The sequence below is a fragment of the Schistocerca gregaria genome, chromosome 1 (genome assembly GCF_023897955.1).
Source record: "Schistocerca gregaria isolate iqSchGreg1 chromosome 1, iqSchGreg1.2, whole genome shotgun sequence".
Classification (NCBI taxonomy): Eukaryota; Metazoa; Arthropoda; class Insecta; order Orthoptera; family Acrididae; genus Schistocerca; species Schistocerca gregaria.
In genome coordinates, this window is record NC_064920.1 from 9,534,367 (window position 1) to 9,749,063 (window position 214,697).

The 214,697-nt window shown below is 41.9% G+C and overlaps 1 protein-coding gene across 1 annotated transcript; it reads right to left on the bottom strand.

Annotated features, from left to right (window-relative positions):
• Positions 1 to 64,120: 64,120 nt before the first annotated feature.
• LOC126322280 (differentially expressed in FDCP 6 homolog) lies at positions 64,121 to 172,078 on the bottom strand. The gene is made up of 10 exons (XM_049994281.1): positions 171,421 to 172,078; positions 171,216 to 171,335; positions 156,720 to 156,923; positions 142,835 to 143,074; positions 110,940 to 111,184; positions 110,411 to 110,612; positions 98,494 to 98,660; positions 81,192 to 81,328; positions 80,978 to 81,102; positions 64,121 to 71,124 (listed from the first exon to the last, which is right to left on the bottom strand). Exons 1-10 carry the CDS (start codon positions 171,526 to 171,528, stop codon positions 70,981 to 70,983), a joined length of 1,692 nt encoding a protein of 563 aa, XP_049850238.1. The 5' UTR covers positions 171,529 to 172,078; the 3' UTR covers positions 64,121 to 70,980.
• Between the last annotated feature and the right edge of the window lie 42,619 nt (positions 172,079 to 214,697).

The following is a 214,697-nucleotide window of genomic DNA, read 5'->3' on the forward strand; positions in this document are numbered from 1 at the left end:
AAATGTTGCATATTTGAGCATGTTACAGTCATGTGACGCAGTAATGGAATAACTTTCATTTTCATTTAGATAAATGACAAAATAAAGGAAATAATGTATTACTATGAGACCTGACAGGTAATTTCAGCTATACATACATATTCAATATGACATTTTACTTGTTCACTTACGTAACGGTGATTTGAGTATAGAAGCGGTAAACAGTATGAAGTTTGTAAGAGGGAGGGGAGCGGGGGTGGGGGATGCGGAATGTCGCCAACTACAGAACCACTGGTCTTTGAGCTGTTGTTCTTCAAGGGCCAACTCGGTCACGTCTCTCCAGGTAAATCGTCGGGAACCGATTTCAACTTTTGAGGTGCTGGCCTACCGATTGCATCTTTCACCGTGTATCTTGTAAGCTTGGTGCTTTCAGGTCAGGCAGGTGATAGTCCAGTGGCACTAAAGACTGCAATTCAGCCAACATCTTTATCTTCTTCGCCAAGTGAAAGACTGCAGGTGAAGTTCTGGCTGGACCTCTTATATTCCTGCTGGCTGATCTGCAAAACGATCTTCTTCAGTGACACATGATCACAACTCTTCCAGTTATAGTCACCAAAATAAAAACGACGAGAATCACGGCAGGCGTCCATGAGGTTTGACACAGAACTCTGAACATGGTACCATCTGAGAGGCTGTATACTGCAGATATTCTTCTTTGGAAAGAAGTACACTCGTATCTGATACTTTCAGCAATGTTCCACCACAGCGTTCTATCGTCGTTTTGACTTCTTTTCGCACCTGGCAACCACAAAATTACTTTGCGTATGAGCAATCTACAGCCTGGCACTATATCACTGGAATTTTGAAACATCAGCATGCTCTGTCTCACTCTCCATCAAGGTAACCGTGCGTCTGCCCAGGATTGTCCCTGCAGCAACTTGTGATTACTTGATTGCAATTTACTCCGATATTTCTACTGGTGGCGATACCTCCAAGAGCAGTATCAGTTAACATTTGACATGGTTTTACCCTTTTGTATAGGATCCTTCGTGATGTGTAAAGCTGCTTTTTCCATCCCATTTACTTCACTACTGACGCAGACGAACATCTGTTATTCACCTTTTGTTCCAAAACCAGGGATATTTTGAGTATATGATCGTACAGACACTGCTGTCTACACATCCGATACAGCTTGTTCCGACCTCACCATCTCTTGCTTGCCTTTACATCCGAGGATTTTTTCACGCCTGTCATTATGAAGGCTTTTACATGGATCGTTTACGAACACCCAGCTTGCAGGAGCAGGCTTTCTGTGATGGAACGCTGGCTTCTTCACCACCCCCGAGACAACCCCTCCCCATGGTGGGTTAGATTGAAGAATGAGAATGAAAGAGACCCTCTGGCCTCGCAACCTAATACCATTGGGGTCGAAAAAAACAAGAACTGACCAAGAGAGGCCGACAGGAAAGGAAACAGAAGATCGACAAGTGGAAGCAAAGTCAGACTTCGTTGACAGTTATAATAATTCTAGTCTAACAGCGCTTTTGTATTACTGCTTACAAAGCAATGATAAATAGATCAGCAGCATTATTAAATAATTTTACAACATACAGCGGGCAGATACTTTTTAAGTTACCTTCTATTGGACATTGAAAGTTTTTTATCGTTACACAACCAAAGTTACATGCCGGTTACACCTTACCTAAAAATAAAAAATTCTCTAGTTACAATTTTTCTTAATTTCAGTTATAGTTTAAATTACTATGCAAGTTGTTTGGTCTTGTCATAAGAAGTAATGTATTCGTAACAATTCGACTGTGAACCACTTTCCTTGTCTACCACTTACCAATTCTATTAAGCACAGACAATTTTTGTAATAGGCCTTGTAAGAACTAACACTAAAAATCCCAGCAATATTTCACATTATATTACCGTTTTCTTTCAGAGATAGGAATTTCTATTGACTTTACTAATATCACAAATTTCAGTTACGTTTAACTTTTTTATTGCAAATATTTCAAAGAGTTCTCTGTACTGATGAACAATTTTTTCCCCATGTCAAGAGGAATACTTCAAGCACACCTCAAGGTATTTAGATTTTGCAAAGTAGTTCTTAAAAATAAACACTTCTGCAAGCTATTAAAAAGTGAACATGATACATTATCGAGTGTTACATACACGACGATAATATGAACACACAAAAATTCATATAAAGATATTGGTAACGAAGGGGAAATGCAATTTAGAATCTAACCATGGATTTGTTAACTAGTAGTTCTTTCCTGAAGTAGAAGAGGTCGGCTGGGAGAGGTTAGAAAGGAAGAAGTCAGAGTCTTTGATGAGCAGGACCGACATGTGGTGGTGGTGGTGGTGGTGGTGGTGGTGGTGGCGGCGGGGTTACAATAAAGATCGAAGGGTAGACAAAATTACTTTTATGTCCAGCTATCAGCAGTTACCCATTTTAGTCAGACAGACATTTAGATACAGTGGCAACTGCACGAAATTAAATAATTATTGGCTTGGAAAAATCCATGACAATTCTGTCTTGTAATCCTTATTTATTACGACTAATTTCACTCACTGACTACACTCACAGTACTGTGTAAATGAGATAATAGAAAGCCCAATGTAACAACAAAAATTCAAGATCCAATCAGATTAAATAGTCACCTTCACATACTTACGAAAAATATTGATTACATCATCAGGTATCTTACATTTCCCCATGTAGGAAGAACAACACAAAAATTTATAAAATGGGGAACGAAAATCTGCAGTACTCAAGTTATACATTGACTGTCAGAACCAACGAGAAACATAAATGTGCATAGCAATGTTTTACAATATCTGCCAAATATTATGTCTTAAGATCGTATTAAGCTATGAAACTACAATGATTACATTAAATAAAAGAATTTTGCAATAAAACTGCGCGCCACCCCCATAGTGAACTGTACGTACAGAGTGCACGTTCTTTACAAACGTAGCAACCATGCACAAACTCAAGAGATACCGCTAAGTAAAAGGCGGCAACAACAAATGTCCTAAGGGGGCTTGAACATTAAATTGAACATACTACAGGACAATGCAATGAAGTCATGTTAAGGAATATAGTGATAAAATATGTATCCACTATGTCTTAACTATCTAATATTGCGAAGAGATTGCAATAAGTGAGCATCAAGGGACTAAAGATCCTTAAGTATATGGACGATGAAATTAAATTGGAAGACAGCTCAAAGTAACATGAGAGCTTCCAGATGCAATCTTAGCGCTGTGAGAGTACTTTTCTACTTGAGACGAGGTGGGTGGGGTTAGTATCAGCAGGCAACCAGCACTCAAGGTAATGCTTCGAATGCATGGCGTTATTCCATACGCACAAAGACTAAACGAAACTATCCGCAACTGAATCAAAACAGAACAAAATACACTAAAGGCCAAAGAAACCGGTACAACTGCCTTATATCGAATAGGGTCCCTGCGAGCACACAGAAGTGCCGCAGTAGGACGTGGCGTGGACTCCACTAATGCCCAAAGTCGTGGTGGAGGGAATGGACACCATGAATCCTGCAGGGCTGTCCATTAATCAATAGGAGTACGAGAGAGTGAAGATCTCTTCTGGTAAGCACGTTGCAAGGCAACCAAGAAATGCTCAATAATGTTCATGTCTGGGAAGATTGGTAGCCAGCGGAAGTGTTTAAACTCCGAGTTGTCCTGGAGCCACTGCTGCAATTCTGGGTCTGTGGGGTGTTGCATTGCCCTGCTGGAATTGCCGACGTCCTTTGGAACGCGCAAGGGACATGCATGGATGCAGGTGATCAGACAGTATGCTTCAATACTTGTCACTTTTCAGTCTTATCTAGACATATCACTATAACTGAACACGTCCAACACCATTAGAGCCTCCACCAGCCTGAACAGTCTCCTGCTGACGTACACGGTTTATTGATTCGTGAGGTTGTCCCCACACCCGTACTCGCCCATCCGCTACCAGATTCGTCTGACCAGGCGACATGTTTGTCCAGTGTGGGTGTCGACAGGTCCAGGCGAGGCGTAGAGTTGTGCGTCGTGCAGTCATCGTGGCTACACGGGTGGACCTTCGTTATGGATGTTTCGTTGAATGGTTCGCACACTGACACTTTATGGCCCTGCATTGAAATCTGCAGCAGTTTGAGGAAGGGTTGCATTTCGTCACGTTGAACGATTCTCTTATGTTGTCATCGGTGCTGTTCTTGCAGGATCTTTTTCCGGTCGCAGCAACGTTGGAGATTCTATTTATCCGATTCCTGATATTCACGCTGCACTCGTGAAATGTTCGTACGGGAAAATCCCCACTTCATCGTTACCGGGGACATGCTGTGCCCCATCGCCGACCAGCTTCCAGCTCAAATCTTGATAACCTGCCATTGTAGCAGCAGTGACCGCTCTAACCGCTGCATTAGACACCTGCGTTATATATGCCTGTTTACACATACCTCTATTTGAATTCGCTTGCCTATACCAGTTTCTTTGGCTCTTCAGTGTATATAAAGCCCATAAATTGGCCAGTTAAATTCTCGAACAGAGTGAAAAATGGGGAGTTTTCAAATGCACAAGACTAGGAACACATGCTTTTTTATACACATATAAAGTTCAGATTACACTAAAAACGTATTTGCAGTTATTAACAAAAAAAACTGCTTACACTACCTTATGTGCGGAACTAAAAGCAACTATCTACTATGACAGTTAAGATCACAGGATTGCTTAACAACAAAATTTATTCAGTATGTGATAAAATGCATGGATAATGGAAGGGCATAAAAACTGGAAAGCATTTGTTGTGTTGGCCCTTGTAAATTTCATTTCCGTATGATATAACAAAGACAAGCAATGTGATATCAATGAGTTATTTGCTATTATCTAAAATTGTATATAGTCTGCAAATTGCTGAATTGGAGACTGTGGGAAATCATTGAGTGAAAGCAATTAGGCGTTTTGTCGTTTCTTAACAGATACCTGTTGAAACAAATCACTTATGAAATAAAAATGAGTTACGAAACCAATATTGGCATACAATGAAAGCTTTGCATAGCTTAAGAGGACATGTACCCTGGAAATTGTATGCAACCATTGCACATAGCAGTTACAAGCACCACTGGACATAATAGTTAGATGTTGTAAAGGCAACAAACGTATGCAAACTGGTAAGATTGCTTATCATTACATGGGGACACAAATCTGTAATACCAGGTGGCGTTGCAGGAGTCGGTGTGGCGCCCTGTAGCACCATAGTATCAAATTACGGATGACTTACAAAGAGCATTAAACCAAGGGAAATATAAAGCAATGTCAATAACAGTAATAAATGTTTACAAACCAAAGTGTTAAGTAAAAATTAACTAGTAATACACACCACTTATTAGTATAGGGGATTGTACAAGTGTGACAGTTTTAATTGGTGGTAAGTACAAATACAGTAAGTTGACTGGTCACAAAATGAGCTTGGTTCTAAACTTAAATCGCGGAACATATAACCTGAACAATACATTTTCCTGCCTATTCCAAATGGAAAGTAGCATACGTAAGAGCTGGAACAGCTACATGCACTCTTTAGCGTAAATAATGGCAAGGAATTACTTTGTGCCGACATGTAAGTACAATGAAACAGTTGTGAATTATGAATTGCATATATAAGCGTTATAATACCTACATGCATTGTATGGCCGAAGTGGTTAGAAGCTAGCAAACGTTTAGTGCCGACTTATAAGCACAAAAGAAAGCCATACAGCACTCAGCCTGTTTAAATTTCAAAGTGATGTAAGTATGTTTACTATTTATGCCATGCCGTGCGTGAAGCTAATGCAACAAGTAATGAAAAACAACTGCTGACTTATTGGTGCAACGAACAGACCAGTTCTCTGCCTGTTGAAAGAGAGAAGTAGGGGGTACATAAGCGATAAAGCAGTTAGATACACTGAATGGCGTTAATAATTACAAAGAATTACACATTTAGTGCCGTCACATTAGCACAACAAAACTACATATAAAAATGTTTATGACAGCGAGTACAACCGTAATGAGCAAGTATCGTGGCTCTATCCGGGGCAACAATCTGAACAATTACTGTATACAATTTTGTTTCACTTAAAATTTATTTAGTTCTCGTCGGAGAAGTATTACATCAAGCATAAGTTGAACATATTAAACAAGACCCATTGTGGAACATGAAAAACCTCCGTTATCAGAAGCATTAATAGCAATTAGAAACCAAATAGTAAACCTCTGATTCTTTATGCAATGAAACTACCATGTTTTGAACTTACTTGTAAACCAATCTGAAGTTTAAGCTGTTTCAGTGTGTTAAATATCTCATGTTAAGCGTGTAAGCAAGAAAATAGTTAGAAAGGGTTTTTGAAATCACTTTTAACGTTTGTTCGGCGTCGCTAAATACCCTCACTAGGTAACACTGCATGGGTAAGTCTGCTTAATTTGCGCGTCGGGCTCTATGCTTTCTAAAGACACACACAGTTAGGTCACAGGTCTCTTACAGTAAACCAAATGATGTAGACAGAATGTAAGATTTTATCTCTTAGTGAGCAGAGTATGACAGTCATTTGATTTCCGAAATTAATGTCTTTCTGAAATTGGGTCCCGGAAGCCATCATATAGGCAACATGCGACTGGCGCTGGGTGTCATGAACCGGGTGATAGTGTAGTAATATCTATGTACATTTTCCTGGGTCCTTCAACGTCTCCGACTTTCGCTGATCTACTAGGAGTTGTGGATGGTGCAGAGTGCAAATTTGCCATGTTTGACAGATGTGTTCTATTAAAATACTGGTGTTACTCGTTAACAGTCAGCAAGAACATTTTATCAGAAGTCCAATAGGTTTGCTGTACCTCCGTTTCACGGGGCTAATTAGGATAAATTTTACGCAATTTATGTCACTTCACAGAGCTCAATGACAATAATGAGCATTAAATTCCTAGACAACCACTTAGGTTGAAAACTACACTCGAAACAGATTTAGCTCATCAGCTTTTGGATCCAGACTGCTCTCTCGTATTGGATATGAAACAGTCAGAAAGGCTGCCTGTTTCTACTTCTGGGTACTTCATATCACGCGCAATAACCTTCTGGGGAGTTCTCTTGCTCAAAATGTTTTCATTTCTTAGTAGAATGGTCAGAGTTATGAGTAGGTTAAGTCCAAGAACGCCCTGTTGCAAATTATTGAGCAAGCTGAGAATACTTAGCACCGGTTCTCCGATTTGTTTTGTTATGACGGTCTCCATACTCTTTGGACGCGACACTGGTTCCATGCGTGACAAAAATGGAATGACATCAATTACGCTATCTGTTCGTGCTGTAGAGAAACGCTTAGTATGTAGTATCTCTATTCAAATCAAATGTACATCAATTTCTTTTAAATGACTCATTGCAGTGGCGAGCAGTATTGGAGTAGACAACGTACCTAACGTAGCAGTCAACTGTGGAACTGTTGAGCTGTATTTCTAAGTATTTCAGGGATCTATGTACCTTCACATCCGTAGGTGTTAACCTCTACGTGCCCTACAGATGACACTAGGGTGGTGCTAAGAAAGCAACGTAACTGACTGCCAGAGAATCTTTTCAGATCTCCTGACTAAATGAGAAGTAACCAGCTTTGATTTCATAAGGAATAAATGTGCACAGCGACTGTAGATCAATTAAGGAAGGATGAGAACGCTGCAGTCAGAGAAGGAATGACTCAGTACTACATCAAAAGCTCTTTTCCAGAGCCGAACATCTAGGAAAGCGGGAACAGGTAGTAAAATATGTTAACTGAACATTGAGGGCATTACCAGAACCAAATGACCAAGTTTTCAAGAGATAAAGTTTAACCGCGTCATCAACGTGGTTATTCTAGATACTGGCATATATCGTCGGTGCAACTATCACCGTGCCTATGGATCAGTCACACGGGTCAAGAGTAAAATCGTGAATGTTCACTTGCTATCCAGTTCCACAAACTATATTCGTTAACTCTGAATCGGAACTGCAGAAGTGACCATACGTAATATCTACAAACCAACCTGGCCAACCCATGTTTTTCAAACATATTTACGTCCTGCACCAGATGCAATGGCCATATTCACTGACGCAGAAGAAAGCCAACTACTAAAAAGTATTACAGTAATGACATTTCGGGACGCATGTAAGTGACTAACATTGCAAAATCACAGTTTAACGTAAGCGAAAAAAAGCGCGCAACCGTGTATGCATTCTATTGTACAGGTGTATGATGGAATTCCATGGCTGTTGCATTTGGTCGGTCAATACCGGGAAGGTTAATGCTAGTTGTGGCTGACTAGCTGACGTCGGATGATGTCCCGTATTTGATCAGTAGACGACAGAGCTGGTGATCGCCCAGGCCGAGGCAACGTGTGTATACTCTGTAGAGCATGTCAGGTTGCAACAGCGGTATGTGGGCGAGCGTTGTCCTGTTGGAAATCCCCCCCATATAATGAAAAATTTGGTATTTTGCCGGCGAATCAACTGTTCAAAAAGATTTCGGGCTTGCAGCCGGTCGTAGTAAAGTCCATTGCACGATATTTCGGCTGGACAACTGCTAGCTATCTTGAGGTGAGCAGTTTGAATCTGACATTACTGCCTTTTTTTTTTGACATCATCTTTCCTCAGCTTATGTTTAACTAGGCATATTTTGAAGAGTCTCACGGTGTCGCCATGGGCAGGTCTGTCTCCTCTGGTGGCTAACCTCTTCATGGAGGATTTTGAGGAGAGAGCATTTTAATCAGCTGTCTGTAAACCAACTGTTTTTTTGGAGATACGTCGATGAGATTTTCATAGTGTGGGCCCACGGAGAAGAAAAGTTAATGGAGTTTTTTCATCATCTTAACTCCATCCACGAGAATATTCGATTTACTATGGAACTAGAGAAAGATGGCTGCCTTCCATTCCTGGAGGTTATGGTTAAACGGAAGAGTGAGGGCACTGTGGGACATCCTGCCTATCGCAAGCCAACTCACACTGATTTGTATTTGCATTCTTGAAGTTGCCATCACCCATCCCAGACCATGAGTGCACTTAAAACCCTCGTACACAGGGCACACACAGTGTCGGATCCAGAATTTGCCTAAGGAACTGGCACATTTGAGGACGGTGTTCAGAGAATGGGTACTCGACCCGGCAAATTAACAGGGCCTTCTCAACTAGAGCCAGGAACGGGGTAGTGGATAAAGAGGACGCGCCAGCTAAGTCCCTAGTTTTTCTTCCCTTTGTCGGAAATATCTCCTTCAAGATAGCAAGGATTCTTAATCATTTTAATGTGAAAGTGGTTTTGCGTCCACCTTATAAGACCTCGGATTAGCCGGGATCGGTGAAGGATGACTTGTTGCTGCGCAAGGCGGGAATTTACAAAATACCCTGTCAATGTGGTATGACCTATATAGGACAGACGACGCGTACAGTGGAAGAGCGCTCTACAGAACATCAACGTTGCACTCGCGTACTGCAACGCACTAAGTCTGCAGTTGCAGAACATTGTATTTGTAACGGACATTAAGTGGAGTACGACAGAAGTTCTATTTTGGCCACTGCAACAACTTTTTGGGACTCCATTATCAAAGAATTAGCTGAAATAATCATTGCGGAAAGCTAATGACCCGTGACAGTGGTTACCAACTGAATAACGCACGGAATCCCGTCGCCTCCGAAATTTGCTCGAGACGAAGACGCCAGAAGACGTGGATAGCTGCGGCCAGCCGAGTGCTGCAGTTCCAGCAGCGAGGGCGCTGCCGCTGGCCGGCGCGGCCCTTCTGTCTCCGCGACTGCAACGCATGCGCGGCAGTACTCTAAGCCGCTCATCTCCCTCCCTCACGTCTCCCTCATCTCCTAGGGCCTGGAAGATCCTCTGTACTGATCATCATCAGTGTGCCACGTCAGCGTTGTGTTTAGTGCTGTTTCTCCTGTGCGTCAAGAGGCGTGATTTTGATTGTGTACTGCCTCGAGGTTCGGCGTCAGTGTTACGTTGTGTGCCACGCCATCCGTCGGTACTTTTATGCTCCAGTCATACTGTGCCTTGTGTTCTTTTAATCGTCGCAGTGTGTGGCTTTTTGTGTGTGCTACTTTTAACCAATTTTTTATCTCCTTTTTACAGTCACCCCGTTTTTTGTCTATTGCCTTCCATGATGTTCCCCTTTTTATATCTATGTTCACCATATTCTCTTTGTTATTTTTAAATGTCTTCTATTGTTTGTTCTATGTCTTTCGGCTGAAGAGCAGCGCACATGCTGCTGCCAGCCCGCCCCGATGGGGAGTTGAAATACAATAAAGAAAAAAAAAAAACTCGTTCGGCTCACCTGAAGAAGGTGGCTGGCAGTTGTCCAGCCGAAATATCGTGCAATGAAGTTAACGACGACCGGCTGCACGCCAGAAATCTTTTTGAACACCTCCTCCCCCCCCCCCCCCCCCCCCAATGCTGTCCATGAATGGCAGTGCAACAGGTAGAACCACCGGAATAATGTACAAAACTGAGGTCAGGGTGTGTGGGACAATGACGGGAGTGCTGCTGCCGTCATACGAAGCTTCACCCTAGACGGACACTACAAGTTTCGGCCCAGTGTGTCGAGCACGCAGACACACCAACACACCGCCATCGCTGGCACCAGTGTAGAAACATTTTACGAGGAAGCGTAGTAGGCCTCCACCCTGCCCTTGTCACCACTCAGTGGAACATAGGCTACAGGAAGTCTGGCATACGGTACGGTGAGCCAGAGCAACACGACTAACGCGGTGGTTTTCCCTCTCGGTAGCGCTACACGGTCGTTCAGAGCCTTGCCTTCTTGTGACCGTACGTCCCGATGACGACCGCTGCCAGCTATCACCGACAGTGGCCGCGTTCCTGCCAAGTTTTTCTGCAATATCGCAAAAGAAACAGCCGACTTCTCGTAACCCTACTACGCGTCCTCCTAAAAACTCAGGTGTTCATAATAGCGTCTTTATCGCCCGAGAGGCATTCTTCATTCAGTGTACTTTGTTTTCATCTGCGGGTCCCCCTGTCCTTCCTTGTCATTTTTTCCTTCCGGGTATAATATTTTTATCATATCGATTATTCGATTATTGACATTATGTAATCCATTTATTGCATAGTAGGATTCCTAAATAGGCCCTTGCGGCTCAGGGGTCTGTCAGACCCAGCAGCTAATCGTGTTACTTTTCTCACAGCACTTGTTTGTGCATGGAGAACTCAACATTTTTCTTGTGCCTTTTTAGGTATGGAAGGAGAGCGATTTATATTACCGCCTGAGAACGACGAATTCACGATTCTCTTCGATATTCCTGAGCTGGGCTCACGCAAAACTCCCAACTTCGAGGGTGAGAATGAATCTGAAGATGAGGATTCGGCAGGTGTGCCGAGCGACTACTATTTAGAATCGCTGGAGGAAACATCTGACACGGAACAAAATTCCAACGAGGATGACACAGGCGACATACTTCTTTGTCGTTATGATGCAAGTATATGAACCGGGAAATTTCCGCCTGGAAATAGGAGAACCCTGGAAAGGAACATTATGACATTTACCTGGTGTGAAAAGACAAGAGAAACATGCTAGGACCCCTTTAGCCGGTTGCTAACTTTTCCTTCAGGCCGACATAATAAATACTATAGTTCAGCGCGCAAACTTCCAAATTAGCACAAAAAATAATTTTTCTCGAGAAAGAGATGCGAAGGATACAGACGTGGTAGAATTTAAAGCACTCGTGGGCGGTAATATACGTGCTTGGTTTGAAAAACGTAATCGTACAAACCTCGGGGAAATGCGGGCTAGAGCAGTGATGAGCATGCACAGGTTTAGATTTTTATTACAAATATTTACGATTCGATGATAAACGAACTAGTAAAGAGAGAAAAAGGTTAGCTGGTAATTTCCAAAGGTGCTGTACTATTGCGGAATATGCTACAATTGACAAAAAGCTTGATGCTTTCAAAGGAAGATGTTCAAGCAATATATACCTTCGAAACTCGCCAGGTACGGTGTAAGGATGTTTGCTCTTACAGATGCAAGGGCCTTTTATACCCTCAGATTGGAAATTTATCCTGGAAAACAGCAGCATGGACCCTTCTCGACTGGCATCTCTCCATACGAGGTGGTGATCCACCTGAAGAAGCCTATACACAATACCGGCAGAAATATTACTATGGACAACTGGTTCAGTAGCTTTTCACTCGCCGAAGAAATGTCGAATAAAAGGTCGTCAATGGTTGGGACGGTATGCGAAAATAGAAAGGAATTACCACCTGGAATTGCAGATAAAATTTGTATTGCACCCAATTCTTGTCTGATGACCCAAAAAATCTTATTGCGTTTCAGGCAAAAAAAAGTTATCCCCTTATCTAGTACGCATCATGACGCTGTGACAAAGTGAAACAGTCGCCAAAAAGCCGGAAATTATTTTTACAATGCCTCCAAATCTGGGGTTGAGACAATGGATTGGATATGCAGTTCTGTGAATGTGTCCAGAAATACTCGACGTTGGGCAATGACCGTGTTCTATTCATTGCTGGATGTTAGTGGAATTAATGCAATGGTAGTTTACAGTTCGCAAAAAGATACTCTTCCGGAAAAAGGGCATACCTTCTTGAAAGAACTTTTTTTTGGTCTTGGTGATGAGCAGGTGACGCAAGGAAGTACATGCAAAATCTTCCCTCGCAACTGAGATCATCGATTCACAATTTATTTGCAATATTGTATCCACAACGATCGAGTCGAACAAGTTCTCAGACATGGAACCGAGAAAGGAAAAGATGTTACGATTGTTCAAGTAATATTGATAGGAAAACTAACTACCTATGTATGGAATGCCAAAACTACATTTATATAAAGGACCACTCCATCTTCGTTTGTAAATATTGTTATAATTACTATTTAGAAGTAAATAAATATTGTTCAAACGTAAAGAATACTATTAAAATTTGTTTCTCATTTATAAACATTGTTAGTATACATTTCCTGTAACATTTCTTTATGAATATAATTTATAAATACATGTATTATACATACTCTATGTAGTTTCGTTTTATTGTATCCTATAACTATGGTAAACATGACATGACTTAAGAGAACTGAAAACACAACATTAAACAGCTAAAATGACTCGGATCTGAGGCCCAGTGCGAGCGCCCCAGCTACCACGAGGAGCGCGACCTCGGCTATCACGTGCAAGATCGAAAGTAACTGAAGCTCACGACCGGTACTGCGCCCACTTTAAGCAAACCTGATTTGTATCCACACAGTCGATCTACTAGTGGCTCTCCTACGCGAGTGGAGCGAAATCTGGACAGACATCTTCCAGATGTAGGAACACGACTACCAGCTTTTGTTGACCTAACAACTCTTCCTTGTGACTGCGAATTTTCTCTCAATATGAGGTAGTCTTAGTAACCTAGACAGTTGGAAACAACATCCATTTTACTTTCAGTGTTGGAGATACCGATTCCTTCAATTGGGCATCTTGAAAAAGTAAGTTCCAGCCACACTCGCGTTTAATCATTGCTGATGGAAACCATAGCTCGGTCGCTACAACTGAAAATATTGCCAGATTTCCCTCTTACTTAATACTGCCTCACTTTAGAACAAATCAGCGCAAGTATTTCATTTATTAGGTTGCTGTCTAACCTGGTAGCATTTTCCTGTAACTTTAATAAACACAACACACACACATAATTTAGACATTAGTAATATATTATCCTTCGCTATTTACATCGGTCTGCCAACGCTGGGGTAACTTTTCGATTCCGTAGCTGTACGAATAACGTGGTTTTGAGGCGAACAAGTCGCCGAGCCGTGTTCGGAGCGCATTTTCATCATGAAAGGAAATTTCTTGGAGGTGGTTCGATAGAGGGGAAAAGGTGAAAATCAGAGTGCAAGATCAAGCGAATAAAGCGAGTGTTCAGTGACTTCGCAGTCCATCTCCAGTGTAGCCTTTGTCAGTCTAAATGTGGGCGGGCATTGTCGTGGGGTCATCACTTCAGACAGTCTCCGTGATCATCGTCTGATTGCGTCTGCAAGAAGTCTCCGTTGTTGACGAATATCAGTGGGAGACCTCAGGGAAGCCATTCTTAGTACTCCACATCGTCCATGCTTCACCACATGCATAAATTATGTTCTGTGGAAGCGTGTGTCTTTGTATGGGAAGTTGCTTCGTTGTTTGGGCTCAGCCATTCCTTTCTTTCTCTTATGTTAGCTTGATACCATTTCCCGTGATCATAAACGATACACGATACGAATGTTCGGTGTTCACGAGAAAATTGATGAGCAAACGGATGCGCATATGGCGAATCCCTTATTTTGGCTTAGAGTACGCACTACCTATACAACCCATTTTTTAATCTTTCTCCTTGAATGATTATGTCGCACGATGGTGGGAAGATCATAGTTCATCACATTTGCCACTCCTCCAGTACACTGACAATGATTTGTGAATAAATGCGTTTGAACGATCTACAGCTCATGTTTCTAGCTACCTCCGCTTCTGTCACTCCACTACTGAACTTAAACAGAATAATGTGTACGAAATGCCTATATGTCCATATGGCACTCCATTATCTAACTCCACAGCTCCACTACGTCCGAAGACTAAACGACAGAATGAAAACTCAAGCAGTGGACTCAGATAAAAATGGATCTATCAACCCTCAGCAAGTTTAATACCAACATGCATAACAAAAACGCTGTTAGCTTGTGCACCAAGCTGATTGGAACGCTTTCCTTAATAAATACCTGGACTGGATTCATCCGTCTGCTGGTATCTGCAACACTTGTGTACGAACAATTATAACACCGACGAACGAGCCTGAGAATATCGGAGAAGATATATTCCAGGCTGGGTCGAGAAATGTGAACAACACCACAATGATTTCTGAAGCGGTGGTTGCACGTACCTGATGAACTGACGCACAGCGTAGATACTGCACGGAGGCAGAAATTTATCGTCTGTGTAGTTTCCATCTATTTCCTAGCACCGTGGAGAACAACATGATCCCTGCTCCAAAAATTTGCAAAACTGCTTCGCACGCTCTCAGAACATGTGCAGAAGCAAATCACTGAGACACAGTAACACTTATTAAACAGGAGCTCTAAGACATAAAAGCAGCGGCCTCCTACGACACTAGATATTTTTATGACGTCACCGTGGATATTGTAGCGCCAATAAGGGACTCAGACCTAGTTAACCTCCTGGCTGTTCATATAATCCCAGAGTTTCTCATGAAGTCTGATAAGGGTATTTCAAAATTACTAGCAAAATTCGTCGCCTCGTTATTGCAGACGAGAAGCGTACCCTAACAACATAAAACGAGCCAAGGTAACTGCTCTCCCAAACCCAAGTAAAGCTTTTTTGTTTTGGTTTTAGGGCGCAAAAGGTAGAAAACGAAAATGGAAACCAGCAGCAATGGGAACGAAACTCAAAAAATTGGAGAAACTAAAAGCAGAAGGAAAGCTTAAGAAAACCACTACAGAAAAGGATTGGTTGTCCCCAAAAAGAGCTTCAAATGACTGACGTAATCTCACTGCTACTAATAAACTCGAGAACGCGATCGGCTAAGCGCGTGTCATCTGCTAAAATGGAAGATACATCAGACGACAGCTGTAGACGGGCGAGTAACGGAATAAAATAGGGGCACTCGAGTAAAAGGTGTCTTACCGTCCACAGCTGAGAGGAGTGGGGACAGAGTGGGGGAGAATCGCCGCTTAAAAGATGTCGATGGCTAAAAAGACAGTGCCCTATCCAGAGTCTGGTTAAAATTACCTCCTCCCGACGACGCGTTAGGGAGGAAGAAGTCCAAGCACAGGGAAGAGCTTTCACGTCCCGCAATTTATTATGGGGAAGTATCAACCAATGTACATGCCATAAAAGAACAACACGACGACATAAAACACTCCGTAGATCGGCGAAGGGAATCGTGAGAACAGCTGGCTGGAGAAGAGAGACTGCAGCCTTGGCCGCTATATCGACCGCCTCATTTCCACAGATACCAACGTGTCCTGGGATCCAGAGGAACGCCACAGAGACGCCCCCCAAGTGGAGCAAGTGGAGGCAGTCCTGAATCCGGTGCACCAGAGGGTGGACAGGGTAGAGATCTTCGAGACTGAAGAGAGAGCGGAGAGAATCTGAACAGATTACATACTGTATTCGCTGATGGCGACGGATGTACTGGACAGCCTGGTGAACAGCGTAAAGCTCCGAAGTATAAATCGAACACTAGTCCGGAAGACGAAATCGATTTGGGGTGTCGCCAACAATATAGGCACTCCCTACACCAAACGATGTTTTTGAGCCATCAGTGTAAATAAATGTGGCTTCCTTCATTTATGCACATAGAGCAGAAAATGCCCGACGATAAACAAGTGAAGGAGTACCATCCTTGGGAAACTGACAAAGGTCACGGAGCAGGCAGGTCCGGGGACGGAGCCAAGGCGGTGCTGCACCCCAAGTTGTCAAGAAAGTTTTAGGAAAGCGGAAGGAAAGAGAATGGAGCAGTTGACGGAAGCGGACTCCCGGTGGTAGTAGGGAGGAAGGGCGCCCTGCATACCCTAAATCCAAGGAGGCGTCGAAAAAAATGTCATTGGCTGGATTAGCAGGCATGGAAGACAAATGGCTAGCATAACGACTCAGGACAGCTCGATTGGACAGCGGAGGTTCAGCAGTCTCAGCGTGAAGGCTGGTGTAAGAAGCTCCAGACACTAAACGTAATCCACGATGGTGTGGAGAGTCGAGGCGTCTAAGAATAGACGGCCGAGCAGAGGAGTAAACTGTGCTTCCATAGTCCAATTTCGAGCGCACTAAGGCGCGATAGAGGCGGAGAAGTACCACTCGGTCCGCTGCCCAGGAGGTACCATTCAGGACACGGAGGGTGTTGAGGGATCGCAGACTGCGAGCCGAAAGATAGGAAACGTGGGAGGACCAGCACAGTTTTATGTCAAACAGAAGACCCAAGAATTTAGCGACGTCCGAAAACGGAAGGTTGACAGGTCCTAGATGTAAGGAAGGTGGAAGAAACTCCTTACAACGCCAAAAATTAACACAAACGGTCTTACTGGGAGAAAAGCGGAGGCCTGTTTCGACGCTCCAAGAGTGGAGGCGATCGAGACAGCCTTGAAGACGACGTTCGAGAAGGCTGGTCCTTTGAGAGCTTTACTACATCGTAAAATCGTCCACAAAGAGGGAGCCCGAGACATCAGGAAGGAGACAATCCGTAATTGGATTTATGGCAATGGCAAACAGTACAACATTCAGCACGGAGCCCTGGGGTACCTCGTCTTCTTGGGAGAAAGTACGGGAGAGAGTAGTGTTCACCCGCACTCTAACTGTGCGCTCTGCCATAAATTCGCGAAGAAAAAGGGGCAGCCGACCGCGAAAGCCCAAAGAGAACAGTGTGCGGAGGATGCGTGCCCTCCAACAGGTATCGTATGCTCTCTCCAGATCAAAAAATATTGTTACTGTTTGGCATTTCCGGAGAAAATTGTTCAAGATATAAGTGGAGAGAGCAAGAAGGTCAACTGCAGAACGATGCTTTCGGAAACCGCATTGGGCAGGTGTTAAAAGACTGCGGGACTCCAGACACCAAGCCAAACGACAATTCACCATACGCTCCAAAACCTTACATACACTACTCGTGAGAGAAATGGGGCGATAGCTAGAGGGGAGATGTTTGTCCTTTCCTGGTTTCGGAACAGGAATGACGATAGCTTCCCGCCATCGTCTGGGAAAAGTACTGTCGGTCCAAATTCCATAATAAAGGCGAAGGAGGTAACACAGACTATGCTATGATAAATGCAGCAACATTTGGATGTGGGTACCATCCGGTCCTGGAGCGGAGGAGCGAGAAGAACAGAGTGCATGTTGGAGTTCCCACATGGAGAAAACAGTATTTTAGCTTTCGCGATTTTGAGAGGAGAAAGTAAGAGGTCGCACTTCCGCTGCACGTTTCTTCGGAAGAAACGCTGGCGGGTAATTTGAAGAGCTCGAAATCTCTTAAGTGTTGACCCAACGAGTTAGAAATTGCGACGGGGTCCACTAATGTAACATGCACGACAGTGAGCCCAGAGACCGGGGAGAAACTAGGCGCGCCAGATAACAATCGAATCCGACTCCAAACTTCCGAGGAGGCAGTGAAGGTGTTAAATCAGCTAGTAAAGAAGTCCCAGCTTGCCTTCTTGCTATCGCGGATGACTCGGCGGCATCGCGCACGGAACGAAAATGTAGGGCCCCAGTGGTGAGCAAACAAGATCCGCTTGGTGGAAGACGTCTAACAATAGTGAGCCACACGGACAAGGATGTGGAGATCCCCAAAGCAGGTGGTGGGCATTGAATTCCCCAACCAGCAAACAGGGGGGTGGAAGCTGACCAAGAAGATGAAGGAGATCAGCTCGTGCCATTGGTGTGGACGATGGAATGTATACAGTACAAAGAGAGACGGTGTATCCAGAAAGGGAAAGGCGGACAGCGACTGCTTGGAAGGAAGTGTTTAAGGGGATTGGGTGATAATGGAGAGTATTATGGAGAAGAATCAGGAGTCCTCCATGTGCTGGTGTGCCTTAAACAGAGGTGAGATCAAATCAGACTGACTGAAAATGGGGGAAAACAAAGCGGTCGTGGGTACACAGCTTTGTTTCCTGAAGAGAGAAGATGACCGGCGAGTAGGATCTTAAGCAGATCGTCAATTCATCCCGAATGGCTCGAATGCCGCGGATATTCCAATGGATAATGGACATGGGGTGGACAGAAAATGGAAGAATGTGACCAAGGTTGCCGTCAACTCAACGACTGCTCGGAGCTTGCGACCGACAGCGTGGAACGGCACCAGTGATCGGCGACACAGGAGACTGCCGAGGGCGGTTACCGCCAGGTGGTGCTGTAGATGAGACACGCCGTGGCGGAGGAGGAGAGGAACTGGGTTTCTTATTAGCCTTCTTGGAAACATGTTTAGATGAAGGAGGAACCGATGGTTGTGAAGTTGGGGTACGTAAAAAATCTTCACGAATATGCTCTTTTTTGGAAGTCCGGGTGTCTGACTTGTGGGATCGAGATTTAGCAGATCCCGATGAAGGGTGAGCCATAGAGTGAGCAGGCGAAAGTGGGGAGGTTGAACGGGCGATCTTTGCGCTGGCCGATCTGATGACCGTGTCACTAAAGGTGAGATCACAAGTCTGCGTGGCCGCCTCCTTTGTTGGCGGAGGAGACGAAAGGACAATGCTGTATTTTCCTGTCTGAGGCACAGTGGGCTTTCGACTGGCGAAGAATTTTCGAGCAGCAAAGGTCAACACCTATTCCTTCACTCTGATTTCCTGAATGAGCTTTTCGTCTTTAAAAATGGGGCAATCTCGAGAGGAAGCAGCGCGGTCACTAATACAGTTGATGCAACGAGGGGATGGAGGTGGACAAGCACCCTCATGTGCATCTTTGCCACACGTAACACATTTGGCCGGATTGGAACAGGACTGGCTGGTGTGATTGAACCACTGACACCGATAGCAACGCGTAGGGTTTGGGAGGTAGGGGCGAACGGAAATAATCTCATAGCCTGCTTTTATCTTCGATGAGAGTTGAACTCTGTCAAATGTCAAGAAGACAGTATGGGTTGGAGCGATGTTCGTGTCAACCCTTTTCATGACTCGAACAGCCGTTACGCCGTGATCAGACAGGTAGTGTTGAGTTTCCTCGTCGGACAATCCGCCGAGGGAGCGTCTGTATGCGACTCCATGTGAGGAATTTTACAGTGCGCTTCCACCCGGGCAGGGAAGGTGTGGATCAGTTAAGTACGCAGCAATTTTTGTGCCTGGAGGGCACTGACTGTTTCTAATAAAAAGGTGCCATTCCGTAATCTGGAACAAGGCTTTACAGGACCTGAAATTGCGTCGACACCTTTGTGAATAATGAAAGGGTTAACCGTGGAGAAGTCGTGACCTTCGTCAGACTGAGAAACAACAAGGAACTGTGGTAACGATGGAAGAACTGTCTGTGGCTGAGACTCAGTGAACTTACGCTTGTGAGCAGACATAGTGGAAGATGAGGAAACCATTTCGGAAGAATCCCCATTATTACCGGCGTCTCCGATGGCGCGCTCCTCCCTTGTGGGGGCCATCCCTGAGGGCACTCCCGCCTTAGGTGATTGTTCACACCTCAGGTCACACATCCCGAGAAATAGACGGAGGGACCAATCGGCACTTTCGGAAGGTATCAGCTCGGGTAATCACCCTTCCCTGGGACTGGCCGTTACCAGGGGGTACGTACATGTCCTACCTGTCTACCCGGGGTGGGGAATTACGCGTTACCCCGTCACCGGCTACGCATGAAGATGCGTGGGTCGGCCTTCAGACACGCACAGGGCGGAAAAAAGAGAAAGGGTTAAACAAAGAAAGGGAAATGAAAGAAGAGAGGTCTCAAATGCCGCAGAGGAGAAAAGGATAAAGAGAAGAGGTAAGGAAAAGAGAAGGACAAAGGAAGGATGAAGACATGCAAGCAGAAAAAGCAAAGAATGTGTTACATTTTCGAGCGTCCGTCTCTGGACGTAGGCACGAAACACACTCCCAGAGAGGGAGAAAGGGACGGAAAGAGCCGGAGGTGAGGGGAGGGGGGGGGGCGAAGATGGGGGATGGGGGATAGGGAAGGATGTGGGAAGGGAAGGTATGCAGCCCGTAAAGGAAGGAGGGCCACATTGCTCGAGGTCCCGTGCTCGCTACGCACATATCCACGGAGGAGTTGTCGACCCCCTGGAGGGCCAAGTAAAGCTTGAGATCCTGCGCGAAGCTTTCGTCTCATTGTACTGCTTAGTGTGACAAACTTCTGGAACGCATACTGCTGAGGACTGACGAAACAATACCTTAGAACAAGCCGGCATTCGCCACAAACGAAGCTGTGTGATATCCTGGCCTCTCAGTACGGATTTAGGTGGGCTTTCATAAGATGGAAACGTCTTTGGCTGTCACAGATTTGTTTCCAGCCTATGATGTTATCTGGGGACAAGGCCTTCTCGATAGACGTGGATGTAATCTACGTCAAGAATCTACAAGCTTCAAAACATGACTAAATATAGGATGCTTTGTCATCATGAGACAGGATAAGTAGCCATACATTTCTCCAGAACTGCTTACCTCCAAGATCGAAGTTAGTCCCACTGCTTTTTATACTGTACACTGGAAGGTGCACAAACAGTTTGTAAGAAATTTGATCAACCTTGAGCCAAACGAACAAGGTACACTTTTCGAAACTTTGTAGGAGGTTAGGATATCTTACGCGTCTTGTTTTGTTTTGTTTTTTAGGGCTCAAAAATTACTAAGGTCATACGTGCCCATGTCATCGTGGAACACTAAGACGGTAAAGAGTTAAAAGTGGCTACACGTTCAGGTGGTTTGTGAGTATATTTTATTGTGTAAATCACTTTTCATGATATGCGAGGTGTGACATTAAAGTAATGAGACTGATGTGAAAAAAATGTTGCTCAGCCTTTTAGTCAAGTTTAGTGCTGTCTCCTTCAAAGTAGTTCCTTTCTGGAATGAGATTTTCACTTTGCAGCGGAATGTGCGCTGATATGAAACTTCCTGGCAGGTTGGAACTGTGTGCCCAACCAAGACTCAAACTCGGGACCTTTGCCTTTCGCGGGCAAGTGCTCTACCATCTGAGCTACCGAAGCACGACTCACGTTCGGTCCTCACAGCTTTACTTCTGCCAGTATCTCGTCTCCTACCTTCCAGACTTTACAGAAGCTCTCCTGCGAACCTTGCAGAACTAGCACTCCTAAAAGAAAGGGTACTGCGGAGACATGGCTTAGCCACAGCCTGGGAGATGTTTCCAGAATGAGATTTTCACTCTGCAGCTTCTGTAAAGTTTGGAACGTAGCAGACAAGATACTGGCAGAAGTAAAGCTATGAGGACCGGGCGTCAGTCGTGCTTCAGTAGCTCAGATGGTAGTGCACTTGCTCGCGAAAGGCAAAGGTCCCGAGTTCGAGACTCGGTCGGCCACACAGTTTTACTCTGCCAGGAATTTTTAGTTCCTTTCTGTTTGCACACATTTTTTCCAGCGCTTCTGCCATTGATGGTAGCATTTATGGAACTCGTCCTCTGTGATATCCTCAAAGACCCTCCTCACACATTTTTGCACATCTTGTGTTTGAAAATGGTGCCCCTTACCGCCATTTCGACTCTTAGAAATAGAAGTCTCACGGAGCGGTATCAGGTGAATAAGGTGGCTTTGGTAGTACTGAAGTTTGTTTTTAGGTTAAAAATTGCTGTACTGACAGCAATATGGGATGGGGCATTATTGTGGTGCAGAATCTATCAGCAATGTTGGCACGAAGAACTCTTTTACAAAGTCTTTCTAAAATTTCTTTGTAGTAATATTGGTTAACTGTTTGTCCAGGAGGTAACCACTCTTTATGAAGAACTCCCTTGGAATCAAAGAAGCACACAAGCATGCATTTCACTTCTGACTGACTTTTTTTGGTCTGGGTGATTCCTTTGAGCACCATTGCTAACTTTGACGTTTTGTCTTTGGATCGTACTGAAAAAGCGAACTCATCACCAGTGATAACACAGCTCAACAATTCTGCATTGATTTCTGTTTGCTCTAACGGATCGGCTGCCACACTCTTCCGTGTTTCTCGCTGTTGTGACGTGAGATTTTTGGGAAACATTTTAGCACAAATCTTTCTCATACCAAGATCTTCAGTTATTAGACAAACCATTTCTCAACTGTTGTTCAGTTCTTCTTCAATCATTTTCACGGATAATCCTCTGATTGTACGAGTTCACGCACCCTCGCCAAATTGACATTTGTCCGTGAGGTTGATGGTCGTCCACTGTGGTCTTCATCTTCAATATTCGTTCTGTCTTCACTGAACATTTTATGCCAAAGAAAAACTTGAGCTTTTGACGTAACCTCTCCAAAAGCTTTCTGAAGCTTACCGTAAGTTGTCTTCGCGTTTTCACCCAATTTAACGCAAAAAGAAATGGCATACCGTTGCGCAATATTATGCAGTTCCATTTCCGTGACAAGATACATAAACACGTGTTAACTTATTACAGCACAACTCACGACTGAGCAGTTACATTGATGTGCCACTTGGACTAGAAGCAGCTTATAAAACAAGGTCAAAGATAGTGTGTCTACGCAAGCCTGCAGGGTTGCTACATCTTGCAAAGAAAATCAGTCATTACTTTATTGTCGCATGTCGTATGTTCAAGGAAAGTGTAGACACTTATTTTGTGAAAATAAACATGTACCTCGAGCTCCAGGAAGGGTAGGTGAGCAGACAATAGTGGTAAGAAGGATCCATGTAGAACGACTGCATGTTGGTGAAGTAACCTGTGGTGTTTACTAATAGTGCACTGCTCTAGTTCAGATTTTATAAGCAGAACTGTTAACACGTGTAGATTAATGTACATTCATTTGCAGAATGAACTCTTCGCTATAAGGTAGCGTGCACACCATTTCCGAGCGTAGTTTTAGTTTGCCACTGTTTGCCGTAATTTAACTCTCAACTAGAACTGCACCTTTCTTAAGAACCGATCGTACCAACTTTGTTCTCCGGTCACGACCCACGGCCTTACTTTTGCCAGTACTTCGATCTGCCTTCCCGACCGAACACACATTTCTGGACTAACACCCCTAAGAAGAAGAGGGGTATCATAGGGAAACCATTTCCAAAATTAATCTCCAGCGCAGAGCGGAAGTTTAATCTTGTTAAGTCTTCATCTGGTCGAGATCAGAAGTTAGTGATAAAATATGCGCATGTGAACAACATTAACACTAAGCCTGAGCTACTGTTAGCCCTCCTCATAAGAGGAATTATCGTTCTTATATTAACGATTACCATCAATCTCATGTGAACATATTTCAAATTACTTGAGGACGATTGGTTTCATTTTGAGCCACACCACACTGATTAAGTGAGTAATTTTTCATTGTTTGAGGTATAGATTTCTTTTACTTGAAAATTATTTTAACTTTGAAGTCCACATTGAAGAAACGATGATCGATCCTTTCTTGTATATCCTATGTTAAGATTAGCCGTGTTCTTTTGTCCGTGTATTGTGAATTTTAACTGTATGGTTAAGCAGACAAATTGAAGTACGGCTGATGCGCGGATCGGAGATAAGCGCCAGGTATGCGGTATCTGCCTGCTGGAATACCAGCTGCGAGCAGTCCCGTGAGCAGGAAAGTGCCGTGGGTTCCCTCACTCCAGCGACGAGCGTTGGCCACACGGACACACCGCCACCACCACCACCACCACCACCACCACCACCACCACCACCACCACCACTCTAGGCGGTGGAGGGGCCACGAGAAATGCGGGTCCCGTAATGAGCTTGATATGTCACTAGTCGCCTACGAGACACGTCGCGGCGCGAACGTCACGAAGGTAGGCTTGCGCTCGCTCGCTCGACTCATTTACGAATTAACAGGTGTAAAAACGCAGTTCGTCTGCTGGGTGTTTACGTACTAACGAGAATTGCATCTTCTGAAATCCGCTATTATTGAGGCTTACTGTTATTCCTACAATGACTGGAAGTCCACAGGCCTACTTATGATTTGTTACGGCTGTGCTGGGGGGTACAAAAAATTAAAATCATGCCAAAGTGACTATCAGTTGCATATGGCACCACTTCTTTGAAACGAGGACATAACCAGACAAGACTAAATGCTATAAACAAGCCGTTATACCATTTATATCGAGTATTTATACTAAATTTTGTTGTACTTTCAATCAGTAAGACTTCATAATAGCAGATTACAGTAGAAGGCGCAATTTCCGTCAGAACGTACACGTCGAGCTGCAAGCCTGCCGAGCAGAGCGAGCGAGTTACGGCCTGCCTTCGTGACGTACGCGCCGCGGCCTATCTTTCTCGTGGACCTCGTCGCCTAGCCCGCGCAACACGCCAACGTTCGGCTCCGAGCAGAAACCACAGGAAATCAGTGTCGGTGGAAAGGTGCTTGCCAAAGGTCTTAACTCTGTCGTGTTATGAAGAGCTTGTGTGTATCTAAGTTAATAGATACTGACTTTATCTGAAATTTATCACGTTGGCGCCGGTTTGGATTCATTGCGCACAGTTGGGAGTGGCGTGTTGTATTTGGTGGCACCGTTGTTAGATGTGTGTTTGGAAATTGTTCGTTAGCTATCTTTTTGAGTCATTTCACGCCATTTGCTGAGTATGCGAGGTTCGCTGGGAGTTACTTTTATTTTGCATATAGATGAAGTTGTGCTGTGTCTGGTATGTGGTGTTGTGGTTTGAAAGTTTGTGTGTTTTTTTTTTCAGTAATGGACGTTAAGTTTGTGAGCAGATCATTGGCTGTGGCAATGGGCTATGGTACGGTGCTTACGATCATGATCTTTCCTTCAAGGACAGGTCAGACATTTTGCCATTTCAGATTCACTTGAGAATGGCTACAAAGCCTAAATCATGATTGTGTGCAATAAACGAACAATTAATGCCCAAACGGCGGAAATTTATTTGAACAAGAGTGCGCCAGCTTAGATTTATTTGTCGGTGACTCGTTGGTATTTTGTCCTTGTTTATTTTGTTTTTAAGCCATTAAGTGTGGTTTGACTTTACAATTATACTTCTTGTGTTTAACTGCTTACAAGAAAATTGAGGTTTTGGGTTTTCGAGTGGTGCATGGATTCATTGTTATCGAATGCTTCGTTTGAGCCATAGATCAAGTGAAAATTTCGAATCCTGTCGCAGTCACTTTTGTAGCGTTATTGAATGTTTACTATTTTTTGTGTGACTGTGCGTGTTTTTGTATGGTGCTGTTATTGGTATCGAGTTTTAGCTTCTCCCCACTCTAGAGCCAGCACTTTCTACACTTTCTACACTTTCCCCATCCGCTATCGTTTTATAGCTCTAGTGAAGTATTTTGCGTTCCTTTATTCGTGGGTCTGCTTCGTAGAGTTACGATATCCGTACTGTAGAAGCTGGAAATAGAGGTGTCCGCCATCTTTATGGCATGGGGTCGGAGCAGATCGTATTGCTCAGGGTTCAGATCTGGAGTGCTTCCCATCTGAAGGACATTGCAGGTATTACTTCAGATTAGGTAACGGTTGCTAACACCAAATATACGACGTTTATTATCACTGCCATAATGAAGAGCAACGTAGAAAAATGAAGCTGCCTGCTACACTTCCGTACGCTGCACGCGTCTTACATTTTGTATATTCTTAAATTCTTTGCGCAATATGAAACACGAATGAGGTGAAAAGTGAAGTCACGTTTTGAGAAACAGTCGACACAAATACAAGGCAGTTTAAAAAAAAGGACTAATTGAGAAATTACCATCATAATGGGCGAGAATTCCGTCAGTTTGGGAGGGGATGGATGACGCCATCAGCCATGATCCGCGCAGATCCTGCAGCGATTGCCTAACAAGACACTTTCACGTTGATTGTAAGGGTAACGGCTGGAAATTTCTCGAAGCAGATAATTTGTTTCAGTTTTTAACAGAATTATAAAAATATTCATTTTGTAGCGTCTTTCAGGCCTGACGGAAGAGGAAATGTACTCCAAAGTCTTAAAATTGCAAACGACATTACGAGAAATTCCCAATTTTGCTTTTCCAGTAGATGTTAAAACACGTGAACGAATAGGTACAGTGACACTGGATTAGAAGCACAAGGCGACTTTCTTTCATTTACTTTTATCACTAAATGGTGAATCATGGAAACCATATTGTTTATTTCACTCAGGGAGACGTGGTGATCGGATCCCCTGAGAAGAACGGATTTGCCCGCCTGGCTTCCACTGCCAAACCGCTCCAGCTGCATCACAGCTGCCTCACCGGTTTAAACGGCTTAACAAGACATGAAATACCGAAAGCCAATGTCTAACGAAATGGTCACCTGCTCGTTCAGCTGTGAGCTTTTGAACTTAATGCTTCCATACCAAATGCTTTCAAGCGCATGCTGAAGCTTCCCTGCTATGCGAATCCAACTAGGAATATGCTGCCAACGGAAGGTGAGCACATGATGTCTTTTGTACTTTTGATAAGGATTTCACTCAGTTGGCAAATTATTTGACTACAGGCGTTAAACGATACCCGCGTAATATGTGCACCACACACGTCTGAACACCAGTCAGTCGTGCTGCAAGTCTCGTGCTACAGCAGTACAAGTAAACATTGCCCACCAACGGATCTGGGCTTTCTGTTCCACAATTGGTTAGTCAAATTACGATTGAGGTACAAGTTATCTATAACTAATATTACGTATTATTCTCCAGTTTCGATATTTTTATGTTTTTTAATAACAAATGTGTAAATTTGACGTATCAGCATAATTTACACTTCTACTGAAAATGTGGTTACAACCAGTAGCAGAATGAAACAGCAGTGGGAAGATGAATAAATTGAGAATTTCCTGTGGCAACCGGGGGGGGGGGGGGGGGCAACCACAGAAGCTCAACTAGCAGACCCGTTTTAGCACCAGGATAAGCTTTCTATAAAAGTCTGAGGAAACTTAACATTGATTTAGAAAACTTTGCTGTCATGTAACATGTACTTTAGGTTACACTGAACTGCTGAGCCAAAGTCAAAAATCTTGCTTCGTGTGGCATAAGGTGCAATGCACACACTATAAAATTCAGTACTTTACTTTGAACCATGGAGGTAAGTTTTACTTCAAAGACAATCGTTACTGAGAAATTAAACTGATTGAGAAAAAGATAACATGAGACTGACGATCACAAAATTTTCTCCGTTTTTTAACTCCAGAAGAAATTTTAGACAGCCTCTTCTAAATACACATAAAATGGATCTCATCTTTAAGAAAAGCACTGAGCACTACTATGCCTCAATGTATCAGCACTGCACGACTAATTAACACAGAGTCAAGAGTCTTTCACTACACATACAGTGCGCTCATTTTGTCCCAATATAACAAAGGTGAATTATTTACAGTAGCAGTAAACGTGAGAACCTTACACAGGTATTTCTTGTAATTCAAGGCATCACACTCATAATTAGTTTCCAAGTTCCATCTGTGGTCTTCAAAGCGCTGCCCACATTAGTGGCTTAAGTATCAATTCACGTAGAACTTTCTATACTAATACGTTTTGGTTACATACAAACCTAGGTGGATCCAACCGAAACCTGTCAGTGTTGAGCTATGACCTAGACAAATCTTTCACCGAATGCATGCAACCGAATCTGATGATTTAACGAACTGCAGCAGTTTGTAGCCGTAGTCCGCCATGTATCTCATTACTCAACCGAACCATTTCTGAAAACACTTCCCCTTTTTGTCTCAGCTTCAGATGCAACCACCCTTTACTCCGCAAGCGTTCCTTGTCAAAAAGTAAATGTTAGCGGGATTCCAGCCGCAGTGACGTGTGCACAGCTCACCACCTGTGCTACCATACGGCAGATACGACGAAAGGTCGGGCGGGACACACATCGGGGCCGAGCGTCGGGCGAGTGACGGCCGTGCTCCGGTCCGTTCCTGCAGGGGCCACACGTGACCGTGTCTGTTGTTCCTTGTAGTGACTCCAACGCTGTCATCTGTGTTTCTGTTTGTGAAAGCTGTAAAACATGTTCACTAATTTTCGTAATGGTCAATTAGGACTTATAGCACTTGCTTTAGACGAAGAGGAAAAAGAACTAAGGCAAACAAGAAGAAAATTATGGATCAATAGTACAGGGAGAGTTTCGAACATTATTTTCTCATCTCATAGATGATGAGACTAAGTTTTATGAATATTTTAGGATGACGCAGTACACCTGTAAACTTTTAAAGAAACTAGAACCAAGACTGAGAAAAAACGACACTTTCTGGAGAGTATCAGTTTCACCCAAAGAACGGCTGCCTGTTTTTTAAGGTAGGTTAAAGAAAAGTACACAGAACACAAATAAGAAGTTTTAAGGACAGCATTTTTATTTTATTACTTTAGTAATTGAAAGATAAATACATAAGTTAGTAAATAATACAGTTAAATTCCTACTACCCTAAGAAAAACAAATGAGGACTATTCAGTGAATTAGTTTTTGATGCTGATGAGGATGCAGGGGAACTTTGAGGATGATGGCTTTGGTTATTTATATACGAATTGTGGAATCCCTTTGCAGATCCAAAAGCTGCTGCGTAGGTTCTGTTGACTCGTTTTCCACAGGTCAAGGATATGTTGTTGAAACAGATTTTGCTGAGGAATTGGAGGATGATGGAGTAAGTTGACAGTTCAAAGTCTTGTACAATTGAAAAAATCCTACTTTTAGCTTGATGAAAAAGTGGATGTGACGATTTTAGGGCTGGTGCTATACCAGCCAAAAAAGCATCTGGGTTTTGTATTTCAGTTTTTCAGCCTTTTTCTGCCAAAATCTAAGCCATGAGCTGGCTTGATGCAAATTCTTGTGGTTTAACCTCACGCTGAAGTTTTCGTTTCACTGGTGTTTTCATAAACGTGTTCTTATTCGAAGTGACGGACGAATGGGCTGAGGACGTTTGGGAATGCCGAGTGCGCTCTACCAAATTCACTGATTCACTTCCCTGGGTTTTAATGACCCATTCTTCATCTGCAATGTCGTCTTGTGTAGACTCTCGTTTTCAACAGGAGACTGCTGCTCTTGGGAATCTGTATTTGATACTTGTTTATGCTCATTATTGTCTTGTGTGTAAGGAACATTGGAAACTGTTTCTCGTTCTACCATGTAAAGTAACAGGAACTTTAAAAGATCTTCATACTTATATTTATGTTGATGAACAGCAGCTTGTCCTGAAACAGTTTTCCTTTTCTGCAGGGTCTTCCTTTGTTGGCCACTAACAGATGCCCATTTTTTTTACATTCCTCTATTCCACCTGTAACAAAAAAAATTAAAATCGCTTAATTATATTACAAGGTTTAAAATGCTGCAAATATTTTATATATTATACAGTATTTCTCATCGTATACAGTTCAATTTTTTTAGGTTCCTTGCTACAGGAGATTCCTTTAAAACTATTTCCTTTAGCTACAGGTTGGGAAAATCCACAGTTGGAGCTATCGTCCATGGCACCTCTAGAGCAGTTATCGATTTATTGTTAGAAGACGTGATGACTGTGCCACATGAAGAAAAATGGAATCCTATAGCTGAGGAGTTTTGGACAAAATGGCAGTTTCCAAACTGCATTCGATCTTTAGATGGAAAGCACGTAACTATACAGGCTTCAAACAACTCAGGAAGTCTATTGGAATTACAAAAAAACATTCCATTGTGCTCCTTGCTCTGGTTGACTCAATTTTATTGCAATAGACGTGGGAGCATACGGAAAAAAAACTGATGGAGGCATTCTAGTAAATTCAAACCTTGGAAAGTCACTGGAAAACAATATGCTTACCCAAAGAGTAAAACTTAACCCAGAACTGATGTTGAACTTCCAATGGTAATTGTAGGCGATGAAGCTTTTCCTCTCAAAACATACTTGATGCGACCATATCCTGGCAGGAACTTAACAAATGACAAGGCTATATTTAATTATCGTTTGAGTCGGGCAAGAATAATATTCGAAATGCATTTGGTATATTGCAACAGAAATTTCGAATATTTAGAAGAATCCTTCAGGGAGATCCTAATAACCTTACAATGACTGGGACGGCTGCGTGTGTACTGTACAACTTTATTCGAAAAATCGAAGGTTATAGGGTGCCCAAAAAGAGGATGTATCAAAAGGAAACTGCTGAGGGATCCGGAAGATCATCAAATCTTCGAAAACTACCTCGAATTTGTGGGAGATCAACTGGATGCTGCATTTACTGTACGAGAACTCAAAAAATTCCTGAATTCTCCACAAGGGACTGGAATGGAAGGAACATGTCGCCTCGGCGATATAACTATGACAAACCAAACATCTGTTTTCAAAATAAAAAGTAAATAAATATCTTTCGGGTATTAAAACTTGTATAGTTTTTATCTTACCTTTGGCTTGTAGATCTGTTGCAATTGCCTTCCAAATTCGGTCTTTGCACTCGATATTCCTGTAGTTTCCACTTGCCGGATCGTAAAGAACAGGAAACTTACGAAGTTGTTCTATTAGTCGTTCCACATCCATGTTTTGTACACAGAACAGTTTTGCGCAGTTGCACAGCTCACAAGACAACTCTACCGTCAGGCCGTGTCCGTCACGTGAAAAACTGAACACTGCGAATCGCGCCCGGCCCGCTGACGTTCCCGTGCACGGCCCGGTCAAGTGGGCCCCCTAGGCTACATTTGCTTTAATGATGTATTTCGTTGTCTGGGTGACGGCCGATACGTCGGACGTGTCTCGCATGGACATGCATGTCCCGACCTAAGGCCGGTCGCTCACAGCAACGAGCTCTAAATTTTCGTACGACGTTCTATAGAATCGAAAAGTGTTTTCTGAAGACTTCCGTTAACTAATCACTCACAAATCTTTGTACAGCGTCTGAAAAATTATTAGAGTTACGTTTCAACCTACTGCATCATGAGGAGATAGCAAATTAACCCATTTCCTTCGGGAAATTACATGTCTACTTACACAAAAGTAAGTTAATATTTTAATAGCTTGGCTGAGCAAAATCTATTTGCATACCTCAAAATATAGTACCAGTACAGACAGCAGAAAGAAATTTGGCAACTTTTTGACTAAAAACAAACGGTAATTGTAGCAGCACTTCCGTATTTATATCAAAGTTGATAGTTTGGACAAAGGTAATGAAACTATAATCGTCCAGGGCTCCACGGCCCATGCGTTATGAAAGCTTTATGGGGTAGTACTGTGTCGTTCTGAGAGACTCGCTCACAGTTTTAGTGACCTCCTCCTGAGGGTACTTGCTATTGTTGCCAACAACAGACACGCACGCGTTCTTACTATCCGCGCGCTGCGCCACAGTCTTGGTCGCAACTTATCTGAGTTTTGAAGGGTGCAAAGGAGGTTCTTAGGCGATGGTTACAACCGCACGGCCACGGCAACGAATGAGAGAATGCGAGGTGGGAGGTAGGCAGGACACCTCGTGTGGAGAGCGCCGACGGCCGGAACGGTGAACACCTTCGCCGCGCTGGTGGGGAGTCTCCTTACGGCGCCCGTAAGGTAGAGCAAATGTCATGTACGTGTTCTGCACACTGGCAGCGTATACCGTGCGCCACAGTGCGGAGACTTCCGTGGAGACGAAAGCGGTAGGCCAGTGGCAAATGGGCATACAGAAGCACGGGCCTTACATCCACCTCGGGCAGTAGAACAAATCTACGGTACCAGAAGGCCGCAAAGACTGGGGTAGTGCAGTTAGATGCAATGAAACCTAAGACGGCGAAACGCAAGCCACCAAATTGCACTGCATTCTATTCGGTGGTCCAATCATTACCGATCATGGAACATTATGAGAGGCAGTCGACTGCAGCAGATCTCCACTATCTCCACTACAATTTTCCCACTCTTCCACTGGCAACCAGAACCTTTGTTGTAATTAGAGTTTGACGTCATGCCCTGTCGCTTTAAGTGATTCAGTACAGAAAAAAAGAACAGTAGACCCATAAGAAGGCCACTGCAACTGTGCCCAAGAGATGGTTTCGTCAATGATAGTTACTTTGACTCGCTTCCATACCAACAGAACTCTTGTGACGGAACTTTAAAGCATTCCACAAGTCAGTTTCTGACAAATATTCTTAGTTTGCATACAATTTCACGCGGTTCACGGTTGGTTTCAGTGTATTTCACGTCTTAAGGGTTCGACACACGCACCAATGGAGCTATCTATGGAAGGACCGACAAACTACATGTGCAGGCGTTTCGATCTACCGACGAACATTCTTTGTTGGGGTGTTGGGCGAGTAGGATGACCCGACAGCCGCCGCCGGCTTCAGACCTCATACCTTGTGAATGATCTGCGGGGTTACGTGAAAGACTGCAGTTTCATCCGCCTCCAGCCTCGCCTCCCCTTTTCCAGACAGTCTGCGCCACCGCAATTTTTTGAAGTTGTGAGTTCGGTAACGAGGGACCAGCTGCTTCGCGTGTGGTAGGATATGAGCCAACGTTTTGGTATTTGTAGCGTAACATGATAGTCACTCTGAATGTGTCAAAATTTAAACATTTCTCTTTCCAGAAATGTTTGAATTTTGTTTCTGGTTTTTACTCTGGAAGCAATAAATGTTTGAAATCTTTCTTTTTGAATAGCCCTGTAATTGCTTCATTGATGTAAGACAACGTCCAGCATATATCAAAGTCTCTGCTACGAACAAAGCGTGCAAGTTTTTTTTTCCCCCACACGTCTAACAATTCAATTCATTTCTCAATTAATTAGCATTGAAGTTAGCCTACCAGGCCGTTCCGCGCTTAAATTCAAGCGTCCTAAAGAGACTTTCGCCAAACGTGCCCGGTTTCCTAAGACCAGAAAAGATAAACGATAGTGGGGATCGAACCCCAGCCACAGACAGCAGTCTCGTGCGCTGTCATCTACGCTATGATAACTGACTGTGGCCGGCACTAATGCGTGTCCCCAACAGCCTGATTGGCTAACTTCAATGTTAACTCTCCAACAGCACAACGTATCTAACTTTCTATTTATTTCTCAGCAACCTACCGTGGCACATCCCTTGCAAGATATTACGATCCTCTCAACCCGTGATGAAGTGTGAGCCTACCCTAGATACCTATGACGACATTTAAGTGCATAATATCTGAAATTTGATATGTTTCACACAAAATTAATGTTTTGATTTGACGGCTGCACTTCCACCGCTAGACGTGACGAACTGTCCGTTCACGGTGTACGGCACCTAAGTAAACATGGGAGGTTAAGTAACGTTAAGTCATTTAAGAAGTTTATCAACGTATTTTCCTCTTCGGCAAAATGCATTCTTTCCGTAACTGGAAAATATTACACAGCAATCACACCACTCTTTCGATTTACATGTAGCTCTATTATCCAGCACGGAAAAAGTTTTCTGGATTTTATCTGCTTTGTAACATTTCGGATGACAATTTTTCATAGGATACCAGTTTAGTAAAATATTTTCAAATCTCATTAGCTAACCTATCATCAAATTGCTATTTTATTTTCTGTATTTTAACAGTTACAGATTTTTGATTGGCACTTCCGTTAATACACGAAATGCGAGTATAAGACTTAAATCCTCTCACCTGGTCTAAAGTAATACTTTTCTCGAAGTTGCGACAAAGGCGAAGTGTACTGTACCTGGTAAATAAGCAGCAGTGAAGCTGAATTTCGCCACTGGAACAGAAAACACGATACCAATAGCTGTGTTCATTGAGGAAATTGTGATGGTAACATCCTGAAAACGCTGATTCCGGAAATATTGCGATCACAAAACTTAGGCAACAGCACTATCAGCCCGTATGATGGCGGCGCCCAACTCAGAGCGTTGTTCAGTACGAGGTAAACATTCGCACAGCAATTACATACCTAAGTACATTATATTTAAATTTACTTTCGGCTATTTGCACAGACATTCTATTTTGATTTTGAACAAGCTAATATCCAAGCAGTATATCGAAGACAAATGATATAAATATTAACTTCCTGTTTAAGCTACAATGAGCGAAATGTTTAAATTTCTTACGAGTCAAAGTCATCTAAAGAAACAACGAAATTGCACGCAAGGACGACTATTTTACGCAAATTTGTTAGTTTCACGACAATTCCAAGCACTCACTGTCAGCAGTAAGTGTAACAAACTCGTAAAAAAAAAAAAAAAAAAAAAAAAATTGTGCTAGAATCATATTCGACTCGGGTACCTTCCTTGCCATACTATCTTCCCAGATTTGAAAGTAACGACGAGCAACGTGTAAGGTTTTTTCCAGTTCTACCAGTCGCTAAATGGTTTATTTCTCGTGTACCTGGTGCATTTATTACGTAATGTGCGACACCATGTGTAGACTTACTTCGAATTTTAAATTAATTATTTAAACTTGCATTTCATGTTATGCTATAGAAATTAATAAATTGTGCATTACCATGACTTATTTCTAAGGTCAACTATAAATCATGTTGGAGGTTCCAAAAGTCACAGTAACTGCTAATTGTGGGAATACAACACCAATGAATTGGAGATCCTCTAACATCTGGCAGTGGGTAAAAATTTATGTAACAGCCTCACATGACCATCCTTTTTCGTCAAAAATCGCTTTATCTCGGCAACTCGGAAATGCGCAATTCATCCGTTCTTACATAATTACGGAAATATTTTGCTCCCTGTTCCTTAAGTAGAGGAACGTGGGCGAATTTCTTTCCTTGCATTAGCCGCATCTTTGGCCACAGGTTTCTGTGCCCTCCAGAATAGCCAAGACAAACTCCAGTTTCTGTTTGTGTAAAACGAAGCAGTACTTCGTCGAACAAACTAACTTTACGTTAACAAATGACAGCAACACACCGGCGCTGCATTCGCCGAATGCAGTCGGTCGGGACGTGTGTAGGCTGCCATGAAATAAGGCGGTTGGCATGCGTAGGGGCCTCTGAAGTGATAAAAGTTCTACTTACCACCTAATACCTATGCGTCCAGTGTTAAGTTTAAACACATGTATTGCACATCGTTAATTACTTGGAATGGAGGTACACCCTATGCGCCTGGCTTACAACACCGTTGCCAACTGTGGTTCATTTTTTCATGAAGCCTTTGACGCACCAAAGAGTCCATATTTTACTATAGAACGCAGCTACTGCAGAAACTGTCAGAAATCTGTAATTAATGTCTGCACTGATGAGAAACTTGACCTAAGAGTATAGTAACGCTATTTTCCGAATACGCAAGGAATAATCCTTTCAGTAAGTAATCTCAAGTTCCGTATGCACAGCTTGTATCGACATCATGAAGGAGGTTAGCCATAGCCTGTGCAGAAACTATCAATATTTCGTAATAACTACGCTGTGCAGGACATCAGAACACGCTCCCTACTCACCAGGGACTGCAGGGACGAACACACCAGGGCACGCTGCCCGCGTAATGCAGGCAGCCGCCTCTCGTCCTAGTGTCGCTGCTGGAGTTTCCACGACAAACTGCAGCCACACATCCCACTCCACAACCTACAGCAGACCGGGCTAACGGGGTCCCACAGCGTGCACAGACACCCACATACAATGTCTACCGACTGCAGCGCCCTCCGTACCAGGAATCGACACGGATCACCTCTCGATATCAGACAATGCTCGCAATCTACACAACGAAAGCGCACTCTCATGGCAGACTTGCTAAAAACGATTGCCGATGTATATGTTAATAGGAACAAGCTTGGTTTCTGGTTCCGTAGATTTTGGATTACATTCAGTTTTCGTTCCACAGACCCAAAAAATTAGAAGATTTTCGTGGGTGTGGAACGTGTCAAAAAGTATAAAAAAAAAAACGTAAAACATTTGAATATAACAGTCACTATCCTGATCACTTGTCAGGACACTGTCAAAATATGTGAATATATTACAGTAAACTGGAACTGCTAATAATTCTGTTCCTCTTCCTTTTAGGCCCCACCTGCTTCTGTCATCTCTATATCCCATACAGTTTTTATTTTGTTGCCCCATGTAATTATCTTTTTCTCATAACAAAGCTCCTTCAATTTCTGAATTACTTTCTTCAATAATTTGCAGTATTCTTTGGAATGCGTTACAATCCTAGGAACCGAACTGTTCCTAAGTATAGATAGTGTCTCCTTTCTGTCCCACATGATATTTTTATTCCTTGTGTAATCCATAGTTTATGTCTTGACTTCTGCGTGATTTGAGTAACCTTTCAGAGAAAACAATTTTCAGTACTGGAGGTAATTTTATTAATGAATGTTTCGTATTTTCCATTTAAGTCAGAAGTATTGTAAATATCTATCCAGTTCATGTCTTTGAGCAATTTCCTAACTTTCTTCATTTTCGACCAATTTATTACCCTCCTGTACTCCGATTTAATAGATTTTTATTTTATCCTGACAAATATCAACATTTAACACCAGATGCTGCTTGTTGTGATCAGATAGCCCATTTATTATTGGTTTTGTGATATGACTTTCTCCCCAGATTTGCTTACAAAGATATTATCAATAGCAGCCTCAGAGCATTTACATATCCTAGTTGCAGAGTTCATAGTAGGAATTAAATTGAATGGTAGTCTTACTGACTGCAATAATTGTTCACTAACAGAGCTTTCCAACAAATCTTCATTAAAATCCTTGTTTATACTGAGAGATGGGGCCAACAGAGCTTTCAGATTTTTTATGAAGAGGTTAAAATATCTGCATATACCTACTATTATAAAGGACTTATAATGAAATACTAATTCTGTCGCACAAGCTTCTAACTGCTGCTCAGAGCAAGCTTTATTAACATCAGTAGTCTTGAAATCAAAACAGTTTGTGACAAATGTGGCAACTTCTTCTTTCTCCATATTTTCTCTACAGAAGTAAGAAGCTAACTTAAAGTCTGCCACACTTAACATATCCATACCAGTGGTTACACGATGTTCGAGAGGCAGATTATGTCAACTGGTTTTATCAACTCTAATTCTTCGACACAAATAAGCAACTCATTAAGCTTACCCCTTAGTCCTCAGATAGTCTGATGTAATAATGGTAACTGATTTTGTGCACTGGCTGAATTACGGCTGGATGTACCTAATTCTCCTGTTAATTTTAGAGTATCTCTAGTTTCAATCATAGGCCGTTTGCTTTCTAGCTGCCTCTTTTATCGATGTGAGTGTCATTTTCAGCCTGTCTCTGATCAGCTTTTGTTCCTGCCCTCCCTACCATAAAAATCTGCTCTTCTGTCACTTGTAACCACTGGTACTTCACCACTTGTGCCAAAAAGGTGAAACCGATCAAAAACGACAGCTCTTTTTTAAAAAAAATTCGCCAATTACTGTTGTGATATTGGATAATGATATATTAATGTATTACGTTAGTTTTAGTTTATAATTGCAGTTATTATTTTCAGTTAATTGTTGATCGGTTTCACCTCCTCAGTTGGGGTGAACCTGATCACCAGTGTATTTTGTACTCAGGAACATAATCAGACTTCCAGTAGAGTGAATCCGATCACTATTTTGATTTTTAAAAATATATTGCTGTATTTATAACAACATTTTTCAATTTTATTATTTTCAGTTAATTGTTGATCGGTTTCACCTCCTCAGTTCGGGTGAACCTGATCACCAGTGTATTTTGTACTCAGGAACATAATCAGACTTTCAGTGGAGTGAATCCGATCACTATTTTGATTTTTAAAAATATATTGCTGTATTTATAACAACATATTTCAATTTCTAGATTGAATAAATTTTTACAAGCACATTAAACTTGAGATTTTTATTATAAAAACACTTGCATTCACAAAATTTGACAAACAAATATTAATTTTTAGTTATTGTATGTCATAATCAATGTGAAAAGTATTTACTAAATCTCAATCATCTATCCCTTCAAAAATAAATTTATTTGTACTGGAATAACTTTTTTAATAGTTTGGCTCTTTCTGCCTCAGTTTCTGGAAAGACAAAATAAACATTACCATCAAGAACTTTCTTTCTCAGAAATGTCATTGAATAGGTGTCATTAGAGATGCTTTCAATTTTATCAATAAAAAACCTGAATCTTTCTTTCGTAGGAAATTTTACTATGGTGAAATCATTTTCTTTAAATTCGTGTCAATCTTTATCTTCCTCCTTGTCCATATCTTCATTTTCATTTGATTTCGGCTGTTCTAGATCACTGTTAGATGATCCGGATAGGGAATCCTTGCTTGCAGCCTCGTCACTATCATATTTATTGAAGTCAATAACAATTACTTTTCCTGGAGTTAATGCTAAATGCTTTGCTTGGAGTGGCTTTCCTTTTGTTTCATTAGGGCAAACCTGTTTCGAACGCTGCTGCCCAAGAAACTTCCGACGAACTGTTGGCATGTGCATTGTTGCTTCTGGAAGTTGTTGAGCTCATTATTGTAGTTGCAAATGACCAGAACAAGACTGATAGAAACTGTTATGTGCTTCTCATGGATCTGTCACTTCCTTTTGCCTGCGTTTTTAGCGATATATTTCTATCTTTTAAGAGACGATTCTTTTCTGTTCTCATTTATACTAGTCAAGACTGAGAAGAAAATTAAACAATGAAAAATCCAAGATGGAATGTAACAATACCAGAGAAGGAAAGTTGTGACTCACAATATAGCGGAGACGCCGAGTCGCGATAGGCACGACAAAAAGATTCACACAATTATAGCTTTCGGCCATTAAGGCCTTTGTCAGCAGTACACACACACACACACACACACACACACACACACACACACACACACACACACACACACACACACACACACACACACCTGCAGTCTCAGAGAACTGAAACCACACTGTGAGCTGCAGCACCAGTGCATGACGGGAGTGGCGACTGGGTGGGGGTGAGGAGGAGGCTGGGGTGGGGAGGGGGAGGGGTAGTATGGTAGGGGTGGCAGGCAGTGAAGTGCTGCAGTCTAGGCGAAGGGCAGGAGAGAAGGTGGGGAAGAGGGAGGGAGTAAGTAGCGGGAAGGAGATAAATAAAAAAAATTAAAAGACTGGGTGTAGCGGTGAAATGACGTCTGTGTAGTGCTGGAATGGGAACACGGAGGAGGCTGAGGCCAGGAGGGTTACGGGAACGTAGGATGTATTGCAGGGAAAGTTCCCAACTGCGCAATTCAGAAAAGCTGGTGTTGGTGGGAAGGATCCATATGGCACAGGCTGTGAAGCAGTCATTGAGATGAGGGATATCAAGTTTGGCAGCATGTTCAGCAACAGGGTGGTCCACTTGTTTTTTGGCCACAGTTTGTCGGTGGCCGTTCATGCGGACAGACAGCTTGTTGGTTGTCATGCCTGCATAGAATGCAGCAACTTAGCTTGTAAATCACATGACTAGTTTCACAGGTAGCTCTGCCTTTGATGGGATAGGTGATGTTAGTGACCGGACTGGAGTAGCCGGTGGTAGGAGGATGTATGGGACAGGTCTTGCATCTATGTCTATTACAGGGGTATGAGCCATGAGGTAAGGGATTGGGAGCAGGTAAGGATGGACAAGTATATTGTGTAGGTTCGGTGGACAGTGGAATATCATGGTAGGAGGGGTGGGAAGGATAGTAGGCAGAACATTTCTCATTTCAGGGAACAATGAGAAATAATCGAAACCCTGGCGGAGAATGTAATTCAGTTGCTCCAGTCCCCTGGTGGTACTGAGTTATGAGGGGAATGCTCCTTTGTGACCAGACTGTGGGACTTTGGGAGTTGATGGGAGACTGGGAAGAAAGAGACAGGAGATTTGTTTTTGTACAAGGATGGGAGGATAATTGCGGTCAGTGAAGGCTTCAGTGAGACCATCTGTATTTTGAGATGGACTACTCTTCGCTGCATATGCGATGACCACGGTTGGCTAGGCTGTACGGAAGGGACTTCTTGGTATGGAATGGGTGGCAATTGTTGAAGTGGAGGTAATGCTGGTGGTTAGTAGGTTTGATATGGATGGAGTAACTCCATGTAGTTTCCTTCTCAGCTTTTGGCAAGATGAATGTGTAGTTTTTTTAATAGACAAGGATTAAGGGTAAGGAGGGGAACTTTATTTAATTTCTATAATAATGAGTCAGATCATTAACGAGTGCGATCTTTTTACAGTTGTCAACACCTTTCATCCACACTGAGACAGATTCCGATTCATTTATTTTATGACCGAAAGCATAGTCGACATGAAATAGGATGAACCCTTATCTCCGTTGTAAACTTCACAAATCTGAATTGTCCGATAAGCAATGTCATCACGTGAATTGAAATTATCTAGCCCTTTTACTTTGTCGACTTTTGGTCCACACACAAGAGCAACGGTGACCCAGCTGTTACCGTGTTCATTCTTGTCCTTTTTAGGGAGAATGAAGTTCAAAACTCCACCACAAAACACTGATGGCCCATGCAAGATGACTTGGGCGCCTACAAAATCCTTGGTAGTAATAGAAATGTTGTCTATTGCTCTAAAAACTGTAAGATGCCAATGCCTACTCCTCCTAAAATAACGTGGCATAACTAATCTATCTCGATGCTGCTGTCATGCAGCTGCTTGATGACTGACGCTGTCTTTCCAGATTCATTACTTATATAGCTGCCAGTTATCAAACCACAACTTCCAGGCTGTGGCACACAGCAGAAGTGGAAGGGTATTGACCAGAAGACTTGAATTTAGTGTTACGGCCGTCTTGTTAAAACTAGAGATAGGCAACCAGCTACAACACTTTCAAGACGAGATTTTCGCCCATATGAACAAATATTAATGACGATTTAGCATCACAGGGTGCCCCAGAGAGCATCCCAGGGTGTCCCAGAGAGTTACAACACCAAGAAGAATTGCTTCTTGGCTTTTGGCAAGATCAATGTGTAATTTTTTTTTAATAGATAAGGAAGGGAACTTTATTTAATATCTATAGTAATGAGTCAGATCACCAATGAGTACAATCTTTTTACAGCCAGCTGGACAAAACAGAAGCTATACGAACTGGAGCACCTATCAGCTGATTGCTATGATGTAAATCAGCTACACAAACAAAATGAATAGAGACATTTACTTCCAAGTTGGAGACTATACTTTAAAGAGCACCAATTTTAATAGTATATCATTAGGTTAAACATATGTAGTTTTAAGAAAATGAGCGCACTGATGCAAGTAAACTGTAAGGAGCATGGAATACACAAAATTTTTGAACTTAACACAGGCTATTGCATGTACATAGTTCGAAATAAGTATTAGAGTAGAAGAAAATATACACAGGTAATGACCTATCCAATACAACAGGATTAAAAGAAGTCTGAAAGAGAAGTAACAACAGCTACACTTAAAAGAAAGCGATTAGCACAGAAGTTAAGAACTAAGCAACTTACATACAGCATGTAAGTGACAATGTGAAAGGTAGAATGAGATATAGATGTAGAAAACTGTGTGTGACTGAGACGTAAACTATAAAATAACATATTGTACAAGATTTGGTGAAGAGGTGCAGTGGTGCACTTATAGAACTACACTTCTTTACAGACAACATTAGACATAGTGAGCTTGATGTAGAGGGAGAATAAATACCTGACCCAAGACAGGTGAAGAGCATGACCTTCATTTTCTTTCATACCCAAGGAATTGTGCACAAAGAATTCATCCCACCCTACCAAATAGTGAATTCCGGGTACTACTGTGTTGTTTTGCAACAGCTCCAAGAAAATGCATGGCGATACCAGCCCAAACTTTGGTGTCAAGGGAACAGGCTGCTGCAACACGACAACATGCCCTGTCACATGTCCTTGCTCACCAGAACCTTTCTGGCAAAAAACAACACCGCTGTTGTACCCCACCCACCATACTCGCCAGCTTTGGCACCTTGTGACATCGTCCTATTCCCAAAACTGAAACTCAAGTTGAAAGGCCGTCGGTTCAATATTCTAGAGAGGATTCAAGAAGCATCGTTGGTGATGATAAACACCCTCAAAGAACAGGACTTCCAGAAAACATTTGACCAGTGGCAGAAGTGCTGGGACCGGTGTGTATGTGCAGATGGGAACTACTTTGAGGGTGATGGTGACCATTAGTAGAGAAGTAAGGTTTTCAACAGATGGCAGCACCAGTACTGAAAATTTTGCATAGCACCTCGTATAACAAAGCTGCTTTCACCACTGGCCCGGTCTCTAATGCGGTAGGATAAGCTTGTGATGCCGGATGGGTGGATTGGGCAGGTCTTGCATCTGGGTCTTCCACAGGGACATGATCCTTGCAGCAGGGGATTGGCTGGGTCTTCCACAGGTATATGATCATTGCGGCAGGGGATTGGGGGTGGGAGTGACATAGGGCTAGAGTAGGATGTTGTGGAGGTTGCCTGAGCAGTGGAACACCACTTTGGGAGGGGATGGAAGTATCTCGGGTAGGATGTCCGTCATTTCTGGGCATGATGATAGATAATCAAAGCCCTGATGAAGGACGCAGTTCAATCATTCCAGTCCCTGGTGGTATTGGGTGACAAAGGGACACTTCTTTGTGGTTGGTTCCTGGGATGGATGTGAGGATCGGGTGCACGTGGAGATGTGGCACGGGAGATCTGTTAGTGAATTAGGTCTACAGGACATTGCCTGCCTGTGAAGGCCTTTGTGAAGCCTTCAGCATATTGGGCTAGGGAGTTCTCACCACTGCAGATGCGTCTACCACAGGTGGCCGGGCTGTATGGGAAGGATTTTTTGTTGTGGAAGGGGTGGCAGCTGTCAAAGTGCAGATACTGTCGGTCATTGGTGGGTTTGATGTGGACTGAGGTGTGGCCGGAGCCATCTGATAGGAGGAGATTGACATATAGGAAGGTGGCACGAAGGATTCCTCCACCGGGTGAAGTCAATGAGAGAGGAAGTGTTGAGGTTGTGGAGAAATTAGGATAAGGTGCCCTGACCTCCGTTCCAGATTATAAAGATGACATCAACAGACCACACCAGGGGTTCAGAATTTTGGGAAGCTAGGAATGTTTCCTGTAGTGGCCCACGAAGAGGATGGCATGTGGATGCCCGTGGCTGTGCCAGGAATTTGTATACCTTCCCTTCAAAGATGAAGTAGTTGTGGGTTAGGATGTAGTTGATTAGGCATACAAGGAATGAAGTGGTGGGTCTGGAATCTGCAGGGTGTTGCGAGAGGTAGTGTTCAATCACAGCAAGGGCACGGGCATGAGGGATGTCTTTATGTAAGGAGGCTGCATCGACAGTGACGAGTAGGGACCCAGGAGCTAAGGATGTTGGGATGATGGAGAGCCAGCACAGGAAGTGGTTGGTAACTTTAATGTGGGAGGCTAGGTTTTAGACAAGTTTGAGAAATATTTATATTGCAGAAACATTAAATCAGAAGATTAGAGGGGAGGTTATTATGACTACAATAGGTTAATAATCATCATATGGACCTCAGTGCATTTTTTATGAAAAGTTTGTTACTACTTTTTAAGTGGCAATATGTTTAGTCTGTGCAAATAACATTAGCATATCTCTTTCCTTCATTAACATGTATTGTGTATTCCTGTTTCCTGAAATGTTATGCATTCTTGAGGATCTCCTCACTACGAATCTGTTGTAAAAAAAGTACATATAACCTAATTTTATCCCTCAAACAAAAAAGGTTGCACAGTAGTTGGAAGAAAGCACACCCACCTTCAAGAAGTGTAGCAGAAATTATCCACAAAACTACTGCCCAACATTCTTGACATCCATTTGTTGTAGAATAACAGTATTATAAAAAGTATAGATTGCTTTTCAGTATATAGAGGAGATGTTGACTCACAGACAGGCACAACTGAAAGACTATTTAAGATGTGAGCTTTTGGTCAGAAGGCCATTTTCTAAAGTAGACAAAACACACACACACACACACACACACACACACACACACACACACACACACACACATTCATGCAAGCACAAAACACACACAAACAAACACAAACTCATACAGACATACACATGACGGCTGTCTCTGGCCACCAAATTCAGCTCTCAGTGGCCAGAGATAGTGGTCATTTGCATGAACTCAGATGCGTCACATCTTAGGTTCTATTGATCACACACATAAGGGATCAAGTGTTTTGCACTGCACTTGGCCTAGAGACTATTTGCATATCTGTTGGAAGAAGAGGCATTCTGTAGATATCCTACAGTACAGGACCAAAATTTAAACATCACACGCTTCCTCCAGCCCACGCAAATCAGTTGGTTTAGGTGTTGTCCATGGTGGACTTAATGTGGCTTATGAAAGCACTGTTTGTTCATTGTGGTTCCTGAGAAAATGCAAAGAAACCATGATTTTAGGTATGAGAAGTCCCAGTTGTGGGTATGACCACTTCTATAATTTATACTCATGCCAGATCATCAGACTTTTTTACCACTTATTCTTAAGCTGATATTCTCAAGGAACTACAAAACTTTTTCCAATATTGTTAGCCACAACCAAGATTCAGGGGATCAAGACTACCACATCTTTGCAAAACACCTCAAAACTATTTTTTTCCAATTTTGCACAGTGGGCAACAATTATCTAAATAACTAATCATAGCAAATGGCTCAAATTTCAACTGGACATTCTTTAGATGTTCATCTAGGATCACAACTTTTCTGTTTTTGAAAATCTCTGCCTGTTATCCAGATACACACGAAAAACCATAATTTTGGGTATCAAAGGTAACAATTGTGGAGCTGGTCACATCTAGAATATCTGTTCATGGCAAATCATCAAATATTTTACCATTTATTCTTCAGATGTTCTTGGGGAACTGTAAAATATTTTTGATATCATTATGCATCACCAAGAGCCAGTGGTTAAAAGTTACCGTGTTTGTGCACATAAAATATTCATGTAATATACAGTCTACAGTATAAATTTAGTTATAACTAATGTACTGAACTGATGGGAAGGTCATCATATGGACTCTGAGGTCATCAAACTATGTTTTTAGTCAACAAGAATAGTCAATTATTTATAATATGATTTAAATGGATAGATAAAAAATATATTCACCAAGTGGTGTCAGGAGAACACATACACAAAAAAGTTTCACATGTACAAGCTTCTGGAACCAGTGGCTCCTTCTTTTGGTAGATGAGTTGAAGGGGAAGGAAGATAGGTTTATGAAAAGGTGTGCAGTTCAAAAAGATCACCCAGATCCCCAGGTCAGGGGAGACTTAACGGATGGGACTGCACTAGACGAGATTTGAAAATGTGGGAGCTTAACAGTATAAGACAGGATAGTATGTAAGATACAAATTAATACTGAAACATAGTAGATGAGTTATTAAGAGTGAAAAGCTAAGTGCATTGTATGTTACACTGATGGGAGGCGGCAGCAAAAAATAGACAGGTCATGAAATGACAGATGTAGGAAACTAAGGAGAAGTTACTGTGAAGAAATGCTGAGATGGAAGGAATTAATGTAAATTAAGGTTAGGTGAGTGGCAAGGACCTAGGACATGTTGTAGTGCTTGTTATCACCTGCAGAGTTCTGAGAAACTGGTGCCTGGAGGAAGAACCCAGATGACACGTATGGTGAAACAGGCACTGATTGCATGACTGTCATATTGTAGAGCGTGCTCTGCAACAGGATATTGTGTGTTGCCTGAGTACACTCTCAGCCTATGGCCATTCATCCTGACTGATAACCGGGTGGTAGTCATGTTGATGTAACAGGCCGATCAGTGTTTACATAACAGCTTGTATATGACATGTCATTTCACAGGTGCCTCTCCCTTTTATAGTATTTGTTTTGCCAGTTACAGAGCTGTAGTAGGTGGTGGTTGGAGGGCACATAGGGCAAGTATTGCAGTGGAGATAGTCATAGGGGAGTGTAGGGATGGAGATGGGCACAGAAGGAGCGTAGGGTCTGACAAGGATATTGGGGAGACAGGGAGGACGATGAAAAGCTATTTTAGGTGTGGGAAAACTCTCAGTCAGAGTGGATCTTATTTCAGGGCATAATTGTAGAAAATCACGGTCTTGTCAAAATAGCTGATTAATACATTCAAGATCACAATAATACTGAGTGACAAGTGGTGTGTTCTGAAGTCCATCATTATCCTCTTAGCAGACAAAAGTTTACACTGATGTCCAAAATTAAAGCAACAAACTGCTATTTCCCCACTTAGTCCCTTAGTTTTGACAGATGTCTGTATTATTGTGTTCTGCACATAAAATGACATTCTGGTGTACGTACAACCATTCCATTGATGACATCAGGGCACGTAGTCACACAACCACAATCGCTGTGTAGAAAGTCACAGACAGTGTAGTATGACACAGAAAAGACGCCTGCCAGACTCTATGCAATGGAGAGTCGTACAAAGAATGGAAGCAGGACAGCTGTAAACTTATGCGGCGCAATCACTTAAAGTGAATCATTCTGTTGTTTCTCAGATGTGGTGACAGTTTATACAGACCAAAACTGTATCCCAAAGACTAGGGCAGAGAAAACCACACATGACATCAGAAAGAGAAGACCGTTATTTGGCTGTAAGGACACAGTGGAATCACCTTACAACTGCACGGCAACTGCCATCTGACATCCCAACATCTTCTGAACATGTTGTATTGAAGCAAACAGTGCACAGAAGGCTTCAGCAGAGTGGCCTTTATTGTCAGAGACTTTCTGTACGTGTACCTCTGATGTTTCTTCACAGAAGGGAACATATAGAGTGGAGTCGTGAACATGCCACCTACACACTTGAACAGTGTTCCAATGTTCTTCTCACAGATGAGTCCCAAATTGGTCTGGAAAGTGAGTCTCAATGGATTCGTATCTGGAGGCAATGTGGTGCAGAATTTTGGAACACAAACATTGTGGAAAGAGACTGATATTGAGGAGGATCCCTAATAGTGTGGCCAAAAATTATGTTGACCATTTGTAACAGCTCTTCATGAAATTGTATGGGTGAATTGGCAAGGTTTTACTGTTGTCAGGTATTGCGACAATATCTTAGGACCCAATGTGTGGCTGTTGTGCAGTGCTGTGGGCCTGGACTTTGTACTGAAGGACAGTGATGCTCAACCTCATAGAGTGTGGTTGATGTTTTTTTGGAAACAGAAGATGTTGCATGCACGACATAGCGTGCTCACTCTTCTGGTCTCAATCCCACAGAGGACATCCCAGATCACTACAAAGATGGGTTGCATCACAACTGCGTCCACCAACCACTCCTCAAGACTGTGAGCAGCTCTGCAGGAAGAACGTTCTCTCCTGTACAGATATAGCATTTGAGGTCTTGCTCTGGTTTAGTCTCTTTACAGTAATACACCACCATTCTCACCTCAGGCTTCACTGGACATAATTACCGCAACAGCCTAGTTGAAAAGCGGATTTCCTGGGCCATCGCATCCAATTATGGCGCTGCTGATCAAAAAACAAGTTCAAAGAACAGCACTTGACGCTCGGTATTATCCTGGTCTTCAATGTACAAGGTGGCAATTATTGAACTAACAGTTTGTGTTAGGTCAATCAAATTGCACAGTTGGCCACAGGGCTTGATGTGAACTAGTATGCACATTACGGTTCGGTGTAGTGACAAGCCACTTTCGTCTGGGTGAGTTCATCAATAAACAAAACTGGTGCATTTGGGGACTGAGGATTGAGAAGTCTCTTCACCTCCAATGGTTGACTGTGTAATGTCCAATGTCCAGTCATGGAATAGTTGGTGAAATACTCCTTGATGGCACAGTGACTCCTGAATGATACATGGAGGTTTTGGAAGATGATTTCATTCCCATTATCCAAAGCGACCCTGATTTTAACAAAATGTGGTACATGCAAGGTGGAGCTTGACACTGTCTAAGCAGGAGAACCTTGGAGACCGCTTACTGTCCCTGGGGTACCCAGAGGCCACTGATATTTACCTCGATTGGCTGCCATGTTCTTTGGATCTGAACACCTGTGACTCCTCTTCGTGGGGCTATATTAAATACAAGCAATAACCCCAAAACCATTCCTAAATCGAAAACACCCATTCAGAAGGTCATCAACAGCATCGATGTTTCGACACTTCACTGGGTCACGCAGAACTTGCTATTCATCTACACCAGATCATTGCCAATGATAGCAGGCATAATGAACATGTCATAACCTTAATCCAAATATCTGTAGTGACATTTAAATGTTGAATAAAGTGTGTTCACACTGTAGTTTGTAACTAATTTGTGTGGTTCTCCCCCCCCCCCCCTTTCTTCATATAGTTCAATGTGGAAACGGCCTTGCCGCAGTGGTTACACTAGTTCCCGTGAGATCACAGAAGTTCAGCACTGTCGGGTGTGGTCGGCACTTGGATGGGTGGCTATCCAGGCCACCATGTCCTGTTGCCCTTTTTCGAGGTGCACTCAGCCTCGTGGTGCCAATTGAAGAGCTACTTGATGAAACAGTAGCGGCTTCGGTCAAGAATACCATCATAACGACCAGGAGAGCGGTGTGCTGACCCCACACCCCTCCTATCTGCATCCTCCACTGAGGATGACACAGCAGTCGGATGGTCCCAGTAGGCCACTTGTGGCCTGAAGACTGAGTGCTTTTCATATAGTTCAATAGTTCTCACCCTGTATTAATAACATACCTCAATAAGGCCATGACTTCCTACAGCCGTGCCCTGAAATAAGATGCATTCTGTCTGAGGTTTTGGCCACCACACCTTGAATAGCTTTCCATCGCCCTCCCAATCTTCACAGTATCATTATCATCTCCCTCTCCCTACCCTATGGTTGTATTGTATTGTATAATATTATATGGAACTGGGGATTTATAAATGATGGAGAGGCTTCATTCCCACCATAGCTCTCAGTGGTTCATAACCCCGCAACAGGCTACAGCAGTCCACTCTCCCCACTGCTGCCCCACACCGAACCCAGGGTTACTGACTCTACGGTTCGGCCCCCAGTGGACACGCCCCCCCCCCCCCCCCCCCCCAAGGAACATCTCACACCAGACGAGTGTAATCCCAATGTTTGCGGGGTAGAGTAATTATGGTGTACGCATATGTGGAGAAAGTGTTTGCACAGCAATCGCTGATATTCTGTAACTGAGGCAGAATAAGGGGAACCAGCCTGCATTCTTTCACTGAGGCAGATGGAAAACCGCCTTAAAAACCATCCACAGACTGGCCAGCGCACCGGACCTCGACGCTAATCTGTAAGGTGGATTTGCGCAGGGTCTGGCAAGTCTTCCCGCATGCAAAGCAATGTGTTAGATTGCATGGCTAACCAGGAGGGCACCCTATGGTTACTACACTTGTGACCATCCCTACTGCAATGCTTGCCCTGTGCACGCTCCTACCATCACCTATTCCAACCCTTGTAACTGGCAAAACAAATACTATCAAATGGAGAGTCACCTTTGAAATGACACATGTTATATACCAGCTATTATGCAAACATTGTTCAGCCTTTTACATCCGCATGTTTACCATCCAGTTGTCTGTCAGGATGAATGGTCATAGGCAGAGGTGTATACCAGCAACACACAATATCCTGTTGCAGTGCTTGCTCTACAACATGACAGTCATGACCTCAGTGCCTGTTTCACCACACGCATCATCTGGATTCTTCCCCCACATACCAGTTTCTCGGAACTCTGCAGGTGAGAACTAGCACTACAACATTTCCTCGGTTCTTGCCACCGACCTAGCATTAATTTACATTAATTCCTTCCATCTCAGTATTTCTTCACAGTAACTCTCCTTTCTTTACTCCATTTTAGTTTTCTACATCTGTTATTTCATGATCTGTCTATTTTTCGCCATCCACCCTCCCACCTCTGTAACATAAAATGCACCTAGTTTTTCACTCTTATTAACTCATCTACAATGTTTAAGTAGTAATCTCTGTCTTGCATACTACCCTTTCTTCCAGCGTTAAGCTCTTAGGTTTTCCAACCTCATCTGGTGCAGTCCCAAAGAACCAGTGTTTCGTTCTCATCTTGTCTAGTAAGTCTCCCCTGACCAGGGGTTCTGGACGACTTTTTTAAAACTGTATCCCTTTTCTTAAACATCTCCAGTCCTTTCCCTTCACCCCTCTTCCTTCCCCTTCAACTCTTCTGCCAGAAGAAGGAGCCACTGGCTCTGAAAGCTTATAAAAGTTGAACTTGTGTGTGTGTGTGTTCTCCAGCCATCACTTTGTGAATAGATTTCTTATCTATCCATCCACATTATGTTTTTAGTCAGCATTTTTTTCACGAATAAAAGTTTATGATGCTCTGTCTCTGTATAATGGGCACTTCATGCCTATACAAATATGCCCTAGGTGGTCTCGCAATGACAAAAATTGGCTCATAAAGATCTTAACACAACTGAGAAGGGCTTACAGTTATGTAACAATACGAGAGAAGGAAAGTTGCTACTCACCCTATAGTGGAGATGCTGAGCTACGATGGGCACAATAAAAAGATTCACACAATCATAGCATTCAGCCATTAAGGCCTTTGTCAGCAGTACACACACACACACACACACACACACACACACACACACACAGAGAGAGAGAGAGAGAGAGAGAGAGAGAGAGAGAGAGAGAGAGAGAGAGAGAGAGAGAGAGAGAGCTGAAAGTTTCAGCTCTCTGAGACTGACCATTCTTAAAAGAAAAATTACAAATATGGCTAAGTACAGGGCTAGCATACACAGCACAGTGCTTTAGAATCCTTCTAGATACCCCCGTCATATCCTGGAGAGTCCTTAGTCTTCAGTGACTAATTATTTTCCCCTCCGAGGATCACTTGTAAAAACAAAGTTTTTATTTAATTTACATGTTATATTCAGAATATTATTGTTAAGTAATGTACATATAGAGGGTGTTCAAAAAAATGTGTATAATGCTTTGAGAGGTGGTAGCACTCATCCAAACAAGTAAAACAAATCCAGTAAACACGGGTCTCGAAACACATACTTTCCAACATAAACGTGTGTTTAAAGGAAGAGCTTCTTGACACAAGGTTGCAGATATTGGCACAGTCGTTGCATTGGCACTTCATTAAATGTGTCTGCAGTGTATTATGATACCTTACTATTCTACCAACCATTAGCTGGTCTGCTGTTAGTTGTGTGGTTCGAGTCATGTTGTAGGCTATGTTAGCTTTTGTTGTGTTTGCATGTCTTACTGTACAGTACTCTAACCTTCGGTATGTATTGTGGTGTTTTACGTTCTTCCAAATGTGGATTCACATTCGTGTTTACTGTTATTGAGCTGGCTGTACATACAGTAGTGTAGTACATCTAAATTTTCTCTCTTTCACCACTTTTTGGCAATGGAAGCCTCCTACTTGACAAGGGAAATGACACATACGATATTCCACTGTGGTTTAGCAAATGGACATAGCCTGCAAGCCCATGCCCTCTACACTGAGAAATATTCACAACACAAGTGTGCTGTTCGGATAACTTAACTAGCACCTGAGGGACACAGGTATCCTTGCACCTCAAAAGACTGCCAGTGGAAGCCCCCCCACACAGTCTGCATGCCTGACATTGAGGAGTGTGTGCTACGTTCAGTGGAAAAAAACCCTGGGGCCTATGTGCAATAATTAGCAGCACCAGTGTCTCACACTCTTATCTGTGGGATACTTCTTGGACAATTGCTGTAACATGTCATTTACAGCACATTCAGGCCCTAAGGCCTCAGGATCATCATGGCAAGATGGCAATTCTGTCAATGGCTGTTGCATAAGTGTGCAGCAGAGCCACTGTTCACATCCAACATTTTATTTTCTGATAAGGCAGGGTTCGTGAGAGATGGTGGTGTGAATATCAATAACCAGAATGTATGGGCAGATGTAAATCCCCAACTAATTCAGGAAAGAGGGCATCAACACCGATTCTCAATCAATGTATGGGCAGACATACTAGGCGACAGATTAATAGTGCCATACATGTTACCACAAAGGTTAACTGGGGTACATTATTTGAACTTCCTCATTAATGTATTTGCCTACCTTGCTGGAGGCTGTGTCATTGCAGCAATGAATACAAATGTGGCTCATGCAAGCTGGCACACCAGCATACTTTCGTTACAATATGCACGAACATCTGATGCAGACGTTTCAGGACTGCCTGCTCATTCCCCAACCTCATTTACCTAGACGTTTGGTTACAGGGACACTCTAACTGATTTTTGCCACACCAATTGAACACCTCCTGTAAACATGTGTATCAGAGAAAGTATGCGTTTCGGGACCCGTGTTTAGAAGACTTATTTTTTCATCTCAATGAATGCTACTATCTGTCAAAGTATTCAATAGTTTTTTGAACACTTCATGTATGACTTCTCAGGAACAAGAAATAATTTTCTACACACAGACTTTATATCCTCAATCTTGTGCTGTTGGGCATGCACTTACTTCAGGACTGACCATAACATTGTTTTCATTTTATCCTGCGAATTAGTCAGCCTGTTTGCATTCCATATTGTTCTTGTCTTCCTAATTATATTTTTAATCACCTTGCAGTACTGTTTATAATGGTCTACTGCAGCTAAGTTGAGACTACATCTAGTGTTTTGAGATGATTCTTACTTCGTTCTACATGATATCCTTATCACATTAGTTAGCCACACAGGTTGCCTGTTAGTTCTAGTACCCTATTTTAAATAATTTTATGGAATGCAACATTCAAAGAACATGAGAAATGTGATGAGAAAAAATGACATTTGTGTACGCTATGAAGTGAGGGAACTTCGTTCAAGTTACCACCAGGTTTTTATCACAACATTTCATGAGGACGTGCCCAACCACATGATAGTATATACACAGATGAACCTGTTTACTGCATCGTTATCATGTGTTTCCGACAACGGGCACGGGAGTCCAAGTGCAATAACACTGTGGTCAGTGAGTACTTGCTGCTCTTGTTCTTATAATGATTTTAAAAAAAATCTGTTGCCACTGGAATAACATTCCTAAATAATTTGTAATTATATTTAATATGTGTGTGTGTGTGTGTGTGTGTGTGTGTGTGTGTGTGTGTGTGTGTGTGTGGTGGGAGCGACATGTACGTGGTGGTTTGAAAGGCCATTTACCCTTTCACTAAATGAGTAACCCTCTAGTAGTAAAGAATGAGCAATAATTGTCTACAGTCGTGCTTATTTTCTTCTGCACACTGGATGGACAGAATACAGTCTGCATCAGATGATATGAGTTTGTTGCTGCTGCTGCTGCTGGTGTTGTCGTTGTTGTTGTTGTTGTGGTCTTCAGTCCTGAGACTGGTTTGATGCAGCTCTCCATGCTACTCTATCCTGTGCAAGCTTCTTCACCTCCCAGTACCTACTGCAACCTACATCCTTCTGAATCTTAGTGTATTCATCTCTTGGTTTCCTTCTATGATTTTTACCCTCCACACTGCCCTCCAATACTAAATTGGTGATTCCTCGATGTCTCAGAACATGTTCTACCAACCGATCCCTTCTCCTAGTCAAGTTGTGCCACAAGCTCCTCTTCTCCCTAATTCTACGCAATACCTCTTCATTAGTTATGTGATCAACCCATCTAATCTTCAGCATTCTTCTGTAGCGCCACATTTCGAAAGCTTCTATTCTCTTTTTGTCCAAACTATTTATCATCGACGTTTCACTTCCATACATGGCTACACTCCATACAAATACTTTCAGAAACGACTTCCTGACACTTAAATTAATACTCGATGTTAACAAATTTCTCTTCTTCAGAAATGCTTTCCTTGCCATTGCCAGTCTACATTTTATATCCTCTCTACTTCGACCATAATCAGTTATTTTGCTCCCCAAATAGCAAAACTCTTTTACTACTTTTAAGTGTCTCATTTCCTAATCTAATTCCAGGAGCATCACCCGACGTAATTTGATGGTTCAGATGTCTCTGAGCACTATGGGGCTCAACTGCTGTGGTCACCAGTCCCCTAGAACTTAGAACTACTTAAACCTAACTAACCTAAGGACATCACACACATCCATGCCCAAGGCAGGATTCGAACATGCTACAGTAGCAGTCGCACAGTTCCCAACTGCGCGCCTAGAACCGCGAGACCACCGCGACGGCCGTAATTTGACTACATTCCATTATCTTCGTTTTGCTTTTGTTGATGTTCATCTTATAGCCTCCTTTCAAGACACTTTCCATTCCGTTCAACTGCTCTTTCAAGTCCTTTGCTGTCTCTGACAGAATTACAATGTCATCGGCAAACCTCCAAGTTTTTATTTCTTCACCATGGATTTTACTACCTACTCCGAATTTTTCTTTTGTTTCGTTTATTGCTTGCTCAATATACAGATTGAATAACATCGGGGAGAGGCTACAACCTTGTCTCACTCCCTTCCCAACCACTGCTTCCCTTTGATGCCTCTTGACTCTTATACCTGCCATTTGGTTTCTGTACAAATTGTAAATAGCCTTTCGCTCCCTGTATTTTACCCCTGCCACCTTCAGAACTTCAAAGAGAGTATTCCAATCAACATTGTCAAAAGCTTTCTCTAAGTCTACAAATGCTAGAAACATAGGTTTGCCTTTCCATTATCTTTCTTCTAAGATAAGTCGTAGGGTCCGTATTGCCTCACGTGTTCCAACATTTCTACGGAATCCAAACTGATCTTCCCCGAGGTCGGCTTCTATCAGTTTTTCCATTCGTCTGTAAAGAATTCGCGTTAGTATTTTGCAGCTGTGGCTTATTAAACTGATAGTTCGGTAATTTTTACATCTGTCAACACCTGCTTTCTTTGGGATTGGGCTTATTATATTCTTCTTGAAGTTTGAGGGTATTTCGCCTGTCTCATACATCTTGCTCACCAGATGGTAGAGTTTTGTCAGGACTGGCTCTCCCAAGGTTGTCAGTAGTTCTAATGGAATGTTGTCTACTCTGGGGCCCTTGTTTCGACTCAGGTCTTTCAGTGCTCTGTCAAACTCTTCACGCTATACCATATCTCCCATTTCATCTTCATCTACATCCTCTTCCATTTCCATAATATTGTCCTCAAGTACATCGCCCTTGTATAGGCCCTCTACGTATATGAGTTTAAGAGATCTTTTTCTTTTACAGTCACTTATAAAATTAATATTACAGTCATTCCTGGTTAGTGCCAAAGTCCCCAATTCTGAATCCCAGTTTTGCTTATGTGCTTAGTAAAAGGTTGAAACATAATGTTACTTTCATTCTTTAAATTAACACACAGTACACCTCTGCTTTATATAAACAGATTTTTAGAAAATATTAAGTGTTTTTTACAGGACTACTACAGTAACTACTTTAGCTACTCACGTTTTATATTAATAGTAACCTTAGCCATTGAGCAGATGATGCAGTTATCTACTCATATAATGCAATACTATCTGAAAAAAAGGTGGACCTATATTGAGTCAGGTCTTGAAAGGGTTACAAAGACAGTCAAATGACTCGAGATCTTCATTAATGTAAAATTCTGCACTTCACAAAATCAAAAATGTCCAGTATTTTACAACTACTATTTCAATGAGTCACAAATTGAATCTGTCAACTCGTGCAAATATCTGGATTTAGCAATTTGTAGGAATATTCAATGGAATGATCACATAGGCTTGGTCATAGTAAAGCTGGTGGTAGACCTTGGTTTATTGACAGAATACTATGGAAATACAATTAGTCTCACTCATGCGACACGTTCCAGGGTATTGCTCAAGTGTATAAACAGTATCAAAAAGAACCAACAAGGAATCCCTTTAGTACGAGGTTGCAAAAGGCCAATGATTTTACAGCAATCTACACCGCACATATTGTCTACCATACAACCAAAATATTGGCTGCTAATGGGAACAGGAGGCAGGACTGGAGGTATACAATGGTGAGCAAAATGTGAGGCTATGAAGTGCAGTCATACTGCTTTGTCGAAGAGGAACTCACAACAGTGCCACAGTGCAAGTGGTGTTGATACAAAGCAGAGCAATGGCAATGACAAAGCAAATGTTGCATTATATCTACAACAACAGTTCCCAAAGTTGACATTTTGTCCAAAAGGAACCCAAGGATTTTCCCAGAGTGAAAAAGTGGCAGATGAAATATTAGTGTTTCTGCATGACAAGACAGTGAAATGTGTAGTTTCGTATATACTCGATTGTGTGGACAATGTACATGAAGAGTACAATTATGACGATACACGTTTAACAATGGAAACATACTAAAACAGGTGTCAAGGCATGTAATTCATCATCCTTGTTGGACAGGAAGCCACAAATCACGTCTCCAGTGAACCAAAGGAAAGGAAAATGATCCAAGTGGTGGGTACCAAACAAATTATGTACATGGAAGAACATCCACAGCATAGTAAAAAAAAAACCAACTATGAATTTATTTTGAAGAAGTCTGCAGCAGTATGACTGAGCATATGAAAAACTATGGATATTCAAAGGAGAACAAGGTGATCTTGTTACAGAAACTGATGTTTGTGTGTTTCAATTATGCTTGATACAATTTACAGGATGCGCATGATAGTGACCTACTATATCATGGACATCAAATTGCACACAACATAGATTACAGTGCTTTGAAGGGAAGCAGTGGATGTTGTATAACTTCAAACAGTGCTACAGAATTGGAAGACTTAAGATAAAGAAGTTTCAAACAATGTGTCAACTTGACGATGCACACCAAACTGCAGAATTGGCCCGAAAATTTGTATACAATTTCTTATCCAGTCGTTTGGTACGGAATTATTTTCAACTCTGAACAATCAGGATTTGAAGAGGAAATGCATATGCAAGGAATCCTGGAAATTAGAGGTACCAAGAGAGCTGTATTAAGATCAACTAACATCAACAGCTTCATGCATTCATGTTACTATTATGTTGACCATTAATCTGATTTTACCTGTCATCTGGGAGGTGTGGGGAAACGACAAATTTTACCTACATCAAGATGGTACTCCGCCTCACTATGACAGAGATGTCAGAGCCTACTCGGATGGAAATCTACCACGGCAATGGATAGGTCGAAGAAGTGCTTCGAGGACTCACTGTGGCCTACAGACCTTACACCTCTTGACTTCTGCGTATGGGAAATATTGAAAAATGAAGTTTATCAACAGAACATTGAACAACCTACACGAAACCATCCAGGTGTCTGGTGCGACTATCACATCGGCAACACTGACAGCTGTAGTTTGGTCAACTGTTCAGCAGCAATGATGATGTTTGGCTACTAATGAGGGTCACTTTGAACACACAAAATAACTTTCCCCCCCATGAAAGAATTGTATATCATGCTCTGCTATATCATTTTGTTCCATTAATATTGTCTATCAAAGTCTACATTTTTTTTTGACCCTCTGATATATATGATAACCTTTGGCTTCAGTGGTTTCGCCCATTACACATTGTCATTACCTTGTCTATACATAAAGGAAATTGATTTTTGAGGTTTTGAAATCCATTATAGGTGGTTACCTTCACTCTACGTTATTTTCTGGAACAGCTACAGGACTCTAGTGCACCTCAATCTTACCATGTGAGCTGTGACTTACCTAATTTTAATCTGACTGTCACTTCCCGTCTCAATGGGAGTCAAGAAACGAACTTGATATTAGGAGGAGAAATTTTTGATTGAAGTTTTGTGAAAAGATTTCGCCACCAATGAAAAATGTCTGTTTTCACAATTGTCGCACAAACTGAATTTTAGTATCTGTGACACTATTTCGCAACAGTATAAAACGAGCTGCCGCTTCTTAAATTTTTTCGATAAACAATGTCAGTCCTATCTGGTAAGGATCCCATACTGTGCTGTAATACTGCAGAAAAGTCTCCTTAGTAGATTTACTGCACCTTCTACGGGTTCTGCCAACAAAACACTGTCTTTGGTTCAACTTACACACACTAAATTTATTTAGCTACTACAGCCCAAATAAAATTATTCTGCGACTGACAGGTTGCAGCGGTGGGCAGTGGAGCGATCGGGGAGTGCAGATGGGAGGCTGTGCGCTGCTAGCAGGCAGCCTGGCGTGTCGAGGTTCTGCACCTGCCTGCCTGCCTGCCGCACCTGCGTGTCTGGCGGTTGTGGCTGCACTTTGTAATATGAATTTACAAAGTAGCTGTAATTGTAGCATACCTGATTGCTTGCTTCGCCACTCCACACTTAATAACGATACGTGTTTTCTGGAGTTAACTTTTCAGTTAGATTACATATATTCAGTGTTCCAACAACTGTTTTCTAGGAACTCCTTAGTATCCGGAGGTATACACCCGGATCATCATGGCAAAAGGGAACTTATCACAAATATAAACCAGGCTACAGAAGAAATATTTTGCGATAAAACGTCATTATTAAACCTATAATTGCACTGGGCACTCCTTCACAGAGAGAGTGCTAAAACAGACCAAATCTACATCTACATTCATACTCCGCAAGCCACCTATTGGTGTGTGGCAGAGGGTACCTTCAGTACCTCTATCAATTCTCCCTTCTATTCCAGTCTCGTATTGTTCGTGGAAAGAAGGATTGTCGGTATGCCTCTGTGTGGGCTCTAATCACTCTGATTTTATCCTCGTGGTCTCTTCACGAGATATACATAAGAGGGAGCAATATACTGCTTGACTCCTCGGTGAACGTATGTTCTCAAAACTTCAACAAAAACACACACCGAGCTACTGAGTGTCTCTCCTGCAGAGTCTTCCACTGGAGTTTATGTCAACTCCGAAATGCTTTCGCGATTACTAAATGATCCCGTAACGAAGCGCACAGCTCACCGTAGGATCTTTCTCTCTCTCTCTCTCTCTCTCTCTCTCTCTCTCTCTCTCTTCTATCAACCATATCTGGTACGGATCCCACACTGGTGAGCAATACTCAAGCAGTGAGCGAACATGTGTACTATAACCTACTTCCTTTGTTTTCGGATTGCATTTCCTTAGGAATCTCAGTGTGGCATCTGCTTTACCGACGATCGACTTTATATGATCATTCCATTTTAAATCACTCCCAATGCATGCTCCCAGATAATTTATGGAATTAACTGCTTCCAGTTTCTGACCTGCTATATTGTAGCTAAATGATAAGGAATCTTTCTTTCTATGTATTCGCAACACATTACACTTGTCTACATTGAGATTCAATTGCCATTCCGTGCACCATGCGTCAATTCGCTGCAGATCCTTCTGCATTTCAGTTCAATTTTCCATTGTTTCAACCTCTCAATACACCACAGCATCATCTGCAAAAAGTCTCAGTGAACTTCAGATGTCATCCACCATGTCATTTATGTATATTGTGAATAGCAACGGTCCTGTGACACTCCCTTGCGGCACACCTGAAATCACTCTTACTTCGGAAGACTTCTCTCCATTGAGAATGACATGCTGCGTTCGGTTATCCAGGAACTCTTCAATCCAATCACACAATTGGTCTGATAGTTTATGTGCTCTTACTTTGTTCATTAAACGACTGTGGGGAAATGTATCGAACACCTTGTGGAAGTCAAGAAGCACGGCATCTACCTGGGAACCCGTTTCTATGGCCCTCTGAGTCTCGTGGGCAAATAGTGCGAGCTCGGTTTCACACGATCATCTCTTTCGAAACCCATGCTGATTCCTACAGAGTAGATTTCTAGTCTCCAGAAAAGTCATTATACTGTAACATAATATGTGTTCCAAAATTCTACAACTGAAAGACATTAGATATATAGGTCTATAGTTCTGCACATCTGTTCGATGTCCCTTCTTGAAAATGAGGATGACCTGTGCCCTTTTTCAATCCTTTGGAATGCTACACTCTTCTAGAGACCTATGGTACACCGCTGCAAGGAGGGGGGCAAGTTCCTTTGTGTACTCTTGTGTAAAATCGAGTTGGTATTCCATCAGGTCCTGCGGCCTTTAATTGTTTCTCTATCCCTCTGTTGTGTATTTCGATATATACCATTTTGTCATCTGTGCGACAATCTAGAGAAGGAACTTCAATGCAGTCTTCCTCTGTGAAACAGCTTTGGAAAAAGACATTTAGTCTGTCATCCTCTGTTTCAGTACCATTTTGGTCACAGAGTGTCTGGACATTTTGTTTTGCTTTGACAAAAGACCAAAATTTCTTAGGATTTTCTGCCAAGTCAGTACACCGATTTTACAGGATCTGGTCCGAAAATAATGACAAGTTTCCTGAAGAGGAAATTAAAACACACAAAAGTAACGAACAAGATCTTAATGGCCCAGAGAGGGAGCAAAATAGATGTAAAGTAGGCCCACTTACCATCCTGGAAATCAACATTTGCAGCATTATGAACTAGCTTTTAGAGTTGGAACATCTTTATAAAATAAGAAAATAAAAAAAAATGTGATGTACTGTGTGTCTCAGAACATTGGCTTACAGAATATCAAGTAGATTTTTTCATTCCTAATGAGTACATTGTGGCAGATATAATGTGTAGAAACGAGAGAAAAAATGGAGGGGCCACAATATTTATGAGACAGTGTATACAATTCTCTAAAATAGATATAAGTCTATACTCCTCAGAATGAAATAGTGAATTTACTTGTATAAGACTAATAGACCAAAATATTGTAATTGTTAGCTTGTATAGATCTCCAAACGGTGATGTTAACTTATTTTTTGAGAATATTGAACAGATGATGAGAAAAATCTTAAAACTCAACAAATGTAGCAATATGTGGTGATTTCAACATTGACTTGCTAGACACAGAACAACTCAGCACAAAACATTCTTAAAACTACTCAGATCACTAAATCTATATTATACTAACAATAGCCCGGCACGTGGAAATGCCTGTTTGGACATTATAATACTAAATTTTTCAAGAGACCTACATAGTGTAAGCACTGCAGATGAATGTTTAGCAGATCACGATCCTCTTCTCCTAACATACCAGTATACAGTCACATAAGAATTATAAGGTTGCAAATAAGAAGCCAAGCATGACATGGGTTAGTGGTCAGAAAGAGGAATATCTTAAGATATTCACAGACTACCTCAAAAAGGTAAACTGGACTTTGTTTATGAATATGACACAGATCAATCAACTGTTGAAACTCTATTTTACAATTTCCTTACGACATATACTGACTTATGCTACTCTTGTTCAACAATGAAAAAAGAAAGGACTAAACCAAATAGAAATGGTAAAAAGCTTAAAAGGTACACTGATGACCTTGCTAGTATCCGGGTAAAGATGCTTTCACTTTACAAAACACACAAAAACAGTGGCAGATGTGGGACAGAACAAATTGTACTTATTATAAAGACTACCTCAAATGTAAAAAACATTACAAAGACAACCTTAAACTTGCCAAACAAGCTGCCCGTGAAAATTACATAGGAGGAGTCCCAAACAAATGCAAGGCTGCTTGGGATATTATAAAACAAGAACATACCTCTACCCAAACACAAGATGTTCTACTTGAGGCAGAAGAGCTCAATAATTATTTTACAACTACAGTAAATGAATTAAAATCAAAAATTAAACAGTCAGACATACTAGCCATTGATATACATGCTGATCAGCTACCTAACGGGCATCAATTTCACTGGCACCCTGTCACACCCACAGATATAATAAATATAGTTAGAAAATTTTCAAACTCGTAAAGGATAGACTACTCCTGGCTATCTAACTAAACAATAAAAAGGACAATACACTTCATTTGCAATCCACTTGCTTTTATTGTGAATAAATGCCTAGAAGTTTGAGTTTTCCCTCATCAGCTCAAAATTTCCAAAGTTATAACTATATACAAAAAGGGGGAAAAAGACCTTCCTGAAAACTACAGACAAGTGTCTATTGTACCAATCTTTTCAAAAATATTTGAAGCACTTTTCCACAAACAGCTAAGCAACTATTATGGAAAGTATGACCTTCTCTGTAATAGACAGCACGGTTTTTGACAAGGGAAAAATACCACCTTGCAGTCATTGAAATAGTTAATCTGACATTAACAGCATTTGAAAATAAACAAACCGTCTCACTTGAACTTTGTGATCTGAGTAAGGCATTTGATTGTATCCCCTTTGACATTTTACTATCCAAACTAAAGTATTATGGTATAAATAATACAGAGTTGGAAATAATCAATTCTTATCTACATAACAGGAGACAATTTGTGTCAATTCATAACAGACACACTTCTATGAATAATGTCACATCTGGTGTACCTCAGGGCTCTGTCCTTGGTCCTTTCTTCTTCATTGTTGCAATTAATGATTTGCCATCTTTTGTTGGGCCTGAGACAGTTATCTGATATGCAGACGATACAACCTTAATCAGCACAGATCGAGATTTATCAAAGCTACACCACAAATCACAGGACATTCTCACCTTAACACTAAACTGGTTCTCGGCTAACAAACTTCTATGTAATCCAGAGAAAACTCAGCATCTGCAGTTGGGACTGGCTAATGAGATAGAACCAAAATCTGTTAAACTGCTTGGAATACACATTGATTCCAAACTTAAGTGGCAACCCCATATCAACCAGGTCTGCAAAAAGTTATCGACGGTGTTCTATCTCATCTGGAAACTGTCTGATCTAGTGAGTAACAAATATCTCAGAACAGCTTACTTTGGACTTTTTCAGTCTCATATCTTATGGGCTGTTACTATGGGGCCAGTCATGTCCTGTCAGTGATGTACTACTGATGCAGAAAAAGGTGCTACAAATAATGTGCAAGGTTGGTCCAAAGGAACATTGCTGTCCCTTCTTCATCAAAATGGAAGTAATGACAGTGATAAATATTTAGATTTATGCATCACTGGTATATGCTAAAAAGAACAGAACGAAATTTAACACCAGAAAGAATGTACACTTACATGACACCGGAAACAAGGAGAGTATTGACATTCCTGGACATAGGCTGACAAAAACAGGCAACTCTCACAAAGCGAACTGTTTGAAATTATTTAACAAATTACCACATACTGCACTCAATAAACCTTCCAATAATTTTAAAAGTAAACTGCACAAATGGTTAATAGACAATCCATACTACAGTCTCACAGAATTCATGGATACTTGTAACATAGAAATTGATATGTAAGTCTTTGATTCTAATACTGTATACTGATTAATGTAGCATAAATAATTTATACTTGCAATGTAAACACTCACTAATGTAGTAACTTCTTATGTATCTTGACATAACTGTAATGCCTATTTCTCTGCATGTGGTCAACGGCAAATAAAGAATCTGAAAGAAGTAATGAAAAAAGCTCAATATTGACAGTGAACTCGACCACAAGATGAACCATTTCTTTACAAAAAGTTGTTGTTGTTGTGGTCTTCAGTCATGAGACTGGTTTGATGCAGCTCTCCATGCTAATCTATCCTGTGCACGATCTCCCAGTACCTACTGCAACCTACATCCTTCTGAATCTGCTTAGTGTACTCATCTCTTGGTCTCCCTCTACGATTTTTACCCTCCACGCTGCTCTCCAATGCTAAATTTGTGATCCCTTGATGCCTCAGGACATTTCCTACCAACCGATCCCTTCTTCTAGTCAAGTTGTGCCACAAACTTCTGTTCTCCCCAATCCTATTCAATACCTCCTCATTAGTTACGTGATCTACCCACCCAGTTTTCAACATTCTTCTGTAGCACCACATTTCAAAAGCTTCTATTCTCTTCTAGTCCAAACTATTTATTGTCCACGTTTCACTTCCAGACATATCTACAAAAAGATATGCACGCAGAATTTTGCATGCCTGGAGGGAATACAAACAAAGGACACATTCAAAGTGTAATGAAATTAAAACAAGAAAAAATAAAATGTTTATTTTTCACACCTTGTGTAAAATAGAACAATATAAAAATAGTTACAAAACAATATATCATATACAACGGTTTATTATATAAAAATATTTTTTACCATTATGTTAAAGTAAATTTTTTAACTTAGGAAGGCATAACAAGTAGCAATGCAACTATTTGCATTTTGATGATAGGAATTGCAAGATTTCAGTTAGATGGTAGTATACAGGAGAACATCTCTGTAAAATATAAACCACAAACCATGTAAGTAAGTAAAATGAGCAATTACATATATGCCATATATGACAGGATAGCTGAACACAAAAGAAAGAAGTGTATCAACACAGCTTTGTACAAAGAGATCCAGATTATGAATAGTGTTAATTCATTTTACTTCACAATAGAAAAATGTCCCAAAATGTTGATGACGGGAATTATAGTTGTGCTTTGCGTCAGCTACACTGCCTGTATATATAATACATGATGTCTGTTCCTCACAATATGTCCTGTTAATGGTAAAACAACACTGCTGCAGCAGGTAATATACCCAATACACATGAGTAGAGAGACCAATTAGAATCAGTACAATGGAGAGATTCCGACAGTTAAACCAGACTAACTAAAAGACATCCTGAGTATTGCTTCCTCCTGATTTGAGATCCTGGGAACTCTGAATGTTCATTTATATTATTTCTACATGACAAACTTATCTTGAAAGTTACATAATGTCATTATCATACTGTGAAACAATACTACTAATACACCCTGAAAACAAAAGGTACCTGAAAGAACCAAACTGATAATACTTATTACAGGAAAATTCAATCAAGAAAACAAACAAATTATGAGACAGAACTGCTAGTCAGTAATTTACCTTCACAAATGGTAAATGTATGGTACTGCTGACAGACACACATGGAAGTGTAACAGATACACTCTCTAATTTTTGGAATTATTTCATTCTCCACTCTTAAATCCTGTGAATAGTTATACTAAACAATAATCTCAGTTATCAGTAAATATAAATGCACAAACTCCATAAGAAGACTATTGAGTTTTCCAGCACGAGGTTACGAATACACAATTTTCATTTAAATTACAGGCTGTAATACACAACAATGTATGTGCCATTTTGTTACATAAAGATGTGTAGAAACAAAGTCCCTGGAGAACAAATAGACTATACCAAGGATGAGAGAAAGGTATGGCAAGAGAGCGAGCTGTGTGCAAGTGGGAGGAGTGTGGCCAGATTAGTCGGAACAGGACACCGGCTTGAGGCAGGGAACTGCACTCTCACCACTGCTCTTCATTGTGGTGATAGGTGAGTGCTCAGAGTGCCACACGTAGCTGGTGAAGGGAAGATGAAAGCAGTAGTGGTTGCCGACACTATGACCTTAGGTAATGACTGACTGAAACGGCGGTAAGGACAAGAAGGCAAATGGGTAGCACAGAGAGAAAATATTGAAGGCAGTAGAGGATCAAATATGCAGAAAGACGAAATCTCATGAAAAATTGATGGGTAACACAAAAAATACTTAACCTGAATGATGAAATGACAAAATATAAAAATGCAGGAAAATAAGCAGGCGGAAGAGAAAAATGTTTAAAAAATTAGAATGACAGAAAGTGCAAACTGCCTAATCAGGAACATCTAGATGAAACATGAAAGGCTGTATGCACAACCATGCTTAGGGGAAAGACAGATGCCACTAACAGGAAAATTGAAGAGACCTTTGGTGAAATTAGAAGCAAGTGTATGAATATCTAGAGCTGAGACGGCAATCTCGTACTAAGAAAAGAAAGGAAAGCTGAAAGGTGAAATGACTACGCAGAAGTGCTATAAAAGGGAAATTAGCGCAAAGGCAATATTATAGGAACGGAAGATACAATACTGCAAGAGGAATTTGAAAGAGCACTGAAATATGTAAGTTGAAATGAAACCCACAGAGCAGACGACATTCCCTTAAAATTACTGAGGTCCTTAGGACAGCCAGACATGACAACACTATTCCACCTGGTGAGCAAGATATATGAGACAGGTGAAATACCCTCAGCATTCAAGAGGAATATAATAATTCCAATTTCAAAGAAATTGCACAGGTGTGGATACTACCATACCATCAATTACATAAGCCTTGATTGCAAAACACAAGAGTGGAAAAATTGGTAGAAGCCAACCTGAGGGACGAATTGGGTTGGATTATGGAGAAACATACCAACACAGGAGGCAATACTCACCTCACAACTTCTCTTACAAAATATATTGAAGATAGACAAACCTCTGTTTGCAGTATTTTTAGATTTGCAGGAAGCCTTAGACAACATTGGCTGGAATACATTCTTTAACATTCTGAAGGTAGCAAGGGTAAAATACAGTAAGAGACAGGTTATTTATAACTTGTACAAAACCCACTACAGTTATAAGACTTAAGAGACATGAAAGAGACGCAGTGTTTGACAAGGGAATGAGACAGGGTTGTAGCCTACTGTGGTTAATATTCTATCTGTGCTCTGAGCAAGTACAGGAAGAAAACCAAGAATAAATTTGGACAGGGAATTTACATTTGGGGAGAAGAAATGAAAACTTTCAGTAACACTAATTCATCAGAGATGTCGAAGTATTCTGAAGAGCTGTGGAATGAAACAGATATAAGTCTCGATAAGAGATTGTAAGACGAATGCCAACAAAATGAAATTTAGTCAAATTAAATCAATTGATGTTGAGGGAGTTGGATTAGGAAATGAGAAACTAACGGTAGTAAACAAGTTTTGCTATTTATACAGCAAAATAACTGATTATGGCCAAAGTGAAAAATTATAAAATGCAGGTTAGCTACCGAACAAAAAAACATTTTTGTAAAAAAGGGGAATTTGTTAACATTTAATACAAATCTATGTGGCAGGAGTCCACACAAGAAGAAAAAAGAAGCTTTTGAAATGTGGCGCTACAGAAATATGCCAAAGATGAGATGGATAGTATAAGTAACTAATGAAGAGGAACTGAATTGAATTGGGGAAAAAAAGAAATGACTAAGAGAAGGAATCAGTTACTAGGACACATCTTGAAGCGGCAAGGAATCGTCAATTTGGTAATGGAAGGAAGTGTGGGTGGGTAAAACTGAGGAGGGAGACCAAGAGATCAATACAGTAAGAAGATTCAAATAGATGTAGGTTGCAGTGATTATACAGAGATAAAAAGGCACACGATAAAGCAGGATGGAGAGCAGCACCAAAACAGTCTTCAGACTTAGGCCAAAAAACAACAACAAATCTGACAGAGTATATGTCGTAAGGAGAAAAATGATTAAACATCACCAGGCAATTAGAGTGTGTCCACTATTAAAATGCTACAGAAACAATTAGGAAGTTGCTGTAACTGGTAATTACAATAGTGATCTCAAAATAGTTCTAATAAAGAGCAATTAGAGTTACTGATGACCAACTTTGGGTTTTTCCCCACAGTAACATTCTCAACAAGGAAAGGACACAGCCCAACAGCAATTAATAATTAATTTCAAAATCCTATTGTATTTCAAAAATCAGATGTGAGACCCATAATAAACAATTGGTCTGACTGTGATGGCTAAATGTCAGAATTAATCCAGCCATCATCAATCAGTTTTTGCTAAGAAAATAAAAGCCTGCAATATTATGAAAACGAAAGTTGCTACTCACCATGTTCCCATGTAGTGATTTGTGAAGATGGAGAAAAATTGAGATTCAGGCAGTGATTACGTACTTCGTAAAGAAAGGTATGAAAGCAAAGGACATTCAAGCCGATTTCCAGAACACACTGGAGGTTCAAATGGCTCTGAGCACTATGGGACTTAACATCTGAGGTCATCAGTCCCCTAGAACTTAGAACTACTTAAACCTAACTAACCTAAGGACACCACACACATCCATGCCCGAGGCAGGATTCGAACCTGTGACCATAGCGGTCACGCGGTTCCAAACTGAAGCGCCTAGAACCGCTCAGCCACTTCCCCACACTGGAGGACTCTGCTGCTTTGTATTCAACTATTGCCAAGAGGACAAATGAATTTAAATTTGGTAGGGAGAGCTTAGATGATGATAAAAAACTTATCTGCAAGATAGGTGGCCTGACTCTTGAAGCTGGATCAAAAATGCATGAGAATGGACGTGCCAAAATTACATGAACTAGGGTATGAATTGTTGCCACACCTGCCTTATTCACCTGATATGGCTCCACGAGACTTCCATCTCTTCCCAAAACTGAAAATTTTGCTTGGTGGACGAAGATTCACTTCAAATGAAGAATTGATAGCCGGAGTTGACAAATATTTTGCAGGCCTGGAGGAAACTCATTTTCGACGTGGGATCAAGGCACTTTAACATCATTGGACCAAGTGCATTAATCTACAAGGAGACTACATAAAAGTTTCACAGAGTCATGAATACTGTCTCAGTCATCCTTACTCAGAGAGTATTAACTAGACAAACTATGGGAAGAAATTTATCAAGAACATACAGCACATAATTTAATGGCTTCCTAAAAATATTTTAACAACAATGTAATCCAGTTCTGGTCATGGACAAACACATTGAACCCTGAGAGAACATCTGGAATCAAATTATCAAGTAGTACGAAGAGAGAGCTTTATTTGGTACAGAACACAAATTCTAACCAAGACAAAGGTGCACTATAAACATTACACCAAAATTCTTCACTGTGACAATAAAATTACCATGAACTATGCACAAAAAATACAGAATTCCAAGAACATAGCAGAGGCAATTTGGAACATTATTAGAAATGAACAAATCTGGCAAGGCATATGATATTCAACTCCCTGGCGATTATTATCAGTGAGGTAGCTGATGTCAAATTGAAATCATGGGACATTAAATTCAATAAAAACTTCACATCAGCAACTGGAAACACGAGGAAAATATTCCATTGAAAGCACACTTATTACTTAGGGAAGCATTCCACCCATTACTAGGAATCTTCAGATTACAAAAACCAATTCTTATTGTGATGACAACCCCGTTTCCTGGTTCATCAAATAGAAATACAATAGAAATATCAGTATGACAAATAGCTTCTATCTTTAAATCAAAGACTGTACTGTTACACTACGTACATTTAACAGAGATTGAAATGAGTGGACTGTGGGAATTTTGGATATATTGATGGCAGAATCCTCCCAGACCTCAGAGAAGCTGTAAAATGACTTTTCAGTTGAGTCAATAGTGGACAAGGTCTCATGAGACAGAAAGTGTAACCAATGACTAGGGCGTGGATATCAATTGTATTAAAGTGCTTCCAACTGTGGATCTGTGTTCCACCTAGGAAGGCTTTGCTGTAACTATTGCTAATTTTGAACATCAGTGAGATGTTAAAAATCAAGTTTGTCATGGATTAATTATTTTGAAAATGGCTATTTATTGCTGCATGCAGCTCCCAAAGTTGCAGTAGCATCAGTGGTCATTGGATCATGCCAACTGAGGGCCTCCTGCATATTTAAGGAAGCACAAAGCATTGTCAAGAAACTTCTCATTCAGAGAATTGAATAACTGTAATTTCAGATTCTGGATGAATAAGGAAAAAGTAAACTTACTGTAATGAAGCATATGTTGCTAATTTATAACATGCACTACAAAGGGTTTAGGTTTCCAGGCATACAGTAAAAATTTCTCTAGATTTCCATAAACAAATTCTCACAACAAAATAAGAGTATCATTGTAATTATCAATAATGTTAATGTAAGTTATGAGGCAATAGATACTTTTAAAAAATCCATTTTCAAATTTATGCAGGCAAATTTCTCATTTTAGGGCTATCAACATTAACTACTGCCAACATACTACATAACAGTGGTGCCGATATATAAAATATCTAGTACTATGTGACCATTATCTTTTTCTATTTAATGATATTATATATAAAGTTACAGAGTTTTCACTAAATGTGAAAATTCTTCATGTCTGGAGTAGCACAGTGATGACGAAACCAGAATTCATTGCAATTAAGATATTCATTCATGACATACTATATATAATTAAAAATTTCAACAGACCATTGTTTGTTAAAATTTTGCCTGTAATAGCTCCCACAGTTATTAATCTTTTCCTAAGACTGAGATTCAACATTTATCATGTTCATTTTAATCACCTGTTTCACTCATCCCACATTGTCAGTAATTCTCATATTTGTTTCGTTTACAAACAATGTTATACGTTCACAATTACACAAATCATATTAGGTTTGCCCTAAATGGGCAGCATTATAAATGCATCGGAGATAACTGGTCCCTCAAACTATTTGTTTCTGACATCTCAATTTTCTTTTCATTCAACATTTGAATCCACTCCACGTGCCAGCACAAAGAACATGGCATATTCAATATGAAACACATTGCTCTTACTACTGGAGAGAAGTTAATAAGATAATGATCCCAATGCTGAAAGAAGCTTGTTCTTTCAAAAATCTCTGTAACATGATGTACCCCTCAATCCCATTCTTCGCCAACGAAAGTAACAGACAATGAGTTGATAAATTTGCTCATACTATATATAATCATTACAACAACTCCAAAATTTCACACCTAAAATCGTGCGTAACACAAATGAAACATAGCATGCACTGAAATACGACTCCAGCGAGCTGTCTTTCCAACTTTCTGTCTGGAGAAGGTGGGGGTTAGGGGGAGGAGGGGAGGTGAGAGGTAGGAGGGAAGAGGTAGTGTGGGGGGAGACTGGACTATGGCTGAAGAATGGGAGGTATGAGGCATAGATTATACTCATTCTTATCCTCTAATATATTCTACTCGTTAGGTTTAACTTTGTGACCCGCTGACAAAAGTAAACATATTATTGCTAATCCAAGCCGGGTCAGGATTCTGCATTCTGTTGGCCTTTAGAACGGAAGCTCTTAGCCCCTCTAACTTGTATGTGAGTAGGTCTTTCCTTAGTCGAGGGCATAAATGAAAGGGCACGTCTTATTCTATCTGGCTCTCGAATTTGTGGAGATATCACCTGAAAAACAGCACAAAAACTGACATTAAATTTGAGCAAAGTACAAAGCAAAGCAAACCACAAAGGGTAAACAGTTTTTCATTACTTCAAGAAATTATTTGTAAGCACCTGTAATGTCTGCCTGTTTTATGCAACAAAGCTTCGTTAATGTCCCCATTACCTTACAAACACATGCCTTTAATCTTTAAAAATATCAAGAATTGTATTACAGCCATCTCTTTTGTTCAGTCATTAAATTCTCTTTTAGGAGACTTCTTTTTTAGGAGCTACCAAGTTATCAGCCATTATGGGCTGTACAAGATTTCTTGTGTTAATTTGACAGTAAAATTGGCTGGAAGAATTTTGAATAAACATGACATACATCCAATATTTAAATTTATATACATATATTTGAAATTGGAGTAAACTTACATTTATTTTCACACTTCTTCACTCTATCTTACATAAATAATTGACCAAAACTGAACCTGACTGGAGCTTAATGATAAGTAAAGTAAAACAGTACTGCAAGATCAGATGGGACACCTAAATGGGTAGGTTTATCCACTCTAATTGGAAAGGCTTTTCTTTCTCTGCACAAAATGGCACCTTTCCTTCCCAAACTGTGTTAGCTGTCTTTCAGTATAATTTACGAGTACTGGTGACCTGACAGTCCCAAGATGAAAGGAGGGAGAAGGTGAAACCAATTCTCGCATGTAGCCTACTCATCTCAAATAGTACTGACCACCTGCAAAGTTTGCAAGATTAACAGTGTCACATTCCTTCACTTCACGGGAGTGTGGTAGTGTTTGAAGGATGGTGGCACAAAGTCTGAGGATCAGTAATATCTCCTGCATTTAATGACCATGTGCCAGTGACAAAAAGTCTTCCACCTCCAGGAATTGAACTAGCTATCCCAGGGTTTAGCACCAAAGCAAAAGTATAAAATGAGTGCAGATACAGAAGCTGGGGGCTCAATGACACACTGTTAAAAGTACAGACCACTTGCAGTTTAAATAATAATGTAACCGACAGGAATTGCAAGCAATAGTTATGTATATTCGGCAGTCGAGATATTTTAATTCCATTCCAAATGGCTTTACAACTGGGTTCTCATTTTATGAGTATGGATTTGAATGCTTTTATTTCTCCCACATTTTCTAAAAAAGCTCACCAAGATTGCTCTATAAGTGAAGACTTAACTAGCAGTAACAGTGCAGGGTGTATCAAAAAGAATGATCAGATTTGGCACGTCTATATTTCTGAAACTAATAAACATATACTTTGAAGACAGTTTTTAATCTTCAACTTTTAATTTTAAAGATCGCTGATAATGTTTTCAATGATTTTATAACAAACATATACGATGAATTTTTGACACTCAAATTTTTGTTCATACCTTTTCATAGGTGTACAACATGAGTTGCAGAAAGGCACAACAGAAAAACTGTCAGAAAGTTAGCTTTTGGAAAACAAGACATTTGCTAAAAGTATACAAACATACACACTTACGCAAGCACAACTCACACATATTACCACAGTCTCTGGAAGCTGGACCCAGACTGTGAGCAGCAAGGCATTATAGGTGAATAATAGTATAGAGAAAAGTTAGATAAACAAAACTGAAATGCCAGATTTTCAAAAGATTTAAATTCTATGATTTGAACAGCTTTTGTTTCTTACAACAAAATTTACTGAAGATGTGGAAGTGTTTATAAAGAAGAAAAATACGGCTTTATAATGAGGTATATCAATCCCATAACAAACAGTTATTAGCAGCAATAAATTCTTGAGTGAAAATTATTTTATTAACTCTTAAATACTGAATACATTACAATGTTTTCATACAGAATGTTTATATCATGGCCACCAATCAAATGTATTTTTTAAGCCTTATTGTTTAAAGAGTGATCCTGCAAAGTAAATCTGGCATTTGATGTAATTCCAATAAGAAAGAGGAAAAAATGCTATTTACATTAGGAGTGCTATTAGGGCAACTGAAACTATTCCATCTTGCCACACTTCACACTGGAGGCACGCTTCCTAAAAGATCGAAACACATTGTGGTAATTAATACCCATTATAAAACTGAAGACAAGTGAGAAACTTCAAATTATAAATAAAGCTCCCTTCTCCCTGTGTTACTTAACAGAGAAGACAATATACAATCTCAAAAGGTCAGTTCTGGTAGAAATAACTTAACAACAGGAAACACATCACATCACAAATGATATCACACTGATGGAGCCTAAAACACATTCTGGATGGCAAGACGGGGGAATAACTGAACAGGGTTACAAATGCTTCATAAGATGTTCACATGGGCGGCTCCGGATTTCAGGAGGCGTGTGGCCAGTGGCTGCTGCAGCGCGAGGAAGCGCTTGAGCGCAAGCTGTCCTGATAGCGACGCAGCCACGAGTTGTACTGCGGAATTGTTTATGGAAGTACTTGTTATTGATGGTGTGTAGAATGTTCAGTGAATTATCTTCGCCACACTGTCAGTTTATGTATCAACTGTCATTTTCGAATTTGAAGTTTCAGTTATCATCTTGCAGTTAAGCATTGGATGTTGCATACTTGAAGTATAAGGCTCCATCACACTTTCATCTCTACCCAAAACTGGAAATTTTTCTTGTTGGATGAAGATTCACTTAAAATGAAGAACTGATAGCAGGAGTTCACAAGTATTTTGCAGGCCTGGAGGAAACTAATTTTTGAGATGGGATCAAGGCACTGGAACATCACTGGAGCAACTGCATTAATCTACAAGTAGACTACATTGAAAAATAAAACAAGTTTTAGTGATGTAAGTACTTTTTTTCTATTCTGTTCCAAGAACTTTTCAACCTACCCTCATACACTAACATGACTGATGGATCCCAATTAACCTCCTTAGACATTGTGAATCTCTAAACAAACATCTCAATGAAATTCACTCTACACATAGTGACTGATAACTTGGTAAGTAGAAAAAGATAAGTCCATCCGAGAGATTGAAGCATACATGGATTGCTTGGAACTGATTCTAACTTACAATTATTTTAAATTCCATAGAAATATTTGCCAGCAAAATGGTAGGTATGGCCATTGAGGAACTATGTCTGGATTTTTAGGTGATTCCTATAAATCATCTAAGAACAATTATTCTCTCTATGGAATCCACTAATTAATGTAAGATAATGTATTGTTATACAGTGTGTTGAACTATTTTATATCTTGAGAGGTGCTAGTATGGATTGAAACAAGAATTTAAAAAATTGTGAAAAAATGGTCAAATGTTCTGCAAAACTAAGAAATAAAACAGATTATAGAAACATTTGACATGGCTTTGAATGATGTTTGAAATTATATACCACAAATGAGGAGCCAATTGACAATTTTAAGTTCAATATTTAAATTAGAATTTTGAAGTATACACAAATATCGATCAATGTTCTACTTTTTAAATTAAGAGTACAGAGACCAAGAGAAAGCAGAAAAATTTCAATTTTTGCTATGGTTTGATAAAATAAATATTTTTTCAACTTGAAAGAAAGAACGTTCAGTCAAATAAATAGGTTTTTTGTAATATTCCGATTACCTTTGAACAATGAAATCTCCCCCCCCCCCCCCCTCTCTCTCTCTCTCTCTCACTCACTCACTCACTCACTCACTCACTCACTCACTCACTCTCTCTCTCTCTCACACACACACACACACACACACACACACACACACACACACACACACACACACACAAAATAAATAACCCTGCAAACAAGGCCTCAAACACGTAGCTTGTTCATGTTGGAGGGCATTGGAATATAACTGTCTCAGTGACGTCAGAATGATGAATGTCCAGAAATGTAAAATTTTGCACAAAATCGGGTATCCTACGACTCCAATGAGTCACAGACACAACCAGTCAATTCAAAAATACCTCGGTGCAATAAATTGTGCAAAAATGAAATGGAATGATCACATCGGCCCATCTGTGGCTAAGGCAGGTGGCAGACTTCGGTTCATTGGTAGAATACAAGGGAAATGCAATCAATTTAAAAAGCAGACTGCTTTTAAAACACTCATGAACCCATCCAAGAATACTACTTAAGTGTGTTGGACCAAACTAACTACAACTAACAACAGAAATTGAATGTATACAAAGAAGGGCACAGCATAAATAGTCACAGGCTTGTGTGACCCACGGTTGTGAGTCGTGGAGTTGCTGACGAAATTGAACGAGCAAACCACACACCACATGCTGCGACTGCTCAAAACTCATTCAGAAAGACCGCTAAACAGACGAAGCCATGGGTACGTCTCACCTATGTCAGGCCAACGCAAACCACTTCTTTTGTCACCCAATCACCACAGACGAGAGCCAAGTGTCAAAGGGACAATGCACCCAATGGAAGCACGGAATACCCACCATTGAAACAGGCATCGTAGGGCACCCAGTCATCAAAGGACAAGGGGATCCCAAGAATTTTTTGGAACTTTATGGTGTGACGTTAGCACCTGATGCTGGTAAGGGAGCAAACTTTTACAGGAACTTGCTATCAAGATCACCTTCAAGATTATGGAGGGCTGTCAGATAAAAGTGTCAGAGGAAGCTGCCGAAAGGAGTGTCCACAGTCCACAGTCTCACTCGAGCTCAGTTTGCACAGGAGAGCCTCGCATGCCACGTCTTTGGATTATGCCTCTCCCACTGTGTTAACTCAAAATGGCATCTAGTGACTTCTCCCTCTTTCCTCAGAAGGGGAAACAACGGCATGGCAGGCATTTATAGAAGAACAACAAGAAGGTGATTTTTGAAGAGTAACCTTTCCCGAACAAACAAAATGTCTATTTCTACAAAACAGATCTCCATCGAACCATTCGCCATTGGGAAAAATGTGTCGTGTTGAAGCACAAATACGCACAGAAGGATTAATACCTACCCAACTTTCAAGGTTGCAGCTTCATAATTAAAACTATGACTTGGCCCCTGTAAAAGTCCACAACTGTTGTAAAAGTTTTTGCGTTTCATTTACAATCATGATATTAGCAAGAAATTAGATTTTGAATTTACTTAGTCTCTTGTGTGGATGTATGGCTAATAGTAGTGTTTGGACGTGTTTCTGTGTTCCAGTGATATGTAGTGCTAATGTGACAGACAAATCCCTATCAGGTTCTACACTGAATTTACAGTTGAGCTATCCCCTCTTCCAAGTACCGTAGAATCTCACTTAATGAGCACCTCGCATAATGCGCAATTCACATAATGAGCAAAACAAATTGTAAATATGACTCTTTTCACAAGCGATGTTTCACATAACGAGCGACGACGATTTAGTGTAATGTTACCAGCTGTTCGCGCACAATGGAGCAAACGTTCAACCATATGAACACCTTCCATTGTTGGCAGCAGCATGTGAACAATGTCTTTAGTAATACTGTAGTCTGGGTTTAGTGCTACTTCAGCTACCCTATTAGCGCAGCTTGTCATCACACACTTTCTCTAAACTTGTGTTCACACAGTGCTTCTTGTGTGCAAATTTTAACAACCTTCGTAGAAACTTCCCCAAAGATAAAGACGCAAGAAGAGAACCATAAGACAAAGAAAATTACCTTAGAAATAAAACGTAAAATCATTGAAAAATGCAAACACGGTATGAGCATTGCTGATTTATCAAGCACACACAACTGGTCTACATTAACTACTTGCAGATGCTTCATAGGGAGTGACAAGACTATCTAAAGAATGTTTTTGTATTCTGCACAATGTCGAAAGGCTGTTCCTTATGTTGATAAATGAAAAGCAATTAGCAGAGTGACACTATTAATGAGAACATCACTTGTGAGAAGACACAATGATTTTGTGCTTTGATGTCTTACTTCTCCCCACTGTATCATTCCAGTGACACTCTCTCCCCTATTTCGCAATAATACAAAACATGCTGTCCTTTGAATTTTTTTGATGTACTCTGTCAATCCTATCTGGTAAGCATCCCACACTGCACAGCAGTATTCTAAAAGAGGACGCACAAGCATAGTGTAAGCAGTCTCCTTAGAAGATCGGTTACATTTCCTAAGTGTCCTGCCAATAAAACACTGTCTTTGGTTAGCCTTCCCCATTTTCTATGTATTCTTTAAGTGGTTTGTAATTGTAATTCCTAGGTATTTAGTTGAATTTATAGCCTTTAGATTTGACTGATTTATCATGTAACAGAAGTTTAACAGATTCCTTTTAGCACTCATGAGGATGACCTCACACTTTTCACTATTTAGTGTCAACTGCCAATTTTAAAGCCATACAGATATCTTTTCTAAATCGTTTTGATCTTCTGATGACCGCCAGAAATCACTTCTGTCTTACTCTTAAGACTTTCCGTCAATTATTACGAACTGTGACCTCTCTGACAGGAAATCACAAATTCAGTTGCATAACTGAGATAATACTCCATAAGCATGCAATTTTACTACAAGCTGCTTGTGTGGTACAGTGTCAAAAGTCTTCCACAAATCCAGAAATATGGAATCAGTTTGAAACCCCTTGTGAATAGCACTGAACACTTCATGCGAGTAAAGAGCAAGTTGTGTTTCATAAAAACGATGTTTTCTAAATCTGTGTTGACAGAGTGTCAATACACTGTTTTCTTCGAGGTAATTCAAAATTTTCGAGCACAATGGATGCTGCAAAATCCTGCTGCATATCAATGTTAATGAGATTGGCCTGTAATTTAGCAGATTACTCCAACTACCAAGGGCGTACCCAGGATCTGAAATGGGAGGGGGAGGGGGGCAGGTCATACTAGTCTCAGGAAACAAGGACTCAAGACAACATACAGCACTTCTTATTAAATAAAACAGTAAATCAGTGAAAAACTGCTTTTAATAAACATTTTAAATACAAGAATGCACTTGTACAATCCGAGAAAACATGCAGCATTTCTTATTAAATAAAACAGTAAACTAGTAAAAAACTGCAAATATCTCTGGGGGGGGGGCAGCTGCCCCCCTCCCCCTCCTGCCACTCGCTGGGTACGCCCATGCCTACTATCTTTCTTGAATATTGGTGTGACCCGTGCAACTTTCCAGTCTTTGGGTATGGATATTTCATAGAGCAAGTGGTTGTATATTATATGACATCGTTAAGTATGGAGCTATTGCATCAGCATACTCTGAAAGGAACCTAAATGGTATACAGTCTGGACCAGAAGACTTGCTCCTCTTAAGTGATTTAAATTGCTTCACTATTCCAAGGATATCTACTTCTACGTTAATCATCTCGGCATCTATTCTGGATTCGAATTCTGGAATATTTACTAAAGTCTTCTTTTGTGAAGGCACTTCGAAAGGCTGTGTTTAGTAACTTTGCACTGGCAGCACTGTTTTCGATAGTATCTCAATTGCTGTCATGGAGAGAAGGAACTGATTGTGTCTTGTCGCTAACATACTTCACATATGACCAGAATCTCTTTGGATTTTCTGACAGGTTTTGAGACAAAGTTTCATTGTAGTAATTATTATAAGCATCTTGCATTGAAGTTTATAAAGGATACTGCTTATAAATCACTCATGTTACCCCTTCTGGAATATTGCTAAAATGTGTGAAGCCCATATCAAATAGGACTAATGGGGAAAATTGATTCTACATACAGAGACGAAGTGTGAATGGTCACAGGTCTGCCCTGTCCTGCAGGAGAGAGTTGCACAGATGCTGAAAAAACTGAACATGCATACTCTGGATGACAGATGTAAACAATGCTGAAAAAGCTTGCTTACAAAGTTTCTAGAACTGATTTTAACTGATAATTCTCACAATATACTATAAGCTCCTACATATTGCTCACATACTGAACACGAGGACAAGATTACATCAATTACAACTCACAGAGGCATTAAAACCATCATTCTTTCCCTGTTCAATACTTGAATTGAATGGGAAGAAAACCTGATAACTGGTGGAATGGGACATGCCCTCTGCCATGCATTTCACAGCAGTTTAGAGAGAGTATATGTAGATGCAGATGTAAATATAGCAGATATTTATAATGTTTAGAAACAAAACATACGAGAACAATATTCTAGATACAGTCACAGACTTACTGTTAGTGAACATTAATGCTAAAGTAATGTAATTTGATATCACATTGGAAGATGACTTTCCATGTTCCTGAAGTAGAAAGATAACGGTTGAGCTGGCAATCAGACAAACATCAATCATGAACTCTAGCACTAGCAACATTTAGAATTATGCTTAAAGATTACATATTCTGTATAACATACTACTGTGCATTAACTGAACATAGATACAGATAACTTTATTTCCATAAAGCAGTTTTGCAACATTCACAAGATATGTACTTATTGTTTAGCACAATGCCAGGTATGGGCCTGTGGTGGTGTGGGCAGTATTGTAGTTATGTCCACCTAGCAGCTTCCACTTTAACTGCCTATCGACCATGGACTTATTTTCTTCCCACTTTACAGCAGATGCTGACTTCTGGCAGATTTATGGGGTCACTGCATTTACAGTGAGAAGTGATTAATTTATTGACCCATAGACAAGTAAAAAGGAAGCCAACAGGTGGATATTAGCTGCAATACAACCAACACCATCACAAGCTGGCACATGGCATCACACTTAAAAGAAATACATAATTTTTGCACACCCCATCTGATGAGGTGCTCAAAAAGGCTCAGAAGCTGATTTATAGAAAAACCAATATTATGAAAGGAACAGGTCACAGTTATCTGTATTTATATTCAATTTATATCTGTTATCTGACTATCACCCACTTGAAATCAGGTCTACAGGATCCATCCCAATGACACGGGTTGGTGACAAAAACCACAGCAGTGAGGGAAAGGGTTCAGTTGTGCCCAGTCTTTAGGCAAACAGTGCTAAACTCTAGCGTCAACAAAACTCTGAAGTGGACTATTAAAAAAAGTCAGTACTGTGGCTGGAACAAAATTACTTATTGCCTATGCATCAAGATGACTTCAGAAAAGAAAGAGGAACTTGCAGGATCTGTGTAAGATTAGAGACTGAAATTTTGATCACATTTGTTTGGTGCAGCTTACTGCGTGCAGTCTTGTATACATTACTTGTATCTCACAATGCAAAAATTTCTATTCCGATAAATAAGCTCCATATTGGCAGAATATCAAAAACCTTCATCTCAGATATCTACTCGCTGCTTCCCACACAGTGTTGTGATATTCTGTGATGATCCACCGTCGTATATTTCAAGACATCCCGCAAGGAGCACTTTCAACTCCCAGTACGGTAAAAGATGCCGATACTGGAACTTCTACTGCCAGCTGTTAAACTACTGAATTCGCAGACAATATTTGCTTATTCGTAACAGCTACATCTCTCCAGGATACGAGCTACAGGCTAGATTCAGCTGTCGTCCTACTTGACAGTTGGTTGAAAAAAAATGGGAAAGCAGCATATGCTCACAAATCGCAAGTAGTGGTGTTTATATGCAAATGAGTGCATTGTCTTATTCTGCTGATGAAGTTGGAAGATTATAGAATGTCAGTAACCTCACCTGCACTGCACCTGGGAATATTCTACAGTTCACTATAGATTTATTAAGTACATGTCTGATATTTCTTCCAAAATTAGAGCAAATGATAAACATTCTACATGCACTGAGCCATACTTGATGGGAAGTCAGAATCAGAATTTAATACAGCAATGGCTGCCACGCATTACACCAAACACTAGATTTTAAAAATAAAACACAAAAGGACAATAGGTATTCGCCTTTGCCTGTCACGATTGCAGTGTGTATAATTTTCAATCTGCTATATATTTCACTTCACCTAGTCCCAGCTGGGCAATTCCCAATGCTCTTTGTGTCACAGTACCAACTAAGGAAACGTACAATCTCACACTTACCCTCAATTTCGCCTCAAGAACTTCTTTTGATTTTTCTGACAGAAGTATCTTATCTCTTGCAATATTAAGTTCCTGATCAAGCTGCAATCTTTCTTCTTCTAGCTGCCTCAGACGATCAATAGCATCTGAAAAACCAAGGATTCCATTTGTATAGACAGAATATTAATAAGCCTATCCAGTGAAGCTCTCAGTTATGTCAGGGTAGTAATCTAACCTTGCAGTTGCAATTCCTTGTCTCTCTGTTTTTTCTCAAATTCAATTCTCTTCTCTCTCTCTTGTTCTAGAAGTAATCTCTGTTCTTCTTGGAGTTGCTCCAATTCCTCTCTCTTCTCCCATTCTTCACGAAGAACTCTGTCAAAATTCAACTTTTATTACATTAAAAATACTGTACGAAATTTGGAAGTCATGAAAAACAAACAAACTATGATTAACATTTGAAAGCTTATTCTATGTTAATAAAAAAAATTAACTGGTTAATAAATTAAATAATGGAAAGTCCAGGTTGCAATGTCTAAATTATGAAAATCATAGATTACTACTCACCATAAAGATGACTTGCTGCATTGCCAACAGGCACAACAGAAAGACTGTTACATGTTTAGCTTTTGGCCAAAGCCACCTTCAGAAAATGTGTCTCCCCCACCTCCCACACACACACACACACACACACACACACACACACACACAAGTGCCTGCTGCTTCCACTTGACACAACACCTCTGGTCACAGTGGGCAGAGAGCGCGGTCATATATGTGTGAAGTGTGCTTGCTTATGTGAATGCGTGCCCGTTTTCTTTTTTTATGAAAAAGGCTTTAGCCAAAAGTTCAGTGTGCTACAGCGTCTTTGTTGTGTCTGTCTGCAACTCTGTCATCTTTACACTGAGTAGCAATCTATCCTTTTCATACTTGTTAATAAACTAAACAAAGATTTGAGAACAATAAAGCACTCAAACTACGTGAATGCCTCTAATTTAGGCCTGGTGGAACTTTTTTGGGAAGATCATTCATACAATGAAGTGTGATCACTACAAAGTACCCGACACATTTAAGTGGCCAGAACTGTGAGAAGCTATTGAGACAGGAAGCAGAAAGTTCACTGTGTACTTAAAATCAGCAGCAGCATTCAGATACAGAAGGGGTGGTGTGTCGGTACCCAACATTAGTACTCAAGGGTCAGCTAGGAGGCATTCTTTGAGTGACAGCAAACAGAGAAAGTGGAGAAATGATTCTTCCTCAATGCCCCCCCCCCCCCACTCTCAATCTCTGTCATATATTTTGGCTTTGTAACATAAGCACAGTGATTTAAGTAATTGAGTAACACCAATGAAGTATCAAATGAATAATTATTCTGTGCCCTAGTCAAGATACTTATGTGTACCACATAATTCCACTTGGAAAACTAAAAAGTCTAAAAGTAACTTTTCTTTGATAAAAGAAATCAGAGGACTCACTGATTAAATGTGCTACTTGAATGAAACTAACAGAAGGGTGTAAATTAAATGTGGCATTCCCCAGTGCACAGAGATTTGTTGTCTCCTACATTTCCCTTGAGGTCCAGAATAGCCATCATCTGTCATGCTTTTCCATTCAGTAGAAGCTGGTGAGCAGTCTGGTTCAGAGTAACATTTGGGCTCAATGGCAGACTTGCAGTGTCATTACCAAGACTTTTTTTATCAGCTTCAACATCCTTCAACTGGTTTGTTTCATGTCCAGATCTGATAGTAACTTCACCCGTCTTTCCCTTCTCTACTCAGTTTCGGAGTAGTTTTTCTCCTGCTTCAATTGCATTTGCTGAAAAAGTGTCTGCATCAAACTTGCTACCACCATTGCTCAAGAGATATTGTGAGCTTTGGTGAAAGACAGGTATAAATTGGATCCTACGTCCATGTGGAATTTGCCTTTTTGATATTTTCTCTACAAGTCTGACACATTCTCTGTAGTTTTTTTGGGTCTGCCTCTACTTTTTCAGTTAATGAGATCCACTTGCTCTCTTCGAGTTAAAATGGAGTCTGAAGGGTACAACTTCTACTCTGACAACTTCTGATACTACAAAAGACAAAGGGCAAGATTTCACTCTGCAGATTAGTTGTTCTACTGCTTTTGTAACACGATGAGCGATGTTCTCGGCAATAAAGATACTGTTAGGATTACACCCTCTCAGCCCTCAGCTACCATTAAATGATAGTCTTAGTTTTGGGTTACAAATAAGCTTCACTCTGTCTCTTTCCATCCTAGTTTCTAGTCTTCTCTATTATTATCAATCGAGTTATATCCCTAGCTGAAAGTTGACAGTTAAAAATCTCCCATTACAATCTTGATGGTTTGGTTATGAAAATTATTTGGTTTGTGTCACGTCAAATCTATGTAGCTATGTCTGTAGCACAGTTGTGTGTGTCCGTGATGCTTATTGTGTGACTCTCTATATACGGTCTTACAAAAAGAGCACTCTCACATTGTTCATAACAGCTTTCTACTACCATCTTCATCCCTTCACTTTCTGGTTTTCGGTCATTAGCACATCTGTGCATTTCTTTCAAAGTCTAAAGTTTCGTGACTGATGGTTGCACTTGTCAAATAGTAAAATATCTCTCCCTCAATAATCCTTCAATATTTTCATACACTGTAGATGCTGAGTCACAGATAGGCGCAACAAAAAGACTATTGCAAATAAATAAAGCTTTCAGCCATTAAGTCCTTCATCGACAATAGATGTAGACAGACAGACAGACAGACAGACACACACACACACACACACACACACACACACACGACTGCAGTGTCAGGCAATTAAAACCACACTGCGAGCAGCAGCACCAGTGCATGATGGGAGTGGCGACTGGGTGGGGGTAATGAGGAGGCTGGGGTGGGTAGGGGGAGGGATAGTATGGTAGGGGTGGCAGACAGTGAAGTGCTGCAGGTTAGGAGGAAGGTAAGGGAGAGGTGGGGTGGAGGGGGTGGGGGTGGGGAGGAAGTTACGGAAAAGGAGAGGAGTAAACGGACTGGGTGTGATGGTGGAATGAGGGCTGTGTACTGCTGGAATGGTAACAGGGAAGGGGCTTGGTGGGCGAGGACAGTGACAAACGGAGATTGACGCCAAGAGGGTTACGAGAATGTAGGATTTATTGCACGGAGACTTCCTACCTGCGCAGTTCAGAAAAGCTGGTGTTGGTGGGAAGCATCCATATCCCACACGCTGTGAAGCAGTCATTGAAATGAAGGATGTCATGTTTGGCAGTGTGTTCAGCAACAGGGTGGTCCACTTGATTTTTGGCTACAGTTAGTTGGTGGCCATTCATGCAGACACACAGCTAGTTGGTTGTCATGCCCACATAGAATGCAGCAAAGTGGTTGTAGCTTAGCTTGTAGACCACATGACTGGTTTCAAAGGTAGCCCTGCATTTGATGGCATATGTCATGTTCGTGACCGGACTGGAGTAGGTGATAGTGATAGGATGTATGGGACAGGTCTTCCATCTAGGTCTATTAAGGGTATGAGCCACGAGGTAACGGGTTGGGAGAAGGAGCTGTCTAAGGATGGACGAGTATATTGTGTAGGTTTGGTGGACAGTGGAATACCACTGTGGGAGGTTTGTTTGTTTCCTTTTTAGGACACAAAAAACATATGGGGTCATACGTGCCTAAGTCAAAACTATAGAACGCAAACACAGAGACAAGGGGAACGACTGTGTCAGTCCACATGGAAAGAATAGGAGTCATCTAAACAAGGTACATGGAAAAAGCGCTAAAAAACACCATACAAAAATGGAGATCGAAAACTAAAAATTAAATGGCCTTCACCATATTGCTTCAGTGGATAAAAAGTTAAATGCGGACGACAGCCCTTGTGTCATTTGCTAAAACAGCTGATAAATTAGAAGGCAAATCCAAGATGGAATGTAGATTGGTAAAAAAAGGGCATTCCAGCAGGTAGTGGCGGGCTGTTAAAATTCGGGCGCAATGCGTACAAAGTAGTGGGGCAGCGCCATTGAGAAAATGACGATGGCTAAAAAGGCAGTGCCCAAACGCAGCAGAGTTAAAATAATCTCCTCCTGGCTGGAGGGCCGAGAGGTGGTCACCCGAGGCGCTGAGAGAGGCTTAAGAAACCGAAGCTTATTGCCGTGATGGGAGGACCATTGGCGATGCCAAAGAAACACCACCACATGACAGACGGCAACGCAGAGATCATCTGAGGGAACAGCTGTACTCGCAGGCTCAGGTAAGAGGACTGTAGCCATGGCAGCAGCCTCATTTCCTGGCAGACCGACATGACCAGGGACCCCCAGAAACATGACATTGGCTCCACCAAGAGTGAGCAAATGGCAGTTTTCCTGGACCCGCTGCACTAAGGGATAAGCAGTGTAAAGCGCACAGAGACTTTGGAGGGCACTGAGTGAGTCTGAGCAGAGGACACGATTGGGAAGGCTTTGTCACCGGATGTACTCCATGGCCTGATACAAGGCGAAGAGCTCGGCTGTTAACACTAAGGAGTGGGCCAGAAGACAATATCAAAAGACACGGGTTCCAATGACGGATGCACATCCGACCCCACGGTCAGTCTGAGAGCCATCAGTGTATACAAAGGTACTATCGTTAAGTTCCATGCGAAGGTCGTGAAACTGGAGACAATAGACCGAGGCTGGAGGAGTGTCCTTAGGAAGCGAATGAACGCCAAGGTTAATGTGGGTCGCTTCACAAAGCCAAGGTGGTGAAGGGTTCACACCCACAGGGAAAGTTGCAGGTAGCATGAAATTAAGCCACCACAGCAAGTGGCGACAGCAGACGCCAGGAAGTAACAGGGAAGCGGGACGAGCCCCATACTGACGATCTAAAGAATCATCAAAGAAGGAGCCACAGGAGGGGTGGCCTGCTTACCTGCTGATGAGAAAGTAATGGCGGTAGGACAGTGGTGGTTCAGCAGCTTCAGCATACAGACTCTCAACTGGGCTGGTGTAAAAGGAACCCAATGCCAAATGGAGCCACGATGGTGGATAGTTTTGAGACGGAGTAAAAGGGACAGACCTAGATGAAAGACCTGTCACTACCATCTACTCTAGTCCTGTCACTAACATCACTTATCCCATCAAAGACAGGGCTTCCTGTGAAACCAGTCGTGTGATTTACAAGCTAAGCTGCTACCACTGTGCTGCGTTCTATGTAGGCATGACAACCAACAAAGTGTCTGTCCCCATGAATGGCCACTGACAAACTGTGGCCAAAAATCAAGTGGACCACCCTGTTGCTGAACACGCTGCCAAACATGACATCCTTCATTTCAACGACTGCTTCACAGCCTGTGGCATATGGACCCTTCCCACCAACACCAGCTTTTCTGAATTGCACAGGTAGGAATTCTCTCTGCAATAATCCTTCTTTCCTCTAACCCTTGTGGCCTCAACCTTTGTTCGTCACTGTCCTCACCCACCCAGCCCCTTGACTGTTCCCAGTCCAGCACCACACTGCCATCATTTCATCGCCACACCCAGTCTTTTAATTACTTTTTATTTCTCTCCTTTCCGCTACTTACCCCCTCCCCCCTCTTCACCTTCTCTCCTGCCCTCCATCTACACTGCAGCACTTCACTGTCCGCCACTCCTACCATACTACCCCTCCCCCTCCCCCTCCCCACCCCAGCCTCCTCCTTACACCCACCTAGTCGCCACTCCCATCATGCACTGGTGCTGCTGCTTGCAGTGTGGTTTTAATTTGCTGAGACTGCAGTTTGTGTGTGTGTGTGTGTGTGTGTGTGTGTGTGTGTGTGTGTGTGTGTGTGTACATCTATTGTTGAAGGCCTTATGGCAAAAAGCTTTACTTATCTGTGGCAGTCTTTTTGTTGTGCCTACCTGCGAGTCAACATCTCCACTATATGGTGGGCAGCAACTTTCCTTTTCATAATATTGTTACATTCCATCCTGTATTTTTGCTTCAATATTTTCACAATTTTTGGTCTTGAAAATTATCAACTGTGTGGGTTTACCATCTTTCTCTGATGTTTCTCACACGTTTCCCATTGGTGGACGGATTAGCTATTGACCTTAGTACAATGTTTCACAGGTGCGCCCAATTGTTTTCTCTATACCACAAATTGTTTTCTCTATACCACAATCATTTGAGGAGGCTCCTTCACATGTTTCCTCCTGGATGCTACCATGCAGGTATCCTTGCCTTTATTCTACAGAGCTGTAAGGCAGTGGAAAGGAATGAAGTTTATGCTGAAAAATGACATTTTGTCTCTTACGAATGTATCAACATACTGTAAAAATACTGAAGGAATGGAAAAAAAATGGATGTTTGGGAAAACCTTGTGCATTTTCTTTGGAGTGACCCTTCTATTTGCCTACAAATAGCTCACAGGAAACAGTTTAAGCAATCTCAAACAAATGAAAAGCTGTTAGCACTAGAAACTTCCACCAAATAAAATACTGAGCATAAAATTCAAAAAGGTTCAGATGGTTTATAAACAGAACTAGAGATAAACAAGTTAAGCACCTCACTTTGACATGAATTGCACTTAGACATATGACCCATTGACTGGAGTCTTCGATTATGTTGGCATACAGAATTATCTCCTGGAAAAATGGAGCTACGAGAGGCAAAGTAGGTATTCACTGTTAGCAACAGTAAAAAAGTGCGTAAATAAGATAACCAGACATCACAGAGATTTCTGAGAAACTACTTCTTTTCCATTCCATGTGTATTCTCCTGCTACTTTTTCTGTAGCACGGATTAGGGATTCTTGTCAAGCACATTTGTTGTAGACTTTTCACTAGTTTTTATGTAGTTCTCTATATTATGTATTTTACAACCATCAACATATCTCCATTCCTTTCATGATCTCCACTGGTGTAACTGGCTGTTCATCTCAAGGATTTGAGCTTATAGTGTTTTAGCAACTAGATTTTATTGTCCGGGCTTCACTAACATAAAACAGCAGAGGTCTTACAAAGGCATATTCTGGCGTGCTGCTGGACTAGAGACAGTCTCATTACATTAATGATTCCCCTAGTTTTGTATAGTTGGTGGCTTTTTCAGCTAAGTCTAATTCTTCCTTTCAAGATAATGAATGTATTCACTATTTCCACAATTTCGTTTTTGAAACAGCACTTCCTTTGTACTTTTTATTTTTCAACAGAGTTTGTTCACATAGAATTCTTTTTTTTTTTTTTTTTTTTTTTTGTGGCTATGCTTTATTTCTCTGCTACAAATTGTAAATCATGTGCAGAACACTGCAAGTCATTCTCTGAAGATGCCAGAAGAGATAAATCATTTGCAGAAGTAAACAAGAGTGGTGAAAGGCAACATCCCTATAATACTCTGGCATGGTGTCTACCCAACTCTGATAATTTGTCTTTCTTCTTTACACGGATTAAATTTGCTCTGTACGTGTTTTACGTATTTTCAGTGAAGATATTTGTAATCTTAATTCCCTTTTCCATTTACTAACTTTGTAGAGGTAGAGTTGCAAATAACAAAATTCAATTTCAGTTGAGCTATGTATTACAAATCCGAAATATTTGAAGCACAAATAATTTTCATACAGATTTTACTTTACAGATTATGTCTCCTAAATACGGGTTCTGTTATTTCTCGGCAAATATAAAGCAAGAGCTTTAGAATCCCCGGAAATTCAAATGAGATATAAAAATACTGGGTTATGCACCCCTTTACACATTATCTGATTATCTACATTTAAGGTTGGTCGGTCGGTCAGTTGGTTTGGCGTGAAAGTGACTAAACTGTAAGGTCATATTCCCTTTCACCCAGTAAGTGGCAAACCAGCAGTAGTCATCAAAGGAGGGAGGCGAAAGGCAAATCCTGGAAAGCCTAAATGGATCTAACACAATAAAAAATTTAAAAATAAAAAAAACCAGAGAAACACAGAAAAAAAGACACAGCACTGACAAATCCTCAAAATATCAGTAAACACAATGTGTTAACACCAAGAAATGAAAGAGAATAAAAAGGTGGAAAGGGTATAGGCCAGGCTGGGCCAATCAGCAACGACCACAAGGAGACGTGTGTGTGTGTGTGTGTGTGTGTGTGTGTGTGTGTGTGTGTGTGTGTGTGTGTGTGGGTGGGTGGGGGGGGGGATATATAGAAACCAAATTTGCAGGCAAAACTTAACACATTTGCGAGCAAGACTTAACACCAAGTTAGCCACTTTGGCGTCATCTGTGAGCACCAGACGTATTGTGTCAGGAAGATCAAGATGCTGCCTCAAAGCAGTCAAATTAGGGCAGTCTATGAGTAAGTGGGCCTCCATCAGGATGGCTCTGCATGAGCAGGGAGGTTGGTCAGCCAAGTGTGGTCAATGTGAAGTATACGGAGGACATGGATACCATGCAAGAAGCATGCAGGGAAGACTGTCACATAGTCATGGTCTCCTTAATTGTCCTCAGTTAGTTTGGGGAGATCAGGGCAGATCAATCTGTGTTCAAGATTCTGGTACTGGGACTCCAACTTGCAGAATTAGCATCATGGTGGTCATCTTGGCCAAATGGTCAGCTCATTCATTTCCCGAAATCCCACCAAGACCAGGAGTCCAAATGAAAGTAACTGGCCATCCACCATGATGGAGGTCAGAGACAAGATCATGCATAGCTGAAACCAGTGAGTGAGGAGAGCAGCACTGGTCTATAGCTGAAGGCTGCTATGGGAGATACTACAGATCAGAATACTATTGCCAGTGCATGAACAAATATGGATAACGGCTAATTTAATGGTCATCAACTTGGCAGTACAGACGCTCCACCAGTTTGGCAGAGGGTGGAGTTCACTACACCGAGCATGTGTGTAGCAAAACCTGTTTGGCCTTTGACTGTTGAGCCTTCAACGAATACCAATTCTGAACCCGGATACATATCAAGGACAATGAAGAAGAGGCAATGAAAAATCTTGTGGTCAACAGAATCTTTTGAACAAAGAGAGATTTTGAGACAAATCCAAGGTCAGGGCACAAGCCACGGGGGTAGATGTGATGTCTCCCTGACCAGAGGCAACAAAGGCGGAAGTTGTAGTTCCAAACAGAGACACTGGAGGCATGCAGCAATGGTATATTCAGCTCTGGGTCGCTGTTGTGGGCGATGCAGCTTCCTTCCAGGGATAATACCATGAGAGTTGGGATGTTCAGGAAGCTACAAATGTGTATAGTGGGATTTGGCAGATGCTGATGGTGCCTAATAGGTAGTATGTTGTTCATAAGGCCAGTCCAGAATGCTCTTTCTGCAAGTTGGACATCACAATGATGAATGGGGTCCAGTATCTGCAATGCTGAGGGTGATGCAGAACCATACACAACATTCCCATAATCAAGACGGAACAGAATCAGGGCTTTGGAGAGCTACAAAAGGGTAGAGTGATCTGCACCCCAGCCAGTGTTACTGAAGCAGTGAAGTGTACCAAGGTATCACCAGCACTTTTGGTTATGGTGGCAAAGATGGGGAAGCCATGTCAGCCGGGGAACGAAGACCAGTCGCAAAAAGCTGTGCGTCCCAACTGCAAGAAGTAACTGATCATCTAGGAACAGCTTTGGGTGTGGGTGAGCAGTACAAAAGTGACCATGACAAGTCCTGGCGGATTAAAAGCAAACGCCATGGGTGAGACACCATGACCCCGCCTTAGGCACTGCACTCTGTACGTGACCATCAGCAACAACCATACTAGAGGAGCAATAATAAAAGCAAAAATTGACAGCACACAAGCGATACCGAATACCCCACAGCTGCCACTGGGCCATTGATGGCCATCAGAAAGAAGGTGATGCTCAGTGCAGATACCTGCAAGACCCCGTTCCCTTGAATACGTGGGGTACTGAGTGAATCACCCACTTGAATCCTGAAAATACAGTGTGACAGGAAGTTCTTGACAAACATCCACAGTGGACCCCAGAAACGAAAATTGTACAATGTAGTAAGGATGTGATGACGTCACGTCATGTCATGCCATGTCATCTCATAAGCCTTCTGGAGAACGTGAAAAACAGCTAGGAGCTGCTGATGATGCACGAAGTCTGTGGCGTGGCCTTTGTGAAAACTGCCCTGAGATGGAGCCAAAAGGCCTTGTGACTCAAGGAGTCAACACAGCCCTTGCTCATCATGCATTCAAGCAACTTACAGAGAACATCAGTAAGGCTGACTGGGAGATTACTGTACATCTCGACGGGGATCTTACGTGATTTCAGTACTGGAACTATTGTGCTTTCTCACCACTTAGTTGGGAGCTCTCCATCATTCTAGATCTGACTAAAGAGTGCAGGATATGATGCCGACAAATCACTGAGGGATGTTTGGGATGTTTCAGCAATTATTTGTGGATGTGGTCTCGCCTTGGGACTCTATCAGAGCAATAGCCTAGGGCAATGGGAGTTCTAATCCACTGAATGGAGCATTATATGGTTCCAGATGGCGATTAGTAAAAGATAAGCACATTCAATCCACCAGCAGTTTTACGAGATGAAAGACAAGGCGGTAGTGCTTAGACAGAGGTGAGCAAGCATAATTGCTCACCAAAACGTTTGGCAACAATGTCTGGAGTAGTATAAATGGCACCACTGAGGAAACACTTGGTTCACCTTCAGGAGACTGGAAACTGTAGTAGTCTGATTTTTGCCCATAACTGTGATGTAGAGGTATGTGATACAACAGTGAAACATACTGTTTCCAGAATTCCTGCTTTTAGAAATTTGTGAGGTAGCAAATGTGGGCGCAGAGTTGTTTAAAGGCACTGAGGTGCTCCAATGAGGGGAACCACTTTTGCTTTGGAGAACCCGCCTGTAATCTCTAATGGCCACAGCGATCTCTGTAGTGCAACAGGGTACCATATTCCTACGGAGGAATCCTGAGGAAGAGGGGATGGCTCAGTTGGCTGCCAACACAATGGCTGCTGTTGTATGCTAAACAGCTACATCAGTACTGCCTTGTGGTGGGGAGCTAAGGACTGCAGCAGAGGTGAACCCATCCCTTGCAACATTACAAAGAACCCATTGGGGCAGGCGTCCAGGGCAGCAATGTTGAGGGAGGAACAGGAAGAGTGGGTAGTGGTCACGACCACAAACGATATCATGTACTCCCCAGTGCGTAGCTGGTAGAAGATCAATGGCCAAATAAGTTCCACGTGTCACATTTCACTGTATGGGGGTACCAGAGTTCAAGAGGCAAAGATCGAGTTGTCCCAGTAAAGTTTCAATTTCTTTGCCACAGTCAGTGATCATTGTTCCACCACACAAAGGTTTATGGGTGTTGAAGTCACCCAAGATTAAGAAAGGTGCATGGAGCTGAGAGAATACTCCAGACAGTATATCCTGGGACATGACATCATCAGGAGTGAGATAAACATAAGAGACGGTAAAATCCTGATGTGCCCATACCCCAACAGCTAGAGCTTCCAGTGGTGTATCAAGAGGCAGAAGGGAACTGTATATGGAGGTCAGCACGTATGTACAAATTCTACCCAATACCCTCCCACAGTCAGTAAGTTCTTAACATAACCTTGGTAGCCATGAATTGTAGGGGTGCAAGTAGTTGAAAATCATGTTTCCTGGATGGCAAAACAGAATGCAGGGTATGTGTTTAAAAGCTGCTATTGCTCAGCCAGGTAGTAAAAATTCTGTTACAATTCTGCTGGATGATCAGACTGTACGAATACTGTGGCGAAATGAAGAAACCAGAAGGGGGCAGGTTCTCACCTCGGGTTACTTATTGCCACTGGCTGAACATCAGGGGATCCACTGATGTAGGTCCCATGGCATGTTACCTGAGGAAGTCTGGTGCCTCAGGCACCACCGTGATCAGCACCTTGGGCACAGAAGGATACAAGCAGAGGCCAGTGGTGTAGAGGCCACCGGTGTTTCCATCATCTTAGAGGACTTCTTTTCGTCCTTCTGCTCATTAGAAAAAGGAGACTGAGAAGGTTTTCGTGAACTGGTTTCAGGACAGAGGAAGAATGAGATGTCCATCGGCTAGCAGCACGTGGTTCCTTCATCCACTGACTGCCGTCTGGCTGTGGGCCAGCAGGGACCATGGAAGGATGAGTACCAAGGACCATGGAAGGATGAGTACCAAGGGACCTCTTCCTAGCTAGAGAAGCTCAAGGAGGATGATGTTCCTCCAGCTGGTGGCTGAGGACCGGTGTGTCCAACAGGTGGGGAGCCAATGTTCCCAAAGTGGGTGCAGTGGAAGCACCAGAAGGGGGGAGGGGAGGCATACATCTATGGGGTAGGGGGATGGGGAGACAGTTATCAGCAGGTGGCTCTGAAGGCCCACTGTAAGAAGCGCAACAGATGAAGGCACCAGTGATAGAGAATAAAACAATGTTGCAGCTGTAGCATTGGATTGTGTCATTTGTCTGGGACTAAGACACCCATTTTTTCTGGCCTCTTAGTATATGAGCTTGTCCAGTGTCTTATACTCCTGGATTTTCTTCTCACACTTAAAAAATGGAGCAATCTGGTGAGCAGGAAGAGTGGGGCTCAGCGCAGTTTACACAGCTTAGTGGAGGGGCACAAGGAACATTCAGGTACAGCAGACGCCTGCAATTCCTGCAGTGGGTAAACATACGTCTGAATTCACACACCTGAAGCATCTCATATGAGGAGGAAAATAGCATTTAACATCGCAATGGCAGACAACCAACCTGACCTTCTGAGGCAATGTATCACCTCCAAAATTCAAGATGAAGATCCCAATAGCAACTCTGTTTTTTCCCTTGGTCCCCTGTGGACACAATGGATGAAGCGAGCACCTGTCGCTCTAAGTTGGCCCGCAGCTCAACATCAGATTGCAAAGGAGGGCATGGTGAAAAATGACACCCTAGATACACTGAGACTCCAGTGGGGAGTCAGAGTCATGGGGATGTCATCGAACCTTTCACAAGAGAGCAGTGACTGTGACTGGGAAGGAGACGATGTTTTAATGAAGAGGGAACCACTCTTCATCTTAGAGATGGCTCCAACTTCCCCAATTTGTCTTCAGTGTTTTCTACAAAAAAATTAAGCCTTTGAGGCAAAAAAGGTGTCCCTGTCAGTCCTGGTACAGACAGGGTGTTGGGGGAGGATTTGGCTCCTTGTCATCTAGTCCTCCATTCGAAGACACTGCTGCAGCCACGTGATCACCAGTGGGAGAAACTAAATCGCTTCATGTGCGAATTATCCACCACAGTGCTGCTGACTCCAAATGAGGGCTCTCCCCAAGGGCACCACACAGCCACAGCATGGCTACCTGGCCAGTAATCTATTGCTGGGAGCACCCGTGCCCCAGCCATGACGGGTACATACTCTGTGGCTTACACAACGAGTGTGTAGTGCTGGCCCGACAGTGTGATCACTGCGTGATCAGGGGGCTACCATCGTGCAGGTACTCGACAACCCCACCCCTCACAGCGAGATGGCTACTGTGGTGGGTTTTGAGCACGCTATGACAACAGGAAGGAAGTGTGCCATGGTGGAAGCGCACAAAGGTTGAGCATACATCACAATGGGCAACCTTCCCTGCATGACACACACACTTCTGTAAAATTTGGAAAAGATGGCAGGTCAAACCAAAATAATGGGGACCACATAAACGTTAATGGAAAAGGAATGTAGTGCTGCAAGCGAAACTAGAAATCGAGACCAAAAATGAAACAAGTCCAAGCAGGGTGCACTCAAAGACAAAGTCGTAGGAGGTAAGTCATAGTCAAAGTGTAGGTGTGCAGCACAGAAAGAGAAAGCAATGCTGCAAAAGCTGAGGCCCCGAGGCAGCCAAGCACATACTCACCAAAGAGTCAGGTGCCCACTGGGGGCTACATTTAAGGTCACAAAAAAATTTCCATCTCTATTCAGTATTAATTTTTCATGTCACTTTGAACATTGGGAAAATGGCCTTCTCAGTAGCAGTAGGAGCAACAGTCTGGCTGATGGACTGATGCGGAGTCGTAAAATTGGACAACATGGCCTTGGTATATTGGTACTGTGAACAGCTGAATGCGAGCAGAAACTACAGCTGTTATTTCTACTGAGGGCCTGCAGCTACACTGTAGGACTTAATGGAGATGGTATCCTCTTCAAGCAAGTACCCAATTTAAACATCTGGACAAGCGCTACTCGGAAGGATGACATCAGGAAAAACACAACTAGCTCTCTACAAGTCAGAGTGGGGACTGGTAGATCCCTTAACTGAGTAGAAAGGTTAGAAAATTTAGCAACTTCTGGTCAAATGAATATGGGGTTATAAAAACAATATCCAACACGGAAAATGCAGGAATAGGTCTAATAAAGAACAAGATAATAGAAATGCAGGCAAGCTATGGTACTAAGAACAGTATAGTGAATGCATTATTGCAACCAAGATGGACATGAGCCAACAAACACCACAGTTGTAGAAGTTTATATGCCTATGAGGTTTAAGAATGATGGAGAGACTGAAACAATATATAACGAGGTAGAAAAAATATTCAGATAATTAAGGAAGATAAAAATCTGATTGTTTTGGGGGACTGAAATTCAACAGTATGAAAAGGAAGAAAATAACGTTAGATGACAGTTTGTAGAAAAGAAAGGAAAGAAAGAAGTTGCCGGATAAATCTTTACACAGAGCATTATTTTTTCCTTGCTAACACTTCATTTAAATAATGAAAGAAAGTTATAACCACATAAGAGACTATGACACTGGCAGCTCAGACGTTTATCGCAGAACTGTATAAAATAGATTCTGAAACATGATTTGAAAGTGAAAACCATTTCAAACTGAAAATCATTTCCACGGGGACATGTTGAATTAGGCCATAATTTACTTCTTACATATTTTGAATTAAAACTAAAGAAACTTCAAGAAAAAAGTTAAGGAGATTGGTCCTAAATAAGTTGGAAGAATAATTTGCTGAACATTTCAGGATATTAGACATCTGTTGACAAACAGAGCAAAGGAATAGAACAAAAAACAAATACAGAACTTCAAAAGGTGAAATAGTTAAGACAGCAGAAGGACAAGTAAATACACAATACACAATACACAATAGAAATCCTTGGATAACACATAAGATGTTAAATTTAACTGATCAAAAAAGAAACATTAAAATGTAGCAAATGAAGCAGACAAAAGTGGATACATATGTCTCAATAATCAGACTGATAGGAAGTGCAAAATGGCTAACCTAGAAGACTAGAGGACAATTAGAAGACTGTAAAAGCATATGTGGTTAGCAGAAAGATAGACAGTAACTAATGAAAATTTTATTAGAAAAATAAGCAGCTGTGTGAACATCAAAATTTCAGATGACAGGACATGCTGAGCAAAGAAGGGAAGGGTGGATATATAGAAATGACTTTGACAGCACTGATATAGGAAAGAGAAGGGTAAGTCAATGAACATGAGATGGGATTTGTGGTACTGCAAGAAGAATTTGACAGAGCACTGAAAGACCAAAGTTGAAACAAAGACACTGGGTAAAACACAACAGTTATAAACAGACATCCTGGAAGAACCAACTATGTTAAAACTGTTTTACTGGAATGCAACAATACATGAGACAGGCAAAACATCCTTAGACTGCAAGATCCATGTGCTAAGTGGTATGATTATTACTGAACCATCAGAAGAATACATCAATTGGTAGACAGAAGAATACATCGACTGGTAGACACCACTTTGGGCAAGGTCAGTTTGGGTTCCAGAGAAATGTAAGAACACAAAAGACAATACTGACCCTTTGACTTATCTTAAAAGAAAGATTGAAAAAAGGCAACCTAAGTCTGCAGTATTTAAAGTTTTAGACAAAACATGTGACAATTTTGACTTAAATACAATCTTTGAAGAGCAGTTGAACAGAATGGACAGTGTCTTGAAATGAGGATGTAAGATGAACTTCAACAAAAGTAAAATGAGGATAATGGAATGTAGTCGAATTAAGTCGGGTGATGCTGAGGGAATTAGATTAGGAAATGAGACACTTAAAGTAGTAAAGGAGTTTTGCTATTTGGGAAGCAAAATAACTGATGATGGTCGAAGTAGAGAGGATATAAAATGTAGACTGGCAATGGCAAGATAAGCGTTTCTGAAGAAGAGAAATTTAACATCGAGTATAGATTTAAGTGTCAGGAAGTCGTTTCTGAACGTATTTGTATGGAGTGTAGGTATGTATGGAAGTGAAACGTGGACAATAAATAGTTTGGACAAGAAGAGAATAGAAGCTTGCGAAATGTGGTGCTACAGAAGAATGCTGAAGAGTAGATCGGTAGATCACATAACTAATGAGGAGGTACTGAATAGAATTGGAGAGAAGAGGTTCTTGTGGCACAACTTGACTAGAAGAAGGGATCGGTTGGTAGGACATGTTCTGAGGCATCAAGGGACCACAAATTTAGCATAGGAGGGCAGCGTGGAGGGTAAATATCGTAGAGGGAGACCAAGAGATGAATACACTAAGCAGATTCAGAAGGATGTAGGTTGCAGTAAGTACTGGGAGATGAAGAAGCTTGCACAAGATAGAGTGCATGGAGAGCTTCATCAAACCAGTCTCAGAACTGAAGACAACAACAACAACAATCTTTGATATTCTGATGGTAGCAGGGATGAAGTAAAGGGAGTGAAAGGTTATCTATAACGTATACTGAATGCATACTGCAATAAATGTAGTAGGGAAGGGAATAGGAATGTTATAAACAGTCCACTATTTCACTGAATCTCTACATTGGCCAAGCAGTAAGGAAAACCAAAGAGAAATTCATAGAGGAAATTAAATTTCTGGAAGGAGGAATTGAAGCTTGGAGGTTTGCTGTCAACACTGCAATTGTGTCAGAGATTGTAAATGTTAGGAAGATCAGGTGAATAGAAAGGATAACATCCTGACAGCAGTTACAAATACTTAAAAAAGTAAAACAAGGGCAATGGAATGTGGTCAAATTAAAGCATAAGATGTTGATGGAGTCATATTAGACACTGTAAATAGGAGAGGAGTTTTCCTGTTTCACAAATGAAGCAATAGACAATGGCTGAAGTACTGGGGATTAAAATGTAGCATGCCAGTAGCATCAAAAGCTTCCATGTAAACGAGATCAGGTTAACAGTGAATATAAAGTGTTAGGAAGGCTTTTCTGAGATTTCTCCTCAGGGTGTAATCTTGTAATGAAGTAAATTGGTGGATGATCAACAGTTCAGACAAGAATAGAACAGAAGTTTTTCAAATGTGGTGCTACAGGAGAATGCTTTAGATTGAGTGGATCAGGTACCTAGTCAGGAGGTAATGATCTGAAATGGGGGAAAAATCAATTTATATCACAACTTGGCTAAAAGAAAGGATTGATTTGTAGAACAGATACAGTGGCATCACGAATTAGTTAATTGACAATCAGTATAAGAAGATTGCAATAGTTATGCAGAGATGATGAGCCTTGCACAGGAGAAACTAGCACCAAGAGCTGCACCTTATCAGTATTTGGAATGAAGACCACAATGAAAAGTTACGGAGGGGCAGCCACTGCTGGACAGTTGTAAAGCAGGCTGAGTAGTGACAGGAGTCCACTGCCTTAGAAGAGTTTAAAATCACACCTCGCTTGAAGATTCCTCACTATTTCTTCATCTCGCTTCGCCTGAGTTTCTTCCTCTAGTAATTTTTCAAGCCTGCGCCGAACATCTTCCAATTCCTGAAGCCTTCTTTCCTCTTCTTTGTGGATTTCTTCAAGTTCTTTTGCTTGCGTTTCTGCAGCTAAGCGGGCCTAAAATGAAAGAATAAGGAAAATTAGAAAATAACATTGTACACACAGTAATTTCACTCACACACACACACACACACACACACACACACACACACACACAAAATCCTACCATGGGATGTGCCTCCCATCATGCCTTTCACTGTGGTTAGCAGAGAATGGACGTGAATGTGTAAAAATAAATTAAAATGGAACTACCACGCAGAACACAGTTACATCTCTACAATATTCAGAAAAGCAGTGACAACTGGCATATGATATTTTCAGTTGTGAATGGGAGTGTAGCATTACAGTGAGCAGATGAAACAGACGGCGGGAACTGGAAGGGGAGGAGAAGTGCAGAGCAGTGGGGGCTCTTACTGTTAGGACAACTGTCTGCCGTTTGCAGCTTATACAATCTGATTCAGCAAAGATGTCCACTGGAACTGTTTAAAACATCTTAATTCTGTTTTCACCCAAATGAGTTATGGAAAGTCGACACTAAATGTGGAAAATTCGACAGTAAACAACATGCAGTCTCTTTTCCTGACTACATTTAGCACAGAGTTCAACTTTGCTTTTTCAAATGGAACTATAGTAATTTCTGCTGCTACTATCATAGTTTTAAAAGGGACAAATTTGATAGCATTTCCCGCTTTAAACTCCAATTAGCAGTTTTGAAGAAATTACAACATTTAGGATTTATGTGGACAGACCAACGAGATTCCTTTGATATCACAGCATGTGCTGCAACAACGAGATATTTTAATTCTCTTGCTTGTCAGCCGTGTGGTGTATAATCTTCATCTCTGAGTTTACCCCAGTGAAAATCAGGTGAACGTGCAGGCTACATATGAAGAGTCACAAGTAGCAAATACATTTAACAAATATTTCTTAAATATAGTAGAAAGTATTGGGCAAACAGTTAAAGAGAAAAATCACAGCAGTATGTTGAAAAAGTAGCCTACATAAAATTCAACAATACCAGAGAAGGAAAGTTGCTACTCACCATAAAGCGGAGACGCTGAGTCGCGATAGGCACAACAAAAAAATTCACACAATTATAGCTTTCAGCCATTAAGGCCTTTGTCAGCAGTGTGTGCGCGCACACACCTGCGCGCACGCGCACGCTAGTGCAACTTGCACACATGTCTGCATTCTCGGAGAACTGAAACCACACTGCAAGCAGCAGCACCAATGCATGATGGGAGTGGCGACTGGGTGGGGGTAAGGAGGAGGCTGGGGCGGGGAGGGGGAGGGATAGTATGGTGGGAGGGGCGGACAGTGAAATGCTGCAGTTTAGGTGGAGGGCAGGAGAGAAGGTGTGGAGGGGGGATGGAGTAAGTAGCGGAATAGTGTCAGAAATAAAAAGAAATTAAAAGACTGGGTGTGGCTGTGAAATGACGGCTGTGTAGTGCTGGAATGGGAACAGGGAGGGAGCTGGAGGGCGAGGACAGTGACTAACCAAGGTCGAGGCCAGGAGGGTTACAGGGACGTAGGATGTATTGCAGGGAAAGTTCCCTGCTGGTGTTGGTGGGAAGGATCCATATGCCATAGGCTGTGAAGTAGTCATTGAGATGACATATCATGTTTGGCAGTGTGTTCAGCAACAGGGTGGGCCACTTATTTTTTGGCCACAGTTTGTTGGTGGTGACAGACAGCTTACTGGTTGTCATGCCTACATAGAATGCAGCACAGTGGTTGCAGCTTAGCTTGTAGACCACATGACTGGTTTCGCAGATAGCCCTACCTTTGATAGGATAGGTGATATTAGTGACAGGACTGGAGTAGGTGGTGGTAGGAGGATGTATGGGACAGGTCTTTCATCTAGGTCTATTACAGGGGTACGAGTCACGAGTTAAGTATATTGTCTAGGTTCAGTGGACGGCGGAATACCACGGTAGGAGGGGTGGGAAGGATACTGGGCAGGACATTTCTCATTTCAGGGCACAACGAGACGTAATCTAAACCCTGGCGGAGAATGTAATTCAGCTGCTCCAGTCGCGGATGGTACTGAGTTACAAGGAGAACGCTGCTCTGTGGCCGAACTGTGGGACTTAGGGAGGTGGTGGGAGACTGCAAAGATAAGGCACGGGGGATTTGTTTTTGTACAAGGTTTGGGGTGTAGTTACAGTCAGCGAAGGCTTCAGTGAGACCCTCGTTATATTTTGAGGAGGACTGCTCACTACTGCAGATGCGATGACTACTGGTGGCTAGGGTGCACGGAAGGGACTTCTTAGTATAGAATGGGTGGAAACTTCGAAATTATAAGGTGTCCATACTGATGAGAAATTTAAATTGGAAAAGTACCTGTTGGAGCTCCTAAAACAACTTAATTCAGCCAAATTTGCACGTAGAAACACTGCAAAATCTTGGGGAGAGAGAAGTCAATAAGTTAAAATTTTGTGTATTTTCATTCAATAAAGTCATATGGAATAATATTCTGGGATAACTCATCTTTAAGAAAGAAAGTTTCATCGCTCAAAAATGAGCTGTAAGAATAATATGTGGCACTCACCCACAATCATCTCATAGACATCTGTTTAAAGAATTGGTTATTCTGACTACTGCTTCACATTATATTTGTTATGTCAAGATGTTTGGTGTAAACAATCCACAACAGCTCAAAAAGAACAATGATGTACATAATTACAATACCACAAGGAAAATGACATTCATTACTCCATATTAAGATTGTCTTTAGCACAAAAAGGGGTGTACAATGCTGCAACAAAAATCTTTAATCACGAGCCTAGTAATGTAAAATGTCTGACAGACAGCAAAGCAAAATTTGAAAACAAAATGAAAAAGTTCCTCCTCGACAACCACTTCTATTCCATAGAAGAATTTCTATTGTAATGTGTAAAATGTGGTGGGTAGGAATTACTAACTCACATCTGTACAATTTAAAAAACTTATAAATGTCCAGCATGTAGTCATATTTACATATTAAAATGTGAAGGTAAAATGACTTGTTCCACAACATTATGATTTTTGTAAAAATGACCCACAGAAGGTGTAAGTAAGTAAGTAAGGAAGTAATGAACTAACTAATGCCTTCACATCTTACCCAGCATGCACAGATGAGCTGGGTGAACACTTTCCTATCCACATGTAATCAGGGACGTCCATTATCCTGATACCACATACATATATGTGTCAGGTAGCTTCCTCTGGAAAGTCAGCAGGACATCATTAAGAAACTGTATGTCCTCCCCATTAAAGATTCTTTGATGAACTAAGAAACAGTCACAGTCTCCAATTACCCCATACCAAACTTTCAAGCATCACTAACACTCAATGTTCAAAATGTCTCAGGGCAACTTCTCAGTAGCTCAATAAGGTGTAATTCTTATTTTTAGCTTTCCATCACTTTTAGTGGTAGCTTCAATGGTAAGACAATTCTGTGAAAAAAAGAGAACCATTGTTCCTTCAGAAATGAGTGACGAAATTCCAAGTGTCTTCTGTAACCTTGCTGCAGAAATAACACCCAATATGGATGGAAGCTCCCTGTTGCTAATACACAGACGGTGATAAACAGTTTCCACAGCATCTAATTTGTTTGCTGCACTTTTAACAGGTTTGCTCTTTATCCTCTGCGTAGTATTACAATGCCCTTCCGACAACAAATTTTCGCACGTTAATGAAATTGTCATTCTTGCTGGACACTGTGGGGATAACTTTGTGCATACAATTCAGTTGGTCTCTTTATTGTTCTTTATGAATTGTCCGTAAAGCAGCAGCATGTTTACTTTCTCTTGGTTTGTGAAAGACAATGACTTTCTTTCCCCGAACTAACCAGCAACTGACACACCTGAATGACACAAACAGAATGAAAGCTACCTTTCCTCTGTAGGTCTTTTACAGTGGTACTACAGTATATCTAATCTACATCACTACTGTGCAATTCGCACTTAAGTGCTTGGCAGGGGTTTCATTGAACAACTTTCACACTATTTCTCTATGGTTCCATCCTCGAATGGCACGTGGGAAAATGAACTCTTGTGTGTCATTCCAGGCAAGCAACAATTTCTCTTATTTTATTATGATGATCATTTTTCCACGAGTAGATAGAAGTCAACAAAATAATATTTTCACTCTCTGAGAAGAAAGCTGTTGACTAAAATTTCATGAAACATCTTTGTTGTAATGACTGTCATCCCAACTTGCGTATCATATTGATGATTCTCTCCCCACTTTCTGTGGGGTGGAGAGGAGGAGGAGGAGGAGGAGGAGGAGGAGGAGGAGGAAGAAGAAGAAGAAGAAGAAGAAGAAGAGCTGCCCTTCTTCAAACTTTTTCATTGTCCTCCATAGACCCTATCTGGTAAGGATTCCACATTCCCAAATAATTTAAGAGGGCTGCGAAGATTGTCTCCTAAATTATTTATATCGATGAAGAACAGTGGTCTAAAACACTTTCTTTGGGACTGACACGTATCACTTTCTATTTAACTCTGACTTTCCATTATTTACTATGAAGCATGACCTTTCTGACTGGGAAATCGTGACTTTAGTCGGACACTTGTGATGATACTACATCGGCACAGATTCTGATTAGAAGCTGCTTGAGTGAAAAGCTATTAAAAGCCTTCTAGAAATATAGAAATATGGAGTCCATTTGAGATCTCCTATCAATAGCACTCATTCCTTCATGAGAATAAAGGGACAGTTGTGTTTTACAGAAGCTATGTTTACTGAACCTGTGCTGTTGTTGTTGTGGTCTTCAATCCTGAGACTGGTTTGATGCAGCTCTCCATGCTAATTTATCCTGTGAAAGCTCCTTCATCTCCCAGCACCTACTGCAACCTATATCCTTCTGAATCAGCTTAGTGTATTCATCTCTTGATCTCCCTCTACGATTTTTACCCTCCACGCTGTCCTCCAATGCTAAATTTGTGATCCTTGATGCCTCAGGACATGTCCTACCAACCGATCCCTTCTTCTAGTCAAGTTGTGCCACAAACTTCTGTTCTCCCCAATCCTATTCAATACCTCCTAATTAGTTATGTGATCTACCCATCTAATCTTCAGCATTCTTCTGTAGCACCACATTTCGAAAGCTTCAATTCTCTTCTTGTCCAAACTATTTATTGTCCACGTTTCACTTCCATACATATCTATACTCGATGTTAAATTTGTCTTCTTCAGAAACGCTTTCCTTGCCATTGCCAGTCTACATTTTATATCCTCTCTACTTCAACCATCATCAGTTATTTTGCTCCCCAAAATAGCAAAACTCCTTTACTACTTTAAGCGTCTCATTTCCTAATCTAATTCCCTCAGCATCAGCCGACTTAATTCGACTACATTCCATTATCCTCATTTTACTTTTGGTGATGTTCATCTTATATCCTCCTTTCAAGACACTGTCCATTCCGTTCAACTGTTCTTCCAAGTCATTTGCTGTCGCTGACAGAATTACAATGTCATCGGCGAACCTCAAAGTTTTTATTTCTTCTCCTTGGATTTTAATACCTACTTCAAATTTTCCTTTTGTTTCCTTTGCTGCTTGCTCAATATACAGATTGCATAACATCGGGGAGAGGCTACAACCCTGTCTCACTCCCTTCCCAAACACTGCCTCCCTTTCATGCCCTGACTCTCTCAACTGCCATCTGGTTTCTGTACAAATTGTAAATAGCCTTTCGCTCCCTGTATTTTACCCCTGCTACCTAAAGAATTTGAAAGAGATTATTCCAGTCAACATTGTCAAAAGCTTTCTCTAAGTTTACAAATGCTAGAAATGTAGGTTTTCCTTTCCTTAATCTTTCTTCTGAGGTAAGTCGTAGGGTCAGTATTGCCTCACGTGTTCCAACATTTCTACGGAATCCAAACTGATCTTCCCCGAGGTTGTCTTCTACCAATTTTTCCATTTATCTGTAAATAATTTGAGTTAGTATTTTGCAGCTGTGGCAGGGGCAGGGGCTGTGGCCGGGCGGGTGGGGGTGATGAGCAAGAGAGGAGCCCAACGACTCCGCAGATCAATCAGCCCAAAATGTCCTACCTTACAGTGATGAATAGAAACCACCTTCATGGGCAAAATGTAACAATAGGTCAGTCGCTTTGACATTACCTCCTAGTACCAGAGGCAGCATGTCAGGAAGATTAAAATGCTGCCTAAAAGCAGCTAAATTACAGCAGTGTATGAGAAAATGGGCCACCGTAAAGTGGGCTCCACATAGGCAATTAGGTGGATCTGAGAATGTGGCCACAGGTGAGTCAAGTGAGGCCAATGCGGAGTCTACATCGGACAGTGGATTCCCAGCGAGAAGCAAATACGGAAACTGCCAAGAGGACGTGATCTTAATTGTCCTCAGTTTGTTTTGAGAGATCAGGAAAGACCACTCTGAGTTCCAGACTTTCAGCTATTGATGGCTTATAAATGAGTGAAGGTCTGGTGCTAGGATCCCAACTTCCAGAATTGGCAACCTTGTGGTCAGCTTGTTCATTTTCCAAAAGCTCAAAACGACCAGTGGTCTAAATTAAAACAACTGGCCGTCCAGCTTGATAGAGGTCAGAGACACCATCTTGGATATCCATAATAAGTGGGTGAGGAAAGTGACAGTGGTCTATAGCCTGAAGGCTGCTAAAGGAGTCACTACAGATCAGGATACTCTTGCCAGTGCAAGAACAAAAATGGCTACGGACTGATTTAATAGCCATGAACTCAGCAGTAATGACACTCCAGCTGTTTGGCGGAGGGTGGAGTTCACTGTACCGTGCACATGTTTGTATACAAAGCCTGTACGTCCGTTGACTGTCGAGTCATCTGTGAATACCACTTCCAAATCCGAATAGGTCTCAAGGACAGCTAATAACTAGTGGCAAAAAATCGTGGGGCCAATGGAATCTTTCGGACCATAGGAGACGTCAAGACAAATGCGAGGTCAGGGTTCAAATCACGAGAGCGGGAGGGGGGGTCTGTCTCCCCGAAAAGAGGTGACTGTGGAGAAAGCTGCAGTTCCTAACAGAGACACTGGAGCTGTGCAGCAACTGTAAACCCAGTTCTGGGTCAATGTTGTGGAAGATGGAACTCCCCCTCAGGGAAAAAGGACACAGGAGTTGTGATGTTCAGGCAAGCTACGAACGTTAAACCATAATTCAGGAACTGTCGCTGGTGCCCGATACGTAACAGAGGGACTCCAACGGCAACGAGTATTCTGCTCACTGGGCCAGTCCAGAAGGCTCTTGTCGCAAGTCAGACACCACAATGATGAATGGAGTCCAGTATCTACAAAGCTGAGGGTGATGCAGAACCATACACAACATTCCCATAATCAAGACAGGACAGAATCAGGGCTTTCTAGAGCTGCAAAAGGAAAGAGTGATCTCCACCCCAGCAGTGCTACTGAAGCAGAGAAGTGTACCGAGGTGTCACCAGCACTTTTGCTTACAGTGGCAAAAATGAGGCAGCCATGTCAGACGGGGATCACAGACCAGTCCCAAAAAGCTGTGAATCTCAACTGCAGCTAGACAAATCATATGACTGATCATCTAGACAAAGCTCTGTGGGTGGGCAGTATAAAAGTAGACAAAGCTCTGTGGGTGGGCAGTATAAAAGCAGACAAAGCTCTGTGGGTGGGCAGTATAAAAGTAACCAAAGTGCAGGGCACGTGTACTGGTGGTTGAAAAACAAAAACCTTATGTGTGAGCCCATGACCCTGCCTTTCATACAGCACCCCTGTAGGTGACGCTCAGCAACAACCATACTAAACGAGCAATAATAAAAGCAAAAATTGTCAGCGTACAAGGAGGGCCCCACAGCTGTCACTGGGCCATTGATGGCCATCAGAAAGAAGGTGATGCTCAGTGCAGATACCTGCAAGAAAGACCCCATTCCCTTGAATACGTGGGGTACTAAGTGAATCACCCACTTGAATCCTGAACATACAGTATGACAGGAAGTTCTTGACAAACATCCAGAGTGGACCCCAGAGATGCCATTTGTGCAATGTATTAAGGATGTGGTGACACCATGTCATGTCATGTCATGTCATGTCATGTCATGTCATGTCATAAGCCTTCTGGGGGTCAAAAAAAGACAGCGATGAGGTGCTGACAATGTGCAAAGACCGTGGAGTAGCCTTTGTGAAAATTGCTCCAAGATGGAGCCAAAAGGCCTCGCAACTCAAAGAGCCAACACAGCCCCTTCCTTACTGTGCATTCGAGCAACTTAAAAGAAAACATTGGTTAGGCTCACTGGGTGATAACTGTACATCTCAAGGGGGAACTTACGTGATTTCAGTACCGAAACTACCGTGCTTTCTTGCCACTTAGTTGGGAACTCCTCATTGTTCCAGATCGGAGCAATACTCTAGGGCAGTGGAGAGTTCCAATCCACTGAATGGACCATTATATGGCTTCAGGTCACAATTAGTAAAAGATAATCACATTCGATCCACCTGCAGTTTTACGAGACGAAAGACAAAGTGGTAGTGCTCAGACACAGATGAGCGAGCATAATGCTCAGCAAAATGTTCGGCAACACTGTCTGGATTAGTATAAATGGCACCACTGAGGAAACACTTGGTTCACGTGCAGGGCAGTGGAAACTGTAGAGTCGTCTGATCTTTGCCCATAACTTTGATGTAGAGGTATGTAATCCAACAGTGAAACATACTGTTTCCAGGATTCTTGCTTTCATCATTTTATGAGGTAGCAAATGTTGGCACAGAGTCGTTTAAAGGAAATGAGGTGCTCCAGTGAGGGGCATTGGAGGACCCACCTGTGATCTCTAATGGCCACAGTGATCTCTGTAGTCCAACAGGGTACTGTCTTCCTACAGAGGGATCCTGAGGAAGGGGGGGGGGGGGGGGGGGTGCTGGCTCAGTTGGCTGCAAAAAGAATGGCTGCCGTTGTACACTGAACAGCCACAACGATACTGCCTTGCGATGGGGAGCTAAGGACTACAGCAGAGGTGAACCCATCATATCATGTATTCTCCAGTGCATAGCTGGTAGAAGATCCATGGTCAAGTACGTACCATATGTCACATTTCACTGTATGTGGGTACCAGAGCTCAAGAGGCAAAGATCAAGTTGTCCCAGTACAGTTTGGATATCTTTACCACAGTCAGTGATCAGTGTTCTGCCAGACAAACGGTTATGGGTGTTGAACTTGCCCAAGACTAGAAAAGGCGCACGCAAAACATTCTGAGACAGAACATCACTGGGAGGGAGACAAACATAAAAGATGGTAAAATCCTGATGTGCCCGTACCAATTCAGCCACAGCCTCCGAAGCTGTATCGAGAGGCATAAGGTCACTGTATACAGAGTCCAGCACATATATACAATCTCCTCCAGATACCCTCTCACAGTCAGTATGATTCTCAAAATAACCTCAGTAGCCACAAATGGCAATACAGAATTCAGCGTTAGTGCTTAAAAGCTGTTGTAGCTCAGCCAGGTGGTAGAAAAATCCATTACAATTCCATTGGTGTGTGGCCGCTGTAGTTTCCTTCATCTTAAAGGACTTCCTTTTTTCCTTTTGTCATTGTTGTCCTCCTCCTCCTTAGAAGTCAATGATGGAAAAGAGTCCCTGAATTAGTTTCAGGGACAGAGAAAGAATGAGAAGTCTGATGGCTTGCATCAGCCTGTGATGCCTTCAGCTGCCGGCTGGCATCTAGCGGTGGACCAACTGAAACCATGGAAGGGAGAGATCCAAGGGACCTTCTCCTTGCTAGAGAACCCAGAGGAGGAGGATGGGGACCAGTGGCCTCAGAAGGTGGGGAGCCAATGCTCCTGAAATGTGTGTGGTGGAAGCACAAGAAGGGCTCAATGGCATGGGGGTGGTGGTGGTGGTGGTGGTGGTGGTGGTGAGCAGTAAGAAACACACGTGAGGAAAGCACATCTGACAGAGAAGAGGCTGACATTGCAGCTGTAGTGCAAGACTATCATTTCTATGGGATTAAGACACCCACACTTTTTTCTGGCCTCTTGATATGCAAGCTCATCCAGGGTATTACACTCCTGGCTTTTCTTCTCATGAAAAATGGAGTACTCTGCTGAGCAGGGAGAACAGAGCTTACCCCAGATTACACAGATGGGATAAGTGGCACAAGGAACATTCACATGCAACAGATGTCCACAATTCCTGCAGAGAGGGGTAGCGGTGCAATGGGAAGACATATGTCCAAACTTCATACACTTGAAGCATCTAATAGGAGGAGGAACATATGGTTTCACATAACACCGGTAGACCATCAACTTGACCTTCTCAGGCATTGTATTACCTTTGTGAGGCAAGACGAAAGCTCCAGTAGCAACAATGTTTTCCCTCGGTCCCCTACGGCCATCACGGATGATGAGTACAGCCCGTCACTCTAAGTTGGCTCATAGCTCATTGTCACAATAGAAGATTAGCATGAAAGAAGATGCCCTGGACCATTCTGAAACTCTTTCGGAGAGTGGCAGTCACGAGAATGTCACCCAACTTTCCACAAGACAGCAGTGCCTGTGACTGGGCAGGAGATAATGTTTTAAACAGCAGGGAATCACTCTTTATCTTAAAGATAGCTGGACCACCCCTGTATTTGTTTATGATATGTTAGACATTAAATAAATGCTTTGTGGCCAAAAAGAAGTCCCCGTCAGTCCTGGCACAGACCAGGTACTGGGGAGAGTATTTTTCTTTTTGTCGTCTCTTCCTACGTTCTCCCATGGGTGGCCGGGGAAGGGAACACGTTGGGATTTATTTTTTTGCATTGTACATGGCCTTTCCACTCCAAATGGGGGCTCTCCCTACGGGTGCCACCCAGCCTCAGCAACAGCTACCCGACAAGTAATTCATTGCTGGGAGTCTTTGTGCTCCGGTCACGATGGGCACATGCTCCGTGGCATACGGAGAGTGTGCAGTGCAGGCACCAACACTGGGATCCCTGCGTGATCAGGGGGCTACCACCCTACAGGTACTTAACCCCCCTCCTCCCCCCACACATACACATAATAGGATGGCTATCGTGTTACATTTTGGACATACTACAACAACAGGGAGGAAGGATGTCATGGTGGAAGTGCACAGAGGTTTGAGCACACACATAAGTGGGTGACCTTCCCTGCTCAACACACACTTCTGTAAAATTAGGATAAAATGGCAGGTAAAAGCCAATAATGGGGGCCACGTAAGTGTTAATGGAAGGTAAAGATAGCACTGGCAGTGAAATTGGAAATCTACACCAAAATTTCAAAGTCCATGCAGTGCCTGCACCAAATGGACCATCCAATGGGAAGAGATAGTCAAAGTGTAGGTTTGCAGTACAGAAAGAGTAAGCAGTGCTGGAAAGACTGGGGACAACACAGAGTGGTGAGCCTCCTCAGGGTTTAGTGATGCTGGTGTGTAATTACTTCTAAGTCTTCTATTGAATATTGGTGAGATCTGGGCAGCGAACAGTTGTATATGATTACTAAGTACGGAGCTATTATATCAGCAGTCTCTGGAAAGAATCTAACTGGTAAACAGACTGGGTTGAAAGACTTGCCTTTATGAAGTAAATATTTTGTTACGCCGGGATATCTACTTCTAGATACTCATGTGGGCAGCTGTTCTTGATTAGAATTCTGGAGTCTTTACTGCACTTCTTTGCTGAAGGAATTCTGGAAAACCATGTTTAGTAATTCATGTTACTTCATAGCAAAAGTTAGTTGCTTCTGCAAAATTGCTGTGTACAATTATTATTGGGTGTTACCATAATCAATAAACTAATGGACAGAGTAAACATCTGTTTTCCAACAACTAAAATGAAGAATTTGATAGTATTTAAAAAGTTACACCTACCATTTTCTCTGCTTGTAACTCTGCTCTCGTCTGTTCCATATCAATTATCTGGCTCGTTCGACGTCTGTTCTCCTCACTTATTTTTAGGATCTCTGCATCTCTTAACCGCCTTCTACGATTTGCTTGTGACCTCTGGTAACCTTCACGCAATCCAGAATATGATATTGCTGTCTGCAAGGAAGATATCCATTGCAAACGGGTTCTGAAATAATTTAGTAGTTATACACTTTACTTTATTTTTCAGTAAGAACATTTGAATTTAACAGTGATTTCTACCTCCATTTTAAGGAACTGTTTGTTACAACAGTGTTCATGGATTTTGTTGGGTTTACTGTCCACCTTAATGCCTACCACGTATTTTTACAAAATTGTTGTCTTGCAAGAGGTTTACAATTGTGGTGTTGGTGGTAGTGGTGATTCTAGTTAATTAGCACCAGTAAATTTACACACTCTACTTTTTCTACTTTTCTTCTTAAATAAATAATTTAAGTAGAGAATGCAAAATGTATGCCCAAATATAACTATGCACCTGTGATCCATAGTGGCGAACTCAAATGTTCTGTCATTGGTATTGAGCACAAATCGAGTCCTGTCCCGGGTTGAATTGCTATTTGTTGGTGGACTCACATCTACTCTGCACTGGGGATCCAGTGGAATTGACCCACATTGTTCTCTCTCATTCTGACTTTTGAAGTAGCTCAACTCTGTTGGATGCAATACAAACCAATATTCCTTCAATGTCGGAAGAAGATACCCACGTTTATACAACATGCCCTGCAGAAGAACAGATAACAAATTGATTTTTTTTATCATAACATAAATATAACTTAAGGTATCATTTACACAAGATAACAATGGAAAACTGACAGTTACATTGGAATCACATCTATCACTTACTATGATTTGCTGAATGCCACAATTTTTTACAAGTAAAAATCACTTTTGCCTTTATGTAGTTTTAATAAAGTGATGGTGAAACTGTCCATACTGATTTTACCTGAGCTCTTTGTCTAATAAACAAAATTACGAAAGTAAATGTAGCTGTGTAACAACAGAAAACAAAGGGTTCTTGATCTTTTGGCAGGCTACACACTTAGTGCCTGTTTTATTATCAATATAAATGCTAGCAAGGAAGCATTCAAGTACTGAAAAATTCTGATGATGTTTACGGCTTTCAATGCCCCACACACTGTCAACCACGCAATCACAATACTGGCTGTTAATGGCAATTGGGGGCGGGACTAGATTTATCCAATGGTGAACATAGCATGAGACTACAGAACAAATCAAAATGCTTAGTCAATGAGTAGCTGACAACAGTGCTAGTCATGTTGGTACAAAGCGGAGCAACGGTAACGATAAACAAAGCAAGCATTGTATTACACGAGATCTACCCAAAAAATTCCAGAACTATGTCCACATAATTTTTCTACACTTAACTTTTACTTATTGTGCATGGTCTCCTATGAAATACTCTCCTCCACAATTGACACACCACTCCCACTGCTTTTTCCACTTCTGGAAGCAGTCATGGTATGTCTTTTGCTGGATCGCGCAAAATGTCATCTGGGAATTTTCTTTTAGCTCATATATAATTGCAAATATTTTGTCTTTCAATGGGGTTTTCAACTTTGGAAAGAAAAAAAAGTCTGCAGGGGCCAGGTCTGGAGAGTACAGAGGATGAGGCAGCATCGAGATTACGTTTTTTGTGCAACAATCACACACTAACGGGGATGAATGTGAGGATGTGTTATCATGATGCAAGATCCATGAATCTCACCAAATTGCAGGCAGTTTCCTTCACACATTTTCTCACAGGCTGCGCAACATGTTCCTACAGTACCATCTCTTAACAGTTTGTCCCTATGGCATGAGTTCGTGATGAACTAATCCTTCAAAGTCAGAGCTAACTATCAGAATGGCTTTGACAGTTGGCCTGACGCAATGAGCTTCATTTGTCTGAGAGAACCTTTGCCAACCTATTGTGAGAATTAAACCTTGGTCTCAACATCACAACCAAACACCCATGTCTCATCACCAGTTGTTTTGACCAGCTATTGGCCAGAAGTAATGCGCATATCATAATAGTTGTTCCCTTATGCCCATTTTCCCATTCTTTCTTGCTGTGATGTAAATATTCCATACTGCCTTGCAAGATCATGTACATTAGAAAGAATCGTAGGTGGCAGAGCATCTCCAACTTCTCAAAACACAATAAATAGCTTTCCAGCCAGTTTACCACCTAGATGAACAGTGGGCATAATTGTATAAATTTCCAGGTTTCCTTTCATATGCATCTCCTCTTCAAATCCTGATTAGTTGGAGTTGAAAACAAATTCCTTACTGAGTGATGAGATAAAGTTTGTTTATATCACCCACAAATTCTCATGCAAATTCTGCAGTTTGCTGTGCACCGTCAAGTTGATGCTTTGTTTGAAATTCTGTTATCTCAAGTTTTCCAATTCTGTAGCACTGTTTGAAGTTATGGAACCTCCGTCTGATTCCATTGAAATCGCTGAAATATATGCCACAAGCAGTTTGATGTGGTCACTATCATGCAAATTCTGTAAATTGTACTGTGAAATGCACAAACACCAGTTTTTGTAACAAGTACACCTTGTTCGCCCTTGAATATTTATAGTTTTTCTTATTCACTACACGGTCATATTGCTGTGGACTTATTCAAAATCTGTGGTTTTTTCTTTCTTTTTTTTCCTTCTCTCTACCCTGCAGATGGTCTTCCTTTTACATACTTATGTTTAGTACATGGTCCTTGGATGATTGTCCTTTACTTTGTTTCACTGAAGACAGGATTTGTGGCTTCCTATCCAACAAGGATGAACTACACAGCTTGATGGCTCAACACCTATTTCAGTATCAGTTTCACTTGTTAAATATGTATCATCACATTTGTTAATTGTACTCCTCATGTACATTGTCTCCACAGTCGAGCGTATACAACACAACATGTCACCAACTCATCTTGTAGAAACACAAATACTTAATCTGCAACTTCTTTCTCACTCTGCAAAATTCCTTGGGTGTCTTTTGGATGAAATGTCAGCTTCGACAACTGTTGTAGATATGTAGTCTTTTCAAAAACTTAGGAATATTCATAGTTCCACGCCAATGGTGTGTTGGAGCGAAATGTTGTTGGCATCTGTGCAACCATTTGTGTTTACTGTGTGAATGCCAGAAGTTTCGTTGCTATATGACTATAAGTGCCATATTGAGTAGAATGTTGTGTCTCACAGTTTGCAAATTTTGAGATGTGAGAGTTAGAAGAGCTACATGTCTGCATTAAATTTTGCATGAAACTCAAGAAAACGTTCACACAGGGACACTAAATGATGAAGGAAGCCTGTGATGATGACTGCTTAAGCCATACGTGGTGATACGAATGATTTATATGGTTTATAAATGGTTGGATGGAAGTCAAAGATGACCTTCATTCAGGACACCCTATGACGTCTACTGACAACGCTCATGTCAGGAGCGTTGACGAAACTGCACATGCCAATCGAAGACTGGCTGTCAAGAGATTGCCGAAGAATGTAAAGTTTCAGTTGGAACATGTCACGAAATCCTCACACAGCACATGGGAATGAAACCTTTGATGTTGACGGTGGAAACTTCGTAATCACTGTGGCATGCCATTTCTGATTTCATCGTTTGTTTTGAACATTTATTGAATGGCATCAGGTCCATTTTGTGAAGAGTAATACAGACATCTCACATGCAGTTGATCTCTGTATCTCCTGGACACTAAATTTCTGTAGCCCTCCTGATGCTCATGATGAGTCATTAGCAGCTAATATTTTTCCTGTCATAGTTCTTAACACAACACTTTCAAATGAACCGTACTAAAGATTAAACTTACAGGTCACACTCAAGGGATTTCTTGTTAGTATACTCACTACATGGCAACAAATCAGAGAGACTGATCATGCATATTCTTTATTACCAAGAACTGTTTAAAAAACTATGACTTAAGTGAGACAACTTACAAGGAGCAATGAGACAATATTAAAATTAGTACACTGATTACAAAACAAGGGAAGGAGGAGAGTCAGCAAGAAAATGAAATTATACATAAACTTAATTGGAAGTCGGCAAGTGTTCTCATTCTGAAATACTGGATGAGTGAAATCCACATACAATTTGCGTACTATTAGTTAACATGCTTCAAAACAAACACACAGTTTCTAACTGTAATACTTGTTTTGCTGTGCTAAAGTATCAATATATCTCACAATGAGTAGTTTGTGAAAGTATTTTAATTTTTTTTAATTTGGCTAATAATTGAGTGAAATATTGAAACTAAAATTTGTGTTGTCTTTAAGCTACAGCTCAAACAATGTTCTGGGTTCTCAGATAGGTGGTGGTTGTTGGGATGTTTAAGGGGGACTAAACAGCTAAGGTCATCAGTCCCCCATTCCAAAAACAGGCGAGACAAAAATTTACGGAGCAGGTAAAACCCCAAGGGGGGAGGAGACACTCCTCCCCCCAGTCACTGAAAGAACACCAATGTGGCAGCGAACGCTAGAGACAAGAAGAGTACAGACGAACACCGGACAGAAAGAAACGGAAGAAAAGAAGAGGGCCGGAGACTGGTTGACTGACCATGAGAACAAAAAAAGGGAAAGAGTCAACCATCCAAATACACACTAAAATCTGCAACCAATGAGAGACTCGAGAACAAGAGACACAGAAAGGGAAAGGGGCAGGACCCCCCTAAATGGAACCATAAAAAGGACTACCATGGATAAAATTTAAAACGTCATCAGCCATGGAGGCATCGTCACTTAAAACCAAAGGCAACGTGCCCGGGAGATTAAAAGTCTGCCGGAGGGTGCGCAGGCGGGGACACTCCAACAAAATGTGGGCGACCGTCAACCGAGACCCGCACTGACACAGGGGGGGATCCTCCTGACACAAAAGATGTCCGTGTGTCAGGTAGGTATGGCCGATGCGGAGCCGACACAGGATGACAGAGTCCCTGCGAGAAGCCCGCAGGGAGGACCGCCACACATCGGTCGTCTCCTTAACAGCCCGCAGTTTATTCGGCGAAGTCAGGCTACGCCACTCGTCATGCCACATCCCAAGCACCTTACGGCGCAACGCCAGCTGCAGATCACGAGCCGGGAGGCCGATCTCCAAAGTGGAGGCGTCAATCGCCCCTTTGGCCAGCCTGTCGACACGTTCGTTCCCGGGATGCCAATGTGACCTGGCGTCCAAACAAAGACCACCGAACGACCAGAGCAGGTAATGGCAAAAAAAGACTCCTGAATAAAGGATACCAGAGGAGAAGAGGTATAGCAGCGGTCGATAGCCTGGAGGCTGCTCAGGGAGTCACTGCAGATGACGATGGACGTACCTGAGCAGGAACGCATATGCTCAAGAGCGCGCAATATGGCCACCAGCTCTGCAGTAAAAATACTGCAGCCAGCCGGCAAGGAGCGCTGTTCAACATGGGCAGCGTGAGCAAAAGCGTATGCAGGATGATCATCCACCAGGGAACCATCAGTGTAGACAGGCTCACAGCCTGAAAATGAGGCGAGGAGCACAAAAAAACGGCGACGGAGGGCCACATGCGGAACCGAGTCCTTGGGTTCCCGTGCCAAGTCCAGGCGGACGGACGGACGGGTCATACACCAGGGAGGCGTGGGTGCACAGGCCCGGAAGGGAGGCAGAAGAGGGAATGACCCCAGTTCTGACAGCAGGGACTGGACGCGGACAGCAATGGAAAGCCCAGACCTACGTCGCCGGTCGGGTAGAGGGAGGACCCTGGTAGGGAAAAGCAGGCGATGATTGGGATGGCCCAGTGAGCAATGCACGTGGACAGCATAGTCGGCGAGCAGTCGGTGGCGGCGAATCCGCAGCGGAGGAACCCCGGGCCTCCAACAGCAGACTATCCACGGGGCTTGTACGAAAAGCGCCAGTTGCAAGCCGAACCCCACAGTGGTGTATGGGGTCCAACAACGTCAACACTGAGGGTGATGCAGACCCTTAGGCCAGGCTCCCATAATCAAGCCTGGACTGCACAAGGGCTCTGTACAATCGCAACAGCGTGCAGCGATCTGCACCCCAAGACGCGTGGCTCAGGCAGCGGAGGGCATTGAGGTGCCGCCAGCACTTTTGCTTCAGCTGAGTAATATGAGGAACCCATGTGAGCCGGGCATCAAAGACGAGTCCTAAGAAGTGGCTAGTGTCCACCACTTCAAGTAGGTGACCATCGAGGTAAAGTTCCGGATGAGGGTGGACCGTCCGATGCCTGCAGAAGTGCATAACTCGAGTCTTGGCTGCAGAGAACTGAAATCCATGAGTCAGAGCCCATGATGCCGCCTTGCGAACTCCCGTAGTTGTTGAGCTAAATGAGATGCAGAAGTCGTCGGCATACAAAGAAGGAGACACCGACGACCCCACGGCTGCAGCCAGACCATTAATGGCCACTAGAAATAAGGAAACGCTCAACACCGAGCCCAGCGGGACCCCATTTCCCTGCATATAAGATGAACTAGAGGTGGCACCGACTTGCACCCGGAAAGAGCGGCGCAATAAAAAGTTTTTAAGAAAAGCTGGGAGCTGGCCACATAGAGCCCACTCACGCAACATAGCAAGGATGTGATGCCTCCATGTTGTGTCATATGCCTTCCGCAGATCAAAAAATACAGCAACGAGATGCTGACGGCAGGCAAAGGCCATACGCATAGCAGATTCCAGCCGCACCAAATTGTCCGCAGCAGACCGGCCCTGACAGAAGCCACCCTGGGATGGAGCGAGGAGACTGCGTGACTCAAGGACCCAACACAAACGCCGCCCCACCATACGTTCGAGCAATTTGCACAAAACGTTGGTGAGAGTAATGGGACGATAGCTGTCCACCGCCAGAGGGTCCGCACTGGGCTTCAAGATGGAGACAATAACACCCTCTCACCATTGCGACGGGAACACGCCCTCGCTCCAAATGCGGTTAAAGATGGTGAGGATGTGTCTCTCTCAGATAGTATTTTACTAATATAGCTAACTAAGACAGAAAAAAAAACTAGTTAATATCCTGCAAAGAGTCACAAGAATATCCGTTATGGATGCTAACTGCTGCATGACACAGAACAGATCTATTTATTAATTTCCTCTTGAAATAGTAACAATGAGTACACACATTCTTTAGCTGCTCTCTTTGATCAAGGTAAGTCGAAAAAGAAACAACCTGTAAACATCTCTGTTACTGTTAACTGAAGGTGCTCAATGGCTTCCCCATGCTGATACTCAACAGTCAACACCATTAACAAATGTTGGTCTTATCCATATGCAAAGGCGTGTGCTGATTTTTATATTTTAGATCTATCAGATAGGAGGATATTTGGGAAATAAAGTTTCTTTTCTGAAGGGTGAAGGCTTGTTTCCCAAGATAATGTTCCAAACAATGATTGACTGTTTCACCAATTGATGGGTATTTCTGTTATATTACTGCTTTTGAAATAGTGCGATTTTCTTCCACCATTAGTGGAGATTATTTTAAAATTGATTTCAGTGTTTGTTGGGTGACTACGTCTTACTGTAAGGTGGCTAGTAATGATAAAATCTGGTCAATTCATTTAAACTGTTGCCAGACTGAGGTGAAAAGAATTATTCCAGACAAATATTTGTAGGTCAAAAATGCACTTATTTTTCAATGCAGTTTCTTTTCAGGTAGATTTACTTTGTTCAATTTTTTTCCAATGTGAAAACTCTATACCTAAAGAGCAATTCTCGAAGATCTGCAAAAATACCAAGAATGTCTACAGTTTATGTTTTCCAGTCAAAACATTCAGACAGTACTGTGCACGGTACCTAGGGTAAGTGTCAGGGTCATCTGCACGTCATCTAAGGCAAAAGTAAAGATTCATGATGTTTCTGTACACAGATGATTTTTGGGTTGGGCGAGAGAGAGGGGACCAAACAGCACGGTCACCAGTTCCATGATCCAAGATCGCAGGAAGGCACTTTGGGGTAGTAGGAAGAGTAATGAACTGGGGTGGTGGTGGGGGTGGAGAGGGGAGGAGAGGGGTGGTGGCAGAGGTGACGGGGGGGAGGGGGGGAGAGGTGGTTGGGTGTGGTGGGCATGACAGGTGGGAGTGGCGACGGGGAGGGGGGGGAGGGGGTGGGGGGTGAGTGGCTGTAGGAGGGAGGAGGGGGCAGCACTGGTGTCAATCCTAGTGGTTCTATGCACAATGAGGCACACTAGCACCCTCACCAACCCAGCCTTATCCCCAAATGGGGACAACACCAGGGGAGAATACACAAGAAAAGGGAAAACGAAACAACACACAAGACCGGACAAAACATAAGTAAAATGGGCGGTGGGGGAATACCTGATAAGTGTGGTGGCAAGGACACCACAGCTACCTCAGGGACTCCAATTCCAGAAGGAAATTCAGGTACTTTGAGGACATACCACTTTCGCAAAGAAAACCCTGGACAGACGTAACTGTGCAAGCGTTGTCCACTAACACCCAGGACAAGGACCAGGAAAACATGTGAAAGCTCAAAGCAGTCAGAGGACATGCTTATGTTTCCTGGAGGCTGAGTACAAGTGGACACTGCAATTGTAAGAGCAGTCTTAAGTCCTCTTTGTTGGATCGAAAGCCACGAACATTCCACAGGAAGAGAGGTATGACGAGGAAAACGTGAAGAGTGTCATCTCAGCAGCCGCCGAGTGGCAGCCTTTGAACCTCCGAAGACACACTGCTACATGGCACAGAGGCCGGAGGGTCCTGCTCCGTGAGGTCTACAGAGGCATTGGCATTCTCCTTCTGTCGGGCTGCAGAGTCCAGGTAGAAAAATGGTCGGTGGTGCATACCGGCGACAGGCCAGTCAGGTGAGGGTATCACGTGGTGACAATGACGAAGAGGATCTCCGAATTGGCAAAGGAGAAGACCATTTGCCTTTGTTTGTCTTGGAGCCTTTCTGCTTGGGAGTGGAAGATTCAGATGTTTGTCGGCTGGAGGGACATACGAAGCCTTCAGGAGAGTATTCCTTCTGTCTTTTCCAGCTTGCTGGTTGTGCAGCAGGTGACTTTGACCTGTGAAGCAAAAGTCCGGTGGCCCGTCTCACAGCTAGAGTAGGTGACGGGGACACTACCATGATGCTGGACAATTTCACAACTGTGGTGCTAAAGTTGAGGTCAAATGACTGTATGTGCATGTCCTTTGTGGTGCAAGATATAGCAAGAGTAGTACTGTAGGTGCCAATGGTAGAACTCAGGGTTTCCGACTAGCTCACAACTTGCGAGCAACCAGGTAAGGCATTTTTTCCTTAACCAGGATCTCCTGGACAGTCTACTCTCTAAGATACATAGGAAGTGGTACGGTCACCATTACAGTTGATACAGCAGGGAGGAGGCAGACAATCACCCTCGTGAGCATCACTACCACGAGCTACACATTGGGCCAGGTGTCGACAGGACTCTCGAGTGTGGTCGTAACGATGTCACTGGCAGCAGCGAACCGAGTTCAGAATGTGTGGTTGTACATTGATAACTTCATACCCTGATCTTTGACAGGAGTACCACTCTATCAAAAGTGAGAAAAAGAGTGTGTGTGGGTGCTAAGGATGCATGTACTTTTTTCATCACCTATGGACTGTAATGACACCTTGATTAGAGAAGTAAGTTCGGATTTCTGCCTCAGTTGGACCATCAAGTAGCCTGGCGTAAGTAGCTCCACGGGAACGCATTGTTCAATGGGCCTTGACACAAGCAGGATACCCGTGGCGGAGTGACCCTGCAAGCAGTTATTGTGCTTGAGAATCAGAAGTGGCCTCCAAAAGCAAAGTGCCATTGCATAAATGAGAGCATGATTTCACAGTGCCAGCAAATGCATCAACACCTTTCTCAATAATAAACAGATTGGTCATAGCGAAGGACTGACTGTCTTCAGTACGTGAAACAACGAGGAACCACGGTACAGCTGGGAGGGTCTTTGAATCGTTAGCCTCATTCTGTTTACGTTTGGTCAATATTGATGGTGAAAAAGGTGACTGGCTCACTGCAAGAAAATCCCGCACGATTGCCAGTGTCTCCGACAGTGCACTCCTTCCAACTGGGGGCACTCCTCAGAAGGGGGCACACCCGCCTCAGGTGATTTGTCACACCTCCCAAACACCTCATAGCAATCTAGGAAGGCAGCAACTAAGGCTGTTACTCCTCCCTGGGCCTGGTCTTTTCCAGTGAGCAACGTGCGAACCCTACCGGTCAACCCGGGGCTGGGAATTACACGTTACCCAATCACCTGTTATGCATCACATGCGTAGGCTCGCCTCCTGGAGCACACAGAGAGGAAGAAGAAAAAGATGAACGTCAAAGTTGAGGTAGGATAGGAGAATGGGAATGAAAAAAAGAAAGAAGGAACAGAAGACAGTGGAGAGACTGTTCTGATATCGGAGACTGAATAAGCAGAACACATTTCCAACAACATCCCAGACATGTTTATCAAGGAAGGGGAAAAAGAACTGCAAGAAGGTAGACATGCAGCACAGAAGGGAAAAGATGCTGAAAACGCTAGGGCCCCACGGTAGTCAAGTACAAATCTGACAGAGTGGTGAGCCCCATGGGGCCAAGTCAGACTTACTGAATTTAAGGAGTTTAAGACATCCAAATAGAGACACAGATCACTTCGTAGTTAGTGCACGGGTGAAGCCGAGAATATCTAATGTAGTGAAATGAACCTGACCCAAGACACAGAAATAAAATGTCACAGCTTTAGAATTACAGGAAGCAAAGGAACCATAACAGGAGAGAATAATTTAGACCTTTGAAAACACTTAAGAATGTAACAATGTTGAAGATCAATAGGAAAAGACAAAGAAATACAGGTTTGGTTCCTGCTGAGGGTACTGGTGGGTGGGACTTCACAAGACATGGCGTGCATCTCAGTAGGAAAGGCAAGGGTCAACTGGCTGGGATGATAGCAAAATCTTTAAGGGGGAGGAGGAGGGGGGGGCACTGAATCTCATGGGAGTACTTTTTTAGGCTAAGATCAGTGTCCAATCATCCTACATTGATTGAAATTAAGCTTAATGAGAAGTTCAGACAAGTTGGTACTAACAATGTGAAAATATCACTAGATTCTCATGACAGTACAGTGAAAAATAATGTTAGTGTGTCACAACATTCACACAAAAGCACAGTGAAAAATAATGTTAATATTTTGCATCAGAATATCAGGGAATTAAAAAACAAAGTAGATGAGCTTCTTGGTTGTTTAGAAGATTTAGAAACAGAGTGGAATAGATGTACTATGCCTGTCTGAACATCATATCGACACAGGTATGGAAATGGTAAATATAGGTGGATGTAAGCTTTCAGCACAGATTCTTTGTTGTGCTACCTGGCAGACAAAGGAAAGCAAATTATTATTTGTGGGGATTTCAATATAGACTTGCTGAAAGAGTCTGATAGAAAGCTTGACCTTGGAATATTACTTGGTTCTTTCAATTTGACATCAGCTATCTATTTTCCTACTCAGGTGGTACAGGAAAACAGCACATTTTCACAGACCAAGATAAATTTCTTGTTGTTGTGGTCTTCAGTCCCAAGACTGATTTGATGCAGCTCTCCATGCTACTCTATCCTGTGCAAGCTTCTTCATCTCCCAGTACCTACCGCAACCTACATCCTTCTGAATCTGTTTAGTGTATTCATCTCTTGGTCTCCCTCTACGATTTTTACCCTCCATGCTGCCTTCCAGTTTTAAAATGGTGATCCCTTGATGCCTCAGAATATGTCCAACCAACCAACCCCTTCTTCTAGTCAAGTTGTCCTACAATTTCTCTTCTCCCCAATTCTATTCAATACCCCCTCATTAGGCATCTGATCTATCCATCTAATATTCAGCATTCTTCTGTAGCACCACATTTCGAAAGCTTCTACTCTCTTCTTCTCGAAACTATTTATTGTCCATGTTTCAATTCCATACATGGCTCCACTCCATACAATACTTTCATAAACGACTTCCTGCCGTTTAAATCTATACTCAGTGTTAACAAATTTCTTTTCTTCAGAAACGCTTTTCTTGACATTGCCAGTCTACATTTTATATCCTCTCTACTTCGACCATCATCAGTTATTTTGCTCCCAAAATATCAAAACTCATTTACTACTTCAAGCGTCTGATTTCCTAATCTAATTCCCGCAGCATTACCCGATTTAATTCGACTACTTTCCATTATCCTTGTTTTGCTTTTGTTGATGTTCATCTTATATCCTCCTTTCAAGACACTGTTCATTCCGTTCAACTGCTCTTCCAAGCCCTTTGCTGTCTCTGACAGAATAACAATGTCACTGGCGAGCCTCAAAATTTTTATTTCTTCTCCATGGATTTTAATTCCTACTCTGAATTTTTCTTTTGTTTCCTGTATTGCTTGCTCTATATACAGATTGAATAACATCGGGGACAGGCTACAACCCTGTCTCACTCCCTTCCCAACCACTGCTTCCCTTTCATGTCCCTCGAACCTTATAACTGCCATCTGGTTTCTGTACAAATTGTAAATAGCCTCTAGATCCCTGTATTTTACCTCTGCCACCGTCAGTATTTGAAAGAGAGTATTCCATTCAACATTGTCAAAAGCTTTCACTAAGTCTACAAATGCTCCCCGAGGTCGGATTCTAGTAATTTTTCCATTCATCTGCAAAGAATTCGTGTTACTATTTTGCATCTGTGGCTTATTAAACTGATGGTTCGGTAATTTTCACATCTGTCAGCACCTGCTTTCTTTGGGATTGGAATTATTGTATTCTCCTTGAAGTCTGAGGGCATTTCGCCTGTTTCATACATCTTGCTCACCAGATGGTAGAGTTTTGTCAGGGCTCGCTCTCCCAAGGCTGTCAGCAGTTCTAATGTAATATTGTCTACTCCCGGGGCCTTGTTTCTACTTGGGTCTTTCAGTGCTCTATCAAATTCTTCACGCAGTATCGTATCTCCCATTTCATCTTCTTCTACCACCTCTTCTATTTCCATGATCCTGTCCTCAAGAACATCGCCCTTGTATGGACCCTCTATATACTCCTTCCATCTTTCTGCTTTCCCTTCTTTGCTTAGAACTGGGTTACCATCTGAGCTCTTGATATTCATGCAAATGATTCTTTTTTCTCCAAAGATCTCTTTAATTTTCCTGTAGGCAGTATCTATCTTACCCCTAGTGATACATGCTTCTACATCCTTACGTTTGTCGTCTAGCCTAACCTACTTAGCCATTTTGCACTTCCTGTCGATCTAATTTTTTAGATGTTTGTATTCCTTTTTGCCTGCTTCATTTACTGCATTTTTGTATTTTCTCCTTTCATCAATTAAATTCAATATCTCTTCTGTTACCCAAGGATTTCTATTAGCCCTCATCTTTTTACCTACTTGATCCTCTGATGCTTTCACTATTTCATCTCTCAAAGCTACCCATCCTCCTACTATTCTTCTTTCCCCCATTCTTGTCAATCGTTCCCTAATGCTCTCCCTGAAACTCTATACAACCTCTAGTTTTGCAATTTATCCAGGTCCCATCTCCTTAAATTCCCACCTTTTTGCAGTTTCTTCAGTTTTAATCTACAGTTAATAACCAATAGATTGTGGTCAGAGTCCACATATGCCCCTGGAAATATCTTACAATTTATAACCTGGTTCCTAAATCTCTGTCTTACCATTATATAATCTATATGACACCTTCCTGTATTTCCAGGCTTCTTCCATGTATACAACCTTCTTTTATGATTCTTGAACCAAGTGTTAGCTATAATGAAGTTATGCTCTGTGCAAAATTCTACCAGATGGCTTCCTCTTACATTCCTTAACCCCATTTCATATTCACCTACTACGTTTACTTCTCTTCCTTTTCCTACTATTGAATTCCAGTCACCCATGACTATTTAATTTTTGTTTCCCTTCACTATCTGAATAATTTCTTTTATTTCATCATATTTTTCATCAATCTCTTCATCATCTGCGGAGCTAGTTGGCACATAAACTTGTACTACTGTGGTAAGCAGGGGCTTCTTATCTACACTCCTGGAAATTGAAATAAGAACACTGTGAATTCATTGTCCCAGGAAGGGGAAACTTTATTGACACATTCCTGGGGTCAGATACATCACATGATCACACTGACAGAACCACAGGCACATAGACACAGGCAACAGAGCATGCACTATGTCGGCACTAGTACAGTGTATATCCACCTTTCGCAGCAATGCAGGCTGCTATTCTCCCATGGAGACGATCGTAGAGATGCTGGATGTAGTCCTGTGGAACGGCTTGCCATGCCATTTCCACCTGGCACCTCAGTTGGACCAGCGTTCGTGCTGGACGTGCAGACCGCGTGAGACGACACTTCATCCAGTCCCAAACATGCTCAATGGGGGACAGATCCGGAGATCTTGCTGGCCAGGGTAGTTGACTTAAACCTTCTAGAGCACGTTGGGTGGCACGGGATACATGCGGACATGCATTGTCCTGTTGGAACAGCAAGTTCCCTTGCCGGTCTAGGAATGGTAGAACGATGGGTTCGATGACGGTTCGGATGTACCGTGCACTATTCAGTGTCCCCTCGACGATCACCAGAGGTGTACGGCCAGTGTAGGAGATTGCTCCCCACACCATGATGCCGGGTGTTGGCCCTGTGTGCCTCGGTCGTATGCAGTCCTGATTGTGGTGCTCACCTGCACGGTGCGAAACACGCATACGACCATCATTGGCACCAAGGCAGAAGCGACTCTCATCGCTGAAGACGACACGTCTCCATTCGTCCCTCCATTCACGCCTGTCGCGACACCACTGGAGGCGAGCTGCACGATGTTGGGGCGTGAGCGGAAGACGGCCTAACGGTGTGTGGGCCCGTAGCCCAGCTTCATGGAGACGGTTGCGAATGGTCCTCGCCGATACCCCAGGAGCAACAGTGTCCCTAATTTGCTGGGAAGTGGCGGTGCGGTCCCCTACGGCACTGCGTAGGATACTACGGTCTTGGCGTGCATCCGTGCGTCGCTGCGGTCCGGTCCCAGGTCGACGGGCACGTGCTCCTTCCGCCGACCACTGGCAACAACATCGATGTACTGTGGAGACCTCACGCCCCACGTGTTGAGCAAATCGGCAGTACGTCCACCCGGCCTCCCGCATGCCCACTATACGCTCTCGCTCAAAGTCCGTCAACTGCACACACGGTTCACGTCCACGCTGTTGCGGCATGCTACCAGTGTTAAAGACTGCGATGGAGCTCCCTATGCCACGGCAAACTGGCTGACACTGACGGCGGCGGTGCACAAATGCTGCGCAGCTAGCGCCATTCGACGGCCAACACTGCGGTTCTGGTGTGTCCGCTGTGCCGTGCGTGTGATCATTGCTTGTACAGCCCTCTCGGAGTGTCCGGATCAAGTATGGTGGGTCTGACACACCGGTGTCAATGTGTTCTTTTTTCCATTTCCAGGAGTGTATATTGACCACAATAATGCGTTCACTATGCTGTTTGTAGTAGCTTACCCACATTCCTACTTTTTTATTCATTATTAAACCTACTTCTGCATTACCCCTATTTGATTTTGTATTTATAACCCTGTATTCACCTGACCATAAATTTAATCTAATAAAAACTTTTCCTGTTAAGAATAATCTGTCTGATCATGATGCACAGCTAGTTACAGTATATGATATAGCTCCATACAATAATGCAAAACAGTCCTCCAAAATAGTATGTTCCATTAACGATTTAACAATTCAAAATTTTAGGGAAAGCTTGCAACAGTGAGATTGGCATGAGGGATACAGGGAACATTATGCTAATTTAAAATTTAACCTTTTTCACAATACCTTTGTGAGTATATTTGAAAACAGTTTCCCTAAGGAAACAGTGAAATATAATTGTAAGAAACAATGTAAAAGGCCATAGCCTACTAAAGGGATAAAAATATCTTATAAACATATAAAGGAAATGTTTCTTATAGCTAGGAGAAGTAATGATCCCGAAATAGTGAAACATTATAAAAACTATTGCACTGTATTAAGAAAAGTTATTAAAAAGTCAGAAGTATGTGCGTTAAGTCTGAGATTAGCACATCTGATAAAAAATATTAAAACAATTTCTAATATTGTGAAAAGGGAAACAGGGCAACCGAGAGCACAGGAAGACTGTATTCCTATCAAACACAACGAAAAGTTTGTTAACAAGAAATCAGAAGTAGAAAACATTTTTAATAATCATTTTTAAGTGTTGTAGATAAAATAGGATCCAGCTATTTATTAGAAAATGCAAGGCAGTATCTACGCAATTTGATAAAATTGAATTCCAACCCACCTCTCCTACTGAAATTAGGAAAATAATAAATTCACCCAAAAGTAAAAGCTCACATGGAACTGATGGCATTTGCAACAGAGTACTAAAAGCTTTTTTTCCAACAAATAAGTAGGAGTCTCAGCCACATATGTAACAGGGCATTTTTCCAGGTAACCATTGCATAAAAAAGGGGATAGATCTGATGCTAACTACTGCCCAATCTCACTTACGACAGCTTTATCAAAAATTCTTGAGAAAATAATGTATTCAAAAGTAGCATCACATATTTGTAAAAATGAAGTACTAACAAAATGTCAGTTTGGTTTTCAGAAAGGCTTTTCAACAGAAAATGCTATAGATGCTTTCACTGATCAAATATTACATTCATTGAATAACCGAAAATCACCCATTGGGATATTTTGTGATCGCTCAAAGGCTTTGTGTGAATCACGAAATTCTTCTAGATGAGCTTAAGTATTGTGGTATTAGTGGGGCAGTGCACAAATGGTTTAATTCATACTTAACTGGAAGAATAAAGAAGGTTGAAATTAACAGTACAGATAGTCTGCAACAACTGGCTCAGTCCTCTAACTGGGGAGATACCAAGAAAGGTGTCCCACAGGGTTCAGTCTTGGGTCCCTTATTGTTCTTAATATATATTAAAGACTTGCCACTCTATATTCATGAAGATGCCAAGCTAGTTCTTTTTGCTGATGATACAAGTACAAGGTGTTATCCAAAATTTTTGGGGCTGGTGCTGCCATCTGTTGAAAAACATCACCCTTTAAGTAGTTCCCATCCACACGTACACACTGGTCCCAGCACTTCTGCCACTGGTCAAACATTTTCTGGAAGCCCTGTTCTTTGAGGGTGTTTATCACTGCCAGCGTGTTTCGCAAATCCTCTCTAGAGTGTTGAGCCAAGAGCCTTTCAACTTGAGTTTCAGTTTTGGGAATTGTGCGAAGTTGCAAGGTGCCAAACCTGGTGAGTCTAGTGGGTGGTACAACCGTCATGTTGTTTTTTGCCAAAAAGGTCCTGGTGAGCAAGGACGTGTGCCAGGGCATGTAGTTGTGATGCAGCAGCCAGTTCCCTTGACACCACGAAGTTCGGGCTATCACCACCACGCATTTTCACGGAGCCATCGCAAAACGTCACAGTAGTACATGGAATTCACTGTTTGGTTGTGCACAATTCCCTTGGTATCAAAGAAAATGATGATCATGCTCTTCACTTTGCTCTTCACCTGTCTCGCTTTTTTGGGCCTTGGAGAGCCTGTGCTCTTCCACTGGGATGGTTGTTACTTTGTCTCTGGCTCATAACCGTAAATCTAGCTCTCGTCGCCAGTGATAACCCGTGACAAGAAGGTTGGAGCATCAGATGCAGTCTGACAAAAGTTCGTGCACACTTCAACACACTGTGTCTTCTGATCGGCAGTCAAGATCCTTGGGCACAAATTTTGTGGCAACACGATGCACGCCCAATTCATCAGTCAACATTTGTTGACATGTGCCATAACCAATACCTCTTTCATTCGCAAGGTCTTGAATTGTTCAATGTCAATCCGTACAAACCGATTGCTGAAGTCTGGCAAAAATGTCTGGCGTTGGGCGGCTAATGGGCCTTCCAGTGTGTCTGTACGGCCAGTGTGTCTGTACGGCCAGTGTGTCTGTATGGCCAGTGTGTCTGTATGGCCAGCTGTGAACTGGGCATGCCACTCAAAACACACACACAGCTCATGCTCTGTGCCCCAAACACTTGTTGAATCATTGCAAGGGTCTCCATAGCACTTTCCCCGATATTCACACAAAATTTGATACACACACACTGTTCTGTTCGCGGATCCATCGTAAAATCGCTACACACCAAACACAAAGTATTACGGAAATCACTGTGGACACGCAACACGTCCTCCCAGCTGAATGCCACTCCGCACACTGACTCATCAGATATGCAGCTCTCACCACCTAGCAGTGCAAAGATCTACTATTCATACTTTCTAGATGGCAGCACCAGTCCCAAAAATTTTGGATTCCACCTCATACAGTAAACACACCCAAGAAGCAAGAATCAGCTGAGGAAATTGCAAATAATGTCTTTCAGAAAATTATTAAGTGGTTCTTTGCAAATGGACTCACTAAATTTTGAGAAAACACAGTTTATACAATTCTGCACTGTAAATGGCGTAACACCACTGATAATTATAGACTGTGAATGGAAGTCTGTTGCTAAGGCAGAATACTCAAAATTTCTGGGCGTGTACACGGATGAGAAATTGAATTGGAAGAAACACATACAGGATCTGCTGATACAGTTAGGTTCAGCTTCTTATGCTATTAGGGTTATTGCAAATTTTGGTGATAAACATATCAGTAAATTAGCCAACTACACCTATTTTCATTCATTGTCTTCATATGGCATCATATTTTGGGAAAATTTGTCATCAAAAGAGAAAGTATTAATTGCACAAGAGCGTGTAATCAGAATAATAGCTGGGGGCCACCCAAGATCACCTTGCAGGCATTTACTCAGGATATTCACAGTACTTTCGCAATACATAAATTCGCTTATGAAATTTGTCATTAATAACCCATCCCAATTCAAAAATAACAGCGAAGTGCATAGCTACAATACTTGAAGAAAGGATGGCATTCACAATTATGGATTAAAACTCACTTTGGCACAGAAAGGGGTGAATTATGCTGCCACAAAAATCTTTGGTCATTTCACAAATAGTATTGAAAGTCTGACAGATAGCCAACCAACATTTAAAATCAAATTAAAAGAATTTCTGAATGACAACTCCTTTTACTCAATAGATGAATTCTTAGCTATGCGGTAACTACAGATGGATCACACTGCTTACTCTGAGATTCAAAACCCTCTAACATACTGTACTCTTTCCAATAACACTGAGGGAAATGGAACCATTTGAATGTGGATTTATCAAAAGTAAGTCAACTATCAACCAGATATTTATCCTAAGACAAATTCTGGAAAAAGCAAAGGTATATAGGATTGAAATGTATCATCTTTTTATTGATTTTAAAGCAATGTGTGATAGTAAACACATATAGCAACTGTATCAAGTTCTAGGTGATTTGGGTATTCCAAGAAAAACTGATAAGAGTAGCAAGGTTGATGATGAGAGAAACACAAGGTTGCATAAAAACTGGAGGAATGTTGTCCAGCACTTTGGAAATTTAAAAACTGGGTATGAGAAGGTGATGTGCTGACATACCTCCTACTCAACTCCACATTGGAGAACGTGATATCTTTAACAGGGGAACGATTGTTCATAAATCTGTGCAGATTCTGGCCTATGTGGATGACATCCACACGCTAGCAAGAACTCTGATGGCAATGGAAGAGACATTCACTGCACTTCAACAGGCCAGCAGGAACACACGATTAAATATCTTGCTGCTGGGAAAGCACACAGGGAGAACACGTCAGTTGAAATAACAATGGGTAGTTACACCTCTGAAAGAGTATCTTTTCAGGTACCTGCATTTGAATGTAACCAGCTGTAATGGATCTGGGAGATGTTTTACTTTCTACCGGATTTGTCAATACCAAATTTTAAATCTTTTCTTATATTTTTTGTCAGAAATTTTTTTAAATTGTAATTTGACTTATTGTTTGTTAATTTACTTATATTTCTTAGAGTGAAAGCATATTGATTACTATTAGTAAATGTGACGAAGAATATCAAAGAGACTGATTACAAGTGGAAGCTTGTGTGTTGTGTAAAATGTCTTTGACACTGGAGACGTCTTTGACTGTAGTCAGTTGGCTGTCGGCAATTTGGAAGTGAATAAAAAAAAAAGAATTATGTTACTATTTTTTCTATATAAGCTTTAAGAAGAAACCAAAAAAATGAGGCAAACACATCGAACCAGGATATTTCTGCAGCCAACAAAACTGCATAGTGGAATCATACTTCCACTAGACAACTGAAGCCAAGACAATTATCGCCTCGTAAACATTTTACGGAAAAGGTACTGTCACAAAATATGCCAAATTTAAGTAAAAAAAAATAGTGACCATATTTCAACTGTGGTCTTCAGCGGGATAGCATATTTCAACTGGGGGCTCAGCCGGGATAGCATATTTCAAGTGGGGACTGTAGCCGGGATATTGTGTTCACGTGATCTTCAACAGTGCTAAGAAGAAGGATATTTTTGTGTGTTAATACCAGTTTTTTCAGAATGTGTGTTACAGTATGTGTGTTCATCGGAAAGTAAAAGTTATGGAGAAGAACTGTTTCGGCAAAAAATATAATTTTCGACAGAAGAAAAAATTTCAAGAATTTTGGTCAACAATCACATGGATGGAAAATGTGGACTTGCAACAGTAGAAGAGTGTTCCAGATAAGTCACGAAACCCATGTATTTTGTTAAAACAATATTTTTATCTTGTTTTGTATTGTTGTGTATAATTTTTTTTTCTTCACAATGACTTACGAGATTTTTGAGAGTATTGTGCTTAAAGTAAAAAGTAGTAATTTAATAGGCTTTGAAAATCAGGACAGGTCAAATGAAACAGAAAGAACCGATCAATTTGATTTAAAAGTTTTCTTGTTTAATTTCTTTCGTGAAATTTACAATCAGTTGATGACAATGAGACTTACTGGGATGAAAAAATTGACAATATTTTGTTACACGTCCAAGCAGTCAATACCCAAGTGGGTGATCTTTTGAACAGATTTGGCACTGTTGAGGAAAAAAATGGAATCTGTGGAAGCGAAAGTAAATGAAATTGATGCTAAATTGAGCGATGAAATTAATACTATAAAAAATTAGTTACTGGCAGATAGGGAAAGAAATTTAATTGATTTTTATGAGATAAAATTTGGGTGAAAACACTAAAGTTTTAGTAAAAAATGTAGAACAAAAAACTGATAATCGTTTGGTTACTCTAGAAAAAAAGTAGAATGAAGTGATTTAGAAAACAAAAAATCCATCAAAGAACTTAGCGAAAAACTTTAAAGTTTTGAAATTGAATTTCAAAGCAAAAATCACAATGTCAACACATGGAATTGTTTTTTACTTCACTCACCAGATGATATGAAAATTAAATTTGTGAAAAAATTCTTGGAAGGGGAAGCTTTGACTTGGACAAACCAGATTGTAACTGTGCGGATGAACTTTTCAGAATTTGAATCACAATTTCTGGAAATTTTTTGGGATGATCTTAAACAAACTAGAATCAAAAGTGAATTTTTGAGTGGGAGAAACTATAGAGGATCAGATGGGAGCATGAAACAATTTTGCAAAAGTGAACTTCAAAAACTTATTCATTTAACAAAACCTTTGGATGACTTGATCAAAATTGATACCTTAAAGAGATGATTGCCACCAGCAATGCTATTGAGTTTAGTTCATTGTCCTGATAGTAATGTTGAGCAGTTTCTCAATTATATTGAAAAGTTGGATAGGGTAACAACAAGAACACACAGTGGGTTTACTCAGAAAGGTAGTGGTCAAAATTAGGGAAATGATAACTTTCAAAAAAGGGAACAAAACAATTATCATGGTATCAGTCAAAATTCAGGGGGATATAACAATTTTCAAAAGAAGGACCGTAGTTTTCATCCAAAACAAGAACATTTTCGCGGAAATAATCAACAGAATAGAGAGCACTTTAGGGATCAAAATCACAGAAATTTTGCTAGAGATCAGTACAACAGAAACTACCAACAATCAGGAATGGGAACAGAAATGGTGATCAGAGACATTGGCAGAATCACCATCAGCAGTTTAAACAGGAACCAGTTGTAATTCAGGAAATAAAAAACGAGTAGACGCACACTTGAAGGTGAGCATGATGAAAGGACCAATGGATGTGACAATCATAAACCCAAACATGACAGTTCCAAACCTAAGCTATCACATGAGGTTATTAGTTGTTACTTATGAAAAAATTTCAAAGGGAAAATAATGATGATATTGATAAAGATAAAATTTTCAGTACACAGGAACATACAGTAGATGAAAGTCATTGTGATTAATTTAATTTAACAGAGTTTTACACTTGGGCAGAAACGAACAACACTTTGTCGGATGATGTAATTTGTGGTAGTTCAGAGGCGTGTGTGAATGAAAGAGAGAATGAATGCTGTGAGAATGAAAATATTGGTGAAAGGGATCTGGTAACTTTAGAAAGGGGAAATAATATTTTGGGGGATAATTTGAATGTGTATGACCTGAATATGTATAATGATAATGATGTTGACGATAAAGTTGGTAATGATGGTAAAGGTATTGATGATGATTATGATGTTGAGAAAAGGTGTTTCATTAGTTGGGTATACACATGGTTGAAAATGGATTAAATAGTGAGAATATTATAGAAATTCCTAGGGATGTTACCAGGATGGATAAGGCTCACAAACAGGGTGTATGTGAAAGTGTGAATTTTGATGTTGTTGCTAAAAGAATCTAACTACACAAATAATGATGACACATGTATAGCTCCTAGCCTAAGAAAAATTTTTTACAGATACTAATGACACACACACACACACACATTTCTTATGAATCTATGGCTGAACAGTGAAAATATTTTTGACAAGAACTTCAGAAAGATGCTGATTCATGTATGTGAAACTGTATGTCCTGAGTGGTGGAAAAAGATGAGATATGTTATTTTTGAAAAGCTGAAGGATAAGTACTTCAATAGTATACATAGTGATTTGGATGAAAATTCTTGGCTATTTGAGATAATAGAGAGTACTGCCAGTTTTGTTTCTTGTGCAAATATTATAACTGTGGCAAATAATACATGTAATGATATACATGATATGATTCTGATAAGTATAGGTTTGGGGAAATTGAAAGTGAGGATACAAGTTCTGAGAAAAGTGATCAATTTTTCAATCCTTATATGTAAGTTCAAATTGGGTCATGGATTGGTAAATGTTTAATTGATACAGGAAGTGAGATCTCGGGAATATCTGAAAGGTTAAGCAAGAAATTGTAAGTGGAGAAAGATTATGTTGAAATGCCAGTTGTTGGGGTAAAGATAAAAGGTGCTACTGGGAAGAGCAGTAAATTAGTAGAAAGCCAGGCTTTAGTGACATTTTTAATTGAAGGCAAGTTGTTCACACATGGATGTTTTGTAATTCAGGAATTTGATGAAGATTTTCTTTTGGGTATGAATTGGATAGTAAAAGTAAATACAGCATTTGATTGGGTTGGAAGAAAACTTTTGATAGAAACTAGTGAAAGGGAATACATTCACACAAATTTTGTGAACACACTAGGTGATCAGAGAATAGAAAATTTTGACAGTGATTTACTAAAAGAAAATAGATTGGAGAATATTGAAATTCATAGATTTGATACTGATGAAGTTGAATTTGGGAATTTAGTAAATTTGAAAATTTCAGTAACACAAAATTTATCTGGTGAGCAAAAACAACAGTTAGAAAATCTGCTGTGGGAATACAGTGATGTTTTCAGTGACATACTTGGTAGGGTAAAGGGTTATCAGTGTGAGCTTCAGGTGAAACCTAATGAACCATTTTTCATAAAACCATACAGTATTGCAAAATCAAAAAGACCTGCTGTTGAGAAAGAGCTGAAAAAGATGGAAGGATGTAATATAATAGAAAGGAGTATCAGTGCATATAATAATCCTCTAGTAGTAGTTTCGAAAAAAGATGGTGGAGTAAGATTGGTTTTGGACTCTAGACACTTAACCAAATTTTGTCCAGACAGACAATCCCGAAAATATTGATGAGTTACTCTATAAATTTACAGATATAAAATATATGTCAAGTTTGTATCTAACTTCTGGTTTTCATCAGGTACCAGTTTCGGTTAATTCTAGAAAATATACTGCTTCCTTGTACAATGGTACGAGTTACCTATATGTTGTTGTGCCATTTGGGTTAAATTCTTCTGTTTCCGAATTTATAAGATCTTTGGATCATTTACTGGGGCAAGAACTTGCATCTAAACTGATAATTTATGTAGATGACATTTTGGTTACAGGGCAAAATTGGGAGGAACATTTTTCGATTTTGAAGTCAGTTTGTGAAAAACTGAGAAAAAGGGAGGATGACATTGAAATTAGAGAAATGTCAGTTTGCAGTTTCTGAATTAAAATTTTTGGTTCAAGTTGTCACAGACAAGGGAATTTTGGTAGATCCAGAAAAAATTAAAGCAATTTCAGAAATTCCTATTCCTAAGACTAGAAAACAAAGTCGTTCTTTGGGTTATGCGGTTATTACCGAAAACATATAAGTGATCAGAGTCTGAATGCACCATGTTTAAGTCAGTTACTTAAGAAAAATACTGTTTGGGTTTGGGATAAAAGTTGTTAGGAAGAGTTTGATAAAACTAAGTAAGAGTTGACGAAGCAACACTTATTACACAGACCTGATTTTAATTTACCATTTTGTTTGAATACTGATAGCAGTAATTATGGGCTTGGAGTAGAGTTATTTCAAGAAAGAGTAGAGAATGGAGTTAAGATACATTGTACCATAGCATTTGCAAGCAGAATGTTGCTTAAGCATGAGAAAAATTATACAGTCACAGAGAAGGAACTTTTGGCAATTCACTGGGCTTTTACAAAATTTAGAATTTACCTTATTGGACATGAAACCATAGTATTTTCGGATCACAAAGCTTCGAGTTACTTACAAGAGTGCAAATTATACCACAGTAGATTGACCAGATGGGCAATATTTCTGCAACACTTTGACTTTGAAATCAAGCACATAAAAGGTTCTGAGAATGTAGTAGCTGATTCACTTTCAAGGTTATCAATTGGGAGAGAAAAGGAGATTTTTGAAAAAGAGGAGGAAAAGCAATTTAGATAACTGAAGGGGTGGAAAATGAGAAAACAATTAGAGCTATATGTAACAAAATTAGGAAAAATCAAAATTTAGATCAAAGTTGGAAATTAATCAAAGAATGTTTAGGCAAGAAGGGGTATGAGAAACTTGATAAATATTACAAATTACATAAGGGGATTTTATTTCGGAGAACAGGTGTAGATTCTGATAGTTGGAAACTGTGTTGGCCAGAGGCAGATGCTGAAAAGCTGATCATTTACATACATGAAAGTTTTGGTCATTGTGGCATACAGAAGTGCATTCAAAAGATACAAGAAAATGTTTATTTTTACAATATCGGAAAGAAGGTAAGAAAAGAATTGGCAACCTGTGACAAATGTCAGAGTGTTACAGTGAGCAATCAAAGATGGGGTGGAGAGATGCAAAACATTATTCCGAAAAACCTTTAGATCTTATTGCTGTGGACTTATATGGAATGTTACCAAAGAGTAAAGGTGGTCACTGTTACATATTTGTTATGGTAGATGAATTTTCAAAATTAATTAAACTATATCCAGTAAAGAAAAGCTACTAGCCATGAAATTATAATAAAAATTGAAAGAGATTATTTCGCACAGGTGGGTAAACCAAAAGCTATATTATCAGATAATGGTTCACAGTTCACCTCTAAAATTTGGAAAAAGTTTATTGAAAGACCAAAATTGAAGTATATACTTATGTCTGTTTATTCTCCGTCCACCAATCCTACAGAAAGATATATGAGGGAAGTTGGGAGACTTTGTAGAACCTATTGTAGACATAAACATCCAACCTGGTTTGAGCACATTCAAAATTTTGAAGATATTATGAATAGCCTACAACATAGTTCCACAGGATTTTCACCGTATGAGATAATGTTTAATATCAGACCTCCAAATCTTATATCAGAACTTATTGAATTTCCTAAATGTACACTTTTAACCATGCAAGAGAGAGAAGATATTGTCAGGGAAACTATGAGGAAACATGGGGAAAAGAGGAATAAAAGACATAACAGTAGGGTAAAATTAACCACTTTCAAAATTGGGGGTCTTGTTCTGGTCAAGTCTCATAAAAAATCAAAAATGTTAACTTCAGAAATTAAAAATTCTTTGATATCTATATTGGGCCTTTTGAAGTCATAGAAAATCCACATCCTAATGCTTATCGTTTGGTGTACCCTAAGTCAAAGAAATTATTTGGTCTCTGGAATGTTATCTATATAAACAGAAATCATAATTTAAAAATTTAAATAACCTATTATCATCTAAAACAAAAGTCCTCCACTCGAACATGCTTGTCAGAACAAAACTACCTGTACAGCCAAGTATGTATATTTGCATGTATAAATTAATAATTTGAAGTCACATGTTAATTGAAACTGTTGAGAAAACATTGTTGTAACAAAGAATGAGAGAAAGATTTATTTTTACTTTTTTTCAAAAAAAAGTCTATTGTGAGCATTTCTGAATTTTTCTAATTTTTGGAAGCTAAGTTTTCCCTGTGGGTGAAGGCATGCATGTGAGGACTTGCATGCAAAGGTATAAGTTTCAAAACCAATTATAGATAAAGCTTCATGATATATGAGCAATGAGCAATTTATTGTTCTTTATACTGATGTTGTGGGGAGGAAAGTACTCTTCACAAGAATGTGACTTGCAGTAATATTGGAGTAGAGAGGCAAGTGTACATAATCAATTGTATATATATCATGGGAAAAATATATTAAAAACAAAGATTCCAAGACTTACCAAGTGGGAAAGCGGCGGTAGACAGGCACAATAAAATAACACACAAACACACACACAAAATTTCTAGCTTTCGCAACCAACGGTTGCTTCTTCAGGAAAGAGGGAAGGAGAGGGAAAGACAAAAGGATGTGGGTTTTAAGGGAGAGGGTAAGGAGTCATTCCAATCCCGGGAGTGGAAAGACTTACCTTAGGGGGGAAAAAGGACAGGTGCGCACACACACACACACACACACACACACAGACAGACACAAGCAGACATATTTAAAGGCAAATAGTTTGGGCAGAGATGTCAGTCGAGGTGGGAGTGCAAAGGCAAAGAGGATGTTGAATGACAGGTGAGGTATGAGTGGCGGCAACTTGAAATTAGCGGAGATTGACGCCTGGTGGATAACAAGAAGAGAGGATATATTGAAGGGCAAGTTCCCATCTCCGGAGTTCGGATAGGTTGGTGTTGGTGGGAAGTATCCAGATAACCCGGACGGTGTAACATTGTGCCAAGATGTGCTGGCCATACACCAAGGCATGTTTAGCCCACAGGGTGATCCTCATTACCAACAAACACTGTCTGCCTGTGTCCATTCATGCGAATGGACAGTTTGTTGCTGGTCATTCCCACATAGAAAGCGTCACAGTGTAGGAAGGTCAGTTGGTAAATCACGTGGGTGCTTTCACACGTGGCTCTTCCTTTGATCGTGTACACCTTCCGGGTTACAGGACTGGAGTAGGAGGTGGTGGGAGGGTGCATAGGACAGGTTTTACACCGGGGGCAGTTACAAGTGTAGGAGCCAGAGGGTAGGGAAGGTGGTTTGGGGATTTCATAGGGATGAACCAAGACGTTACGAAGGTTAGGTGGACAGCGGAAAGACACTCTTGGTGGAGTGGGGAGGATTTCATGAAGGATGGATCTCATTTCGGGGCAGGATTTTATGAAGTCGTATCCCTGCTGGAGAGCCACATTCAGAGTCTGATCCAGTCCCGGGAAGTATCCTGTCACAAGTGGGGCACTTTTGGGGTTCTCCTGTGAGAGGTTCTGGGTTTTAGGGGATGAGGAAGAGGCTCTGGTTATTTGCTTCTGTACAAGGTCGCGAGGATAGTTGCGGGATGCGAAAGCTGTTTTCAGGTTGTTGGTGTAATGGTTCAGGGATTCAGAACTGGAGCAGATTCGTTTGCCACGAAGGCCTAGGCTGTAGGGAAGGGACCGTTTGATATGGAATGGGTGGCAGCTGTCATAATGGAGGTACTGTTGCTTGTTGGTGGGTTTGATGTGGACGGATGTGTGAAGCTGGCCATTGGACAGATGGAGGTCAACGTCAAGGAAAGTGGCATGGGATTTGGAGTAGGACCAGGTGAATCTGATGGAACCAAAGGAGTTGAGGTTGGAGAGGAAATTCTGGAGTTGTTCTTCACTGTGAGTCCAGATCATGAAGATGTCATCAATAAATCTGTACCAAACTTTGGGTTGGCAGGCTTGGGTAACCAAGGCGGCTTCCTCTAAGCGACCCATAAATAGGTTGGCATACGAGGAGGCCATCCTGGAACCTATGGCTGTTCCCTTTAATTGTTGGTATATCTGGCCTTCAAAAGTGAAGAAGTTGTGGGTCAGGATGAAGCTGGCTAAGGTGATGAGGAAAGAGGTTTTAGGTAGGGTGGCAGGTGATCGACGTGAAAGGAAGTGCTCCACTGCAGTGAGGCCCTGGACGTGCGGGATATTTGTGTATAGGGAAGTGGCATCAATGGTTACAAGGATGGTTTCCGGGGGTAACCGACTGGGTACGGATTCCAGGCGTTCGAGAAAGTGGTTGGTGTCTTTGATGAAGGATGGGAGACTGCATGTAATGGGTTGAAGGTGTTGATCTACGTAGGCAGAGATACGTTCTGTGGGGGCTTGGTAACCAGCTACAATGGGGCGGCCGGGATGTTTGGGTTTGTGAATTTTAGGAAGTAGGTAGAAGGTAGGAGTGCTAGGTGTCGGTGGGGTCAGGAGTTTGATGGAGTCAGGTGAAAGGTTTTGTAGGGGGTCTAAGGTTCTGAGGATTCCTTGAAGCTCCACCTGGACATCAGGAATGGGATTACCTTGGCAAACTTTGTATGTGGTGTTGTCTGAAAGCTGACGTAGTCCCTCAGACACATACTCCGGATGATCAAGTACCACGGTCGTGGAACCCTTCCCTTGTAAGCCGGAAGAATGATGATGGATCGGTCAGCTTTCAGATCACGGATAGCCTGGGCTTCGGCTGTGGTGATGTTGGGAGTAGGATTAAGGTTTTTCAAGAAAGATTGAGAGGCAAGGCTGGAAGTGAGAAATTCCTGGAAGGTTTGGAGAGGGTGATTTTGAGGAAAAGGAGGTGGGTCCCGCTGGAGGACGGAACTGTTCCAGGCAGGGTTCAATTTGGATAGTGTCTTGGGGAGTTGGATCATTAGGAGTGGGATCAGGATTATTTTTCTTCGTGGCAAAGTGATATTTCCAGCAGAGACTACGAGTGTAGGACAGTAAATCTTTGACAAGGGCAGTTTGGTTGAACCTGGGAGTGGGGCTGAAGGTGAGGCCTTTGGATAGGACAGAGGTTTCGGATTGGGAGAGAGGTTTGGAGGAAAGGTTAACTACTGAATTAGGGTGTTGTGGTTCCAGATTGTGTTGACTAGAATTTTGAGGTGTTGGGGGGATTGGAGCTGGAAGTGGGAGATTGAGTAGATGGGAGAGACTGGGTGTGTGTGCAATGAGGAGGAGGTTGAGGTTTGTTGGAAAGGTTGTGGAGGGTGAGTGAGTTGCCTATCCCTATGAAATCCCCAAACCACCTTCCCTACCCTCTGGCTCCAACCCTTGTAACCACCCCTGGTGTAAAACCTGTCCTATGCACCCTCCCACCTCCACCTACTCCAGTCCTGTAACCCGGAAGGTGTACACGATCAAAGGAAGAACCACGTGTGAAAGAACCCACATGATTTACCAGCTGACCTGCCTACACTGTGACACTTTCTATGTGGGAATGACCAGCAACAAACTGTCCATTCACATGAATGGACACAGGCAGACAGTGTTTGTTGGTAATGAGGATCACCCTGTGGCTAAACATACCTTGGTGCACGGCCCGCACATCTTGGCACAGTGTCACACCGTCCGGGTTATCTGGATACTTCCCACCAACACCAATCTATCCGAACTCCGGAGATGGGAACTCGCCCTTCAGTATATCCTCTCTTCTCGACATCCGCCAGGCCTCAACCTCCGCTAATTTCAAGTAGCCGCCGCTCGTACCTCACCTGTCTTTCAACAACTTCTTTGCCTCTGTACTTCCGCCTCGACTGACATCTCTGCCCGAACTCTTTGCCTTTACAAATGTGTGTGTGTGTGTGTGTGTGTGTGTGTGTGTGTGTGTGTGTGTGTGCCTTTTTTCCCCCTAAGGGAAGTCTTTCCACTCCCAGGATTGGAAAGACTCCTTACCCTCTCCCTTAAAACCCACATCCTTTCGTCTTTCCTTCACCTTCCCTCTTTCCTGAAGAAGCAACTGTCGGTTGCGAAAGGTAGACAGGCACAATAAAAAAGACCAGTATTATTACACAAAATTGATCCATGGACTAATACTGTCTGTACAGGCCTTTGTGAAAAATACTCTACCCAAAGCCCTCTAAGGACTGAACCAGTTCTGACAAAGCACGGAACCCAGAAAGGGTCAGCAAGTGAGCATCAGTAAAATGAGATTCCTGGGGAATGGCACAAGCTGCGGAGTAAAAGGAAATAAGAGACCACAACTGCGGAAGGTGACAGTAGCTGTATTATTATTATTATTATTATTATTATTATTAGTAGTAGTAGTAGTAGTAGTAGTAGTAGTAGTAAGCCTGGAACAGGAATTCAAATGAGCAGTGAACAGGCCGAAGCTGGTCATGCCATGGGATCACCATCCTTTATGAACATGGACAGGACGACATCCATAAACAAGAGGTCAGACTCAGATTGCGAGAGGGGAAAGTTTCGTGTTGTTCTCTTTTGTAGGCTTCAGAGAGAGAGAGAGAGAGAGAGAGCAGGATATAGAGAGATCTGGAACAGAGAGAGAGTGTGACCTTAGAGCACACGAATTGAGAGTTCTTCAGTCATCTTGTGGCAGCATGCCTCTTGTCTGGGATTAACTGTGGGAGAGGGGTCCCGGCAAAGACTGGGATAAGGAGGAGGGAGGAGGGGGAAAGGATGTAACAGAAGTAGAGTTGGATGTCACAGACACAGGGTGAATACTGTCATTTTTTGACGAGCCTCAGAGTAAGATAAACGATCAAGGGACTTTTGCTCCTCTTATCTTTTCTTCCTTTTTATACACAGGGTAATCCAGCAGGCGAGGAGAGTGACGGTCATGAAAATTGACGCACATGGTTGGTGGGACAAAGGGGATCCCCCTCATGGATTGGGTGGTAACATTCACCACAGAGGGTCTCCTGTACAGAAGGAAGATGTGCCAGAAAAGCAAACACCAAAAACACTTCGAGCATAGGACAACATACAGCTTCATGTCACCCCAATAAACCATAGCCATGACCATTTCTGGCAGGAAAATGCCAAAACAAATATACTGGTATCAATGCGATTGTTCTTATGGCTGACACCCACCGTTCCACATTGATTCAGAGTTCCTCGTCAGTTAGAAGGGTGAGAGGTCCCTATAAAAAATGACCCCCTAGACCACAAAGAGCGGTGATGAGTAACTGAGACTGGGATGTCACCAAAGTGGTCACAGGCACAAAGGGCCACATACTGGGCAGCAGAAGCAATTTTGATCAACAGCACCCTTGACGGCTTCTTATTCAGAGAGTCCACTTTGCCACTCCTGCCTTTGATAGTTTCCACGAAAAATAAAAGCTTGGTGATGGGAAAGTGTCCCTATCATTCCTGGTACAGATAAAGTACACTGGAGAGCGAGGGCAAGTGGCGATAATGGTTTCACCCCGAGTCAGCAAGTCTGATTCTCCTTCCAGGGGAGGGGGGTAGACGAGGGGGGCGGGACATGAGGAGGGGGCAGTAGTCAGGGAAGGGAAGGCCGCAGGGACATAAGAAGCACCATTTAAAGAACCCTTTAAAGAACCATTCCCTACAAAAGAGATGGCTGCAAAGAACAGCCAATTGTTTTGGAGCCTAATGTGTTTCACACACAAAATGTACACCCTGACACCACCCACTCTGATCAGGTGTTCTTCACGAGTGCATCACCCAGCTACAGCAAGGAATGTCTGGCACAGTGGCCACTGCCAGGAGTCTGAATGCTCCTGAATGACAAGCAGCCACTCCAGAGCATACATGGGAGGTGGCAGCTAAGGCATCAGAAGTGTGATCTCTATTTTGTACTGCGCATCAGATTTGTTAAGATACAAGAGCAAACAAATTTCATTTTAATTTCTTTTCTTGCTGAAACCTGTACATAGGCCATGAAGTCTCATTTTATTTTCATTATTCTAAACATACAGCTTACATTGGTTTCATTACTTGCCTAATAGAAAATTCATTAAAGATGTAAGCTTCATTATATGTTATATTTCACTACACTAATTATTAATAAAACAGAATACAACCTTTTTCAGAACATCATAGAGGAATGTTTGGTACATTTCATGCACTGCTTCTTCCACTCCTGCTTGATCTGTTTTTCCAGCACCACTGTACTTTGTTTCCATAACAGCAAGGAATGTTGGGAACCTAAACGAACCAATCACAGCAGCCAGGGACTCAAAATCAGAAGCATCCCACTGTAAGCCCAAAGAAGTAACAAACTGTGATGCAACACTGGCACATTCTGACGTATGTAGGAGAACCTGAGGAAAAAATCATTTTTTTCTGTATTACATATGTCATGTGAAATCTTTGTTTATTTACAACAATGTACAATGGTTAAATATACCACGTAGCAATGAATTTCAAGGAATATGACATTATATGCAAAGTCTTGAGACAACATTAATAATAAAAGAATCTACACTGCACATAGAAAATAATGGACAGTTTACTGTCCACATTATTAACCCTTACAATCATACAATCATGCAACCATGTCAATAATGTTTGCTGTTTAAGCACGTGCAACATCCAGAATGAGTGATAACTTGGCAGCTTAAGTTTACTCAGAAGCGGATGCTGTGGGAGCTGAAGGCTGTGTACGTACACTGCCCTCATGCAATCGCACATAGGTAGTGTTTCTGTGGTCTCTGAACTGGTGCAAGTCTCAGTTGGGTAAGTGCTGGCTTAAGTCTGTCAATACATATGGTGACAGAAGAAACACTGATGTCAACATCGAAATTTCCTGTCATAGCATGCCAGTACTGTGTATGGACCACTGTATGATGCTCCGAGGTGTTTTCAAATGACACAGTGTTGGACAAAACTCCGTTTTCAGTAATCACCTCCACAGAAAACAAGTTGTTGCTGGAAACTGTTCTTTTGAAATAGCCACTCTGAGATTGTTGATCTGCTAGCTTAAAGACTGCGCACTGTCTGATGCTTCAATGATTTTATTCAACATGCTTTGATGATTTTACTCAACACATCTGTCCATACATTATTTCAGTCACTATTGCATACAGATCTTTTCTGGACACAGTGTAGCCATCTAGTTGCAGAACAGAGAGAATGTCAGTCTTATTGTCTGTGCTATGGCATCACAGATCTGAACAATGTGTTTAACTGGTGACAGAGGCACTCTGCAAGACGGTTAGTAGAAAGGTGGTATTATGCGCACATTCCAAATTCGGTTCATACGGATCAGCGTTTGACGTGCATTAAAGAAGTATGTACAGCTACATCTATGTGACTACTCTACAGTTCACACTTTTCTGTTTCACAGAGAGCTCACAGAACCACTATCAGACCACTTTTCAACTGTTCTGCTCTTGAACACCATGGTGGAGAAATTAGCAAATTTCACTTATTTTATCACAGTGGTCATTTCTCTCTATGCAGTTGGGAATCAACTAAATATTTTTCAGTTAGTAGGAGAATTTTGGTTATTGAAATGTCATAAAAACATACCACTGCAATGAAATACACCTTTGTTCTAATGACTGCCATCTCGCCATCCCAACTCACTTATCATATCCATGACACACTCTTCTCCATTTAGTATTTATTTAGTTTCCTTCATTCCCTCCCCCCCCCCCCCCCCCCCCCCTTACCCACTTCATGTTATCCTACTATTTTCCTTTTCTTTCTTTTCCTACTCTTCAATTATAGTCCGTCATGTCAAATATTTGCCTTCATTTACCATCTGAATAATTTCTTTCATCCCATCACACATTCTCTTCATCTGCAGAACTAATTGGTATCATGTACATGCAAAGAATAAAAATAATCATAAACTTGCAGGAAATCTTTTGTCTGAAAACTGTATAGGAATTAATTAACACCTAAGAGGACAGCAATATTTTAATGTAATAGCCTGACATACTTTGAATGTTTGAATGTCAGTAACATAATTTTAGAAGTCTTTAAAGTCATACAGAAGCATTCAGGAAACAATCATAAGAATCCTAAATTATTAAATTCCAGTTTTAAAATGGACTTTCACACATTAAAGAAAAATATGAGGTGGAGAAATCAAAACAACCTAATAGACAGATAAGAGCAAACAAAAATGAATTACATGCCAGCATAACGTCTGTCAATGGCCTGCCAAGACATCACAACTGTTGTATTGTTTAAAAAAAATTAAAAAAAACACCACCATCAGTAAATTTGGATACTAAATGTATTTCATTCGCTACAAGTGTTCTATATATTTGTGCAAAATAAAATTGGCAAAAAAAGTGAAGCACACAGAAGGACAAAGAAATCAAAAATTAAACTTCACAGACTGAGAGGGTAGGTGATGTCATTTCAGTGATTCCAAATTCGAGTCAAGTTTACAAAGGATTTAGGAGTATCAGCCCACTTTTCAATACAACACTGTTCGACCTCCGCCCTGGAAGCATGTACTGATTCTGGTGGATAGGGTATCGTAAAGCTGTTGTGTCCTATTATGTGGCACACTGGCCCACAACTGCTGTAAGTGTTCCTCAATATCCTGGATACTGGCACTGGGACGGAATCAATGTTCGAGCCAGTGCTTCAACAAGCGTCCTCTTAAGGGCACACCAGGGGATCTCATTTGCTGTGGATGTACCTAGACATCACACAGGTAGATGAAATCTTCTCAGGCTTTCATCCGGGTAGCTGCGTTGAAAATCTGCAATGTTTTGATGAGTGTCATTCTCACAATCTTCTGGCGAAGTGCAGATGATGGGAATGACACTCATCGGAACGTCGCGGAATTTCGATGCATCTACCCGGACGGAAGCACGAGAAGATTTCATCAGCAGTATACACCGGGAAAGCCTACATTCACATATCACACAGGTAGTTCAAAGAGATATGTAGCTCGATGTGACTTCAGCAGTCCAGACCTCCCTGTCACGGCACCACTCCAAACCCAGCTGTTTGTGTTGCAGTGATACCGGCAGCCCAAGCGTGTGACAGTAATTCGCTAGTCTGGCTGCCACTGGTCACTGACGTATGGAGTGGGATAACACAGATTGTTGCAGGGCATCCACTACTCGTTCTCTGGTGCCAGGAGCAGATGTGAAGGAGTTACGATGTGCTCAGTGCATACAGCAATGCTCCCTCGTGGCGGTCGGAATCTCTGTGACGATCATGCTGGCAATCTCATTCCCATTGCCGTCCAAAGTTGGGCCACCAACGCATCCAAATGTCCTACAAATATGGATATTGTTGCACGATTCACCGATCCGTCCAAATGGAGATCCCATAATTAGGACCACCCCAAACTCTGATGAATTGATAACACTTCTCAGGTGCATATGACGCATTTCTGGATCCTTCACAGTGATCACTCAACATCTAAAGCTGTTCACATCCTTTGCGCACACCCTACCAGACCTGGTAACAAAACTGAACTCAGTGGCCATTGCACCTATCACAGAGAATTCCAACTTTAACCATTTAGATACCTGCCGATGGTGCATATGCGTACAAAGTTACATTGACATCCATCCATGTCTTCTTGGTGCTTAACTTTCTTTGTCAGGCAGTGTAAATAAAGGATGTGAAGCCAATAAGCTATTCATGCAACAAATAGTGATAATAAATTTAAGTATAGAGAGAGAGAGAGAGAGAGAGAGAGAGAGAGAGAGAGAGAGAGAGAGAGAGGGGGGGGGGGGGGGGGGGAATTGTGACACAGTCCTTATCGGTTTGCACCGGGGCAGTGTTAACTGAGGTTTTTCCTTCTATTGCTCATCTTCAACATGGTGAGAAACAGAGGTAGCTGATAGCATGTAAATTCTTCCATTGGATGGCTGGCCCTTGAGCTCTATTTCACAACAGTGCCATCCGCATAACAAAGTGGCATGACGTGAGTGTTGTTTATACAGTGTCAATCAACTCCAGCATAATATTTTCTCTTCCCAATTGGATATTGAAGCCAGTCCCACTAGTAATTAATCACTCAATACCACTTTTTGTTGATATTCATGTAATTCTCAGCTTTGGCCGGGATTCTGCTTTTTATTTATTTATTCATGCTTTTTACTGTATTTATTCACACTTATGTTCTTTTATCCTACTGGATATATTCGTGAATATACTATAACCTTTTTTATACTAAATTATGTGTGTTCTAAAACACTAGTACATAGGTATTTTTAATATCAACTTACAATCAAGCAGATAAAAATAATTATTAATATCAATACACACTTTATTTTACAATAGTACACGAATTTCTGTTTTTAAAATGTACAAAATTAATTCCACAGAACTGATAAATGTAACTTCTTTGAAAAATCATCTTGAACACATGAGACTGTTTTGTTGTTAGATTATTCCATGTGTGGCAGTTTGGTCTCTCTCTCTGAAGTAGTCACTCATTAAAGTTTAGTACTAAGTGTTTGTAAACAGTTTATGCTGTTAATGTAACTATCAAGATATATGCATAGTTTTTGTCTCTCAAGTAATCAGTCATTAAAGTTCAGTGTTAAGAGTAGTGTTGTAATGCACTAATAAACAGTTTACGTTATTATTGTAACTATCAAGATATGTGCATATATTCTTGAGCATTATGGAAATAATTGCAAAAATCATAATAAAAAAGGAAGAACTTCAAGAAAAGTATTTCAGTTATTTTGTAATCAACCTGGACCAACTTTTATGTACTTGAATGGAGTTGAGTTGCCCCCTAGACACTAACACCACAAAAAAGGTAAGTTGAAATCTTCTTTTCATGTTTTATATCTCTGATACTATTAGAATTTAATAAACATCACAATAAATGTCATTTACATATAGTGTGCAAAACTAATAACATTGACGCAACTGACTATTCACAATAGCTCAACAGAAATGGTGCCTTTGTAACAGGATCACCATCTTTGTCATTCATGCATAACAACTCTTAAGGAAATCCTCAGCAGTTACAGAGTTCAGAAGGTTTTGTTTCGTGCATGTGGTATCAATGTTCGATACCACATTTGTTAGAGGTTGCAGTTATTGATCGCAGTCCACATTAGCATCGTTGGACCTGCGAGTCGTGACCAGCGCTGCTCCACTGCTTGTATCAAGTTTCTAGTGAGCTCTCGTCCACTCTTGCTCGCCATTTCAAGCAGTAAAGTAGCATAACCTTCAGCTGATAGGAAGCAACCTCTAACAAGGCGCTTAGTAATGTATAGCCTAGCCCGCCTGGTTAGCCGAGCGGTCTAACGCACGGCTTTCCGTAGTGGGAAGGAGCGCCTGGTCCCCAGAACGGATCCGCCCGGCGGACTTGTGTCGAGGCCCAGTGAGCTGGCCAGTCTGTGGATGGCTTTTATGTGGTTTTCCACCTGCCTCGGCAAATACGGGCTGGTTCCCCTTATTCTGCCTCAACTACACTTTGTCGGCGATTGCTGCGCAAACAAGTTCTCCATGTATGCGTACACCACCATTACTCTACAATTCACACACAGGGGTTACACTTGTCTGGTGTGAGACGTTCCCTGGGGGGGGAGGGGGGTGGGGGGCCTCCACCAGGGGCCGAACAGCACAATAACCCTGGGTTCAGTGTGGGGCGGTGGAGGGGTGAAGTGGGTTGCGGTAGTCGTCGTGGGGTTGTGGACCATTGTGGCTGCGGCAGGGGCGGATCCTCTTCGTAGTTTCTAGGCCCCCGGTTAACATACAGTACAATACAATGTATGGCCTAAATGAGGCCTCGATAGCTATCTGTTTATAATTATACTTCTAATTATTTTAGTTGTTGCATATCCAGATCATGCAGCCAGCGCCTTATCAACGTGACTGACAAACCTGCTGTTATTTATGTATTCCTATTTAGCATTTGCCACCAGTCAACATTGGCAATGACTCGTTCATCGTCGTCATAACAGTGCATTCACAATGTTTCAATGATGTTTTACACATCCCTCCAGAAAAAAATCTAAGTTTCTCACAAATGAGGAAATTACATCAGAGCTGCAATGACTCGTGACAAATAGACAATGGAGAAGGTGCCTTCAGATGTGACTGCCTCATCAAGTGATAAAGCTCCAAATTCATTTGTTACTGAAGTTATATGAGTAAAGATGGCAGACTAAATGACCAACGATAGCAGTTAATCATTGGGAGAACACCCAAAAGTTGTAACATCATTTTTCACAAGCCATGCACTTTAGCTCTGGCTAGAGTGGCACAGATTTCAACAGGAATGTTCTCTCTCTTTGGTGATATATTGATGGATGACATAGCACAGATGGCAGAAGTGTTGTGTTTTCAAGTGAAGAGTGTTCCAGTGAAAAACTAAAGTAATGATACTAAAAGTAAAGTGTGTGCTAGTTGTACGAACTAAATAGTTAAGCTAAATGAGCTTATCTCTAGTCTGCAGTTAATCAGCAGCTCACTGAGTAGTGAAATGTCGCAACTTATAAAGGAAATGTGTGTGCCGTTGGCCAAACAAAAGTATAGTTCTTTTCCGCCTAAAAAAATTCAAATGAGAGTTGAAAATATCGTATAAAAACAAAAATCCGATTATTAAAAAATCACAGCGAGTGAAGACACTGATCAATTGGCAGTTGAAAACAAATTTCATGTTACTTCCATTAGTGAAGGAACTGAATTAATATCGGAAAGTAAAAATGGACTTTTTAACCACGAGTGCCGACAGAATGTTGAAACAAAGTCAAAATTCAGCATTTGGGAAAATAGTGACAGTGAAAGTGTGTAGGCCATCCACTGCATAGAAAAATGGAGCGAATGAGAAGAACACTATCAACAAAAATGTATAACAGTACGTTTATGAAAGTAGTGTATTATTTTTGACTGACAGCCATGGCAAAAATGTGACAAAACTTTTCAAAGAACACAGGAAATGCTACGTAACAAGTATTGTTTAGCCTGGAGCAATAACAAAAAATATTATTGGCGTCAATCTGAATGACAAATCGCTAAGAAAAAATGACTGTGGTGTGTATTGTAGGTTCAAACAATGTCGCAAAAAATGAAGCAGATAACTGCCTAACAGAGATAAAGAAATTCCTAGAACGAAATGAACAACATAATACTATTGTCTCAACATTACCACGCAGATATGACTCCATGTATCACTCGTGTGTCAACAAAGAAATACAAAAAACTAATACGAAAATAAAACAACTGTGTTCTTTGTTCACACAACTGTGTCCTTTGTTCACAAAATGCAGTATCCTTGATATACACTCCTGGAAATTGAAATAAGAACACCGTGAATTCATTGTCCCAGGAAGGGGAAACTTTATTGACACATTCCTGGGGTCAGATACATCACATGATCACACTGACAGAACCACAGGCACATAGACACAGGCAACACAGCATGCACAATGTCGGCACTAGTACAGTGTATATCCACCTTTCGCAGCAATGCAGGCTGCTATTCTCCCATGGAGACGATCGTAGAGATGCTGGATGTAGTCCTGTGGAACGGCTTGCCATACCATTTCCACCTGGCGCCTCAGTTGGACCAGCGTTCATGCTGCACGTGCAGACCGCGTGAGACGACGCTTCATCCAGTCCCAAACATGCTCAATGGGGGACAGATCCGGAGATCTTGCTGGCCAGGGTAGTTGACTTACACCTTCTAGAGCACGTTGGGTGGCACGGGATACATGCGGACGTGCATTGTCCTGTTGGAACAGCAAGTTCCCTTGCCGGTCTAGGAATGGTAGAACGATGGGTTCGATGACGGTTTGGATGTACCGTGCACTATTCAGTGTCCCCTCGACGATCACAAGAGGTGTACGGCCAGTGTAGGAGATCGCTCCCCACACCATGATGCCGGGTGTTGGCCCTGTGTGCCTCGGTCGTATGCAGTCCTGATTGTGGCGCTCACCTGCATGGCGCCAAACACGCATACGACCATCATTGGCACCATGGCAGAAGCGACTCATCGCTGAAGACGACACGTCTCCATTCGTCCCTCCATTCACGCCGGTCGTGACACCACTGGAGGCGGGCTGCACGATGTTGGGGCGTGAGCGGAAGACGGCCTAACGATGTGCGGGACTGTAGCCCAGCTTCATGCAGACGGTTGCGAATGGCCCTCGCCGATACCCCAGGAGCAACAGTGTCCCTAATTTGCTGGGAAGTGGCGGTGCCGTCCCCTACGGCACTGCGTAGGATCCTACGGTCTTGGCGTGCATCCGTGCGTCGCTGCGGTCCGGTCCCAGGTCGACGGGCACATGCTCCTTCCGCCGACCACTGGCGACAACAACGATGTACTGTGGAGACCTCACGCCCCACGTGTTGAGCAATTCGGCAGTACGTCCACCCGGCCTCCCGCATGCCCACTATACGCCCTCGCTCAAAGTCCGTCAACTGCACATACGGTTCACGTCCACGCTGTCGCGGCATGCTACCAGTGTTAAAGACTGCGATGGAGCTCCGTATGCCACGGCAAACTGGCTGACACTGACGGCGGCGGTGCACAAATGCTGCGCAGCTAGCGCCATTCGACGGCCAACACCGCGGTTCCTGGTGTGTCCGCTGTGCCATGCGTGTGATCATTGCTTGTACAGCCCTCTCGCAGTGTCCGGAGCAAGTATGGCGGGTCTGACACACCGATGTCAATGTGTTCTTTTTTCCATTTCCAGGGGTGTAGGTAAATTGGACAGATGCCAGCATACCACACACGGGATGCATCTGAATTATGAAGGAAAGAACTTTATGTGTAAAATGGTAAACACAATTGTTGAAAGCAGAGAGAAAATGAACCAAACAGTTCCCTGTATGGGACCAACCTCACCAGCAGCAGAAACAGCAATTTCCCCCCTGTGTTCATCAGCAGCAGATTCAAAAGTTCCATCTCCTGTTGATATTTCATCAGTGGCTCAGGACCTATCATCAGTATTGGCCCCTCCTCAGTCTTCAACAGTGAAAGACTTTTCTGCAGCTTCACCATCATCAGCAGTAACAGAAGCAAACAGAAGAAGCACAAGAACCAGGAAACATACGACTCTGCAGGATTTTTGGTACCCAGCCTCAGTTCCAAGACTAACATAAGGCAGATGCCTTCAGGTAAACCTGTTATAATCTCTAATTGCAGTTCACAACAAAGAAGTGCCATTGAATCAAGGAGTTCAGGAAATGGCAAACTTTGCTTATTTCATCAAAATATAATGGGTCTAAGGAACAAACTGGACCTGTTGTCTGTTTGCATTTAAGACAGTGATGCAATAAACAATGCCCATATTTCATGTTTTACTGAACATCATGCGAAGTAAAGCATTGAAATGCTGTAACTAGACAAGTACACCTTAGCAGCTTCTTATATTAGAAGTAAAATGGACAGAGGAGGAGTGATAATGTATTTTAGAGATAATATAGTGTACAAATATATTAAAAACAAAGATTCCAAGACTTACCAAGCGGGAAAGCGCCGGCAGACAGGCACATGAACAAAACACACAAACACACACACAGAATTACTAGCTTTCGCAACCGATGGTTGCTTCTTCAGGAAGGAGAGGGAAAGACGAAAGGAGGTGGGTTTTAAGGGAGAGGGTAAGGAGTCATTCCAATCCCGGGAGCGGAAAGACTTCCCTTAGGGGAAAAAAAGGACAGGTGTACACACACACACACACACACACACACACACACACACACACACACACACACACACATCCATCCGCACATACACAGACACAAGCAGACATATTTAAAGGCAAAGAGTGTACAAATCTATAGATGTAAAAAAACATTGTGCTGACCAGCATTTTGAGGCTTGTTGCACTGAAGTCCTTGACAATACACTATTTATGTTACTGCTGTCTACAGAACTCCCTCCGGAAAGGTCAGTGTATTCCTCAAGCAAGTAGAATCACTTTTAACTTACTTGTATTCAAAAACCAAAGAAATAATAACGCTTGGTGATTTTAACGTGCCTTTTCTTACCTGTAACAATGACAGAACAGAGTTTGAGAATGTAATGAATTCTTTCAATCTGAGGGCAGTTGTTGACTTTCCCACTAGGGTAACAAAGAACTGTAAAAGTCTGATTAACAATACTTTTGTAGATAATAATAAAATCGAAAATATATTTGTAACAGAAATATTAAATAGTCTCTCTGATCATGATGGGCAGATGTTGGAAATACATAATGTAAGCCCTGCTAACAAGAGCAGTTCTATCAGTGGACCATACAGGTTAATCAACAGTGACAATCCGGAAACCTTCAGTATGGATTTGGAGCAGTTAGATTGGGAGGCAGTATATCAAGCTAAAAATGTAAATGATAAATTCAACCTTTTCCTAAATTAATTTGTTACCCTTTTTGAAGCTGTATTTCCTAAGAAAATATCAAAAAACACTAACCAGAATGATTGTAAGAGACATTGGCTCACTAAGGAAATAAAAACTTCATGTAGAAAAAAGAGAATGCTTTGTTTCACTCAAATTCTGATAAACCTCAGGATAGGGAACACTACAGATTGTAGTGTAACATAATAAAGAATGTTATTAAAAAATCCAAGAGTATGTTTATCAAATCTGAAATTGATAGATCAAAAAATAATAATATAGAAACAATCTGAAAGGTGGTAAAAAGGGAGACAGGAAAAGTTTCAGAGGATACAGACAGTATCCAATAGTGTCACAATGGAAGCATGGTAGATGAAGGGGAAAAAGTTGCCAATATCTTCAACAATTATTTTCTGACAGCAGCGGATCAAGTTGGATGTAAAGGGTCTATGGATGAAGCCATGAACCGTTTACCAAAAGCAGTGCAGAGAAAAATTAGTCTGATGTATGTACCCTACATCACAGCAGATGAGACTGAGAAGGTGATATGCCAAATGAAAAACAAAAATTCCACTGGTGTGGACAATATATGTATCAAAGTACTGAAACATTGCCACAAATATATTCTTAAAAGTTTAATGTCACATGTTTAATGAATCTCTAAATCAAGGCACTGTCTCTGATAGACTAAAATTTGCCGTTGTTAAACCACTCTTCAAAAAGGGTGATAAAGCAGAGGTTTCTATCTACCACCCAATTTCATTGGTAACAAGTCTTTCAAAAATCCTTGAGAAACTTATGTACAATAGAATCATGGCTCACCTTAATAAATATAACATATTTAATAAAAATCAGTTTGGATTCCAAAAGTGTGTTTCAGCTGAACAAGCCATTTTCTTATTTGCCAACCAACTCCTTGAATCAATAAACAAGAAACTGTCACCAGTTGGAATCTTTTGTGATCTGTCAAAAGCATTTGACTGTGTAGATCACAAGATTCTACTAAGAAAGGCTGAGCATTATGGCTTAAAAGATAAAGTAGGGAAGCGGCTTCAGTCGTACCTAGATGACAGAAATCAGAAGGTAGTATTAAACAAGCTCTGCAAACTCTGATTGGGGTACATTAAAATGTGGAGTGCTGCAGGGCTCGGTCCTTTGCTTTTCTTAATCTTTGTAAATGATCTCCCATGGTGTGTGATGCAAGCAGCAGATGACACAACCATTATGATTGACAAGGTACCCAACTGCAGTCTAGAGAACACTGTGACGACTATATTCCAACAAGTTCTAGATTGGTTCACTGCAAATGGTCTGTCCCTCAATGTTAATAAGACTCATTTCATTCAGTTTCAAACAGTAAACAAACAATTGGAACATGCTGAAATAAAATGTGGAGACAAAGAAATAGTGAAAATTGTATCTTCCAAATTTCTAGGTTTACATATTGATAACAAACTAAACTGGTCTGTCCACATCACTGACCTATGTAAAGGACTGAATTCAGCAGCATTTGCCATTCACTCAATTGCATCTGTTTGTGAGATCGAAACAATCAAAACTGCTTTGTTATTTCCATTCACTTATGACATATGGCATCATATTCTGGGGAAATAAACCATAAGCAAATAAAGTTTTTGTTGCACAGAAGAGAGTTATCAGGATTATGAGTAGAGTGCATCCTAAATCTTCTTGCAGGAATTTATTCAAACAGCTGGGGATCCTCACCATGCCTTGTCAATACATCTTGTCACTAATGTGCTTCGTCAACAAAAATTATGCAATTTACAAAATGAATAGTGCGTACCATGATCACAGTACAAGAAGAAAACATGATCTTCACAAAGATTTAAAAAATCTCAGCATGGTACAGAAAGGAGTCCATTGTTCAAGTATAAAAGTGTTCAATAAACTTCCTGTCCATATCAAATCAGTCATTGGGGATCTTACTAAATTCCAAACAGAGCTAAAACTAACTTTTGGATAATTCTTTCTATTATTTACAGGAATTCTTTGATAATGTGTAATACTTCTTGTTATCTGAATTTTTGTGTGTAATTATTTGACATGTGGATGTCCGTTTTCATGTATCTGCTTATATATGTTAAATTGGTTGCCTCATGACCATCTACATGTGGCTATTACTGTAATAACCTGACACGTTCTACATCCTAGCGATACATTCGCATCAAGGATCCACGGAACTCGAAAATAAACAAATAAAAATAAATAAATTTCCTGCTGTACACGGGAATTGCAAAGCTCCCAACTCTCATTTCAAAGACGTGAGATACAGATGAGCCCAATGTATTTACAGTTACTATGCTACATAGGAGGTTTCTATATTTTCTTAGCAGTATTCCCTGCAATGATAAAAGCCCTGCAGATGAGAGGAAAGAAGACTGACGAGTTAGCTGAGGTGCGTGAACTTGTCACGGCATTACATGATAAGTATTGAAGTTTGTATACTCTGGAGAATATATGATTAATGAGCAGCTCGTTCCATTCCAGGACATGTTCCTTCTGAAAGCATCTGCCAAAAATGCCAAAGAAACATGGTGAAATTTTGTTTTGTTTTGACTGGCTCCACAACATTTTATCTTATGAATTTTGAAATATATGCTAGACTGTCCTTTCAAAAAATAAAACAAGTGTTCAGAAATAGTGCAACATCTTGTTGTTCCTCTAGCAGGCACTAACAACTGGTACACCATCATGCCTCTTGCAAGAATTCTGTTGGGAAAAAAAGCTGACAGTCAAAACATTACAAAAGAACACAGAAAACATTCCTCCAGAATTTTTGCCCATTACACAAAGAATTGTAGCTTCAAACCTGTTTGGTTTCACAAATCATTGTGTCATATATTCCAGTCCAATTGCAATCTTTTGTACTCATCACCATATAAAATATAAAGTAGAAACTTGCGGTCATTTATTTAGTTAGTACAACAATGGCAGAAGATTGAAAGTATGGCCAATAGCAGTGTATTTTTCATTTCTAAAATTTGTGTGCTCTGAATTAATGTATCCTTTAATGTGAGTTCTTGTAACAAAGTTGCAAAATAGGACTTTCTGAAGAATGTAGTTAAGAACTTTCTTACCTACTATGCTGTCCCAAGAGTGAACTGTTCATATATACATTGAAATCTACAACAAAAAATAAAGCTTTTTCTAGCATGGTAAGGAATTTGTGCCAGCACACAAGTATGACAAGAACAGCAAAAGAATAAAGTGTCACACATGCCAAAATACAAATGATAGCAAGCATTCCACAGCACATGTGATTAGTTCCAAATATGTATGCAAAAAGCGCACTAAGTTGATCTGCAGGTCTTATGAAGATGACAACAAAGAATGAACATGTTTTATCATATAATGCTCGGCATAAAACGATCATCAAAATACCACTAAAATCATTTTTACTCTTTTAAAATGTATTTTAAATATGTGATAGTCTTTGCATTTAATTTTGGGTCAAGCAGACATGACACGAGCGTTTGCGCATCAAAATATTATGCAACTACTTCATGGTTAGTATATGTGAAAGGTACTGAAATGTTAGAGCTGTGTAACACTTGTGTATTTATTTATGTAAAGAAGAGATACACAAGAAATTCACTATGTTTACTTCCATACAGACAGCTCATTTTTCCAGAAAATGATGTACGATTTATTTGTACCTGGTAAATTTCCTCAGTCTGTGGAATCAGGTCTGCAAGTAGACAAAATATCCTGAATAGCTTGTAGACACATACATCGGAAAACACAGGATGTTCCCTTGAAAGGTAATGTTTCTTGCATACAAGCCAACATACTTCATCAATTTTTTCTTCATAGTCTCGTAATGCAGCTATCGATATGTTGTCAGGCAAAGATGAAAATACCTAAAATAATGAATTTTTTGTGCAGAGCGACAGGTTAATTAACAGAAATTATCTTACAATTGAAAATATTTAAAAACACACGAATTTAAAATCTGAACTGCAACTAGTGAAAACTGCAGTTGCCAAAAGTTGAATCAGAGTAAAGAAACAACAATAGTTAAAACTGCTACAAGTTATGTAACTTACAAGAATTGTACAGAACATTGACAAACAAAATAAATGAAATTGTTAGTTTTTATTCGTAAACAAGTAAATTAACAGTGATTTGGGAAGCACAGTATAGAAGTTTCAGACAGTATACTTCAAAAAATAGCCTTTGTTTTTATCAGATGCTGAATACAAGCACATAATAAGAACAGAATTTGGCTGGGACATCTCACACAACCATTGTGTGTTAATGTACACTTTTATCTCCAAATAGTGAGATACTAATGCTAGGCCAGTGTATTTCCTATAATACCAGTAACTACTAACTGCAGTTCATCTGTATACTATTGAGACATTCACTTTTGACTTTTTTTCTTTTTAATTTGTAATATATATACACAAGGGTTTGAGGGAAGGAGTGTGTGAAAGAGCAAACTGTTTTGGGACTACAGACTATGTCTTCTGAATACAAGTATTGTCACTTTACACGAAGTCCAACCACACCCTGTGTCTAGTGAAAAAAGAATGCAGACCATGGTATCTTCAAAAGACTTTCTCATCAACAACCAAGATAAAATTACATCCATAGTGTGAAATTAGAAACCGCACTCAAGGCAGGCAGCACTGCTTCCCTTCCTCTGTTGACCAGCCCTGCTAGCTTTTCATTTGTTGGCCTTTAGCTTCAAGTGGAGGACTTTCTGCACCTACAAATTCAAACTACTTCATTCTCTTTTTCTGCTGCAGTAAGCTCTCAGCAATTTTTGCTTTGGATGAATATGACTACTGTACTGAGGGTGAGGCCGAACTGTAAACCAGACTCCCATAGTCAAGGCGGGATTGAACGAGGGCTTTGTAGAGCTGCAGCAACGTAGAGCGATCTGCACCCCAGTTGGTGTTGCTCAGGCAGCAGGGGGAACTGAGTTGCTGCCAGCACTTCCACTTAAGCTGACAAAGGTGAGGTTGCCGAGTCAATCAGGCGTTGAGAACCAGTCCTAAGAATCGATATGTCTCCACTATAGTGACTGGATCGCCATTAAGGTAAAGTTCCAGTTCTGGATGCCGACAGAAATGCACGACACACAACTTTATGGCTGAAAATTGGAAGCTGTGGGCTAGAGCCCATGACAGCACCTTGTGGTGGGTCCCTGTAGGTGCTGCTCAGCAATTCCAGTACTGGAGGAGCAGTACCAAATGCAGAAGTCATCCGCGTACAGAGAAGGTGAGACCCATGGCCCTACAGCTGCTGCTAGACCATTAATAGCCACTAAAAATAGAGGCACTCAATATAGAGCCCTGTGGGACCCCATTCTCCTGAATACAGGGGAGGCACCAACTTGGTCATGGAGAGTACGAGGTGACAGGAAGTTTTGGACAAAAATCAGGAGTGGGCCCAGAGACCCCACTTACACAACCTGGCCGTGTTGTATGCTTTATGTAAGTCAAAACAGACAGCAACCAGGTGTCTGCATCCAGAATAGGCTATTCGGATGACAGACTCGAGGGACACAAGATTATCAGTGGCAGATCAAGCCTGGCGGAAACTGCCCTGACATGGAGCCAGTAGGTCACGTGACTCCAGGACCCAACCCAACTGCCGACACACCGTACGTTACAGCAGCTTACAAAGAAAGTTGGTGAGGCTGATGGGCTGGTAGCTATCCACATCAAGCGGCTTTTGACTGGGTTTGAGCACGGGAATGATGGTGCTCTGCCGCCATCGCAATGGAAAGACGCCATCGCACCAGATCTGGTTGAAGATAATGAGGATATGTCACTTGTAGTCAGATTAGTGATGTTTAATCATCTGATTGTGGACCTGAATCGGCCGAGGAGCTGTGTCTGAGCAATGTGCAATGGTGCAGAGGAGCTCCCATTCTGTAAACGGGGCATTATAGTGTTCACCGTGGCAAGCAGTGAACAAGAGAACTTTCCTTTCCATCCGCCATTTGAGGGTGCGAAAGGCTAGGGGGTGGTTCTCTGACGCAGATGCCCGAGCATATTGCTCCGAAAAGTGCTCAGGAGTCACGTTTACGTCGAGTGATAACATGCCATTGATGTTACTGGCAGGGACACCTGTTGGGGTCTGGTACCCAAAAAGACGTCTGATCTCCATCCACACTAGGGAAGGTGACGTATGGCACCCTACAGTCGACATGTACCTCTCCCAACACTCCTGTTTGTATCGTTTTATAAGCTGGCGAACACGGGCATGGAGCGACTTAAAGGCTATTAGGTGCTCTAGGGAAGGGTGCCACTTATGTCGCTGTAGAGCTCACCGACCCTTTTTAAGTGTGTCAGCAACTTCTGGCAACCAAGGGAATGTCTTTTGCCGGAGGCAGCCTAAAGAATGAGCAATAGCGTTTTCTGCTGCAGAAATGATCGTTATAGTGGCCTGTTCCACGACAACATCGATAGCACCATGTGGGGGAGATTCAGCGGTGATGGCAGAGGTGTAGGTTTCCCAGTCTGCCTTGTTTAAAGACCATCTGGGTAGGCATCCATGGGCATGACGCTGGGGAAGTGACAAGAAGATGGGGAACTGGTCACTACCACACAGGCCATCATGTACTCTCCAGTGGATAGATGGGAGAAGGCCAGTACTGCAAACCAAGAGATCAATGACTGAATATGTCTCATGTGCCACACTGAAATGTGTGGGAACACCTGTATCTAAGAGGTAGAGGTCGAGTTGTGACAGTAAATTTTCGACCTCCCTACCTTGGCCAGTAAGCACGGCGCCACACCACAAGGGGTTACGTACATTAAAATCTCCCAAAAGTAGGAAAGGTTTAGGGAGTTGATCAATCAGTGCAGCCAATACGTTCAGGGGTACTGCACCATCTGGAGGAAGATATACACTGCAGACAGTTATTTCCTGTGTCGTCCTTATCCTGACAGCCACAGCTTCAAGAGGGGTTTGAAGGGGCACAGGTTCACTACATACTGACTCCAGGACATAGACACAAACTCAACCTGACACACTATTATAGTCGTCACAGTTCCTGTAATATCCCTTATAGCTGCCGAGGGCAGGTGTCCGCATTGCTGGGAACCAGGTTTCCTGAAGGGCAATGCAGAAATCGGGAGAAAAGCTTAAAAGTTGCAGTAGCTCAGCCAGGTGGTGGAGAAAACTGCCGCAGTTACACTGGAGGATTACGTTATTGTGAGACTAGGAAGGCGTGAAACACTCAATGAGCAGTCTATGCCTCAGGGTCATCTGCTGCCACCAGATGAATACCTGTGCGGTCAACATCCATTGTGTCCGAGAGCCCAGCGAGATGTAGGTCCTCAGTGGATGCCAGAATCTCCACCTCATCCACTGACATAGAGCTTGTAGGTAGTGTGTGTGTGTGTGTGTGTGTGTGTGTGTGTGTGTGTGTGTGTGTGTGTGTGTGTGTGTGTGCGTGCGTGCGTGCGTGCGTGCGCCACCTCAGTGCTTAGTTCTGGGGGGTCTTTATCCTTTTAGGTATCTCTTGCTGCTCCTTCGGGTTGTCTGGCTGGGAGGGCTTCACTGATACGGTCTCAGGGACAGAGGAGGGCCACGAAGCCCTACGACCAGCTACCTGTGGTTGCTTCAGCCACTGGTGGCTGTCAGCTCTGCCAGTGGTAGGAACCTGGGAAGGGAGCGACCCAAGTGATCCCTTCCTGGTGGGAGGAGCCAAAGATACTTACGCTTTTCTACCTTAGAAGTGGGGACTAACGTCCCCAAAGGTTGGGGAGGTGGTGCTCCTGAAGTAGATTGTACAGGAACAACAGGGAGGGAAGTGCCCCTCGCCCTCCCTTTCCCCCACCATCAAGGGGGCAGGTGGAGTCTGATGGCTCTGAGAGTCAATAGTACGCGGCAGAACGGAAGATGGTAGAACTGTTGTCATAGCGGCGCATAGGTTGACGTCATATGCACAGGCTGTAGCCTCTCATATTTTCTCTTGGCCTCAGTGTAGGTCATTCGGTCCAGGGTCTCGTATTCCATTATTTTTCTTTCTTTCTGAAGAATCCTGCAGTCTGGCGAGCGCAGCAAATGGTGCTATCTGCAGTTGACACAGATGGGAGGCGGGGCACAGGAAGTATTGGGATGTGAAGGACATCCACAATCCCAACAGGTGACTCTTTAAGGACAGTGGGAACACATATAGCTGAACTTCCAGCCCCCAAAGCACCATATCGGGGGAGGGATATATGGCTTTACATCACAGCGGGAGACCATCACCTTGACATTCTCGTGTAATGTGTCACCCTCGGAGGCCACGATGAACGCACTGGTGGCAACCTGTTTATCCCTCAGACCCCTGTGGACGCGCTGGACGAAATGGACACCTTGCCACTCTGAACTGGCGCGCAGCTCATTGTCAGACTGCAAAAGAAGGTCCCAGTGAAATATGATACCCTGGACCATATTTAAGCTCTCATGGGGTGTGGTGGTTACAGAAACGTCGCCCAACTTGTCACAAGCGAGTAGTGCCCATGACTGGGCAGAGGATGCCGTTTTTATCGTGACTGATCCTGACCACTTTTTGTACAAGCCTTCCACCTCTCCGAACTTGTCCTTGAAACGCTCAACAAAAAACTGAGGCTTCATGGACATGAAAGATTCCCACTGACTCTAGTATGTAAGAGGTACCGGGTTGAATAAGCTTCATTACCATCCTGAGCCTGGCATTCCTCCCATGGTGTGGCCAGGGATGGGAACGATTTGAGGTTGTATTTCTTACCATTGAAGGTAGACCTTGACCACTTAGAGGCTGGTGGTGGTGGACCACCAGCAAGAGATGATGTACTATGCTTCACTGTGTGTCATCCACCCTGATACCAGCCACTCTGACCAGCGGCCCTCCCCACGGACGCCATCCAGCCGCAGCAAATGCCACTTGGCTGGACGGCCATTGCCGGAAGTCCCCGTGCCCCAGGGTGATGGGGATCTACTCCTTAGCATACGTGGGGAGTTAATGGCACAAGCATCAGAAGAGCAATTCCCGTGTGGTCAGGAGCCTACAACCAACAGGGTACATAGTGGCCCCACCACAACAGACTGGCTACCTTGCTGGATATCAGGTGCAAACGAGCTAAGAAGTCCTTATCGCCGTCAGTGCAGAAAGCAATACTGCACAGTGGATGGAGGAAAATGCACCTAGGAGGGTGACCTCGCCCAACAGCTGGAGAATGAGCGTGGAAGTGCAGATCCACATCGACGAAGCATGCAACAGGTTTCAGCGCACGATGGACACTATGCGCCATGTAAGGCGCCCTTCCCAAATTGGCTCACTCTTCAGGAAAATTTTGACAAATGGAGGTCAAACCCTACAGGGGACCATCACATAAAGGCCGAAACCTGTGAGACTCCTTTTAGTCGTCTCGTACGACAGGTATGAATACCTCAGGCCTATTCTAACCCTCGGCCCCGCAAGGGAATCAATGGCTGTATACATTCTGTGTGCCACACGAAATGAGTTGGTGTGTCACTACTTAATAAACTTAAGTTAAGGCCTACGATTACTTGTTCCATTAGAGTATCTCAGTTAAATGTTCTGCCACGAACCCAAAATGGAATGCAGCTGCGCACGAGGAGAAAACTCCGAGATAGCTAATGGATAAGTTCAACCATTTCCCTGCGTGTCACTTCATTGTCTAAAGTCAGGAATTACAGAGAATAAAAATCCACAGTTGTCCATGAACGAACAGCTACAGCCTTCAATGCTGCTGACAGATCTTTCATCACTGAAATTGCCCATGAGCACCAATACAGTGGCATCATCTCATGCTCCTTCTGGGCCAACTCTATTTTTGAAAGAGGCACGACGTTTAAATATGATGAGGCTATATGTTACAGGTAATCAAGTTTCCTGAAAGGCTGTACATATTGCTGGATAAAAGGACATGATGTTACGGGGAATTCTGCTGTCAGCTGTTAAAATTATTGTTTTATTGACACAAACCAGTTTCACACTCTAAATACACATCATCAGGTGCAACATACTTGGTAAAGAGTAATATACAATGTCCCGACTTCATGGATTATTAATATTAATAGGGATCATATCTAAAATATCCTCACAATGTTAAAAGGTCACAGGTGTACCCCTCACTCCCAGTCAGGAGATATTATTCAGCAAATATTATTTACATTACATTGGCAAACAAAGGGCGACAAGTACATGATCCATTAAATTCATTAAAATTTCTGGTGAGTTGATCACGTAGTTGTACTCTCTTGTTTTAAGATTTGCCTGGATCTAGAAGAATAAAAAAATGTTATATTACAGCATGCAAAAAATTGTATTGGCTATAAAATAGTCACTAACAACACAATTATCCGACACACAGTGCAAATTACAGCACGGAGTAGTGGCACAGTCTTATTGGAGTGACGGCCGGGCAGGCCAGCGTCTGGAAGAGTATCTGCAGCCAGTACACGCGACTAAGACTCTCAGGTTGCCGAAGTGGACGCTGTCTCGTGGATGGTGGGGCTCCATGTACACGTGACTAGGAGCACTGCATCACTCCCTTTACAAGACAGTTTAACAATGAGTTTTATTACAATTAATACTTAGCCATATAAGCAATCAAAATTTGACAGAATGGTGTGGTTCTTTAATTTGAATTCATTATTCAACAAGAATTGAGCTTTTTCTAATTTTTCAATTAAAATTAAAGCACCATAGCATTCTGAATAATTGTGATAGACAGTACATGACCGATTGAATCACGTATACACAATGTCACACCATCCACAGCAGAGTTTCCATTCCAATAGCCTATTGTGTTTTGTTTCATTTTAGCACAAAAACAACGAAGGTCATACGCAGCCATGTCATAACCGTAGTACACAGAAACGCAAAAGGAGTTAAAAGCTATCATACATCAAGCACCATCGATTGAAGGAAAGACAGCTAAAAATAGTGACTGTCTCTTGGAGAAAGGCCCATAAAATACACCATAAAAACAACGGAGGTCCTGAAATAAAGACTGAATGTCCTTCACTATATTGCTACAGCAGATAAAAAGTAAAACACAGTTGACAGCCTGCAAATTGTTCACTAAAACTGCAGGTGACTCAGATGACAAACAGGAATTAGAATGTAAGTGGTTAGAAAAGGGCATTCCGCCAGGAAATGGTGAACCACCATAGGTTGACAAGAATGAGCACAAGGTGGTGGGAGTCATTATTTAATGGATAGCGATGGCTAAAAAGATGTGTGCGCAATACGCCACTTAGCTAAAATGATCTCACGCCAAGAGGGCCGAGAGGAGGTCGACCGAGCCACTGGGAGAGGTTCCCCGGAGCTTGTTCCCATGAACGGAAGACCAATGTTGATGTGAAAGTGACACCAGCTGCTGACAGATTGCAACACAGAGATCATCGGAAGGAATCAAAGAATTAGCGGGCCGAGGTATGGGGACTGCAGCCTCGGCAGCAGTGTCGGCGGGCTCATTTTCCATCAGACTGACATCACTGGGGACCCACATAAGAATCACAGTGGCCCCGTTGAGAGTGAGCAAGTGACAGCTTTCCTGGATCTGTTGCACTAAGGGGTCGATGGTGTGCAGCACATAAAAGGCTTTGAAGGGCACTGTGAAGGATCGGAGCAGATGACACAATTGCAAAGCCTGCTTCACCAGATGTACTGCATGGCCTGATACAGAGTGAAAAGCTCCGCTGTAAATACTGAGCACTATTCCAAAAACCAATATAAATAATCTTCGGTGCCAATGACTGAGGCAGACTCAACACCAAGGTCAGTCTGAGAGCCATCAGTGCACACAAGCTATCACCAAGTTTCGTCCGAAGGTCGAGAAACTTGTGGTGATAGAGTGAGTCTGGAGTAGTGTCCTTTTGTCCGAGATGAACACGAGCCACCGTACAAAGCCAATGGGGCAATGGGTTCACATCCACTGGGAAAGCAGCAGGTAGCGTGACCTTAAGGTGCTGGAGCAATAGCCGAACGCTAACTCCCAAAGGTAACAGAGAAGGGGGACATGCCCGTACTGGCAATCAAAGGAGTCATCGAATAAGGAAGCATAGGATGGGTGACCAGGCATGTGTGTCTGCTGAAGAGAAAATCACAGTGGTTTGACAGTGGTAGTTCGGCAGCTTCTGCATACAGACTCTCAACCGGGCTAGAGTAAAAGCTGCCAGTGGCCAAATGAATGCCACGATAGTGGATTGTATTGAGACGACATAAGATAGACAGACATGCAGATGCATCAACGGAACAGCCATAGTTTAGTTTCAAACGGACAAGATACTGGTAAAAACAGAGGATGGTTGTCTGATCCACTCCACACGAACTACCACTAGTTCTGACGGCCTATTTGTCTGTCCCTGTGCGGGCTGCCTCTACTCTTCCCAATACCATGTTGCCCTGCCATCACTCCAGTACGGAAGTATTCATTTATTTATTTACATGTCAAGTTCCATAGTACCAAATCGCAGGGCAAATCTCCAAGGCCATGGAACACATCAGTACATGAAATTACAATATAAAAGTAACAATAAATAAAAACAAAATGTTTATGAACCCAAAGAAGTCAAGCCATAAGTTTCAGTAAACGCAATCAACAGTGTAACATAAGAATCAGCTGAACTTTTCAAGGATCTCCTCAACAGAATACGAGTGACCCATGAGGAAACTCTTCAGTTTCGATTTGAAAGTGTGTGGATTACTGTTAACATTTTTGAATTTGTGTAGTAGCATACTGAAAATGGATGCAGCAGTATACTGCACACCTTTCTGCACAAGAGTTAAGGAAGTCCGATCCAAATGCAGGTTGGATTTCTGCCGAGTATTAACTGAGTGAATGCTTCTTGTTTTTGGGAATAAGCTGATATTGTTAACAAGAAACAACAGTAAAGAATATATATACTGAGAGGCCAATGTCAAAATACCAGACTAGTGAACAGGGGTCGACAAGAGGTTCGTGAACTCACACCACTTACTGCCCGAACTGCCTATTTCTGAACCAAAAATATCCTTTTAGAATGTAAGAGTTACCCAAAAATATAATATCATATGACATAAGTGAATGAAAATGAGCAAAGTAGACTAATTTTCATGTTGAATGGTCGCTTACTTCAGATACCATTCAAATAGTAAACATAGTCATTGAACAAGAACCTGAACATCTATCTGAACACTTACAATTTTGAACCACTCAGTTTCACTAATCATATGCCCATTCTCTGAAATTAAAATGTCAGGTTTTGTTGAATTGTGTGTTAGAAACTGTAAAAACTGAGTCTTACTGTGATTTAACGTTAGCTGATTTTCTACAAGCCATGAACTTATATGTCATAAACTACACTATTTCAAACCGAGCCAATAATGCACACAACATCCTTTACTACCAAGCTAGTGTCATCAGCAAACAGAAATATTTTAGACTTACCCGTAATACTAGAGGGCATATCATTTATATAAATAAGGAACAGGAGAGGCCCCAACAATGATGCCTTGGGCACCCACCATTTTGGCCGTACCCCACTCGGACCCCATATCACAGTCATTCTCAACATTGTGAATAATGGCCTGTTGCTACCTGGTGTCAAAAGTTAAGAGGTGGACCAATTATGAACTATGAACCATTCCCCGTGTTCTGTAATGGTCCAACTTCTGGAGCAATATTTTGTGATCAACAAAATCAAACGTCTTAGTTAAATCAAAAACAATGCCCAGCATTGAAACCTTTTGTTCAACCCATCCAGTACCTCACAGAGAAAAGAGAATATAGCATTTTCAGTTGTTAAGCGACTTCTAAAGCTCAACTGTGCATTTGATAGCAAATGGTGTGACAAAATGATCAATTATCCTTACACATACAGCCTTTTTAATAACACTAGCAAGCACTAATGGCATAGAAATAGTTCTAAAATAGTCTACAGTACCCCTTCTCCCTTTTCATAAAGCGGCTTTACTACCAAGCCTCTGAATTGTCAAATTGTTTAAGTGGTGTTCCACATACCAATAATTTCAGAGTCAACATCTCTGAGCAACATCTCTAATAGCTCTTATATTTTTAAGAAATATGTTAACTCCTTTCCTACGTGGAACAATGATGTCCCCTGAAGGTGCCACCTTATACTGCTCCACACAGTAATTTGCATTGTGCGCCGACTAATGACATTAACACTGACTCCGTTATAGCTGATCTGGCTTTTTTGGATGTTGTTTAACGTCTTCTGAATATAATTTTTTTTCTTATTTTAGATGTAGGCAAACTTTAGAAGAGAGGTCTATAACTATACAACTGGCAATTTTAACAAAATTAATGGATGAAGTCTGTCATTCTTCATTCACATAATGTCACTGAATAGTATTTCTTGACTAGGAGTCAAGGTTACGCCTAAGACCTTTTAATATAGTGAGTACTTTAGATCTTACCTTTATTAATTTTAATAACTGGCAAAGCTTTGCCATGCAGGTTGCACCTGTTGATACAGCTTTAGGCTGCAAAACTGACTGTGTGTCACTAAAACAACAATTTTACCAGCTGTCAATGAAATTCTTAATATCGTGCCCTTCAACGACGGCAGACACCCACAATATAAAATAATTTGTGGAATAAAAGGAAAGCGGGCGGCCGAGTTCTGTTAGGTGGTAAAAGTAACTATTACATATCCACTGGATTATACCTATAGGGATACACAGGGGTGGTGGGAGAGAGGAGAGAAGATGGGTCATGCCTCATGCTTCAGCCTCTCCCTGCACCACGTGTCAAATAGGAATGATGTCAGAGTGCATAATTTCGATGCCAGTTGTGGGGGCATCCACTGTAGCTAGCCAGTTTGACCTTCACCTTTGGTTTTTTCTTGTGCTTCCTCTTCATTTATTTTTGTTTTCCTTGTAGGTTTTTAATTCTAGCTGAGGGTTCTTTGGTCATATATCAGGAAAGGACGAAAAACAAAGTCCTGCAACTCACAGACTGTGTTGGTGGAGCACTGTCTGTTAATGGACCACGAGGCACATCAGTCTGCAGTGTAGGTCCGGGTCAGTGTGGGAGTGCCAGAAGGGTAGGACTCTTTTCTCCAGTGGTAGGTGGGTAACTGTTTGTTCGTTTTGTTCTAGGGGGAAAAAACAACTGGGGTCATATGCGCCCACATCAAAACTTTGGAACACAAAGACAGAGAGAAGTTTAAAAACGACTATACATCAGTCTGAATTGACATAAGAAAAGTCAGGTAAAACCAGGGACGCAGAGAAAGGGCTAAAAAAAGACACCATACAGAAACGGATGTCCAGAACTAAAAATTAAATAGACTTCGCCATATTGCTTTGACGGATAAAAAGTAAAACACGGCTGACAGCCCGCGAGTCATTTGCTAATACGGCCAATAACTCAGACAGCAAAGCCAAGTGGGAATGTAAATGGTTAAAAAATGGACATTCCACCAGGAAATGGCAGACAGTTAAAATCTGGGTGCAATATGTACAAAGTAGTGGAGGACAGCCACTTATCAAATGACAATGCCCAGTATGCAACCTAGTTAAAATGCTCTACTCCTGGTGGGAGGGGAAAGAGGTGGTCGTCATAGCCGCTGGGAGAGGCCAAATAATCCTGAGCTTATTCCCATAACGGGAGGACCAATGGTGATGCCAAAGGGACACTATAGGTGGGTAACTGAAGTCCCCAATGGGGTTGTAGTGCGATCAGAAGGGAAAGAGGTTCTTGTGCATCCAGCCATACAAACGAAGTCAGGTGTCGACCAGTTACTGACATTGAGGGAAAAAACCGACAGTATCACATTTGTTATCGAAGGTGGCTGAGTTACCACCTTTGCAGAGTTTGTAATCACTTGAATCTAATGTATGAATTCACATTCCCCCCCCCCCCCCCCCCCCACCAGAAGACGAGAGGCAGTCAACCCCAATGGATAGGGCATAGAAAATGAACACCCTGTGTCTCAAGGTTTACACACAGTTCTTTGTCTGTGTGTATCATGAGATCTCAATGTAAATTGACACCCTGGATCAGATCGAGACTTGTGGAGGTCAACAGTGACTGAGATGTCTTGGAGCTCATCGCAAGACGGCACTGCCCATCAGTGAGCAGGTGTTGCTGCTTTAATTAGGGTGCAGCCTCTTCGTAGTTTTGCATTTTCTTCAATATCTTTAAATCAAGAGCAATGGTTTTGAACCCAAGGACGACTCCCTAATAGTTCTAGTACAAACTGAGTACTGATAGCAGAATTTCTCAGTATTTCTGTTGAAATTACTGTCTGTCAATGGCACTGCCAAAAAGCAAAAGTGATCGAGTCATACCTTTCCACAACAAATATTTCGTTATGTCTGGTGAAGCAACTGGGGCCTTGCGATTATCAGCTTGTGAGAGTGATCGTCTTCATTGCGTATCACCTGCTATGATGCTGGTCACTTTGCCACAGCACAGTACCCGTTGTTCTGAGCCCCTATTACCTCAAACATGACAGGCAAATACTGCTCAGCAGGTGTGGGAGGCTGTAGCTCTGATACCAACAGAGCATACTGTAAGTCAATGGAGGGGGGGGGGGGGGGGGGGGGAGGGGGCGACAATGTGTGGCAGCATACCTGGCACCCCTCTCTAATAGAATGGGTACCGTGTCTCGTTTTGGGAGACTAATTTGACCACTCGCATACCAGGCACTCAACACACAATTGCACAATGGGTGGAAAGCGCGCAGGTAAAACTGGTTCATCGTAAGATCAACAGATCTCAGGATTTACCACAGTAATTTCGGTCCTTGTCATTATCAGCGGATTAATAGAATTACTGAACAACAGTAACAACAACGATAACTTCCAATATAACTGACTGGAATTGTAAAATGAAAGCCATAAAATATAAATAATAGTAAAGAGGCCCAAATACAACGAAGCGCAGCACGAATATTAACCCATGGGAGAGAATCGTGCAAATCATCAAAAATTTAAATTCGCCAACACTCACAGATTGATGTCAACTGTTCTCAGAAGCCTACTTACAAAGTCTCATGAACCACACGTGAGTGATGATAATATTAGTCCAATCACAATGTGCACCCAAGTGTGTAAGTAGTCCTTCCCGCACTCCATATGTGAATGGAACATGTGGCACCCCTTTGCATGCACTTCACAATGGTTTTTGGAGCATGTGTGTGGATGAAGATATGTAGAGACTCTGATAAATCCACAGAGGTTCGCAGAGTACGAGTGGGAACGTACATATTTTCAGTACAGATAATATGACTGACAAATATAAAAACCACCACTCACCTGATAATTTGTTCGTATTAATAGAAAGTACAGTACAGTATGCAATCACTTTGAGTAATTAATGACATTAGAATAACACCCTTAGGGAAAACAGCAGCTAAATCATAATATGGGCAGGTACACAGCACAATCCTGTCACAGAAAGAATACACTCTTGTTTTGATGATTCTACAAACAACACAGCATACTGATGAAACACATCAATCAGTTAAAAGACATCTATTTTGAGTATCACATTACTCTCAATATCAATGCACAAAAAGTCAGTTATGATATGCCACATGAATTTTCTTTTTGATAACACTCTTGGATGATTCCAGTAACTGTTTATTCAAGCCATATTGTCTAGTATTGTATGTTTTGACATAGATAGTCTTCACAAATTGTCATGGATTATTGCTGACGAATTTCAGTTACGAAATAAATATACGTATGGTGATGGTGCAATTAAAATGCCCAACTCGTTGAAGGAAGAAGCAACACGTGGCGACCGAGGGTAACGACCAGGTACCATTCTTGCAGCTTGTTTTTGTGCAGTCAATATTTTCTAAGTGGAAAGACTTTTTTTTTTTTTTTTTTTTTTTTTACAGGCGAGGCAAAAACGAAAAATTTATTTCATTCTCTTTAATAGTTAAATACCTCTTGATAACTCGCCTCATATCACGCAACTTAATAAAAGGAACACATTAATGGGCTAACAAGTACAAATTAGTAAAGAATAATGGTAATGTCCACTCATTTTGTTGTGAATCCAAGTGCTTGCCGACACCAATTAGATAATTCTAGTGCCTAACAAATACTGAAATGCCGTTCCACGAAGCTCCTGCGAGATTTAAAATATCACCGATTCAAATTTATGCATTTAATTCGTCAAAACGATCAATAACACTCGGTAAACGCCTCGTTCCCATTTCGCAATACGTACCTCTCGTTGTAAATAATAACTATAGTGTCCAAAATTCAAACATTTTGTGCTGCGATAGTGTTCTAATCCCTTCTCAACGCCGTAAAGATCCAATAAAGTGCCAATATTAGCTGTAAGGACCTGGAACAAAAAGTCTCTGTAACTCTATTCCTCTTCCTATTAAGGGCATCGACATTTATTTAGAAAAGTTTACAAAAACATTTACTTTTAATCTCGATTTCACCACAACACCGCTTTTATCTGACGTTAGCGCGTTAAATGCATGCCATATGCTATTCATAACATTTTTTAAAATGACAGACATCGCTTTCATTCAACAGGTGATCCACAAACATACACAAACTGGATTCTTATTATACGCCTTACATGGTAACGTCTTCGGATTGGGGGGATACACGACGGGCTACGCCAATCACAGATCTAGAGTGCTCACTTATCTCTGCTAGAATAGAGAAATTCACTTGAAATAAGATTACTACCAGAATTCCGAAAAAATATACTTTTTCACGCTGTAACGCTGCCATTTGGCATATGTCGCAATTTTCTGTTGATGCAATGAGTGTGAGGATAAAATACGTTTCCCCTTGAATCTACGGCGCACAATACACGCAGGCCTTATGAAAAAGGTCAATGCACAATACGGTCATCCGCCAAAAACGGAATATATTTCGGAACAGTGAAGAAAATAAGTCTGCTAATCGAACATTATGGGAGTTCTTGTATGCGAAAACTATAATACTCCTCTCCTCGATATAAGACAGTAATCTCTAGATCGATTCACACTTGACGTCAACGGAAAGGAAGGAGCGTCACAGTCAAATGATGGAGTTAGGGCTAGTTGTACAATCTCGGATTAGCTAACCGAGGAATAGGCTAGCCAGGGCTTAACCTGGGGCACGCATTGTACGACATTTTACTCCCGGAAAAGCGTTCCCGTCCAGTTAAGTTGGGAGGAAATGGAAACGCCTATACGATCGCTCCCATCAGCCACAGCGCCTAGTGTGAAATTTGTTTGCGCGTACGTCATTTCATATTTAGTATTTACATTAGTCGTCGTCTGCAAAATAGTGTGCCGATCGTGAGCGACAAGCGTTTCAGATCGCAAAGTTGTAATTTGTGGATATTTTGAAAATGGTGCATATACTGTAGACAAGTTCAAGAGTGTCCAGAAAACGCGAAAACTTCTGCGGTCTCAGTCAATGAAAACAGAAGTGTATATATCAAAGGGTGCTTGGATTTGTAACAGCATAGCAATATATGGTAAAATTAGTAAAGGATCAAATACTTGTTGTTTGACTAATAAGAGATCTTTCTAGATTCCCGAGTACAGTATGGGAAAAAAATAAGAGTTTCCTTTCAGAAACAACTTGTAATTATTATGCCTAGAAAAGTTAGCAGAGGCTGCAGATCGGTGGAGCCCCCATATGTGGAAAGTAAGTTCCAAGTTAACTAATTGCTCAAGTTGTCAGGAGGACGGCACAATCCAAGTAGGAACATAATATAAAAGCGACTGTGAAATGCTGTCTCCATTGTAAAAGTCGTTTGTCTCCAGCTGTGTCAACACAGACATCATTGAGATTGATTTGACTGGCAATACCAAGAGGTATTACTGGCCAGCTTGCTGTTGTATTTATGTCTTTGAAGGACTAATTCATTAAAGCAGCAAGGGGTTGCTACAGAAATGACCTTTGCCGAATTAGTGAACATTGTTCATCCACTTTTGCAGTTATTGGAAATATATAAATCTTGTTTCCAGGATGTGATTATTAATAATTATATTGCGCATATGTATAAAGAATAATATGTCAACATTTACAATATAAACAACCACAATCTTCCATATAATAATGGGGCAGAAATGTACTTAGGCATGTATCCAAATGGATTATCATATCTAACCCTAAATGTTTATGTTCTTGTTCTGGTCTTCAGTGCTGAGACTGGTTTGATGCTGCTCTCCATGCTACTTTATCCTGTGCAAGCTTCTTCATCTACAAAGTACTTACTGCAACCTACATCCTTCTGAATCTGCTTAGTGTATTCATCTCTTGGTCTACCTCTATGATTTTTACCCTCCAATGCTAAATTTGTGTTCCCTTGATGCCTCAGAACATGTCCTACCAACCGGTCCCTTCTTCTTGTCAAGTTGTGCTACAAACTCCTCTACTCTCCAATTCTATTCAATACCTCCTCATTAGTTATGTGATCTACCGATCTAATCTTCAGCATTCTTCTGTAGCACCACATTTCGAATGCTTCTATTCCATGTTTCACTTCCATATATGGCTACACTCCATGCAAATACTTTCAGAAACAATTTCTTGACACTTAAATCTGTACTCGATATTAACAAATTTCTCTCTTTCAGAAACGCTTTCCTTGCCATTGCCAGTCTACATTTTATATCCTCTCTACTTCGACCATCATCAGTTGTTTTGCTCCCCAAATAGCAAAACTCCTTTACTACTTTAAGTGTCTCATTTCCTAGTCTAATCCCCACAGCATCACCAAATTTAATTCGACTACTTTCCATTATCCTCGTTTTGCTTTTGTTGTTCATCTTATATCCTCCTTTCAAGACACTGTCCATCCCGTTCAACTGCTCTTCTAGGTCCTTTGCTGTCTCTGACAGAATTACAATGTCATTGGCGAACTGCCAAGTTTTTATTTCTTTTCCATGGATTTTAATACCTACTCCAAATTTTTCTTTTTTGCTCAATATACAGATTGGATAACATCGGGGACAGGCCACAACCCTGTCTCACTCCCTTCCCAACTGCTGCTTCCCTTTCATGCCCCTCGACCCTAATAACTGCCATCTGGTTTCTGTACAAATTGTAAATAGCCTTTCGCTCCCTGTATTTTACCCCTGCCACCTTCAGAATTTTATAAGAGAGTATTCCAGCCAACATTGTCAGAAGCTTATGTTACAGTAACTATTTAATACATAGTTTTGGCTTTTGCTCTCATCTTTATCAGCTATTAGTAGCATGGGAGGGAAGGGGAAGTGACTGGAGGTAAGACACCTTCACTGTGTCCTTACTATTTTTACAGTCATCTCAGCTTAAAACTGTCAGTTTTTTTCCAGAATAAAAATACCTATTTTCAGATGTGGAAGAATTAGTTGAGTTTCAGATGGCAGTGCTTCAAAAGTACCATGACAAGAGCAGATGAACAGTTTTCTTTCATTTTTTTAAAAAAAAGTTCAAAATTAGGATCAGAAAATACAAATCAAACAAATGATTTCAGAATAAAACTATCTTATTCCATATACATGTGTTTATTTTATTTTCACTAAATTACATCAGAGAACCAAAATAATTAACAAACTGCCACGCAAACAAACTTGTTAAACTGCCTCTTGTCTATTTTGTCCAGTGTCACACCCACCCTTTTAATAATCCTGCTGGCTGCTGCCTTGCCCATACCAATGAAGTCTCAACACACACACACACACACACACACACACACACACACACACACACACACACACACACACACACAACCAGAGGCAAAATATTTGTGTGTCAGTAGCAGCTGCCTCATTGACGGGACAGAGTCATTTCAAAAAGAAGAGAAAAAGCATGATATGTAACAATTTGTTTGACAGTTCAAGAGAAATTTAAAAACATAACTTACTAGCTACTCCTTTCACTGTTCTGATGATGTACATTCTTTAACCAAACATTCTCTGTTAGCTGAATGACAAGTACCTATGTTCTTATGACCCACATATAACACTTCATTTACGATAAAAATGAATGTGGGTAATACTAATAATAAATAACCAGAATGAGATTTTCACTCTGCAGCGGAGTGTGCGCTGCTATGAAACTTTCTGGCAGATTAAAACTGTGTGCCGGACCGAGACTTGAACTCCGGATCTTTGCCTTTCGCGGTCAAGTGCTGTACCAACTGAGCTACCCAAACACGACTCATGCCTCATCCTCACAGCTTTACTTCTACCAGTACATCGCCTCCTACCTTCCAAAATTTTCAGAAGCCCACGAAAGGCAAAAGTCCTGAGTTCGAGTCTTGGTCCGGCACACAGTTTTAATCTGCCAGGAAGTTTCAATCAATAAATAAGACAGCCATATCCACTGCTTTCTTAAAAAGATTGACTTTCCTCTTAATTTTACTGTGTTACATCTGTCTTGAGTAAGCACAAATAATTCATATTTTTATGGGAACAATTCTAGGTGGTGTATAATTCTTTTTGCTCTGATGCACTCACTAAAACATGGAAAGTTGTTGTCCCAATGGGAGATAAGTCACCATCATCATTATCATCATCATCTAAGACTGATTATGCCTTTCAGCGTTCAGTCTGGAACATAGCCCCCTTATAAAATTCCTCCATGATCCCCTATTCAGTGCTAACATTGGTGCCTCTTCTGATGTTAAACCTATTACTTCAAAATCATTCTTAACCAAATCCAGGCACCTTCTCCTTGGTCTGCCTCGACTCCTCTTACCCTCTACTGCTGAACCCATGAGTCTCTTGGGCAACCTTGCTTCTCCCATGCGTGTAACATGACCCCACCATCTAAACCTGTTCGCCCTTACTGCTACATCTATAGAGTTCATTCCCAGTTTTTCTTTGATTTCCTCATTGTGGACACCCTCCTGCCATTGTCCCCATCTACTAGTACCTGCAATCATCCTAGCTACTTTCATATCCGTAACCTCGACCTTGTTGATAAGGTAAACTGAATCCACCCAGCTTTCGCTGCCACACAACAAAGTTGGTCAAAAGATTGAACAGTGCACAGATAACTTAGTCTTGGTACTGACTTCCTTTTTGCAGAAGAGAGTAGATCATAGCTGAGTGCTCACTGCATTAGTTTTGCTACACCTCGCTTCCAGTTCTTTCACTATGTTGCCATCCTGTGAGAATATGCATCCTAAGTACTTGAAACCGTCCACCTGTTCTAACTTTGTTCTTCCTATTTGGCACTCAATCCGTTTATATTTCTTTCCCACTGACATTACTTTCGTTTTGGAGATGCCAATCTTCATACCATAGTCCTTACATTTCTGATCTAGCTCTGAAATATTACTTTGCAAACTTTCAATCGAATCTGCCATCATGACTAAGTCATCCGCATATGCAAGACTGCTTATTTTGTGTTCACATATCTTAATCTCACCCAGCCAGTCTATTGTTTTCAACATACGATCCACAAATAATATGAACAACACTGGAGACAGGTTGCAGCCTTGTCTTACCCCTGAAACTACTCTGAACCATGAACTCAATTTACCGTCAACTCTAACTGTTGCCTGACTATCCATTTAAAGACCTTTAATTGCTTGCAAAAGTTTGCCTCCTATTCCATAATCTCGTAGAACAGACAATAACTTCGTCCTAGGAACCCGGTCATATGCCTTTTCTAGATCTATAAAGCATAGATACAATTCCCTGTTCCATTCATAACATTTCTCCATTATTTGCCATAAGCTAAAGATCTGGTTCTGACAACCTCTAAGAGGCCTAAACCCACACTGATTTTCATCCAATTGGTCCTCAACTAATACTCGCACTTTCCTTTCAACAATACCTGACAAGATTTTACCCACAATGCTGATTAAAGAGATACCTCTGTAGTTGTTACAATCTTTTCTCCCAGGCCATTTCAATTATCCTGTGTAGCCATTTAAGACCTGACATTCCACTGTATTTGATGAGTTCCGACTTAATTTCATCCACCCCAGCTGCTTTACTGCACTGCAATCTATTGACCATTTTCTCCACTTCCTCAAATGTGATCCTATTTCCATCATCATTCCTATCCCATTCTATCTCGAAATCTGAAACATTACTGATCGTATTTTCACCTACATTGAGCAACTCTTCAAAATATTCCCTCCATCTGCCCAAGGCCTCCAGCAGTTTCACCAGCAGTTTTCCTGACCTGTCCAAAATACTTGTCATTTCCTTCTTACCTCCCTTTCGAAGACTGCTAATTACACTCCAGAATGGTTTTCCAGCAGCTTGACCCATAGTCTCCAACCTGTTTCCAAAGTCTTCCCAAGCTTTCTTCTTGGATGCTGCAATTATCTGCTTGGCTTTGTTTCTTTCTTCAACATAACTTTCTCTGTCTACCTGAGTTCTAGTATGTAGTGATTTTTTATACGCCTTCTTTTTCCTTTTACAGGCTGCCTTGACTGTGTCGTTCCACCAAGCTGTTTGCTTCATCCTACTTTTACACACTACTGTTCTAAGACATTCTTTAGCCACTTCTAGTACTGTGTCCCTGTACCGTGTTCATTCCTTTTCCAATGACTGTAATTGACTACGTTCAACTAACTGGTACCTTTCTGAGATCGTTGTTATGTACTTGTGCCTGATTTCCTTATCCTGAAGTTTCTCCACTCTTATCCTCCTACATATGGACCTAACCTCCTGCACTTTCGGCCTCACAATCTCAATTTCTTGTTGTCCAGTGTCATACACATCCTTTTAATAACTGAGCTGGCTGTCCCCTAGCCAATACCACAGAAGTGTCTAATGGACAGGAAGAAATCACCAGAGGCAAAATACATGGTGTCTCATGAAAGATGGCTAGGAGGGGTCCACGCATAGTGTGGCACGGCCACCGGCTGCCGCCACCACATCTGACATCCACCGCTGCGCCCTTCTCTCAGGCACTAATTTGCAGGTAGCCGGCTGCGCGCCCTTCCCCTGAGTTAAGCATAAAAATGTTTGTCACTTGATTAACTTAAGTTTACCTTTATCCACAGCAGGTGTACAAATTGATGCCTCTCTAAGGTAACAGCAGCCTGACATTTCCTCAACACATTAGCAAACACTCGACGAATTTTAGATGCTGAAATCTGGGAAAGGACTGTCTTCCAACTCTTTGAGCATGTGGGGACTGGTTTCATACACCCTGTCTTTTAACTTTCCCCAAAGATAAAACTCACACGGACTTAGATCTGGAGAACAAGAACGCCAGTCAACTACCCTATCATCAAAAACACTTTATATTGCAGTCATAAAAACATTGGCGATGTGTGTTTTTGCATTGTCCTGCATGAAATAATTGTACATCTTTTTGTTAGGTGTTAGTTCTCAAAAAAAGAAGATGCAATATATTGTTCACATACCTGTCAGACACATTGTTTCATCTTGCACCAATTGCACACTACACTCCTGTTTTGATGTCATGCAATTGTTGATTAATTCATGAGGCTTTTCGGAGCTCTAATGTCTATTGTTCTGAGAATTTACATCCTAACAAATGCAGTCATGCTTTATAGGGGGAAAGAAATCTCAGGATCAACTTACTCACTGTGCAAAGGCTCCAGCATCCAGCTGCAGTAATAATGTCAAACAACAGTATCTGAGTTCCTCAGTTGATGCACTACAGTTATTTCGTATGGTTTCAATTTCAGTTTGTGCACAGATCTTTGAGCAGGTGTTCTTGATACACCAATGTGAAGTGCCAAACGATGCAGAGATTTTCTCGGACTTCCTTACGAGCCCTCCCCTGTCTCATCTAATTTATTTCTGGTTAAAACATTAAGTTCTCTAGAGCTTCATATCTGTAACACAGATCCAGTCTCATTTCTTCACTACTCTATGTATCATCAAATCTTTAGGAAATTTTGATATGAATTCAATCCGTCATTCTACATACAATTCTGTTTTTGCATACTTCAACACAGGAAATACTCATGATCCTTCGTGTATACAATACCAAATGGAAACTCAAAGCAAAACACCAAAACACTCAGGCGGACAGTATAGAAGACATGCACTCAATTAAACTTGACAAAAAAACTCAAAATGAAACGTCAGTATACTCAGCTGCACAGTGTAGGGAGCACAGGGAAGGTATTGGTGTCCGAGGACTATGCATAGCAACAACTGGCAGATGCAGTGACAACAGCCGGCAAACATGCTGTGTGAACCTCAGACCCCGCACCGGCGTCTTTCATTAGACACCCAATATTTGAGTGTTTGTAGTAGCTGGTTCATTGGTGGAACAGAGACTTTTCTGAATGAAAGAAAAGAATGACATGCGGCAATTCAAGAGAAATTTAAAAAACATAACTGGCCAGTCACTCAATCCATTGTTATGATTATGTAGGTTCAATAACTAAACATTCCAGTTAGCTGAATCAAAAGTAACTATGTTCTTGTAACACAGAGATAATTAATTACTTTATGATAAATATGGATGTGCTTATGTGGATGGTACTAACAACTGAGAAATACAACCGCTATCTCCTATAGCTTTCTTTCTCTTTCTCTTCCTTTTTTTTTAAGAGTTTTCTGAGTTAATTGTGAGTTAATTTACCTTCAACTAGCTACAGTTTGACTTAAAGGAGAACACTGAAAAACTTGATATTCAAGGTAAGTTCAAAACATTGCATTCCAGGTACTCCCACATGCTACAACTATACTAATTCAATAATTGCTGCTCTTATAATATACAAACATAGCTATTAATTTATGATAAATATGGGTGGGGTTATGTGGCTAATACTAATAACTGAGAAACAACAGCTATGTTCAAAAGCTGGGGAAGCATCACTTTTAAAAATGGCTAACTTTTCTCATGATCTTACCGTGTTGAACTTAGCTTGAGTAAGAATAAATAGTTCCTTGGCATAATTGAATAATGGTAGATAGGAGACAATGTTCTTGCTCTGCAACATGAATGGGTCTCTGATCCAAATATTTTCACTAAGAGGTGGAAAGTTGTTCAGATACTGCTGTGGTGTTTATCAATCAGGGCATTCCCATTAGGAAAAAAAATAAATTACGATGTTTTCTGCTATTGATGAAATTGGGACACTACTTTTTTTATCAGATCATTTTGCTTTATCAAAATGTTTTGCAGCATCAAAAATCAACGTGTCATCAAGAACAGAAAAAGCTGTTAAAATAAACAGTACACATAACTAGTGTGGTTTTCAATTTGGTTAAGTCTATATGCGGCTTAAATTGAAATGGTCCTTTTCGCTACTGTGGCGGTTGTAACATACACTAGAAAAACAAAACTATTTTTCTAAGAATCGTCATTTTAATGTGTCTGATTTACATATATAACACGAAGGAATTCACGAGGTACTGAAATCGAATTAATACTACTACAAAGAAACAGTATTATTTAAGAAAGCGTGAAATAGTTTCATCTGTCTGTCACATGCTCCACTTTCTCGCATACAAGATTGCCAAGATGAAGTATGGTTTCCTTTGACAAGCAAAATGTGGATATAAATTTGGATTCGGCTTCATCTCTATTTCTTTCTCTTCCTCGTTCTCATGAACGGTTCAGCCAAAATCTCATTGTCGCTGTTTGCATCTGTCACTATCGCTGCCATCTTCAAAACTTATTCCCCTGTTAAGTTCGCTAACTGGCCTGAAATCGTCAGTTAAGTTATGGACTTCGGACGACAATCGGTGAAATACAAATTAGGTATTTTCTTCAGTCAAATCAACCAATGTTCTCATACATGAAATATGGAGCGTGAGAAGCTGATAATTTTAGTCCACGAAAGAATGAGTTTGTGGCATCCTGGGAATGAAAATATCATAATCGGGATATAGTTCGGAATCTATGGACTGTAATCATAGGTTTATTCAAAACTCCAAATATGCAAATTTTTTATTGGAAATTTTAGGCATAGATTATAACCACAAAAACTAATTTGTTCAAGTCAGAAAGGTGATGTATATTATGTGCTTATAGTTCCTGTAATGGATTTTTTTGTGGTAGGTTGTCATTAGTTGTCTACAAATTATTATTACTGCTTACTGGCTTTTTATGCCAGTAGGATAGTGATTCTGTTAATATGAAGTGGTTTGCAAATGTGGTATAAGTATGTATTTCCTGCTTTAGGTTTTCAGAGTATCTTATGCTACGCTTTATGCTTGTCTTTCACTCATGTGCTAAATGACAGTCACTGAAGGTTAATTGATGTGCATCTGCACAACGTTAAATAAATACAGCAAAACAGGGTGTTTATAACTTTCTTTCCAATGTCACCATGAATTGTCTTGAATATGTATCACAACATTTCTCCAGTGATCTCGTACATTTGTAAAACTTGTCTGGTTATTCCAGTAATTGAGGACAGAGTGTATAGAACTCACCATGTTCTTTATGAGACAAGAAAGTTCATTCACATGCATTTTGCGTATTTTTGATAGCAGAAGCTGCTATACAGCACTCGTATCCAAGCACGGAGGTCTCTTGGTATCCATCCCACCGTACTAGCTTTAAATCTAACATACTTCACACATAGAATAGGTTCTAACCTAACCTCCTTGACCCTACCAAAAACTAACGATGGAGATTGGACGCACTATGACCACACTATTGGCCAATGTTATAAGGCGACTTTTGGCGACAGTATTTGACAACTTCTGTTGATGCCACTGTGAACACAGCCACAGGCATTAATCTGGGTTCATACAACGCATTTCTTGTGCCATTCCAAGGATAGAGCTCAGCTGGCTGTTAACCAGAGATTGTGCAACTAGCCCTGTATAAAAATTATCTAATTCATCATAAAATATATGCAATGTGTCATGAAATCAAAGAGAAATAATAAAGGCTAAAAATACAAAAAGAACAAAATTCACTACCATAATACCGGGATTGTGATATGACTGAGAATGACAAAAATGGTTAAAATCCAATGTTAGCAAGCAACAAGACCATTACCTCCACCAACATCAGCATCAAAACTTTCTTCCACAGAAACCTTGACCTTGACCTTGATGTCATGGTCAATCCTGTCTTATTTTCTTGAATACTTGTGAGAATGAAACTCCTTGATGCTGCAGATTAACATCATTTGAAATGCACTGTAAAAAAAGTGTTTCAGGGTCGGTCAATGCTAGTTACATTAAAACTTCTTATTCAAATTATTAACAAGCTTATGTATAAGCACAACCTGTAGGTATCCTGTATGTTCATCGTCATAGGCAATGTACCATGGGCAGCAGAAACATGATATCCATGTTGCTAAAAAGTACTGCCTCTGCCCACCAAGTACATATATCAATTGCTAGCAAGTATTGGTACGCTTCCAATGGGGAAAGTGATTCTACAATGTCCAAATGTAGATGGGAGAAATGGTCTTGACATTTTTGGAAATGATGCCACTTCCTTATGGACTTGTTTGCCACCTTACACTCCATATGTCATTGCCAAACTGTGACAATCTTTCCATACACTGGGCCATACGAATAATTCTATCCATAAGCCTAAGCTTGTGTTTGCATTAGGGTGAGCGAGATTGTGAATTCCATGTAAAACTGTTTCGTGTAGTCCCTGAGGTACGAAAGCTTTTTGACATATCATACCAAATCTTTACCGTAGTCCCTATTAGCAGTTTCTGCTTAAAATTCAGCCCCGTCCATTTGCTCGAGAGCTGAGTATCAGTAGCCTGCGCTTTGGCCAGCTGCTCGTAACCCACTGTATGTGAGACAGAACCCATTGTATGTGAGATAGTTCTGCCCATGCAAAAAAGTCAGCCACTACGTTTTCGACTCCTTTGATATACCTAATATCTGTTGTGAACTGTCAAATAAACTTGTACCATCAAAATTGTTTTGGGGACCAGTTGTCCTTGTCTTTGCTGAAGATGAAGGCAATAGGCCTTGGCCCTTATATATTATGAACTGTCTGGCCTCTACTTACGAGCAAAACTACCTTACTGCTTTATACACAGCTAGTAGTTTTTGATTAGATGCCCCCATTTCAATCTGGAATGCAGTGATTTTATGAGAAAAAAAACTTAAGTGTTGCCAATATGCTTCCATATACTATTGGAGTGCAGCTCCAATTGCCTGTTGGCTGGTGTCTATGATTATTTCTGATGGTGCATCATACACGAGATGGTATAAAAGAATAACTTTCTGTGAGATGGCATTAACCTGGTTGAAGGCTCATTGCATCTCAGGTATCCACTGCCAATGCTGTTGACCTGTGGTGTTTTTACCTGCCAGTGCCGTCATCAGTAGCCCTCATACCTCGACCGCGCCAGGGAGATGCCAATTGTAGAAGTTTACAGCCCCTAAGAATCTTCTCAATTGATGGAAGCCTGTCAGGTGAGGTATGTCCTTTATCATTTCAGTTTCATCTTTTAAGGGATGGGTGCTGGCTGCCAAAACTGCGTAGCCAAAGACATTCACTTGCTTCTTCCGCAGAGTACACTTTGCTTCATTGACCACTATTCCACACTTGTTTATTGGGACCTCGAGATATTCCTCATGTGCTGTGGCAGTCCTGTAAAATACCAGGATGTTATCCAGGTATGCAAAGCCTCTTAGGACTTTGTCAACAAAATGCTGCCATGTCTGCGCTGTGTTCTTCGACCCGAATGGCATTCTTAAAAACTTGATCAACCTGTATGAAGTTATAAGAGCAGTCTTTGGTATGTTTTCTTTTTTTTTATTTATTTATCCTTTAACAAAGTACATTGCATGGATCAAGATATATTTTCCTTTCATGCACCTGCAGGTACACATTTTTACTGTCCACTAGTTAACAAAAATATAATTTATTACAAAATTATTCTAGGGCTATTTCATATTAAATTAGATTTTGTACTATTTTTCTTTTGATATAATAATGGTATTGCAATTGCTTTGACCTGCAGTGCACATAAATTTATTAACACTGTAATAACAGTATTCTATTAGAAAATTTTTGAGACATTTTTTGAAAATATTTTTATAGTTTATTTGTCTCAAGAGTGAAGGGAGTTTTTCAAGGGCTTTTGGTCCACCATATGATGGTTTTTTGTGTAGGCTCATGGAAGAGGTTCCGTTTTCTCGTGTCATGGTTGTGTTGTGTGTTGTTATCTCTAGTATCAGCAGAATATTTGAATTTTGTCCGACAGAGGTGTTCATATAGGTATATACTGGGTAATGTTAGTATTTTGAGATCTTTAAATGTTGGTTTACATGAATCTTTCCTTTTAAGGTTGGCTAGCATTCTTATGGCTCTTTTCTGTAATTTAAATACTTAATTAATTTTTGTTTTTGAGGTACCTCCCCACAAAATTAAAGTTTACACAATGTGTTTTGGCACTGGTGTCTGATTGTACGCTTTTTTGGAATCAATTATGCTGAGTGTTGTGGCTCCTGCTGTCACGTGTCACGTCAATGAAGTCTTTAGTTGTAGTATTCAGCACCAGTTATTGGTCTGGAATTGTGCATTTATTCAATACACGGTAATCTCCACAGGTTCTCCATGTGCCATCCTTCTTTTCACTTGATGCAGTACTGTTGCCCCTCAGGCTTTCCAATCTACATATGGCACCTGTTTTTAGCATGATCTCAAATTCTGCCTTTTGTTGCAGCAAAGCAGTTGGACGCTAATTTTATCAGCTGTCGTGAGATTGGTTGGCCAGGTGTCACATTTATTAGTGTACTGTGTTAGGCAACACCCTTACATCCATGGTGCTCATAACAGTTTGACCTAAAGATCCTGTTATGACCTCTCTATCCATCTTTATCTGTGCCACACAGATTAATCTCTACCTTTGTCTGACAAATAAAATCTGTTCCCACAAAGGCTCTGCTATATCTGCTTGTACAAAATTCCATATGACCTTCCTACTAAATCTCAAAGCCACCTCTACTTCAGGATCTCCATATGTTGCTATGGGCAGACTGTTTGCCACTATGAGGTTAGTAGGCTTGGCTGGCATTGCTCTTCTTTTTTTACCAATTGGTAATGTGCTAATGTCAGACTGAGTGAATGAGACAGTAACAATCCACCTGAACATATCTCAAGTGTTGTCTATGTGACAATGTTAGCAGGCTTGTTCAGTTACTCACTCTTTTTAGGGTAATATTGTCTTTGACTTCTTTATTATGGAGCTTTTGATGAGTTCTATGGCCCAACATGCCTACTGTTGGGTGCTGGCAACATTTGGGTATGTACACCTTGAGGTCCACTCACCGAAATGCCAGTGACACCAACGTGTTGAATCTGGCTCGTTCATATAGTACTGTCTACACTTACTTCCAGTGCCTTGACTGGGTGTATTCTTCTTACCTTCTGCTAGCGTAGCAACTTGCTTCTGCAACGCTTCTATCTGCTATTTCAGGTAGCTTAACTGCTTACTATTGTCCTTACGTTGCTCCTTCTGGACAGCCACAGTCTCTTGTGTGTTGATTCCTGCAACCACTTTCGTTACAGTCTATGCGTGTTTGTCTTGTCCAATGTTACATACACCCTGTCTGCAACTGTCATTACCGAATTGCTATCAGTTCTTTCATACATAACAACAGCTGCTTTAACCAGCGCAGGCAGCTGCACCATCTATACATGTCATAGCATTGCGTCAGATAACTTTTCTTTTCCAACATTGCTCTGTAAATGCTGCCAGAATTCTGAAAGCTTTCTGTCACCTATCTGTTAGCTATGCAGTACCTGCTGCACCCATTGCTCTGTTTTACACAACTAGTTGATTAGTGTTTCCTTCAGACATATGAAGCATTGTTCTTGCAGTGGTTTCGGTGTAACATCTGTCACTACAGTGGCCGCCCTAGCTAACAAACTATTAACAATACCATTAATATTGTGTCTGCGCCCTCATACACACTTCACAAGCCCCCAAATGGTGTGTGGCAGAGGGTACCCTGTACGACTACTAGTCACACTTGCAAACAGAGTGAGAGAAAAACGCCTGTCTACATGCCTCTGTACGAGCCCTAATTCCTTGAATTTTATCTTCATGGTCCTTATGCGACGTGTATGAGTCCTAGATGTTTAACCGATGTGACTGTCGAGCGGCACACTAATAATACTGTATTCAAACATGATGGGTTGGTTTTTCCTACTCATCTGCATTAACTTGCTTTTCTCTACATTCAGGGCTAATTGCCATTCATCACACCAACTAGAAATTTTGTCTACGTCATCTTGTATCCTCCTACAGTCATTCAATGATCATATCTTCCCATACCCAACAGCATCATCAGCAAACAACCACAGACTGCTGCTGCGTGATTGGTGAATCTGTCATTCTGTGCAAATGCTAACTCTAACATTCTCTCAACAACTTTGGGCATGGCACTCTGTTATCCTACGTTCGAACTGTTTCTGCAAATTGTCTTGTAGTTTTAACAGCTGCAACTTGGCCTGAGCTTGACTAACTTCTTGATATGATGACACCATATGACTCTGCATAGTCTTTGTTGTTTGCAAATTTTTCTCATTTTGAAGGTCACCAATTTGTAGCTATCCTGCATGTTCATCCTCATAGTAAATCAACTAAATGATGCTTTTGGATAATACAGTGAGATTTATTAATATGTAACTTATGAATTTACACAAAACTATCAAACGACAAAGAGTAAGCAACTTGGAAGAGTAAACAAAGTCACACTGACTCTGTTCCATGGCACACAAAAATGCAATGTATGATTTACCCATCCAGTGGCAATATCCACACATAATTTGACTTAAACATATGCTTTTACATACTCAGATAATCCTCAATATTATGCAGTAGAAATTACATATTATTAAAAATTGTTCTGGTTCCACTTTGAAGTTGTGGAATTCTTTAACTTCCTTTATTGCAACAGAAATGCACCAAAAAGTGTTTTGGCTTAATGAGATACACTTTTTGGTAAAGGGCTTCTGTGTGTGTGTGTCTACGAAAAATATCTGTTTCTTGTTTTGTAGTTATGAACCTCATTGTTCAACTCTGAAAATCCTGTGACAGATTTCAGAAAACACCCATTCATAAATCAAATTCTTTGAAGATTTTTTTGCATAGCTCTCTGTAAAGAAATCCTTGCATAGTTCTAATAAACCTTTTTCAAAGTCCGAGAAATTGTTTTGCCATACCTATGTTTCCCTAGCACATCACACTGTGTCTAAGCAAGGTGTTCATATGTGGATAATAGGCACACAATAATGATGGATTGCCAAAACATTCCTGAAGCATTCTTAGAATGTAACAACATTTATTTAGCATTTTTTACTCAAAAATTCTATATACAGTTCCTGACTCAATTGCTCCTCCATCCATAAGCCCAGAAATTTTGTGTATGGGTCCTGTGCAATAGTGTAATTTCCTAACTCAATTCTTGTGCTACTTTTAACAGTACATAGGGTATTATCAAAATTCATCCCTACCATTTTTGTTTTTTTATTATTATTATTACTAAAGCATTATTCCTAAACCATTTTTCTGTTTCATTTATTGTTTTAGAGGCTGTCTGTTGTACATTATCGTTAGGATATCCTTTTATAAAAATAGTTATGTCATTCCAAAAATCACTATATCTGCTGTCATCAAATGGTTTAGCACATCAAGACTAACAGAAGACTTAATATGGAACTCTGGGGCATTACATGCATATTTTTTTTAAACCTGAAACATATTCTTTGCATTCACAACATACTTCTACTCTCTTTTGCCTATCAGAGACATACAATCTGAACCATTTGTAGGTCAGTTTCCAGATCCCACAATACTCTAGCTTTTGAGCATTAAGTCATGACCGATCAGATAAAAGTGCCTTGGATAAACCTAAGAATGCCCCACAACGTAATTCCTTCTTATTGGAGACAGACATTATTCTCCTTGGAAAGCCTTTCATGATATCTAACAAAACTGAAAGGATGCAGAGACTGAAATTTCCTTCGTGAAATAGGCTAATTACATTACAATTGTTATTTATTTTAAAATTTGTGACTGTTGGCCTAAGGCCATAGAGATGGTTATAACTGTTTGAAGTCATTTTGTTCTCTGGTTATTGCCAGTCAACTCATATTAGTTGCCAGTTAACATTTATTTTTGGTAAATCCGTTGTACCAGCATGGCATAATGACTAACCAGAGTATAAACTTGGTATAACATAAGCAGCTATTTCTGTTTGCGTTGACAAGGTTATCTAGTCCCCTAGAACTTAGAACTACTTAAACCTAACTAACCTAAGGACATCACACACACCCATGCCTGAGGCAGGATTCGGACCTGCAACTGTAGCGCCTAGAACCGCACGGCCACACCGGCTGGCTCTTGCAAATGAGAAACTGGATAAGATGACAAAAGTCAGCCATGGCTCAAAAGCTAGAGTATTGTGGGATCTGGAAACTGACCTACAAATGGTTCAGATTGTGTCTCCTAGAATTATTTTATTGTTTACTGAATCTGAATTATGTGGCATTTTCCTTGCTGATATTTCAAAATTTCATACCATTACTTCACTTCAGAATGAAAAGAACAATATTCTGTAGTTTTGTGATGAAAAAACTTCAAATATATCCCATCTTTGTGTTAACCAAACAATGGGAAAATCCAGGATAGAATGTAACAATATTATGAAAATGAAAGTTGCTACTGATTATACAGTGGAGATACTGAGTTGCATATAGACAACTGAAACCACACTGCAAGCAACAGCACCAATGCATGATGGGAGTGGTGACTGGGTGGGAGGAGTGAAAAGAGGGGACGGCAGACAGTTAAGTGCTGCAAGTTAGGCAGTGGGCAGGGGAGAGTTGGCTGGAGGGGGGGGGGGGGGAGGAGGGGGGGAGGAGGAGAGAAGTAAAAAGACTGAGTGTGATGGTGGAATGACAGCTGTGTAGTGCTGGAATGGGAACAGGGAAGGGGCTGGATGGGTGTGGACAGTGACTAACGAAGGTAGAGACCACGACGGCTACAGGAACAAAGGATGTATTGCAGGGAGAATTACCAGCTGCACAATTTAAAAAAAAGCTGGTGTTTCTGGGAAGGATCTGAGGTACGGCTATGGGTATCCACATGCCACCATGGCACCATCCTATGCCAACCTATTCATGGGCCATCTAGAGGAATCCTTCCTAGAAACCCAGAATCCTAAATCCTGGTTCAGATTCATCGACGACATCTTTGCTATCTGCATCGATGGAGAGGGCACCCTATACAAATTCCTCCAGCATTTGCTTCACCTGGTCCTACTCAACCCAACAAGCCACATTCATAGATGTTGACCTTGAAGATGGCTACATCAGTACCTCCATCCATACCAAACCTACTACTCACCAGCAATACATCCACTTCGACAGTTGCCACCCGTTTCATACCAAGAAGTCCTTCTGTACAGCCTAGCCACCTGTGGTCATTGCATTTGCAGTGACGAGTAGTCTCTCTTGAAATTGAAGGTATCACTGAAGCCTTCACGGACCATAATTATCCTCCCATCCTTGTACTAAAACAGAGTTCCCGTGCCTTATCTTTCCAGTCTCCCACCACCTCAAAAAGTCCCACAGTCCGGCCACAGAGGAGCATTCCCCTCATAACTCAGTACCACCCAGGACTGGAGCAACTGAATTACATTCTCTGCCAGGGTTTCGGTTACCTCTCTTCGTGCCCTGAAATGAGAAATGGTCCTACCCACTTCCTTCCCACCCCTTCTACCATGGTATTCTGCCAAACCACTGAACCTATACAATATACTTGTCCATCCTTACACAACCCCTGCTCCCAACCCTTTACCTCATGGCTCATGCCCCTGTAATAGACCTAGATGCAAGACCTGTCCCATACATCCTCCCACAACACCCTACTCCAGTCCGGTCACAACCATCACCTACCCCATCAAAGGCAGGGCTATCTGTGAAACCAGTCATGTGGTCTACAAGGTAAGCTGCCATAACTGTGCTAAATTCTATGTGAGCATGACAACCAACAAGGTGTCTGTCCACATGAACGGCCACCGACAAACTGTGGCCAAGAAACCAGTAGACCACCCTTTTGCTAAACACTCTGCCAAACATGACTGTTTCACAGCCTTTGCCACATGGATCCTTCCCATCATCACCAGCTTTTCTTAATTGCGCACTTTAGAACGCTACTTGCAATACATCCTACGTTCCTTTAACCCTCCTGGCCCCAACCTACATTAGCTACTGTCCTTACCCATCCAGCTCGTTCCTTGTCCCCATACCAGCACTACACAACCATCATTTCACTATCACACTCAGTCCTTTTATTTCTCTCCTTTTCGGCTACTTCCCCCCTCCTGCCCCTGCCTCCACCTCTTCCCCACCTCTCCCCTGCCCATTGTCTAACTTGCAGCACTTCACTCTCTGCCACCCCAACCATACTATCCCTCTCCCTCCCTGCCCCAGCCTACTCCTTACCAAACCCAGTCGCCTCTCCTGTCATGCACAGGTACTGCTGCTCAGAGTGTGGTTTCAGTTGCCTGAGACTGTGGTTTTGTGTGTGTGTGTGAGTGTGTGTGTGTGTGTGTGTGTATTGTTGGCGAAGGCCTTAATGGCGGAAAGCTTTATTTATTTGTGAAAGTAATTTTGTTGTGCCTATCTACAATTCAGCATCACCGGCAACTTTATTTGGTGAAAATAATGCAGAATAACCCTAGCAATGCTGAAAAACTTCTCACTGTCTCCATCTCCATCTGTCTCTAATAGATGGACAGATGGACAAAAGAGGACAACTATATGTCATTGTTAATAATATACAAATTAAGCACAAAACACAAATTGCAGTAAATTTTCAAAATATGTTGATCATCTGGCAAAACAAATCAAGTACCACTAAAAATAAAAAGTGTTGAAAATACTGGTACATCTGAAACAAGAATTAAACAGTAATTTAGTCTGATGTGTCTATAAAGTATAAAAGTATATTTAGAAGTTAGTTATTTTAGGAGGCCTCTTTTTCAAACAAGAACATCTTACCCATATGCAGACAAAATTTATTCTGGTACTGTTACAGGAATACACCTGCTGCTTTTATTATTAATATTATTATTGTTTCTTTCTTATCTCAGACGTTATGTCTGGTCAAAAGTAGAAAGTGACGCGGACCTTGATCAAGCGTGACTTCCTTTTAACTGTACGGTATATGTTATATTGCATTTAGGAACTTTCGGGTAATTGAACATGTATCATTAATTACAGATTTCTGTAGTTGTATATATAAGTTTGGATGTAGCTGTATTGCATTGATGTACTGGTGGATGTTGTGTGGTATGACTCCTGTAATTGATAGTATAATTGGTATAATGTCAACTTTATCCTGATACCACATATCCTTGACTTCCTCAGCCAGTTGGATGTATTTTTCAATTTTTTCTGCTGTTTTCTTTTGTATATTTGTTGTATTGGGTATGGATATTTTATTATTTGTGTTAATTTCTTCTTTTTATTGGTGACTATGATGTCAGGTTTGTTATGTGGTGTTGTTTTATCTGTTACAATGGTTCTGTTCCAGTATAATTTGTATTCATCTTTCTCCAGTACATTTTGTGGTGCATACTTGTGTGTGGGAACGTGTTGTTTTATAAGTTTATGTTGTAAGGCAAGCTGTTGATGTATTATTTTTGCTACATTGTCATGTCTTCTGGGGTATTCTGTATTTGCTAGTACTGTACATCCGCTTGTGATATGATCTACTGTTTCTATTTGTTGTTTGCAAAGTCTGCATTTATCTGTTGTGGTATTGGGATTATTATTATTATTACTCCTTTTTCATTGGTTCAGACACTTTCAAATGCAAAGGAGGAAGTTCATTTTTCTCACAGTGAATTGTAATTTTTTGCACAAATCAGAACTCCATACAACCAGCTTATTGTTAAATACTTTTCATAATACACAATGATGTAAATAACAAGCATGAAGTTGGTAAGTTCTCACTCTCAGAGAATGAAAATGCAACAATAGTTTCCAGAACTGCAATGAATGTACCAGTTGAAGATATATGTTAGCTGCTTTGTGTGCAAGAACTGCTACCACAGTCACAATACTCCATATCATTTTTTTATAGTTTCAGAGCAGTGTTTTCTCCTTTTATTTTTTTTTATTTATTTTTTTTTATCTTAAAACTGCTACGGTCATTAGCGTCCATTCTGCGGCTCGCATAGTGGAGTAAAATAGGGGTACTCATGTAAAAGGTGTCTCACATCCACAGTTGAGAGCAGTGGGGACAAAGCGGAGGAGAATGGCCACTTAAAAGATGTCGATGGCTAAAACGACGGTGCCCTATCCGGAGCCTAGTTAAAATTACCTCCTCCCGACGACGAGTTCGGGAAGAAGAGGTCCAAGCACAGGGAAGAGTATATCGGTCGCCTTGTTTCCACGGATACCAACATGTCCTGGGATCCAGAGGAATGCCACGGCGATCCTCCCCAAGAGGAGCAAGTGGAAGGTAATTCTGAATCCGGTGGACCAGAGGGTGGACAGGATAAAGAGCTTGGAGACTGAGGAGAGAGCTGAGCGAATATGAGCATATAATATACTGTATCCACTGATGGCGGCAGCGGATGTATTGGACAGCTTGGAGAACAGCGTAAGGCTCCACAGTAAAAACCGAACACTGGTCAGGAAGCCGAAATCAATTAAGGGTGTCGCCACCAATATAGGCACTCCCAACACCAAATGATGTTTTTGAGCCATCAGTGTAAATAAATACGACATCCTTCATTTGTGCACATAGAGCAGCAAATGCCCAACGATAAACAAGTGAAGGGGTACCATCCTTGGGAAACTGACAAAGGTCACAGAGCAGACAGGTCCGCAGGCGGTGGAGCCAAGGCGGTGCTGTACCCTCAGTTGTCAAGAAAGTTTTAGGAAAGTGGAAGGAAAGAGAACATAGCAGTTGACGGAAGCGGCCTGCATACCCTAAATCCAAGGAGGCGTCGAAAAATAGGTCATGGGCCATATAAGCAGGCATGGAAGACAGGTGGCTAGCATAATGACTCAGAAGGCCAGCTTGCCAATGCAGCAGTCTCCACATAAAGGCTTTCCACAGGGCTGATGTAAAAAGCTCCAGATGGTAAACGCAATCCACAGTGGTGGACAGAGTCGAGACACCGAAGAATAGGTGGCTGAGCAAAGGAGTAAACTATGCTTCCATAGTCCAATTTTGAGCGCACTAACACGCGATAGATGCGGAGAAAGACCACTCGGTCCACTCCCCAGGAGGTACCATTCTGAACACGGAGGGTGCTGACAGATCGCGGACAGCGAGCCGAAAGATAGGAAATGTGGGAGGACCAGCAGTTTTCTGTCAAACATAAGTTCCAAGAATTTAGCAACGTCCATGAACGGAAGGCCTACAGGGCCTAGATGTAGGGAAGGCGGAAGAAACTCCATATGGCGCCAAAAATTGACACAAACAGTATTGCTGGGAGAAAAGCAGAAGCCAGTTTCGGTGCTCCAAGAGTGGAGGCGATCGAGACGTCCTTGAAGACATCTTTCAATAAGGCTGGTTTGTTGAGAGCTATAGTAGATCACAGAATCATCCACAAAGAAGGAGCCCAAGACATCGGGAAGGAGACAATCCATAACTGGATTTATGGCAACGGCAGACAGTACAGCACTTAGCACGGAGCCCTGGGGTACCTCATTTTCTTGGGAGTAAGTACAGGAGAGTAGTGTTCTCCCGCACTTTAAATGTGCGCTCTGTCATAAATTCACGAATAAAAAGGGGCAGCTGACCTCGAAAGCCCCAAGAGAACAGTGTGTGGAGGATGCCTGTCCTCCAACAGGTATTGTATGCTCTCTCCAGATCAAAAAATATCGCTACTGTTTGGCGTTTCCTGAGAAAATTGTTCATGATATAAGTGGAGAGAGCAACAAGATAGTCATCTGCAGAACAATGCTTTCGGAAACCGCATTGGACAGGTGTTAAAAGGCTTCGGAGCTCCAGCCACCAGGCTAAACGGCAATTCACCATACGCTCCAAAACCTTACATGCACTACTCATGAGAGAAATGGGGCGATAGTAGAGGGGAGATGTTTGTCCTTTCCAGGTTTCGGAACAGGAACGACGATAGCTTCCTGCCATCTTCTGGGAAAGTACTGTCAGGTCCAAATTTGATTATAAAGACGAAGTAGGTAACGCAGACTATGGTATGATAAATGCAGCAACATTTGGATGTGGATACTATCTGGTCATGTGGCAGAAGAGCGAGAAGAAAAGAGTGTGTGTTGTAGTTCCTGCATGCGCAGGGAGAAAACAGTACTATAGCTTCCACTATTTTGAGAGGAGGATGCAAGAGGTCGCACTTATGCTGCACGTTTCTTTGGGAGAAAGGCTGGCTGGCTGGTAATTTTAAGAGCTCAAAATCTCAGAAAAGTGTTGAACCAATGAGTTACAAATTGCGATGGGGTCCACAAATGTATCATTCGCAACAATGAGCCCAGAGGTCATGGAGAAACTAGGTGCGCCAGATAACCATCGAATTCAACTCCAAGCTTCTGAGGAGGAAATGAAGGTGTTAAAGGAGCTAGTAATAAAGTCCCAGCTTGCCTTTTTGCTATCGCAGATAATGCGGTGGCATCACACACATAACTGCTTATAGCGGATACAGTTGGCCAAAGTAGGATGGTGGCGGAAAACGCGAAGAGTACGTCGCCACTCACGTATTGCGTCACGGCAGGCCTAGTTCCACCAAGGAATTGGAGTGTGAGGTATTCAACATTCTGCGGCTGTAAGAATAGTTACTGTAAAATGAGTGATCTGATCGTTGGTGCTAGGATAGTGACGGTCATCGAATGTCGCTAGAGATGAAAAAAGTGTCCACTCGGCTTGGGCAAACTTCCAGCGTCTCGGGCGCGTAGATGGCAGTTGTGGCTGCAATCGAAGGACACATGGAAAATGGTCACTCGAGTGCGTATCAGTAAGAGCAAACCATTCAAAGTGTTGAGCTAGCTGAACAGTACCGACCGAAAGTTCCCAGAAATTCATCGTGGAGGCAGACAAAATTGTAAGGGTCCGCAGTGATGAGGCAAATAAGATCCGCTTGGAGGAAGACGTCAATCAACAGGGAGCATTGTGGACAAGGAGGCGGAGATCCCCAAAGCAGGTGGTGGGCATTGAAGTCCCAACCAGCAAATAGGGGGGTGTGGGATCTGACCAAAGAGATGAAGGAGATCAGCTCTTGCCATCGGTGTGGACAATGGAATGGATATGGTACAACGAGAGAAGGTGTATACAGAAAGGGTAAGACGGACAGCAACAGCTTCGAAGGTACTGTTTAAGGGGATTGGATGATAATGGACAGTATCATGGAGAAGAATAAGTCCTCCATGTGCTGGAGTGCCATCAACAGAGTGGAGATCAAACCATACTGACTGAAAATGAGGGAAACAAAGTAATCGTGGGTACGCAGCTTTGTTTCCTGAAGACAGAAGATGACCGGTGAGTAGGATCGTAAGAGGATCAACAATTCATCCCAATTGGCTCTAATGCCATGGATATTGCAATGGATAATGGACATAAACTGGACAGAAAAGGGAAGAATCTTACCACGGTTGCTCCCATCTCAATGACTGCTGAGAGCCAGCAGCTGACAGAGTGGAACGGCATTCAGCCAAAGGCCAAAGGTCCTGATCCATAGGTTGTTCGGGGGCAGCTCCTGCCACCAGCAATCGGCCGGTTGATCGGCTGCCAGCAGTGCGCCTTGGTGACACGGAAGATGGCCAAGGCTGGGTACCGCCAGGTGGCGCTGTAGAGGAGACACGCCGTGGCGGAGGAGAGAAACTTCGTTTCTTATGAGCCTTCTTGGAAACAGGACATTGCGATGAGGGAGGCATCGATGGTTGTGAAGTCTGGGTACGTAAAAGAAATCTTTGCAAGTAGGCTCTTTTTTGGAAGTCCAGGTGTCTGATTTCGGAGCTCTTGATTTAGCAGAAGCTGACGAAGAGTCAGATGGAGAGCGAGCAGGTGATAGTGGGGAGGTTGAACGGGAGATCTTTGCGCTGGCCGGTCTGACAACCATGGCACTAAAGGTGAGATCACAAGTTTGTATGGCTGCCTCCTTAGTAGGTCGAGGAGATGCAAGGACAGTGCTATAATTACCTGCTGGAGGCACAGTGGGCTTTCGACTGGCAAATAACTTATGAGCAGCAAATGTAGACACCTTTCCCATCACTTTGATTTCCTGAAGAAGCCATTCATCTTTGAAAATGGAGCAATCTCTAGAGGAAGCAGCATGGTCACCCATACAGTTGATGCAACGAGGGCATAGAGGTGGTCAAGCACTCTCATGGGCATCCTTGCCACACACAATGCATTTGGCCGGATTGGAACATGACTGGCTGGTATGATCAAACCCCTGACACCGATAGCAATGGGTAGGGTTGGGGATGTAAGGGCGAACTGAAATTATCTCATAGTCCGCTTTAATGTTCGATAGAAGTTGAACTCTGTCGAATGTCAAGAAGATAGTATGGGTTGGAGCCAAGTCCTTATCAACCCTTTTCATGACTCTATGTACAGCCATTACACCCTGGTCAGATAGGTAGTTTTGAATTTCCTCGTTGGACTATCCGTCAAGTCAGCGTGTATAAAGCACCCCTCATGATGAATTTAAAGTGTGGTGCGCTTCCACCTGGACAGGGAAGGTGTGTAGCAGTGAAGTTCGCAGCAATGTTTGCGCCTGGAGGGCACTGACTGTTTCTAACAACAAGGTGCCATTTCGTAATCAGGAACAAGACTTTACAGGACACACAATTGCGTTGACACCTTTCTGAATAATGAAAGGGTTGACTGTGGATAAGTCTTGTCCTTCGTCCTACTGAGAAACAACAAGGAACTGTGGCACTGATGGAAGGATTGTCTGTGGCTGAGACTCATTTAACTTTTGCTTGTGAGCAGAAATTGTAGACGTAGAGGAAACCATTGCAGAAGTATCCCCCATGATTGCGTCGACACCTTTCTGAATAATGAAAGGGTTGACTGTGGAGAAGTCTTGTCCTTCGTCCTACTGAGAAACAAGGAACTGTGGCACTGATGGAAGGATTGTCTGTGGCTGAGACTCATTTAACTTTTGCTTGTGAGCAGAAATTGTAGACATAGAGGAAACCATTGCAGAAGTATCCCCCATGATTACTGGTGTCTTCGATGGTGCGCTCCTTCCTTGTGGTGGCCCTCTCTGTGAGCACTGCTGCCTTAGGTGACAGTTCACACCTCCAGATAAACGGACGGAGGGACCAATCGGCACGGTCAGAAGATACCAGCTCGGGTAACCACCCCTCCCTGGGCCTGGCCGTTACCCGGGGGTACTTACGTGTCCTACCGGTCTACCTGGGGTGGGGAATTACGTGTTATCTCGTAACTGCCTACGCGTGGGAACGTGTGGGTCGGCCTTCAGGTACGCATAGGGAGGAATGAAAGAGAAAGGGAGGAACAAAGAAAAGGAAAGATAAGAGGTTTCAAATGCCGCATTGGAGAAGAGGGTAAAGAGAAGGACAAAGGGAGGACAGAGACTTTCCAGCATTGAAAGCAAAGAAGAGAGACTGTCTTACAGTTAAAAACATCCGTCTCCGGATGTAGGCACGAAACATACTCCCATAGTGGGAGAAGGGGAAGGGAAGAGGTGGAGGTGAGGGAGGGGGGAGGATGGGGGAAGGGAAAGGATGTGGAAAAGGAAGGTATGCAGCCCGGAAAGGAAAGAGAGCAGCACTAGCTTGGGGTCCCGTGCTCACCATGCACGTATCCACAAAAGAGTTGTGGACCCCCTGCGGGACAGTGTTATGGTGATACTATGTGTATTATTCTACTGTGCAAAGCACTTCTTACTTTCATGCTTGGAAAAGATTAGGTACTAGAAACAGCTACCAGTCACATTGTTTCAAATTGGTAAACTGATATTACAAAAAAGTGCCCTAGGTGGTGGCATGTGTCAACAAGATGATAGTGCCAGCCCATAAGTAAAGCCATAGGATTGTAGGCTCAGTGCAGTGATACCTCTCTGTAAACATGAGACGAAAGATGTTTCAATGGGAGGCTCACTATGCCCTGACTCGGTACAACCATGAAAGTCTATAGATGTCCCCAAAGGTCAAAACTGGGCATGTACACATCATAATGATGTCACAGAGAAGTGTCACTGAGGTAAATCTAGCATCTCCTGCTTACACGACTTGAGGCACATGAGACATCATTTTGACATCACAGACTGTTTTCTAAGACCACAATAACTGCTATTGACTTTTGTTAGCATTTGACTCAGGTGCTTGGAAGATAACATATTGCATCTTGTAACATAATTTTCATACACAGCTTGTATGTTATGAAAGCACGCCATTTCAAGACGATTGCACACTGAAGTATAAAAACATGTTGTTCTTGGTATGATTTGTTATAATTAAACATCACATAACGACATACTGGTGATTAAATCTTCCATGAATCAAATCCAGGGCACAATATCTTAAGTTCTGCAGGCTCATTGTTGTGTACTGGTTATGAGCAACGAGTTACAAAGTGTAAAGTAGCTAGCTTGTGTCTTGCCATTTACTATTTTTTTCCTTTTTCCCTGCCTTTGCACTTCTAAAAATTTTTGGGACTTGCTTATTAATTTAATAGGAGTGTGGACACACTGAATCACAGTAACGCACAAACAACATTGATTCCACATGCTCAAAAGACAAAGATACTCTACACTTCTTTTAGTTATTTTCTTTGACTAAACTGCGTCACCGTGCGGACAACAGCCCCCCCCCCCCCCAAAAAAAAACACACACACACACACACACACACACACACACACACACACCAATGAAGCAGAGCTCCAGGGATGAAGGGATATTTGTGCCATATGAACCTGCGAGTCCTCATGTAGACTGGATGTAAAACAGGAGAAACTGGGCAAGTATCCTGTGAAGATTGGTGTGGCAATGGTGTAGTCGCATCAGCAGCTGTAACTACCAGCTGTGGAGACTGGTGTGGGGACAGCATTAGCTTGTCGGACGCTGCGTGATGCGATGTACACATTGTGTGACAATAGGGAGACCAAGCCACAGCGTCATCTGCTGGGAGCAGGTAGGCTGGCTTGACACGTTGAATGGAAACCGTTATGTGCTAGCCACTAACCAATACCTGTGGTATGTGTTCACTCTATTCCAGTACCAAGTACAGATTCACGTAAGGCACTTGTCAAGAAACTTTGATGGAGTCTGTATGTAGCATAACATGAGAAGCGTACTTTGGTCGTTATTAATGAAAATATGGGGTTCATGTGACAGGATGCTGTGGACTGACAAAAGTTGGAAATGCAGTTCTTGATTTGTCATGACAAGAATGAAGGCTCTCTAGGCATGTGGTCACATTGGTGACTGAACAACTCCAAAAGAAACCTGGTGGGTTCATCATGCAGAAACCCATTGCTGAAGCACCAATATCAGTTTTGAACTTAGCACACAGACCTAGCAACACCAGAAGAAAGGCCAGCAACCAAGAAAGCCATGACATATCGTGGCAAATTATAAAGTTCAGTAGGTTCCACCATTTCATTACTGGATGAGTGACACTGGTGGTATGATGATGATGTGTAAAACCACAAAAGTTTGCTAGTTCATGGACCAAGGTGGACTCAAATTGGTGGCCTCGTTTCATTGTTACATTGACTGGACCATTGACCGAGAGAGTAAAGTGATTAGAGTTTTATGAGAGGCTCTTCCCACCGAAATGTCCAGAATGGGTACTGCTTCTATGCCATGGGCAGACCAGCCAGTTGCTAAAAATGGAATAAAATGTACTTAAAACTGTGAACAGGAGTGAGATGGTCAACCAAGTCCATATGGATATGAGAAAAACTCTGTAGGCTTCTTGAAGGAACAAATAGGGTTTTGGACATGACAGACATCCCATCTTAGCCATTTGACAATCTAAGCAAGTCTTTACCGACATCCTGCAGTCGAGCTTGACACGTGGTCATACAAATCTATCAGTCGCCATCCGTGTTTCCGAAAACCTAGCAGAAGGAAGAGGTGCAGTCACTTTTGGAAAGTATAACACCACATTAGGATATTGTCCATTGGATGATTCAGGAGATGCAGTTCCATACTGAAGTTCTTAATAAACTTTTAATTCCGCTTCAGTGTCTTTGCTGCCACCAGTCGCTTACGATGGTCATGGAAACGGCATTAACTCTGGAAAAATTGTCAGCCTCAATACTATTGTGCCCCATAAATGGAGTATATAAGTAGTAAACTGACTGATAAATTCCAAACGATGGAACTGTCTTGGTGAGAATGAATCACGTGAGGTGTTGAGAGCAAAGGCAACAGATTTGTAATCAGTAAGAACTGAAGTACGATGCCTCCACATTGGCCCTACAATGCTTAATGTTTTCATATGCCACCCACAATTCTCAGTCATAGGTGCACTAAATTGTTTGTCACTGATAATTTGCAGGAAAAGAAGCTGAGCAGTTGCCACATACCTCTTATCTGCCATTGAAGAGCCACCCCTATTACTATCTAAGATCAACAACAACATCCATGGCTGCAGAAGAGACAGGATGTACTGAAAACATGACATCCTTTAAACTGGATGTGACCTTGATAAATGCCAACATCTCTGGAGGCTAAGTGATGGGGTACTTTCCTCTCAAAGTTGGTCCTGACGGGACAGCACTGTGCCTGTAAGGCCATGGTGGGGGGAGGATGGCATCTGTAGTAGGTCATCAGAGCCAGAAAGCAGTGTAACTGTTGGAAGATGTCCAGAGGAGGAGCAAACTGAATTATGTCAGTTTTATTTGTAGGGACTGAATGCCAACAGGTTGTTCTCAGACAGAAAGAAGTGCAATTTTTGGGCCATAGGTACAACAGCCCAAGCATCTCTCTTTTTTTGTCTCGGAACATGTTTGTCTTTGTTGGTGTGTCTGTACTTTGAAAATCTATTAAAAATAATTTGTAGATGTTTGTCACATTCTGCAGGGGAAAAAAAATCTAAAATCATATAGATATATGAAACAATAGGGCAGAACCACTTCTTCATGGAATGTTGCAATATTTGACCAGCATTCTTTAGATAAAATTACAATCTGATTTATTCAAAGAGATCTAAAGGTGTGATTACTGACATTTTCGGTATAACCTCTGGTGCCAAGGGAATCTGGTGATAGGCTCTTTGGAACTCAATATTGAAAAATTGAGCACCTGCTAAAGTACCTGCAAAGTCCTGGAGATGTGACGTAAAAAGGTGAAAGTAAGAAAATAAAGTTAATATATATTTTTTTTTTATAAAAGGTGAATGCAAGAAAATAAATAAAAACTGACAATTCTTTACCTAAAATCTTCCTAATTCGGTCTTCCTCACCAGCAATAAGATTTTTATGAAGTGATATTTCTATATATTTTTTGAGACAATTCTTCAAATTCAGTTCTGCGACATTCACAGGTAACTTTAATTTTCTGATATTCTCTGCAACATTCTTTCCACATCCTACAGTATCCGTCTTTTCTATATTTGTGTTTCTAAAATTAATTTATATTTTTTTTCTATAGACACTCGCCACATCGTCTTGGGGCTTTTTGTTATTGTCCATTTAAAGAATATAAAATATAAAAGGAAAAAAATTCACATAGTGAATTCCAGATCATGAAATTAATTTTTTATTTTTCATATTCTTCATTCCTTCTTTAATTTCATCTGTCCATCTTCAAAAAATTGAACATCCAAGTCTATAATTAATTTAGAATATCTATCTGGTAAAATAATTTTAAAATCATTATTAAGCTCTATGCAAGTTTTTTCTCCATATCTAGTATTTAAATATTCACATCCAGTAACATTCTATAAAATGTTTACCTCAAGCTCACTTAGATTTTTAATATGTTTCAAAACACTTACACTGTTGAGCTTCTTGATTAGAATTTCCATTTATATACAAAAAATTTATTTCAATTTATTTATAATTTGTGATGTCCATATGGTAGTATATCTATTTTATTTTTCAAGACGTACCTTTTGTTATGATATTGGCTCAGCCATGGTGCCGACCAAACTCGGGCCGACCCCCAGAGCTGAAGTTGACATCTGGCGGTGAACGGATGACTCCTGCGAGCTGGAGCAGACTCCCAGAATCGTCACCTAAGAAGATTGAACATTTGGACACGGACCACGTCCGTCCTCAGATCCGAACTGCTTCCTAATGGCATCTGTCCGCTGCTGCCTGCACTCCACCACTTATAACAAGCAGGAGGACGCTTTTTACCCTCGACGGTAGCTTCTTGTTATCACTCCCACGTGATATTGCAGAGTAACTTAGCGTGCTGGCCTCACTTCCCCTTACTGAGCACTCTCCAGGCTTCGCTCGACACTCAGTCTGTGTGCGTCCTTGCGTCAGCCGGTTGGTAGATTGCTGCTGTCAGCAAGGCTATCTGTGTCGCGCTTACTTCGCTATGCCTCACTCACTGGCTCTGTTTTGCTATTCTCCACTGCGTGAAGCAACACTTACAACGTGTGGGTGCAACACATCATTCCGACTTCCGAGGGGCAAGATCTTCTGGTTCTTATTCAATATAAGGTTTTACATTGGACATGTGGTGCAGACCCTTTGATTTCCAAGAGCAGGGGTTTCTACTTCAATCGCATTTGGATGTGGAATCCGCTTGATTCTGTACAGCCCGTTGAATAAGAAAAAGAACTTCTTTGACAACCCAGCCCGTTTATTAGAGAGCTTGTGCGAGTGTAAAAGTGCTTTCTGGCCAACGTGAAAAGTTATGTTCCACATCTTCTGTTTGTAGGCTCTTATACGAGCCTCGGCGGCACTTTTTATATTTATCAGTTCATGCTCCACAGTTGCAGATCTCCGTAACCTGGGTTCTGCTGGCCAGAGAACTACCTCTTTTATCTTACTCGGATGTTCCTTGTTTTTTAGGAACGGAATCGGTGGCAACTTCGTCAAGGCATTTGGCAACTCATTTAATATGTTCTGGAAACCGGATAGTATCGCGTCCCACGTCCAGTGGTCATGGTAGCAGTATAACATACACAATTTTCCAATCTCCGTCATCCACCTTTTACAGGGATTTGCTGAAGGGCACAAAAGGGAGATAAAGATTGGCTTCACTCGTTTCCTCTGAAGCATATACTCCCAGAGACATGACCTGAATTGTGGCCCATTGTGGGAAATAACACACTTCACAGTGACAACCTCCCGTAAGCAAACACGGCAGCTATTATCTTCCCGGTGGCCCTACGCAGCGGGGTGAGGCAGACGAATTTTGACGTCAGCTCTGCTGCCACAAAAATTTACGCAAATCCGTTCCTAGAGTGCAGTAGCGGACCGAATAGATCTACTGCTGTGAGATCCCTGAGTTTACTGGGAACGATTGGGTGTATTTGTGCGGCTTGCTGACAGGGCTTGTGTACCATAATTACTTTATGTATATGCCAAAGCATATTATTAAAGTAATAGGTTTCCTGCAGCTTCTCCAAATATTTCCTTAAACCAATGTGACCATAGTTCGGATGCACATACCACACGAGCTTGTTCACCAGTTCCTCCAGATCGCGAACAACCACCTGGAGTCATCCAGATCTCGCCTCTTAAATAGGATGCCATTCTGGATAATACACTCCTGGAAATGGAAAAAAGAACACATTGACACCGTTGTGTCAGACCCACCATACTTGCTCCGGACACTGCGAGAGGGCTGTACAAGCAATGATCACACGCATGGCACAGCGGACACACCAGGAACCGCGGTGTTGGCCGTCGAATGGCGCTAGCTGCGCAGCATTTGTGCACCGCCGCCGTCAGTGTCAGCCAGTTTGCTGTGGCATACGGAGCTCCATCGTAGTCTTTAACACTGGTAGCATGCCGCGACAGCGTGGACGTGAACCGTATGTGCAGTTGACGGACTTTGAGCGAGGGCGTATAGTGGGCATGCGGGAGGCCGGGTGGACGTACCGCCGATTTGCTCAACACGTGGGGCGTGAGGTCTCCACAGTACATCGATGTTGTCGCCAGTGGTCAGCGGAAGGTGCACATGCCCGTCGACCTGGGACCGGACCGCAGCGACGCACAGATGCACGCCAAGACCGTAGGATCCTACGCAGTACCGTAGGGGACCGCACCGCCACTTCCCAGCAAATTAGGGACACTGTTGCTCCTGGGGTATCGGCGAGGACCATTCGCAACCATCTTCATGAAGCTGGGCTACGGTCCTGCAGACCGTTAGGCCGTCTTCCGCTCACGCCCCAACATCGTGCAGCCCGCCTTCAGTGGTGTCGCGACAGGCGTGAATGGAGGGACGAATGGAGACGTGTCGTCTTCAGCGATGAGAGTCGCTTCTGCCTTGGTGCCAATGATGGTCGTATGCGTGTTTGGCGCCGTGCAGGTGAGCGCCACAATCAGGACTGCATACAACCGAGGCACACAGGGCCAACACCCGGCATCATGGTGTGGGGAGCGATCTCCTACACTGGCCGTACACCTGTGGTGATCGTCAAGGGGACACTGAATAGTGCACAGTACATCCAAACCGTCATCGAACCCATCGTTCTACCATTCCTAGACCAGCAAGGGAACTTGCTGTTCCAACAGGACAATGCACGTCCGCATGTATCCCGTGCCACCCAACGTGCTCTAGAAAATGTAAGTCAACTACCCTGGCCAGCAAGATCTCCGGATCTGTCCCCCATTGAGCATGTTTGGGACTGGATGAAGCGTCGTCTCACGTGGTCTGCACGTCCAGTACGAACGCTGGTCCAACTGAGGCGCCAGGTGGAAATGGCATGGCAAGCCGTTCCACAGGACTACATCCAGCATCTCTACGATCGTCTCCATGGGAGAATAGCAGCCTGCATTGCTGCGAAAAGTGGATATACACTGTACTAGTGCCGACATTGTGCATGCTCTGTTGCCTGTGTCTATGTGCCTGTGATTCTGTCAGTGTGATCATGTGATGTATCTGACCCCAGGAATGTGTCAATAAAGTTTCCCCTTCCTGGGACAATGAATTCACGGTGTTCTTATTTCAATTTCCAGGAGTGTATAATACTGCCTGATAGCTGCGTGGGATTCATCATGCCATTTCTCTTTGATCTGAAGCAAGATTTTGTCGTTGTCTTGCTCTGCCCCGAGTTTACTCGAGTCTGTACTTTTATTCTAACACTTTTTTCATATATCGCGCCCCGGACTGTGGTTCCTCTCACCTGGAAAGTCAGCCAACTCCCCATTTCCTCAGACTTCCGAAATGCCTCCTCACTTATAAGCGAAAAGGGGCTGCCTATATCAAGTACACATCTAACAGTGACTCCCCGAATGTAAACAGGTGCGACTGGGCTAACCGCGGGCACAGCAATACTGTGGCCCTCCACCAATAAATCTTCCCTAATATCGTCTTCCTCTAACAGATGCATATCAATATCATCAATAGAACCGGTTCTCATTAAGTGGACGCCAACCAAATCAGCCAATAGTCATTGATCCCTTTGATTAGGGATATTTGGCGGATTGTGCAGAGGGTTTAGGAGATGAATTTCAACACCCACTGGTGGACCACACATACTGTTTACACCACCCCTATTGTTGCTTGTTCTATAATTATTCTGTGGTCGGTTACAACTACCGTTCCTAGGTCCACTATAGTTGCGCCCAAATTTCTGCTCATTACCATATCTTCTAAACTCCTGGGGGCGTCTTTGATTTCGTCTCGGCGAATGATTACCACTGGTATCGTTTGTTCTGCCCACATTCCGTGAGGACTTGCAAAGTTGCCAACGCTCGCGCGCTCTGTAACTCTCAGGCGTCCCATTACGTGTGGACGTGTGGATAACGTAACGCAACTGCATTGGAAATTTTCCCAGGCAAATACAAATAATTTCCGCAGGTCCATAAGGATCATCAAGATGTTCATTTGCCTGCAGCATGTGTTCGAACATCTGCACAGGGCTAGAGAATTTCGACTGGTCTAACTTTGGTAGCATAATGTCTCCATGTTTTACACAACTCTGCACCGCCACTGACAGGAAGTGTTGTCGAAACTCCACCACTGTGTAGCAATTGCGTGCAATTGACCTCATCCGTGCCACTGGCTCACCTTCGAGGTAGCCGCACACATGCTCTATCTTGTGTGCACTGGGCCACGCAGGGGGAAGGGAGAACTCGAACTGCTGTAACCAGGCCCACGGGTGAATCCCTGTAACCAAGTTAAGAAAGACTTCAAACTTCCTCAGTGTCAGAATATTGGCCCTTTCATTCATTTCTTTCAACTTCATGGTTCGTTAACAATTTTAGGTGAAATTCTAAATGGGCCACGCACCCACATAGTCCCTCACTAACCCTTCTTTGTTGTATATTTATTTCACACCGTCTGCACAGACATTTCATTATCGAGCACATTTCGTCCACATCCACATCCACATCTCCATCTACATCTACATCCATACCTGACGGCGTGTGGCGGAGGGTACCCTGAGTGCCTCATCGATTCTCCCTTCTATTCCAGTCTTGTATTGTACGTGGAAAGAAGGATTGTCGACATGCTTCTGTGTGTACTCTAATCTCTCTGATTTTATCTTCATGGTCTCTCCGCAAGATATACGTAGGAGGGAGCAATATACTCATTGACTCTTCGGTGAAGGTATGTTCTCGAAACTTTAACAAAAGCCCGTACCGAGCTACTGAGCGTCTCTCCTGCAGAGTCTTCCACTGGAGTTTATCATCTCCGTAACGCTTTCGCGATTACTAAATGATCCTGTAACGAAGAGCGCTGCTCTCCGTTGGATCTTCTCTATCTCTTCTATCAACCCTATCTGGTGCGGATCCCACACTGCTGACCAGTATTCAAGCAGTGGGCGAATAAGCATACTGTAACCCACTTCCTTTGTTGTCGGATTGCATTTCCTTAGAATTCTTCCAGTGAATCTTAATCTGGCATCTGCTTTACCGACGGTCAACTTTATATGATCATTCCATTTTAAATCACTCCTAATGCGTACTCCCAGATAATTTATGGAATTAACTGCTTCCAGTTGCTGACCTGCTATTTTGTAGCTAAATGATAAGGGACCTATCTAACTATGTATTCACATCACATTACACTTGTCTACATTGAGATTCAATTGCCATTCCGTGCACCATGCGTCAATTCGCTGCAGATCCTCCTGCATTTCAGTACAATTTTCCATTGTTGCAACCTCTCGATACACCACAGCATCATCTGCAAAAAGCCCCAGTGAACTTCCGATGCCATCCACCAGGTCATTTATGTATATTGTGAACAGCAACAGTCCTATGACACTCCCCTGCGGCACACCCGAAATCACTCTTACTTCAGCTCCCCATTGAGAATGACATGCTGTCTTCTGTTATCTAGGAACTCCTCAATCCAATCACACAATTGATCTGATAGTCCGTATGCTCTTACTTTGTTCATTAAACGACTGTGGGGAACTGTGTCAAACGCCTTGCGGAAGTCAAGAAACACGGCATCTACCTGTGAACCCATGTCTAAGGCCCTCTGAGTCTCGTGGACGAATAGCGCGAGCTGAGTTTCACACGACCGTCTTTTTCGAAACCCATGCTGATTCCTACAGAGTAGATTTCTAGTCTCCAGAAAAGACATTATACTCGAACATAATACCTGTTCCAAAATTCTACAACTGATCGACGTTAGAGATATAGGTCTATAGTTCTGCACATCTGTTCGACGTCCCTTCTTGAAAACGGAGGTGACCTGTGCCCTTTTCCAATCCTTTGGAACGCTTCGCTCTTCTAGAGACCTACGGTACACCACTACAAGAAGGGGGGCAAGTTCCTTCGCGTACTCTGTGTAAAATCGAACTGGTATCCCATCAGGACCAGCGGCCTTACCTCTTTTGAGCGATTTTAATTGTTTCTCTATCCCTTTGTCATCTATTTCGATATCTACCATTTTGTCAGCTGTGCGACAATCTAGAGAAGGAAGCACAGTGCAGTCTTCCTCTGTGAAACAGCTTTGGAAGAAGACATTTAGTATTTCAGCCTTTAGTCTGTCATCCTCAGTACCCTCAGTACCATTTTGTTCACAGAGTGTCTGGACATTTTGTTTTGATCCACGTACTGCTTTGACATAGGACCAAAATTTCTTAGGATTTTCTGCCAAGTCAGTACATAGAACTTTACTTTCGAATTCATTGAAAGCCTCTCGCATAGCCCTCCTCACACTACATTTCGCTTCGCGTAATTTTTGTTTGTCTGCAAGGCTTTGGCTATGTTTATGTTTGCTGTGAAGTTCCTTTTGCTTCCGCAGCAGTTTTCTAACTCGGTTGTTGTACCACGGTGGCTCTTTCCCATCTCTTACAATCTTGCTTGGCACATACTCATCTAACGCATATTGTACGATGGTTTTGAACTTTGTCCACTGATCCTCAACACTATCTGTACTTGAGACAAAACTTTTGTGTTGAGCCATCAGGTACTCTGTAATCTGCTTTTTGTCACTTTTGCTAAACAGAAAAATCTTCCTACCTTTTTTAATATTTCTATTTACCGCTGAAATCATTGATGCAGTAACCGCTTTATGATCGCTGATTCCCTGTTCTGTGTTAACTGATTCAAATAGTTTGGGTCTGTTTGTCACCAGGTCTAATATGTTATCGCCACGAGTCGGTTCTCTGTTTAACTGCTCAAGGTAGTTTTCAGATAAAGCACTTAAAAATATTTCACTGGATTCTTTGTCCCTGCCGCCCGTTATGAACGTTTGAGTCTCCCAGTCTATATCCGGCAAATTAAAATGTCCATCCAGAACTATAACATGGTGGGGAAATCTACTCGAAATATTTTCCAAATTATTCTTCAGGTGCTGAGCCACAACAGCTGCTGAGCCCGGGGGCCTATAGAGACATCCAATTACCATGTCTGAGCCTGCTTTAACCGTGACCTTCACCCAAATCATTTCACAATTCGAATCTCCGTCACTTTCCTTCGATACTATTGCACTTCTTATCGCTATAAACACGCCTCTCCCTTCACTGTCCAGCCTGTCTCTGCGGTTTACATTCCAATCAGAGTTTAGGATTTCATTACTGTTTGCATGTGGTTTCAGCCAACTTTCTGTCCCTAGTACTATATGGGCGTTGTGACTGTTTATTAATGAGAGCAGTTCAGGGACCTTTCTATAGACGCTCCTGTAGTTTACTATTAGCACATTAATATTGTTATTCCCTGTTGCATTTTGCCTACTCCTGCCTTGCCGCGTCTCAGGAGACGTCATGTCGGGCCTAGGGAGGGAATTCTCTAACCTAAAAAAACCCCATGTGCACTCCACACGTACTCCGCTATCCTCGTAGCCGCTTCCGGCCTGTAGTGCACGCTTGACCTATTCAGGGGGACCCTACATTTCTCCACCCGATAGCGGAGGTCGAGAAATTTGCACCCCAGCTCTCCGCAGAATCGTCTGAGCCTCTGGTTTAAGCCTTCCACTCGGCTCCAAACCAGAGGACCGCGATCGGCTCTGGGAACGATACTACAAATAGTTAGCTCTGATTCCACCCCGCGAGCGAGGCTTTCCGCCTTCACCAACTCTGCCAACCGCCTGTACGAACTGAGGATGACCTCTGAACCCAGACGGCAGGAGTCATTGGTGCCGACATGAGCAACAATTTGCAGTCAGGTGCACCCAGTGCTCTCTATCGCCGCTGGTAGGGCCTCCTCCACATCTCGGATGAGACCCCCTGGCAAGCCGACTGAGTGAACACTGGCCTTCTTCCCCGACCTTTCTGCAGATGATGAGGTAATCATTTCCCTATTATTGTCAGATGCACTACTGCGTCTGAGATCCTGGATATTTCTTCTCGCATCTCTTGGTGGGCCGTGTCTTGCTGTGTTTGCATACACCCTTGCTCTCTCTCGAGGGCTATTATTGCCTGGCTAAGGGTTTCTACCTGTGCGTTTAGGTGGACCGGGCACTTAGACACAGTGGCCTCTATTTGGGACACAAGAGCCACGTGGTCACTCTCTGAAATTGTTCTGCTAACCTGGAGAGATCCCCAGCGAAACTTTCTCCTACTCGATACTCAAGAGCTGTGTGTTCACTCCAGTACAGGACCCTTTCAGGGGAACAAAAGGTTAAGGACCAGAAATCTAAAGGATGGATTATTCCCATGGGGTCATCACTTCAGTCAAAAGAAAACAATAGGTTTGTGCCTGATTGCATATGTGCCTCTGATGTAGACAACCCACACTAACAAATTGTGCTCATGCCCACTTTGTCCCCCTACTAACATTCACCTTCCACCTCGATTATTTATGCTATATAATATTCATTTAAGGTGAGGCATGGAGAAGTGAAATTTCATTTTTGGACTCCAGGTATTCTGTCGGTCACAATTGTTCTCATGTTTGATGGTGCATTATCAGGTTGAGCAGCCAAGCTTGCAATATGAGAACGCTGCTGTTAGCAGTGTACTCTAAATGTGCAATGTACCTGTGTTGCTACAGATCATGCACAGCGAAGTAATCGCAAATTTACCGCATTCATTTAATGTAAGGAATCAAACAACGCCAGTAAAATACCATGCACCGTAGTTACTCACTGTGGCTAGACAGAAATAGATGAATTCCTGAAGATATGATTGCATTAAGAACCGCCTCTACAAGGGAAAAAGCGATGTTTAAAGCGTTACTAACATTAAACAATGTTGTGAGGTATTTTAATTGAATCACAAAGTATAAAAATAATTTTGTGCCGTACTCATGTCTTACACATTAATGTAATACACAAGTCACCGTATTAAAACGGGCCGTCGGCCTACGTTGATATCGAGTGCGAAACACTAATCGAAGACTTTTCTGTAGAGCAACACTCAACAACAGTAAAGCATTTTATACTTTGCATACCGACGAGTGGTGGCATGCGACTTTGACAAGAGGGGAGGCAGTGCAGCATTGCATCAGCAACTGCTGGCGGTAACTGACAAGTGGGTCCCAGACAGCACTAGCGCATGTGGGGTTCAAAGCCAGAACGTCCGCAAAACAATCTGTTGCAAAACTGTTCTTGGGCAGAAGAGTGTGTCAGAAGGTAAAATACGTTGTAGCCTCGTTATGATTTCATTCATGACATCAACATTCAGACGAAAACCGCTATAAAATTTTAAGCAACAAGTGGTCTCGATCGCTATACTTCACATTCGGCCATCACAACTTTTACAGCTAGCCAACGGCTACACGGAACAAGCTCCCTCAAATTGGAAGCAAGAATCCCTTCAGGAAGTGCCGCAGCATGCAGCGATGCCAAATCGTGCAGATGGCTGGACTTGGAATATTTATCAATACCTGGGACTGGCACGGACTTATGCTCTGTGACGGCCGACCACTGGACAGGTGGTATGTCGAAGGGTGCATATTTACAACGCAGAATCACAAAAAAGATAATGGTTGCTAATTGTAACAGTTGGAATCTTATTCTTCATGTATAACCTCAATATAATTTTTAATTGCATCACAGAAACAGGAACTGCAAAAGTGATTGCACAAGTAGTGTTCAGCAAATGTATTTTCTGTAGAACAGCCATTGCTGTTGTAATGAATTAATAATCCCTAGACATACGTACAACATCAAGCTACCCAGTAACACCTCTCAGAATTTTCAGTCAAATTAATCTCCATGACGTCTGTATTGTCACAGATTGTTGGAAGCACTGAAAAGACCAACTGTTTCACAAAGCAGACAGTATTTCACAGTTGCTTCTATATTATGCGCCTACTTATGGTTCAGCATCTACCATACAGCTATATTTGATAGAATATTATCGCGTATAGGATTGTTGCATCTGAAACGAACTGACTGTTGCGTCCTTCTGTTGACAGCTTTGTCAAATCGTGTATTTCATTGTACACAAATTGGAACTGACATTCCAAGAATGGGTCGCCACCAATCTGTAGCCTCTGCTACCTTTTCTAGGCATAAAAATTTACGTGTTCCTTTATTTATTTAATTTTTTTTTAAATCGTATGCCCATTGAAGCTGTTCTGTCGATCTACGTGAAGTTGTTTGTGAATGGAAACTATTGCACACTTTTTCCCATACTTTATTCGGAAATCTAGAAAAAGTTCTTACTGCTCAAACAATGATTACCTGATATATTAACTAACTTCAAGATGGATCGTTATATTTTCATACAAGTTTCACACAAGTTTCATTTAGTTAAATGTTTTACACTACTATTTTCATTGAATGAGACTGCAGTAGTTTTCGTGTTTTCTGCTACGCACTTAAAGTCATTTGCAGCATCTACCACCCTCAACGCATCCTCAAGCGAATAATTTTGCGATCTGTAACGCTTATCACTCATTTTTGACACGCCATATGGCAGACAGTGACTAAGTTAATATGAAATGACTTACGCAAAAATACCCAGATTGCTCTTCAGTTGTTGCCAACTCCAGATTAACGCCATTCCAGGAAAAAGTAACCGGGGGAATAAAATGGCGTCGAACAACGAGCACTCCAAGTTAACCCATGCTGTAGGCTAGCCTCACAGACATATATTATGTATATCTGTGGTTAGCCTGTTCCTCGATTCGTTATCCCAGGATTTATCCCGAGATTGTAGAACTGGTGATACAGCCGTTGGCATACGGGACGAGGCAGCTAACGTACGTACACAAATAATTTCTACTGTAAATGTCGGGTGACTAGGGCCTCCCATCGGGTAGACCGTTCACCAGGTGCAAGTCTTTTGCTTTGACGCCACTTCGGCAAATTATGGGTCGATGGGGATGAAATGATGGTGATTAGGACAACACAACACCCAGTTCCTGAGCAGAGAAAATCTCTGACCCATTCAGGAATCGAACCTGGGCCCTTGGAATTGACATTCCGTCGTGCTGACTACTCAGCTACCGGGGGCGGACATCATTTCTATTAAATTCATATGAAATTCCCACAACCTTTTAGAATATGCGGAGGTGAAAAACAAATTGGAAGTAGCGCAACATGATCCACTCGCCCTCTCGTGTGCCTGCATATTGTCACAGTGCTTCAACCAATTACGCTGTGCAGTGTAACTGTTAATGATCGTCTCTTTTTCTTTACTTTCATCTTAGAAATGTGACAATTACATTGTCAATCATAATACGAACGACACGTTTTCACGAATCTTAAATGGCTCGTTGCCTTAAAACAGCTTATGCCATCGGCACACAAAATGTGTTAAGTAACATCGATATGGTGCTCTACGAGTTTTGTGACATCACTTGCTGCTATTTCTCGTTGAGAACCCATTTCGTCATGTGGAAAACAAAATAATAATGCAAGGAAAGTTCTGGTTAAGAATAAGGAATTACTTAGGAATAAAGAGAGGACTCACTGAAAGGCAGAAAAGCTGTGTCGTCGACAGAGACTGACAAAAGGTACAGAGCTTTGCTTTACTAGCTTTTGGAATAAAAGGTGCTGGATGGGTGGATAGGGTGGGAAACATTCCCAACTTCCCCAAACCACAAACCCCTGGACTGGTTCAGGTTTATTGATGAGATCTATATAATATGGACCCAAGGCCAGGACACCTTATCCTTCCACAATCTCAACACCTTCTCTCCCGCCAATGTCACCTGGTCCTCCTCCACCCACCATGCTACCTTCCCAGATGTCAATCTCCTCCTCTCAGACCCACACTTCTGTCCACATCAAACCCAACAATCACCAACAGTATTTGCATTTTGACAGCTGCCACCTCTTTCACACACAGAAATCCCTCCCATACAGCCTGATAGCCTGTGATAGACGCATCTACAGTGATGAGAACTCCATTACCCGGAATGCTGAATGCCTCACAAAGGCCTTCGAGGACAGGCAATACCCTCCAGGCCTAATACACAAACAAATCCCCCATGCCATTTCCCCAAACACACTTGATCCTTTCATCCATCCCAAGAGCCAACCACAAAGAAGCACCACCCTTGTTGGCTACTACCACCCGGGTCTGGAATGACTGAACTCTGTCCTTCATCAGGGCTTTGACTGTGTATCATATTGCCCTGGAATGAGGGATATCCAACCCAAGATACTACTGTCCCATCCCAAAGTGGTGTTCCACTACCCACTGCCCACCCAAACTCCACATCATCCTACCCAAGATACTACTGTCCTCTCCCAAAGTGGTGCTCCACTGCCCACCCAAGCTCCACGAAATCCTATTCCATCCCTATGCCACTCCCACCTCACGATCCCCTGTCACAGGGATCATACCCTTGTGGAAGACTCAAATGAAAGACCTGCCTGTCCACGCGCCCAACACTTCCTACTCCAGTCCCATCACAGGCTTATCCTGCCCCATCAGACGCCGGGCCACCTGTGAAAGTATCCATGTTATATACCAGCTCTGCTAAAACCACTGAACAGCATTTTACATTGCTATGACAACCAACCAGTTATCAACCAGAATGAATGGCCACCATCAAACAGTGTCCAAAAAGAAGGTGAACAACCCAGCGGCACAACATGCAGCAGAACACAATATGCGAGATTTCAATGGCTGCTTCACAACTGTGCCATCTGGATCCTCCCCACCATCACCTGCTTCTGTAAGCTGCACAGATGGGTGCTACTCTTACAACGTATCCTTCACTCCAGTAACCTCCCTGGCCTAAACCTAAGGTAACTCGCCGTCCATCCACCTCCCACCCATTAGTGTGTGTGTGTGTGTGTGTGTGTGTGTGTGTGTGTGTGTGTACATACATCATCTAGATTTCTGAACTTTGGATAACTCTTTTTGGTAAACAGTTCGCTGACAGACTTAATTCGCTTGACTTGCCTTCAT

Excerpts from the sequence above, each read along its gene's own strand:
- LOC126322280 (XM_049994281.1), bottom strand. The coding sequence starts at position 171,528 with ATGAAAGCGATGTCTGTCATTTTAAAAAATGTTATGAATAGCATATGG. Across the intron at positions 143,075-156,719 it reads AGACTGAGGAAATTTACCAG|GTTCTCCTACATACGTCAGA; the intron begins GTACAAATAAAT and ends TTTTTTCCTCAG. Across the intron at positions 81,329-98,493 it reads GTGAGGAATCTTCAAGCGAG|AGTTCTTCGTGAAGAATGGG; the intron begins GTGTGATTTTAA and ends GAATTTTGACAG.